This window comes from Xenopus tropicalis, chromosome 2 (genome assembly GCF_000004195.4).
Source record: "Xenopus tropicalis strain Nigerian chromosome 2, UCB_Xtro_10.0, whole genome shotgun sequence".
NCBI classification, from domain to species: Eukaryota; Metazoa; Chordata; class Amphibia; order Anura; family Pipidae; genus Xenopus; species Xenopus tropicalis.
This window is the reverse complement of record NC_030678.2, coordinates 156,676,414-156,961,265: the sequence shown is the minus strand read 5'-3', so window position 1 is coordinate 156,961,265 and position 284,852 is coordinate 156,676,414. Positions and strand designations below refer to the sequence as shown.

The 284,852-nt window shown below is 41.8% G+C and overlaps 6 protein-coding genes across 12 annotated transcripts; 2 read left to right on the top strand and 4 right to left on the bottom strand.

Annotated features, from left to right (window-relative positions):
* Positions 1-58,895: 58,895 nt before the first annotated feature.
* On the top strand, positions 58,896-111,537 carry tnfrsf19 (tumor necrosis factor receptor superfamily member 19). The gene is made up of 10 exons (XM_004912063.4): positions 58,896-59,118; positions 70,194-70,289; positions 79,487-79,597; positions 85,613-85,791; positions 93,546-93,631; positions 104,314-104,478; positions 104,621-104,746; positions 105,342-105,435; positions 107,016-107,364; positions 108,300-111,537. Exons 2-10 carry the CDS (start codon positions 70,221-70,223, stop codon positions 108,306-108,308), a joined length of 1,188 nt encoding a protein of 395 aa, XP_004912120.2. The 5' UTR covers positions 58,896-59,118; positions 70,194-70,220; the 3' UTR covers positions 108,309-111,537.
* A 24,525-nt stretch (positions 111,538-136,062) lies between these two features.
* Positions 136,063-175,250, bottom strand: mipep (mitochondrial intermediate peptidase). 2 transcript variants are annotated; one of them, XM_004912062.4, is made up of 19 exons: positions 174,990-175,250; positions 171,949-172,122; positions 170,878-170,966; positions 168,760-168,846; positions 167,949-168,012; positions 167,108-167,290; positions 166,564-166,720; positions 166,151-166,199; positions 165,102-165,162; positions 163,792-163,844; positions 160,023-160,176; positions 159,453-159,530; positions 158,934-159,138; positions 158,026-158,135; positions 157,085-157,159; positions 156,587-156,706; positions 147,440-147,561; positions 145,230-145,303; positions 136,063-137,324 (listed from the first exon to the last, which is right to left on the bottom strand). In XM_004912062.4, the coding sequence occupies exons 1-19, from the start codon at positions 175,149-175,151 to the stop codon at positions 137,227-137,229; spliced, it is 2,115 nt and encodes a 704-aa protein (XP_004912119.1). In that variant the 5' UTR covers positions 175,152-175,250; the 3' UTR covers positions 136,063-137,226. The 2 variants fall into 2 exon arrangements, with proteins under 2 accessions (XP_004912119.1, XP_002938622.2); XM_002938576.5 differs by having other exon boundaries at positions 165,111-165,162.
* A 10,819-nt stretch (positions 175,251-186,069) lies between these two features.
* LOC100485394 (adiponectin) lies at positions 186,070-189,282 on the bottom strand. Its single transcript, XM_002938581.4, has 3 exons — positions 189,178-189,282; positions 187,445-187,643; positions 186,070-186,697 (listed from the first exon to the last, which is right to left on the bottom strand). The coding sequence occupies exons 1-3, from the start codon at positions 189,184-189,186 to the stop codon at positions 186,180-186,182; spliced, it is 726 nt and encodes a 241-aa protein (XP_002938627.3). The 5' UTR covers positions 189,187-189,282; the 3' UTR covers positions 186,070-186,179.
* Positions 189,283-197,664: 8,382 nt separating this feature from the next.
* On the bottom strand, positions 197,665-208,528 carry c1qtnf9b (C1q and TNF related 9B). Of its 2 annotated transcripts, none has more exons than XM_031897262.1 (3): positions 208,456-208,528; positions 198,564-198,762; positions 197,665-198,297 (listed from the first exon to the last, which is right to left on the bottom strand). In XM_031897262.1, exons 1-3 carry the CDS (start codon positions 208,462-208,464, stop codon positions 197,780-197,782), a joined length of 726 nt encoding a protein of 241 aa, XP_031753122.1. In that variant the 5' UTR covers positions 208,465-208,528; the 3' UTR covers positions 197,665-197,779. The 2 variants fall into 2 exon arrangements, with proteins under 2 accessions (XP_031753122.1, XP_002938623.2); XM_002938577.5 differs by lacking the exon at positions 208,456-208,528 and adding an exon at positions 200,289-200,392.
* Positions 201,153-206,914, top strand: LOC101730439. Of its 2 annotated transcripts, XR_004221393.1 has the most exons (3): positions 201,153-201,350; positions 201,499-206,597; positions 206,764-206,914. XR_004221393.1 is itself a non-coding variant. In XM_031897261.1 (2 exons), exon 2 carries the CDS (start codon positions 201,779-201,781, stop codon positions 206,129-206,131), a length of 4,353 nt encoding a protein of 1,450 aa, XP_031753121.1. In that variant the 5' UTR covers positions 201,153-201,350; positions 201,499-201,778; the 3' UTR covers positions 206,132-206,810. The 2 variants fall into 2 exon arrangements, 1 of the variants encoding a protein (XP_031753121.1); XM_031897261.1 differs by having other exon boundaries at positions 201,499-206,810.
* Positions 208,529-212,248: 3,720 nt separating the features above from the next.
* On the bottom strand, positions 212,249-257,045 carry spata13 (spermatogenesis associated 13). 4 transcript variants are annotated; one of them, XM_031897257.1, is made up of 13 exons: positions 256,614-257,045; positions 250,002-251,741; positions 236,316-236,675; positions 234,559-234,703; positions 227,871-228,007; positions 227,437-227,616; positions 226,876-227,061; positions 226,482-226,661; positions 225,406-225,638; positions 223,096-223,225; positions 222,265-222,637; positions 219,190-219,264; positions 212,249-215,287 (listed from the first exon to the last, which is right to left on the bottom strand). In XM_031897257.1, exons 2-13 carry the CDS (start codon positions 251,583-251,585, stop codon positions 215,106-215,108), a joined length of 3,765 nt encoding a protein of 1,254 aa, XP_031753117.1. In that variant the 5' UTR covers positions 251,586-251,741; positions 256,614-257,045; the 3' UTR covers positions 212,249-215,105. The 4 variants fall into 4 exon arrangements, with proteins under 4 accessions (XP_031753117.1, XP_031753118.1, XP_031753120.1 ...); XM_031897258.1 differs by lacking the exon at positions 236,316-236,675 and having other exon boundaries at positions 256,614-257,036; XM_031897260.1 differs by lacking the exons at positions 250,002-251,741; positions 256,614-257,045 and adding an exon at positions 248,442-248,585.
* Between the last annotated feature and the right edge of the window lie 27,807 nt (positions 257,046-284,852).

The following is a 284,852-nucleotide window of genomic DNA, read 5'->3' as shown; positions in this document are numbered from 1 at the left end:
GGCATTCCGCTGACATGAGACATGGGCAGTCATTATTATTCTTTATACCAAACATTCAGTCTTATGACCATTTTAAGAGTACAGCATTACCTTATTAGTGATGAATTATATATTAAAGAACACACAATGAGATATTTTTTAGATGTTTACTAGAAAAAATTCAGTATTGCCAGTGACGAAGGAGCTAAAACTACCAACCTTGGCATGAATCAAAGAGGAGCATTTAGGAACATCACTTGGCTTGCCTGTAAGTATTATTAAATATATTCATGGTATTAAATATACTCAAATATATATGTCCCCATATACGCTTCTCACAAGTTTTTATTTTCTTTCTGAAACCCAAATTGGCTGTACACACATTAGATGAGCTGATCGAACGAGGTAATGTTTCCCTGATTTAGCTTCCCATAGGGTGGGCCAAATCAGCTCAAACTAATTCGTGGTTCACATAAGGGACCCTTAGCAGAGCCATTAGGAGATGACTGCATCCACCGCCTGATGCTATCCTTGCCCAACGGTATTTTTCCTTCCTTCTTAATATCTAAATAAGCACTAGACAAACACAGGGCCAGAAAGTCAGCAGCTTTAATTCAGGTTAGACAAATGTAAAATGCAATAGCACTGACTGTAGCCTGATACATTCTTTAAATTGGAAACTACTGGTGTGATCCAACCATTCCCTGAGGACCACTGTCTGTTTACCTATTTCCATTTATATTATTCTTTGCAGCATTGGAAGAGCCATTTTTTTCATTTTTAAATCTGTTCTTTCTATTACAAGTCATCTGCTGAACAGATTATCCTAAAAGAGCCATGCAGTAATACGGAAGGCATGCATGCGTACAGTAAGTAACATATATCAGCCACAGACAGATTCAGGAAGACATGCAGCAGATGGTTCTGCCAGAAGTGTCTATATGAAGTGCCTTTCGTGCCTTCGCTCTTTCTTTTAATATGTATTTTGCTATAAAGTGTCCTCTAATAGCATGCAATTACTGTTATTGTATATGTCAAAGGGAACTGTACAGATGTACTGTATAAAGGCACAGTATCAGAGATATGGTCCAAAATATCCCTTAATCCTCTCTTTGGAGAGAGAGAAATGATAAAAATTTAGAAGGTATTTATTTGCTAATTATTTTATTTTGGGAAAGGTTACCTTCGTATAGTATAGGCTTGTTATACCCAAGGCATATGACAAACAAGGCTGTTCCTTAGCCTGGCTTCTACAAAACAGCCTTGTTTGCCATTACCCTTAAGTGGTGAGAAACAGGGGTCAAATGTGCATTTTCTAGTACAAATTAACTTAAAGGGGAATAAAGCAGGGGTCCTAGGCTTATGACTCCCTCCTTCCCCATAAAACAAGATAAATAATTAAAACCTTAAGACACCAGTTGGCCAGCAGACCACCTCCTGGATTCACAAATGTCCTTGCGTCCTTGACTGCCTGGCGAGAAGCAAACTGAGCATCTCTGCACAATTTCACATGCTCACAGAATCTCATGATTCAAGAATGTGCCAGAAAAAAACATATTTTACATTACCCACAGCAGAGGAAACTGATACGTATCAGCCATATGATATACAGTATTCTGTGGGAAAGGGCACCAGGAGTGATTTAAAGGTGACACTGTTAAAAAGACTTTGCATTCACTTTCTTCTAGCAGAGAAATGGGATGGGTACCATCATATATGCAGGGACAATGCAGTGAAGTGCACAGTACGGAATCACCCCTGCTATGTTGCGCAGCTCCCTGACTGCACCATGATAGAACTGGCAGAGGTTTAACCCTTACAGATCTGTAATCTAATATTTCTAGGTCCCATGTACCCCCCTAGGGACACTAGTCCTGCAGCTAGCACATAATGATAGTGAAATAGGCAATCATTTATTTGCAGGGTTATTTTTCTATCTTGAGAGAGTGAAAGACTGGAAGCACATAGGTGCTAAAGTGGAGTTGACAATAGCAACCAATCAGCAGTAAGGTTTGAACCAGTTAAGCTGGACATCAGGTTGATGTCCATTAGGTTGATCCGATGGTTTAGATTGCTTGCTGCATGGGTACTACTGGTAAGAACAGTGTATACAGCCATATATATTTAGATCAATATATTTTGGGGTAACATACTAACTACCGTATATACTCGAGTATAAGCCGATCCGAATATAAGCCGAGGTACCTAATTTTACCTAAGAAAACTGGAAAAACTTATTAACTCGAGTATAAGCCTAGGGTGGGAAATGTAGCAGCTACTGCTAAGTTTCAATAATCAAAATAAAAACCAGTAAATTAAATGTTTTTAAAATATTTATTTAAAAGACAAACTGTAAACTAGCTCTGTAAGTGGAGAAGAGGGTCAACAAAAACAATACGAATACTACCCCATGCTCATTGCGCATTGGCAAACTGGCAGCAGACCCAGTCCCGGAGGACACGTAAGGGGGAATAAGTATGGGAGTGGGCCAGGGCACTGGAGGGTCTGGTTGCAGGTGGCCTAATTTGCACACAAAGGACAGAGGGTGCTAGTCTGGAGGGACCCATGGCACCCGACTCGAGTATAAGCCGAGGGTGACTTTTTCAGCACATTTTGGGTGCTGAAAAACTAGGCTTATACTCGAGTATATACAGTACATGCAACTCTGAAATCTAAAATTTAATTTCTTTTGCACCTTGCATACCTCTGTAGGGCTTTGTGCTCTCGCTCAGTGAGAAACGCGTGCAACAAGGTATGGCAATACCCTCCCTTCCCTCTTTGCTATGTACTTGTGTGTAGGCAGGCAGGGTTGGACTGTCCCACTAGGGCACTCGGAAAAATCCTAGTAAGCTCCACCTAACCATCTCTGCCCTATCAGTGGTGGAGCTGACACTGGCCCTTGTTGTGCAGCGCAGAATATGGTGTGGGGCAATTGCTGTAGGGTGGTTAGGTGTACACAGTACATTCTAAATGGTGTGAACATGGCGTACAGAAGATTACAGGTAAAATTGAACACAGTGCTGGTAGACGTGTACCCATGGATGGTGGCATTGCACTTAATGTTAGACAGAGCCCACATGGTGAGAGCAAAGCACTCCATGTTCACAAGCTCATTCTGGTGGCAAGTTGATTTAATTCCATACTGCCTGTTGCCTTTGTTTTGTAGTTATGGGGTTGTCTAACCAAACACTGTTTTTTGAATAATAAAATAATTTGTAGCTCTTTGAACCTTTCAGATATATATGAACTCATAAATTAAGCCTGGCTGTTTATTTTCCATGCCTGGCTGGCTCTGACTCCTACACAATGTAGCAGAAGACAGCTGATTCACAGACCTGAAGAACAACTGACTTGTGCTTAATTGTTTCAGGAGTCAGAGCCAGAGAACAGAAAGGGATTAACAAATACTGCTTTCAACTGCAGTTACATTTACAATTAACTTTGAGCAGTGGCACTGTTAGAACCTGTAGGCTAAATGTATCTTATTATTGCTGCTGCTTAGAGAGATGGACAACATCACGGTGTTAGTTACTCACATTGTCTAATATTAGCAATGAACTCTCTATGAACACAGGCATGAGAGGAATTTACACAGGCCAGCAAAGGCCAAGAGTGAATTAGCGGTACATATATATAGAACAGTAACAGCACAGCCCTGTTGGGTACTGCTAGGTGTGTTTTAATTTAGCAGTATCCCCTATAGAGACGCACAGTATAATATGAAAAAAACACCCCTTGGCTGTACTGACTAGAATATTAGATATCAGATTAGAATATCAGATTAGTGTTCTTGCTGCACAATATGAGATCTGGTACAGCTATACCCTGTGCTGCAGGAATGATGCAAGACATAGGAAAGGGTAGCCCTGCATCTCTAAGGGATGGATGCTTCTACATCCTCTTCCCACGTATAAGTGCAAATACACCGGTCTGGTTCTAAGCAGACTGACATACCCCTATAGGAAATATAACCCCTAAACAAGCCACAAAGCAGATCGGTTTAACCAGTGACCAAGTTCTATAAGCCATTAACATACATACAAGAGCAGGCAGGACAGAATACTTACATTGTGCACTGTCACTCTCAATGCCCCACAAAGCTTTGTTGGAATTTTAAACCAAGCTCTTTTCCCAGGTAGAGGCAAGTGCTCCCGGGGATTTATTCCTGTCCCCGGTGTATAGTCAGCAGGTTTCTCACATAATGCTGGAAGGCGAGTGCTGCAGCCTAAACGTATCCAAACAAGTCCAATGCAGCAGAAGCTATAGCTCCCCCTCCTTGCATTGCCCTTAAAGGGACACTAACATCACCGTTTCCATCTCACCAAAATCTCATTTAGCTGCCAATGATATAAACTAAGGGCTTCCTAAGGTGCTTTGTGTAAAATGATAACTTTCCATTCGTTATCATTTGTTAATTCAGTAACTGTGCTCTATTTAAAGAGAAAATGGTCCACATGTATAAGTAGTGTTTAACATTCACTTAAAGGAAAACTATAACCCCAGAATTAATACTTAACCAACAGATAGTTTATATAATGTTAAGTGACCTATTAAAGAATCCAAACTGGAATATAAATCAGTAAATATTACCCTTTTACATCCTTTCCCTTGATCCACCATTTATCTTTATATTTAAGCCCTCCGCTATTCATAATCATGTCCTTCTTGTAAAATACTGCCAGACTGCTAGGCTAAATTGGACCCTAGCAACCAGCAGTTCTCTATAAGAGGATATGACACTCTGTGCCCACACTGTTACTGCTTTGTAAATTAGTATTTATATGTATGCTGGTGGCGGTGGGGGTTTAACGTTTTATCACCTTAATATTACTATATTTATCATTCTTTCATTGTATTTTGTTTCCTAAAAAGAGGTGAAAGCATTTTACTGAGTTGCAAGACATGACTTTCCTCTAGACTTGTACATTTCCCCTAATGTAAAAACTTTGGTTGACTGATGGTTTCCCACTGCTTAGAGCTGGAAACAATGCGCTGATCAATGAGTCTGATTGTTCAGTGTTTAAGATTGTTCAGAGTTTGAAAATGGCAACAAAAGTTTTGTAATGTTTGTAAATGTTTAGAAAAGTCTTCATGAATGTGAAAAAAAATTGACCAGCTGAAAAATTTGTTCTCTAGGACAAAATGGATCAGTCGGTGCACGGGTCTTGGGGCCATGGGTGGGGAAGGTACCCCTAAGTGTAGGTAATAAGGGTGGCCTGAGGAGGGGCATAGTGCTCCCAAGTTATGCTCCTTGATCTGACCCTCGGTTGCTGACAAAACACAGACAGTTGGATTCTTAGGCTAAAGCCACATGTAGCATATGGCGGATATTTTCGGCAAGCCGAAAAATGCTTGCCAAAAATATGCTCCTACCTGTGCCTGCACCTGAATGAATTGAATACGCTCGGGTGCAGGCACATGTAGCCAAATATCCACCTAAAAAATGCGAGACTTTTTTGCGAATTATGTGGATATCGGCTACATGTGCCTGCACCCGAGCGTATTCAATTCATTCAGGTGCAGGCACAGGTAGGAGTATATGGAGTGTATTTTCGGCCAGCGTTTTCTGGCTTGCCGAAAATATGTGGCATACGCTACGTGTGGCATTAGCCTTAGGGGGTCACTCTGTTTTGTCTCTTCCCTTGATCACCCACAGTAACAAATTAGGGGCACATTTACTAAGTTGCGAACTTTCACCTTGGGAAGCTTCACTATACTTTGTTCAGCTACACCAGGCGGTAATTTGTGACGAATGCAAATTGAACTCAAATTGTCGTCGCAGCAAGGGAATTCCAGTAAAATTTGCTAGCATATATGCGCTAGTGTTAATTGAAATCAGTAGCTATATACAGGACAGATGTGTGAATTTATTAATGATGTTGCCGAACGTGGTGAAAGTGGGCAATTATATTGTCCATGGAACGAAAAGGAAGACTAAAGGTGCCCATACACGGCCCGATTGTAGCTGCCGATATTGGTCCATGGACCGATTCAGCAGCTTATCGGCCCGTGTAGGGGCAGCAACGACTGGCCTGTCTGACCAATTTCTGGCCTGAAATCGGGCAGGTTAAAAGATTCAGTAGGATAGGGGACCACATCGGTCCCAGGGCCAAACGACCGAATTAGCCTAAACTCCCCCAATATTGCCCACCCGTAGGTGGGGATATCGGGAGAAGATCCACTCGCTTGGCGACCTCACCAGGTGAGCGTTACATGTATGGCCACCTTAACTCTCTTGTCAGCTGCAGTAAGAACAAAGTCAGACGCAGAAAAAAATTATCATTGTTACAGTTCAACAACAACATTAACAAGCTATTTCTAACAAATTGCAACACAGGGGTTGAGTGCATTAATACCTGGACAAACTATAGATGTGTTAATAACTTTTATGGACCACAAACAATAAACAGGTTACGATAATATTATTTATTTATAATCATTTGAGCATTTAAAAAAAAAAAAAGCATGTGTGAAATGCACAGTCATTAACAATACAGGGGGTATTAAAAATATTTTAAGTCAAATATGTTTTACATTTACAACTTACATAAAGACTATCACTTTAAATATAAAAAAATGCATGACACCAGACATTTTTTAGGAATGCAGGATTTTATATCACTGATACAGACACCTTGTGGATCTGGTTTCATCAATTCGCCAGGTGAAATAGACTTCAATGAAAATGGGAACGAAGAGAAAATTTCACAGTTTGATAAATTACAGAATTTTCACTTAATTCTCCTGGTGAAACGGCATGAAAAGAGAGAGAGAGAGTGTTATTCTGAGACAATTTCCAGTTGGTCTTTATTTTTTATTATTGGTAGTTTTTTCATTGTTTTACTTTTTGTTCTGCAGCTCTCCAGTTTGGAATTTCAGCAGTTATCTGGTTGCTAGGGTCCAATTTACCTTGGTAACCATGGTGTGGTTTGAGAGAGTGACTGATATATGAATAGTGGAGGGGCTAAATAGAAAGATAAATAATAGAAAGTAGCAATAACAATAAAACTGTAGCCTCACAGAGCAATAGGCTTTGGCTGCCGGGGTCAGTGACCCCTATTTGAAAGCTGGAAAGAGGCAGAAGAAGCAGGCAAATAATTAAAAAACTATAAAAGATAAAAAATGAAAACCAATTGAAAAGTTGCTTAGAATTGGCCATTCTATAACATACTAAAAGTTAACTTAAAGGAGAAGGAAAGGCTAATAAAGAGTTAATTTCAAGCTGCAAACATACCTTCAGTTGTCTCAATAGTGCCCTTAAGTTTCCTTATATTTCTCCCGTTCAGATGATCAAAAGCCTCATAAGAAAAAAAAACGCTGAGCTGGGTAAAGAAAGTTCCCATAATGCTTCACTCCTGCACCAAGACCAAGACCGGTGTACATGCTCAGTTTGTAAGGCTATTAGGAAGCTTCCTGCTGGTTGGCTCAGATCCACATTCCTAAGGGGGGAGTGAGCTCTTAGCATTCTTGAGGGAGGGGGGAGCAGGAGAGGGGAGAGAGCTGCATGTCTCTGGCGCAGGAAAACAGAGACAACAAATCCTGTTTCTTTGGACAGTGCAGCGTTTCTGTGAGTGCTTATGGCTGTACTTACATAGACCTTTCTGATAAAGCTTACTTAGTTTTTTACCTTTCCTTCTCCTTTAAAGGTGAACCGCCCCTTTAAAAGCCACCCGTTACCTCAGAAAAGAGGAAGGGGTGGTCAGAGCAGAGGATATTATCAGAGGTCATGGTTGGGGCGTGGCCTAGATGCACCTATAATATAAAAGTACAGGGTTCATATCTCTGCACACTGCTTGCCTTAGAGTTAAGATCATAAAATGTAATGTGTCTAGTTGGCTGCTGCTGGTAACGGCACCGCTTCAAACTCGCCCGCTATTAGGCAAATTATGCCATTAGATATTAAGTAGCTCAGGAGGTGGGGCCAAATTGCTAGAATTGCCCATTTGCCTGCTATGGCAGCTGCCTGAGAGCACTAGTGCAGTCCTGTCCTTACATGGAAGCAGTGGCCTAACTACAGGGGGTGCAGACCTTGTGCCACAGGGGGGCTGCAGTGTAAGAGGAGCCTGAAAGTACTTCAATCCCTCCTTCCTGCCCCCCACAGTTACATTCAGCAGTGGTGTTGGCTGAGCAGGGGTCTTCAGGTATTGTGGGGCCAAGTTCAGTTCTTCTGAAATGAAACCCCATTGCTGTCACCTTGTGTTTGGGTTCCTAAAATACTTGGTACAAAACACTGCATCTCCTTCTGTGCCCTCACCATTAATTGTCAACTGTTCAGTATGGTAAAATGTTGTTACCACGTCTACATAGAACTAAATCTACAAGCATTTGTTCTAATATACTCTGTATTAGTGTTTGGTACAGTCCCCATAATCTTACTCCCGGCTTCATTAGCCACAGGTTGGTACCACATCCTCTTCTATGGGTGCATGCCCAGTCTATAAAACAAACTCAGTAATGAAGGCCAATAAAACCAACCTTACACCATTACACTAAACAAAAAGACATTAAGCAGTGGGTTTGTGTAATATTGGCAACTGCTCACTGTGCTTCTCCTGTGTGAGTTCCCTTCCCCTCCTGGCACTTCTCCTGTGGATACAACACAAAATGTGGCTGATAAGTGCTGATTCAGAGCCTTGTGTGGGAAAGAAAGGGGGAACCTCATCACACATTATACAAAGCCACGTACGCATTAATGCTGCAGGCACATTCTACTGAGCGTCTAGCCTGAGGAAAGGGACAAATCATCTGCTGCTGCTGACTTCTTTCTCTTTAAGCAAATGGCCACATCTATCTTTTGGCTAGAGATTCACTAGCAGCAAATAATGAGTTAACTAAGGGTGAACCATGAATAGATTTTCATTTCAAGTACATTTACTTCTATCCATTTTAAATTAACCAATGCATATAATGGGATATATTATATATATATATATATATATATATATATATATATATATATATATATATATATATATATATATATATATATATATATACAGAGAAAAACAGAGCACACCCTAATAGTAATCAACTGCCCCGGGTGCTAGCAAAAAACATGTATAAAGCAAGACAGTGAGCCGCACACACAGGGACTTAGTTAGAAAACAAAAAAAATTTTTATTAATGAAAAAAATCCAACGTTTCGAGCACCAACTGTGTTCTTCCTGGTTTGTCCCTGAGGAAGAGCACAGTTGGTGCTCGAAACGTTGGATTTTTTTCATTAATAAAAAATGTTTTTGTTTTCTAACTAAGTCCCTGTGTGTGCGGCTCACTGTCTTGCTTTATATATACAGTATATATACAGTATATATATATATATATATATATATATATATATTGTGGGGATTTAGCTGGTAGCAGCCGGTAGCGGATGGTAATCTGGGCTTCACAGACGAGACAGACAACTCTGGTTTGCAACCAAAATGATCAGGCTCCTGCCTGTGCTTTATTTTCCACAGTAAAGCAGTATATATCACAACTTGGTATTTTGCAAGTAAACAGTTCAAGAAAACATACGTCTCACCAGACTGTCGTTTCAACACACGGGATACCCAAATCCTCACTGCCAATGCCCGGCAGTCCTTTTCTGGAGTCCCAGAATCAGGGGACTTTGTCGTCAGTCCAGCCTGCCCCTCTCAGTCTCTCTCAGAAACTGAACTATCTGGTCGCGACTCCCACTGTTCCCTCACAGTGGCAGGTGGCACCCCCAGCTCCTCTGGGGGTTCCCAACACAGGCAGCGCTCCTGCACTGTGCCTTGCTCTGAGAGTGACCTTCAATTAGACCAGGCTCAACCTCCAAGTCTCTCAGAAAACTGACCCCTTGCTGCACACCCAGGCTCACCTTAAATGCTTCAGCTGTTGCCTAATTGGCTCCAGCATTCCCTAATTGGCTCCAGCATTCTCTAACCATACTGCAGGGCACTAGCCTCTCCTGCCCTGGAGATTTAAAGGAGCCAGTACCTCAGCCTGGGTGCTATATACCTGCCATCCAACAGACAAGTCTCACTGAGACAAGCCTTTTTGTCACAATATATATATATATATATATATATATATATATATATATATATATATATATGTTAAGAATTCATCTGGTTGCTAGGGTCTAAATTACCCTAGCAAACACTGCATGCTGCACTGTGGTAGTAAAAGTTAATTCTAATCCATTAGTTTAAGTTCATTTTAACCCAATATAACCAGCATTTAGCTTTCAGTTTTTAATAAAACAGAGCAGCTTGCAACAGAAAACTACAATACTGCACACTGAAAAGCCCCTATCGTATTTATTCATATAGAAATACTTGAAGAGGAATTAATGTTAACATTAAAGTGATACTTTCGCATCTTTTCAAACATTCATTGTACAGGTATGGGACCCAATATCCAGAATGCTCGGGACCTGGGGTTTTCCAGATAAGGGGTCTTTCCATAATTCGGATCTCCTACCTTATGTTTGCTTAAAAAATTATTTAAACAGTAATTAAACCCACTAGGATTGTTTTGGCTCCAATAAGGATTAATTATATCTTAGTTGGTATCAAGTACAGGTACTGTTTTATTATTACAGAGAAAAGGGAATCATTTAACCATTAAATAAACCCAATAGGGCTGTTCTGCCCCCAATAAGGGGTAATTATATCTTAGTTGGGATCAAGTACAGGTACTGTTTTATTATTACAGAGAAAAGAGAATCATTTAACCATGAAATAAACCCAATAGGGCTGTTCTGCCCCCAATAAGGGGTAATTATATCTTAGTTGGGATCAAGTACAGGTACTGTTTTATTATTACAGAGAAAAAGGAAATCATTTTTAAAAATGCGAATTATTTGATTAAAATGGAGTCTATAGGAGATGGGCTTTCCGTAATTCGGAACTTTCTGGATAATGGGATTCCGGATAAGGGGTCCGATACCTGTACATATTTCCTATATGTATACTTTATATTACTGACGTTTTAATGTAATTACAATATCTGTCTGAAAGCAGCGGCATTCCTGCAGCCATTAACCAGCAGCAACTGGCATTAACTTTTGACCTGACACTTTTAACGCCATGTCAGGTTGACAATTAATTGCTGGAGGAATGGCGACAATTTGAGATGGCTGAAAGCCATGACACTAGGCAATAAAAACAATGTGTGCTGAAAACATAGCAAAGAGAGTTCCTTCAGCCGAGGCTATTGTGTTGGGCAAGGTACAGCCACACTAAGCAGAATTTGGTACAAAATTGTTCATCTACGCAGTTTTGTGCAAAGTTCCGCTTAGTGTGGTTGCACCTAGGCTGACACAATGACTCTCGGTCCAGCCACAACAATTAGATTTTTCAAGCATTTCTCAGCTTGTACAGGTATAGGATCCCTTATCCGGAAACCCGTTATCCAGAAAGTTCCGAATTACGGAAAGGCCATCTCATGGCCATCTTCTGTCTCTTTTCAACATTAAGGTGGGGGTCACTGTCCCCACCATCCAAAAAAGCATTGCTCTGAGTGAAAACAATGTAATTGTTCCTTATGTGTTTGAGAAAGGGTATCAGGCTGGGCCCCACTGATCCACTAAATCCAGCTATGGGAAGCTTTCCTTTTGTTTTATTAGCATTGCTATTTTGTATCATCCCAAGTAGCTCCATTTAGTCTCAATTTAAATTATTGATTAATGTCAGATTTCCAGATTATATGACATGACAATCTGGGGTCACATGTAAAGAATCCATCTAGTAGGAATCCACTAACTGCAATTTTTTTCATCCCAAAAATTTGCATTGTTGGTTTTACTGGTTCTTTAAGTTTTACTGGCTGGTAATAAAAAAAGACTGTAAAGAGCTGTGTGTTGGTACAGATGATTCCATATGCACTGTGCATTGGGAGGAAGAAGATAGGAGGAGCAAGGATTTCATTACTAGAGCATCTGTCACTCATGTAACTTACACTGCAAGTGCAACTTCTGTAGGGAGCGACGATTCTGTAGCGACCAATGTGTGTGTATCACAGCCCTGCTGCTGCTGACTAGCAAGGGCAAGGAGGTTAAGCAGTGACTGATATCTAACACATATACAACAACTAGTGACTGCTTGTTGCATTCCCTAGACAGCAGCAGACATGTGAATACTCTCACCCTTAAGAAAGCTTAATGCCCCTCAGTTTTGAAAACCTACATGTAACACCATTAACTTGGTCTGCCATATACTCTGCCAATTATGGGAGTCAACCCACAGATCTTAATACCAAAAGGTGGCAACCCTACAGTATGGTGATAACCATAGTAAGCCTAAAGATGAGTCATATAGTGGGTAGGGTACAGGGCTGGAACTAGGGGTATACAGAAGAGACACCTATCTGGGGCACAACAGTGGGGGAATGCTAGGCAGGTATTTATTCTGCCTACCCCTAGTCCAGCATCGCTTACCCCCGGCATTGCTTGTAACCATGCTCCCCCCTCCGTCCATGGTATCACTGCATATGTGCATGTCTACATGTGCACGCATGGGGAAGATGAGCGAGGTCCCTCTGGGGGGCCCTATACAGTGGTAAATAAGGTGCTGAATTGGCTAAAGGTGGCCATACACGTACCAAATACAATCTTTCCTGCGAACATTGGCCGCAGGAAAGATTGTTGTTCCCTCCATTGACGTTCAGGGCTGAATCATCAGATATGGAGGAAGAAACAATAGGGACTCTACCTCCCCTTAACGATTCAGCCTTCAACAACACCTGATCAAAATATTTTATCCCGCCCAATTGACGAGATGACAGATATCCAAAGCTTTTGCAATATCTTTCGTCAATCCGCCATACTTTAAAGACTGCCCATGTATGGCCACTTTTACTGTTTGCACATGATACACCCTATCAGATGGCAATTATACCTAGAGAACTCCTTGTGGTTTCTCCATATCTTACACCTCTGTATTTGCTTCAGTTATATGTCATTTATTAGTGATTAGGTAACCTAAGGAGAACAAAGCAGTCTGGCAAGACTCAGCTTGTGGACTACTGCCAACCACTACATGGCCTTCAGTATGTTCCACAGAAATATCCCTGATTATTTTCCTTCATGACCTCATATGCTGTACCACAGCCAGGTCACACATTCTTTCCATTTAGAGAAACATAAACACCCAAGTGATAGTTTCACTACCATTCAACTAAACCTCACTTACTATAAAGGAAATGCAAACACAGGAGTCTGTTTATGGTTGGAAGCCTGTGTCTCATCAGTTGACATCACTATCTAGCCCATGTTGTAACTACAGTAATGGAAGCTGCACTTTACACTTAGGGGCACATTTACTACGCGATTTTGAGATTAAGTCAGATTTTTTCACCAGAACACAATTTTTTTGTTATTGTTCCCCGAAAAATTCAAGTTTTTTTAAAATAACTTGCATAATTCATGATTTATTATGTTTATGTTAACTTTTTTGTTTGATCTGAGTCTATGGAGGCTTTGAATAGTCGAGGAATAGAATCATTATTGCCTGTCCTTGAACTTTCAATTAGAAATGAATCTCATTGTTTTCAGTTTCACCCAGCTTCAAGGGGAAGTTAATCCCATCATTGTTTTCTATTTCACCAAGTTTAAAATGAAACTTAAAAACATTATTGTTTTCCAAGAATGAGTGCCTTAGTATGAAAAAGCCTTAAGGTAACTCAAACCTTAGTAAAGTTGGGGATAAGGGACCCCCTAAATAAGGTGAAGCTAGTAATAGCAGCTTTGTGCTTCACTGAGCAGATTCTAGTGTGAGGTAGTTCCTACTAGACACTCATCAAGTTGTAGGAACTCAAGCAGGTAGAACTCACCCTTGAGTTTGTGATGTAATATTATGCCCTCAAATATTTGGGATACAAAGGATGTACAATTCTGTTTAATAAAGCTAATGTTCCTGGTTAAGAATTTTTAGTCTCTTTGTGAGAGTGAATGTTCAAGAGTTCAGCTGAGGTAAGAAAATCCGACCAAACATTATTCTACCCTTGAGTGAACTGGAGTTTGGTAAAATATCCAAAATAGGTTTAGAGTTATTAACAGTGCAAAGATATTATTAGTGTTACCTTGCCATCTGTCACTGTTGGAGGCTGGTGTGCCAAGCAGGTTTTATTTATAGTGTGCACCAGAAGGCATGGCCTCCACCAGTAACTTGCAGCATTAGTCTCACAAAGAGACTTGAGTGCTAGTGGTTCTTTATCAAGGACCTGCACTAGGGTGCATCAGCACCTTGGACCGCCACTGGGTAATCATTCTGGTTTCTTTTCTGTGCATCTACAGAGAGGTTATAAGAATGTAAGAGCCCGTCTGATGATGGCGAATGCATAAATAGTGCAGGGAGTAGGCTGAACCTACACAACCAATCTTACTGAGCATGACTGTCTGCTATTTATTATGTCTCCTGGTAACCCTACCTGCATATTTATGTTTGATCCTGAAATTTTCATAAACTCTCTTTCTTGTTTCCATCTGCTATTGATTTCCAATAATAACCATGAAACTCTCTGGAACAGTTTTGTGTAATCCAAACCGCCATGCTGTAATATCACTGTGTTTCTGGCTCGCATCAGTGTCTCTTTGGTAACGGAAACTCTATAAATCCAATTTCAGCTTAGCTAGCTGTTCAATAAGGAAAAAAAGATATGGGTTGTCATTTACAAAGATCTGGGAATGAAGTGCAAGAGCACTAAGGGGCGCAAGAGCCACCCAAGTGGCACTTTTGTCAAAGGTTTAATGTGCCGCTTTGTTCCGACACTTTTCTATAATTTTCCTGCCAGTCATGATGGTGTTAATAAGCCCAATAAAATGATACCAGCTGCTGAGATTCCATCAGGGAATCAAATTAATGTTAAATCTGTATTGAAATATTGGCCAGTGGAAGAAGCAATTCTTTTGCTCTGGATTGTTAAACAAAAGGAGCAGTAACATAACTATCAGAGTGCTGGCCCAGTGTGCCCCCCAACCTAGAGACAGTTGCACCCCTTGGTAGATATGCCAGTGCCAAGGAGAGTCACAGGTGCAGACAGGACAAAGCTGACTCTAAAGCTTTTCAGGAGAGACCTCTGAATGCCAAAAGTGAACAATGACCTGTACTGTAAATCACCAAATTCTCCTTTAATATTTTGAAGGCAGCGGGTTTATCCAGAAGTTCTGTACTGGGTCCACTTTTATCTATTTTGGGGATGGGATGTAAAAATATGCAGCCACTTATGCCGTTAATGGGACTGCACTAGGCAAATCCATAATGGAGAAGGACCTTGGAGTCCTTGTAGATAATAAACTTGGCTGTAGCAAGCAGTGCCAGGCAGCAGCTGCAGGGGCAACAACTGTATTAAAAGGGGCATAGATTTGTGGGAGGAGGGGGTTATTCTTCCACTTTAAAGGATGCTGGTAAGGGCCCATCTAGAATATGCCATGCATTTTTGGTCTCCAGTGCTCAAACGGGACATTATTGAGTTAGAGAGGGTCCAGAGAAGGGCAACTAAGCTGGTAAAGGGTATGGAAAGTCTCAGTTATGGGGAAAGACTGGCCAAGTTGGGTCTGTTTACACTGGAGAAGAGGCGCGTAAGAGGTGACATGATAACTATGTATAAATATATAAGGGGATCATATAATAACCTCTCTAATGCTTTATTTACCAATAGGTCCTTCCAACTGACATGAGGGCACCCATTCCGATTAGAAAAAAATGCTTTTACAGATTTCAACAAACAAAGTCCACAATGGCCTGTTCCTGTACCCTGTCCTGCAAATAGGTTTGTTTAAACACCTTTGGCTTTATCTGATTAGAGCAAAGAAAGTTCCATCTTATTATTTCGAAAGGGTTTGTTACAGTGACAGTGACTGTTACAGTGAAGTTGTGAAATTCTCTCCCTAAAATGTTTGTACTGGCAGATACATTATATAGCTTCAAGAAGGGGTTGGATGGCGTTTTTGAAAGATAATACAGGGCTACTGAAATTATCTCTTGGCAGTTAATCAAGGGACTGGTTTGATCGAGTGGAATTTCCCCCTCTGAGGCAAATTAGAGAGGCTCCAGAAAGGTTTTTTGCCTTCCTCTGGATCAACTAGCAGTTAGGCAGGTTTAATTTAGGCAAAATGTTTAACTTGATGAATGTGTGTCTTTTTTCAATCAAACTTATTATGTTACTATGTTAATATTCTCCAGTGAATTCCCTGATTTGTGCGCACTGACAGGAGATTCCAGACCGAAAACACACAAGGGAACACTGTCCAGCAAAGGTTTGTCTGTGCAGTAAGGGAACGTATAGCGATGCACTGACCTCTGAATGGGCAGGTAATACACTTACACAGGCCCATAAAGGATTTGTGTCTGTGCTATTGTGTCTTCGTATTGTACATCCACCTCCCCCCAAAAGTTTTCATATACACGCATCCCTAATGTAATTGCAAAGGGACAATCATTAAGCATCCATAATGGACCTGACAGGATTAAAACCACAATTTACCAAGGCTGATAATTTATCAACATCTAATAATCAATTACAGAGCGAGCTAAAAATGTTCTGTCATTTCTCTAACCCTCCCAATTCTGTGAAAAGCTCTGACCCTGCTCTGCGCTAAAGAAAATCAATAGGAACAGCATTTGTATGGAATGCTTTGAAATGATTTAGCCCACAGCATTCTGGGTAATTTCCCTCTGGCTAAAGTGGATTTTCACATGCTCTGAAATATTTTACTTGGAAAACTGTTTGGCACCATTGGTCCAGTTTAAATACCCTGTAGTACCCAAGTCTTATGTGTGCGATCACTGAGGCCTGAAACGGCTATTTTCAATGTATGATTTTGCACGCTATTCATCAAAACAGGCTGGCTGAGTCCTTTGGCGCTACCCCCAAGTACTTGTGAGTGTGTATGGGCACAAGTACCTTTTATGAATGGTGCCAATGAATGCTCAATTTTGCATCTATTTTAGTACATTGATTGTAAATGAGGCTTCCAGTTTGTATGAAGTTTAGCTTCGACATGGGGGCACAGCAGGTAACATTCTCCAATGTTTACCAAAGCAAGAGGTACAGGCAATAAAGGGTAACTATTCCTTCTTTTAGTCATTATGTGCATGTGTAGTTTTATTTTGTTAGTCCATAGGTTCTATGAAGGTGTTACCAAGTCATCTTGCATTTTCAGTCTTTCATAAACTGCTATTGTGTCAGGTGGGCCACATTGTTCCTTATCATCTTGCTATTGGTTATAATTACAACAATCAGTTATAACAGGTATTTGGGAATAAGCCACCTGATGCACATGTGAAAACTGCCCTAGACCCTGAATAAACAATATACAGGTATGGGACCCATTATCCGGAAACCCATTATCCAGAAAGTTCAAAATTAGGAAAAGGCCGTCTCCCATAGACTCCATTATAAGCAAATAATTTTTGTAAATTATTTCCTTTTTCTCTGTAATAAAAAAACAGAACCTTGTATTTCATCCCAACTAAGATATAATTAATCCTTATTGGGGGCAAAATAATCCTATTGGCTTTATGCAGTATTTCAATGATTTTTAGCAGACTTAAGGTAAGGAGATCCAAATTACGGAAAGATCCCTTATCCGGAAAACCCCAGGTCCTGTGCATTCTGGATAACAGGTCCTATACCTGTAGTAGTGGTAGGCAGTCTCACACCTAAAGGATTTTTTTGGTGCACAAAACAATAATAGATTTATAAAAAAAAAAAAATGTAAGCATACCAAAGTGCTCCATATCCCTGAGCTCCTCCTCCTCTGATAAAGCATCCAATGACACGAATCTTATTTGAAGGGAGGAGCTCAGGGCCCATGGAGCACTGAGGTGCCTCTGTCCTTTTGGTATGTTTCATTTTTTTGCATTTAAGATTAATTTATGATTCTTTTGTGCATCAAATAAATTTTTCACGTGTACGACTTCCTACTTGTGTTACTTGTCTTACTCTTGGTTATAATTCCAGTAAAAATAATTATTGGGGGGCCATACCCAACTGGTGCAGGGGTTTGGCATAGCGATAGCAGAAGCACCCCCTCATTGACCAATGCCTTTACACAAAGATACTTCAAAACTGCTTATAGGTGTCCCCCATATGAAAGGAGAATTAAAGTTAAAATCACTGGTGGGTGCCTAACATTTGGCACCCTGATTCATTGCCCCTGAAGATGCACCAAAATACAGGAACCCCCAAGGGGGCATCAACTGCATTTGAAATAACTATCTATTTTATGGAAGAAATGTTGCACAACATGTTTCAGATTAACAAATCCTTCGTCACTTGCTGATTGATAAAGGGTTTGTTCATCTGAAACAAGTTGTGCAGCATTTCTTCCATAAAACAGATGGCACATTTCATAATGTGATTAAGGCCCTGCAGCACTCCTGTGCCTGTTTGTTATTTGGAGGTTTGCAGGCCCGTTTCTCCATTAGAGAGGTAGATCTAAGGGCACAAAGGTAAAGACAATGCTCATATGTACCCTTGAAAACATCATTTAGTTGCCAAAGACGTTGGGCAGCCAGAATGCAGATTAGTGTAGGGCTATATTGCTGCTTTAAGGGTATATGCACCCACAGATTTAGACATTGTAACACAGCAATACTATGCGCAAAATCCGGATTATATTTTCAGAACAATATAATATATATGGGGTTGGTTAGTGCATATAATATAGGCATGCATTGAATACAGGATTTGGCTAGGGATTCGGCCTTTTTCAGCAGGATTTGGATTCAGCCAAATCCAAGCCTCTGGCCGAACCGAATATGAATCCTTAAAATCTCATAAACCCAGAAGTTGGATATTTTTCACTGCACGCTACGCACACAGTTCTCTTTAACCCTTCCTTATCCTAATTTGTATATGCAAATTAGGGTTCACATTCGGTTCAGCATTCAGCCAAATCTTTCGCAAAGGATTCGGGGCTTGGTCAGATCCTAAAATTGTGGATTCCGTGCACTTATATCACATATAGTGGGTGCATAATCTATTATAAATGGATGATAAAGGGCATGCTGTATGTTCTGTATATTATAAGAACTTTAGGGCCCGATTCACTAAAGTGCGATAAAACGTGCGCTATTTATAGCATGCGTTAAAAATTTTATCACGTCTTAATTTTCGCAACTTTTCGCACGATTCACTATAAGCATACTTGCGCTATTTTACGCGCGGTGCTAGGTGCTGTATAAATGTTTATTTGCAAAAAAAAAAACCCAAAAAACAATAAAAATATAAGTAAGAAAAAAAAAGAAGTGCTAGAGTTATCACACTCGGCAGAAAATACGCTACGTACTAATTAACGCAAGTTGTTGCCCGCAACTATTATTTTTTGAAGCCTTTGCCAATTTTTGGACATGCGGGGAATTTTCGAGTGGCGAACACTGTAAGTCCATATTTTATTGCCAAAAACTCATTTACTGTACTTTTCTATAATTTTACGCCTGCCTGTAGTAGGTGTTAATTTTCGCATAGCCAAATGCGATATTTAGCGCACCTAAGTTATAGTGAATCATGCGATCGTATACTTTTCAGCGCGGAAATTAACTCATGCATTAAAACTAGTGCGAAAAATACCGCATGCGAAAATGCCGACTTAACGCACGCGATAATACTATGGTGAATCGCGCCCTAATTATCGCGACTTATTTAACGCAAAAAAGCGTGCGATAATTTTTATCGCACTTTAGTGAATCGGGCCCATTGAGGAGTTATTTAACCTTGTAATTACATAAGGGGTCATTTGTGGATGGCAGGGTCAGTTACTGAACTGGGTGGCCAATGTTCCTTGCATAGGCTCCTTGCACGATCATTTGCTTTCCCCTGCAAGTGTGGGGCACCATAGAGGTACTCATCCAGTTTGCTCTGGTGAACTATGTGCAAATGTACCTATTGACTCAAGGGAATTCCAGAATTACCTCCAGCCCGGATGTGGCAGTAGTGCCCCTAGAAGGTTACATTAATAGCTGCCAAGCAAATCTGAAGCTAATGCTAACAGCACTCATGGGTGCACCGCATGTGATGCCACCCCTGCTCTGCAAGTGTAACACACAATTTTCTCCTGATTCAATGACTTATACAAGGTAATTGCCCCACATTTTGGCACATGATGCACCAGATACAACCCAGCAGGGCCACAATGACACAGGAATTCTGGGAAAAAACACTGGAATTCTGGGGGAAACATTGTATTGTAGGAGGAATGCCACTGGATGTGATTGTAGAGCTATCTTTTTAATCCTTTTTATGTAAAGGGTAAGTTGGCCTTCTTGACTTTGAATAGATATTTGTTCATTTACAACTGAAATGTAGTTTATCGTATTTTATTTTTGTGCCTTTCATTTCGGGTCTGGCAACCTGGGGGGTGGAGGGTAGGGGGTGTCTGAGGACCTGTCATGAAATGCTGTTAAAATGTTGCCTCCTACCAGATCCTCTGTACCCTGCAGGTGGAAGTGTACAGTAGTACAAATATAGGTACTTACAAAAGCCAAATAATTGTCCATTATTTCATGGATATAGCTGTTGATATACACATATATGTGTGGATGCAATGTTATCAAATTACTTGTGAGGGGTTATTTGCAAAGACCCTGGACAGAACTACAAGACCAGTTGCCCCCCTCCTTAGTGCGTACTTCTGTCTGGGGGTCTGGCTGCACTCTCCATTAATAATTCAGCATGAAATTTAGAGCAATGTGTTTGTGGATGCAAGGCACCCCTGTCATTAACACCTGCCAGAGGGGGGAATGTCTTTAATTCTCACCCTGCATGAATACACAGGCAGCACTGTATTCATAGGGCAAACGTAGGTTTTTGTGCTTCATTTGCAGCAATTCTACTGCTTGCAGAGCAGGGAGCAAAGTGGAAAAAACATTGAGAATTGCAGTTTTTGCACTTTGCACCCTGCCTTGCATGTAATAAATGAATGGATGTTCTAACTAAATTGTGTGTTTATTGATATGTATCCATTGGGACCTTTCTAATCTATAAAGAGGATAAGGTCAACCTCCTGCCATTAAAGGCACCATTTATTTCCTCATTGACATAACATTTAGAAACAAACTGGTATATAAAATATAAATTTAGAAAATAAACAGAATACTTAAAATGTATTCAGTATATTGTACAGGTATAGGACCCATTATCCATAATGCTCAGGATCAAGTGTATTCTGGATAAGGGTCTTTCTGTAATTTGGATCTCCATACCTTAACTCTACTAAAAAATCAATAAAACATTAATTAAACCCAATAGGTTTTGCATCCAATAAGGATTAATTATATTTTAGTTGGAACCAATTACAAGGTACAGTTTTATTACTACAGCGAAAAAGGAAATAAGTTTTAAAATTCTAAATTATTTGATTAAAATGGAGTCTATGGGAGATGGGCTTTCCGTAATTCGGAGCTTTCTGGATAACGGGTTCCAGATAAGGGATCCCATACCTGTACATATTTTGGTTACACTTTAAAAAGGAATGTTGGAATGTGTATATTTATCCACTTATTATTTATCCACTAGATAAACTATTGTAAGAAACCTGAATTATCTTCACAATGGCACTGTAGATAAGCCATGCTATAGCCATGCAGTGTAAGGCTTTTATAGGGAATTGACACAGCACCAGAACAGACCTGGGGCAAAGCCAGTGAATGCATGTTACATGGCACATTACCAAGTCATATCTTCTTTGCTATCACTGTATGTATTATCCCACGGAATAAATTCCATAAAAGAATATATTTACACCTTCAGATACTCATGAAATATGCATAGTTCCTATCTATATAACTCACTGGACTTCTCGGGTGTATGAGGTGTTAAGACTAGGGTCTGTGTACTACTGTGTTATTGAAATGGGCCTAGAGTGATTATTACCTCCCCTTTTACGAGATGAGTAACCATAATCAATATCAGAAATACACTCTGCACACCCTTGCTATTAATAAAGGCACTGTTTTGTTTTGTTTTTTTAAAGCACTCATTGATTAAAAAGTAGCTTTATTGGAGTACAGGTATAGGACCCATTATCCAAAATACTCGGAACCAAGGGTATTCCGGATAAGGGGTCTAATTTGTATCTTCATACCTTAAGTCTTCTAAACAAATCAATAAAACGTTAATTAAACCCAATAGGATTGTTTTGCATCCAGTACGGATTAATTAAATCTTAGTTGGGTTCAAATACAAAGCACTGTTTTATTTTTACAGAGAAAAATAAATCAATTTTAAAAATCTGAATGATTTGATTAAAATGGAGTCTATGGGAGACAGGCTTTCCATAATTCAGAGCTTTCTGTATATTGGGTTTCTGGATAAGGGATCCCTTACTTGTACCATAATCGCCTTACACATTTCGTGTTCACAGATACTTAATCATAGGCCTTGCACACCAGCAACAGAAAGCCAAGGCTACTCTGGAATTAGTTCAAGCTAAAGGGCAAGTGATAGTTACAGGATGCAGGCAATTCTATGCTATTAATATAGCTTCCCCTCCTAACGCAGTGTGTGCAGTATGCGCTTTGTTTTCCTGCTGCGCCCCCTTTATTGAATGAGCCCCATTGTCTGCTGTAGTATTTTAGGATCAGCTGTTACTTTTTTCTCAAAGCTTCCTATTCATTAACCCAAACGTGCCAGTAGCAATGTACATCTTGCCAACACTGCAAACATTTGTCTTTATATAAGTGAGCCCTTTGAGTGAGTACGTTCTGCCTCTGTGCGCTCCAGTCTGCACACAAACCCAACCTTCATTTCTTCATTTCTAGAACCTCGGGCTCTTAATACAGCTCATTAGTAATGCTCTCGCAAGAAATATGTGAAAAGGCACAGTTATTTTGGCCTATATTTTAGGTTTCAGCCCTCTTTCTCTGCAGCTTTTTTGCTTATACAGGTACAGGATCCCTTATCTGGGAACCCTGTCCATTTTAAACAAATAATTCTAATTTTTAATAATGATTTCCTTTGGCTCTGTAATAATAAAACAGTACCTTGGTAAATAAGCTGCATGAATCCATATTGGTGCTAAAACAGTCCTATTGGCTTTATTTCACATTTAAATGATTTTCAGTAGACTTAAAGGAACAGTAACACCAAAAAATGAAAGTGTATAAAAGTAACTAAAATATAATGTGCTGCTGCCCTGCACTGGTAAAAGTTGTGTGTTTACTTCAGAAAGTCTACTATAATTTATATAAATAAGCTGCTATGTAGCCATGGGGGCAGCCATTCAAAGGAGAAAAGGCACAGGCACATAGCAGATAACAGATAAAACACTATTGTATTCTACAGAGCTTATCTGTTATCTGCTATGTAACCTGTGCCTTTTCTCCTTTTTTCCAGCTTGAATGGCTGCCCCCGGGGCTACACAGCAGCTTATTATATAAATTATAGTAGTGTTACTGTAGCAAACACCCCAGTTTTACCAGTGCAGGGCAACAGTGCATTATATTTTTATTACTTTAAAGCTCTTTCATTTTTTAGTGTTACTGTTCCTTTAAGGAATAGTCATCGAAATTAGTGAAAGATTTCTTATCCGAAAAACCCTAGGTCCGGAGCATTCTATATTAGGGATTCTTTTTCAGACCAATTTGCCATATCTGCTCTCTGCACGGCTTGTGTTTCCTTTATACAACTTTTTTCTCTGCTTCTTTGCATTCACCTGCTTTTTTCATTTATTTCTGCAAATCGTCAATGAAAATTTAGAGATGTCCAATAAATGCAAATTACAGGGCTACACCCTAATGAAATTAAATTAAAAACAGCCCTTCTTGCTGGATTTTCTATATGTGTCCCCAATTTTTCACATCTCCTGGTAAACTTAAGGGCATTCCCCTTTGCACTAAACATTTCCTGAACATACTGTAAGAGCTAAACCAACATTTTGGTCAGTAGAACAAGCAAGGCAAAAATTCTTAATTTTATCCTATCTGTAACTGGCCAATATAATGTTATAATTATGTTATCATTATTTCTTATATAACAGGTTCAAGGGCTGGATTATAATAAAATGACAATGCCATACAGTTACCATTACAGTACCATTAAAGGTACTTGGGTCAAAATGCGCTCCTTGCACTAATGTACAGTTGTGCTCGGTCCTTCCTGCCCTGCTGCACTGTTGGAAAAACATACCGATTGCACTTGAAATTGCACTTGGGGACGTACATGAGCCCAGTTCCTACATACGGATGTAGCTGAGACAAGGAGCAGGTTAAAAGGGGAAACATTTTATTTGAAATCTGTGTATGCAGCGGCCCAATAATAGAAACCCCCAAAACCTACATATATGAATATTAGGACCCACTGGACCCTATTCAGTCCTGGGCTCTCCAACATATACTAGGTATGTTGCCTATACTGTTATGTGAGTAAAATAAAGTATAAAAGGGTACCTGAGTAGGAGCTGGCAGTTAGATTACTCATTATATACACTGGGAGCCAGGGCGGAACCCCAACCCCTACATTATTAGTTCTGCCAAAAGCAAAATCCTTTCAAAATTCCTATCACATCTATTAAAGATTCTTCGATTGTCCCAGAGAGGAGAGAAGTAACAAACCCAGTGCTCTCAGAGCTGTCACAAGTTGCAGGACCTTAGAATCTTCAAACCCAATTGGCTCCCATGGCCAGTACCACGTAGCACTATATTTATTATGTATGAAATTAAATAATTCCTATTTTTTGTATTAACCCTTACTAGGCTAGGGTGCAAATTTATGCTGCTTGTGCCCATTCACTGAGCACTTGTGTCTGGGGCTTTCCTGCAATCTACATATTCAAAATCTCATACAAGGTGCAGGGTGCTGGACCCTGTTATGACTGGAGCTTTGCAACTTGTGTGTCCCAATAAGAAGCAAGTTAGTGGGTGGGATGAGGGATGACTACATTCCTTCTTAAGCCCTGCTTTAATGGATACAGTGCTGCCAAATGCCAGCAGTACTGCATTCATGGGGGTAACACAGGTCTTTGTGCTCAATTCTGCGCCTGTGCAGAAAGTGCCATTTGTTCCCTTTTATTAATTTTTTTTTTGCTCTCTGCTGCAGTGTAGCACCTGTGTTCATTAATACGCCTGTGGTCTTTCATCAAGGGAGAAAAAAGAAAAATTGCTAAGAGATGTTTGATTCTAACTGGCCACAAGATGGCACTGCATTTCCATGTATCATTATGCCATTCCTATTTCCATACTATTTATATAGCTTAGGCAACCAGCATTATCAGTAAGGGTTTGGAGTCCATAAGTATTTACTGAAGCAGTTACAAAGAAATCCGAAATGAAATAAAGATGATGCATGTAATAGATGCAGACATTTCTAAATCTTGAAAGATGATAGGGCCTGATGTTTTTTACGTTCACGCTTGCTGATTGCTGAGCATGTCTTTTGCTCTTTCACTTTAAGGACATTTCTTGGGGTAACGTTTAGTTCACCTAGGAAATCTATATGTATATTTATTTTAAGGATACCAAATCGTTCCGATATAGACTATAATTAGAATGTAATTTCAGTTTTGGTACAAGATATAGGGCCCTGAATTCATACAAAATAATGAGGAACATCCTTTGATAATACTGTTCTAAAATAGAATATGAACATATTATTTAATATAGATAGATAGATATTTGTATAATCTTATATACAAACCGGATTCCAAAAAAGTTGGGACACTAAACAAATTGTGAATGAAAACTGAACGCAATGATGTGGAGGTGCCAACTTCTAATATTTTATTCAGAATAGAACATAAATCACGGAACAAAAGTTTAAACTGAGAAAATGTACCATTTTAAGGGAAATATATGTTGATTCAGAATTTCATGGTGTCAACAAATCCCAAAAAAGTTGGGACAAGTAGCAATAAGAGGCTGGAAAAAGTAAATTTGAGCATAAAGAAGAGCTGGAAGACCAAATAACACTAATTAGGTCAATTGGCAACATGATTGGGTATAAAAAGAGCTTCTCAGAGTGGCAGTGTCTCTCAGAAGCCAAGATGGGTAGAGGATCGCCAATTCCCACAATGTTGCGCAGAAAGATAGTGGAGCAATATCAGAAAGGTGTTACCCAGCGAAAAATTGCAAAGATTTTGCATCTATCATCATCAACTGCGCATAACATCATCCAAAGATTCAGAGAATCTGGAACAATCTCTGTGCGTAAGGGTCAAGGCCGTAAAACCATACTGGATGCCCGTGATCTCCGGGCCCTTAAACGACACTGCACCACAAACAGGAATCATACTGTAAAGGAAATCACAGAATGGGCTCAGGAATACTTCCAGAAACCATTGTCAGTGAACACAATCCACCGTGCCATCTGCCGTTGCCAGCTGAAACTCTACAGTGCAAAGAAGAAGCCATTTCTAAGCAAGATCCACAAGCTCAGGTGTTTTCACTGGGCCAGGGATCATTTAAAATGGAGTGTGGCAAAATGGAAGACTGTTCTGTGGTCAGACGAGTCACGATTCAAAGTTCTTTTTGGAAATCAGGGACGCCATGTCATCCGGACCAAAGAGGACAAGGACAACCCAAGTTGTTATCAACGCTCAGTTCAGAAGCCTGCATCTCTGATGGTATGGGGTTGCATGAGTGCGTGTGGCATGGGCAGCTTGCATGTCTGGAAAGGCAGCATCAATGCAGTAAAATATATTCAGGTTCTAGAACAACATATGCTCCCATCCAGATATCATCTCTTTCAGGGAAGACCCTGCATTTTTCAACAAGATAATGCCAGACCACATTCTGCATCAATCACAACATCATGGCTGCGTAGGAGAAGGATCCGGGTACTGAAATGGCCAGTCTGCAGTCCAGATCTTTCACCTATAGAGAACATTTGGCGCATCATAAAGATGAAGGTGCGACAAAGAAGGCCCAAGGCGATAGAACAGTTAGAGGCCTGTATTAGACAAGAATGGGAGAGCATTCCTATTCCTAAACTTGAGAAACTGGTCTCCTCGGTCCCCAGACATCTGTTGAGTGTTGTAAGAAGAAGGGGAGATGCCACACAGTGGTGAAAATGGCCTTGTCCCAACTTTTTTGGGATTTGTTGACACCATGAAATTCTGAATCAACATATTTTTCCCTTAAAATGGTACATTTTCTCAGTTTAAACTTTTGTTCTGTGATTTATGTTCTATGCTGAATAAAATATTAGAAGTTGGCACCTCCGCATCATTGCATTCAGTTTTTATTCACAATTTGTTTAGTGTCCCAACTTTTTTGGAATCCGGTTTGTATAATTATAAAGTCTAAATTGCGTGTTCTCATTTGTATGATAGACCCTGTAAACAAAGTTAATATTATAATATAATCCCACAAAACATATATATTTTTTAGAATGTACAGATTCATCATTCTACTGCTAATCTCATGAAATGAAACACACACGTTCTTAAAGGAGAAGGAAAGGCAAAGTCACTTGGGGGTGCCAAAATATTAGGCACCCCCAAGTGACTTGAATCGCCTACCTTTTACCCCGGGCTGGTGCTGTTCTCTCCGTACAGGGGCACCAGCCCGGGGTAAAAGGTAAGCAATTAAAGTCACTTGGGGGTGCCTAATATTTTGGCACCCCCAAGTGACTTTGCCTTTCCTTCTCCTTTAAGAACGTGTGTGTTTCATTTCATGAGATTAGCAGTAGAATGATGAATCTGTACATTCTAAAAAATATATATGTTTTGTGGGATTATATTATAATATTAACTTTGTTTACAGGGTCTATCATACAAATGAGGTCACATGGCTGTGGCACCCTGGGAAAAGAAGAATATGGCTAGCCCCATGTGAAATTTCAAAATTAAACACAAAAAAACTGTTTGTGTTTTTGGAAAACAGATTACAATGCAGGATTCTGCTGGAGAAGCTCTATTAACTGATGGGTTTTAAAATAAAATAAAAACCTGTTTTCCCATGACAGTATTCCTTTAAACAAGCTATTGTTTAGTTTAACAAGTATTTATAGTGCTAACGTATTCTGCAGCACTGTACAGTAGATAGGTATATACATAGCACATATAAATTACATACAGATATATAATATAAAAGTAAAAAGAGGCATAAAACACTAGGGGGCAGATTTGTTATGTGGTTTAAAAAATGGAGACAAAATTCGCTACACAGGCTTCACCATGTAATTTCACCAGAAATAATGGCGACAAATCTGGTGTTGGGATAGCATTTGATAAAGTCTGTATTTATTTTATAAAGCTTTTACATCATTTCTTTTTGGCAAATTTCATTTTATACAGCATGATATATAGGCCCCATTCTGTTTAAATGGGTAACAAAGTGGGAGTCTGAGTTATAGAGTATTGCATTTGGCCTGGGCCGGAGCTAGGGGTAGGCAGAAGAGGCACCTGTCTAGTGTGCAATGATGTGGGGTGCTAGGTAGGTACCTCTCCTGCCTACTGGGGGGGAAGCGGCGGCAAATGGGTCGGCCCAAACTCAAATTCGGCGCTGCTGCGCGACTTGGCCCTCCCCTGCATTCGGCAGGTGGTAGTAACCTATAGTGCATACTGAAGAATGCTAAGTGTAGAGGAGGGTATAAAAATGTGTTTTATGAGACTGTTTAAATGTAGAGAGACAGCTGATAGAAGGTGGGAGGGAATTCCAGACAAGGGGTATAGCCCTGTATTAAGTAGCTAATGAGAGAGGAGAAGATCAGTTAGAAAACATGGCAAGCAATTAGTTGAGAAGCTGGAGATAAGTTCAGAGATCTAGGGTGGAGCAGAGTTAGGAACTGGTTTGAATGCCATTAGTTTCAATTTCATCCTGAAAAGTAGCGGAAGCCAGTGAGGGACGGGCAGGGAAAGGGCAGTTGCTAAGGTGTATGAGCCTGGCAGCAGCATTTATTATGGACTGGAGAGGTGACAGGCTCTGGAGGGGAAGGCAAAGTGACAGGGAGTTACAGTAGTCAATATGTGTTATGATGAGAGACAACCAGAATTTTGGTGGAATCTTGGGTCATAAATAAGCCTAGTTAAAAAAAACATTCCTTAGGTGTAATTCAAATTATTTATTTATTATTTGGATACAAGGAATGGGGGACAGGGCAGAATCAAGGATCATCCCAAGGCACCATATAGGGGAGATGGAGTAATATTGGAGCCATTCAGAGACACTTCTGGGATGTTATGGGCATTGGATGGGCGTTAAAAACAACAAAAATTCCCCCTGCAAATTCTGTGGGATTTGTAGAACTAGCCTGTAAGAATTAAAGAGTTATTTCTGTCTCACTGCTTGATTAATCTGAGCCGTGGAGTATAAAGAGGAACGAACAATGTGAAGCCAGCCAGGATCAGTGGAATCATTCATGCCTTGAAATTTCCTTTTAGATAGAAAGAGAGATTATCACCTCATCTCACGCTCTGCTAGTATGTTTACTCAGCCACGGCCAACTGGTGCTCACCCTCGCCCGAATAATAGCTCACCCACACCATGTGACTCAGAAATGGAACCTGCACCAAAATGTCTGATTGTCTCCCAGCAGAAAGGAAGAAAAAGCTACTGGTTCTCTCAGCCTTAAGGCCCCCATACACAGGCCGATAGTAGCTGCCGATATCGGTCCCTTGGACTGATTCAGCAGCTTATCGGCCCATGTAGGGGCAGAAACGAGGGGCCTGCCCGACCGATATCTGGCCTAAAATTGGCCAGACATCGATTGGCCAGGTTAGAAAATTCTGTCGGATCGAACCGACTGGTCCATTGACGCCAATATAATTCGATCGTTTGGCCCAGGGCCAAACGATTGAATTATTTTTTTTTCCCCTACACGCTCCCCGATATCCCCCGCCCGTAGGTAAGATCGCTTGTCGATCTCGCCAAGCGAGCGGATCTCAACGTGTATGGGGGCCATAAGAGAAAGCAGGTAATTTTGGGCTTGCAGTCATTACAATAACATGTGACTTCTGGAAAAAAAATGTTTGAATACACTTAAAAGCGTTGTCATATATGTAGAGCAGTGGTTTCCAAACTGTATGATTGCCCCCTTCCCCCCCCCCCCCCCCCCCGGATGGCATGAAGTAGTAGTAAAGGGAGCCCAGCCTGAAGGTTAGTTTGGGTATGATTTGGGAAAAACGATTATTTGGTCTCCTTGATACACTGGAAAGCTCAACTTTAAGGTCAATAAGAATGAGATTTGGGGATACTACTTATTAGCTGTCCTATTATTAAATCATGGCTGATACACAAAGGAGCCCTGACCAAAGGTTCAACCTCCAAGGGTGCCCTGTGTCATGACCAAAGGACCACAGTGAAGTCTCAGGGGCCACTGGTTTCATTATTTGGAGAAAGGGTCAGAGAGGAGGTGGTTTAGCTGGGATTAACACAGGCAGAAAGCAGGCAAGCAGCAACACACTTTATTTAGGCACTGGCAGGGATAACAGTAGGTAGGTACTTGTATAGAAGCACAGGTGGAACCAAGGCAGCCTGAAGATAAGTACTGGCAGAGGCATGATTAATAAGCAAGTTCACAGGGTGGTTAAAACAGCAAATAATCCAATATTTAGGCAACAGGCCAGGCCAGGGAGCATGTGGGTATAGTCAGGAAAATACAATCACAGGAACAACGCAAGAACTCAAGGATAGCAAAATGACCTACCCCTAGCAAGGTTGACCCAGGGGAACCATGGAGCTACCGACAGACTGGACTTAACAGCAGCAAACACTGATTTGAAGGCAGTCCAGACATGACGCAACCACCACCCTGGAAACGCAAGCACAGTAATCTCCATTCCGACTCATCAGAACTGGGATGGTTGCAACTTAGAACATGGCTGCAAATACCCTGGAATTATGTAAAAAATGCTGCATTATGTGTAAATAAATGGCAATTTGTGTCCGTAATTGCTGTTTGTGCCTGTGATTGTGCAAACTATTGCGTGCATCCCAGGAAAACTGGAAAAGGAGCTGAAGGGTACCAGGACGCATGGAATAGTATTGCCTCATTATATTAATAATTATCCCAGCCTTCCTGCACGGAGGCCTAAATAGGATCTGCAGCAGTTACATTCCTAACATTGCTATATTGCCTTTAATTTGGAAACTTTGACAACCAGGACTTAAGTGGGCAAGTAATGAAATCTCTTAGATATTTCCTGAATATCACATTGCTCCTGCGGCTTGTGGTGACATTGTTCCGTGTGGCCCTAATCCCAAAATTCTCTCATCATATTTAGGTTGCATTTAAAATGTCAGTGACCTTTAATGTGGAGACCCCCACAAATATCATAAATATCTTAATATGTATTTAATGGAAAAATTCCAGGAATGTGAGAATATTAATGATTTCTCCTTGCCTTAACTTCGCCTTTCTCTGCAAGACAAATACTAAATTGAAACGATTCAGAACCCTGATTCGCATATATAATGTGAGAAAAACAAAGGCTAAAAATTGCATTTGTAGTAAACAAAAAAATATTGTGTTCAATTGCAGTTTACAATACTATTAGTTTGTGCCAGCATGGTTTTATGCGTAACAGATCTTGCCAGACTAATTTAGTCGCCTTTTATGGGGAGGTGAGTAGGAACCTCGATGCTGGAATGGCAGTTGATGTCATCTACTTGGACTTTGCTAAAGCGTTTGATACAGTACCTCACAGAAGGTTAATGATCAAATTAAGGAATATTGGCCTAGAACATAATATCTGTAATTGGATAGAGAACTGGCTGAAGGATAGATTACAAAAAGTGGTGGTAAATGGAACATTTTCTAATTGGACCAGTGTGGTTAGTGGAGTACCGCAGGGGTCAGTCCTTGGTCCTTTGCTTTTTAACTTGTTTATTAATGACCTGGAGGGGGGCATAGACAGTACTGTTTCTATTTTTGCTGATGACACAAAATTGTGCAAAACTATAAGTTCCATGCAGGATGCTGCCGCTTTGCAGAGCGATTTGACAAAATTGGAAAACTGGGCAGCAAACTGGAAAATGAGGTTCAATGTTGACAAGTGCAAAGTTATGCATTTTGGTAGAAATAATATAAACACGAACTATCTACTGAATGGTAGTGTGTTGGGGGGATCCTTAATGGAGAAGGATCTAGGGGTTTTTGTAGATCACAAGTTGTCTAATTCCAGGCAGTGTCATTCTGTGGCTACTACAGCAAATAAAGTGCTGTCTTGTATAAAAAAGGGCATTGACTCAAGGGATGAAAACATATTTTTGCCTCTTTATAGGTCCCTGGTAAGGCCTCACCTTGAGTATGGGGGCAGTTTTGGGCTCCAGTCCTTAAGAAGGATATTAATGAGCTGGAGAGAGTGCAGAGACTGCAACTAAACTGGTTAAGGGGATGGAAGGGTTAAACTATGAGGTTAGACTGTCGAGGTTGGGGTTGTTTTCACTGGAAAAGAGGCGCTTGTGAGGGGACATGATTACTCTGTACAAGTACATTAGAGGGGATTATAGGCAGATGGAGGATGTTCTTTTTTCCCATAAAAACAATCAATGCACCAGAGGTCACCCCTTTAGATTAGAGGAACAGAGCTTCCATTTGAAGCAGCGTAGGGGTTTCTCACGGTGAGGGCAGTGAGGTTGGGGAATGCCCTTCCTAGAGATGGGGTAATGGCAGATTCTGTTAATGCCTTTAAGAGGGGCCTGGATGAGTTCTTGAACAAGCAGAATATCCAAGGCTATTGTGATACTAATATCTACAGTTAGTACTAGTGGTTGTATATACAGTTTATGTATGTGAGTGTATAGATTGGTTAGCATAGGTTGTGTGCTGGGTTTACTCGGATGGGTTGAACTTGATGGACAATGGTCTTTTTTCAACCCTATGTAACTATGTAACTATGTAATTGTCTAAAGAGTCTCATCACTTTTAAGAGTACAGATTCAGTTTGGGTAGGATTTAGCCAAATGTGAATTTTGCAGAAAATGCAGGTATTCCTCCAAATCCCAAACCAAATCCTGAATTTAGGGCATCCCTACAATTTTGTTTCTGAACTTTATGATGTTCTGTGCAGGAGAGGAGTACCATACGGGTTTACTTTCAATGAATATTGCTGCCATTTTGCACATGTAAAGAATCAATGGCTGATGCAAAACTATAGTGAAATAACAGGGCTCATTTATGAACGTAAGTGCAGTGTGCAAAGAACAATTTTGGACCCTAAAGCTGGCAATACACGCACCGATAATATTAGGTGCGTGTATGACAAGGCGAGGCGACCGATATCGCAAAAGGATCGGGCCGGTTAAAAGATTTTGATCAGGCGCCATTGAAGGTGCCTGAGCAAAATCTGCCTTCAGGGCTGAATCGACAGAAGGAGGTAGAAATCCTATTGTTTCTACCTCCATATCTGACAACTCAGCCCTGAATGTCAGTGGACGGTTGGAGTGATCTTTCGTGTGACCAATGGTCGCATGAAAGATCGAAAATCGTCACGTGTGTGGCCAGCTTTAGTCCCAGAGTAATTGTGACGCTCCAAGTTCTGTCCACTGCAATTTTGCCTGAGGCGTAAAAAAAATGCAGTTGTGCTTGCATTATGGGGTATTATGTGAGAACTCAGGAGCTATCGGCAGGCCCTAGGCGGCAGCAGCTCCAGATCTCCCCGGCATGAAAAGGTGGAGGTGCGCATTATCAGAGGAGGCAGGGTGGGCGCATTGGCAACTAAGTGCAGAAGGCTGTTTGGATGCCAGTACCTTATTGAATTGTGTCAATATGGATTCTTCATTGCATCCATTTTAGATCTCGGGTGCATTCATAAATTACTCCTAATGGGATGATCCCCTAAATAAGTGAAGCTTGGCCTTCCTGTCTGTTTCGTGTCCTGGGAGTTGTACAACAACAAGTAAAGGTGTAAAGGAACATAATGAAACTATGGCCAGGGTGTGCATGCGTAGGTCCAGACATTTCCAAATTTACAGCAACTTATTGTGTGTAGGCGCTTTACTGTGCATTCCAGCACACATTGCATATACATCACCATGCTTCCTGATGGCACCAAAGACACAGTCATTGCTTGGCTATCAAGTTCTCTCTTGTGCTTAGTGTTTCTCCTTGCCTACAGCTTCCTGGTGTGACCTTCAGCTTGTGAACCTTTTCTGCCAGCCTTGACCCAAATCTGTAGATTATTCTCCTGCCTCTTCACTGCTGTGCTCCCTAGCTACATCCTCAGGCAAGCTGCCAGCCAGTGTAAGGTGGTTGTGGGTCTTCGGTTCATCTGTCTGACCTCTCTGGCTTGTCAAAAGGACTGCAGGCTGGCGACACTGATGCTTTTTCTTTGCCATCTTGACCTACTGTTGCCTTGCCCTTCTGGTTCCATCTTGCCCTACTATTCTCTATAATTTTATCTCTTCATCTTTATTTGGAACCCTTAAATGGGGGATACCTGTATTTTATATTATTTATTTTCCTGTTTCTTTACTCGCATCTTTAGTTCATCCTTTTTCCTGGCTTTATTTATTACACCTCTACCTCCTTTCAGGGCCAACAAAGGTAGCTCTTTGCTAGTACAGCTGTAAAACCCATGCCTGCAGCTGGAGAAATGTTGCATGTGGAACAGACCATTGTCCACACTTCTTTGAATAATAAGTGTATTTACATTTACACATCGTTTACACTTTGTTGTTTGAAGAGCCAACTCACAATGATTTATGTGTGTACAGCTTAAGCAGCTTTAGCTAAAGAACAGCACTTCACCTGTGAGCCTAAAGACATTCTACATTTTTGTCTTAGATAAACTTGTGTTGGCATTTGGGGTGTTTGAATTAAAAACTGGCGCTCTAACTGCTATCACCTCTTTTTAAGTTCACAAAATAGCTTGACAGGTGGATATAGTTTCTAACTATATATAAGTAATACTCAAATGACAGAAAGGAGTCCTGGTTCCACACCATGGGTTCATGATGTGCAGTGTACTGGTGTCATTACATGCTATTGGTGCTGGCACCATGTGTTTTTGTGGAAAACATGTCCAAGCCAGCTTGATATCAGTGCCCAATTGTATATCTACCTTGCTGTAGTTGGGGTGTAGTACTGGGTGTGTTTTGTTGAATGTTTTTTCTGTTCTACTAGCCTCCCTATGCACAAACACCTTGTGTTGGGGTCAGTGACTGCACTTTGCATCCGAAAGGTGCAGATCAAAGTGCATAAATTGGCCTTGTCTCACATAATAAAAGACTATTATAGAAGTGGTTATTTATAAAGAATCACAACATGTTCCCTTGAACTTGAACAATAACTGCTAATATCAGAATTCTAACAACACTTGTGTTTGTGTGTACCTCATATTGTTCTTTTTTTGCTGGCACGTGGTACATTCCTGCACTTTGCCTTTGATCCCTTGTCTATGGAGGCACAGTGATCTTAACATAACATTAAATCCAATTAAGTCCATTGAATCTTTCCCCCATATTAAAGGGCACCTGTCACCCTTAGAAATAATTTCAAATGTATTTTTATTGTGTTTGTCAAGCAAAATAAACTTCATAAAGTAAACTTATATAAATAATATAAAACATGTTTTAGTCTTGGAATTACACAATTACAGCAAGCAGGCAGGCACCATTTTTGTGGGCACTGTTACTAAGGCAAGCTTTGCATCATGCAAGTGCAATGACATCTAGGAAGTGCTGAATGGAAAGTGAAAGTAATTGTCTGGCCCGGGTCTATGCCTCTAAAGCCAACTTCCTAAGCAGACAATTTATCAGTATATGTAGAAGTAGAAAAAGCTAGCACCGTCCACACTAACCATACACGTTCAAAAAATAACTGTCTATACTCTCACATTGAGATTAGATGGAATAGAGTAGAAGTATTGGGGTAACGTGCAACTGAAGTAAAATTACGTAAAGAAAAAGAGAAAAACAGGGAGACACGCTAGCAGGTGGTCCCTGTATAGACTTCAGAGCTTTGCACCGTTAATCCCAGGAAAAGGTAATGATTATTAACAGGTAGTTCACTTGATCAAAATAGGATAGGAAATTAAAACTTAACCTTTATTATTCAAACTTAAAAGGTGAAGTATATCTTAAAGAAATCCCCATTAAAAATCGCCTGGGGTGATGTTCAATAACAGCAAGAACTATGAGGTAGTGTGAGGCTGCTCAGAGTAAACCTGTCTGATTAAATTCGCTAAATTGTTGCAGTTTGTAAGATAACTTTTGTATCGAAATTCTCTGCTTAAACGGCCCTGTGAAGGCAGTCAGGGAGAGATCGTGATAAACCTGCAACAATTGTTACGAAAATGTTGCCATATAAGGAGAACTCAGATCGGGTTTCCTTATAATCTAAAGTCACTGCTAAGCAGAGTAGGGGATTCGAACCCCGTTATAACTGAAATGAGGTGCGGTCCTTGAAAAAGCTCCTCGTGTAGGGGCGAAACACGCGTTGGGCTTTGAGGGGGGTGGAACGGGTGTTGATGCAGGGCTTTGGGTTGGGAAGGGTGGGTTGAAACGTCTGCACGAATGATGTGCATTTTATTTAGCTAGGGTGCTTCAATATATAGAATGGGAGGTTGGGCTGTAATATAGATTTACCTGAATTTATTCTATTGTGGGGTGGTGGACACAGAAACGGCTGAATATCAGCCCTAAGCTAAAAGAGATCCGCACCTCATTTCAGTTATAACGGGGTTCGAATCCCCTACTCTGCTTAGCAGTGACTTTAGATTATAAGGAAACCCGATCTGAGTTCTCCTTATATGGCAACATTTTCGTAACAATTGTTGCAGGTTTATCACGATCTCTCCCTGACTGCCTTCACAGGGCCGTTTAAGCAGAGAATTTCGATACAAAAGTTATCTTACAAACTGCAACAATTTAGCGAATGTAATCAGACAGGTTTACTCTGAGCAGCCTCACACTACCTCATAGTTCTTGCTGTTATTGAACATCACCCCAGGCGATTTTTAATGGGGATTTCTTTAAGATATACTTCACCTTTTAAGTTTGAATAATAAAGGTTAAGTTTTAATTTCCTATCCTATTTTGATCAATTTATCAGTATAGCCCATAACCAATGGCCTGTTTGTTCTAGAATTATCCTATGTTCAGTAGAGTTCTGCATCAGGTCAGGTACACCCCAGTACCTGTGCAATACCCCTAAATAGGTTGTGATTCAGTTTAGAAAACCCTTATCACCCAATCACATGGGGGTAGGATGTGGGATGTTTAGTTGTGGGGATAAAAAAAGTTGAATGTTTCCCAAACCACCTAGATGTGACATCACTACTGTTTTTTAGTGAATTCACTTGCGGGATCATGTGGTGCTTGGCGTGGGGGGCAGGTCAGAAACTTTATTATTTGTGTCCAGGCAAGTTCATATTGCCTTGTGAAGACAATCCCAGGGTCAGTGACCCTGGGTCAGACTGCTGCTTGATGAAATCTTGTCAAACACAGTCTACCAAACTAGACCCATACAGGACTAGTGGCCTGCTTAATAAATGTATATTAAATAAGAATGAAGCCTGTTATTATACCTTGCCCCCCTACAAAGTTCTCCCTCCCCATCCTAAAACTGCACAACTAGGGACCCCTAAGCATTTACTTTGCTCTAACAAAGCAGAGAAGCTCAGGGGAATTGGTGGCACCATCTAGTGCTGCTAAATTCATCTTCTCTTTGACCAAGACATTGAACGTAAAGCCACATTGAATCAAGAAATTGCTGAGAAGAGAACCTGAAGTAGTATGAAATGGTGCCCACCAACCCCGTTGAGGGAGTGTGCTTTATAGAGTATAATCACGGCAACAACATGACCCTCCCACTGCAGTAAAAGATTTTTTCTAAGCAACACAGTTATCGATGGCAGGAATAAAAACTTAGCCCCTCATGGATTGTGTAATGGTGCACAGATGGGATGTGAATGTCTCAAATTGGGTACAGAGCTGAGGGTATGCACATCAGATAATAGCTTTTATAGGCATGTAAAACTGTCTCTGTAGCAGGCTAACGTCAGCACCCTGCCAGTAAAAACAGTGAGTGGGTGAGAGCTCAACAAGCATGTCCTTCATAATGGAAAATCCATTTTTGTATGCCCACTGTAGCATAGCCTGTGAAGTGCAGTGTTCCATAAAGAGATATGAGGGCTGGTACAGGCGGATAGACACAAGTAATGGAGCGTTAGGGGGCCAATTAGGGCGCCATTCACATAGCACTTACACCTATCTGATGGTCAGTGCAAGGCGTGCAAGGTGTCTTTGATGACAAATGGCTAAAAAAATACTATTAACATTTCTAAAATACATTTCTTTTATTATGCAAGAGATGGACCCCTTTAAATATGAGTTATGGCGGCTCTTTAATAAGACTGTTCTACGATTGCATTTGTATTTCCCCAGTGGGACCCTACTATAGGCATGATGGCTAAAAACGTTATGCCAATCAACAGAATTTTTTTTGTGGTGTGACTTGTGAGGGCTCCGCAGTTGAACCTATGGCTGTTGTTGAACAGGCAAACTGAACCAGTTGGTTGGTTACATCTGCTTTGGTAAAAAAGGAGCAAGGCTTTGGTGCAAGGAAGCCCCCTACCTAGCAGCAGGGCTCCCCTTTCATTCTGCTCCTCATCGTTGTACCATAGATTCTTTTGATTTATGTTGCACTGCACGTTTACCGGTAAGTTGCGATACTTGGTTAGGATAGATCAAGAGGTCTCTGCGCTTAAGGGGAACCTGTCACCCTAAGAGGGAGGGGGGATAAGTTATGACATCTAGGAAGTTCAGAAATGAAAGTGAAAGTGATTGCTGTGCCTGAGGCATAGAGGCGGGGCAGGCAATATATGACTGACAGCTGAGATTTTTCAAATGCGCTTCTAACAGGTATGGATGCTTTTATTTAAAGTGGTACGAAACCCTGGTGCCCTGCTCAACCAAACTTTACTCAGCTGTTGCTCTACTACTAATTCTAGAATAATGTAACATATAATGACGGTAAAGGCATGCTGGGAGCTGTAGTGCAGCAACATTAGGGTTGGATTCTTAAAGCAATATTGCACAGCGGCTCCATTAATATGCAAGAAATCCTCCAATGAGAATCCCAGCTGATCTGTATAACTCTGGCTCCCTGTTCTTTGTTCCTGCAATTGGAGTTGGAAGCTTTAAGCACAGTTTCCCAGCACTGAACAAACCTGTCCTTTAGAAGAAAAAAAATGACATTTATGACAATTATCAAGATGCCTGACATAGTGCTGGGAATCAGTGTTCTCATTGGTCACTTCTCTTGCACTTATAATGAAGTTTTAATAGTAGAATGCTCATTGGTGAATTCTCCTGCAACTATAATTACATTTGTTGACAACTTCTATGGGCACACTGGGGGCACAGTGAGTTTGGGTTCCATGTTTAGGTGACAGGTCCCCTTGGCTAGATATGTTGGTCAAGAGATTGGACTGGGTTTCCTTCATTTATTCCTTAAACGGGATAGTTCACCTTTCATTTAACTTTTAGTATGGTGTAGACTGTAATGCAATTGGTCTTATTTTTTATGGCTTTTAAATTATTTAAAATGATTCAGAATTTTAGCTTGGGTCCAGATTACCCTACCAACCAAACAGAGGTTGGAATAAGAGATTGAAGGATGAAAACTGAGGTGACCCACCCATTTAAATACTTTGAAACAGGTATTCAAAGCAGTGTTTGAAGGGTCCATTTATAAAAATTCAGGGCAGAGATGGGCACAAAATGGGCTCTGTATTGCACCTATTCAAACACTATGCACAGAGCAGCTGTACCCACTTGCACTCATTCATACATGCCACAGAACATTTTCCATAATGTGTTTATTTCTGCATGTAGAGTTGCCCATATGTGGGCAGATTTCAGCTGCCAGCTTGGCCCCTTCAGACCAAGCTGGCAAATTCCCTACCTGGGTATGGGCCTGCCCAACTGCTACCTGGATGAAAATAAGATATGTACCAGATGTTTTCCCTTTTTTTGCTTGCTTGGGCAAATCCAATTCATGGTTTTCATGTGATTTCTATTTCCTTTCTGGCAAAGCAGCAACCCTGTTTTGCTTTATGGCACGGATTCTGTTTGGAGATAAAAACAGGCTTATCCTAGGCAGAGACAATAGAAGCATAAAGATATAACTATCTGTATCTGTGATGTGACAGAAAAAAGCATTGCACTATTAAAGCTTGTTTAGAAATTAAATAGGTTTATAAATAAAGTGTTGATTATGTTTTGTCATTATCCCTATAAGTATTAATTTCTGTCTAGTACTGAGGGACAGATGGGCGATTATTAAAATATAGTTGTGACTAACTGGCTCCGCAAAGAGTAGCGCGACTTGTACTGCACAGTAGCAGCGACTTGTATATTTATGCACAAAGGTTAGTCGTCATGATTAGTGACTGGGGTATTTAGTTGCCACGACTGGGTTTCTTAAAAATCATGGTGACTTGTTGCCCTGTATGTGTTTGCCCTAAAATAGCCATTCCTGCTGTGCAGACATTCTCCGATGACAGCAAACTGTGGGCATAATTAAGTTTATTTAGGGAACGAGGTTACTGAATATTTTTTCTGGGTGCAGCTGAATTTCCATGTGACTGCGTAGAAGGCCAGCTAACTTCCACGAAATGAGTTTTCTCGGAACTAAATGGAAAATGTTTTTTTCTTTACATTCCTCAGAGATTACCAAAGCGTTGCAGGAGGATCCTGCACCCTGAGGGGTTAATTTGTCAGGGGCCACAGGTTGCACAGAGACAGAATGAGCTATGGGAAATGGGCCCACAAGCTGGGCCTGCGTGAATATCTGTAACCAGTCCCGTAGCATTAAATGATGTCATGGGATCTGTCTCTCCATGAGATGAAAAGGATTAAGAGGAACCCGCTGGCACTAGGCTGGTTTCCAGAACATAATCCCCAGTGCGGCTTAAGGACCTCAGATAGCACTGATCGGGATGGGGCACATTTGTCACGTGAAACTTTTTCTCATAAAGACGAGCGAGAAGGACATTGTTTAGTATATAGGATTCATGCACAAATAAATAGACGCAGACAAGCTGAAATGCTACTGTAGTAGCTAGAAGGAACATCATTTTGTGCTCAGATTACACTCTTTGATGTCGAGCAAGTGATCATTACTCAGATTACAGGCAGTTGGTGTTGCTCCGTGCAGCTACTTTGATGTGTCTGGCGCATTTTATTTTCTGAATTTAAAACTGTCTAGGCTTGTGCTTTAACCCCTTGGGAGGGGATACTGGTTTGTACAAGGTTAAGATTCCTGTTCTTTCCAAGATGACAGTAGAGTACTGTTGGCCCTATATATATATATTACCCAAGAACAGAGATCCCCAACCTTTTATACTCATGAGCCACATTCAAATATATAAAAACATTCAAGAGCAACACAAGCATGCAAAAATGTATTGGGGGTGCCAAATATGGACTGTGATTGGCTATTTGGTAGCCCCTATATAAACTGGCAGCAATTTTATTTCTGAACATCACCCACTGCATAACTTGGCAGATGCCTTCTTTTAGTTTAGTTTTCTGTCTTTATTTATTGCTACTGGGGCTCCTGGGCACTTTTTTTGGGTGGGGGGGTACAGGGTTAGGAAGGGGGATTGGTTATGTGCTAGACCAAACGGACATTTATGGACTTCGATCAAATGTGTATTTTGCGTGGGTTTGTTGTGGGAGGGGGTGGGAATGGAAGCCATCATGGACAGAGGAATGGACTTGGGTGGGTTTTGGTGAAGGTTTATCACCTTTTAATGGGCAGCCTCATAATCTGAACTATTATGTTATGTTGTTATCTGTCGTGAGGATTGTCATCTTTATGTTTGTTACTGGTACTGGTTTTTATGCAGGAATTTAAAAAGTAGCCCCTGCTTTGAGGCCACTGGGAGCAACATCCAAGTGGTTGGTGAGCAACATGTTACTCCTGAGCCACTGGTTGGGGATCACTGCCCTAGAGGTTAAAACTAGATTAGATCCAATGCTAATTTTAGCTTCCTGCTCACTTTCTGGTAATTGTTTAAATTGTAGTAGCCACCAACCATTTAAAAAAGTAGAAGAAAAAGGACCTCCCTCCACAAGAAAGTCCCTTACAGTTTTGGAATGGGCCCCTGTAGCTGTTGCCATCCTGTAGCCACACAAGTAAACTAGAGTCCTGTATGGGGCCAGTTTCTGAAACCCAGACCCAACCCCGACCTAAACTCTCAACCTGCATTTTTATATGATCAGAACCCAAGCTGTCTTATCTGCAACCTGAACCAAGAACTATATCCAAAAGGACAGATCCAACCCTCCCTCATATACTTACATTCTTTGTTGAATCTATTGCTTTAATCCAGTTGACTTTTTGAACTGGACTGTTTCTATCAGATAAATTAGGTTTCTCCTAATTAGAGCTAGTTGGTCTAACAGCTTTAATAATGTGGGTTGCTAATGTTGGGCAACACTTCCCTGGTTGCTAGGGGGTGCTTTACCCAGGGCAGTGCTGTGAATGAAAGACTGGAAAATGAATAGGAGATTCCTAAATAGAAAGATAAATATTAAAGGTAACAATACCAATAAAATTGTAGCCTCACAAAACAATAGTTTTTGTGTTGCCTGGGTCAGTAAACCCAGTAAAATGGTTTATTGGTACCAAAGACAGGAACAGCCTATAGAGATATATTTTTCAAAAGTCGATATTTCCCACCATGTTCTTATTTCCTTCTTCAAGAGGATCTTGAGTATTTATCAGAATGAAAATCAGTAGAGAAAACTCTACAACAGAGAATTAGCAGAGAATACTTTCTAGATTTTTGGACATCTCAGAGAAGAGTTAATCCATTTTTGTGAAATCTAAAGAAATCCCAATTAAGACCACCAAAAAAAGTACAAATGACTAAAAATCTCATATATAAATGATCAAAATATGTAAAAAGTATCCAAAATATTTAGTCTACAAATCAAAGTCTAATGAACTTGGTTCCACTAAGGAGATTCTTATTTACCAAGACCAACTCTCTATAGATAGTCTTTATATAGAGCAATTTCTTCAAAGTACATGTACATATGAGTGTTTATAGTATATGATTTACATACTGTACAATTGTATAATTCCCACACACAAAGTAGACCAATAATAAGTTCAAAAGAGGGTCTCTATAAAGTACCGGTATTGGACCCCTTATCCGGAAACCCATTATCCAGAAAATTGCGGAAACGCAATCTCCCATAGACTCCATTTTAACCAAATAATTCACATTTTTATAAATGATTTCCTTTTTCTCTGTAATAATAAAACAGTACCTTGTACTTGATCCCAACTAAGATATAATTACCCCTTATTGGGGACAGAACAGTCCTATTGGGTTTATTTAATGGTTAAATGATTCCCTTTTCTCTGTAATAATAAAAAAGTACCTGTATTTCATCCCAACTAAGATATAATTACCCCTTATTGGGGGCAGAACAGCCCTATTGGGTTTATTTAATGGTTAAATGATTCCCTTTTCTCTGTAATATTAAAACAGTACCTGTACTTGATCCCAACTAAGATATAATTACCCCTTATTGGGGGCAGAACAGCCCTATTGGGTTTATTTAATGGTTAAATGATTCCCTTTTCTCTGTAATAATAAAACAGTACCTGTACTTGATCCCAACTAAGATATAATTACCCCTTATTGGGAGCAGAACAGCCCTATTGGGTTTATTTAATGGTTAAATGATTCCCTTTCCTCTGTAATAATAAAACAGTACCTTGTACTTGATCCCAACTAAGATATAATTACCCCTTATTGGGGCAGAACAATCCTATTGGGTTTATTTAATGGTTAAATGATTCCCTTTTCTCTGTAATAATAAAACAGTACCTGTACTTGATCCCAACTAAGATATAATTACCCCTTATTGGGGGCAGAACAATCCTATTGGGTTTATTTAATGGTTAAATTATTCCCTTTTCTCTGTAATAATAAAACAGTACCTGTACTTGATCCCAACTAAGATATAATTACCCCTTATTGGGGCAGAACAGCCCTATTGGGTTTATTTCATGGTTAAATGATTCCCTTTTCTCTGTAATAATAAAACAGTACCTGTACTTGATCCCAACTAAGATATAATTACCCCTTATTGGGGCAGAACAGTCCTATTGGGTTTATTTAATGGTTAAATGATTCCCTTTTCTCTGTAATAATAAAACAGTACCTTGTACTTGATCCGAACTAAGATATAATTAATCCTTATTAGAGCAAAAACAATACTATTGGGTTTAATTACTGTTTAAATATTTTTTGGTAGACTTAGGGGAGATTTATTAACACACGAATGTTTGGAGCGTATTTTCGCCGATTTGTTGTTTCATACGCTCACGCAACTTTTCCGTACGCTTGCACGACTTTTTTTGGGGACTTTAGGATAGCCAATACGATATTATTGTGACTAATACGATTTTTTCATCAGCATTTTCGTGATATTTGCGATCTTCAGAAATTATCGTATCCAATCCGAATTTTTCCCATTCTGGATTCGAACTCGTGTTTTAATGAATCGGCTCCTTAGGGTAGGAGATCTGAATTACAGAAAGATCCCTTATCCGGAAAACCCCAGGTCCCGAGAAGTCTGGATAATGGGTCCCATACCTGTACCACAAAAGTATAAAATCTGCGTCCTATAAAGAAAGGGAACAATATATCAAAGTCTAATTATAAGTGTATAACATACACAAGCTGACCTTAAATAATGTCACCCGGGTGTATGTAGGCTGTCTGTGTCTTTGGTACCAATAAACCAATTTTGATTTGACTTCCCGCCTTGATGGACTGCTCTCTGAGTGCCTGCCCATCGGCAAAAACACCCCTATACCTCAGAGTAGAGCATATGTTTCTCAAACAAAGGACCAGATTCAATTTGATGAGAAGAGCTTATCTCCTCATTCATTTTCAGATTTTCCCATAGAGCCTTATGCAATTCAATGAAAAAAACATACGTCACCTCTGATCTCATGAAGACACAATTGAAGTTTATGGGAAAAACTGGAACTCAATTAGGAAAAAAGGTTTTACTCCTAAAATTGAATCTCGGCCTTAAGTTTTAACTTGTTAAAAACGTTTTGTCATTGATTTGAATATGTGCTTTGAAAGACTGTCTAAGACACTAGTGCACTAAGCCAGAGAATATAGGGGGTGTTTACAGCCTTTAAAAGGGTATTTCACCTTTGAGTTAACTTTCAGTGTGATGTAGAGAGTCATATTCTGAGACAATTTGCAATTGGTCTTCATTTTTTTATACTTTTTGTTCCACAATGCTCCAGTTTGGCATTTTAGCAGTTATCTGGCTGCTAGGGTTCAAATTACCTTAGCAACCAGGGATGGGTTAAAAAGAGACTGGTAAATGAATTGGAAAGCACCTGAATGGAAAAACAAGCAATAAAAAGTAACAATAACAATAAAATTGTAGCCTCACAGAGCAATAGTTCTTGGCTCCTGGGATCAGTGACCCCCATTTGAAATTTGGAAAGTGTCAGAAGAAGCAAATAATTCAACTATAAAAAAATAAAGACCAATTGAAAAGTTGCTTAGAATTGGCTGTTCTATAACATACTAAAAGTTATCTACCCCTAAGGCAGTGTGCTTTGTGCCCATTTTTGCACTTTGCCCACTGCCTTTCCCACTGCTGTGTTTGGTAGTGTTTTATTCAAGATGGGTGATCTGACCCTCATGAAAATGGCACAAACAAAAGCAGGCACTGCTGTATCTATGGGGCATAGGTAGATTTTGCCTAAAGCGTATGTTAGTGATGCATAGACATCACATATTAGTGCCGACTGTGGCACAGTGGCACTGCAATCTAAAGTAACCTTTGGAAGTAGAAGCAACCAGGAAGCAATTCCCAAATGGACAAAAAAGTTCAATAATTCAAAAGCTACAAAGCAAAACATGAAGATCAGTAACAAGTTGTCTAAAAATCCCATTGTCTACATAACTCACATATTCAATCAGAGCAGGGCTGGCCAGTCGAGGATTAAAGAAGAAAGCAGTATATTTAATTACAATTGCAGCCAACTTTGAGATCATAGTTTACATCTGAATATAATTCTGCTTGAGGTCATTCTGATTCATTTAATAAGGTTTAATTATGAATTTGTGCAATTAAAGTAAATTGGCTTACCAAGAAATATGATTTTAACTTCTTCTTCTTTAAAGGGGTGGTGCCAGGGCCGCTCCTGCCATAAGGCGGGAACCTTGCCTCAGGTGGCAGTTACCAGGGGTGCCAATTTTTTTTTCTAAACGTAAATTCGGCTCTGCTAGTGCAGAAAGTGTAATAGGGCTCTCTGCAATAGTGATGTGGCCCCTTCTGAATGCTGAAGAGGTAAGAGCTGAGCTGGTGGGGGAGTGGCCTCAGGCAGCAGCAGCCCCCACAAACACCACGGGGTGGTGCATTTTTTAATTTAAATGGGGGTCACTGAGCCCTGCGGCCAAAACTATTGCTCTGTGAGGCTACAATTTTATTGTTATTTGTTACTTTTTTATTACTGATCTTTTTATTTAGTCCAACCTCTATTCATATTTCGGTCTCTCTCACAAACCAATGCCTGGCTGCTAGGTTAAATTGAACCCTAGCAACCAGATGGCTGCTACAATTCCAGACTGGAGAGCTGCTTAACTAAAAACAAAGTTGTTCAAAAATCATAAAAGATAAAGACCAATTGCAAATTTACTCTCTGTATCATACTAAAAGTTAAGTTTAAGCTGAACAAGGCATTTCATCTTCTTGAAAGCACTTTCTTTCAAGTTTGGGTGAGTAAATGAACAATGTGCAGTGCCTTCAATATGTACAAAGCCCCTATATAGCAGGCAGTAGACTGATAGCTCTGTATGCTTGGCAAGGTCACCAAATGAGCAGATCTGGGCCAGATTTGGCCACTCGTGCACCAGACCAAATCAGGCTGATCATACAGTGGGGCCTATGGACAAGGACCCCATCAATGTGCCATTGATATCCTTGTTAAATGCTGACTTTCAAACCTGCCCATAATAACTCCAAGTCTAAAGACAGGACAGAAAAACATGTTTTACTCCACTATTAAGTTAAATTAAACTGTGTAATTAATGTTTCAAACATCAAATATTTGAGATAATCTAATTGTCTGCCTGCCTATCAGTGAAAGCACCTTTAACCTCCTAATCCCAGAGCAAGGGGATCTCCAAACAACTGATATTCAATGCCTCGTTGGTGAAAGTATTTGTGTGCAAGCATTCAGTGACCTTATTATTTGCACAGATATGTTACATACATTGACAGCCTCGGGTTAGGTGTGAGGCCGGAACAGGATACCCTCCAATAACTACAGGATGCCATTCTTTCGGCACATTGCATTCATTCCCTATTTGCCCTTCACGTGTCACAATGGTTTGTTTTACAGAATTTAAGCTGTGATATCTCCTACATGGATACCTAGGTCACCCTTTGAGTCATCTAATAAAGAGGGTTTTAAAGGACCAGGAAAGTTTTTAAAATCTTTAAACATGCAGTACATATTTTACAAGTAGGGCTTTGTTGGCAGGTCGAGCACAATATACCCATAGGTAGGGTTATTTTGGACATTTATCCATGTGCCGGAAAAGCAAGCATGCAAGCATTAATAGATGCAACCCACACAACTTCCAATTCCATATTCTCAGCCTTCCTTCCTCTCTACTACCACTAGTGGCTTTGGGGTGCCGGGTACTGGTGCACATACAGTATGAATCAAGTAAAGGTGGCCATACACTATAAGATCTGCTTGTTTGGTGAGGTTGCCACATGAGGTTTCCACCGGTATGCCCACCTACCGTGGGCGATACTGGAGTAGTTTGGTTCTCAGGCCAAACAATCAAATTACAATGATGGGAATAGGAGCCATGGGAGCTAGGACCACATCAATGAGCTGATGCAGTCCCCAATCTGATGGGAAAAACAAACCTGCCCGATTGACATCTGCCCAATTGTAGGTCAGATATCGGCCTGGTAGGCCCATCGGGGGTCCCCATACACGGGCAGATCAGCTGTCAAATTGGTGTGAAGGACCTGAATTGTTAGCTTAACTTTACCTATGTGTGGCCACCTTAACCTGATCCTTGAGGTAACTCAATGCCAGGACTTTAAAAAGATGGGGCTCCTTTGGTGGAACCCAGAAGATGGAAAAATGATGTGTTGTGCATGGTGCCCACATTTGGCCTGGCCCCCCAAATACTATACCCATTTTACTAAAACACACAGCCTTCAATGTTTTGGAAAGTCAGCACCAGAGGCACGAATTGCACCAGAAGACACAGTGGCCCCCATCATTTCATGATATGTTGTGGCCCTAAGCATGACACACTGTGGCACCTGCATTTCGTGCCAGTGAAATCACTGCAAAAATGGCCAATGAGCACTCCATTAACCCCAGACTTGCCAGTAAGATTACAGAAACATGGCCAATGAGCACTTCATTAACCCCAGACGTGCCAGTAAGATTACAGCAAAAATGGCCAGTGAGCACTCCATTAAACCCAGACGTGCCAGTAAGATTAGAGGAAAATAGCCAATGGGCACTCCGTTAACCCCAGACTTTCCGGAAAGATCTCTGCAAAAATGGCCATTGAGCACCTTGTTAACCCAAAAACTGTTTTTCTGTCCCAATGCTGCTTGTCACTGCCTCCTCTGTGTAGCTGTAAAAAAAAATCAAAAAGGGGCATGAATTGTCATCTTTGATTTCTTCTAGCCAACTTGGGTAAGGTGACCAGATAACTTGAAAATTCAGGGATAAGTCTAATAATACATTTTGCAGGGAAGCACTGATTTCAGCCCTGCTGGCTGGATTTTCTAGATGTAAGTCTAGTCACCCTAAATTGGAAATTGCAAAGAGCATTGGCTCACAGGTGGGACAGGCAATGTAAGGTTCCTTCTGACCCTGCCAGTAGTGGGGGAAGGAACCCCCCTGAATGGTGCCTGTAGGGGCCTTATTTACACCACTGCACTTCCCTGTAATTTCCATTTATTTTACATGTAGTCCACTGAGGTTATAGAATTCTTTATCCACAAAAGATTGGTTGATACCTTGCCTTCCCTTTTTTTAACAAGACAAGGAAAAACAAAAAAAATTGCCATTTTGGGTCTGTGGTAAATTGAGTTTTGCTCATGCGAGAGGTTCTGTGGAAGAACACATTACTACTAAGTCAGCTTCTACCAAACAGTACTTTGTAGATCACATTAGAAAAGTTGTCTATGGAGCAATTTGAACGTTCGCCACGCAGTGCCCAGGGCATTTAGATGTGTTTCAGAGCAATTCACTGTAGGAACAAAAATATGTAGAGCTAACAAGCTTTTAGCTTAATGCTTGTTTAAACACGTATTAAAGATATGTCTCAGCAAGGTCAACACATTGCTCAGTAATAAAGAATAAAGCTAATAAACACATTTGTTTAAGTATTCTTTTAAAAAGAAGTGTGTGCAGAGGTGAACAAAATGTCGTTTTCTAATTACAGTTATTTCCTCGGGTTTCCAATTACTTATTTCTTCTTATATTTCTCTGTGAATCCAACAAAGCAGGCATGAGAATGCGTAAAAGCTAAATGCAATACTTACAATGAGCCTGGGAGATCTGACACCTCTACCCATTTTAGGCTGAAATTCCCAGTTTGTGGGGCAGTTCCCCATGGTGGGGCCTGCAGAAGTGGCAGTGGAGGGGCTGAGCATGATGGGGATCTGGGAATAACACCCATTTGGTTACCTAGATAGCTCTAATAGCCCAGCTAGAAGGCCAGTTAGGGTGAGATTTGGGGATAATACTTATGTGATCTCCTATGTACCCGTAAAAACCCAAATGTTAGGGTGAGATTTGGGGTGCAGACTTATAGATATACATGGGATGATGGCTGAATGGTTAATGCACCGATGATTTCCTGTATATGTAACCTTGTTATCAGCTAATGGGACCCTGAGCAAAGACTAAAAATGTCGACCCGATTTTAGGAGCATTTTGTTGGACATAATGATTAAAAGATGCAGTGGTGGGAACAAGATGTTTGAAGTTCCACTCAAGTTCCATACAATTTTATGGCAACTGCTTGCAGGCGTGAGCAAACTGACTCCTGTCTGTGGGCATCATCAATAATGTCTGATATATTTGGTATATAACAACCATAAACAAAGGTCACCCCAAAAAACAAGCACATCATAAAGTTAATTATAAATAAAAAGGAAAATCTTATTAGTTTATTAAAAAGGTCTGTATCACACAGAGATCCCATATCTACATCAGTCTTGCTGTGTCTTCAGAGCTTCAGCTGCGTCCAAACCCAAAGTATAGCACAGTGGTTGTCAAAGTTTTTCAGTTCAGACCCCAGCTGAAGGTCCAATTGGCCAGGGCCCCTCTTAGTTTAGGTATAGGTTTAGGTAAAGAGTGTCACCCTAACTGATCATCAAGCTGAACTTCTAAGTGTATCTAGGAAAGCAAATAGCCCAACTACTGCCGGGTTAGTATGTAGACTTTATTATTGTCTGGGGGTCCCTTATCCAGAAAGCTCTGAATTATGGGAAGGCCATCAACCACAGATTTTATTTTGGGAGGTTGCATTTGGGCAAGGCTTTGGAGGAAGTGGCGTATCTGACGGTATCTAAATCTGTCCAGGTCTGTTATGGTGCGGCTTGGTATTAATTCTTCTATTGGTTTGATTTGTTGACCTGTGTAGAAATAGTTTGCTCCAGAGTGTAGTTGTAGTTTCCAACCTTTGAAGTTATCTAGATCTAATCCGGGGGGGAAATCTGGGTTCCCAAAAACTGGGGTGAGTGGGGTGGGTGTGTTTTGCCATTTGCCTGTGTTAGTTAGGGTGTCCCATATGTTGTAGCGTATATTTTAGTTTGCTATCTGATTTGTCTGTATACTCTCTTTCGGTGTTAGGTAGCCATAGGCTAGCCCATAATCGAGTGACAAGTGATTCTTGTTCAATTCTGATCCATAGTTTGGTATGTCTGTGGAAGGACCAGTCTAAGCATCTGGTTAATATGGCGGATTTATGATATGCTTCCCAGTTTGGCAATCCCAGACCCCCTTTGTTTTTTGTCGCGGAAAGTTTGATTCGTGCAATTCTGGGGTTTTTGTTGGCCCATATGAATTTATTTGTAAGGGTGTTTAAGTTCTGAAATGTCTTCTGTGGGGGTGGGTATGGGATTGTTTTGGATAAGTATAGAAAGCGTGGTAGTATGTTCATTTTAAGGACATTTACTCTGCCTACCCACGATATTGTTGGTCTTGCCCAAGTGTGTAAGTCTACTTTGAACGCGTTTATGAGATCGGTGTAGTTTCTGTCTACTGTTTGTTTTAGCTCCGGGAAGATCTTTATTCCTAGGTAAGTGAGATGGGAGTGCGAGGGTTTAATAGGGAAATTCTGCATGATGTCTTTAAAATCTGTCGGGGGGAGGGATATGTTCAATGCTACTGATTTTTTGAGATTTATTTTGAAGTGGCTAATTTTTTGAAATTCCTGTAATTCTAAGAGTAGGTTCGGTAGAGTTATTCTAGGGTTTCTTATAAAAAATAGTAAGTCATCGGCGTATGCCGCCGTTTTATGTTCTCTTGTGTCTATTTTGATTCCTGATATATTGGGGTTGTCTCTGATTTTGCGTAGGAAGCTTTCAAGTGATAGGATAAAGAGAAGGGGTGATAGGGGGCAACCCTGGCGTGTGCCGTTTTTTATGTGGAAAGTTTCTGATAGTTCGCCATTGACTCGGAGTTTGGCTGTGGGTAGAGTATATAAAGCAGAAATCCTTTTTATCATTTTAGGGCCTAAATTTGTTTCTTGTAGGGTGGCTTTTAGAAAGGTCCAGTCAACTCTGTCGAATGCTTTTTCCGCGTCTGTGGATAAAAGCATTATTGGGATTTTTAGTTTCTTGGCATGCTGGATAATACTGAATAGTCTGTTCGTATTGTCTCTAGCCTCCCTGCCTGGGACAAAGCCTACTTGTTCAGGAAATATCAGTTCGGGTAGAATTTGATTTATTCTGGTTGCTAGGACCTTTGTGTATAGTTTGGTGTCTACGTTGAGTAGTGAGATGGGTCTAAAGCTGCCCGGGTCGAACGGGTCTTTTCCTATTTTGGGGATTAATGAGATGTGTGCTTCTAGTGCTTCTTGTGGGATTTCGTTGCCGTCAGCAATCGAGTTAATCGCTGAGGTTAAGTGTATGGTCAGGTGTTCCCCTAGTTCTTTATAGTAAGCAATTGTAAAGCCGTCTGGCCCGGGGGCTTTGTCCGATTTTGAGGACTTAATGGCCAATAGTATCTCTTCTTTGGTTATTGGGGTGTCTAGAAGGGTCTGTTGTTCTAAGCTCAGTTTCGGGATGTTTGTTTTATGAATGTAAGCCTTGCAAGCGTGGAGTCTGTCGTGAGATCTTTGTGTGTTAGTTGGTAGTTGATACAGTTTTATATAATATTGGCGGAATATTTCTGCTATGTCTTTAGTCGTGGTGACCATTTGTCCCGTTGGTGTTTTTAGTTGTGTGATATGGTTTTGTAGCTGTTTTTTCTTAAGAGCGGATGCTAGAAGGCGGCCACATTTGTTCCCGTGTTCAAAAAATAGTTTTTTGTTTATTTCTATTGCTCTAGCTAGGTAAGAGGAGTAGGTATCCCGTAGTTCCTTTCTCGCTTCTGTGAGAGATTCGAGTACATGTGCGAGTTTGGACAGTTTGTGTTGTGTTTCTAGTGTGCGGATTTTAGTGAGGAGTTGTTGAACTTTGGCATTGCGTTCGGCTTTCAGCCGTGAACCTATTTTAATCAATTCCCCCCTGATTACGCATTTATGTGCCAGCCATAGGGTCCAGGGGTTTATGTTATCGGTATTGTTTTCCGTGAAATATTGTTTCACTTTGTGTATTATATCTTGTTTAATTTGTTGGTCTCGCAGTAGGGAGTCGTTCAGCCGCCATGTGCTACGTTTTAAGGATGGTGTTTTGTTTATTAGTGTACAAGTAATTGGGGCATGGTCTGACCAAGAGATTACATCTATGTCTGCTTCTTTGAGTAAAGCTATGTCTGTATGGCGAATGAAAATGTAATCTATTCTAGAGTATACGTTGTGGACCGGGGAGTAAAATGAGTAGTTACGAGAGGTTGGGTTGGTTAGACGCCAGGTGTCTATTAGGGTATGTGTCCTTAGCATTTTTTTAAGCGATTCTATTTTCTTGTAGGGCATACTCGAGTGGCCGGTGGAGGTATCTAAGATTGGTTCAAGTGCTACATTTAAGTCTCCTCCTACTATCAATGTACCCTCTTCGATCTCGGATAGTGCTTGTAGAGTAGCTGAGAGTGCTGAATGTTGTTCTGTGGGGGGTAGGTAGACAGAAGCAATTGTATATTTTGTATTGTTAATCAGTCCTTTTATTATATTAAATCTACCTACAGATTTTATTTTAATAAAATAATTCAAATTTTTTTTAAAAAAATCCTTTTTTGTTGTAATAATAACACATTACATTATACTTTATCCCAACTAATATATAATCAATCCTTAGTGACGGCAAAACAATCAAATTGTGTTATTTAATGTATAAAAATGTTTAAGTAGACAAAGTATGGTGATCCAAATTAAGGAAAGAAAAAGTGGGGGTCTTGCAGAAGACTCCATGAGGTTATAGAGGTTTGGGGTACAAGTCAGAGGCATTGATCCTCAGTGCCAGTGAGTGCCAGCGAGTGCCAGCCCTGAGGCTTCCTGGTAAAGCAGCCTTTGTACCAGTTATATTATTTCTAGCTTTAACTTCCCCGTTTCTGATCCATGGTATGTACAGTATATACAGCATATACATGTGAATGTGAAGCATTTCATTGCTTTTAATTGTCACAAGTTCACGCATTCTTTTAGGGCTCGCTAAGTAATTGTTCAAGATCTGGTTTACTGATCCTCCAGGTAGAGAGCTAGACTGAATTTTAATTCCACCTGTCTTACCAGTTTTGAATGTTGCATTTGAAGTTTGCAAGTTCAGGTTCCTACACAATCATTTTTCTCTCTGTTCTGCCTGTCTTTGGGGAATGAAACCTTTAGTTAGCAAGTCCCCCCAGGTGCCTGGGTTATTAATGCACCACCTGCTAAATTAGTAGAATAAGTGACTAATTTAAAAAATAATGGCCCCTAAATTCTATGTATAGCCTGTCCCAAATCTGCTCACACTCCATTACAGTTAATACACACCCACAACCTGGCCGCCCACACAAGCCCTGCCCCTTCATGATCCTCATGCCTCTTAGGGCCCCTGATTTGTCTTCCTCTTATAACGTCTCTGACGGGTCTGCCACTTGGAAAAAATACCAGCCCTCCTATATTTTTATCTTTTATCTGAAATGGATTTCATGTGTAAGGTTTTGCTTAAGCACCAGAGAATAGGTCAGATTACCACCATATTACTCTTTTAACAGGTATTGCTACAACCTTTGCTATTCAGAATAAAGGTGGCCACACACGGGCAGATTTAAGATGCTAATTTGAGTCCTACAGACCCATTCGGCAGCTTTTCTGCCGTCTATGGGGACCCCTGACTGGCCTACCCCACCGATTTCTGGCTGATGGCAGGTTTAATTTTCCCATTGGATTGGGGACTGCATCGACCCATTGATGCAGCCCTCTGAAGGCTCCTATGCCCCCCCAAAAGATCTAGTTAGCCTGATATCCCTCACCTTAGGTGAGCATATCGGGAGAAAGATCCGCTCATTTGACGACCTCACCAAAGGTGTGGATCTTAACCTTAAGAGACTCAATCTAATTGTGTGGGCCCACACCCAGCACGTCACCCCTCAGCCTGGACCCAAATTTTACCCATTTGGATCAACTACCTCAGGGGCGGTCAATACCTCAATCGCGGTCCACCAGTCGATCCCTGTGAATGCGGAAATGCAGCACGTCTAATGGGAATGTGTACGTATGCTGTGTCCTACAGCGCGTCTTAGGGGGAATGCGTGCCTAGAACTGTGCTGCTACAGTGCTACATGGCTACACACAGTAAGTAGCAGTGCAACTTACTCACCTTACACCTGCCCTTATGTTGAATAAATTCAGCTTGTGATAATCATGTTTATAATGCTGGTAGCAGAGCCCACTATTACTGATATTTTTTCTTGCAGCTTACACCGCACAATTGATGGCGTGCTATTTTTATTATGGTAGATCTCACGATGGTAGCCAGGAGGCAAGAGTAGATCACAGGGGGACAAAGTCTGGGCACCCTCTGTTTTAAGTGTTAGGCCCCCTGCACAATGCCCCTTCTCAACTGCATTAATTGAACTGATTTTAACTTCACTTCCGATGAACTTCAGAAGAACTGAGCAACTAAATTAGGAAACATGATATAGATTTTCCATTTGTACGTCAGCAAATCATACATTATCTAGTCTGTGTGATGTCACATGGCTTATACTGTATATACAATGTGCAGCATTACACCTCAACATTTATGTCATTTCTATAAAAACCCTTTCTAAACCACAAGTGCCTGCTGAGACTGATTATGGATCTGTCAGAATGAGACATTTCTTTACACCTAATTTAGAGAATGTCTCTCTACAGGTCACTGGTAATACAAACTCTCACTTTGTCTTGTAAACAGAGGAAGTGCTGGGTACTGATAGCTTCCTAAATGGGGAGTCTGCACTGTTCTGCCTGTATATATATAGCTTGCTAGTCTCCCTGGCCATATGGTTTGTAGCTTTATCATTTATTTTTATAGTGCCAGCAAGTTACACTGTGCAATACATTCATTTATTCATTTTTGGAGCCCTAATATCTAGTATTGGCTTTAGGCTATCGGCACATCCAGCAATTTCTTCCCTAGTGAATTTGTCCTACAACGTAAATGCTGAAACTGTCTGTCCCACCTGCCATTAACTTTAATGGCAAAGTGCTGTCACAGTTTGTACAGGCAGATTCGGGTCCTAGTCAGGGTAGTGATATGATTTCCTAACATGGACTCTCTAAGCCAGTGATCCCCAAACAGTGGCTCAGGGGCAACATGTTGCTCACCAACCCCTTGGATGTTCCTCTCAGTGCCCCCAAACCAGGGAGTTATTTTTGAATTCCTGACTTGAGGGCAAGTTTTGGTTGAATAAAAACAAGATTTCCTACCAAATAAACCCCCTGTAAGCTGATAGGGTGCATAGAGGCTGCCTAATAGCCAATCACAGCCCTTATTTGGCACCTCCATGAACTTTTATGGTGCTTGTGTTGCTCTCCGAGTCTTTCTACATTTGACTGTGGCTCACGAGTAAGAAAGGTTAGGAACCTCTGCTCTAAGGTATACAATTTAGTAGAATTAGAATAAAATTAATCTAGAGGACTAGTAACACCAACAATGAAATTTGCATGATGTCAAAGCCTAGTTTATCTGTTGCCTAAATAAAGTCCACTTGCACTATGGTCAAATCTGAACTTATATGACCACCTATACTGTTGCCATCTCACCTATACTATATTATGGATTGCTGAACTTTCCACAGTCTTCCTACAGAGCAGGAGCAGAGCAGTTGCATGTTTTATAGTGTTTTTCATTCCCCCTCTACTTCATTATAAAGGTTTTTCTGACTCAGCATTAAGTTTAAATGAGAAAAAATGTAGAATCACAAGGGAGGCTTAAGAGTATTGTAAGCTTTAAAATATCATTGTATACATCAGTTACTGTTGGACTTTCTCAATTCAAGTGCTCTCTGGAGCAGTGACAAAATACACTACAGCAAACTCCTCAACTGCGATCTCTCCCTCCTGCCTTCCACATCTTATGCATGGGGCTACTGACTAATCTCTCTGAAATGCCTTTCCACTGACAACAAAGGGAATTGCCAGTGGGAAGGCCTATGCATCGCTTCTGTTTTCCAAAGTCGCACAAAGTTGTCTGCAGGAGAAAACTTTGTCCAGCTTTGGAAAGCCAAAGTGATGCGTATGCCTTTCCACCGGCGACTGCTTTTGTTGCTGGTGGAAAGGCAATTTTGAGCGATTAATCACCCACGGTAGCAGAGATCTATTGCAAGCAACTAAATAGCTCCATGGGACATAAGGGTAAAGACACACGGAGCTACTTGTCGTAGCGACTAAAATAGACAATGCAGATCATCTACTCATAATTGGCTCTATGTGTTTTAGTAGAGACAATTTTCTGTATTGCCTATGGCTTTAGTAGCTGTGAAAATGTAGCTGCTACTAGTAGCTCAGTGTGTCTTCACCCTTAGACAGTGACAGACGGGGAGATTAGTCGCCATGCACGACAAATCTTAGTTGCTGCGGGCAACTAATCTCCCCACCATGGCATCCCACCGGCAAGAATGTAAATCGTTGGTGTGATGGCATACACATCGCTACGATTTACAGAAGTCAGCCAAAGTTTCGTCTCAAGGCAACTTTGAGAAATCGTAGTGACGCGAATGCCATCCCGCATTGCGGGGAGATTAGTCGCCCGCGGCAATGAAGATTTGTCTCGGGGCGACTAATCTCAAGACAATAAATGTTTACCCCAAATCTCACCCTATTTGACTGTCAGCTTGGGCTTCCAGGTATATCTAGGAGAGGGAATACACATTTTCCCCAAACCTTCATCAGCTGACAGCTTGGGAACTACTTGACTACATCACTCTAATCATTTTAGGGTGAACTACCCCTGTAATGGTAATATGGCATTGCTCTTACAGATGATAAAAGGAGATACATAATTTGATTTGATAAATGATTTGAATTTGGGTTAAAAACAAATGTTTATACCTTTAATGGAACTCCAAATCAATCTGTAACACTTGTTTGGCTGTAATAAGGGGAATATACCAGGCTAGTTGGACTTAGAGCATGTGTTACATGTAACCCCCTTTCCCAGGATGGGCCTCCGCTAAGTGGGAGATAAGTATAGGGCTCTAATGATGTAGTTGAACTACAACTCACACTGGTGTTGTGCAATAGATTAAAGGAATAGGACGCCAGGAGCTCTTGCAGATTAACTAGATGAAGCTTTATTGTCCAAGACAAGATATACCTTCGGGGTTATATAATATACGCACACAAGAGTTGAGGTAGACCAGCATACAGAAGTACAAATCGATATCAATAGGTGGAATATGATACTTACCTAGTAATCCCTTCTCATCAAGAGGTTGGGTAGGTAAAGCACCTATACACCTATTGGGCATAGTGTTAGAACTGTAACTTAAGTACAGGGGCTATTACCCAATAACAATGTGTGAAGAAGTATGGGATAAAGGCATACGGAGCTTAACCCTATGGGTCCCTACAACTCCTCTATGGTTCTTGTCTGTTATAGAAATGAACAATGCCCCCCTTTACCTGGTTACCCACTATACAATGTCACCCATTCTCTGTAATTTGCACCAGAATTACATTTAACCCCCTAAATCTGTCAGTAGACTGTAAGCTCTTTTGGGCAGGGCTCTCTTCACCTCTTGTATCGGTTACTGATTGCTTTATATGTTACTCTGTATGTCCAATGTATGTAACCCACATATTGTACAGCGCTGCGGAATATGTTGGCGCTTTATAAATAAATGTTAATGTAATGTAAAGTCAAATCTGAATTTCCTCACAGAACAGGCAGCACTGAGTGTGATGGGGCCATAGGGGTGTAATGGGCACTGCTGGGGCACAGGCAACATGCCCCCAATATATAAAAGCCCTGGGTTGGCATTCCATTACCCATTTAAAGCAGCAGTAACCACTTTATAACCTGGGGGAGGCTTTACTAACATTTCAAGTAACATCCCTGTAATGATAGCAAAAATGCCATTTTCCCCCCTATAATATTTTCTTTTCCTATTACGAAAGCTGCTGACAATTTTCACCTCATAACCTGTGCCTCAATATTAACAGTAAATGTCCCCATTTTGTCAAGTTTAATACTTTGGTATTATCCCTCTGTCACCCAAGCCCCAGGGCACAACTCTACAGCGTTTGGTGCCGGACGTTTACTTCGCTGATAGGCTTTTATTCCTCCATGTGACCTAAAGCCACGCCCATAATCTGGCAGCAGCTGCTTTCCCTCCTCCTCCCCTGGTGCTGGGTGGAAGCCTAAACTGGTGGGGCGGGACTTATCGCCTAGGAGACGGGAGATCCTCGGACTTGTCGTGCTGCTCTTGCTGCTAGCTCAGTGCTCCGGGTGCAGCAGGAGCTGATGGGTGCAGGGAGGCTGTGTCTCTGACTATACTTGAAGGGGGGCTGGAGCAGGTGGGCGGCCCGGGCTCTGCAGTTGGACCGGTGGATGTGTGCTGGATGAATGCCTAAAGCTTCGGGAAAAGATCTCTCGTCAGATACGGAAGGTATTTGCAAAGCAGATCTGTGCGATGTAATCGATGCTATGTATCACTTGCAACCTGTCCATTGGATTATGTAAATATAGCATCTGATATGTTAGAATCGGGGCTCTTATCTGCCTGGGTGAGTAAGGAATACAGCTGTGGGATCTGTTATCTGGAATGCTTGGGATGTGTGGGTTTTCCAGATAAGGGGTTCTTACTGTAATGAGGAGCCCCATTTATTAGGGCTCATAAAAAACAGTGGATCGTTCTGCCACCAGTACCAGTATGTATGCATAAAAAAGGATGAATGCAAGAGAAAAAGGAAAACAAGCATTATTTGCTTATACAGGATTCCGTAGGAAATGGTATTCCTGTATTTCGGAGCTTTTTGGATAACAGAGGTATGTGCCATAGATACGCTGGATCCATCCCGCAGCCATTGCTGAACTACAGCTCCCACATGTCTGGAAATCCATGTATCACCGTGCAGCAGTCAAGTGTGTATTGTTTTCATTATTTTCCAGGTACACAAGATCTGTTATCCAAAAACCCATTTTCCAGACAGCTCCTAAGTACAGCCTTGCCATTCCCCTTGCGCTTGATGGTAACTCAGCTGCATAAATCTGTACTGAAGGCAAAACCATCCTGGCTATTTATTATATTTTGCAATTTTTTTGTAACCCTGTCTTTGGAAAACCCCAGGTCCCAAGCATCCCGGATGCACAGAACAGATCCCATATTTGTATAACCAGTAGCAGGCATATCTTAAAGTGCTTCATTAACAGAAAGGTTTATATACTTGGGGGGTGCTGATATGCTAGGCACTCCAAGTGTATTAAATCACTAACTTTTTATCTTGGGCCTGTGCCCTTTGCAGAAGAAATGGCACCAAATCTCCTTTGCCAAAGGGGGGAATGCAGTGTATTGAGGTGGGTCCCGCTGACCCGTAAGCTAAGTACCCTTGCCCAAAGGAAGAGTGCACTCTCCTGTCTCCAGAGCACCGCGCTCGTATCCCAGAAATGTGGATTTGTTCATCTCACACAATATATCATTCATCCTGGCTTTGGGGTATGCTGGGAGTTGTGTCTCAACAACAGCAGGAGAGCGTCAGTCTTTAGCCTTCTGCTTTATGGTATGATAGGTCCCATTGTGAGGAAGCCGTTCCCCGCTGGGCACTTCTGTCCTAGTGAATTGGGCTGATGGGGGAGACAGGAAGCTCCATTGCATCCCTTGCTTTAACCCATCTATGTGTGCGTGCATTACTGGCACTTCGCTCTTTTTGGAACAGTCACTTGGTTTTGATTAATCAAGTGTTCTCCTTGTCTGAAGTGCCTCAGAGAGAGAGGTTATTTTTTTATCAGAAGGTGAAGAGACTTTTATTATTATCTGCTTTATTCGAACATTTCTGATTTCTATTAGAGGATCAGCTTGTGGCCACTCACTATCATTTTATACTGAATATTGTACAACATTTTATAAAAAAAAAACAGCTGATATTGTTTATAATTCTAGTTATAAACAATTATAATTGTTATATTACAATTATAATTCTAGTTATTTAGCTATTTGTTCAGAAGCTCTCCAGTTTGGTATTTTAGCAGCTATCTGGTTGCTAGGGTCTTATTTTCCTTATCAACCAGGCAGATGTTTGAGTGAGAGACTGGAATAAGTATAGAAGGGGCACTAAATAGAAATGTAAGTATTAAAAAATAACAATAACAAAAAAATTCTAGGCCCCCAGGGTCAGTGAGGTAGAAGAAGATGGCAAAAACTATAACGAATACATCATAAAGACCAACTACAAAGTTGCTACGAATAGAACATTGTATAACCTACTAAAAATTAACTTGTGAACCACCCCTTTAAATGTGTTTGTGCATCTTGGTTTCCTTTAGTTTCAGGTGGGTGGTCATGTAGAAGGTTTTCTGTGAGCTATATTTGGGTGAAAGTACTCGTAGTCATGAAGGTGATGGTAGCCAGTTGGGCTCTTTTTGAATATATCCTTAAATAAAAAGAAGGAAGGATAGGTGAAAGGAAGAAAGGTGATGGCCAGCTGGTCTGTTGTGGGGTTTGACCTAAGTGAAGGAGGTAGATGGACTAATGTACTCCTTTATTGGCCAAGGACGTTGAATCTTTGGCCCCTCCATCAGAGTTGCCTTTTGATTTGCACATGCTTTGTAACACTCACAGTGAATGGTATATTACTGATATTACATTATACTGTGCTGAGGTTCTAACTGTTCCTTTTAATTCTGAGCTGAGTGAAGTGGTCCCCAAAACTCTTGGATTCGTACCCTTGTGGAGGAGTGACCCCATGGTGTTTATTCTTAACATCACTCTCTGCTCCTGTATCGGCCAAATGAAATGAATAAGCACTTGCCATTCATTGGAAGGCATACAGATGCCCAAGGTGCATAACAAACATTTTATTGATATGTTTTGCATCACACAGCAGGAGCATTGAGGAAAACCAATTGAAGAAGTTGATTCTGATGGGATAGCTTCACTAAAATTAGACCCCACATCTGTAAGTTCTAGGTTCTTCTGTTTAAAAACCTGTCAGGTCTGTAAGGTCTAGGTTATTCTGGCCATAAACCAGTCAGGTCTGTAAGGTCAAGGTTTTTCTGGTCTGGCCAAAAACCCACCAGGTCTGGAAGGTCTAGGTTTGTCTGAACAAAAACCTGCCAGGACTGTAAGGTCTAGGTTCTTCTGGTCAACAACCTGTCTGGTCTGTAAGGTCTAGGTTCTTCCGCTCAAAAACCTATATGGTATAGGTTCCTCTGGCCAAAAAGCTGGCAGGTCTGTAAGGTTCATCTGGCTTACATATCATTTAGCCTTATATACTGCCAGATATATTTTGCCTCCTGGGCAACACCCATCTTAAACTTTTATCTTTCTTATGGTGCAGTGTTTTTAAATTTGGCAGTGTCCTCATCCTTTCCTCCACCCATTTCTTGGATTAATGCCAGTCTGCCACATATCAAAGAACTACATTTATATCTATCTATCTATCTATCTATTTATCATCTATCTGTCTAGCTTTGTATATATAATCTTTCTAAGAAAAATGCTGAAGCAGTAGGGGGTGTTACAACTGCTTGCCTTCAGCAGATAAAATGGGGCAGATTTGGGGTAAATGCTCTGATATTCCATATTCAAGATGATAATATTTCTGTAGTCTGGTTTAAATATAGGGCAAAAAGGAGGTTGATCTGGGATTAAAGTGGTTACCATTAACCACTTTTGAGAAATTGTACAAGTGAGAGTTCTAGTGCCCACCTGCATTGTCAGTGCCCCTCCAACTAACTGTGACCCTGGTGTATGTATGTATGTATAACTTTATTTATAAAGCGCTACTTATGTACGCAGCGCTGTACAGTAGAATGGTGTGCCATGTTGTACCTGAACCCGGCAGAGCAAAACTATTTTTAATTACTGAAAAGCTGACGTTCCGTGTCTCCGGTGTTTCACATGCCACAGGTTAAGGAATCTGACTCTGGCTGATGTTATCTATATTACATTCTGTTGATGGAAAAGACCTTTTTGAACACAGTACGCTGCAGGATAAATGCATGACCTGGTCTTATATCGTATAGGAATCCTCCAAAGAGATCTTGCTGTGCTTTCTTTCTACACACCCTGTTGGTTATTATGTAACATAGATCCAGCTTTTTGTTGTGTAAGGCACAGTGATAGTAACTGCCTTCAAAAGAAAAGAGAAAATGACAATATAATCTCTGTGTGCGTGTGCTATATGTTATAGGGGATGCAAACCTTTGCTAAAACTATAAGGGCTGTGACACACGGGGAGATTAGTCGCGGGTGACTAATCTCCCCGAAATGCCATCCCACCGGCTAGAATGTAAATCGCTGGTGGGATGGCTTACACGGCGGCATGATTTGCCGAAGTTGCTTTGAGAGGCAACTTCGGCAAATTGTGCTGCTGCGTATGCCATCCCACCGGCGTTTTACATTCTAGCCGGTGGGATGGCATTTTGGGGAGCAGCGTGACCAATCTCCCCGTGTGTCACAGCCCTAAGACACACTGGGCTACTAGTAGCAGCTACTTTTTCAAGACTACTAAACTACAGAAAATACCCTGCCATAGACAATACTGAGAATTGCCTCTGCTAAAACACACGTAGAGACAATTATCAGTAAATAATCAGCATTGTCTTTTTTAGTAGCCACAACAATTAGCTCCGCGTGTCTTCACCCTAAGGGCTCTGGCACATGGGGAGATTAGTCGCCCGCGACAAATCTCCCTGTTCGCGGGCGACTAATCTCCCCGAGTTGCCATCAGTTGCCATCCCACCAGCGAACATGTAAGTCGGGATTTGCCAAAATCGCCTGCGCAGCGTGTACCATCCCACCAGCGACTTACATGTTCGCCGGTGGGATGGTAGTTCGGGGAGATTAGTCGCCTGTGACAAGGGAGATTTGTCGCGGGCACCCTAAGGGCTGTGGCACATGCCAAGATTAGTCGCCCACGACAAATCTCCCTTGTCGCAGACGACTAATCTCCCCGATATGCCATCCCACTGGCGAGAATGGCATAGCATACGCTGCGCCGGCAATTTGCCATCCCACGGGCGATTTACATTCTCGCCGATGGGATGTCATATCGGGGAGATTTGTCGCGGGAAACTAATCTCAGCGTGTGCCACAGCCCTAACTCTCAAGGGAGATACTCTAATCTTAATTAATGCAACAGCAATACATGGATCATCTTGCTGTGATTTAAAATATTAATCTGTAATTAAATATCGGAAGGGTGGATGCATTCTCTTTGAAGGACATTTTTGCATTAAATGGGCCAGCGGCCTGAAGAGGTGAGGCAAAGTCTTTTTAAGCTGTTTTTCTTTAAAGAACAAGAAAACCCTAACGATATGTTAGTCACCCCCATTAAACTGAATCCCTATTATTTTTCTCGGAATCAGTGCTTCTTTTAATAGTGATTGGATTCACCGAGGGTCGTAATATTGGTGATGTAAGCCTAACCCACCTTCATACATTCTGACACAATACGTTGCAGCTGCTTATATACCAGTGTCAGACTCGCCCATCTTTGATGTCACTGAAGGGGCAGGGCCAGCATGACTATATAAATTACATGGGTAGGCAGCAGCATTTGACTGGGGCAGTTGCTTGGGGCAGACTGGGGGGGGGAGAGAAGCAATGGGGAGGATCCTGACTTGCATGCAACCAGTCCAGAAAGTAAAGTCTGGCGCAACCTAACTCTTTGCTTTCTTATATATCATGCTATATACTAATATCGGTGTATATTTCTTTGGATTTCCATTGGTATCTGTTATCTTTGTTTGGAGAGTATTACTGTGCTAAATGGGACTCTTCTTGCTGAGATGTGTCCCTGACAGCTGATGGATGGTTTCAGTCTCAGTTCATTAAAAGAGAGCTGGGGGCAATCTGCTGAAATGTACAGAACATTGTGGGTAATTTAACAACAGCTGTTAAGTACAGGGTATCATTATAGGGAATGGCTAGTACTTGCTGTTAGGTGTAACATTATAAGAAACAGCTGCATTAGTCCCTTTAGGCTTTAGGATCATTACAATAAACGGCAATACAGTAGCGGCTATTCCATGTATCATTATAGCAGTTGTTATGCCGCTAAAGTAAAGTCTCTGCCATTATGTTCACTTACCTGTCAAAATAAAAAACTGACGTGAATGAAGTAATGAAATAACACATACACAGTTTGCTGCAATCCTACAGCAACCAATAAGTAGGTAGCATGTTATTATCTGTGGTTTAAAAATAATCAGCTGATTGGTTGTCTATGAAGATTTTCATTCATCCAGGTCATGGTATATCTAGTATAAATAAATTTAAAGCAACTGGACTTGTTTGGTAATCATTGAAGACGTTTCACTACTCATCCGAGCAGCTTCTTCAGTGGTGGGCCGTTAAGTCTCTATATCTAAATAGACATTAAATCCTTTACATTTATATATCTGTATCTAGTATATGTATTTCTTTTTATTTTTTCTTTTATATGACATATATGCTTAACATAAAATAGAATATTCGGAATAGGTGGGTGTTTATTTCATTTTGTCTGTTGGTCTAATACAAATGATTCATCTTTTGGCTTGAATTGTATCTGTGATACAAACAGAAAATAATCTAAGATATTGTTACCAGCAGCAGGGGTTTATGCGCTTTGTGTATTAGCCAGTACTTGGCAGCTAGTTTGAGTGGTTTTTAAATCGAATGTGGTTAGTACCATTTTCACTTCTAATTTGAGCTCCTAATTTTAAGGGGAGGGGGATAGGGGTAAATAGACCGACCATAAAGTTCTCCTTGTCTACCTTCCATGCCAGCATTGTTATGTCTGTCTATTTGAGACAGTTTCATTGTTCTTATCATGGCATATATGCTGTAAATAAATACAGAATTGCATTTCTTTTGCAATTGGATATGCTTTCAGAAACCACACAGTCTTTGATCATATGGCTAGTATTTAATACATTGTGCTTCTCAGAACTTTATCCAAGGAATAAAAGAGTATTGTTGTGATTGTGTAATGAATCCAATTGTTTTGTGCAATACAGCAGTATGCAACATCTTTCTGGAGATGATCCTACCAATGTTTAATGGATTAAACATTCTATTAAATGTTAAAAATTAGTGCTTTCCAGCTGGAGGCCTCAAGTCAAATGTGGTCCAGCAAGGGGTCCAATGGTAGCATGGTACATTGGACTGCAATGTGTAAGAAATTGTTCACTTTCAACCTGTATGTGATAAGCTGAGTGCTAGTATTGTACAGTAAATATCTTAGCTAGGGATAATGGGTGGGTACCCCCATATTAACATTCAAAGTAGCAGTTCTCTGATAGCATAGGTAGAGATAGGAGATGGAATTGGAAGTTTGGAACGTTCAGAAGAAGATTCCATACAACTGTGGATGTGGGCCTCTCCTGGTTAGTCTGCGTGCACTCACTATGTGATTCGCCCGTTGGCCTGGGGGCCAAACAAGGAGTTTAGTCCAATTGGACAAATGTGTTCATTTGGAAATCTCACCAAACCAGTGAATCTGCCTGTTTAAATAGAAGATATGAGCACTCTTATAAAGAAGTAGCAGCTACTACAGTACCATGTATCAAGTAGCCCCCTTGGGCCTCACTACATTTGCATGCAGGCCTTATACTTTGAGAGACACTGCATTGTGTGGCATTCCGCTTGCACTGCCAGTGCCTACCTGGCTACAGCAAGATAACAAACACTTTTATTAGAGTATTAATAAATATCTGCTTAGTTTAAAGTAGCTTTACAATCTAACCTGTCTTTCTCTGGCTTGCATGATTGCACTAATTAGTGGGATTATACTGCCATGTTCTTGTATAAATCCTTGATTCCTACTCCAGCTTGGTGAAATCTTCAGTAATTGTTTTACGAATGCCATGTAACATTCCGTACAGAAAAAATTTACAAAGCATAAATGGAACTTTGCACCAGTGCAGTTACCCATGGCAACCAGACACCTTTTATGAAATACCCAATAACACCAATATGTGAAATAAGGACAATAAAGTCACCAATGAGATCCATATGATTCATACTAAGGCAGGAGGTCACTGCCTTCTAATTTGCTTGTATTTTTAAGTGCGAGATTTCAGTCATGTGAGATCAATAAGCACCGATATTAATCGCAGTTTATAAGGTTACATTTCGCAGGTGATTTATAGCTTTTGTGCATTATCTAGAATTAACATTTAACTTCCTCATAGTTGTCTCAAATATAAATGTTTTTTGGCATTCAAAATATTTGCAGTTTTATTATCAAAAAGGACATTACAAAGGAAGGGGATTTTTTAAAATACAACCTTTTTTTCCAACCTCATCGATCCCCTGGAATAACGGAGGGCTATGCGGCATGTTACTTGTTGTTTACTGAGCTCTCACAGTCTCTTTGTTGGGAATGTTCTATTAATGAATGTAAGTTGAAGAAAACAAGCTAGAACTAGCTGGGCCATGGAAGTACACAGTTATTAATTAATGTTACAATTACCTGTACAGATGGGAACCCTGATTCAGGCTGTATTAGACTCCAGGCTATAAATGTATTTGCGTAAACTTTTTCCAGTTTGATTTTGGTATGTATATTTGGCTTTATAAGTACCATGGTTTCTTGAGTAAATAGACTTTAATCAGAAAAGTTTCCAAGGGGTAATTAGATGTGCAATTCCAAGATCTGGGAAGAATTTTGACTTTAAGTGGACTGTGTTTAAAAGCATAAGCTTAACGTTAACAGCAATATTGCTCATGAGTTGGGTGGGAGGCTTCAGTTGGGTAGAAGATGTTGGGTGGGAGATATCAGTTCTGTGTTTGACCATTAGGAGGGTGGCAAAGGGTTAAGGTGGCCATGCACACAGCAATTATCATCCTGTGACCATCGTTCAATGTTCAGGAGTGAATCGTCAGATATGGAGGTAGAAACAAAAGGGATTCTACCTCCACCTGCCGATTCAGCCATAACGTAGATTTTGATGAGAAGGTGCCTGATCAACGAAACAACCGATATCCGCAGCCTTTGTTATATCAGCCATCTCGTTGAGCCGCCATGAACGCACTGAATATTGTACAAAACAAGGTTTTGTACGTTAATATCGCTGCATGTATGGCCAGCTTTCCAGGCATCAGTTGGTTGGAAGATGTCAAAAGGGAGATACAAGTTGGGCGGGAGATGGATGATGGAAGACAGTAGTTGGGTGAAAGACTTGATAAGTCACAATGGTAATCATCTCCCAATGTTCATCTTTGTTAAACATCTAATTTTTGCATAGGGAAGAGCAGATTACCAAATTAAGACATCACATTTCTCATTGCCTGTGGTAATCTGTAATGAAACATAAATTGTCTCAAGGATACCAAGCAGTGCCTTTCAAGCAGTTAAATGAGAACACTTTATATAAACTTGATTATGGAAATGGGTGAATTAAATGGATTTTTACCTCATAACCCGATTATATAGGCACATGTGGACCTCTCCCCTGGAGCTACCAACCTAGGCATAGGCCCTTGAATTCCTGTAGAAAATATATATGTGTTACTAAGTGGAGTTTTGGGGAAGAAGTAATAGTCATCTGGTTTGTGTATTTACATGGCCAGTAGTTCCCATGTACCAATTGTGTAGGAGAGAGAGTGGACACCAGGACATAACGATGAATGGACACCAACCTGGAGGTGGACACTGTGCTGCAACTGTTTTCTGTGTGGACTGTCTCAAAGCAGATACTTAAAAAGTTTAGTGACCTTTTGTGACAGGCCTAAAGGGAAATCCCTTTGAACAAAGAGTAGGCGTAAGCAGGAAAGAGCGTCATTTAGTTTAGATCAAAGGCTTGCTTAATAGGGCCATGGCTGAGATGTGAAAGTGATATATGTTCCTGGTCTGGGAAAATGCTACGGGTGTGGTGCAAACTATGGTTTATATTTAATGAAGAAAAGTCATGAATTAGTCTTTTAATAATGTAATAAATGTACCAAAAGCTATTTTACAGTTTTATATATCATTATCAGACAGCATTATCAAACACCCCCCACCTTGGAGTGAGAGAGGCTTGGGGGCTGGGAGAGGAAATTACAATCTTGTAGACAGATTTATGATGCCCTCTGATCATTATGTGAGGAGGAGGAGGAGGACTCCATGTATAAAGAAATACCTGTTCTTCTGGCTCTGTGTCAGTGGCCGTTGTTGCTGTAGCCTGGGGCTGTGAGATGAAAGTAATCGTTATATTAAGAAGCCGAGCCTGTCCACGATACAGCCAGCAGGGAAATGTTTCTGAGAGCAGGGCTTGACACTGTGCCGAGCGGCCTGAACCCTGGGCCTTTTCAAATTTGACCTTGCAATTATCTCTGTGTGTAGATGCGAGTCTGTTTTTCTTTGTGTGTGAGAAATCTGCCAGTAGGACATAGCAAAGCTCAGTTAGATGTTTGTGCAAGCCGTAGTACTGTGTTTATAGGCAAACTGACGGGCGGGCAGGGCTTGTTAGATCGGGCTATGATCAAGATGAGTAAATGTACTACACAGATTGCCAGAGACTCCTTACACCACTTTTCTAACTCCGAAACGGAGTGCAGAGACCTGCGTATGCCCCATGAATACAGCAATGCTTTTGTTTGACAACACTGTATTCATGAGGGGTGGGCATGGTAAGACACATAGGTGTCCTGTTCCTTACCTATCCCCTAAATTGGGTGCAGGCACAAGACTCAACAAGGCCCTGTATTATCTGCCTGCCCTGTTGCAGATGCACTGTCCCTGCAACCCTGCACTCTCTACCTTGTGCTCAAATGGTGCAGAGTGCAGCCCAACCCAGGATGAAAGGCAAGATCACAAAAAATCACGAAGCATCCCTTCTGATAGATCCTTCCCTGACCCTCTCTATGACACTCCCCCTTTAAGTAGAGGTCAGCCTCTGCCCCTCCCATTTTCCCACCTTGACCCCCCAACCCAAACGCTGCTATTAATGCTAAAAAAAGGTGGCAACCATAGTGTAAAAGTGTTACCATATATGCTCTTACATTTTCCATCCAGGGTCTATGTAAATGACTACTTTTCTGTACAAGTATGGGATCCATTATCCAGAAACCCATTATCCAGAAAGTTGAGCATTATGCAAAGGTTATCTCCCATAGACAACATTTTAATCACGTAATTCAAATGTTTAATGTTTAATTTTCTATGTTGTAATAATTAAACAGTACCTTGTACATAATCACGATTATGATATAACTATTTCTTATTGGTGGCAAAACACTTTTATTGGGTTTATTTAATGTTTAGTAGATTAGGTATGGTGATCCAAATTAAGGAAAAACTTCTTATCCTATAAACATCAGGTCCCAAGCATTCTAGATTAAAGTTCCTGTAGAAATGCTGGTACATTTGCCTATTCTAACGAAGTATCATCTAGATTTGGTAGGGGCTCCTCTTGCCAATAATACTAACAATCCCCACGTCAGTATCAAGTTTGAACTGATCTCCTTGTTCGCCTTGTACAGAGAGGCTGGCCCCTACAATTTCTAGATCAGAAATCACATATATTAATTGTTGTTTATGATTTTTTGTTTAGGTCTCCATTACAAATTAGCGAGAAAAAATGGAATCTTCTTTGCTACTGGAAACAAACACTTCACTCAAAATGGTGTTGGTCCTGCTGCTGTGCTTGGTAAGTAGCATGGAAAGATAAAGATCCTTCTCAATAGTATGTGAAAGTATACTGTTCTACATACTATACTGATATTTTATTTAATCCTAGTTTGAACTGGACCACTATGAACACTGCCCCTGCAGTATGAATGAGCACTTAGGGGGGTTCTAGATGGGCAAATACTTGGCGGGCATTTATACTCAGACCCAGAATCAGCCCCGTGTGGCACTAGCATCAGGGGTGTGCATTTATACTTGTTTCCACTCTTGGACTTGATGCAGGGTATGTAACATTGGCTACTACTATCTGGTTGTCTGGTGAGGGTCACTGACCCTGGCAACCAACCACAGGGTTGGATTTAATTGTAATTCTTATTAGTAATTGCTTTCTTTATTCAGGACCTTTCCTATTGATCTTCCATTCTGAAGATCCAGTTAAAATAGCAACCAGGTAGCAGTTGGAAATTCCTAGTCCAAGAGTTGCAAAACTAAGATTGCAAATCTTAAAAGTAAAAAAAAAAATCAATTCTTTTCATACTGAAAATTGTTTTTTTATGGTGACCTGGCCCTTTTACCCCTGTTCTGAGCCATAAATTGTTTCTTTCCATCTAGCGTCAGCATTTAATTACTCCGTTGCTGTGTGTCATCCAGTTTAATTAAAACATAGCTGCTAAATAACGACATGCAGTCATGTTCAAACCTGTAATAAATGTCTTGTGGCTGTTTTATGAAGACAGTGATTTTTTTTTTGTCTCTTCAGTTTTTTTTTTCATTAACTTTTTAAATTTGACACTTTTTTTTTTTAGATAAAACAGTATTTAACCCTTTTTATTTCCTTTTTTTTTTTTTTTTTTTTTACTTTTGTACTCTTAATTTTGAGTGGGGACATACAGACTTGCTTAAAAAGCTACAATCTGGCGCAGTGGTGTAACTACCATACAGTATTATGGTCACAAGGCAGGTCCTGGGATATAATACACAACCAACCAGCTAGTGTCTGGGAACCATACAGTAAACCCTGCAACACGTGGCACCAAGGACCCACCCTGTGACCATACTACTGTGTGGTATTCACTATATTATGGGTTATCTGTACTGTTTGTGTATTAAAGGACTTGAAAAGCCATATTCACTGAGGCTTACCAAAATGTTACAGACCGATTCAGCAACTTATCTGCCTGTGTATGGGCCTGATGGGCCTATCCGACCACTATCTGGTTGAAAATCAGCCAGTTATCAATTCTCCCTTGATCCAAGTGCCTGCATAGCAGCAATTATGAAACAGTCTTTGGCCAAAGGGCCGAAAGATTAGATCAGGCCAAAATTTCCCACCTCAGTGTGGGCATATTGGTGAAAGATCCACTTGTTTCGCCAAACTAGTGGATGTTTGCGTGTATGGCCAGCTTTAGACTAAGATTCAGTTTAGCGCTTCCACAGTACAGCAAAGTCTTGAATTTATTGGCCAGTTGTTAAGTTCATAAATACATGCTTGTAAATTGATGCAGAAGATGGAAATGCAGGCATTAAACTTATGGTATCTGACATTTCAATGGGCAACCAATCACCTTGGGTCTTTCTGTGTAGGGGTCAGGGGACTGATCCTGGCGAGTGGCATTAGTAGGAGATTTATAACTTGACTATTCAAACGGCATATGCAATAGCGAGATATTTGAAAAAATATAATTAATGACTAGAGCTTGAGATTTTGAGTTTTAGTTATACATTCTCCACCAAACCACTTAAAATCATGAGTGTACAGGCATTAGTTCAGTGTGATTATAGAACCCATAACTGCTGACTTCAAGAGCATTAATGTGTCTCATGGTTGTTCACATGAGTAATGAAATAGCGCAGATTAATCACATATTTTCCCTTTGCAGAATAAATGAACTACAGGCTGCTCCACGTGTTGTTATAAGCCCACACCAGTCTTCTGGTTTAAATCCGAAAGTCATGCATGGTTGCATCATTTTAAAAATGACTTTCAAATGGTTTTCTAAAGGCATCAGTTTATCCTGTCCCAAGGGAGAAGTATAAAAGTCTTGGTCTCATGGCTGGCAATTATGTTCCTGTATGTTAATACACGGAAACATTCTAAACTTCTTTGTGTCTTCTTTATTTTACTGCCAAATGTGACCATTCCATAAATCTACACATTTATAATTCACCACTATCTGTCTGATTTAAAGACCCACTAAGTGCTTAGGGGAAAAATTGTTGCGTAATAAAGAGAGAAATGTACTCCAAGTGGACAACGAACAAGTAGCTTTTACTGGTCTAGTGAAGATTTAAAAATGATGTGCCAGGAAAAGCACTAGTCGCTAACCACAAGGTTCCACGTTCTAGGCAGCATATGATTTGACCCACGGAACGGTAGCTGGAGGACCTAAGGTCAATGAAACCTAAGAAATGCAAGTTGAGTTAAGGAAGCAAGTAAAACTAAATGAGAAATTAGAAAGGAGAAAGTATAGTTGCCCTCTGATGTCTTCTCATATTCCATAATATCTTTCTTGGTGAAAGTTTTAATATCATTGCCAAAGAGGTTACATGTTGTTCCGAAGAGACAAGCAAAGGGCCAAGGAAACAGGTGGAGTACAAATGCAACCAGTTGCTAAATTCACTCTTGTTTTGTCATTCTTTTCAAAGAGAAATGAAAATGTCCTAGGGACTGTTTTACAGCACCCTTCAACAGGTGCAGAGGTGCTTTTGACTCCCAGTTCAGCTTTATAGCCTATAGTAGGGGGTGCCAGGGTATCATTAAAGACTGCAGAGTGCTCTTCTCTACTCTCAGGGTCAATTATGTCAAATCTTCTTAGGAATTATGGGAATCTTGCCTGTTAATTCTGACCATCACTAGAACTGTAACCCCTGCCTGAAAGCTCACAGTGAATTATCTGTTTTATCCAGCTAGTTATGTTTCTTTCCATGCCCATAACCAGAAAGCCAGATAAGGATGTAGTTGGGTTTGGATTGTGTAGATTGTAAGCTCTCTTGTAGATTGTAAGCTCTTTTGGGCAGGGCCCTCTTCACCTCTTGTATCGGTTATTGATTGCTTTATATGTTACTCTGTATATCCAATGTATGAAACCCACTTATTGTACAGCGCTGCGGAATATGTTGGCGCTTTATAAATAAATGTTAATGTAATGTATGAATCTTCGCTACAACTAGAACTAAACAAGGAAAACTATACCCCCAGAGTGAATACTTAACCAACAGATAGTTTATATCATATTAAGTGGCCTATTAAAGAATCTTAACAAAGTGGAATGTGTATATCAGTAAATATTGTCCTTTGACATGTTTTTACTTGAGCCGCCATTTTGTGATGGGCTGGGTGCTCCCTCAGAGATCACATGACCAGAAATAATGTAGCTCTGACTGTAACAGGAAGTAGGGTGCGAGCAAAAAAACAGAACTCTGCCCATTGATTGGCTGATGTGCTACATGTATGTGTGCCCTTGGTTTGTTTGTGTGCAGCGCAAATGATATAATTTCAGGGGGCAGCCCTAAAGTTTTAAAATGCCAATTTTCTATTTAGGATTACCCAATAGCACATACTACCAAAACGTATATTTTTATGAAAATGGTTTATTTAGATGAAGCAGGGTTTTACATATGCGCTTGTTTATGCAATATATTTTTATAGAGACCCACATTGTTTGGGTATAGTTTTCCTTAAATGTGTGTGCTTGTTGCTACTAATACAAGTGATTCCATTTGTTTATTCTTTTCTGCAAATGATTATTACTGCTATGTGTCAAAACATACCATAAATGAATGAATACTGAGTTGCCCCCTGTTTTTTCTGAATCTGGAATGCACAAGAGTATTTATGAGGCATTCAGCACCATTGCGTGCATCTGTTGTCTCATGTAACAGAAGTATCACAGGCTAATGCCACCACAGGGACATATGGGAATAATTGCAGTGGAAAGATGTTTATGGCAATACTGAGTGGACTGGACTTCCAGCCCAGTATTGAGGGATTCCACAGGGCCTACCATGTAACTACCTGCCCCTGTTACTTCTAGCATGGTCAAATTGCCACTCCCTCTTAATTGAATGGAAATGGCCTGGTCCAGCAGGCAGTGAGTGGTAGCTTCCTGACTTGTAAAGGCACCATGTGCATTTAGGCAAATACCATTCAAGCAAATAGTGGGGCAATTTAGAGTGTTTACTACCAAGCTGAAAATGACATGAGGGGACAGAATTAAGGGGGCCATACACACTAAGATCCACTCGCTTGGCGATATCTTCCGATATCGTCACTTATGGGTGGGCAATATCGGGCTAATTCAGTCATTTGGCCCTCGAATTAGAACGACGGGTGCCAAGCCGATGCAGTCCCTAATCCGACTGATTTTTAAACCTGCCCGATCGATATCTGCCTGAATTCAAGCCAGATGTTGGTCGGGCAGGCCTGTCTGTAGTGCCCATACACGGGCCGATAAGCTGCCGAATCAGTCTAAGGGACCGATATTGGCAGCTAGAATCAGCCCGTGTATGGCAGCCTTTAGCCTGTGTGCTAGTGTCTGTGGGCTTTTTAAAGCAAGGCCTTTCTGTGTAAAGAAATTATTAGGCTGCCATGTGTTGCAATATAAGACGGTGATTTCCATTCACTGGTGCACCAAATCCGTAATTTTTCTAATTCGTCAAAATACAGAATCCTCCACAAAAGATTGGCTTAATTACGAATCCAAATTTGCATTTTTCTGCTGAATATGGCTGAATCAATTGTTCAGAGCTTTGAAATTATGTGACTTCCGAAAACTTAGTAGCAAATTTAGTGATATTCGAGATTGCATTTTCTTTTATAACTGATTCCCTGCCTGTAGTGTTTTATTATAACAGACCAAAGGGAAATCATTTTTAAAAATTAGAAACATTTGCTTAAAATTGATTCTAGGGGAGATGGCCTTCCCTTAATTTGGAGCCCTCTTGATAAATTATTTCCAGATAAGGGATTCCATACCTGGTAAAGGACCCATTATCCAGAATGCTCGGGACCAAGGGTATTCCGGATAAGGGGTCTTTTCGTAATTTGGATCTCCATACCTTGGGTCTACTAAAAAATCAATAAAACATTAATTAAACCCAATAGGACTGTTTTGCATCCAATATGGATTAATTATATCTTAGTTGGGATCAAATACAAGGTACCGTTTTATTATTACAGAGAAAAGGGAATCATTTAACCATTAAATAAACCCAATAGGGCTGTTCTGCCCCCAATAAGGGGTAATTATATCTTAGTTGGGATCAAGTACAGGTACTGTTTTATTATTACAGAGAAAAGGGAATCATTTAACCATTAAATAAACCCAATAGGGCTGTTCTGCCCCAATAAGGGGTAATTATATCTTAGTTGGGATCAAGTACATGTACTGTTTTATTATTACAGAGAAAAGGGAATCATTTAACCATGAAATAAACCCAATAGGGCTGTTCTGCCCCCAATAAGGGGTAATTATATCTTAGTTGGGATCAAGTACATGTACTGTTTTACTTTACAGAGAAAAGGGAATCATTTAAACATTAAATAAACCCAATAGGACTGTTCTGCCCCCAATAAGGGGTAATTATATCTTAGTTGGGATCAAGTACAGGTACCGTTTTATTATTACAGAGAAAAGGGAATCATTTAACCATTAAATAAACCCAATAGGGCTGTTCTGCCCCCAATAAGGGGTAATTATATCTTAGTTGGGATCAAGTACAGGTACTGTTTTATTATTACAGAGAAAAGGGAATCATTTAAACATTAAATAAACCCAATAGGATTGTTCTGCCCCCAATAAGGGGTAATTATATCTTAGTTGGGATCAAGTACAGGTACTGTTTTATTATTACAGGGGAAAGGGTATCATTTAACCATGAAATAAACCCAATAGGGCTGTTCTGCCCCCAATAAGGGGTAATTATATCTTAGTTGGGATCAAGTACAGGTGCTGTTTTATTATTACAGAGAAAAGGGAATCATTTAAACATTAAATAAACCCAATAGGATTGTTCTTCCCCAATAAGGGGTAATTATATCTTAGTTGGGATTAAGTACAGGTACTGTTTTATTATTACAGAGAAAAGGGAATCATTTAAACATTAAATAAACCCAATAGGATTGTTCTTCCCCAATAAGGGGTAATTATATCTTAGTTGGGATTAAGTACAGGTACTGTTTTATTATTACAGAGAAAAAGGGAATCATTTAAAAATGAAATAAACCCAATAGGACTGTTCTGCCTCCATTAAGGGGTAATTATATCTTAGTTGGGATCAAGTACAGGTACTGTTTTATTATTACAGAGAATAGGGAATCATTTAAACATGGAATAAACCCAATAGGACTGTTCTGCCCCCAATAAGGGGTAATTATATCTTAGTTGGGATCAAATACAGGTATTGTTTTATTATTACAGAGAAAATGGAATCATTTAAACATGAAATAAACCCAATAGGCCAATAAGGGGTAATTATATCTTAGTTGGGATCAAATACAAGGCACTGTTTTAGGAAATCAATTTTAAAAATCTGAATTACAGTATTTCATTAAAATGGAGTCTATGGGAGACAGGCTTTCTGTAATTTGGAGTTTTCTGGATAACGGGTCTCCGAATAACGGATCCCATACCTGTACTAATAAATAGCAACAACAAAACCACATGTAAAGTGACATAGGGACTGGAAGGTGGGCACATGACCTGACTGGAACTACAATAAGAAAGAGCATGAGTTTTACAAACACAACGCTGTGAGATTTTTTTTCTCTTATCCAAACAACATGTAATTTTCTATTTTGACTAGCTTGCATTGCTTAATGTTCTGTAAAAATATCCCTTGTTATTTTTCTGTGGAGCCAAGTTCTTAGACATGATGTTACTTTAAAGACTTTGAGATAGAGCCGTAGAATAACACAGCACTAAAAGAGATTGTCACACGAGATAAGGTCTGTGGGGGCCTCTAGGATATTCCCTGGCAAGTCAGCCTGACCCCGGCTTGTACAACATCTTTTCATTTAGTCTGACCTCCGCATAATTCTACTTGCCCTTTCTTTCTGAAATAACCCCCGAAGGATATTACTGTGGCAGACTGGGCTCCTTATTTAAAATCTGATATTGTGGAAGCAATTTAAGGGTTCTGCTGCTTTTATAAAAGTCCTTATAAAGCACACGCCACAGGGCATGTGGGATTGTACAATAGGCATATTTCATATGTGTTCTTTAGGCAACATATGGTCTGTATTTGTGTGGGTGTTCTGCAGGTGCAGGTATGAGATCTCTTACCCAGGAACCTGATATCCAGACAACTCAAAAGCCATCATCCTTTTAAGCAAATCATTTTACAATGTTCTTTTTCCTTGTAAAAATAAGACAATAACTTGTACTTGATCCTTACTAACCTTTAGGAATCAATAGTAGTGGTAAAAGTAGTAGGTTTATTTAATATTTATAAATCTCAGTAGAGTTAAAGGTGGCTATACACATTTACATTTTAGATTGCATTGATTGTATATTTTCATGCAATGATCTGAAACTAACATTCAGATTGAAATTGTAGGATTAAAGTGCTAAAAATAATAAATAGAGAATATTATGACCATAAATAACTGCCAAACAACAACCGTAGGAAAGTTATGTACCTGAAATACATTGTAGGCCCCCCATGGATATCGGCAGATACACAATACATGCACAGATATTATCGTTACCTGTTCAAAATTGTTGAACCTGACCTATCGAATAAACAACCAAGCGCTCCGGACCTGGGGTTTTTCGGATAAGGAATGTTTACATAATTTGGGTCTCCAAAACTTTAGTCTATCTATCTATCTATTGTGTAGATATCTATGTTTTTGTTGTAAAATCTCTTTAGGGCTCTGGCACACGGGGAGCTTAGTCGCCCGCGACAAAACTCCCTGGCGGCGCGATTTCGCGCAAATCGCCGAAAAAGCCTCGCGAGGCAACTTTGGCGTTTTGCGCAAAATCGCGCCGCCGCGTGTGCCATCCCACCGGCGACTTACATTTTGCCGGTGGGATGGCAGGTGAAGGCAACTCGGGGAGATTAGTCGCCCGCGAACAGGGAGTTTTGTCGCGGGCGACTAAGCTCCCCGTGTGCCAGAGCCCTTAAAATCCTATAGCAGTGGCTCGGGGGCAACATGTTGCTCACCAACCCCTTGGGTGTTGCTCTCAGTGCCCCCAAACCAGGGAGTTATTTTTGAATTGGAGGTTTGAAGTTGAAGTTTTGGTTGAATAAAAACAAGATTTCCTACCAAATAAACCCCCCTGTAAGCTGATAGTGTGCATAGAGGCCCCTAATAGCCAATCACAGCCCTTATTTGGCACCTCCATGAACTTTTATGGTGCTTGTGTTGCTCTCCAAGTCTTTTTACATTTGACTGTGGCTCACGAGTAAGAAAGGTTGGGGACCCCTCTCCTAAAGATTCTCACTGAAACGGATAATAAGATGTTGGCTAAAATTATGGCCATTTATACTCCTGAAGACAATCACCATATCAGCAGGGAAAATCAAGGATGGCCATATTTCCCAAATCCATTTGATCAGCCCAGTGGTTGAACTGTTTTATCAATGAGATGCAAATGTAAGTCCATGTAATCTTTCATCAAGTGACTACCTCCTAGATTCACTGCAGGCCTGGATTTAAAAAGCAGACAGGCACATGCACACATTTCCATTGTTGGGTATGGAGCACGTGCGTGGGAGAGTTAAATCTATTGGGTCTCCTGTACTTCCCCAGTGCTTTGGAACTAAATTAGATGCAGCTGGGTGGCATGTCACCCCTAGAGTCCTGCTGCCCTAGGCCTGGGCCTTTGTGGTCTTTGGTATTTGTGCGACAAATCTGGACCTGATTCAGTGCACTGGTGGCTCAGATAGGCCAATTAAAGATGTTTTTTTTTCTTTGAATACTGAATCAGTTGTTTTCATTTTATTTCTCCCACACATAGATTCTTGTACTGGTCTGATGGCAATTGACTTAAAATGAACTAGAAATGGAACAGATTGGGAAAAATTACATTGCTGTGGGCTTAGGTACTCAGCTTGCCCAGTAAAGATGTAGCTGGGGTTAATCTAACAGATCAATCATTGTAATCTAATTCTAACAGATTATAATCTATTTCTAATCTAATTCTAACAGATAAATCATTCTAATCAAATCAGTATGAGATTTTATTTCAAATTTTTCCATTTCCCCCCTAGGTTGGCAGAACACTTTCTGAAGTTGGAGACTGCAGGGAGCAGGAGTATTTTGACAACACTGGAAATTGTAAGCCGTGCAGACAATGTGGACCTGGAAAGGAGCCATCAAAGGTACAAGAATTTAAACCCTTTTCCAAATGCTTAGATTTGAAAAAAAAACAAGGCCATGTTCAGCTTTCCAGTCCATCCCTTAATGGGAAATGTGACCCATTTGACACCACAAATACTTTATTTGTCTTTGTACCATAAACCACAGAATCTCCTTGCAGAGCTCCTCTGTCACACATTGGCTGATAACACGTTTTATACCTGTTTTTCTTCTATTGAGAAAAAGCTTGACTGAATACCAGGAATTTAGAATTGCTGAGCCTAAAAAACATTGAAGCAACTATTGCTAATTTGCAGAGGTCACAGTTGATTTCTAGGTTGTAGACAACTTTATTTCTGCCTTACAATACATAAATGCCATAAATTCCCTTTACTTCTAGTATGAAACACTGATGAAACCAGTGTCGGACTGGGATGCCAGGGACCCACCAGAAAACCTTAGACCATGGGCCCACTCTCCAAACTATTTTTCATCCTCTCCTTACTCTATATCTTTCTAGTTTTTTATCTTTACATTCTATAATCTATTCTTCTATATATTTAATTGCTTTGTTCCCATAGATAAAGAATGATCATGAATTAGACCAAATGGCTAGAAGCAGGAGGGCCCACTGACACCTGGTCCCACCGGGAATTTTCCTGGTATCCCTGTGGGCCAGTCCAACATTGGATGAAACGTGCTGTCCTACTTAGCTAGTTTATTAAATAATATTAAAAAATACCTGATACACTGATGTTACAACTTCTCCCCAGCTTCAGACAGCATGCAGGAACTACATAACCCACAATGCATTGCACTGTGATGTTCCTTTCCTCACGTGTGCAGGGAATTGTGGGATTGGGAGGAAGCAGGCTGAAGGCAGGCTGAGGACAGTCGACTACTGTTACATTTTATTTAAGTCTCAAAGTAGTCATTCAGATCAGCAGGGGAACAGGGGCGGGGCTTAGGGAACTGTTCCAAAACTATATTATTACATTAAAAATCATGAAAAGGCGTCATCATTTTTAATTGATGTATATAGCAAAGTTGCTTAATATTATATTTATTTTCAAAAAGCTTAAGTTGTGTTTGGGTGTAGTTCTCCTTTAATAATAGCTGTCCTCCACAACAGGTGCCAAGATGGTATCTGGATACGCAGGTTTAACTAAAACTTGAATGATAAAACTCTATATTAAAAACAAGCTTTACAACTGCTGCGCCACCTTGTACATTAAAAGTGATTGAAATTAAATTTTAAAGTGAGATGGGAAGGTATTTTATTCATATATTTTGGCAGAGCCCCATAGAACAACTTGCCGTTAAGCTGGCTATGCTTATTACTGCCCACTTGACCCTGTCTACATTAATGACAACTTATTTGTAAGGAATGAACTCAGGAGCACTTACGGCCACGTTAGTACAGAATGTATGTCACTTGTCTCCCAAAGCTACCACACCTGAGAGAGTGCTATCAGCTGTGTATGAAATACAAGGCAGTCTAAAAATCAGCTTTGAAGAGACAGGTACTGGGGAAGGCGGGGGGGGGCGGAGTTTAGCAGGGGTAACTATTAAAATCAAAAATACAGGTATGGGACCTGTTATCCAGAATGCTGAGGACAACTATATCTTTGTTGAGATCACCTGTTTTACTATTACAGAGAAAAAGAAAATAATTTTTTGAAAATTTGAGTTATTTAGTTAAATTAGACTCTATGGGAGATGGCTTCACATAATTTGCAACTTTATGAATAAAAGGTTTCCAGATATGGGATCCCATACCTGTAATAAAATATAATGACAAAAACTTTTGCTCCCCTCTGGCTAATCACGTTTGGCCAATCCATCACTTTTCAAAAAAGGGAAAGTTGAGCTCTAAATTTTAAACCATTGCGGGGGGTACAGTGAGCCTGTGACCACAAAATGTATGTATATCTTTAGTTATAAAGCGCTACTTATGTATGCAGTGCTGTACAGTAGAATTCATATATACAAAGACAACAGGCCCTCTGCACCAACTATAAATATATATAGGACATAAAGACATTCTGTGCATTATGCCACTAAGAAATGCCCTCCCATTAAACAAACTATAAGCCGTCTCTTTGCTCCAAACTAGCAATATATTTGGCAAGTATTATAAACACTTTGAGAGTGGCTTTCCCGGCAGCAGCATAGGCTGTGGCACTTGTATCTCAGCAGCGGAGTTGCCTGTGGGACGAGACCTGTCTATTAAATGCATCTGTTCTGCTGGGAAACTAGCACTTGTTACCTAGGAATAAAACCTAAATCATCTATTCTTGGAAACCCTTTGAGGCTGTCTGTCGGGTTTGTTCGTTTATGAAGATTTAGGAATTTCACAATAGGGTAGTTTTGCATGACTCAATGTGCCTTTAAGCGAGTTTCTAAAATTTTAAAGAGCTTTTATGTCTCCCACACAAAGATGGCACGTCGGAGCTCTGTGCATATGGCTGCATTGAAGCCCGACCTCCGTGTTACACACGGGCTCTCATCCCAGTGCAGCGAGAATTCCCCTGTTTGGATTCAGCCCTAATCTTTCCCCAGAAGGAAGGCAGGAAATCTGCTCTTTGCTAGAACTATTTAATTGTGAATGTGTAGGCCTTGACTCCCTGGCACTCGTATCAAAGTAAGCCTTCCAGCCAATTAGCTTTGTTTTTTGTGTTTTTCTTAATCTGCAAAATAATTATTTGAAGACAGCATTCTTTTCTCAGCAGGCGGATGTGTGGTTTTTTTTCTTCTACTTTTTGTAATGGGCTAATGGGCGACTGTGGGTTTTTATTTTTTTTTAATCATAAAAAAACTGAAGGCACTGTAGATTATATTTCTTCCTGATACTGAGGTTGTACTGTACAGCATAGAGAGGAGCAATGAATAACCTGTACAATATATCTTTATAAATGGTGCCTAAAGATGTCACGCCACTAATTGAAACATTTTTTTTATAATAATAAATGAACCCCCTTCTGTAAAATATAAGGATATCAGAAGTTACATTTGAGGTCCCTTGCCTGTATAAAAGTACCTGACTTTGTGCCTTTATATGGTTTTGGAACTCTTTGGAGACTTATATTTTACAAATAGGGGGCATACTTTTCCCTATATAGAATACAGTGTACATCAAGGATCCCCAACCTTTTTTACCCATGAGCCAATATCAAATGTAAAAAGAGTTGGGGAGAAGCACAAGCATGAAAAAAGTTCCTGGGGGCTGTGATTGGCTATTTGATAGCCCCTATGTGGATTGGCAGCCAACAGGAGGCTTTATTTAACAGTATTTTAACAAGGGGTTGGTGAGCAACTTGTGGCTCGCGAGCCACTGGTTGGGGATCACTGGTGTACATGTTAGAGTCTACTCATATGTGGGCTGTAGTGGTGGGGAGAAGAAGCTGCAATTGCATCCCACTTTGGGGTGCTCTTCAGTTTTAATGGAAGATAAGAGCAGTGACACTGAGGAGGATGGTTATGATGTTAAATTGCAACAGTTTTGTCCAAAGTACAGGACCAATTATTATTATGTGCAGTGTGTTGTTGGACAAATTATTTTAAAGTTTAAAGCTGTAAAAACCTGTTGGTGATTAAGGGGAAACATCTGAACCCAGACCTCCAGTTGGACAGCATTTAAAAGGATTTCGAAAACCATATCTCTTCTGCAAGGCCAAAATGATGATGTCTTTGGCCAACATCTCTGGCCACATCTCATTCAAATATTGACTGGCGTGACTGGAATAAGCCATTGAGTGAGGATCTTTGCCAGATCAGGCAAATATACAATTATTTGTTAACCTTGCTATCTCCAGTTGTGGACTTTAAGGTGGCATGGGTTCAATTCCAGTATTAGCTCCATTATCAATTCCTCTTTGCCATATACATGCCACTTATTCTTCCTGCCCCTCAGATGCCAAATATATGTTGCTAACTATGGTTTACTAGACCAGGGAAAAAATTGTGTCTTTTATACCATTACCTCAGTAGATCATTAGACTTTGTAGGGCAGGGCTCTCTGTGCCGAAATAGTAGTGCTATATGTAATTATTATTAACCTATAAGTTTAAAATGTGTTATTATAGCAGATAAGAGTCTGGGACCAGGCCAAGGCACCTGTTTCATTCCATGCGGGCCTTCTCCCAAACAGAAGTGAAAAGCCTTTGGTGGAATGTGATATGTTCTGGGATGCAAAGGGATTTATGTTTTTTATTACTGAAAAGAATTTGTCATCCACAACATTACAGTTTTCCCAAGTACAGATTTGCACTACATGCAGTTCTTTTTGGCTGCAAACATAAAAAAGGTATTTTTCATTCACAATTAAGTGGAATGCCTCTGTAAGCTTGCCTTGGGCTTCTAAACATTCACATAGCTGGCTTAATTAGAAAACAGATACCTCGCAGAGCTCTACCATAAGCTCGTAATAATGAGGCAGTGGGAATCCTCGAGAAGCTATTATCATTCAAATGTTGGGCCGCTTCTCGAATAAAGTGGATGACTAGCTGTTGCTTATAGAAGTAAGGGAGATTATTAGCACTGGGAAACACATCAGAGCCTGCTGGAAACACAGCTCTTTGTTTTCAGTAAGCCCCAGAGATCATTAAAGCTCTGGACCTACTTTCCTCGTTTAGAAAGAAGTGGATTTAATTGCTTAACCCGCTTACACCAGCTGGTTTTGCTTCTCAATTTATATTTGAGATGCTTACGTTCATCTCACAAAAACACCCTTTATATTGCTTCTGCTTCAGGATGGCAGAGCTTACAAACATCTGCCTTAACAAGCTTTCTCCTTGGGGCCGTGACTTTAACTGCCATCACTGACAGCTGTCTTTTTAAGAAGTTGTAAACAGGAGTGGTTGCCCTGGGCCCTACTGATAACGGGGCCCAACAGAGTAACTGTTTTAAGTTACCATATTATTGAGCAAGATGGTCACAGTAGGGAAAGATGGTGACAGTAGAACTTTATATTGATTCAGCCGTCTAGGGTGCTGAGAGCTTAACTTCAAGTACAGCTGAAAGGTCATTAGTTAAACAGGCCTATTCTGTATGGACATTGGAATCCCAATGGTTACCCGTCATACTGAGCTTTAGCCTTCCAGACTCATCTTCTCTATCACCATGCCTTTCTTCTATATAAGTTGTAAATAGGGGTTATTACACTGGGTCTTGTAGATAGTGGGGCCCAGAAGAGTAACTTTTAGGTAAGAGGATACTAGGTACTACAGGGCAAGATGGCGACAGTAGAGAACGATGGTGACAATAAAGCTTTATATTGATAATGCTCAACTTGAGACCTTTCACCTGTCCAGGGTGCTGGGAGCTTGACTTCAACCACGGCTGAAAGACTATTGATTAAACAGGCCTACTCTATATAAGCAATGGAATCTCAAAAAAAAGGTTGGGCATCCCTTGAAAATGTTTCCCTTTATATTGAGCTTCAGCCCTCAAGTCTCATCTCATAGCCTTTGTGCTATATAATAATAAATGGGGTTATATTAAAAGTAATAGTACAGATTATCTACAAATTATGAACGCCATGCCTTCTTTCTATATAATTATAAATGGGGTTATATTAAAACAAATAGCACCGATTAGCTACAAATTATGAAAGCCATGCCGTTCTTCTATATAATAATAAATGGGGTGATAATAAAAGTAAAAGTACGGAATAACTACAAATTATTCTTTTTCCAAGGGGAAACTGGCAAAAAAGTGGAAAAATTTTCTCTTTTTCATAAAGGAAAAGTTATCCGGTGTTGCACCAGCCTTTTTCTGTTCAATGCACAATTATAAAGTAGGGACGTTAAATCTTTTTTTTTTTTTGTGGACTCTGTTCTAGTTCATGACACTGATTATTGTCTTGTTACGCATCAACTACTCCCAATATCATCCAATCAATCTGCTAAGATAACAGCATCTGGAATTGGCTTTGTTAGGCGGTAGCATGGCTTTTTAAAACATTGGGAGGTGCCTAGCAGTAAGTGTCAATATTGCAGGAATGGCTAATAAAAAAATGATATGTTTTTCTCTTAAAGGAATGTGGTTTTGGATATGGGGAGGATGCACAGTGCTTGCCCTGCAGGCCTAATCGATTCAAGGAGGACTGGGGCTTTCAGAAATGCAAACCTTGCCTCGACTGTGCAACAGTTAACCGCTTGCAGAAAGCAAACTGTACATCAACAAGCAATGCCATGTGTGGAGATTGTTTGCCTGGGTAAGTATTCCTTACCATGTTCGGTTTGTGTAGTCATTCTGGTGGTATACTCTTTTAACCTCTATATTCCCCCCAAAAAACATGACCTGGGTTATCAAAAATCATCTGGTCTTATTGAGTGGTTGTGATTAATGAAACTATCAAGTAAAGTCCTGCACTGGATCAGGTACCTTGAGTATTGTAGATAGGACCTGCAGATGTGGGCACCTCTGGTCCGCTCGCAGTTATCAATAAAATCTAATTTTACTCCTTTACTCACCTCCCAATCTTCTGATGAACTTCAGGTTTGTGGTACCATTGCTTCCAATTTCATGGTGGCCAGCAAAAAATGTGCTTTTGGAGTAAAAATGAAGGTCATGGCTTCAGATTTCAAAAATTGGACCAGTGATTGTAAGCTCTTTTGGGCAGGGCCCTCTTCACCTCTTGTATCGGTTATTGATTGCTTTATATGTTACTCTGTATGTCCAATGTATGAAAACCACCTATTGTACAGCGCTGCGAAATATGTTGGCGCTTTATAAATAAATGTTAATGTAATGTAAATGCAAGACTTCACCATAAAATCTCTTGCTGCAGTGGTCATAGCAAAGTCTGTTAGAGCCTAGCCACTATATAAATACAAAATAAACAATGGTAATAATAATAACACTAAACCCTGAGATGTATTTTGGCTTCTACAACATAATGAGAGTTGATGCAATAGATTCTCCTAAGTATTTTGAGACAAGGTGTAGTGACAAAATGCTTAAAAGTGGCTAAAAATAAAAGTCTGTGGGAAAAAAATGTGGTACTGTACAGGTATGCTCAGGACCTGGGGTTTTCCCGGATAAGGGATCTTTCCATAATTTGGATCTCCATACCTTAAAGGAACAGTAACAACAAAAAATGAAAGAGCTTTAAAGTAATAAAAATATTTATAAGTTCTGTAGAATACAATGGTGTTTTATCTGTTATCTGCTATGTGCCTGTGCCTTTTCTCCTTTGAATGGCTGCCTCCATGGCTACATGGCAGCTTATTTATATAAATTATAGTAGACTTTCTGAAGTAAACACCCAACTTTTACCAGTGCAGGGCAGCAGCACATTATATTTTAGTTACTTTTATACACTATCATTTTTTGGTGTTACTGTTCCTTTAAGTCTACTAAAAGATTATTTAAACATTATATAAACCAATAGGATTGTTTTGCTCCCAATAAAGATTAATTGTATCTTAGTTGGGATCAAGTACAAGGTACAAGGATCCCATACCTGTATACATAATATAGTATACTGACGTTGGCCTTTTCAAAGTTTGAGGAGCTACTCTATATTAGAGTATATTATCAGGTATTGTATTGCTGTGATTTGTCTGTCCGGAAGCGACAGCAAGAAATCTCCATGTGTGACACAGCCCTCTGGAGAAATAACTGACATGTTTACTGGATATTTTCACTTTTGTTCTCCTCGACCCCCACATTTTAACCAAACCTTTCATTTTTTGATTTGATGTTTTTCAAAAGCTACCTAAACTGGCCGGCAGCCTTACAGCTTCTGTTTTTCTTGGAAACTGTATCTGCCCTTTTCAAAGGAATTGCTGAAACACTAATTACTAACTTAAGTCACCTTTCAAAAAAAAAAAAAAAGGCTTCAGCTTCCCCTTGGTTTAATTTTATCCCTCTGCTGGAGTTCTTGTAAACAAGTAAAATGTGACACTGCTGCCTCTGTGCCGAATTCTTGTTGGACATCCCTTGGGGGTTTTACTTCAGAGCTAAATTCAAGACAGTTCTTGTCTTTAGTAACCTAAATCAAGGATGTCCAGCCCCAGCCCTTCAGCTGTTCTTGAAATTGTGACTTCCAGTATCCCTCATTAGTCTTCAAACATAATAGTCTGAAACCAGATGCTTGCGGGGGACATGTCTGTCAAGGATTGGTTATCAGCAGACTCGCCAACCTGGTCTTTGTTTTTAAAAAAACTTTTGGACCTTTGACTTACAGATTTAGGCAATGTAATGTAAAGCAAGGCAGTTTCTTTTATGCTGGAAGATTGGACATCAGTAGCAGTTTGTAACAGTGGCTGTGTGGGCCAGAGGGAGAAATATACGAGGCCTGTGAGTGCCAGGTAGGCAGCAGATATGTCTGAATGAAATCCCTTCTACTAGCTGTAAAGAAGAAGAAAGGCACTCTCTAATTGGCCATGCTGGTGGTTGGATATTATGCTGAACCTGCTAAAACATTCAGGAAATGAATGTCCTAGCAGAACTTAAGAACCTCAGCCCCAGTCATTGTTACATTTCTTTGGAAAATTAGATGTCATAACAATACCACTCTGCCTATAACAGTAGCAGCTTAGGGGGACTATGTAATAAAAGGCACTAAGTTTGCCCAGGAGCAGTAACCCATATGTTGCTATGGGTTACTGCTTCTGGGCAAACTTAGTGCCTTCTATTACATATGGGGGGTATATATGTGCCTACTGACAATGGTTGGACTTCTTGCTGTGGATTAGGGGGGCATGCTTTACCATAACCTGGGGTTCAAGTTTACAAGCCAGGCTTTGATGTATATCCTTATGTTACACCACTGGAACTATTAAGAACTTTGTGCAAGGTTGAGTTTTGGTGAATCTGTTCTGCTATGTTATGTAAACAGAAGCAATGTTTTCAGTTACCAGTTGGATTTTGTTGTGAATCACTATGCTAAGCAGCCTTGCTGAAATTAGACCCACTCACTCATTGGTAAAAGGTAAGTGGGCATCAGTACTCATACCAAGCTTTTCGTGGGATTCAAAATAGGCCCTGGAATGGCATAAAGAGTGGCTGTCTCTGGCGTCTTACAGCTTTGTAATTTGCTAGATTTCACAGATTGCTGGTCTGGGCCATTTACTCATAGCTTTCCAAATAGTTGCACAGTTTATTTATCAGTAATGGGAATGGGGAACTAATGTTGTGGGCAGGGTTGGCCAGGGGTAGCATGTGGTTCCCCAGTAGCCTCCCAACCATATTTTGATGCTCATGTTGTTCCCTGTATGTGTGAAAAGGCTAGACAATACCAATTTTTTTCAGTAAGGAAATTAATCCCCTGAGCGCCCTGGTCCAAGGTGTCCACGTACTCAAGAACCAACTGACAGTTATAAAAAATGGAAAGTGTTTCTGTCACATGGCCATTAATAGGGTAGCTATAACACAAAGCAATCCATACACCCAACTACCCATCGTCTCCACAGACTGGTTGAATTTGATGAATGAACTCTAGTCTATTGCTTTTAAATAGGCTTCTTTACTGAGCACACTTACACAATACAATGTATAGTTTCTGCTCGTTGCACGGTTTTCCCACACTCCCACCCTTTGTCTGAATGGCCGGGGTGTTACAGTCTTCTGCATTTAGGAGTTTCTTAGGCAGTTTCCTGAAGTCAGTAGGAATTTGGTCATGCTGTCCCTGTACCAAGAAAATTGTGTGAGTGCACGCTCCTGCGTGCCTGAGTCTGCTACGTATGTTTATTTTGTGGTGCAACCAACTGCACATACAGGTTTGCTCCATAAATGGTTTCCTGCTCTTATACATTAATGGAATGAATATCAGATATCATACTCAGTTTAGAGTAATATATTTTGGTCTCTGGTTGGTTGAATAGAATACTTAGGGGCTGATTTACTAAGACACGATTTCGAATCCGAATTGGAAAAATTCCGATTGGAAACGAACATTTTGCGACTTTTTCGTATTTTTTGCGAGTTTTTCGGCGTCTTTACGATTTTTGCATACAAACGCGAGTTTTTCGTAGCCATTACGAAAGTTGCGCAAAGTCGCGATTTTTTCGTAGCGTTAACACTTGCGCGCAAAGTCGCGCCTTTTTCGTAGCGTTAGAACTTAAAAGGCGCGACGTTTTGCGCAAGTTTTAACGCTACGAAAAAATCGCGACTTTGCGCAACTTTCGTAATGGCTACGAAAAACTCGCGTTTTTACGCAAAAATCGTAAAGACGCCGAAAAACTCGTGTTTTTACGCAAAAATCGTAAAGACGCTGAAAAACTCGCGTTTTTACGCAAAAATCGTAAAGACGCCGAAAAACTCGCGTTTTTACGCAAAAATCGTAAAGACGCCGAAAAACTCGTGTTTTTACGCAAAAATCGTAAAGACGCTGAAAAACTCGCGTTTTTACGCAAAAATCGTAAAGACGCCGAAAAAATCGCAAAATTACCGATCATTATGAAAAAAACGCAATCGGATTCGTGGGTTAGTAAATGTGCCCCTCAGTGTAATCCTCATTTTAGACAGTGTACACATGTCTGCAGTGTGCATATAGGTGTAAGTCTATAGTATGTATGTACACATATGTAGTTATATACACCAAAATACCCTCCAGATGGCAACCCTAAATGCTCAGGACCCAGATAATGGATCCCATAATTGTAATATAATATGCCCTATGTACTAAAAGCCCAAGGGGCTTATCTGATTCTAGGTTCCAGTCCTTTCTTATTTCCTCTCTAGTCCTATACAACACCAATATCATTTTTTCTAAAGCTGGCCATACATTAAAAGATCTGCTTGTTTGGCCACCTTGAGGTGGGTGATGTCAGATCACAATGACCAAGATACAGGCCGTCAGAGTGAGGACCATATCAACAAGCTGATGTGGCCAGATATCGGTTGGGAATGTCCATGGGATTGCCCCATACATGGGTAGATGGGCAGATCTGTTTGTGTACGGCCAACTTAAATCTAATGTTTTGGAGATTGGTTTGGAGGTTTCCTGGTGGTCCCAGTCCAACACTTCAACAGGCAGTAGCCTATATATTGTCTTTGTACATAACTGGGTTGGTTTTTTTTGTTTCATGCTCAGATCGCCAGTCTAGACAAGGGAATATCTAGGGATGATATGTGGTGGGTGCCCAGCTTTTTCCACATCCAGCTCAGTGCGTGAAATACAACCACAATTCCCTGCTGACAGAAATTGTTCCTCTCTGCCGTTACAGCTGAATCCCATTAGCAGCCGTAATTTCCAACTAACGACTTGTTTTCACAAACAGGAATCTATTCTGCCTCATTACAGAACTGAAAGATGAAGCTATGAAAACAGTCGCCTTCTAAAAAGTGCTGAGAATCCCTGTTATTGCCCTAAAGGAAATTGATATTTTTTTTTGTTAAAAATTCTCCTCTAAGGTTCCCTTACACACTAATATTATCGTATGAAACGTTGTTTTGTGCAATAATCAGTACGTGCACGGTGGGAGATGAGGGACCTATATCGATAAAGGCCTTGGATATTGGTCGTCTAGTCGATCAGGAAATTGGAAAATTTTGATTGGGCGCCTTTGAAGGTCTTTCCATAACTTAGATCACCATACTTTAAGTCTACTAAATATTAATTTAATCCTTAAATAAACAGGATTGTTTTAGCACCAATATGGATTCATGCAGTACAAGATACTGTTTTATTATAGAGAAAAAAGGAAATATTACAGAAAAAAATAAACATTTTTGCATATAACATAGTCTATTAGAGATGGCCTTCCTGTAACTGGATAACTGGTTTCCACATAACGGATCCTATACTTGTACTTTTGTTTTTCACTGGCAGGGTCGGACTGGCCCGATCCCTGGAGCTTCCGACGGCTGCCATTCTCCCTCCCTCAGCGCACCCTAAAGTAATTACACAAGTGCTCGGGGTAAGGTGGGGGCAGCAAAAACTGTCTTTTGGGTTTATATGCCCATTAAATAGTCGTTATAGAGAGAAACTCCAGCAGTGGGACATGCCTGTGCTCGATAGCAATCGGTTTCTCGTACTAATGTGAGCGCCGTGCACCTTCCCATGATCCACTTTACAAGGAATGCAGCAAAACTGTTTGTACGTGTGTCCAAATAATTACACTTGGAGGAAAGTCTGGGTGTGTTGGGGAGGCTGTATGTGTATATATATTAGTCTGTAGCTATCTCTTTTGTTTATACAAGTAAGTGCCTCTTAAGATAACTCAGGAGAGAGTTCCAGCCACGACCTGATCATTTTTCCCGCACTTAAGACCCTCCGCAGAGCGATTGAACTCTCGCCAAAACAACTCCAGCCTTTCACACTCCACATATTCCAACGTTAAGCATGTAATGTATTGTGCTCTCATTGCTCAATGTTTGTTTTGCTCTTGAAGAAGTGTTACCGTGTCGCAATTATCCCCTTGGAAAGTAATGCTGCAACCGAGTCTTTGGTGAATTTCTTTCTCTCACTTCCTTTGTTTTCTCTTCTCAGTTTTTTCCGAGCCTAGAATCCAAAATTTAATGTCATTTTATTACAACTGTACTCAGAAGCTGCTATTGTGGGCCGCTCTAATGTGGCTCATTTACCTGCTATTTACATGGTGCTTCAGTGGGCTGCTATATGTTCTCTTTTTACTGCACTGTTGTACAAGGGAAGACTGGTGCTGACAGTTTAAGTGCATTTCTGTATCCAACCAAATTATATAAAAGAAACTGTAGACCCTCCAATATGAGTGGGAGCCCCAGGTGTATTGCTTTATTCTATAGCTTTGGTTGTGGGTAAACCATATTCAGTACAAGGCAGGCACTCCAAAATATCACTGCAGACCAGGCTTCTAAAATGAAAAGTAGTGAATAATATCATCTCAGCTGAGCCTTGGCCCACCATGCCATGGTCAGTTGTCTGCTTTCCTCCAGATTGGCCATAAAAACATTACTGTTTGCATCTATTTTATACCTGCAATGTCCCTCTGCCCACTAGGCTACATCGCCCTATGATGGGGGATTATAACAACATAGGGGGAAAGCAAGTTTGTGCCAGGTAGATGGGGATGGCAGCACATTAGGTAAGGTTTATGGGCTGTGTCATAGGATGATAACAAGTCTCTACTAAATGCTCCACTGGGAATTATGAGTTGTTGACCATAGGAACCTTCTAGTGACACAAATAAACCATGGGTTGTTGTTGTAGAGGGATCACTCATACTGAATTGTCGTAGGGAAAGCAACCAGAGGTATTGACTGCTGCCACGGGTAGGGGCAATCAAGATGCCCTTGTGTGGCATTGCTCTAAAACTGCTGGATGAGGCTGAGAAAAGTAAAACAAGAGGACACTACTTATATATTTGGCTCTCATATTTAGCCAAGTTCAAAAGGTAGTAAAACAAAGTCTAGTGTGCCTCAAATAATGAGGCCGGTTCCTCTGTGATCGAACCCATTCCAACTGGGTGGATGTAGCAGGAGCACAGCTATGTATGCCATGCTTGGGATAAAACTTTTACGAGATCGTGTTGGTTTCTGGTCTCTTAGCACTTGGGCAGATATGGATAGAATGTGGCTTGGTACTAAAGCAAGAAGCAGAGGATTCTTGGGAGCAGTGAATGCATGTAACTTGTGAAGTCAGTCTTTCCTATAAATTCCATCTTTTCTTTTTGTGCTGTATCATGTTTTGTACAGTTGCCAGAATGAAGGAGAAAACTTGCCCAGAATGCAGCCAAACAGCAGGTTTCACGTACCTGCAGCCTTTTGCTTGAATGGAAATGTGACCTATGCTTGTGATTTAATATCCCAGACGTTCCTTTGGAGGAGCGCAGCTTGAATAAAACCCAATATTTTACATAACATCTTGCAGTGAAACGCTAGCGTTTCAGTTAATGAGCATGAAACCGTTTTTCCATTCCCATAATTTACAACTGTTTTCAAGTAGGAAATGAAACACACACATCTAAAAAGCTTGTGAAAACATACAGCTCCCGATCTGTAATTGTCTCTAAATATTGCTCCGCTTTTGTTTTTTTGCAGATTTTACAGAAAAACGAAACTTGGTGGTTTTCAAGACATGGAGTGTGTCCCGTGCGGCAATACTCCTCCCCCTTACGAACCTCACTGTGAGTACATTACATTGCATATTGAGTCTTAACATTGGGTTTTGTCTGGAGAAGCCTTTTGGAGCTTATGTAGCATCCAGGGTCCCACCTGTTGGGCCCTGCCACCTGCTCTCTAGTATGCACCCCCAGCCATTATGGCTCCCCACTCTGCTGCTCTGGGTTCCACTGTGGAACGCACAGCCATATATCATTTGTAACAGTGAAGTAAGTGGAGTGGAGGAGCAGTGCCTTGATGGTGGGCCATTGGGTGACTGGGTGGTGGGGTACCCCATTTCGACTCTGCTAGTATAATGGGCATTCCACAACCAGTCACAGGTTAATTCAGACCTGTTGCTACCTCTACATTTTTTTGGACAGACAAATACACTAGAAGTTCATCATGACATTCTACAATAAGTAACAGTAAAAAAAAAACAAGTTTCAATATCCCCTTCAACTAAGTTAGTCCAAGCACCGGCCCACCAGCTGTCGGCTATATTTCCCAGCATCCCAAGGTGCACTCGCCTCTAACCAGTCCATCACTGGGCAAATATTGTCATTATGCAAATGCTGCCAATTGTTTACCTTCTTGATATTAAAACAAATTGTTCAGCAATCTTTCTTTCTCAGGCCTTGAGCTGTGCAGCAGCCGGCATCTGTAGAGTGTGCTCAGTCAGTAGGAGGTCTTCTCTTTAGAAGCAGGACGGTGCTGCCGATGGTCGCTCTATTGATGAGTAGAAAGTGATATATTAGGGCTTTTGTACAAGGGCAGGAAGGAACCTCCCCACCTTCTGTTCTTACCATTATACTATAGAACCTTTTGCAAGTTTCAAGCTTCAGAAACTCACAATGGGGGAAATATTAGAGTTCGGGTTATAGAGTAGTAAGTCAATTATCTTCTGATCGTGAAAGAACACCAATGTCGGCCACAAAACAAGTCAGTTTTGGGCTTGAGAGGGAAACCAGAGCACTGGGAACAAATTTACACAAACATATGAACTCTGCACTGATTTTCCCCTTTGCCGGCTTCAAACTAAACCAAGATTGGCATGATGGCACCGCAATACTAACATGGGGCCAGGCCCAGACTGGGATTCAAAATAGGCCCTGGCGTTCCAAGTACACAGAGGCCCAAACAGCCACCACAGGGCCCCCATAGTGACTGTCTATGGCATCTTACAGCAGCCCCTCTGGCATTTGCCAGAACCCACAGATTGCCAGTCCTGCTTGGGCCTAATATTTAATAAAAATAATAACATTATTGGGCTTATTTATCAGTTTTCGAGTTTGTGAATTTGAGTTTGTTTTTCTAAATAAAATAAACTTGCATATTGAATGCTCACTTACTTATGAATAAGGAAAACTCGTTTGAATAACTTAAATACCTTGAATTTTTCAGATTTACAAACACTCAAAATTGAAAAATTTGAATTTGAAAATATGGCTTGACTTTGCCTATGACAACTCCCCTTGACTTCTATATAAACTTGCAAGCTTTTTGATGGCAAATGTTTACATTCCAGTTTTCGGGTTTTTTTGCACCTAAAATTACCAGACATTAGAGTTTTTAAAACATGATTCGAGTTTATTTAGCACAAAAAAAAAAAACAAAATCAAACGTTGCTAAATTTCACCCTTTATGTTGTGACATCATGGACTAGGATAAAATCCATGCCGTGTAGTAAGTAAAGTGCAATTTAGAACTCATTCACTCATGTTTTTTATCCTCAGTTGAGTGTTTTCAACACAAAAATTCTGGATGCACTTTCACGCAAATCAGACTCAGTTGTGCTGGAAAAGTCTGGTTGACATCATTTCTGGCATGAGAGTAACATGTGCAATTTATAACTGTGCTGGAGAGATGTAGGCCTCCCTCTGTGGGGACCCTGGCGCTACTGCCAGCTTCGCAGGTAGTGGTAGCGCAATAGGCACAACTGCACTCAATTTGGAACAGGAGGCAGGCATCGGTGGCAAGCACAACTATACTGAAGTGCATGTCGACAAAAATACCTTGTGCATGACCCCTATCATCTTAAATTGGGGCAATGTATTTAAATGAGAATTATACTCCTGATTTACAATCCCTGGAACAGCCTGCCTTTATTTCGTGAACCCTCCCGTGACTTTTAATATCCTTCTAATTTATTTAGTGGGTGCAGCAATTACAAAAGTCTATAAATCTTGAATCATTCTACATCTCGAATGCCACTGATTTTACCAAATCTTCAAGATCTTTTTTGATTTGATGTCAATCAGCTTGTTTATTAATATTTAAAATGTAATTATCAGGGATCTGTGCAGATATGCAGTGCATAAATAGGGTCAAAGTCTAAAGCCTGAATTTGCCACATGATGTGTAAACCCTATAAACCCTGTGTAGCTGGAATGGAATAAAAACATACAGCAGTGATAAATTAGCTGTCCCCTGCCCACGGCTCTCTCCTCCTTAGATGTTTTTACTGTCGGGGAACAAAACCTGTTTCTCTGACACCGGGACGGGGGAAAATATATATCCAACAGATGTGTATATTTTTACTGGACAGTGCAAACATATTATATTTCAGCCTCAGACCATAGCCATCTACAAAAAAAAAAACCGAAGTAGAAAGGCAAATATTTGTAGGCAGTTGGCTCTATTGAACTACTTTAGTGGCAGAGGAAAAAGTGTAAAAGCCTGTGGGGCCCCCATAAATTAACAATGTCTTTTGTTCCACTGAGCTGAGTTGGCAAGTGTTTTGTTTGCCTGAGAACACTTGTAAGGGCCATGAACTTCCTGTGCGAAAGGCTTATTTAGTGCAGCGAGTATATTAAGACTTTGATCACAAATTCTTAAAACTAGTAGCAGTTGATTATTACCCAGCTGGCAATAAATCTCCCTCCTCGCTTTTTATCCGCTGCTTGTGTTTGGTGATTTAAAAAACAGAAACCGGTTTAAACATTTACCTCATGCCATAGGTTGTCTGAGCCCCCCATGTAGAGAGAGAGAGAGAGGAAATATTTTGTTATAGGAGGGAGCTGACAACATTAACAAGTTTGTAAAGTTTACGTTGAGTCACGAGGGCCTGGGCAGGATTTCGGGAGTAAGCGGACAATTTTCCGTCCTCGTTTTTGCTCATTTGTTTGTCTTAATAAATATGGTATGACTTTATTTTTACAAGGATAAAGCTGAAAGCTAGTCAGGAAATCAATTCTATAACATTAAATTTATACTGGCACAGGCAAGTCATTAGGAAGGTAGCGGTTTGTGTGTGGCAGCTGCTTATTTTTGGGTGGTGTGGGCTGTTTTGACCAAATCATTGGGAAGGCCTGTTCCCACCATGTAACTACTCCTTCTTCAGCAACAACAAGCACAATGGCCAATCAGCTCCACGTATGCACTGAAACTCCACTGGCTCGTCTGTTTTGGCTTCCCGTTAGCCGTGACAGAAAATTTTTGTAGGGTCTTTTGGTGGCTATACGTTTCCCAGTTTGTTAAGGAAGTTTGGGCAATTTTGACTTTACTGGGCAGCAATCTGTGTGTCAATATGCAACTGATATGTTCCAGCTTAATATGTCACTTTGCCCCCTCTTGGCATGTGGATGGGCATTGGTGGATGCAAAAGTGAGAAGAGAATGGCTCATCCTCAGTTCATTTCAGATGTACTCTTTTGGGCTGCCATTGAATGAACATATTAGTGCTATTTTACCTCATGTAGATGGTTAAATTGCACGAAATGCAACTGGTTGATCCATGGAACAAGTGGTTGAATAAATGTCAGTTTGCCCCCGGCGTGGCCACCTTTAATAACTACATGCTTGGGCTTGCCATAACATATACAGTCTCCCAATAACACATACTAAAATAGCTACACATATACTGTATATATAACATCAATTTCTGGAAATTCTGCAACATATCCTTATTTCAGAACACATTTACTTTCACTTTATAGGGCATTTGGGTCCATGTTTTCATTATTTCATTCTAGTAAGTTTCCCATCTTGTCCTGACCTTAGATGTTAAAATTAAAGTTGCTTAATTTAGGAGAAATATATTTTAGCTGCCCCCTAGGCTACTTATTACTAACAGGTATTGGCTTGCGTTCTGCCACATAAACAGGATGCAAGACTATCCCTACGGTTGCAATGAGGGTTAGAACTGCTTTTCATCTTGTCCATCTTCAGGGAACTGCTTTTATTTGAACTAAGGGAGACAAAAAATGTCACTTATCACTAATATATAGAAAACAGTAGCCTTGAGGTGTTCAGTATTTAGGTGTGTTAAGCTGGCCATACACACACCGATAATATCGTACGAACCCTCGTTTCGTACGATATTCGGTGCGTGTATGGCAAGTCGGTGAGTTGACCGATATCGCAGGAGGCTGCTGATATCGGTCGACTCGCCGATCGGGCCAGTTTAAAGATTTTGATCGGGCGCCATAGAAGGCGGGGCGGGACGGGGTCTTCGGGGCTGAATCGGCAGAAGGAGGTAGAAATCCTATTGTTTCTACCTCAATATCTGCCGTTTCAGCCCTGAACGTTAGTGGCGCATTGTACAATCTTTCATGCGACCGATGGTCGCACAAAGGATCTAAAATCGCCACATGTGTGGCCACCTTAAGCAGTACTGATTGGGTTATACCATTTGACACATGGTATGTGCAATGGGTTGTTGAAGCCATTGACACAATACTGCTTGGCCTGTCATTGGCTGGTCATTTGTTTGATATATAAGAACCCATTGACCAGCAATACAAAGGGGGTTATCACTTTCCTAGCAAGTCCCAGGAATCTGTTTGGAGCTAAAGCACAAGCCTTTTGGTGGTGTGGAACCATTCCCAGTTCTGCAATGTCTAAGGAATCCCATTACATTTGAACACTGTTGGTCTCTGCAATGCTAAAACAATAGGCGCATTCTTTCTAGAAAGTACGGATATTTAAAGAGTTTCATTACCTATATGGCTTGTTCAGCTGTGTGTTTTTATTTAATAAAACCAACATAACTGCAATTTCAAGCTAAACAGTGTGCCTGCCAAACATTCTCAGCTTGCAGGTAGGTTCAAAGGAAAGAGATATGAATTTAGAAATATAACTTTTCCAGTAAGAGTAGAATATGATTGGATGTGGTCCCTGAAATATGGTGATTGCAGACTGATATGCTTCAGTGCATTAATTCTGTTTTTTTATGTGAAATAAAATACAGTTTTATATAAGCAAATTGACATGTCTTGGGCTTCAGTTCAAGACTTTTTGCATAAAGAGAAATGTTGGTGCACTTCCAAGTTTGGTTGTAGGGGCCAAGCTACCAGGGGAGCCAAACACTTGGATGATGAATGGCCCTTTCTGCTGAATAAAAATATAATAAAATATAAGGCTATGTGTTTGAGTTTAATGACCATATAAAAGCATGAGCCTCAGGTCAATCAGCTATCTGTTATTTATAACTTTATTATAACTTAATTACAATAGTGTTGTCAGTGCTTCTATGAGACATTGTATTGACATTTTCTCCAATGGAATTTTTCTGTCTTAGCCTTACTAGCTTACCTAGAACTCTCCATCTTTATCCAATAAAGACTTTTGTATTTAACATTTTCCGCCACTAGAATACATCACTTCATCAGCCTCTTGTTTTGTGTATGGCTTTTTTTTTATATCCGCAACAGCAGCTACAGGGATCAGAGAACGGGAAGACTGTTTTGGAGACCGAACATGGCAATTTGAGCCTTTGCCCTTCCGATTCCTATCTTTGTTCTTGCATGCAGTTGGCAGCTTCATCTACTAATCCTGGTAGAAACTTACATTTGAAAGACAAAAGCCCGTTCAGTTTTTATGCCAGAGCACAGATGTTGTGACAAAGATACAAGTCTATTTTATGCTAGACTTTGACATAACCAAGATGCTATGGCTTATTTATCTTCCATAAATGCCAAGTAAATTCTCTATTAAGGAGATTGACTCTGACATCGTTGCAACTAGAGAATCAAAATGCTTTTGGTGCCAGAAAGCCTTAGGACTGTACTCTTATGAGCGCTTTGATTAAAGTTATTTGTACCAGCCTGAAACTGTGTTTGTCTGGGCAAACCTGTCCTTTCATGGCATAACTGTCCATCAGGGGCATCCTTTCAGCATATAACTATCAGGGGCATTCAGTGGAACGCCAGCGGGAACTGACCAACCAGAATAGTAGGCACAATTTCTGTGCAATAATGCTATTAGTCACATGGCAAGATATTTTCTGTGGTTGGCTCCAATTCAGTAAGAAATGCTGCCATTCACAGATGGGCAATACAAGTCTCCAGTCCAGCCGGGATATATAATTATATAAGCAGACATGGTAACGACTCCAATTTGGGTGTTTTGAGACCTCCAGTTACGACTATGGAACAAATATCCTCATTTTTATAGTACTGGGAACAGTAGTTACTTGGGTTTGAGTCTCCAGTTTTCAAAGAAGAAAACAGACACAGGACAAACATCTTGTGTTTCACTGACCTAAAACTTCTGCACTGTGTAAAGGTGGCCATACACGGGCCGATTGTAGGGCAGCTTATCGGCCCATGTAGGGGCACAAACAACGGGCCTGTCCGACCGATATCTGGCCTGAAATCGGGAAGGTATCGATCGGGCAGGTTAAAAAAATGAGTCGGATCAAGGACCGCATCAGCTCGTTGAAGCGGTCCCCGAACCAACTGTGCCTATTCCAGCGTTCTAATTCGATCGTTTAGCCCCAGGGCCAAACAACTGAATTAGCCTAAATGCTCCCGATATCGCCCACTCGTAGATGGAGTTAAGAGTATTTTATGGGGGATTATGGAGGTGGAGAATAGAAGGCAATTGTATGGGGCAATAAATTTGCAGACTTTTTTTTAATGTATTTGAGCTTCAGTTTTTAAGGGGAGCAGACAACTGACTGACAAGCAGCCTTGCAGTCCACTTTGTATGTTAAAATGTTGAATTGGGTTACTAAAAAAAAACCTGTGGCTGAGCAGAGCAGTGGCTTTGAGTTGAACAAATCTGATAGAACTTATTCAAGCAGTCGGGAAAGTTAAAGCTAGTCGTACTCGTACAGATACAATTGTATGATACCTAGTTTTATACGTTTTTTAGATCGTGTGTGAGCTCCGAATTGTCATCCCGATACTTTTCGTACATGGCGATTGGTCGTGTTAGTTTCAGATCATCGCATTTAAACATATGACCGATATCCCAAACTTCTTCGGAAGAAGACTAAAATTTGAACGTGTATGGCCACGTTTAAGATCTAGAAATCAAGAATCAGGGGTTGACAATGACATAGTATGGTATAAACATCTTAATATTATGTGTGAAGTAAAAATTGGACTTTGAAACTGATCAAATGTGTATCTGGTAATTAGTCAAATCAGCTGGACTTGCTGTGTTTTTCTTGAAGACGTCTCGCCAGTCATTCCACTGGCTTTATCCAATTAGAATTGAGAAAGCAGAATTGAGATTCTGACTTAAGAAAGCCAGTTGATTTGGCAAATTATTGCAGATAAACCATGACCTGTTTGAATGAGAACTTTCAGGAACATATGATCAAATGTGAATTCTGGCTGTTTACGAGGCCACTCTTCACCAACTGGGCAACCCATTGATATGTATATATGCCAAAACATTGCCCTCCGTGATCATTATCAGAACTGAGTTTATTTCGATGTTTGGGGAGACCATTCCAATACTCAAGTGCCACATTGGTCAACTGTCACCAATCACAGCAGTGGGTTAGAATGGCCTCCCCATATCAGCCAGTTGTTTGCCGAAGGACCAGATGATCAGACCAGCCCAAGTGGTTCACTAATTAAGGTAATATAATTAAGAATTGTAATATATATGAGGATTTGATTTAAAAAAAAATAGCAGAAACAGATGTGAACTGGCGGAGGCAATACATTGTGGCTGCAGAATTATCTCCTCACAGACAATAATAGTCCCATAAACTGTTACTGGATTACTAGGGCGGGAGTGCTCCTCCAGCTGAAAGTTGCTGATCAATAACCTGCCCTACACTATAATTCTATTCCATAACAGCTGGAGAGTTCCATGTCACATCCATCCCATTGTGGCTCAAATAGCAAAGTCCAAAGTTAGAAATACATAGGAATAATGTAGGTTAACACCTATTTGCATTACATGCTTTCAACAATGATTTGGGGAGAATGTAAAATGCTTTATCCTGAGTAAATATTTGCTGAAACAAACCCCTTATCTAGAGTCCATAAACTTGCAATACCATTGATCCTCTTTTGACCCTATTATTAATGACTAATCTAAGATCAACAGCACCTTATCTTTTGTTTTTTTGCTATTGTATATCGTTTACTGATTAAACGCCTAATTCTGCAGCACGCCTCAGATGGTTGAGTATACAAAAGGCATATTCGTAGTTTACCTTTTTTATTAGATTACACAAGACTGCCTGGGCATCGGAAATGGATGCTAATGCATCGCCCTGGGCAGTTCCTCATCCAGATTTATTGCTACTGGGAACTAAAATCTTACCACCCCCTTCCTATGATTACCTTGTGAGTAATAGCGCTAACAGCATTTAGGATGAAGACACACGGAGCTACTAGTAGCGGCTTCTTGTTGTGGCTACTAAAAAAGACAATGCTGATCATTTACTGATAATTGTCTTTACGTGTGTTTTAGCAGAGGCAATTCTCAGTATTGTCTATGGCAGGGTATTTTCTGAAGTTTAGTAGCCTTGAAAAAGTAGCTGCTACTACTAGCCCAGTGTGTCTTCACCCTAAGGTCAGTGATCCCCAACCAGTGGCTTGTGGGCAACATGTTGCTCACCACCCCCTTTGATGTTGTTCACAGTTACCTCAAAGTAGGTGCCCATTTTAAAATATCTGGCTTGAAGGCAAGTTTTGGAAGCACAGAGACACAGTTCTACTCCAAGCACAACCTCCTACAGGCTAGCAGTCTACTTGGGTTTACCATATAGCCAATCACAGCCCTTATTTTGCATCCACAAATACCTTTTTTGATGCTGAAGTGTGGCTCACAAGTAAAAAAGGTTTGGGATCCCTAACTTAGGGCCCAAGTTGCAGATGTTCATCTGGCCATACATATAGTAGTGTATTTACAATTGACTCTCCACTGTGTGCTGTTGGGCTGTATAGTGTGTAAGACAGAAATTATGGCCTGCTGGGGCTCTCTGTCACATTGATCAGGAAAGTAGTAAATTCCCATCTGGCAAAAACCCTATCATACCATATATACAGTCCTTTCCCAAGGGGTCTGCATGGTGATTTTTTAACAGACGAAATGTTTGGATCAGCCCAATTGGCAAGTTTTGGTTGAATAAAAACAAGATTTACTACCAAATAAGCTGATAGGGTGCATAAAGGCTGCCTAATAGCCAATCACAGCCCTTATTTGGCACCTCCATGAACTTTTATGATACTTGTTTTCCTCTCCAAGTCTTTTAACATTTTACTGTAGCTCACGAGTAAGAAAGGTTGGGGACCCCTGTCATACAAAGTCACTATTTATTGGGCTGGTGGGGGGCTGTTTGGGCCTTTGTGTACTTGAAATGCCAGGACCTATTTTGAATCCAAGTCCAGGCCTGGTGCCTTCTCCCAGGTCTACTAAGTTGGGTGCATGTTCAGTACAGTAAAGCTGTTCTCTATAAATATTGCACTCATTCTACATTATAATGGGTCAACTTATACAATATAATGTGGAAAAACTGGGAGAAATACTTGGTAAATATTTAAAGTTGGAAAACTGGGTTTTCAGATGATTACGCCTGGCTGCCATGGTTTATACTCCTGTCAAAGCTCATTTATGCTATTACATTTTTTCCTGACATCTGTCACGGCTTCGAGTTCTTCGTTGTGATCTTAAATTATTTTCTTACTGCTTGTGCCATTAGCGAGAGAGGCTTCTCATTTTATAGGGGAAATATAAGGAATTTGCTTACTTTGTATAGAGTTTCAGAGCCCAGTTTTTGGCGATCGCAGCGGTTTGCCACGTATTTTTATAGTCAGCCTTTGGAGAATGTTGTGAAAGCTGTGGTCTGACCATAAGTTCTTTGGGTTTTGGCTTCGGCAGAAAATATGTATTTGATTTGTAGACGACTTTCTGTAGACCGTCTTATTATGTGATACGTGAAACCCATAGTAATCAGATTCGGCTATCGAAATGGGACTGCTTTATTTTCCTTTCCAGTCTGCCTTTCCTGTCATCCCGTGACTCACATCAGTGTTGTTGGAAACTTGTGGATTAGTAAGTTGGGTATATAGACAAGGCCTTGTACCCAAACAGGCAATTGCACTGGGTCCCCAAGCTACAGTTCTCCAACTGCTGACAGTTCCAAGCACCCACTTAGATACAGCCTATGTTTTGACTGCTACTCCTCAGTCTGCCAAGCCCTAACAGAAGAGTTCATTTGACATTGACCATAATGACCGGTTGCTTGGAGGCATTTCATTGGTGACTTCACTCACCTGCCACTGGCCTTTCATACACATGGTTGCATATTGTCCTCCTCCCAACAGCCTGTATCCCGTCAATGTGATCCGATCACTTGGGCCGAGGGATCAATCCGATAATGCCTACCATGTGGGCATATTGGGGAGAGATTCTCTCATTTGACGACCATGCCAAAAAGCGGATCTTTCAGTGTCTGGCCAGCTTTAGATGTCGTCAAGTTCACATCATTTGTAACTTTCTTTTTGATTCCTTTACAGGCAATGCCAAAGTTAACCTTGTGAAGATCCCTTCCACTGCTTCCAGTCCCCGGGACACTGCCCTGGCCGCTGTTATATGTAGCGCACTGTCCACTGTTCTGTTGGCTCTGCTCATCCTCTCTGTTATCTACTGCAAGAGGCAGTTCATGGAGAAGAAACCAAGCTGTAAGTACTGCCTATTATGGCATTGAAGAGATGCTAATACTATGTTTTTATTGTGTTTCTTCATCCTTCAATGGTAACTTTTTTTTATGGTTGCATGAGTCTGAGTGCCTAGAGCCAACTGTATTCTGTTGTTTCTCCAAAGGGTCGAAGAGATCACAGGAAGTCCAGTATACTGGTTCAGAACTATCATGTTTTGACAGACCACGAGTAACGGAGCACGCAATGAACACATGTTGCCACTGTCAGCAGGGTCCATCACAAGTGCGGGGTATGTAAGGTGGAAGAAAGGACATATAGGGGAAAGAAAGACAGGATCCACTGTATGTTCTTATGTATAGGAAAGGAACATTTCCTCCAGGACTGACAAAATGAATAGGCCAGGTTTTTCACAGTGCTAGGGTTTCCAGCCCATTTCAGCCAGTCAGCAGTTACGGTTTACTGGGCTAGCACAGTTAAAATATTGAAGGCAAACTTTTTATTGGCTACTGAACTATGAATCAGGAAAGGATGAATAATTGTTAAAGGGGTACTGACACAAATGTGCTATTTATGAGGCTATATTTTAATAAACGTCAGTGTGTGTGTGTGTGAATGCAGGCAGTATCTTGCCCTCGTAAATCACTCCTTAGTGAGTCAGGCTAGGATTTCAGGCTTCCGTACACGGAATATAAACTGTGCCATCCCTAGGATATCAGACACTAGCAGTCTTGGACCTTAGAAGACTTTGACTGTCCTGACCCCTTGGCCTTTTACCTCTAACAGTGTCTATGCATGTATTCTAGAACCAGAACCTCTTGTACAGCATTAGTAGGATTTCCGGCCTAGAGCAGCATGTAAATATGTCTCTATCATTCTCTCTTCAGGCCCCGTTCACCTGATTCCATCCTTGTGTTGTGAGGAAACCCGCAGCGTAGAGCACGCCTGTGTGTTCCAGTCCCACAGCACCCTGTTTGAGGGGTAAGGTGTTTCCAGACAGTAGAGAACAAGCATTTTGTCGCACTGGTCAATATATATTTGTATTTCCCCTATAGACTTCTCTCGAGCTTCTGCCTGTTTTTGGATCTGACTCTCCTCTTCCTTCCAAACTTTCAAATGCTCCCAAAAGACCCACCTTTTTATGGAAGCATATACAATGTATTTTGATTGGTTTCCACTTGTATAGGGCCCACCAACAGGCCGGGCCAACTAATATCTGGACAAAAATCATACAGTTATCAGTGGTGTAGGTTTAAAATCCCCCTTAGACGAGGACCATGCCGGTAAGCTGGTGTGGTCCTTATCCATAGATTATTTGATTGTTGCCCCCAAATGTGGCCGGCCTAATCCAGGTCTGCTTGTTTGGTGACCTCACCAATGTGCTAAGCAAAGTTTTGCTTATGGGGTTGTTCATCTTTGAGTTAACTTTTAGTATGATGTAGAAATTAATATTCGGAGACAATTGCGACAAGGTGTCAGAAAAAGAAAAAACACAATTCAAAAACAATAAATAATGAAACCAATTGAAAAGTTGTTTAGAATTGGCCATTCTATAATACTAACTAATAATATATACTAAATACTAACTTAAAGGTGAACCACCCCTTTAATGTGGGGTAAAGTTGCTTTTTAAATAACTCAATCTTGTAACTTTTTCTCCCAGATCCCAACAGGCTGCAGACCCCATTGCTTTGTCCATTTCCAAATTCATTATTCAAGTTGTTATATTTCCTATAAAACAGGCGTGGGGCTATCTCTTTAGTTTATTCGGCCATACTGTTGTCTAGAGGCAACCTATGTATATGACAGGGCCAGGCAGGCCCACAACTGGCTGGATAATAATTACCCTAACAGCATGTTTTTGGAGGATAGGGGCAAAACCAGGGCAGCAATCTCCATCTGTAGTTCCTGGTCTCTCTTCACTGCAGAGATCAGTGGTCCAAACACCTTCACACTGTTCTAATGTGACATAAAGATAGAGGAGCCAAACAGAGCAGTCTTCTTCTGCTTTATGCCATTATTGGCTTCTACACCCTTTAGCAAGTGTAAACCAGGGCAACCAGAGAAAACCCACACAAACTTATGGATTAAGGCTCGGTCAGAAATCTATCCGGCTTTGAGGAAAATCTTCTTGGTGAGGGCAGCTTCTACACACGGATGTTATCTTCTGCCAGCAGGGTCATTTATCAGACTGATTCTTGGGTTGGCAAAGATTTGCCCTTTTGGCAACCTCAGCAAACCAACTAATCTTGGTTTGACTGTGTATGGTCAGTTTAGGAGTATGAGTAGATGAGAGGGGGAAGAAAAGAGGATACCCAAGGGAACTGCTTATTCTTTGCAGTAGATATCCTACCCCGATTCTTATATTTACTCAATTCTTGAATGTATGTTTTATAGCTGGAATTCTGTCTCCCTTACTGTTCACTCTAATGGTATCAGAGCTCCTTTATATGCCGATGTAACTCCTCCGGGCCATCTAAGCCCTTAGATTATGTGTCAGTATCAGATACATCTGCTGCAGTTGATCCCTAGCAATCATCTGTTCTCTCTTTGTTCCCCAGCAATGAAGACCCTCTAGCAGAAATGATTCCAACATATTTTGGCCCTGCCCCACACTCCTCCTGCAGAGATCTTGCAGAGACTTGGCCCCTGATGCAGAGCCCTGCTGCCAGAGATAGCCCCTGTGCCTGTGAGCCGTATGCGGAGCCTCCAGAAGGAGACAAAACCTCTGTGAATGCAGGGAATGAAGATGTGAGCGCTATACACGCACATGAGCCCCACGGCCAAGAGCCGCCTGCGAGCATGCAATCTCCCAAACATCTTGGCTTATTAGAGCTGGCTGCCTGTCAGGCTGCTGATGGAACGCAGGCAGATGAAGAGGACGACTCTGACACAGAAGATGATAAACAGGTGACTTCACTTCATCCCTTGTAATGTGACTGTGTGAGCAGCGCTGCCTGCCCTTATCAACATGCGCAACAATCCCAGTTCTGTCTCTCCCCGGCTGTTTGTTCTCTAGCCAGAACCCAAAATTGCTATTTTTTTTATTTTTTTTTTTAAACTCTAAATTAAAGTTAACCCTTTTGTAAAGAGTCAGGGTGATCATTCACTCAGGGAAAATGTATTTGTTCAAGTAAATTAGTTAGTTAGGTAATATAATTCTTATATTTATTGTTTATTTGTATAGTGCCAGCATAATCCACAGGACTATATTATTATTCACAACTAGTTCTGGGCCAAGCTGACCAGGGCCCCCCAACCACCGGGCTGCGGACCAGGGCCGGGCCGTGGGCTGTGTTACAATGGGCCGCCTCTGATCCCTGCTTACAAAGTGGTGCTTGGAAGATATGCTGTGCCAATGTGTATAGCGCTGATGCGTATGACTCGCCAACATGCATAACACCATGTCAGTGAGTCATACGTGTCATACAGTGAATGCTTTGAATGCTTATTACCATTCCCCCCCCCCGGTAACTGAAAAGCGCACGACCGCCCCAGTGGGGATTACACTGTCTCTGCATCATGGTAAATATTATTATTATTATTAACATTTATTTATAAAGCGCCAACATATTCCGCAGCGCTGTACAATAAGTGGGTTTCATACATTGGACATACAGAGTAACATATAAAGCAATCAATAACCAATACAAGAGGTGAAGAGAGCCCTGCCCAAAAGAGCTTACAATCTACAAGATATAAATTTAAAAGTCAACTACCCCCTTTAACCCCACTATGCATCCCCCATGCTTTTGCATAGAGTTGAATGTCTAATGGGGGTTATTAGTCCCTATAGATACAAGAAGATCATGTTTATTAACAGAGCTCTTTCTTTTCTTCTGTAGCCCGTCTGATTGCTCCACTCACTTGTACCAGCAATTCCAATTTCAACGAACCATAAAGGTTTTCTGGAAGAGAAGGACACGTTGCAGAATGGTTTCCTCCCAGCGCATATGCTTGATGAGGCCACATATAGTGAGGCTTGTATAGAACTGAAGACACATATACAGGAAAAAATGTTCTAGTTGTCCCAGTACACCTTATCGACCCTGTGCGCAGTGTTCCGTCTCCCCAGTGATGTAGAAACATACGCGCTGCCACATATCTGTGTACATACAGGCCGCCATCGCTGACTTTGTACAGTAGATTTGTTCTTCCCTGTGTTTGAGTGCCTCTAACTTACTAAACCCTAGCGTGAGCGTAATGTACTCAATTATAAACTTCTGAGAAGTTTCCATTTGTATATTCTAGTACAGGAACTGGACTATAGAGTCCTGGTCAGTACGCGTTGTGACTTGTAAGTAGTTTGTATCTTTGTACATAGTGTATAGGCAGGAGAACGGCAATGGCACTTGGCCCGTTAGTGTTGAAATGCACTTTTGAGACTGTTTAGTTTAAATGCATTGGTATTGTGTTTGGGACATATCCCTACAGCTGCCCCCTTATCTGCGGAGTAGTTGCTGGCTTAACAGGCATGAAAAGGGGGCAGCGGAAGGCATATATCCCAAACACAGCAGGGGAGGGTGGGTGGGTGTGGAGGAAGGTAGTGAGCTTAGACACCATATATATTGCTCTTGTGAGAGTAGTTGGGGTGTATCCTTCCTTTTATTGTGTGATGACTACACTGTGCTTTACAGTTGAAGTCAGATAAAGTGGTATCTCCCACATGTCTCTATAATGACATTAGAAGTAATGTCTCTGTAAACTTGCCCTCACAGTGCATTGCGCTGGCAACAAAAAGGAAATATTGGTGTACCTGTTGTTTCCATAAGGTTCCGGGGAGCAGAGAGGTAAGCCAGATGCCATTTTCTCACCCTCAAGGTGGAGAGCACTTAGCCTCCTAACCGGCAGCACTGGGGCCAATTAAATATGTTCCAGTAAGGCACAACAGGAAAGTTATAACCACAGAAACCACTTGCACTTTGCTAATGGAAGGCTAAGAGCCACTTATAGGCAGAATAGCTGCTTTGAGGCTGGAGGCAGAATTGTGCCATAAGCATTTCTTTGTGCTATTAATGGGTGCCATGGGGTATGTTTGCAGTCGGGTTGCACTGGTTTCCTGCTATTTTGTCTGCATTAGGGTAGTAACTCCCTATTGCATGAGAGCGCCAGTGAGCAGAGAATCACTAGGGAACTCTTTAGAGAGGAGATTGCATGTAACATTCTCAGAGCAATACTCAATGGCACCCATGTGCCTCCCACCTCCAGCCTCTCATGAATGAGACCTGACTAATGCGGTCAGTGCTATATTCTTTGGGGCAGCTGCGGGTCTCTGTGCTCCGAAACAGAGTTTGGACTATTGCAATTCTGAAAGCCAGAGAGACAGTATTGTACTTTGCTCATAAATAACCCCTAATGTGTCGTGATGTGCAGTGATCAGCCCTGTGCGTCAGTCACATGACTGTTAGCGGTGCTGTGATTCTCTGTGGTGCAATCGATTGCTCTGAGCCTCCCGAATCCAGTGGGGGCCCCTGCAAGCCCCTAGCAGAGCAGATGAGCTCTAACTGAGCAAGCTACGCTGGGGGGCCTGACCCCTAGAACTGAATCAAGAACATTCAAGGTATCCAGGGCCCTCTGTGGGAGAATTGAACCCATTGCCTACTACAAGCTGGGATTTGGATATCAAAGTTGACTCCATTTCCTTATCTTTCTCTGGGGCAGGTTGTGCCGTTCCTTTGCACTCCTCACATCCTGTCGGGGACATTACATGCAGCTTCTGTGACAGATTTTATTGATGGTTATTTTCATAAAGTCTTGTGCAGAGATGACAGACAGCCCTGGACCTCCAGCTGTTTTGACGTGTTGCTCCCACCATCATTTAGCAGCTCCCAGCTGTCTCTGTCCCGCTGGGGGTGCTGAGAATTATTCTTCCCAACAGCTGGGGAGCCACGAGTTGAAGATTCCTGGGTAAGGGATACAGGGTCCCTCTTCAGTTCTTCTCTGGTGTTCATGATTGGTTGAGAAGAGTCCATTTTCCTTCCTAACAATTATATGGAGATATGGTGGGGGGGGCATGACTTCTGTGTCTTTAGTCATTTTATGTTGTGCATAAGTGCCTTATTAATTTAATGGCTATAAATAAATCATCCATTTGGAGGGGAGACTGTTAAATTGAGATTTATTCCAAGTTTAAAATCAAGTTAAACAGTGACTTCACCATAAGTTTATGAATACCAGACCGCCGCTTGACATTTAACTAAAAGAATCTATAGGCCCTGAGGAGATGAGCCACGGACGGTATCAGGACCCCAGGCCACTAATAAAAAATGCTGTGTGTTCTAAAAATCAGCCCTAGAAGGACCTTGATCCTGGCGAGGCAGGAGAGTTATACAGGTTTGCCCTATTGGAACGGTGGAGCAATACAGGCCGCTTACTGGTGGGGAAGCCATACTCATGTGGCTGAGGAATGACAAAGCACACTTTCATGGTATATATATAGCACACTTTCATGGTGCAAATGCCCCGCTGTTAGCAGCCACAGGTTGAGATGCACATACACATTTTGGCATATCCCCTATTGCCACAGTTCTGCCATCAAGTGTGGCATGTATGTATCAAAGCCTGTGTTCCTGCATGCGTTGGTTAATGTGAGGCAGAAGCCTAATACAAGAACTGGTTGTAGAACCATTCACCTTTGCAGCCAGGTGTGTATAGAAACAATGCTGCCCCTTCTGGAGTAGAGTAGAGCTGCTCAGTGCTAGCCCTTGCCTACAAGCCAACACAGAGGGCTGCCAGTCCAATGCCAGTAGGGTTCCCATCTTTTTTGGAAAAGGATAAAGACTATTATTCATTTCGTTTGTGACGACTTCTTGGAGAGGCAGATTTGGTATCCACTCCTGTATATTTCCCTCCCTGCCCCACAGCACTCAATTCCTAGCATTCTGCTCCTTGCCCCCAATACTCCCTGCAGCCCCCTAAAGCCCCACCAAACCTGTGTCTGTACATAGAATGCTGTATATTTATATGGACTATTTCAAGCTGAGTTTTAAAGTTGTTTTTACTGAAACTTTGCATATTTGTAAATGTGATTATTGCATTTTTTTTATATCTCCATGTATATAAATACATTTTTACAAAACCGCATCTATGCCTGTGTTTCATTGCATTGTTAAATCTAAAATTGGAATGTTTTGGGTTTTGCCTACAATCTTCCCCAATCTCCAGGCCCAGACTGGCAATCTGTGGGTTCAGGCAAATGCCAGAGGGGCTGCTGTAAGATGCCATAGACACTCACTATTTATTGGGCTGGTGGGGGCTGTTTGGGCCTCTGTGTACTTGAAATCCCAGGGCCTATTTTGACTCTCAGTCTGGACCTGCAGACCCCACAGTCTGCATATAGAGGGGTGTGGCAAGAGCAACTATAGGGATAGTAAGTGGTTGTTTTCTTATTTTTTAATGCATAGGAGCAGCTCCTGTGTACAGCTGGGAGTTAAAGTTTAAGATAGGCTGGTGGTGGTGGTGCAAAATTGTATTTCATGCCACAAAATCCAATGTCAAATTCATAACTGTAAGCTTTCATTTAGGTAAGTGCATTTCTTATTTCCTTTCTAAATGTACCCAACATGCATAAATATGTGTTATATATCATTTAATTAAAGAAGAACAAAAGCCTAGAAATTAATTTGGCTGGAAATGCTGTATATTATATTCCAAATTCCCTGTGCCAGCCCTATAAACAGCGATGATCCAGACCTTTAAAATTGTCCACAGCAGCTCCCTATCTTGGATCTTGTTAGGAGTGTCAGTGGCACTGCACATGCTCAGTGTGACATTCATTCTCTATATATACAGTATAGTGTGCCATTTATATTCTATATATACAGTATAGTGTGACATTTATATTCTATATATACAGTATAGTGTGCCATTTATATTCTATATATACAGTATAGTGTGCCATTTATATTCTATATATACAGTATAGTGTGACATTTATACTCTATATATACAGTATAGTGTGCCATTTATATTCTATATATACAGTATAGTGTGACATTTATATTCTATATATACAGTATAGTGTGACATTTATACTCTATATATACAGTATAGTGTGCCATTTATATTCTATATATACAGTATAGTGTGACATTTATATTCTATATATACAGTATAGTGTGACATTTATATTCTATATATACAGTATAGTGTGACATTTATATTCTATATATACAGTATAGTGTGACATTTATATTCTATATATACAGTATAGTGTGACATTTATATTCTATATATACAGGTCAGTGTGACATTTATATTCTATATATACAGTATAGTGTGACATTCATTCTCTATATATACAGTATAGTGTGACATTTATATTCTATATATACAGTATAGTGTGACATTTATATTCTATATATACAGTATAGTGTGCCATTTATATTCTATATATACAGTATAGTGTGACATTTATACTCTATATATACAGTATAGTGTGACATTTATATTCTATATATACAGTATAGTGTGACATTTATACTCTATATATACAGTATAGTGTGACATTTATATTCTATATATACAGGTCAGTGTGACATTTATATTCTATATATACAGTATAGTGTGACATTTATATTCTATATATACAGTATAGTGTGCCATTTCTATTCTATATATACAGTATAGTGTGACATTTATATTCTATATATACAGTATAGTGTGACATTTATATTCTGTATATACAGTATAGTGTGCCATTTATATTCTATATATACAGTATAGTGTGACATTTATATTCTATATATACAGTATAGTGTGCCATTTATATTCTATATATACAGTATAGTGTGCCATTTCTATTCTATATATACAGTATAGTGTGCCATTTATATTCTATATATACAGTATAGTGTGACATTTATATTCTATATATACAGTATAGTGTGCCATTTATATTCTATATATACAGTATAGTGTGCCATTTATATTCTATATATACAGTATAGTGAGTGTGAGTGGGTCCCAACGCTCAGGTAAGTGCCAGCAGCACAGAGTATGCAAGAGAGAAAAACAAGAAAAGAAAATAATAATAGTGCATTATTACTCACATAAATGGCACACCGACAGTGTAAGTGCAAACTATAATCAGCTGAGACTGGTCTTAGTGATTATAATAATTATATCACACCCAGTAATAATTAAAAACCACATCACTTAAAAAATCAGCACTTCCAATAAAAGTGTTATTAGAAATTGCAGCCACTCAATATGGCAGGGTAGGGACCCACAGGGGACTTCCATGGCCCTTAAAAACATAAACACAGAGCGTCCCTAATGTAGAAGCACCAAGATGGCACCAAATCCTCACTTAATATCTTCCACAACACGGAAAAGAAGTTTTCAGTCGTCTTCTGACCGACATTTGGATGCCGATCATATATTTTAATGCAGAATCTAAAACATTGAGATTGAAACATTAGGGTTAAAGTCCAAAAAATAACAAATTGGACATATTGTGACCATTAATATTTGCCAGACAATCGTACGAAAGTGACATCCCAGAAATACACTGTAGGCCCCAAGGATATGGTAAGATACACATGCACAGATATTATCGTTATCCGACCGAAATTATCTAACCTGTCCTATCAACAAAACGACTGATCGCCGTGGTAAGAAAATTGTCGGAGCCATAATTTCAAGCCCACACAGTCCAACTATCATATGAATTTTCATATGATTATATTGGTGTTTGTGTTGGTGCTAAAAAATACTGTCCTTATAATAATATATTATATTATATATTAATATAATTATATTATTTTATTATTTAATAATATAAGTCCATTCGAAACATACTGTTTCATTATGTATAATCCATAATAATAATAATAATAATAATAAATACCATCTGAAAATCGCACACAAGTGATAAAGTATCAAATTAATCAGTTTTACAAATGAATGGAAAACATATAGCAATAAAAAAAGAGGAGAAAAGAAAGAAGGGGGTCCCTACATGGGTTTAACATAAAGGAGAACAGTAGAGGAGACTTAAAAGGGGAGAAAACTACATGGAGAATTAAAGTGGGAGCCCACAAAGGAAAGTTAAAAGGGGGGGCATCAACCCTCTAACGCCCACCATATAACACCATAAACACCCGAAGGTTAAACTCTATATTAAGACCCCGGGGAAACAGTGTTTTCAATCTGTTACCACTTTGGACCAACTGGGAACTTTTTACTGGTCTCTGAAAAATGTATTAAGACTGAAGGTTTCTCACAACAGTTCCTAATATGTTTATGTGCTCTTATTCTTTATCTAGAATTAAAACATTCCGATGTTTCCCTATGATTGCCTTGATGGCTCTGGCCTTGGGATTATATTGGGTGATGAAACATATACCATTCCCAATCCTTCTCCCATCACTTTGTTATCCTTATACTTTAGCATCTCCTGCCTCTCCAAATTTCTCACGGAATTATAAACCATAATCATTTTACCTTTAGTAACCCTTTCCTGAAATCTTTTAACCAGAACTACTGATATATACTGTATATCATAGTCCTCTTACTTACAGCTTTTCCTTATATGTCTGAATTGCCCTACCGGCATATTATTGACCCATTGTGGGTTGAATTGTGGGAATTAATTTTCACATTTTCTACAAAAATACATCCAAAAAAATCAGTTCATAGTGGTACAGGTATAGGACCCATTATCCAGAATGCTCGGGACCAAGGGTATTCTGGATAAGGGGATCTTTCCGTAATTTGGATCTCCATACCTTATGTCTACTAAAAAATCAATAAACATTAATTAACACCAATAGGATTGTTTTGCCCCCAATAAGGATTATTTATATCTTAGTTGGGATCAAGTACAGGTACTGTTTTATTATTACAGAGAAAAGGGAATCATTTAACCATTAAATAAACCCAATAGGGCTGTTCTGCCCCAATAAGGGGTAATTATATCTTAGTTGGGATCAAGTACAGGTACTGTTTTATTATTACAGAGAAAAGGGAATCATTTAACCATGAAATAAACCCAATAGGGCTGTTCTGCCCCCAATAAGGGGTAATTATATCTTAGTTGGGATCAAGTACAGGTACTGTTTTATTATTACAGAGAAAAGGGAATCATTTAACCATTAAATAAACCCAATAGGGCTGTTCTGCCCCAATAAGGGGTAATTATATCTTAGTTGGGATCAAGTACAGGTACTGTTTTATTATTACAGAGAAAATGGAATCATTTAACCATTAAATAAACCCAATAGGGCTGTTCTGCCCCCAATAAGGGGTAATTATATCTTTTTTTTTTTCTCAATTCTTTATTTTAGGTTTTTCAGTTATGGGAGGGGATACAGAAAGGTAAAAGGGGGAGGGGGGGAGGGTAACAGTGCACTTATACAATATGCATTACTTAACAGTATAAAATGTAGGAAACAGCTGTCAACAAGTTATTGTTAGTATAAAATGGGGTAATTATATCTTAGTTGGGATAAAGTACAAGGTTCTGTTTTATTACTACAGAGAAAAAGGAAATCAGTTTTAAAATGAATGAATTATTTGATTAAAATGGAGTCTATGGGAGACAGGCTTTCTGTAATTCGGCGCTTTCTGGATAACAGGTTTCTGGATAAGGGATCCTATACCTGTACTAGTATTATAATTTAATGTAAACTCCAAATTATGATCATTTTCATTTAACTTATTGACAAACTCTATTAGGTCCATCTCCCAAATAAGAACATCATCTATGTACTGTTTCCATAGGGACAGGCTTTGGGTTTGAGGACAAACTCCTCCCAAAACCCCATGAATACATTGGTATAACTGGGCACCAACCATTTCCCCATGACAGTCCCACGGATTTTTTAGATAAAACTGATCATCAAACCAGATTATTAAACCAAAAACGCTTGTGAGTGTAAATGATTTTATATACTGAAGCATTTGAAACAGTGCTTGCGTATTCCATGTTATAGAACATATGAGATGAGGAGTTGGCGCCATTGGGGCGCCTCTACATTAGGGACGCACTGTGTTTATATGATCAGTTTTTTAAGCTTTTAATAATGTGTATAATTACTGCCATTATGGTCACAAGTCCCCTGTGGGTCCCTACCCTGCCATATTGAGTGGCTGCAATTACTAATAACACTTTTTATTGGAAGTGCTGATTTTTTAAGTGATGTGGTTTTTAATTATTACTGGGTGTGATATAATTATTATAATCACTAAGACCAGTCTCAGCTGATTATAGTTTGCACTTACACTGTCGGTGTGCCATTTATGTGAGTAATACCGCACTATTATTATTTTCTTTTTCTTGTTTTTCTCCATTTTCTCTATTTTTAAGGAGGCAGTCCAGTAACTGTTATTGGTTTCTACCTTACGCCAAAGCATTGGGGTCAGTGAACATTTTTTTTTGCACCAAATAAATTGGGAGTCAATAAAAAATTTTTTTTCAGGTTTCCTGAAGTGAACGAAAAATGACACCAGTTTTATTTTGCTTTTGCTAATTTGCCCTTTGGAGTTGGAAGTGGAGGAGACTTGTTTTTGTCCTGGAGTGAGAGAACCATTGATTTGGAACAGTTGGTTATCATTTTTGGCAAGGAAAAATCTATTGGAATTGAATTTGGCGGAAGAAAAAACGCCCCTTGTCTCCAATGCATTATATGTATTAATTCTGTACTCAGACATCTTATCTGGAAACCCATTATCCAGAAAGTTCCGAATTACGGAAAGGCCATCATAGACTCCATTTTAATAAAATAATTCACATTTTTAAAAATGATTCCCTTTTCTCTGTAATATATAATAAAACAGTACCTGTACTTGATCCCAACTAAGATATAATTACCCCTTATTGGGGGCAGAACAATCCTATTGGGTTTATTTCATGGTTAAATGATTCCCTTTTCTCTGTAATAATAAAACAGTACCTGTACTTGATCCCAACTAAGATATAATTACCCCTTATTGGAGGCAGAACAGCCCTATTGGGTTTATTTCATGGTTAAATGATTCCCTTTTCTCTGTAATAATAAAACAGTACCTGTACTTGATCCCAGCTAAGATATAATTACCCCTTATTGGGGGCAGAACAGCCCTATTGGGTTTATTTCATGGTTAAATGATTCCCTTTTCTCTGTAATAATAAAACAGTACCTGTACTTGATCCCAACTAAGATATAATTACCCCTTTTTGGGGGCAGAACAGCCCTATTGGGTTTATTTAATGGTTAAATGATCCCCTTTTCTCTGTAATAATAAAACAGTACCTGTACTTGATCCCAACTAAGATATAATTACCCCTTATTGGGGGCAGAACAGCCCTTTTGGGTTTATTTAATGGTTAAATGATTCCCTTTTCTCTGTAATAATAAAACAGTACCTGTACTTGATCCCAACTAAGATATAATTAACCCGTTATTGGGGCAGAACAGTCCTATTGGGTTTAATTACTGTTTAAATAATTTTTATTATTAGCAGACTTAAGGTAGAAGATCTGAATTACAGAAAACCCCCAGGTCCCGGGAATTCTGGATAACGGGTCCCACACCTGTATCATGCAGTAATGCAGTGACTGCAAGTAAAAGCAGAGTCTGCCAATCATATATTGGCTGAAAGATTGGGTTCTGATCCCTTATGAACTACAGCAACGTGCCAATGACAGACTTTGTAATGTTACGGGCCGGTGTGTTTCCCGTGGATCCCTGTGAGGATGGAAGTATAATTACAGAGACACAGCTGTAATCCCTCCTAATACGCAGTCAGTCTGTATTTAATGCACTTCAGCTGCGGGTAAAATCCCTTCTTCCAATAAATCATTCTAGATGGGATCAAGTGTTTTAAGATCCATTTCAAGTGCTTGTTTCTCAATGTTACAAATCCTTCCCATAATCCTGTTTTCCCTACAACCTCGCAGGGACATGACCTCCGGCAGGGGAAGAATGTTTATGTTTTAGCTGAACCGGAGAAAAGAGCTGAATCTTTTGCTTAGAACTAAAATGGGATGAGGATCTCAATCCCTTTTTATTAAATATCCCTAATGCTCCTCCAATGCTGCTCCTCCCGGCCACGGACCCGAACCCTGGAGTCATTTCAACACATAGGGGGCTTATTCACAAAGGTGGTGTCATGAAAATCAGCATCTCACTTCATAATCACTCTTGTTATGGACATGTGTATATACTACTCGCTAAAGAAGCCCATACACAGGCCAATAAAAGCTGCCGATGGGCAAAGTTGTTAGCTTATTGGCCTATTATGGAGCCATCAGATGGGCCTATCTGATCAATATCTGGCAGAAAATCAGACGAACGGTGATCAGGCAGGTTTAAGAATCCTGTTGGGGCAAGGAATGCATCAGCTTATGTGTCTCCCTGAATCCCATTAATGTGATCCAATGTTTTGGCCCGAGGGCTGAATGAACAGATCAATCTGAGATCCTTAAGGTGGGCATACAGTGCAATTAGCCAGCTATCTGTGTATGGCCAGCTTTACCCTCAGTCTGGGCAGGGTACATCGCTTAGTAGTCATTCTACATATACACTACATGTCTAAAGGATGTGGACACCCCATCTAATCACTGGAATTGGCCACATTTAAGCCACATCGATCATCGAGACACAAAGCATACAGTGCCATCTCTGCTTTCCTGCTTGAGCACTATAATGCCTCCATGCACAAAGGAAGGTCTGTACAGAATGGGTTTAACCAGATGGGAGTGGAAGAACCTGACCGGCCTGAACAGAGACCTGACCTCAACCCAGGGCCGCTGCTGGCCAAATGGGTGCCCTAAGCAGAAATTTACTTTTGTGCCCCCTCCCCCAAATATTACGGAAGTAAAAATAAAATTAAAAAAAAAAACACCTATAGGGGCCCCACACACAGTGCCCCCAATATCCCCCATAGACAATGCCCCCATAGTAAGTGCCCCCAATAGCCCCCATAGACAATGCCCCCATTGTAAGTGCCCCCAATTGCCCCCATAGATTGATTGAACTATCCGGGACAGTGGGATGCGCTATAAAAACCGGTGGGACAGTGTTGGGGGGTATGTTATAATATATAAAAATGATTTTTTGAGCAACTGGGATGGTGCCCCCCTGGGAGTTGGTGCCCTATGCAGACTGCGTACTCTGCTTATAGGGAGCAGCGGCCCTGCCTCAACCCAACTGTACATCCATGTGACTTTTCCAATGTTTACTATGCGTCAAAACAGCTAAAATCCAAATCCTACAATTCAGTCAGTGGCAGATTTTGGATTTTTGACACTGGATTTTCGTGCGACAATTTGAAAAAGTCACAGTTTGAAAAATTTTGAATTTTGCGACTTTTCTACAACTGTAGTTCAGATATTTTAGTAAATGCCAGACATTTGAGACAACAACCTTTTAAAATAAAAAAATTAAAAATGTTTTAGTAAATCTTTAGTAAACCAGGCCTGAACCCCAAAACCAGTACCGTCCTCCTGTGGCTGAATGGAGGCAAATCCCACTAACAATGTTCCAACATCTAGTGGAGCTTTCCCAGAAGAGCAGAGGCAGCAAAGGTTCCAACATCATATTAGTACACTTGGTTTGGAAAGGAGATGATGGACAGGTACTGATACTTTTTTGGGGGGGATCCATGGTACCCCATTGGATGGAGGAGCAAATCTAGCACCAGTAACAGTCAGTTATGCCACTGAATAAATGTGAACTGCTTTTAATTGTTGCCCTGAGCATGTTTTGATAAAGCCAAGTAGAACCCTTCTACAGTAGAAAGCCAGTCGGACGGTGCAGTGAAGGGTTAATGGCAGTCTCGCCTGTGGCGCAGGTGCCTTGCTGGGAAGGGTGATGCTCGCAGCAGTTCTCAGTGTTCATTTAAATGAAGAGACATCTATCTTTGTTGTGGTCTCTTTGAGAGCTTTGCATTCCTGTGAAGTACCTCCAAGCAGCAACTCCTGTGCCTCAAATTAATTCTACGCCTCTTCCAACCCCCCTCCCCTCCAGCTCCACTGACTGAAGTCTAGATTACTACCTGCAGCACATTCCTGCTCCAACACTGCCTCATTTTCAGACAAAACAAAGGGCACACTGTCTGCTCCTTTTCTTCCCCCCAAAGAGCCCTGGCCCGGTTTGTGTGCCGTCTGACAAAGGAGTACAAAGCACGCTCTGTGCTGGCAGGGTGCAATCTAATCCATACTGGGTTCAGGCAAGAGTGTTGGCAAAATCCACTTCACAGTGAATTTGATCCAGATTGATAATGTCCCACGATGCCGTGCAAATTCAGTCGAAACACACAATGGGCCGGTGGATTTGTCAGCGATCCCGCTGTTCTTCACATAAGCAGTGAATGGCGGGATTAGGGCTGATGTTTTCTGATAGAAGATGGATAATGGGTGATTAAGGCTCTTCAAGGGTCATACTAAGCGGCGGGGTCTCCACAAGAGATGTGTGAGAAAGGGCCTTTCCCATCCATTGCCAAATAAATCCCATTTAGACTGAGAAGTATCATATTAATTGCCCAGGGCTGGATATAGAGGAGAAAGAGAGAGAACCCCAATAACAAGAAAGGAACTGTGTAAAATCAAGCATCTGCTGAGGACATCCCTAACCCAAATAATGGCATATTCCGAGCCTAAATAATAAACATCTAGTAAGTGGCCCCTCTGAGACTTGGAGCCCAGGCCAGGTATGTTACTGCCCTGGTTGGTAAAAAATGTTTCCTGATGCCAATGTTATTAATATTAGAAAAAAATATAGGGAGGCCTACGTGTCCCGCTGCCTCAGAAAATATTCTCTTAAATAAAAACTATACCCCCAGAATGAATATATAACCAACAGATAGTTAATGTCATATTAAGTAGCCTATTAGTATATAAAGTATTTTTTATGAAAAAGGTTTATTTAGTTGAAGCAGTTGTTTTTTTACGTATGAGCTGGTTTATGCAATCTATATTGATTACTCTGTACAAGTACATTAGAGGGGATTATAGGCAGATGGGGGATGTTCTTTTTTCCCATAAAAACAATCAGCGCACCAGAGGCCCCCCTTTAGATTAGAGGAACAGTTCTTCCATTTGAAGCAGCGTAGGGGGTTTCTCACGGTGAGGGCAGTGAGGTTGGGGAATGCCCTTCCCAGAGATGGGGTAATGGCAGATTCTGTTAATGCCTATAAGAGGGGCCTGGATGAGTTCTTGAACAATCAGAATATCCAAGGCTATTGTGATACTAATATCTACAGTTAGTATTAGTGGTTGTATATATAGTGTATGTATGTGAGTGTATAGATTGGTAGGTGTGGGTTGTGTGTGCTGGGTTTACTCGGATGGGTTGAACTTGATGGACAATGGTCTTTTTTCAACCCTATGTAACTATGTAACTATATTTTTATAGAGACCTACATAGTTCGCGGGTATAGTTTTCCTTTAAGACATTGCTACAGCAATAAAGTACTAAATAACTGGATGTGGTGTTAACAGAAACCCACAAGTGCCAGCAAGCTTGGATGAATTAATATCACAGTACTTCTGTGTAGAAATGGCCGGGATAGACTAGAGTGCTCCTTGAGGAGAACCAGATTAGCAATTGAGCTGATGGAACGACACATCCAGGACATTGTTTAGTCATAGCTACGTAGGCCAATCAGAATGCTTAGCTTTAAGTCCACTAGGCCTTTCAGCCCTGAAAGACTCCCTGGGGCACATTTATCAAAGTACGATTGATTCCGAATACAAAAAAATTGTATTTTTTCTAAGTTTTTGAACTGTGCATATTTTTTGCAACTTTTTTGGACTTTGCGACAATTTGCACAACAAAATCGTATTTGTTGCGCTGAGTATGAAAGTTTTGGATTCATTCAAGCTTCGGTATCGTGACTTTCCTTGGGCCAGGTTGGAGCTGCAGAGTGCCATTGAGCCCTATGGGAGACTTTCCTTGGGCCAGGTTGGAGCTGCAGAGTGCCATTGTGCCCTATGGGAGACTTTCCTTGGGCCGGGTTGGAGCTGCAGAGTGCCATTGAGCCCTATGGGAGACTTTCCTTGGGCCGGGTTGGAGCTGCAGGGTGTCATTGAGCCCTATGGGAGGCTTTCCTTGGGCCAGGTTGGAGCTGCAGAGTGCCATTGAGCCCTATGGGAGACTTTCCTTGGGCCGGGTTGGAGCTGCAGAGTGCCATTGAGCCCTATGGGAGACTTTCCTTGGGCCGGGTTGGAGCTGCAGAGTGCCATTGAGCCCTATGGGAGACTTTCCTTGGGCCTGGTTGGAACTGCAGAGTGCCATTGAGCCCTATGGGAGACTTTCCTTGGGCCAGGTTGGAGCTGCAGAGTGCCATTGAGCCCTATGGGAGGCTTTCCTTGGGCCGGGTTGGAGTTGCAGAGTGCCATTGAGCCCTATGGGAGACTTTCCTTGGGCCGGGTTGGAGCTGCAGAGTGCCATTGAGCCCTATGGGAGACTTTCCTTGGGCCAGGTTGGAGCTGCAGAGTGCCATTGAGCCCTATGGGAGACTTTCCTTGGGCCAGGTTGGAGCTGCAGAGTGCCATTGAGCCCTATGGGAGACTTTCCTTGGGCCGGGTTGGAGCTGCAGAGTGCCATTGAGCCCTATGGGAGACTTTCCTTGGGCCGGGTTGGAGCTGCAGAGTGCCATTGAGCCCTATGGGAGACTTTCCTTGGGCCGGGTTGGAGCTGCAGAGTGCCATTGAGCCCTATGGGAGACTTTCCTTGGGCCAGGTTGGAGCTGCAGAGTGCCATTGAGCCCTATGGGAGACTTTCCTTGGGCCGGGTTGGAGCTGCAGAGTGCCATTGAGCCCTATGGGAGACTTTCCCTGCACTGAAGGATCAAAGTCAGAAAGGTTTTCGTGCCCTTTACGATCGTTCGGATATGAAAATTTAGTAACTTTTGGATCACCATTACGATAATATCGTGACTATTACGATTTTTTAGTAAGCATTTTCGTGATATTTCCGATCATCAGAAATTATCGTATCTAATCCGAATTTTACCCAATTTGGGATTCACACTCGTACTTTGATGAATCTGCCCCCTTGTGTAGATTTTATGTATCATCTGAATTACACTGATGCACTTGTGAAAACGTTGTCTGAACTTCATATTCCATACTAACAATGATTATAAGTTTCATATTCCCATTGCATCTATCTTCTAGCAGCAGCCACATTCTCTGTTGATCAAAGAAACTGAATTGTGGACATAGAACAGCAGGGGGAGCCTCTATGAGAATATATGGATTATAGATAAATATCTCCTTAGCTTTAGGGTTCACATCCTCATAAATCACATATTGGTTATGAGGAGGTCACATGCTTCTCAGTGATACCAAACAGGGACTGCCTCTACCCACCAATTAGAAGGGATTGTTTCTGGGGGGCTGGGACATGAGACCCCCCTCATGTTTGGTATCATTCTGATCACCCACATATGGATTAAGACAAGCCCATATTTTCATAATAATATTGGGTACTAGCAAGTGGCCTGAGAATTGCAAGCTCTCTACAGGGGGGGGTCATGTGACAAGTTTCTGGACACCCCCTCATGCATACGGTAATGAGGGAGGGTCCCAGCAGGGGATAAAGGGGCAACAGACCCAGGTACTGATAGCTCATACCTGAGGTCCCAATTCTGTTGGGGTGTGAGCTCCAACTCTTGCCTCAGGAGGACACAACAAAGGACGTAACTTGGTAACGTACATAGGGTTTCTTTGTGTTTTATTCCCTTTTATTTTATTTACTGTTTGTATGTGTATGTCTCTATTTGTAATATCTTTGTAAATGCGCTGTTTACTCTTGTAATTAAATATAAAATGTAATAAGTTTTGTACTTTAGCTTTCAAACCCACGTGCTTGTATGAACGCTTGGGCCTAAAATGTTCTAACCTCTTGTCTGTATGAGCAGAGGGAAAGTTGTCTGTGTAGATGCTAATTAACTAGTTGACTGCTAGCAGGAGAGTGTGTCTGACTGTAATTTAACCCTTTGGCTGCTAGAGTGCTTGTTGAATTAGTAGAAGCTAACACTAACTACAGTAGGAGAGAGTGTGTGGTACATTTGTGTATTAGGAAATAGTACCTGTTGTAGAGAGCTGGGAGATATTCCGATTAGGTTGCCTGTTAATGATAGATGGTGGCAGTGAATAGTTGTTTGGGGCGGTGGTGTGTTTGGGGGTGCCTCATGTTAGTCTAACCTGTGTGAAAGGTGACTGAGTGTAACCCCTTGTTTCCCATCCCGGTGTCATGTACTGAGAATAGTGTGATCCTGACAGGCCATACATGGGCAGATTTAGGCTGCCAAATCGGCTCCTTCAGACCAATTTGGCAGCTGATCTCGATGGGCCAACCTGACCGATATCTGGCTTACAATTGGGCAGATGACAATCGGGCAGGTTTGATTCTCCCATCAGATCAGGGACTGCATTGGCTCATTGATGAAGTCCTCACTCTGATGGGTCCTATTCCCGCCATTTTAATTCGATCATTTGGCCCTTTGGTGGACATATCGGTGGAAAGATCAGCTTGTTTGGCAACCTCGTTAATCAAGTGGATCTTATAGAGTAGAAGGCAACAGCAGGTTATCTCTATTCACAGCATATTTTTCCCCATTCATTTGCACTTTCTTTGCCACAAATGTAAGTTCTACAGCAGTTAAATGGTTATACAGTAATTTCTGACTGGCTACGATTAGTTTCCAAGCCAACAAAGGAAAGGCCGAGTTTTCTGTAGCCGCATCCTGCACAAAATAATAGATTATGAAGCATTCCATTCACTATAGCGCGGTGACACCGACTGATACATCCACTGAAACCTCTCCGCTTCAAAGGGTTTCTCATGCCGTGATCAAATAACCAATGTTTTGTTTATTGTTTTCCATTCATTGTGTCTGGGCAGATAATCCCATCAAGGACACGCAGAGCAGCCTTGGTAATAACAAAGTGAAAAACCTTCCTAGGCAGCCTATTCAGCATTAAACTGATCCGTCTCAAGTGGGGATTCTCCGTTGGACTCAGCAAAGTCCTAATCTGCTGCTCACCTGCAACAGGTGCTCCTACCAACAGCCTCATGGCTACATCAATACACTTCATTTCTAATTGGAGTTACAAAGGAAACCCTTTCAAGGAAAACTATACCCCCAAAATGAATACTTAACCAACAGATTGGTTAAGTATTAAAGAATTTAATATATATATATCAGTAAATATTGCCCTTTTACATCCTTCCCCTTGAGCCGCCATTTAGTGATGGGCTGGGTGCTCCCTCAGAGATCACATGACAGGAAATAATGCAGCTCTGACTGTAACAGGAAGTAGTGTGGGAGTAAAAGGCAGAACGTTGTCCATTCATTGGCTGATTGGGCCTAGCATGTATGTGCGCCCTTGGCTTGTTTGTGTGCACTGTGAATCCTATGATCCCAGGGGGCGGCCCTTAATTCTTAAAATTGAAATTTTCTATTTAGGATTACCCAATAGGATTTATTACTAAAAAAGTATATTTCTATGAAAATGGTTTATTTAGATGAAGCAGGGTTTTGCATATGAGTTGGTTTATGCATTATATTTTTCTAGAGACCTACATTGTTTGGGAAGGTTCTAGCAGGGGTCTCCAACCTTTTTTTTTACCTGTGAGCACCATTTAAATATAAAAAAGTTTGGGGAGCAACACAAGCATGATAATGTTCCTAGGGGGTGACAAATAAGGGCTGTGATTGGTTATTTGGTAGCCCCATGTGAACTGGCAGACTACAGAAGGCTACTTTTTGGCAGAACACATGGTCCTTATGCCTCCAAGCCAGAAGCACCTGTTTTGAGGCCCTTTGGTCTATTTGCATACGTATGAGGCGGTCTCCTCAACCCTTTTGACTTGTTCGTGTATCCCCACTCCTGGCTCTACCTAAGCTAATCAGAAAACCCTGCACTATACTGATGAGCCCCAAAAAGGGGGTGAAACTGGTCTGTAGTTGGGCATCTGATCAGCTATTATCCTGCCTTCTGCTTGAAAAACCCAGTGGGTGAGCTTTAGCCTATAGGATAAACCCATGTAAATGGGATTTTTTAGGAGCCTTAAGGAATTAGTTCCCAGAATCCCTTTGGTCTACAGGCCACTGGGAGCAACACCCAAGGGGTTGCTGAGCAACATGTTGCTTGTTTGCCACTGGTTGGGGTCACTGTTCTACAGAACTAAGGCACAAACACACATTCCCAGATAAATGTGTCACAAATTGTCCTATAGGATGGACCCCACAATGCACTTCTTTGGCCCAGGCTTCAGCACTTTAGCCCCAGTGTTTGGGAACCATAGGGATAGAGGCATCAACTATAGATGTAACCCTAATTCTACACTCTGCTTCCCCCCCACCATGATTATATCTACTCTGCTCTCCTCTCTCCCACTCAGAGAGTCTGTCTGTATCCCCCTTTATATTGTCCTTTTGTTTACCCTTTGTCTCTTGTACATCTCTCAACTTCTTCCACTCTTTTCTCCATTCTTTTCAAGTCTTCACATTTGTTTATGTTTTCTTCCCATCTTCTCTTCTCATCTTCTACTTGTGTTTTCAGTCCTCCCTTCCCTCTTTTCTTCTTAAATTGTGTCTTAAAGAAGTTTTATGTAGCGGTGCCCTTTAAGGTTTATGGCAAATGGACATCTCAGGGTAGTCACAGCGCTGGTGTAGGGGCTACAAGGGTTGGGCCAGATATCTAAACCTATCCAACAGGATAGTATGCAAACTCAACATCCGTACCACCCCTTTTATTTTCCCTGTGGGACTGCACCAAACCATTATGTTAACTACCATACATCCCTACCTATCATTCTCCCACGTTTTGTATTCTCCCATTGTTAAATGAATAATGCACAACCTTGCTACGTATGTTTCGTTTCCTTGCTACTTCCTGCTGTGTTATAGGCTTCTGTTATTAACTTGGCTTATATTAACTTGGGAATCATTTCTTTATAAGTTGAAATACATGATAAATAACATTTTATTTGCTACAGTGTTTAGGCTTTGGGGGGTGCTGTTGCTTAGTAACAGCTGGCTGCAGGTTAGAAGTGAAAGCAGGCCCAATACCCTAGGGAGGGGGTGGGAGAAGGGGTATAGTGACACTAAGGGGCGGGTACTGACTGATACTAACGGAGTGATTTATCAAAGTTCAAATTAGAATTTTTCACGATTTGAGTTTTTTTGGTTGCACAATTCCAACAATGGTTTAAACACTCGAATGTCTGATATTTATTAGGTGCAAAAACCCCCGAAAACTCGAATGTAAAACGGCATCTAAAAGCTTGCGAGTTCATGTAGACGTCAATGGGAGTTGTGCTAGGCAAAGTCAAGCCAGATTTTCAATTCCAGATTTCATGGGTTTTTTTGAGTTGTTGTAAAATTGCAAATTTGAGTTTTTCTATTTGAACGAGTTTTCCATAAGCAAGCATTAGATTTTTTTTTTTTTTTTTTTAATGCGGGTTTATTTGAATTAATAAAAAACACTCAAATTCACAAACTTGAAAATTGATAAATAAGCCCGTTAGTATTTCTGTATGTCCATATGTGAGTTCGCTCTAGATTAAAATACTTACGTGGTCAGGACTTTTCAAATAATCATACTGGGCTTCCATAAACCTTGAAGTGATGTGTGTATTAATCATTCTAAATTGGAGGTATCTCCGTAAAGCCTACAGTTAAATCCCACCTGCAATAACAGAATGGGAGAGATCTCTTATTAAATTCAGCTGCTTCTGGTCACTAGTCTTCAAAACCAATTAAACCTGACCAAACAAGAGCAAATACAGCATCTAAATATGTGCATAGCTTCAAAGCAATAGCTGGATGGCTTAATAGCAAGTGAGAAAATACAGGGTCCCTGAAAAAAGCTCTTAGTACAAAGCTGATCCAGGGACCAGTCCAATTGCCCTCTTGGGAGTCAGGAAGGAATGTTTTTCCCCCTGGGGCAAATTAGAGAGGCTTCAGATGGGTTTTTCACCTTCCTCTGGATCAACTGGCAGTTACGCAGGTTATATATAGATATAAAATGCTGAACTTGATGAATGTGTGTCTTTTTTCAAGCTAACTTACTATGTTTGATGTGACTGCAGATCACTGGCCGATTTGACCATCTGCGTGGCAGCTGTTTACTATTTTGACTATTGTTAAAGGCTTCTACTAGTTCCGTTTCTGAGCTGAGGAGATGTGGGATGTGTATTGCCAGAGCCCCTATGGTCTGTGTTGCTTTTATTAGATCAAAGCCAATTTCCTGAGTTCATTTAGTAGGTTGTGCTATTTTGTTATCCAGACTCCATCTCTCCTCCATAAAGCACACACTGGGGTCTTTAATAAATCTTTCCTATGAGATATCATTGTTATAAATCTGAAAACTTCCTTTTTTCCCCAATTGAAAAACCAAATTGAAGAGTGTTTTGCCTTTGGCAGACTGGGTCTGGCTCAGATTCCAGCGGGATCAGTGGAAGGTCCATTATCTCTGTAAATGGAATAGTCTCTTCTTTCCATCCATCAAAGGTACATTTTCATATTTGTAATAAATTCGAAGGCTCAGCTGTTTCTGTGGCATTGCTAAAGACATCAAAAGATCTAATGCAAGGCGCCAAAGATGACATATTGGTCTAGTAACTCCTATAATTTTGGCCAAGTTGCACTCTTGTCCTAACCACACAAGCCTCTTTCAAACCTTACTTATAATTATACTTCCTCCCTAGAACTTGGACAATCTTCATAGAACACATGACAAACTGATGGATCCCCATTAGGTGAAAGCCAAACTCTGTTTCCTTTTAGACAGGGCGTTCACAGTAACCACAAAACTGAGCATCGAGAAGAGATCAATACACACAGTTGGTTATTGGGCTGAAAGGAACATAAGCTCTGTACACAAACGTCTGTACGCTGCTAGATGTTTTGGTGACAAATGGTGACTGTTGCCATAATAACTGCATTCACTTTGGTTACAAAAGACGTCCACCTGGAGCAGTTCAAGGATATTTTCGAGTAGGTTCAAGCAAAGCATTATGGGGCATGTTGGCAAAACAACAACTAAGTAGAGATATATGCAACTAAATCCATATGTGCAAGCCTATAGTCAAACAGAGGTGTTGTGTGCTCCAGGAAACTCACAATACAAATATATTTACGACTCTTGATATCTGTTATGGTTCCTCGCTGAGTTAGTAGAGGTGTTGTTTTACTATAACCCTCAGGCTGAGTAAATCAACGGGGCTCCGGTTGTTCTTAAATCTCTTTATTTACAGGAATGGAAAACATCCTCCAGGAGGATAATCTCAGATGATACTATACAACTGTTTAACAGATACTTATGAATACAGCTTCCAACAATGCTTACACATCAGGGGTCAATGATCAATGTGTGGAGAGAGTATAACTCAGAAGTGTCTAACCCCAAGTACAGGCCCTTCAAGTGGAACCAAGGTGGGAACCTATCTAATCCTGGGTTTTACACTTTAATCCCTACTCAGCAGGTGGTACAACCAAGACTCTAACCCTTCTTTTCTCCTTGTTGGAGCTTCAAGCTGCTCACTAGCTACCCTGATCCTAACGCTCACTTCTAGAACAAGTTCCCACAAATCTATCCTCACTCGCTCTTCACCTACTGGGCCTATCTCCACTCAGGCTATGAGTACCATCCACCCCCTCCAACGGGTAGGATCCAAAGAGACCAAGCACATGTTGGATTCCACTAGAACAATTATATCTCCTGGTCAGTTACTGAACTGCCATGGAAATAATGTAACCCTCCCAACAGTAATTTAGGGCCACATTTAGGGGAAATTTGAATGTTTTAATGCTGCCGGTGTGATTTTCAGCTGAGCAGACAGGCAACAAAATGCTCAACATTGCCTCTCCACACACTTTCATGGGGCTAGGAAAAGCTCCCTGAGCAATAATGTCTATGAAAGTGTATGGAGATGGCAATTTTGAATATTTTGCTGCCTGCCCACTATGGTGCAAATTGCAAAACACTCATATCCATCTTATGATTGTGCTGTACACTGATACTTTTCCCTAATATATCTGCAGTCATTCTGCTAAAGGCAGGCTGTGCTTAGTCAGAGCTGACTCTGGCCTTTATAGATTCTCTGGCTTTAGAACTGTCCAGGTTACCTCTATGTACTTTCCCAGTGCAGGCAGCACATCTTATCTGTAAAATGCCCTTAATGGTATCTGCCATGCAACAAACTGCCGGCTGAACTGCTTTGAAAACATGAGGTCATACAAAAACGTTTGTGAAGTCTGGGGGCTGTAAGAGGCTTTGGAGCGAGACATCTGGCCTGCAGGTCCTTCGTAAGACATGGCAAATCATTTATTGAGTGTAAGCAAAATTATAATCAAGGGAACAACAAAAAAATTCTAAATGGAATCAGAATTAGCCAAAGAAATAAAAAACAACGATTGCCACAAGGATCCCTCATACGGAGAACAGAACAATTGCCAAAGAAACAGCAGAGGAACGATCCAGGAACTTGAGACGAAGCAGGACCAAAACACAAGATATATGCCTTATTTTCTTAAGCCAAAATTCTTCCAAGTAACTGGAGTGATTTGTACCGGCTTAATATAAATTGCACAAGGGAGAGCTCAATGTGGGAGATTTCAAACAGAAAAGATCCTAATCCTCCGAAGGTTTTAAACAAACTAGAACACAAATTTATTTAGAAGTTTGAAGTGAACTTGGCAGGATGGGGGCAGATCATGTAACCACAGATGTAATTCCTGCTTCATAAGATACTGTAAACTCCTTCTAATGCTGCTTCAAAGGGATTTGCTGCTCTTGATTTAGTAGCAGAGCAGTCCCTTACTGTAGGCAATGTAATATTTCTAGGCACGGATGATTATAGCCTTGGCATCACTTATATTACGCAGGTTCAGATGGGAGTAATTATTTGTGGCCTAATGCATATGAAGCCATACTAATCCTGCTTGATTAAAGCTAAACATATAAAAAAGGCAACTGAAAGAAATTAATAAGAGAAAAGCAAAATTAATCTTCAGATTTGCTTTGATGCAACAGATTTGATTTACTGAGGCACATATAAAAAGAGTTGGGTGATGAAGTATGTATGTAATTATATAGCCCAGATGCATGCAGTGCTTTACATGGTATAAACACAAACAGGGATATAGTTATTATAAGATTAGATAGTGAGAATAAATAAATTTGTGTTAAAGGGCTTAGGTGTTTCAATACACTGTTAAACTGAGGTCACTGCCCCAAAAAGCTTACAATCTATTAGGAAGAGGAGACAGAAGCAAGAAAGGGGTGAGGAACAAGTGTATAGGTCAACGGTTTGTTACTGCAGAGGAAGACTAGTTAAGTGCCACGGCCGGAACTGGGGGGTAGGGATGTGCCCCGGGCGCAACAGAAAGGGGGGGTGCATATTCCTTTCCTACCTACCCCTAGTTTGGGCTCTGGCTCTTAGCGCTCACTGGTGGCAGTTGAGGAGCACTGGCATTTTTCTGCACTAAGGTGAAAAGTGCGCACAGGAAGGAAGGTTAGGGTCTCAGCGCAAACCCCTACATTCATCACCTGGGGGTGGGGGTGGTTGTGTCCACTTGCCTTGGGTGCTGTTATGGGTTGTGCCGGAACTGCTTAGTGCTAGAAGGTGATTTTTAAAGAGGTTTGAGAAGCCTCAGTGTGGGAGCTTTCCTGATACAAGGAGGGAGAGAATTCCATAGGTGGGCTGCAATCAGGGAGAAAGGTTTTATGTGGGACTCAGTTGTTATATGTGAGTATATTGTCAGGAGATTGTCCTGAGCCGAGCACAGAGCCTGGGAAGGAGTGTATGGAGAGAGGACATCAGATATATAGAGAGGAGCAGTATGTAGGGTTCTAAAGGACGAGATAAGGCTTTTGTACTTAATGAACCAATTTACTGGGAAGCAGAAGAGAGCTCTAGTAGTGAGGTGGTCGGGAGAGAGATTTAAATGTGGGTGAGATGATGTGGCCAGCAGCAGCGAGGGTGCACTTTGGTAGAAATAATATAAATGCAAGTTATACACTGAATGGTAGTTTCATGGGGGGATTCTTAATTGAGAAGGATCTGGGGATTTTTGTAGATTCACTGTCATGGTTGGGGTTGTTTTCCCTACAAAAAAGGCCCTTGTGAGGGGACATGATTACTCTGTACAAATACATTAGAGGGGATTATAGGCAGATGGGGGATGTTCTTTTATCCCATAAAAACAATCAACGCACCAGAGGTCACCCCTTTAGATTAGAGGAACGGAGCTTCCATTTGAAGCAGCGTAGGGGGTTTCTCACGGTGAGGGCAGTGAGGTTGGGGAATGCCCTTCCTAGAGATGTGGTAATGGCAGATTCTGTTAATGCCTAAGAGGGGCCTGGATGAGTTCTTGAACAAGCATAGTATCCAAGGCTATTGTGATACTAATATCTACAGTTAGTATTAATATTGGTATACAGTATATGGTTTATGTATGTGAGTGTGTAGATAGGTCAGTGTGGGTCTGTATGTGAGTGTATAGATAGGTCAGTATGGGTCTGTATGTGAGTGGATAGATAGGTCAGTGTGGGTCTGTATGTGAGTGGATAGATAGGTCAGTATGGGTCTGTATGTGAGTGTGTAGATAGGTCAGTATGGGTCTGTATGTGAGTGGATAGATAGGTCAGTATGGGTCTGTATGTGAGTGTATAGATAGGTCAGTGTGGGTCTGTATGTGAGTGTGTAGATAGGTCAGTATGGGTCTGTATGTGAGTGGATAGATAGGTTAGTATGGGTCTGTATGTGAGTGGATAGATAGGTTAGTATGGGTCTGTATGTGAGTGGATAGATAGGTTAGTATGGGTCTGTATGTGAGTGGATAGATAGGTCAGTGTGGGTCTGTATGTGAGTGGATAGATAGGTCAGTATGGGTCTGTATGTGAGTGTATAGATAGGTCAGTGTGGGTCTGTATGTGAGTGTGTAGATAGGTCAGTATGGGTCTGTATGTGAGTGGATAGATAGGTTAGTATGGGTCTGTATGTGAGTGGATAGATAGGTCAGTGTGGGTCTGTATGTGAGTGGATAGATAGGTCAGTATGGGTCTGTATGTGAGTGGATAGATAGGTCAGTATGGGTCTATGTGTGCACGCTGGGGTTCACTTGGAAGGGTTGAACTTGATGGACTTTGGTCTTTTTTCAACCCAACTTAACTATGTAACTATGGATTGCAGTGGGTGCAGATAAAATTCAGAGAGACGGGCTAGTTCTATATTGCAGTCTCTATCCTGGAGAAAATGAGGGCCTCGACTAGTACTGTATTATACCAGTAGAGGACTGAGAAATTTGTGTAGTGTTTCTTAGAAAGCAGCAGTATGTTCCAAGATGTTACAGCAGTAAGGCATTGTGTGACTTTAGTTTGAATAGCAGGGCTGAGGTCAGGGCAGAGAAGGGAAGGTCTGTGTAGAGGTGATAGGAAAAAACAAGGGATGTAATGAGGTTACTAGAGAGAGAATATAAATAATAAAGGAAAAGGGCCCAGGGTGCACACAGGCAAAGAAATCAACAGGAGCTTTGGAAAATGGTTATATTGAAGCTGTGCATATAAAGATAGGATGAGAGAGATCAAGGAGATGAGTATGGGATAGGGTCCCTGGCCCTTAGTGACATGCATGTTGTTGATGACATTAGAACCACTTCAGTAGTGTGACCCGTGGGGAAACCTCCTAAAAGGAAAAGTGAAACACAACCCTGTAAGGTTCAAAGTTGACCCTATTCTTTCTGTACAATATAACCATAATTCCATTGGCCGCATTACGGGTGCTATTAGGGCCAGCTGGGTGCCGGGAATCTCTTATTGTGGGAGATTCACCTGCTATGAATGTGTAGAAAGCACAATCCACTGAAGGGGACACTTTTTGATGGTTGAGCTCCAGTTTGAATAAAAACAAATGGGTCTGGTACTAAGCAAAATCTACTTGGAAATGTCAGGGAGCCTAACGGCCATGCAGACTGGTGGACAATTTTTTAAAAACAGGTCAACTTATTCAAGGTTTTGGGGGACAGAGCTATAAAAGGTTTTATCAAGTCACTGTTTGCTGGCAGGTCCTTATTCTCAGGACATTTTTCTCTTTGTCCAGCACACCTGCTGGCTACCACTTGCCCCTTACTACTCCCAGTATGACAGATGTTACCCTCTCAGGTCATTGCATTGAGAGGAGGAAGGATTTTCATGCGGCTACGCACACCAGTGGCTCTTCATAGATCCCCTTTCCTGATGACATTGGCACAGGCAGGGTACTACTTACAGCCATACAACCAGTAGTAGTACTCAGTCTACAGATGTCACTCACTCTACAAATGTCCAGCCCATTACAAGGCCCTCAAAGAGTCCTAGGCTGATGGGTGACACATACAATACTAACCCTTTCTCTGGAGCGTTTGGCTGCATTACTAACTGCCTTATACTATCTCTCACTTCACCAGTGAACATTTAGAAGAGCTAGTCCCCACAATGGTGAATTCTACCTACCTTTAGGTTTCTTCCATCTCCTGAGACCTCTTGAACCAGGCTCTTCAGCACCATCCACCCATTCCAGCAAGTTGGCACTAAAGAGGCAGAAAACCCTCACTTTTAAGAGGTAGTGAACCCATTCGAACCTCTGGCCTATTATTTACTTTCTCTAAAGTCTCTACAGACCCGGCCTATAGCTGGAATTAGCCCCTATCATGATTCCATGGAGTATATCCCTTCTTCCCTACACTGGTTCCCCTGTGCCCAAACCTAACCTGGCCACACACATTCAGCAACTCCAACAACAGGATCTTTTCCTAATTTGCCAACCTTAACATCAGCGAGACTGCATATCAGCGAGACAGCAGATACGTCACAGATGGCATTATATATGGAATAACTTATGGCGGGGTTCCTGAAGCAAACAGAAATAAACCTGGCACACAAAAGATGATTATTGCACGATGAATCGGTTCCATTTTCCTGCAATCTTGTGGCAACTTTAATAGCCAGAGGTTTATTGAAATGAAAAGTAGCACAGTGTGTGCCTGAACGTTCGGCAGAGACAGTTTCTGAGCTGCTCTGTAATTTTCTTTGCAAACCATTATGATGAGCGAAACCGCAATGACTTGATCTTTCCCTTGCACAAAACAACCAGGAGAGGAAGGATACAGCGTGAAAATATAACAGGGCCTGAAACCACTAATGCCAGGGTTCAATGAAAGTTTGAGTTGTGGATGTGAAGTCAGTGACGTCCCTACAGGCTTGTGTACGGCCAACACTTTCCTTCGAGTGTCTCTTTCCCATAGGGAGCCGAATGACAGATGGGTCTGGAAAAACACAATTTCGAGTGGTTTATCAAATACACCTGTTGTCTCTTAAAAGACATATGCTGTGGGGGTCTTCATCATTCATATCAGTCCCTGCCCCGTGGAGCTTACAATCTAACATCGCTATCACATCCCCACACAGTTTGGCAGATTTATCAGGAGTCAGTTAACATCCATGTATGGTTTTGGAGTGTGGAAGGAAACTGAAGTACCCAGAGGAGACCCACATAGACATGGGGAGAACATACAGACTCCTTGTCACCCCCTGGCTGCCACTAAGGGATACAGCGATGCACTGCACTTTGCCAATAAGTCCCAAGAAACGTTTTGTGTGTAAGCACTGGATCAACCGTCACAACCTTTAAATGTAAAAGCAATCATTTTTACTTTTTGATGTTACGGTTCATTTAATAAACATGTCTAGAGCTGCACACAAGCATGGGTTATGGATCTGTGGATATTATCTCTATACAAAATGCATTTAAATGGCTATTTATTGAGATGTTTTCACTCGAGTAGGAACACAACACAGAAAGCAACACAGCAGCATATAAAAATAAATTAAGAAAAGGTCACTTTTTTCATTAATAAGACATTAAAATGCACAGTTAAAAAAAAAGTCTGAACAATCCCAGTATATAAAGAATTCACACCTGTACTGTAAGCTTGATGTTGGGTACACATGATCAAATATAACTGGCCAAACACTAACTAAATTGCCCCAAAAGCCCCTCATTTCCAAGGTGGATCTGCTTGGATCCTTGCATGGACATGTTGGTAGGCTCCTTGCTGCTGGTGGCTATTACCGTCAGTATGTAAAACAGCAAACCACTCAGGTGACTGCTGAACATCTGATCTGGGCCTGTACTGACCAATGTGCATAGCCAAAGTGGCCAATAAACTCTATTTTATTCTATGGAACAATGATTGCTGAACTTTGGTGCTCACCCTAAGTTCATGGGAGGTCCCTTCTCTCTAGACATGGAAGGATCTGAAATGGTTCCTGACTCATAGTTTCAAACTAAAATGGCTCTCATGCTGTATTGTCACCGACAAATCACCAGAACCATGAATGTGACCTGTTTTTTCTTTAATAGAAACCTGTCACCAATGGTTATTGGCCAGATCTTAGCATCTCTTCTCTGCCTAAAAATATCAGTGTAGGAAATGTCATATGTGCCACGAGCCTAAAGCCTATCCTCTGTATCACAAGCATAAAACCTGCCATTCCCGGTGCTTCCATTTTGTTTGGACAGGCAATTTGACAATGAATATATCACTGTATGTCTGCACCCTGGGTATAATATTGGCAGAGACACAGAAGAGACCTTGGGGAATAAAGCTGAGAATCCCGCTCTAGAAATAACCCTTAGTCTTGAATATCCTTCCATGTTTTAAGAATTAAGGTTCGTTGGACATATTCTTATTTGTTTCAGCCAAAATATGTAACTTCCCAGAAACAGTTTATTTAAAAAGAAAATGCCCCAGGGTGCTGCCAACTTTCCTGACAAGGTTGGCATTCTCCTACTCAGAATCCATAAGGAAGGTTTCGAAGTCTGGATCCAAATCGGAAACGAGGGCATCCACCAGGTCATCCACCGACGGGCACTTCTGTAGCATGCCTGATGGGAAAGCAAAAACCCTCTGAATTAGTGGCTCAAGTATTGGGGCAGATTTAGCAATAATCTTAGAGAAAGTCACAATCACAGAGGAAAACTCAAGCATAATTGCACATTTTGTTTTTACGAATCTTACAAAATTGAGAAGAAAACAATTGCAAATTGCAGAAAGTCACAAATCACGATTATTTGTTGCCACAGTTTTGAATGAATTGCTGAAAAAATTGTGCTGATTTACCTCGGACAGTAAGGTCTAGGTTTTCTCATGGAGTCGAAGCAAATTATTATACAGTAAAAACAAACATCCACCATTTTTGCAGATTCTCTATGTACAGGTATGGGATCCCTTATCTGGAAACCTGTTATCCGGAAAGGCCATCTCACATTGTAAGCAATTAATTCTAATTTTTAAAAATGATTCCCTTTTCTCTGTAATAATAAAACAGTACCTGTACTTGATCCCAACTAAGATATAATTACCCCTTATTGGGGGCAGAACAGCCCTATTGGGTTTATTTAATGGTTAAATGATTCCCTTTTCTCTGTAATAATAAAACAGTACCTGTACTTGATCCCAACTAAGATATAATTACCCCTTATTGGGGGCAGAACAGCCCTATTGGGTTTATTTAATGGTTAAATGATTACCTTTTCTCTGTAATAATAAAAGAGTACCTGTACTTGATCCCAACTAAGATATAATTACCCCTTATTGGGGGCAGAACAGCCCTATTGGGTTTATTTAATGGTTAAATGATTCCCTTTTCTCTGTAATAATAAAACAGTACCTGTACTTGATCCCAACTAAGATATAATTACCCATTATTGGGGCAGAACAGCCCTATTGGGTTTATTTAATGGTTAAATGATTCCCTTTTCTCTGTAATAATAAAACAGTACCTGTACTTGATCCCAACTAAGATATAATTACCCATTATTGGGGCAGAACAGCCATATTGGGTTTATTTAATGGTTAAATGATTCCCTTTTCTCTGTAATAATAAAACAGTACCTGTACTTGATCCCAACTAAGATATAATTACCCCTTATTGGGGGCAGAACAATCCTATTGGGTTTATTTAATGGTTAAATGATTCCCTTTTCTCTGTAATAATAAAACAGTACCTGTACTTGATCCCAACTAAGATATAATTACCCCTTATTGGGGCAGAACAGCCCTATTGGGTTTATTTAATGGTTAAATGATTCCCTTTTTTCTGTAATAATAAAACATTACCTGTACTTGATCCCAATTATGATATAATTAATCCTTATTGTAGGCAAAACAATCCTATTGGGTTTAAAATATTATTAAATTATTTTTTAGTATACTTAAAATATGGAGATCCAAATTACAGAAAGATCCCTTATCCGGAAAGCCCAAGGTCCCGAGCATTCTGGAAAACAGGTCCTATACCTGTATTACAATTCTGAGAGCAGCACCAATTAAAAAAATCTTACTAATGATTTGCTTGCCCTATAAGCTGAGGTGGGGGCTAGCAAGTTTCTTGCCCCTCCCAGTAGCCTCCTATGGAGCAGCAGCACCATCTATTTACACCTGTTTTTCTATGCAAGTAAAAAGAATGATGATGCCATGGCTGTTACTGGCACTTTGATGGCTCCCATTGGAATGTACAGAAGAAAAGCTCTGTATACACAAAGGGCCACCATGTCTTAGTTTGAAAAAATGCATCAGTGGTATGTGGGGCAAGGATTTCATGCAAAGTAGTTTATATCCCAGAAGCCATCACTTTAACATGGAATAAGATAAGAGAGTGGTTAAATAACTGCGAGCCTAAGGCAGGTCAGATTGGGGTAATGGTCTATGCTCTATTTATTTTTTGCAGTTCAGATAGTTTAACAGTAGGCAGAATACACAATCACGTGAACTATTTACTCATGTTTAGATGTTTACTGCCCCTTTAGGGTAAGAACCCACAGAGTGGTTCAGTCGCCCGTCTGCTATCACAGACGCCTAACAGCTCCAAAATGGCAACGGGCAACTAACTGCTTCAGAATGTCTTTCCACTGGCGACTCCTATAGTTGCCCTTCACATCGCTTCACTTTCTGAAGTCATGTGAAGTTGCCTGTGTAGGGAGTAGTACCATTAACCACTTCTGACAGCCTGCAGGAGGAAACTTTGCTCGACTTCACGTTCCAGGTGCAGGAGCATGGAGCAGATTTTGGCACCGAAATCTACTCTGTGTACCTGAAGCTTGGCCAATGCAGACCTGAAAGAATCAGCCCCTTGTGCCTTAGGCCTAATAATGTCTGATATGTAATGATTAAAGCAATACTAAAGCTTCTTGCTATGTGATATACCAGGGCTGGAGGGCCGCAAGTTGTGCCGGTCCCTTGTATTTCAGAGCACAGCCCTCAGCAAGAAGCCGACACTTCTAGCAACTCACACAGCCCAGAGTTCTTTTGAAGTGGTTCTTTGCACAATTGTGCACTTGCCAAAGTCAACATGACCCTGTTGGGGACTATTCATTGGGTTACACAGACACACCTTGTGTACATCTTTCACAATCGAATATCTCCAGCGATTCCCTTTCTGAACAGTTACAGGCAGAAATTATTAAGCAGCCATTATCCCCACTAGAGCCTTGAATAAACAAGTACGGAGCCATACGGCCATCACAAGTGCTTTTCAAGTGAGCTGAGGGCGTTTATGTGAGCAGTGGGGTCTCTCAGGAGTAAGTGCCCCGAGCAACAATGAGCAGGCTCAGTAGAACCTCTGCTTGCTCCATGCTCCTAGTGTAAAGCAAACCCGCAGTGCAAGTGTCGGCACGGAGAAACAATGCCTTGTTAGATGCAAAGATTAAAAAGGGCTCTCTCCTAATCACACAAAAATGGCAATAATGCCCGGATCAGTCAGTCACAGGGTGGCTGTGCAGCCCCCCAACCCAACAGAACAGGAGACCTCCCTGTAAGCAGGACCTACTTTCCCACATTCCACAGGGTACAATACTCCATCTGCCTCTGTGTTCTGGTATTGCGGATTCTATATTCATTAGAAGGGTTCCAAACCTCCATACTGAGCTTCTAACATTGGCATGGCTTGGGTGCTGGTGCTCCTTTTTTACAATTGCAGTGGGCTGACCCAGAGTGCCAGTACCTTACACCTAGAAGTAGGGCATATTTAGTAACCTTTGCTTGTGTGGACATTTTGGTTAAGGGCATTCCTAATGTTTTGCCATTTGTCTTATGATTCCCTATCCTGTTCCTGTTTCCCACGTCCTGTTTAAGCCGAGAGTAGTTGATATCTACTTTTTGCTAAAAAGGAAGGCATGTAGTAACCTCTGCTTATATTTAAGTTAATGGGTTTTTCACCTTCAAATTAACTTTTAGTATGATGTAGAGATTGATATTCTAAGACAATTTGAAAATGGTCTTATTGGTATTATTATGGTATTATTTAGTTTTTTTGTTCAGCAACTCTCTAGTTTGGAATTTCAGCAGCTATGTAGTTGCTAGGGTCCAGTTCAACCTAGCGATCAAGAAGTGGTTTGAAAGAAAGACAGAAATATGAATAGAACTGTAGCCTCACAGAACAATAGTTTTTTGGCTGCTGGGGTCAGTGACCCCTATTTGAAAGTTGGAAAGAGTCAGAACAGAAAGGCAAATCATTCAAACACTATAAAAATAATACCTAATGGAACCTAAAGGGAAGTTCTGCTTAAAAAGGCTGTATAAGGGACGGGGCTACTGGCCCTGTATGAGAACATAGAAAGCTAAGACTAATTAAAATGAGCACTGCCGTAAGTTATACTTTTTAATTAAGACAAGAAAAGTTGCAGAATCCTTAGTCCCAGCAAGTGTAGCTAGCCTTTACACTCGACATGAACGTCCTCGTTCTAGACTGTGATTAATTACGGCAGAGGTCAGGGATGCACATACCTACCATACCTACCTATGATTATGTGGCAATTTACATGAATAGCAAGCTATAAATCTACAGTGCCTGCAGGGATTGAGCTGAAAGAGGGGGAAGATGGAGCAGGGGAAGGGGGTGGCAATAGCACGGAGTTATTTCACTGGGCATTAAGAAGCTCTTGTTAAATAAATGCCAGACCTACGAGTATCCATGGCTTAATGAGGCTTCACTCTTTTATATAAGTGTTGCTTACCAGTGCCAAATGTATCATTTAATAAGGGTTTCTAAAAATACAATCATTTCACTTCTTGGCTGTCGGATTCTTTGTTCCATGCATGTACTGTCAAGAGCAGCCAAGGGCAACTAGCACTCACCTATTCTGAGTATGTGCAGCTGCAGAGTGCCACAGCCGTTAGCCAAACCTTGGTGCCAAAGGGTACCCTGTGCCTACAAAGTGTAACCCAAGCAGGTAGAAATGCATAAAACCTCATTATTCTTTCATTTCATTAGGTTCTATCAGACAATACCCAGGAAGAAGCGCGCTTCCATCTAGTTCCGCTGCTACTGCTGTGCAAGCATAGGATCCCTCCCATCCCCGAGGCAATTGCGAGACTTTGCTTTGATGTTTCTGCCCCGGCGAAAGGAAACAATTTTGTCTAATTATACGAGTGTTGCAAGCCCAGTTTGAGGTGTAACAATGAAGTGATTTATGAGTGTAAAATAGATGTGCGCTGGAGACAGGTTGGCACGGCGCTGAAAGGTGCTTTATGGAGCCGTCTCACTTAGATGCTAAGCTGACAAGCAGCTTCAGGATATTTTGAAGAAGTTTCCATCATCCATAGAAACAAACAGGGCTCCCTGTTGCACAAGTACAGTGGGGAAATACACATTGTGATATGTTAGTGTGCCATAAATAGGCAACACCACACTCCAAAGCCTCAGTTATGAGCTGCCGGCTGCCTGTAAATGTGCCATTATCAGTTCATACATTTTGTATTTGGAATTGCTTGTAAGGCTGAAACTTGGCACAGCATTGGTTATTTGAGGCTGTATATTTTCATGGTATGACTTAGGATAGGTTTTCTTTTAGAATTCCCAGTGCACTGCTAATCCTCCTGCATAATGGGCTCTTTAGAATAAACAGTCACAACAAAGGGTGAAGGGAGGTCGTTGTACATGGAAAATCTAACAATTTCCCTTGCAAGGGTCAAACATGGAATGTTTCAAACTCCCACATATTTTTTTATGATTATAACAATAGGCAAAAAGTTTGTTCAGCACCAGCCCTATTCATTGGACTCAGGTTGAACAAGGGACAGGCCCAGACTGGCAATCTGTGGGTTCTGGTAAATGCCAGAGGGGCTGCTGTAAGATGCCATAGACACTCACTATTTATTGGGCTGGTGGGGGCTGTTTGGGCCTCTGTGTACTTGAAATGCCAGGGCCTATTTTGAGGATGTTGTTTAGGCCCAGTGTATTGAATTTAGGACTAAGTAGTGTTTACTGCAGCAGCACTGGTTGGTAATTTTACATTAATTTGCTCAGGTGGGTATAGTTCCACTACATAAGACCAGGAACATCATGTAATGAAATAAAGTTCAATTAGCGTCTCTAAGAAGCATAACTTTTTTAGAAAGCATGATTGCATTGTAGGTTTTCAGGCTGGATATTTAAAGGTTAAGACACATGGAGCTACTAGTAGCTGCTACTTTATCACGGCTACTAAATGATCAGTATTGTCTGCAGTAACAAGTAGCTGCTACTAGTAGCTCCATGTGTCTTCACGTGTCTTCATATGCATTGTTTGTGGCTATTGTCACATGATACGTTTTCTTCACTGGTGTATTTTTCCCTGTTCCTTCTGACCGATGTCTGTAAATGCACCGACAGGCACAGCACTGGTGCACACACAAGACTCCAGCTCTGTCTGACATAGTGAAGAGTGGCAGGAAGTGCTATGGTCCCTTCCCAGAGGCTATTATCCCCCCACTGCTACTATAGGCACCATCTCTCCCTACTATACCTGCTATCCCACAGCCACAGTCCCTTCCCAGAGGCTATTATCCCCCCACTGCTACTATAGGCACCATCTCTCCCTACTATACCTGCTATCCCACAGCCACAGTCCCTTCCCAGAGGCTATTATCCCCCCACTGCTACTATAGGCACCATCTCTCCCTACTATACCTGCTATCCCACAGCCCCAGTCCCTTCCCAGAGTCTATTATCCCCCCACTGCTACTATAGGCACCATCTCTCCCTACTATACCTGCTATCCCACAGCCACAGTCCCTTCCCAGAGGCTATTATCCCCCCACTGCTACTATAGGCACCATCTCTCCCTACTATACCCGCTATCCCACAGCCCCAGTCCCTTCCCAGAGGATATTATGCCCCCACTGCTACTATAGGCACCATCTCTCCCTACTATACCTGCTATTCCACAGTCACAGTCCTGTCCCAGAGTATTTCAGCCAACAACAGGCAGTGCAGCACTATTGAAGGAGAATATATGTGTGTGTCCCACACTCATTCTACCTAGCACAATGCAGTATGGTCGCAAGCTGCTTGAACCAGACAGCTTTTTTTAAATATATTTTGCACCTAGCCTCAGATGAAGCTGCCTTAATGTACCTATGTGTACCCCAGTGGGAAGTGAGAATGATCTTTTCTAACCCTCCAAACTGGTGGAAACCATATTTACCTTACAGAATAGCGCCACATGATACTATTTAATGCAGTGACATCTCCTATTACATGAGCTGTCAGTAATTAAAATAAGGTGCACAATTACTTGCGGCCTGTAAATATTTCTCCCAGACTAAGTCCACTGAGAAAACAGTTAAGAAACCATGTCCTAGAATGAAAAGGCTCAGTCCTGCTACTTTCAGAAAACAAAATGTTCTTCATGACCAAATGATTTTAATCAGGATAATAGTTCTGCACATATTGTTGTCTATTCAGTAAAGCGCCAAGTATTTTTTTCTTATGGAACATATTTCATATTGAGGCCCACACAGACAGACAAAGCTGTTGGGTAAGCGTGCTACAAACCTTGTGTACTCTCAGGCTGATGCTCACTTACCTACAATAGGTAGAATGGCCAATGGGCGTTGTTGGGATAATAATAATGTTTTAGGGGGATACATTTGATCAACCACAAGGCTGTATTCCAGTGATCCCCAACCAGCGGCTCGTGAGCAATATGCTGCTCACCAACCCCTTGAATGTTGCTCCCCGTGGCCTTAAAGCAGGTGCTTATTTTTTTTTAATTCCTGGCTTGGAGGCAAGTTTTGGTTGCATTAAACCAGATGTACTGCCTGTAGGCTACCAGTCCATAGGGGGTCTACCAAATAGCAAATAACAGCCCTTATTTGGCACCCCCAGGACATTTTTGCTTGTGTTGCTCCCCAACTATTTTTACAATTCAGTGTGGCTCATACATACAGCAGGGATCCCCAACCTTTTTGTATTCAAATAAACACCATGTGAGTATAACACAGTATTATACTGTTTGGACCTAGCATTTTTCTAAAGTATTTATGGGAAGGCCAGAGGGACCTAGGACCTGCACAATATCATAGCTTATATTTTGCACTACACAAACACCAACACAACACAGCGCTGTATTGCTGAATGGCATAGTGCAGTATGGCTGTTTCCCCAAGCTAGTATATTCTTATGTTTGTGGTGAAGACAAGATTAGACAAGATTAGATACCACAAAAGTTCATTTTATGGTGAACATTCCTTTTTAGACATGAGGGGCACCTCACATTCCCATAACATTATCACCGTTATAAAAGCAGGGAACATTGGTTCAATATATTCAATTAAAGCCACCCTGATGTGGCCATTCCTTAATAAGGGGCTAGAGTGAGGAAGTAAATGGAGGAATGTGTGGGGAAGGCAATGTACAATAGCACAGAGAACGGAGTGAGAAGACTGATAATATCTCAGCTGGGTTCTGGCAAACAGACGTTCTGCTTGACCAGACAAAGATAAGAGGATCAGACAACCCTTGATCTTACCTTGAACCATGAGCATGGGCTCTTTTCCTCCTCCATGTGCCAGCATCTCCCTGCGATATCGCTCCCCCATTGCCCTGAGGAACAGAGAGATTCAGTTACTGCAACTGAAGCAAAATATACAGCGTAGCTCTCATGTGTCTCCCATGTGCCCCCCAAACATAGTGTGACAGTGGTCTATGGCTTCTCAGCGCACATATTAACCTATAGTAACTTAAAGGCAAACCACCCCTTTAACGTTTAGTATGTTATAGTACAGCCAATGCTAAGCAACTTCTCAATGGCCTTCATTCTGCATTTTTTATAGTTTTTGAATTACGTGCCTACTTCTGACTCTTTCCAACTTTCAAATGGGGGTCACTGACCCCAGAAGCCAAACAACTATGGCTCCGTGAGACTACAATTTTATTGTTACTTCTTACCACTATTTTTCTATTCAAATGCTCTCCCATTAATATATCAATCTCTCATTCAAACCACGCCCTGGTTGCTGAGGAAATTTGAACCCTAGCAACCAGATAAAGTAAAATAATAAAAAAAAAACACAAATAAAAAAAAGACCAATGGAAAATTGTCTCCGTATATAACTTTCTACATTGTACCTAAAGTTAACTCAAGCTTTAATTATAATTTCAAATCTGCTTAAGGAAAAACACAAGGGACCCAGAGAGTTCTATGACAAAGCAAAGATTAAACAAATACTTTCATTTTAGGTTTGGCTCATTAAGTTTCTCCTCCTGTGGATAAAAGCAGCCATGATTGTAGTCTAGAATTAATGTGCCGCCGCCCGCCCATTATCTAACTCTCACAATCAAAACATGCCAAAGGCATCTCTCGCTAGACTTGCATGTGAACCCAGAGAGGAATGCTAATGATTTCTGGACTGTTTTATCTACAATCTGACTGGTACTGATGCTACCAAGGCCCACACTGCATGGCCAGCTTTGTAGTTCATAATGTCACAGAGCAAATTAAAATAAAAAAAGAAAATATGTAAAGCGTTGAAACAAACAGTCAGAGAATGGATCAGAGCCAACATGCCATAATCAGAGGATAGCCCAGAGCCAAACGGCACCAGATTGAAGATGAAAGGTTATTGTTTTGGTGCCAGAGCTCAGTAAACTTAGAACTAAATTATAATATACACCTACTCTCAGAATAAGCTGCAAAATGTGGCCTGCCAGCTAAAAAAAAATATCTATAAACACAAACAAGATACTATTTTTACAGTAAGCACTACCAGCTATCCCCAGATAGCCAAGTACATGCAAAGGGGAACCATTTTGTTTCTGACTAAAGAATTCCACTGTGTATGATCACCTTCATTTACGTATTACTCTGGAGAGCACAGGCAGCACAGTAAGAGAGTAAGCAGATTATACAAATAAGTGTCAGTCAGTAATACCTTTTGGTATCTAGTCTATGGGAAGACATCAGTGTGTAGGGACAATCCCGTTCTAGCATTGCTTTGCCATTACCGTGACAGACCTGTTGTGTCCTCAGAGATATCAAGGACTACACACATCTGTTTAATGTCCCCTTTATCTCATAACAAGGTCACAATAAGGGTTCTGCTCCTCAGCTGCTGCTGAACCTCAAATCCTGGGATCCAAGAACAACCAATGGCTATCATGGGATTCTGCTAGTGGTCCTGCAGAGTGGAGCTATTGCTGATCTAGAGAGATCAGTGAATCACTAAAGCTGACTTGGCAGTGATTCTGCTGTAACAAAGGCACACCATGCCCTCTTGGCAGGGTCTCATATCAGTGCGACCACAGCATAACCCCTCAGGGAAGTGCACTGGTGATACCTTGTACTTCTCCCATCTATAATTTATTAGACAAAGGAGTTGCTATGTTCCACAAGTGCACAGTACTGATATAGAATACAACACTGATTGTCAAATAAATTCACCTGCTTTGTTTCCTATTGTTAGATGCTAAATAAAGCCTCCCCATGTAGACATTTAGCTCATATATAAATGGAGTGTGCTCTAATTGTATGCAAAGTGCCATTTGTTACCCGCAAATTCCAGGTAATTGCAGGCATGTGCTAAGCAGAACCAACACAGGCCCACTTTTTGAGAATTACATAGAAGTTTTGGAGCACAGTTTTGTCCGCAGGAGATCCCAGAATTATTTATGGTTTAGTCTTCCTAAAGCCAAAGTACAAATAATCTTGCAGTAATTTGTCCCGGATCAGCTCTTACTTACCTATCAAATGGATTCTTCATGAAGCACTGTTTCCACACCATGGAAGCCACAGCTCTGGACATTAAATAGGAGTAATACTTTGCCCCGTAGCCTGCCAGGTGACTAAACCTCAAGTGCCAAGCCTGAAACACAGAATGCACAACTGGTCAGCCAATTGTTTGCCCAGGACCCCCTCTGGACTCACCCAGAACCCCCTGGTACTTTCAGTCCTTTGCAGTGATCACATTTCTTAAACTTTAACACACCACTTGCTTCACCGGTGCACTTCATTCTCACACTGTGAATGCTTTTAAAATGAGTTATGTTATGATAGGAGTTATGCCAATCCCAGGAGGCATGGGGTGTGTTTGGGTGCCGGCACAGTAATGCTACCTACACCATTAGGCTAAAGGACAATTCAAGGGTCTCCTACCGCGAAAAAAAACAAAAAACAAAAGGAACCCAAAATGAGTTGTAATGCTATCCTGCAGATATAGGGCCCCATGCTGACACAGACAGTGGTACCCATACAAGCACACACCCAGATCCCAACAGAAAGACACACAGGCAACCATGTCGACAAAGCCACACACTGACACACACACACTGCCCATAAGCGGAAGGCCAACACACAGGCACCCATAACAACACCCAACAAACACACAAATGATGCACAGAAAGCAGAAGACCATATAAATGTGACAATGTCAGATCCCCGCAGAGTCACGGGTGTTTTCAAGGGATCATAACAAAAGTAGTTTGTGTTTGCGCAACATCTTTTGAACAACAGATGGAAATATATATTCTAGAGACGCATATTCCACAAACCCTCCCAAGCTGCCATATAGCATTCCAAAAGCACAAGAAAAATATGTATCCGAAATAAAAACAGATTTTATTTCTCAACAGAGCTTAAAATAACAGCACATGGGCCGCTCTATTACTAAATTGCGCTAGAGCGACATGGCGTGCAGATGGGGACTCGGCCAACGGAACTACTTTCCCCTGATCCCTCTAATAAATAACCAACCAATTACTTCATGTATAAAGGACAAGTGTTTAGGTTTTCACATATGAAATGAAACATGTTTCCCCTCGGCACTTGTGCAGCCAGACAGGCAAGAAAGAGGTAATCACTCAACATACAGACTGGGATTACAGGCTTGGGAGGGGGACAGCATATAAAGGGTGCCATACATGGGCAAAACATATTACTACATTAAAAATCATGAAAAGGCTACATATTTTTTTAACTGATGTATATTGCAGAGTTGCTTGAAATTGTGTTTACTTTTTAAAAAGCTTTAGTTGTGTTTGGGTGGAGTTCCCCTTTAAGCAGCACAGGTACTCCATTTACTTTCCTGTGATCATGTAGGATATTAGGGAAGCTTGTTGTAAGCACAGACTACTAAAAAAATCCCATCATTGAGATCTAAAATGGGGCTGCCATATTATTCAATTTTATCCATACAGAACAAAAACACACCACCTTTATGACGTTTAGGAATGTGGCTTTTATTTCAGCCTGCCAACAGCACCAACGGGGAAACTCTCAATAACAAAATGTGTAAATGATGTGAACCTAGGCTCTCATATCTCATTGTTTTATTAAAACAGGAATATGCACCGCCCTATCTGTGTTACCTGTGCTCTCTACATTGTTACATAGAAAGTAAGGTTGAAAAATGACACATGTCCATCTTGTTTAACCTTTCGTGTCCATATGAAACCTAACTGCTAGTTGATCCAGAGGAAGGCAAATGACCCCATCTGAAGCCTCTCTAATTTGCCACAGAGGGGAAAAAATTCCTTCCTGACTCCAAGATGGCAATTGGACCAGTCCCTGGATCAACTTGTACTGAGAGCTATCTCCCATAACCCCTGTATTCCCTCACTTGTACTGAGAGCTATCTCCCATAACCCCTGTATTCCCTCACTTGTACTGAGAGCTATCTCCCCTACCCCTGTATTCCCTCACTTGTACTGAGAGCTATCCCCCCTACCCCTGTATTCCCTCACTTGTACTGAGAGCTATCTCCCCTACCCCTGTATTCCCTCACTTGTACTGACAGCTATCTCCCCTACCCCTGTATTCCCTCACTTGTACTAAGAGCTATCTCCCCTACCCCTGTATTCCCTCACTTGTACTGAGAGCTATCTCCCCTACCCCTGTATTCCCTCACTTGTACTGAGAGCTATCTCCCATAACCCTGTATTCCCTCACTTGTACTGAGAGCTATCTCCCCTATCCCCTGTATTCCCTCACTTGTACTGAGAGCTATCTCCCATACCCCTGTATTCCCTCACTTGTACTGACAGCTATCTCCCCTACCCCTGTATTCCCTCACTTGTACTAAGAGCTATCTCCCCTACCCCTGTATTCCCTCACTTGTACTGAGAGCTATCTCCCCTACCCCTGTATTCCCTCACTTGTACTGAGAGCTATCTCCCCTACCCCTGTATTCCCTCACTTGTACTAAGAGCTATCTCCCCTACCCCTGTATTCCCTCACTTGTACTGAGAGCTATCTCCCCTACCCCTGTATTCCCTCACTTGTACTGAGAGCTATCCCCCATAACCCTGTATTCCCTTACTTGTACTAAGAGCTATCCCCCATAACCCTGTATTCCCTTCACTTGCTAAAAAGCCATCCAACCCCTTCTTAAAGCTATATAATGTATCAGCCAGCACAACTGATTCAGGGAGGGAATCCCACAACTTCACAGCTCTCACTGGAAAAAAACCCTTTTCAAATATTCAGACAGAACCTCCCTTCTTCTAAACGGAGTGGGTGCCCTCGTGTCCGTTGGAAGGACCTACTGGTAAATAAAACATTAAAAAGGTTATTATATGATCCCCTTATATATTTATACACAGTTATCATGTCCCCCCTTAAGCGCCTCTTCACTGTAAACAGACCCAACTTGGCCAGTCTTTCTTCATAACTGAGACTTTCCATACCCTTTACCAGTGAGGAATTATCACAACTTCCTTTGTACAGTATATCTGCACATATCCAAGACTTATATGGCACCTTGTGATTAATAAGCTTTCTTTTAATTGCTTTGAGGGCTGAGGCTCCTTTTAGCCAACCTTTACATAACCCAAAGTAAGAAAATAATGAAATGTAACAAAGGAATAAAAACCTCATACCGGTATAGATACATAAGGCTTCAGTTCCACATTACCAATCCATTCTAACATTTATAGAAGAGTAAACACAAAATTAATCCCGGCTGTCATCACCCATTTAACCCGGACGCTCACCCATCAAACCTGTTTCCAACATCTTTTGCTTTCTGTTCAAAACAACATAATCATTTTCTCTCATTGCTGGATGGAGATGTTACACGTGAGGAAGCAAAGCAATGCCCTCATGTTCCCAACTATTACCAGAAACCTCGTGGCTGAAGATAGGAATATTTTTTAATTTCTGATGGGGTACGAATGTTTTTGGCCCCTGCACAAACCGGTGGGCTGCCATAAGCAAGATGGAAAACCTGTCTGATGACCATATCTCCTATTGCATCTGGAAATCAACCTACCACACTGTTATGATCCCCAGTAATACAGTTGATTGCCTGAAGACCAAGAACTTAGATCCATCCAATATGTCCCCCAGTGATACAGTTGATGGTCTGATGGCTAAACACTCAGATCTATCCAATACGGCACCCAGTGATACAATTGATGGTGTGATGGGCAAGCGCTTAGATCCATCCAATGCAGCAATAACAGCAAATTAGCCATAGACTTGTTTGAGATTATAGGAGAAAAAGAAATCTAGTTGGGATAATCCTACATGATGTGTTACCAAAGCTAATAATGTAGATAACCCCCAATGTGCCAGGCATGCCAAGGTGGTATGACATGTCGCTGAGCATCTCTGGTCCCCAAATGCTCATAACAAAGAACAAAAGGAAGCAATAAAGCAAAGCTGCACTTCAGTCAAGGTCTGGTTTCTTTTAAATTTGTGAAAATTCCTAAAGGCAATTAGATAGTGTTTGAACAATTTGCCTTAGATTATACTTAACTAATCTCAACACCAACAAGTGGGGCCTTCACCACTTAAACCAATAAAACCCCAACTGGCAATTAAGGATATCAAACAGAATATCAGAGTTAAGGTTGCAATACAGCAACAAACCTTTTGTATAGTAACAGAAAATCGGCTGGCCAGCCTACCTAGATTCATAAAATAATATAATACAGTAACTAAATTCACAACCCTTATATTTTCACCAACAGATAAAAATGTTATATAATACAATTCATATCAATGGTGTTTGTGAGCTCTGTGCAAGCGGAAGGCTTCTGCTTCTTGGGCGGGGATGTTCTTGTACAGTCAGTAGCGGGTGAGGCCCGTAAGGGTGAAGACACACGGAGCTACTTAGTAGCAGATACTTGTCACACCTACTAAACGCCAGAAAATACCCTGCCATAGACAATACTGAGAATTACCTCTGCTAAAACACACGTAGATACAACTATCAGTAAATGATCAGCATTGTCTGTTTCTGTAGCCACAACAAATAGCTGCTACTAGTAGCTCTGTGTGTCTTCACCCTAAATACACAAGAACTTTTGTGCAGCACAGATATAGCGACTTGCGTGAATGCAGAACGTGCAAAACTATAAGGGAGGTGAAAATTTTATTCTGTGTTGATCTTCTTAAAGGAGAAGGAAAGGTAAAAACTAAGTAATCTTTATCAGAAAGGTCTATGTAAATACAGCCATAAGCACTCACAGAAATGCTACACTGACTTCTCTGAAAAAAGATTTCTTGTGTCTAATTCCTGTGCCAGAGACACGCAGCTCTCTCCTCTCTCCCCCTCCCTCAAGAATGCTAAGAACTCACTCCCCCCCTTAGGAATGTGGATCTGAGCCAATCAGCAGGAAGCTGACTTATAGTCTAACTAACTGAGCACTGGTCTTGGTCCTGGTGCAGGAGTGAGGCATTATGGGAACTTTCTTTACACAGCTCAGCATTTTTTCTTCCTGTTTGGCTTCTGATCATCTGAACAGGTGAAATATGGGGAGACTTAAGGGCACTATTGAGAGAACTGAAGGTATGCCTGCAGCTTGAGATTAACTCTTTATTAGCCTTTCCTTCTCCTTTAAAATTATTTTTTTAAAAAGGATAAATCCCTTAATTCCCAGTGACGACACCAATTAAATCCACTGTGCTCCACTTTTAACAAATACAAGTTTGGGTCTTCTTGTCCAGAATGCTTGGGACCTGGGGTTTTCCAGATAAGGGGTCTTTCTCAAATTTGATTTGCATGACCCTACTTTAACTCAACTAAAAAAATAGTTTAAACATTAAATAAACCCAAAAGGATTGATTTGCTTCCAATAAGGATTAACTTTATTTTAGGTACAAGATACTGTTTTATTATAAAAATAAAATCATTTTTTGAAATTTGAAGCACTCTATGAGAGATGACCTTCCCGTAATTCAGAGCTTTCCGGAAAACAGGTTTCCAGATATCAATTCTCATACCTGTATGTGTGTGTGTAAATATCCAGATATTGGATTTTAAAAATCAAGTTAAAGTCTACCTATCCCATACACACACGCTAGGGTTCATTCTAGCAGGAGCCCACTGCCCTTTGTGTTTGTTTGAGGAGGCAGCAATAGTGGCCCTTTAAACACAAACCACAGTTATAAAAGCAAATTCCCAATATTTACAAAAAAAAAACAAACGTTGGTTTACATTACACTTCCCTGAGGAAGGGCTACATCTTGTACAAAAGGTTTTCATGCCAATACTTTTACCTGTAACCCAATCTCAGTGTGTTGCTTTCTGGACTCATGATGGGGAGCTCACACTATTTAAGGAGAATTAGAATAAAACAAGGGCACGGTAATCTAAGCATTACTTACCCAAAATAAACTGCCTCCAGGCCTTATACTGGAAATGTCTTTGATTTGACAGACAGGGTTAAAATAAACCAACCAAAGAGACAATTTACATTTTGCAAAGATAGTATAACAAAAAGATGAAAGGTCCAGTTCCCAACACTTCAGTGTTTTCTTTATGCTGTCATCAATTCATTTAGTCGGGCAAGATATGTAAATATTTAGCGCTAATTTACTTTGGGGAGAGAGGAGAGGAATTTGACATTCAATTAACCACTTAAGTGTTCCAAGACATGAGCCAGATGGGGCCGACAAGGAATCCTTGCTTTGTAAGCGTGTTATTTACTGGGTACCCACCAGAGAATCGCGCACTAGACTAAACAAACAACCCAAAATCAAACGGGGGTGCAGTGTAAGCTAAAAAGTAAAAGGGTTGTGGAAATGTAAGACTAACAAAGCAAATGAAGGAACAACATTAGCTCCTGTGTGTGTATAGTGTTTGACATAGCGGATACGGGGCTGTTGTGTCTGAATGCAGGTCATACATAGGTAGCAAAACCTGCCCATTCTAATGTAGATATTCTATTGCAGAACAGATACAAAAACAAAGAAAGAGGTGAGCACAGCAAGAACCACATCAAACGGTGTGATTCAGCCAGGCCTGGACTGGCAATCTGTTGGTTCTGGCAAATGCCAGAGGGGCTGCTGTAAGATGCCATAGACAGTCACTATTTATTGGGCCGGTGGGGGGCAGTTTGGGCCTATGTACTTGAAATAACAAGACCTGGATACAACCCTGCCTAGCAACAGCCACAAGTGAACACACAAAGTCACAGACCCTATTGATGTGTTTCCATATTAGGGATGCACCGTATTCAATATTTTAGGATGTGCCCGAACCCCAAACCATTTGCGAACGATTTGGCTGAATACTAAGGAAGGGTTAAAGAGAATGCGCAAAGCGTGAGTGGAAAATTTGTAACTTTTTTAACGGTGTTTATGTGACAAAAGGATTTGTGTTGGCCAGAGGTATGGATTCAGACGAATCTGAATCCTGCAAAAAAAGGCTGAATCCCTAACCAAATCCTGGATTCTATGCGTTTCTACTCATATTGGCTGAAAAAAGTAGACAATAGACTTAACTGCTGGGTAACCAGAGATCTAAATTAAGCAAAAAGTATAATTAAAAAGCAATGTTTATTAACACTATGCCAACAAATATTAAAATCCCTAACCCATAATAACAATGCAGCACTAAAAAAAAAAAAAAAGAGAATGGGCTCCTCCAAGAATAAATATACCAAATACAATATAGATTAAATGGCCATATAGAATATGTTACACATGCATAAATATCCATAATCATAACTGCATTTAGTAATAGATATTAGTTCCAAGTTAAACACACCATGATCTGGCATGTAAAGCCAATAGGGTTTGATGATACAAACGCTAACTTTGCATTTGAATTGTTGAGCCTACTGAATATATTATTTATGGGTATTTATGCACGTGCAACATGTGCTATATGGTCATGTAGTCTGTACTGTATTTGGTATATTTGCTCTTGGGGGGCCCCTTCTTTTCAGTGCTGCATTGTTATTATGGGTTAGAGATTTTAACATTTGTTGGCATGGTGTTAATAAACATTGCTTTTTAATTATACTTTATGCTTCATTTAGATCTTTATTTGGTTATCCAGATGCTAGGTGCATTTTTTACAACATATAATACCAGATTGGACACCTTGGGTATTGGCACCTTGGGCATTATTGTGTGCTGTTCAAGAGTATTTTTTTTTTTCTATTTAACTCTTCCTTTGTCAAATAAGGCTTGGATCTGGTTCGCATTTGGCCAAATCTTTCACAATGGATTTTGGATTTGCCCAAATCCCAAAATAGTGGATTCACTGCATCCTTACTGCATACTTTCCTCTTAGAAACCGCATGAGATTTAAATGAGAATGAAACAGATGATAACTTAGATAACTCATCTGAACTTGAATTAAATAATAGGTCAGACTTAAGGTGGCCACACACGTGGCGATCTGACGATGTTTCGTGCGACCATCAGTCGCACAAAACATCGTCAGATCCGCCACACACCGTCAGAGCTGAAACAGCAGATAAGGAGGTAGAATAGGATTTCTACCTCCTTCTGCCGATTCAGCCCTGGCGGCAGATTTTGCTCAGGCACCTTCTATGGTGCCCGATCAAAATCTTTTAACCGGTCCGATCGGCAAGTCAACCGATATCGGCAGCTTCCTGCGATATCGGTCGACTCGCCGACATGCCATACACGCACCGAATATCGTACGAAACGAGGTTTCGTACAATAGTATCGGTGCGTGTATGGCCAGCTATAGGCAGCCACTTATTGTCCTGTATATGGGACTAACACTTTGCATTTCAGATTGTGGTGTAACAGGGATCAGGCTGACATACAGTCCAGTCAGACTAACAGTACACTGACCAATGTATGAAGTTCTCGACTAACTACAACACACAGACTCCCCTTCATATGATGCCATCTTTCATTTGAGAGCTAAAGGCAAAGATGCATTTGTTGGGGAAACCTGACCAATAAAGCAGATCTTGAGGGCCAAGGAGTGATGGCTGGTAGACTGGACATGAAAAACTAGGAAGAGATTGGAAATAACAGAAACTACAAACTGTGCTGAATATAAAAAAATAGAATAATAATAAGCAAAAACAGCTGCCATACAGGGATGGACCCTTTACTGCTCTTATATAAATAGTGCAACAGTGTATATGTAACAAATATATGAAATTCCCTATGCTTTTAGATCAAGGTGGCAGCTGCCATGAAGTGCTGGTTCTAGGGCCTACGCAACACAAGATGCACTACTGCCTGTGTACAAATATTTCAGAAGTCAGGCAATACTGTTGCCCCAGTTGCCTTTTCCAACCTAACCGGCTGATCCATTTGTGGGTCCATAAGGATCCAGTATTTGGGACTGGGACTGAAATATCTATGCACCACAAAAATGCCAGATCCTGCGCTCTTCTGATAGTGAGGAGTCACGGGGGTATCCTGTATATATACATGGTGCAGAAGTCATGCTTTGTATAGGGTGCTGCACACATAATTGGAACTGCAGACCACTGGTCCCATGGTATCTGTTATTATTTTAATATTATTATTATTATTATTTTATTATTATTAATGGGTACAATGTACAAATGGGTGTATGCATGTAACATACAGATTTCATACATAAAACATGACTGATAAAAGATGTAAAGGCAGTTCTGCTTAACAGGGCAATGAGGGTTTGTACTTACTGTTTGTGGTACGTATGGTAACCCATAAAAAGTTTCCTGTGTTTCTTTTAATATGTCAGTTGTAGAACCTTTGAGGGGATGTTCATTGTGCAAAATCTGATCTAACATTGCGTAAAACACCTGCAGGGAGAAATTATCTGTTTATTAATTGAACCCATTTTGTAATTTATAATGAATAGAACTTTACTCTACGCTTTATAGTAAACATCTAGACCTGCTTTGTTCTAGCAGCAAGTGGGCTACAACTCCCGATAGCAATGGCTCAGGATTTGGGTTCGTCCATATCCATAGTGTTCAGCAGAACTGAACACAAACCCTAAAAGTCACGTGCCTTTAAATCGCTCAAAAGCTGAAGGCAAGAATGTTCTCTACAATGCAATTAGGGTTCATATTCAATTGAACATTCGGACAATTCCGTATGTAGCCAATTCTGTATTCAGCCAACTGTTGATGTGGTGCATCTGTAAGTGATACATGGATTCTAACCCAGGAACGTACCTGAAGCTGCATGTCTGATGCTGCTCCGACTTTTTTGGACTCACACAGACGAGAAACCATAGGCTTTGACAGCATCTACAAAGTTGTGAAAATAAAACCAGTTAGGGCAGGTATTGAAAACATCAGTTTATTTTCCGGCAAATTCCTTTTTGTCATTTACATTTACCCCAAATGGTTTTGTTTAGGGATTCAGTACTTAATCACCCTACAGACTTGTGGCCAGATGTGAGTGAGGCAGGCAGATCACACAGAACCAAACTCCCATCCAGGCCTGAACTGGGATTCAAAATAGGCCCTGGCTTTTCAAGTACACAGAGGCCCAAACATGGCACCTTACAGCAGCCCCTCTGCCATTTGCCAGAATCCACAGATTGCCAGTCTGGGCCTGCTTCTAAATGATGTTGGATAGTCTCAAGTTTGCAGTCCAATACAGTCAATCAAAACAAACCTGTAACATGTGACCCACATTTACTGGGTTTGACTGACACCTGCAGTGAAGCTCCTTTAAGTTACTGAGCAGCAGAGCAAAAACTTTAGGGTCCCTCCACCCAAATCCCTGGGGAATGGTTAAACTATGCATCAGTCACAACCCTTACCTGTCCCTGTAAATATCATCCTGCAGCTGCAGCATTGAGGCATCTGGATAATGTAGATGTGAACAAATCCCCAAATAATATATACATAAAGGGGACTTTACAACAAAAATGGAGAGGTTGACCTTTTCCTTAAACTATTTGAGATGCAAAACCCCCCATATAATGCAGTGGAATAGAGGATTTCTTTCTTCCCTGCTTACTTGGCCATTCATGCTCACTGAGCTGATGTAAATGGTAATCTTGTAAAGTGTAAAATGTCTGAATGCAAATAAAGAGACAACCGGACAATTCTACATTATATTTATCATTTAAACAAACATTTATTATTAGAGTTTTAGTGGTTACCTGTCCAGTTTGGTAATGGCGGGCAAACTGGTTGACTACTCGATAATCACTTGCAAAGTATTCCATCAGGATAGAAGGGACTTCGGCAAAATCAGTGGCACATCTGGTCCCTAAAACAAAATCACAGTGTGCCTTTGACTGGTAATGTTCTCTAATAGGCTCTGGTAACATATCTTCCCTTTCTGCCTGTTGTGTTTGAGATGATACTGCAGAAATGCCATAGGCTCTCCATACATTGCAGCACGGAACCCCACAGGCTGATGTTCCACATCCATCTATCCTCCCCCATGATATTCTACCAATGTTGCTAATTACAGTTAACTGCCCCATAAATGTCACGCGCCGTGACTGCATTCCTGCTCCTCAAATAAAAAGACAAGCATGTTTTGCTTGATGTAAAATGAGGCTGAAAATGTATATTAAAGACAATGAAACAATGAAAGCTTTAACATTGGCTTACAACTGCGTCTGCTTGAGTTGAAGAGTGACAAGTGAAGACTAGAAGGCAATAGAAGTGTGATAGGGATGAGGTGGAACTGCCGATGGTTACAGTGATGGCTCATTTATTGTCAGTCAGCTTTAGTTCTAACACTATGTCCTTGAACTGATGGGGGGCTATAAGGATTTGTGGTGGGAAACAAGGTTAATATAGAAAGAGGTGTACTCTCTCAGCAGTCTGGTCCCCTCTTTTTTCTCCAGGCCCCTGACAGATGTCTTGCCTGCCCCCAAAGATGGCAGCCCTGCTGACCACACATCAGTAATCACAGCCATGGCTAGCTCTTCTATTCTCCAACATTCTATGCTCTCTTTCACCAAAGAACAACAATTCAGTGTAGGATTTGTAAGTCAGGGTCAAAACTCTTTTGCAGGGCTCTGTTAACTTGCATTAAACCATAAAAAGATCTTACCAGTGACATGTTGATAGCGTGTCCGCCCCAGCATGGAATGCATTGCATGGCCCATTTCATGGAACAGGTTTTCCATCATACCAGGAGTGAGCAGGGTAGGCGCCTTCTTGCTGTATTCAGGAAAATTTAGCATCAAAACAACCACAGGCAGCTGATATTCTCCATTCTCTTTCAGTCGCCCTCCCCGAATGGTAAAGTGACAGTCCTGCCAGAAATGAAGGTGCATTTGTTTAATAAGTGGGGTTTGTGCTGAACATACTTTTTTGAATAATGTCTTAAGTAGGAAATATTTATGATTTTTGCACTAAACAGAGCAAAATGTGAAATTGAAAGTAAAGTCACATTTGATTTCAGGTTCTTCCAAGCACAATTAAAAAAAATCAGCAAGCCACTGAGAAGCCTCTGGATAAACAAACCCCACCCTTTCCCCCAGTTGCAGACTGTTAGGCTTTGAGAAAGCGACACCATGATGGCTGCAGACAGGTCCGGTGACTGGGATGCATAGTGAAGGCAGCTCACCTGGGGGGGCTTGTCTGATCTGTGGAAGAAGTCACAATAAATGTATCCCAGCAGCCCTTCCTCTTCATGTACAACAGCCTGGGAAAGAGAAGAAAAATAATGAATGCTTTCTTAATATTTTTGCCCTGTAGGTAACCACACTCACAGAAAGCTCAGCAGGCATATAAACACAAGCAAACCTAACCCCAGTACACTGGATGGGGCCTATTATACAAAATGCTTGGATCCTAGGATTTGCCAGATAATGGGCCTTGCGGTTATTTTGATCTCCATACCTCAGGTCTGCTAAAAATCATTTAAACAATAAATAAACCCAATAGGATTGTTTTGCTACCAATATGGATTCATGCAGCTTAGTTACCATCAAGTACAAGTACTGTTTTTTTATTACTCAGAAAAATGTACTCTGTGGGAAATTTCTATATTCTGGATAATAGATCTGTATCATTGTTTTCCAAGGGCAAGTAAAACTATTATGACCCCACAGGGAGCATAAACCTTAACGAATCTAGGCTGCCACAATTATTTTTCATTTCCCACAGACTTAAATAGAAAGGATAAGTTACTCACCAGCTTACGGACATCTTCACACCAAACCTCGCCCTTCTCTGGCTGTTCACAAAACAGGGAGATTCCAAGAAGTTGGTTAAAGAGGGAGCTCAGCCCCTCCATGCAGGCACCCAGTGAGAAAAATGGAGAATACAAACTGGGCTCAATGTTATACCTGCCGGAAAGGGTGGGGGGCAAATAAAATCAGTACAATAATGTACAATATTAAAAGATACCAGTCTCCCCCACACCCCAAAAACATACAGGTAGGTTAACTGGTTCATGATAAAACTGATGTGTGGATGTGACTGTGATAGGGACCTTAGATTGTAAGCTCCACTGGGACAGGGACTGATGAGAAAGTGATAGAGACCTTAGATTGTAAGCTCCACTGGGGCAGGGACTGATGAGAAAGTGATAGGGACCTTAGATTGTAAGCTCCACTGGGGCAGGGACTGATGGGAATGTGATAGGGACTTTAGATTGTAAGCTCCACTGGGGCAGGGACTGATGAGAAAGTGATAGGGACCTTAGATTGTAAGCTCCACTGGGGCAGGGACTATTGGGAATGTGATAGGGACCCTAGATTGTAAGCTCCACTGGGGCAGGGACTGACAAATGACTGGGGGGACTGACTGGGGCAAGGGGGGCTGACTAATGTATTATCTCTGTAAAGCCCTGTGCAATATGGGGGCGAGTCCTATGTTTCTTCTGCATCAGCAAATCAATTTAGAAGAGGCTGAACTTGATGGACACAAGTATTTTTATCTCATCTTCTTTCATCAGTCTCAGTGGAAGGGTTAAAGCAAATAACTAAAACGTTAAGGCCCATATGCCTGTGAGTGAGCAAGTTTCAGTGCAGCTGTAGGACATGACAAACTGCCATATTCCAGGCGTCCTGTTGCCCCGGCCTCTGACTGGCAGATAAGAAACCCAAGATGTTCTACATGTGTGCCAGCCATGACAGTGCCGCTGCTTTTCAGCTGCTGCCAGGAAAACAGATCCATCATGTGCCTCTCCTTCCATTGTCATGGCAGAACTCGGCAATCACAAAAGGTCAACTTGAAAGGGAACCACATGATAATGGGCTGCTGGTTCTGTTTAATGAGAGGGCAGGGATATCTGGGGAACTCCCTTAAATAACAGAGGCACTGAAACAGTAAAGGAGAAAACTAGAGAGCAAACACTTGGTTACGTATAACCCAACATTTATATAATAATTAGGACTCATGTAAGGGATTTTCAGTTTTTTTTACCTATTTATTTTCCATATATCGGAAACAAAGAGATACCCAACATTTTGGCACAAGCCTTTATCAAGGAAAAAAATCCCCTTGTGCAAAATGTTGGGGGTGATTCTCACTTTGCCCATTGGTATCTGCTTTCCGGTAATTTAGTCTACTTGCTGGGTGGTATGTATTATATCTTATACCAGTGCTGTCCAACTTCTGTGGTGCCGAGGGCCAGAATTTCTCTAGCATACATAGTGGAGGGCCGCTAATGGAAGCCAGTTTTACATATATACATTATATATATATATATATATATATATATATATATATATATATATATATATATATATATATATATATATATATATATATATATATATATATATATATATATATACACACACACACACACACAATGCTCCATACTCTATGAGGTGTGAACAATTCAGGGGGTTAAAAGGTGTGAACAGTACAGGGGATTACATGTTTAAACAATACAGGGTAATGGACAGCCTGAATCAGGGGGTGTGAACAATGCAGGGGGGGTCAGTTAATCACAGTACTGATACCATTTAAACCTTACACAAAGGTAAGCAATCAAAACAGCCAGACAGGTGGGGGGGCCACATAGAGGAAGGGTCGCGGCCCGCAGGTCGCCAGTAGGACAGCACTTTCTTATACTGTTTGATTACTGTTATTTGAGATTGTGAATACTGCATTACTGTATGCTTTTGGATATTTCAGTAAATCCTATATAATAATCATACCACCTCCTGTCTAATTCATCAAATAGGTGTGCAGAGTTGTTCTTGCGTTTATCTTGTATTTTTTGGCACTTTATGGGGGAGGTGATTTTCTCTAGCACCCCATATGTTGTAAGTAGTAAGTGTACCCTCCGCTCATTAGTTATCCCCGGGCTGTGCACCAACAGGCTGTCTATTTACCATTTAGCACCTATCAGTTCTTTGTTTGGCCTAGGGTTGCACCTAGCTGGTATTCTAACAGCCCAGCAGGTAAAGATTACGCATAGAGCCAATATTATTAATAGTAAAGATAATATATAGATAGGAAGGCTTAGATTTTTCCAGAAGTGAAAAAAATCTACTTTGATAAAGTGCCATACAAGAATAGCAGCACAGACTCTAACATATTTTTCATTCCAAAGTTATTCTCTACAGTATACTGCCCTCTAATGTCCAAAATCTGCATCATTTCTTAAATCACAGCACAGATTTAGGTTCTACTAAAGTAGCGTTCAAGGGTAAATTCGTAGAAAACACAAGACAGAGCTCATATAATTAGCAACCAAAAGCCAATCAACGCAAAAAGGAATAAGCATTGGACAAGTAGAAATAGACTAAATGCATCATTATCCAGACACCCGTCTGCCCAACATATTATAGCCAAACCAATAAACATTGTTGGTGAGATTTGCTTCCATTTACCTGCAATAACATTAGTGTGGCTGGGAACTGATTTTGGGGATGAGGCCTGGCATACAGTCAGTGTTCCAGATAATGTACCAAAAGATACTGACAGACAAGGGGGGCCCCATTAACATCCCGTTGTTGGCCATGGGGCCATATAGTTGTATCATCCTATTTTGGTCAAGCGCATTGGTGGATAAATCAGAATAAAGTGATCCGGTTATCATATAAGTCAATGGTCTCCAATTAATTACATGTTATCAGCCAATTATTTCTCATATAGAGTGTTGGAGGGCCAGATTATAATATAATGATGATTTCATACAGTGAAGTCTATGAAGCCTTTGAGCAAACTGGGGGCCATAAAAATCCACATCCAGCCCTGATATAAGTAAACAAAGGTATTTGAGGCCTTGATAAATGAGCTGTACATAAGTATGTATTAATAAATAGATAAGATATATATATTTATCTATCTATAACAAATTCTCATCGTACCTTTCCCTGCCACACAAAAATCCCTGATCCTATGACATAATGAACAATTAAGTACATTTTAAATCTTTTTATATATTAAAACCATATCATTTTTCAAGCAAATATTACACACAGTTTTCAGATCTAAATAAACTACTTGTGCGTGAGATCCCTTGTAATTAAACCTAAATGCAACTTTTGGGTGTATTTATTAACATTGAAGACAAACTTCACCAGTGGTTGCCCGTAGCAACCAATCAACTGTTTGCTTTTGTTTTCTAAGTTGTAGGTGGCCATTCAAATCTAATTGCTGATTGGTAGCTATGGGCTACAGGTTTGTAACAGGTTTGTATTAAATTATACATCATTCACATTGGTCCCTACCCCGGTGGAGCTTACAATCTATGGTACCTATCTCATTAACAAACACAAGGTGCCATTTATTAAGAGACGGTTAACCTGCCTGTATGTTTTAAAGTGTGAGAGAAAACTGTAGTACCCAAAAGAAACCAACGCATGCAAAGGGAGAAAATATAAACTCTATGCTGATAGTGCCCTGGCCGGAATCATACCAAGGCCCATAAGGCTGCAAAGCAGCAGTCTGTACTATCTCTGTGCTGCAAAGTAACACAGACGGAAACATGTCTGACTTACCTCTCTGCTCGTAATACACCGCTGTAGTATGGATGATCCCATGGCATTAGGTCCTGCAATAAGCAAGAGTGAAGTGTTAATATGCAACGCAGCACCCCCCCATCAGCCCCCCACCAGCCCAGTAAATAGTGACTGTCTATGGCATCTTACAGCAGCCCCTCTGGCATTTGCCAGAACCCACAGATTGCCAGTCCAGGCCTGGTGATCATACAGTGGTGTGTAACTTTTCCTGTGGCACTAAGGCCATAACCAGATTGGACTAGTCTACAGCAATCTGACCAGGTAAACTGAGTGGATAGTTCAACCTTGCTGCCATGTATAAGGCTGACTATTCTTCAACCCTCTGACTTCTGAGTCCATCTCCATAAACAAAAAAAAAAAAAAAGAAAAGGTTTGAGAAAGAACTATTTGGAGCCCAAATGTTGCCATTAATTATTTGACCTAATAAAGCACTTTTTCCCATTGCAATGGGGTGCTGTAGTGTATATATCATGCTATGGGATTTCTCAGGGAAAGTGGAAGCTCTTTGGAGCTAAAGGGACAGTATACCTCATTTTTAACTTTAAGTGGCAAACCGGACGTTAGCATGTTACTAATGAAAGGGGATGGCAATGGTGCATCAGGTAAGGGTCAGAAATATGAGAACAGTAACTTAACTTATATACAACTGTTGTACATGGAGACTCACACAGCAGCCCTATGAAATTAAAACTGAAAATGGAAATTTGATCGGGGGTTTGGATGCTGAAGGGTGTGCGTCATCCTCTGTACGGACATTTTGTTGTTAATGCTGAGTATATCAGGCATTTGTTTTGTTACCACCAGGGCAGACTACCACATAAACTAGTAGTAGCAGCCAGCTGTAATTACTTGGCTTATATTCTCCAAGGCTGATGTCTAATTGGTCTAATTGGGAGTTTCCCGCAGTTAATCTCCCCAAAATTCTCATCAGAAATCAATCACTAATGGAAAGACATGCACTCCTGTAGAAAACTGTGTGACTTCAAAAACACAAAGCAAGGTATTTGCCTTTCCACTGGCGATTCATTTTATTGCCGATGGAAAGGCATTGCAGGGAGATTAAATCTCTACTCCCACTGGCAACTAGTCTCCCCATGGGACATCGGCCTAAAGAAGGAATGCAACCCAAGCTTGCAAGCGTAGCTCTGCTAAACACATGCAGGGCAGCATCAAGCTAGGTTGTCTCCTCTACCCCCACAACATGTAACAATATCTAATCTCTCCAGTTCTTTTATAGCCGCAGTTCCCAGCGTCCGCTCTCAGCTAGTGAACTGAAAATAGTATCTTACCCCACTCACAGGATTTAGCTTCATCTTCATTCCAGCCATCATTTCAAAATCATTCAAAGTGCTGTAAATGGATTCAGAAAATTAGTTACACAACATTCTTAAAAGTGATGGAGGTTGCTCCCTTGGAATGTAGCACAGACCAAGATGATGTATAATTATATGCATATAATTTAAAAGTACATTTGTCAAGAGAAACTAACTTGCTGTAAGCAATTGGAGGGCACTGTATATAGATCATGGGGGTTATGTAATAAAAGGCACCAAGTTTGCCCAGGAGCAGTAACCCATAGCAACCAATCAGCACAAAGCATTTACTGGTCACCTATTTAAAAGCAATTATCTTATTAGTAGCAATTGGTTACTGCTCCTGGGCAAACTTAGTGCCTTTCATTACATATAAGGAAATGTCTGTCTGGCACCCCCCAGTGACTACAATAACTTACTTCCCATTTGTTGCACTGCCCTGGGAGGGAACATACACATATAGTAATTTTTCAGACATGTGCATGTGTCCAACAAGGGGTGCCTGAAAGAAAAGATGATGGCAGTGATGTACTGTGCTTGAAAGTACCAAATGACCCCTCCAGTGATTTTGAGGTTCCCTCTCCTTTAATGAGCAATGCAGCACCCGAATTTGTATACTGTATGGGGCTCAGTAACTTAATTAATAAGCACCACATTTCATACTTGTATGTGTCAAAAAACACAACAGGCCCGGGTAATATCTGCATTATCTTTTGCCTGCACCCATGTATACCCTTCACCAATTATAGTAGAGCACATGAGGTGAAGAGAAATTGCGGCAGCAGGGAACCCACTAGAATCACAGAGGGGGTGCCTTACAGGATGGTACCCCATTGTTTTTACCTTTTCTCCTGTGTCTGTCTGTATTAGTATGTATGTATGTATGTTTTATGTAAGTATTCTGTCTGCATTAGTAAGTATGTATGTAAGTTATTTATACACCATTCTATTGCACTGTATTACAGGTTATGTTGAAGTTTTATAAGTGCTTGTTATAAAAAATATAGTAAATTAAACCAACTCACCGATCATGTAATTTATCTGATAATTTTTCAAGAAACCTTCGCACTGTCTCTGTCAAAATATATTTTCCGCAAATTAAAAGTTCAATTCAAATGGTAATTTGCTACATATCTGAGTATGTACAATATTCTTATTTAAAAAAATAATTTTCCCTTTTCTTCAGATTTAATATAATACTCTAATCCAATCAGTTTGATTTTGTAAACTGACAACATGAGCAAACCAAGGCTAAATGTAGCTTGTAAAGCAAATAAACCTAGAATACCTATGCCATCTTGGATTCAAACGTAGGTTTGTCATGTATAAGGTCCCAAAGGGAGACTTTCCAGCAATGATTAATTTAGGGAGTTTAGAGAACTCCGCCTACCCCTGAACTACAGCGATAAACAAAATAGGGGGATTTCAAAAATGTTACCTGGAGTTTTGGCCATGGTCCCTAGTAACGCCCTGTGTGCAAACGTGGGGTATCCCACAAGCTGTGCCAGGGAATTTCTGCTAGCAAGCAGTTCCTCCAAGCACTCCAGCTGGTTGGCATTGGGATAAAGGAAAATCTTGTAGGCAGCTTCTCGTACCTAAGAGCAGACAGTTACATCAAATTATTGCCGACCATACTGATGGCACAAATAAAAGATCTAATACATATATATAATAGTCAACTGTAAGATTGTTTGGGCAAAACCACTTGAATCCAACGGGTACAACAGAGACAAATTGTCTTCCTAAGATGTTATTTATAGGGTTTATTAGCATTTAATTCCTTTATATCCGATTTAGCATTGCAGGTCCTTGTGTAATAATGAGAACCTCACAGCCAAATAATGAACATATATACCCAGCATGGGTTGTGTTCTACCATGTAAAGACCAAACATCTTTGAGGCAAATTAACTAGGTTTCCCAAGTATTGCTGGTTACATATTTGCTGAAAACATAAAAGCACCACCTCTCCATAAAGCTTACCAGATCATCAGGTGAATCTGCGTGTAGACCACTGACTTGTATATATCTTCCATCCCAGGGGAAGTGGGAGTGAATGTGCTCAGGCAAGGCCTGCTTGTCAATGCGATTGGGCAAATTGGCTCCTAGCAGGAATTCGCTACTCAGGTCGGCTATAAGCACATTCAGGTTTACTGCTTTCTTCCGCTGCATTTCACCAAAGAAAGAAAACCAAACAAAAGAATATATTTATAAATTCTGCCCACAGACTGTTACAGCGAAGACACACAGAGCTACCATTCTGACAACTTATTAATGCACTCTGACTCTCTAAACATGAATACAAAAGCCCATATTTATTCTATTTTAGTCTTTGATAAACAAATCCAACCACGGTTTGGTGTACCTATTTTTCTCAGTCCTTAAGACGTTATAGATAAACATGGAAACGTTGAAATGAAAAACAACACTTTAATAATTGCAAAACAGCCACTTCCAAAAAAAGTTCACTTTACACCACTAGCCTAAAACATAGAGAGACTCTAGACAAATTAAGAAAAAAAAATGAGACTTTTGATAATGTATGATGTGATTATGGTGGTGAAACTTTGATTCCTCCCACTGCTGACAATTTGGCAATACCTCAGATAAGCAGGGGAGCAATGACGGGTAATGAGTGGTTTTACAGAACCCAATCACTTTTATTTAGGTATTTTTCTCCTATAATTTGTTAAAATTAAAAAAAAAAAAAATTTCCCCATGGTATAACTCTATCCTGTTTCCTTTCCCAAACGTTTTTATAATAGCAGCTGGTTATCTGTACTAATTAACAGCTATGTGTTATATCAACCACATATCTGCGTACCTTTTCCTCATCCAGATGAATTCCGCTTATCTCAAAATCAATCAAAAACAGTTCAGCAACACGTCTGCAAATTACAAGGAAGCCAGGAATTCTAATTAGACTTCATAACAACACTGCATAACACATCATAAACATAAAAATGTGTTACAACAATTAATAAAAGAAATCACCACATGGTGGCGCTGTCACTATTGTATTTTCTAGATTCCGCTTCCACTGTAGAAATTTAGCAATGGCCATTGCAGGAATTTGAATCCTAATTTCGCACTTGCATTGTTGTTGGTTGGTTATCCCAGACCTGCTGCTGTAGCTGCTGACACTCTACAATACATTCTATGCAGTTCTATGACTCCACGTTTACCATGTGTGTTGCTTTCCTATAGATACGGCACTTTGGGCAGAATTGTTTTTTACTGTAGCGCAAGATGGAAGCTGCAATTAGAAATAATTTGGAAAAATCCCATGTGTAACAAATGGCAGTAAAGCTGTTAGCCTACATGTGTAAAACTCTCTCTGATCCATGTAATACAAGATGAGGGGGAGCCTTTGGGGAGGAAGAATTTATTCTCCACACCATGCCTCCCTTATTGGCCTTTAGTAAGAGAAATAGAGGTTTATTTGTACTGACAAATAAATGACTGTTTATGGGTTACCTTTATGGAGCACAAAGAAATGTCTATTTTAAAAATCCTACTTGCACTTGCTAGGCAGTCTCACCAACCAAGCAGTGTAATGTTTCTCAAATGGTACATTGTGTGGCACAAAAGCTGCAACGTTTTGGCTAGCAAATGATTATAGGATATTAAAGTACCTTGTTTCAGGGTCCAGTGAATCCATAACCTGTTTATTTCCCAGAAGTGATCTTAAACTTTGGCACAGATCTGTATTTGTATTCAGCCTAGAGAGGGCAACATAAAACAGTGTTCAGTGGTTTGTAAGGGAAATTAAACAATAAAGCATTTATATATATGTATGTATATATGTGGCTGAAGGCACAGGAACGCATAAAGACAAACTGCTTTTATTTGCAATATAAAAATGTCACCACAAAACTATGATCAGTGATTTGGAAGGAAAACTGAACTACTAAGCATTTCTATATACAGTGGTTCTTGGAAGTTTGTGAACCCTTTAAAATTTTCTATATTTTTAACAAATGGGACCTAAAACTAACTAATTAAAATTAAACAAAAAATATTAGATGTGGTCATATATTTAATGAAAAAATAATGAACCAACAACATATCTGTGAATGGCAAAAGTAAGTGTATCCTTAGGATTATCATATCATTTGAAGGAGAAATCAGAGTCTGGTGTTTTCAGTCAATGGGATGATAATCAGTTGTGAGAGAGACCCTGTTTTATTTAAAGAACAAGGGGGATCGAGCAAAGCCTGATCACACACATTTGTGGATATATATCATGGCACGAACAAAGGAGGTGTCTGAGGACCTCAGAAAAAGAGTTGTTGATGCCCAATAAGCTGAAAAGGGTTACAAGACTATCTCTAAAGAGTTTGGACTCACTAATCAACAGTCAGACAGACTGTATACAAATGGAGGAAATTCAAGACCATTGTTACCCTACCCAGAAGTGGCTGACCATCAAAGATAACTCCAACTGCAAGGCGTCTAATAGTCCGAGAGGTTACACAGGAACCCAGGTTAACTTCTAAGCAACTGAAGGCCTGTCTCACATTGGCAAACGTTAATGTTCATGAGTCCACCATTAGGAGAACACTGAACAGCTAAGGTGTGTATGGCAGGGTAGCAAGGAGAAAGCCACTACTTTCCCCCAAAAATATTGCTGACAGTCTACAGTTTGATAAAGATCATGTGGACAAACCAGAAGGACACTGGAAGAATGTATTGTGGATGGATGAAGGCAAAATAGAACTTAGAAAAATAGAATAGAAAAACTGCATTCCAGCATAAGAAATTTATCCCTTAAACCATGTTCTGGTTTGGGCCTGATTTGCTGCATCTGGGCCTGGATGGCTTGCCATTATTGATGGAACAAAGAAATCTGAACTAAACCAGAGAATTCTAAAGGAAAATGTCAAGACATCTGTCTGTGACCTGAATTTCCAGAGACAGTGGGCCATGCAGCAAGGCAAGGATCCTACAAAAAAGTTGTGGAAAGACCTAAAGCGAGCAGTTTATGTGAGGAAACCTATCAACAGTCCTCTGAGTCAATGTGCAGGACCGATTACCGCAAAAAAAGTTTAATTGCAGTTATTGCCACACAAGGGGATCACACCAAATACTGAAAGCACCATTCACTTACTTTTGCCACACACAGATATGCTATGGGATCCTTTTTTAAATACATGACCAAATATAATAATTATTGTCTCATTTGTTTAACTAGGTTTTCTCCGTCTTCTTTGAAAATCAGATGATGTTTTAGGTCACATTCAAATAAAAATCTGGAACATTTTAAGGGGTTCACAAACTTTCAAGCACCACTGCACATAAATATTTCATTAACAAATCACTTGGCAACTGGCTAATTTATCATCTTTCTGGGTGCCAGGGCAACAAGGAAATAATACAATGTACAAAGCAGCACTTACAGGGGACTTTAAATAACAGTAATAACCACTATCTGCAGTACAATGCTAGCATTAGACTGGGAATAGACATATGCATATACAGGTATGGGACCCGTTATCCAAAATGCTCAGGATCAAGGGTTATCCAGAAAAGGGGAATTCCGTAATTTGGATCTCTTTGAAACTTTGTCTGCAAAAAATCATTTAAACATTAATTGTTGGCTACTGTTCCAGAAAAAAAAGAAAACTTTTGAATTATTTAATTAAAATGTCCATGGGAGATGACCTTTCTGTAATCTGGTGCTTTCTGGATAACAGATCCCATACCTGTATACAAATGCAAAACAAAAGAGCACAGCAGTGGCACAAACATACTTCTCCACCATGGTACCTATGTTCCTGCATGCCTCCTCAGCAGCTTCTCTGTAGGAAGAGTCAGGGTGGGCAACCTTCACAAAATCAGCCTGCACAGAAAGGGAAAAGCTGAGAGAATTCTGCAATTTTTTCCCCCCAAAAAAGACTACAATACCCCTTTAATATATATGGTTACTCTACAGAATGAAAAGCCTTCATTCCTAATATAGGCTAACATGGAAGCGAAATAGAGATTTTTATTTTTTTTTTTATTCCAGTACACTAGAGGTGTGCAAGCTACATTGGAAGCATTCACACCATCACATACACAGGCCATGGGCTAATACTTATAAATGGGATACTAGTGGCATGAAAGATTAATGCATTCCCAAGTTGCCCGTTGGTCAGCGGCAGTGATTCTAGTGCCTTATTAACCTATATAGGTTGAATGGGCACATTGGTGCTAGGGGCAAGCACTCAATGCATGGAGTGTTAATAAATACAACACTGCACACTTTCCAACACTGTCATTCGGAAATTAAGCCTGATACAAGAAAAGAGACATAAAAAGAGTGGTTGGTAAAGTTTCAACTGGTCTTTATTTATTTAAAATTGTTCAATTATTTGCCTTTGTCTTATGACTCTCCCAGTTTTCAAATGTGGGTCATCGACACTTTAATTGTTATAGTTACTTCTTACTACTTATCATTCTATTCATACATTTTCATATTCATATTCCAGTTTTTCACCACAGCCTGGTTGCTAGGGTAATTTGGACAATAGCAACCAGATTGCTGCTAAAATTCCAAACTAGGAAGCTGCTAAGTAATTAAAAAACCACGAATAACAAAAAAATGAAGGCCTATTGCAAACTGTTTCAGAATAGCACTCTATATATACACACAACACACTAAAAGTAAAATCAAAGGTAAACAACCCCTTTAAGAGACTAATATCGGGAACTACATAGCAGAAATCTGTAAAAAAAAAAACGTTTATACACACGCCACAATCTACAATCTTTGCAATGTCTTTTTGTATTTTATTTCTGTATTTCTACCAGAGAATCAAGCAAATAAAAATGACCCTCACCAAGTCAGCAACCCTGCAGAGCTCATCAGAAAGCTGGTCAAATATCCTGACAGTCTCCGCACTGGGTGGAATGGAGCACACCTTCTGTACCAGGGACTCGGTTTTCTGAAGAGCATTGTCCTGTACTGTCCGGAAACCCTCTGGGGAACTCAGTTCGGGCACTCCAAACAGACCCTGTAGGAAACAGAAGAAATGATCCATTACACGAGATAACCCTTAACCCTTATATTGTCACATTCATCTAAAGCATGGGAAATGGTACTCACTATACCAGGGTGCAGTAAATAAGGGGTCACTGAGCAAATATTGAAGCCCTGACATTTATAGAAAAAATAACAACTAAGCTTGAACGATAAGCAATGTATGCTTTTGCCACGGAGATTTTCTGGCCAAGAGTCCCCTGCTACACAAATTACCCTGCACTATAAAATAATTGAGCAAACATAACTAAATAAGGGGGGTGAGCACTCTAATCACTATACGGGGTGGAATGTTGTGTTTCAGCTTGGTTATCCCCGGATATAGTCCCAAGCAAGGGTCACGATGACTAACAGACACTTACAGGGCTATATGGATAAAGTCAACTAAACAGCAACATGCTTAAGAATTGCCTTCTATTCAATGCAACCAATAGCAGAGGAAAAAACTTTTTGTGATTGGCTAAAGCATTACAGGAAGGCAGGTATATGGGTTGTCAGACCAAGGAGCACAGTCCCCAATCTGATGGGAAAATCAAACCTGCCCGATTGAGATTTGGTCAGTGTTCGGCCAGATATTGGTCGGGTAGGCCTGTCGGGGGTGCCTATACACGGGCAGATTAGCTGCTGAACCGGTCTGAAGGATGCGAATCCTGTGTGTGGCCACCTTAACTGTGTTTATCTATGACACAGAGCTGCATTGCCAATGTATAGGCTGGAACACAAATACAGCAGTACCCCCAGCCTATCAAACATAGCCCCACCTCCAAGCATGTCATCATTCAGGAGATCAACACTGTTAGTGAAAGGGGGTGCAGGGGGACACCTGCACTAAGAATGCATAGAAATAACTTGGTTTATAGGGAAATAGTGACATATTCCTGCTAAAATTTAACATGTCCAGGTTTCATCTAATTTAGTATGTTATTTCTTATACCCTGTTTTCATTTGATTTCATAATATTAATGGGGTTATGTAACACACACAAGTTTAGGTGAAGTAACCCACAGAAACCATTAAGCGGGTAGAGTATACTGGCTACCTTTAAAAACCAAACAAACATCATATTGGTTAGTAAGGGTTACTGCACCTTGGCAAACTAAGGGGCTTTTATTAAACATGGGGGTAAGTGTACTATTTATCTTGGACCCGCCAAGATTTCTAATAGGGCTTATGGAGGGTCAAAATGCTTCCTCTAATACCATCACTTCTCTGGTAGAGATGGGTCCCTTTGGGCGTCCCCCCCCATGACAAGTAAGATGGGAGGCACTGGGGGAGGGTCATATTATTGTTTTTATTACCTCCACTCCAGTAAGGCTAATAATACCCCATGGAGAAATAAGTTACCCTCTCTTTTGTATCCTTTTAGGGTGAAGACACACAGGGTGATTAGTAGACTAACTGCAGCGACTTTTCTGCCATAGGTTAGAATAGTAGTCGCTCCAACTAATTGCTCATGAGTTTTCACTACAGAGATTAGTAACACCGACTTTTTAAAAAGGTTGCGGCAACAAATTGCCCTGTGTGTCTTTGCTCTTAAGGTTTCCCCAATGCAAACTGCATGCAAGGAGAAAGCATTCAGACAAGTGTTTTCTATGTTAGGATGTGTTAGTGGTGTTATAAAGAAGCAGACACGGCTGATTTCTGCTACATTGTTGCAAGAGACAGACCCAGCACTGCAGAGAGAGACAGACCCAGCACTGCAGAGAGAGACAGACCCAGCACTGCAGAGAGAGACAGACCCAGCACTGCAGAGAGAGACAGACCCAGCACTGCAGAGAGAGACAGACCCAGCACTGCAGAGAGAGACAGACCCAGCACTGCAGAGAGAGACAGACCCAGCACTGCAGAGAGAGACAGACCCAGCACTGCAGAGAGAGACAGACTAATACTGCTCTCAGGAGGTAACACATTCACATATAACAGATCAGGGCACAGGTCTGACAGCTATAATAATGTGTCTGTCTCTCCCTATTGTTATGTGCAATAAACACTGATCCATAGGTACTGCCCTCCCATGGGAGTATCAGGGGGTGAAATACTTTCCCTCACTGTACGACTGCAACTCTCCCCTGCTGCCATCGCTCTATAGGCCTACGGCACATGGGGCATTATCTCTGCCAGTGCTGACCAAAACCCTGTCTGCCTGTCACAAACAATATAATTAAATAGAAAGCTCCATGGCGCACATGGAAGATGTTCTGTCAGACGAAAGCAACAGTCACAACACTGACCCCATATGTTCTATGATATAGAAAAGCCAATTCTAAGCAACTTTTCAATTGGTCTTCATTATTTATTTGTTATAGTTTTTGAATTATTTGCCTTCTTAAAAAAAAAAATATTGCTTAGTGAGGCTACAGTTTAATTCTTATTGTTACATTTTGTAACTTTCTTTTCTATTCAGTCCCTCCTATTCATATACCAGTCTCTTATCCAAACCACTCCCTGGTTGCTAAGGTAACTTGGACCCTAGCAACTAAAAACCTGCTGAAACTCCAGACCAACTGCAAATTCTCTCAGAATCTCTCTCTCTCTACATGACGCTAAAAGTTAACTTAAAGGTGTACAACCACTTTAATTCATATATTATTACTAACACATTTATATACTAAGTTCCAGTACATTTCAAAACTCTTTACAATACAAGTTACATACAAGTGCTATCACTGGAGATGATGAAAAATAACCAGATCAAGTATTAGGTGTTCTTGAAGTACAATTCCCAGCATGCTCTGCTATACTAAATAAGCTGCCATGTTTCTTTTTCGTGTTCCTGGCTCCGGTACATATAGACTAAACACATAATTTGCCTCAGCCCTCGGCTCTGGGTGAAGCTCTCACCGAGTTCTTGCCGAACACATCCAGCCTGCGCTGCTGCTTCACATTGAAGGCGGCTCCCACAGGGGACCAGCCGGTACTGACAGCCCGCCATGGGGCAGCGCCTCCCGCCTGGTACCGCAGGGGATACAGGAGCCGCCGGAGGGACAGCACCCTGACAGGCATGGTCCGCACCGCCACTGAACTTCCCAATGACACCGGCACCACAAGCCCGGAAATAGCACATGTACGGTGTACGGACCCGACGGAACGTCACGCACAATAGGCTTGTGATTGGTGAGGATTCACCACGTGGTTTTGCTTGGTGGGCGTGATTAATACAAGACACACCCACATAAGGTAACACTGTAGGTAAAACGCTAAGGTGTTGGGGTAAGAAGCCTTATTAGTTCAGGCTCCAACAGATGATAGTAAAGCTTATAAATCAAAAGGTGTGTAATAAGGGACGCTATCATAGAATGGGAAGGGACTGTGGCTGTGGGATAGCAGGTATAGTAGGGAGAGATGGTGCCTATAGTAGCAGTGGGGGGATAATAGCCTCTGGGAAGGGACTGTGGCTGTGGGATAGCAGGTATAGTAGGGAGAGATGGTGCCTATAGTAGCAGTGGGATAATAGCCTCTGGGAAGGGACTGGGGCTGTGGGATAGCAGGTATAGTAGGGAGAGATGGTGCCTATAGTAGCAGTGGGGGGATAATAGCCTCTGGGAAGGGACTGGGGCTGTGGGATAGCAGGTATAGTAGGGAGAGATGGTGCCTATAGTAGCAGTGGGATAATAGCCTCTGGGAAGGGACTGGGGCTGTGGGATAGCAGGTATAGTAGGGAGAGATGGTGCCTATAGTAGCAGTGGGATAATAGGCTGTGGGATAGCAGGTATAGTAGGGAGAGATGGTGCCTATAGTAGCAGTGGGGGGATAATAGCCTCTGGGAAGGGACTGGGGCTGTGGGATAGCAGGTATAGTAGGGAGAGATGGTGCCTATAGTAGCAGTGGGGGGATAATAGCCTCTGGGAAGGGACTGTGGCTGTGGGATAGCAGGTATAGTAGGGAGAGATGGTGCCTATAGTAGCAGTGGGGATAATAGCCTCTGGGAAGGGACTGTGGCTGTGGGATAGCAGGTATAGTAGTGAGAGATGGTGCCTATAGTAGCAGTGGGGGGATAATAGACTCTGGGAAGGGACTGTGGCTGTGGGATAGCAGGTATAGTAGGGAGAGATGGTGCCTATAGTAGCAGTGGGGGGATAATAGCCTCTGGGAAGGGACTGGGGCTGTGGGATAGCAGGTATAGTAGTGAGAGATGGTGCCTATAGTAGCAGTGGGGGGATAATAGCCTCTGGGAAGGGACTGTGGCTGTGGGATAGCAGGTATAGTAGGGAGAGAATTTTATTAAAATATATGAAACAGTTACAACAGAAATACAATTACATTTCAATCAAACAGAAATATATAATAAACAATATCACATCAAAAAACAAAGTGAACATTTCTCCAAAGCATCTTATTTCCCACAGATTTCTCAATTTCCATTGTCTTAATAAGAATTAGTTCATTTACAATCACTTTTGCAACATGTTCTGCAGGATCTTTCGTTTGTCCAAATGTCCATTTGCATCTCATATGCCAGAGATGATACCTTATCACCATAATGATTATATACAATGTTTCTTTGTCCGTGCCATTCTCCCTCCCAGCACCCACCACCCCATAGGCAAACTCAGAATAGTTGAGGTCTCTAAGCATCTGTAGGTGTAACAGTCTCGCCAGTAGACATCTCAGAGATTGTGAGACAGGACACTCAATTAGAAAATGCTCCTGTGACTCCTCTGTCCCACAACCCCAAGGACATGCCCTGTTATCAACACTTCGATACTTAAGGTTTCCCCTTACAAATAGCTTCCCATGAAAGGACAGCCAAGCATTATCCCAAAATTTTTTCGGAATTCTCTTGCTATTCAGAAAGCTTAAACTCTCCTCCATGATCCTACTCACACAGTCCTGCACTATTGGGGGGGTACAAAAGAAAAAATCTAAAACCCGTAAATAAATACTTTTCCTAGAGAAGGAAAATAACTCCTGCTTTCCAATGCTCCATTTCCGCAGAAGCTTAACTGCCTGGCTCAGAAATGATGGGATGCTGCCTCCTCTCACTCGAACCTCCTTCACTCTGTCCCCAAGTAACCAGTCCTTGATAAATGGCGATACCCAGTCCTTAACACTGACTTCCCACAGCAATTTCTTTTCTTGCATCAAATTCCTAAAATTATATTTCAGGAAAATGACGCAAAAGAACCCCACTGGACATAACATGTCCAACCCACCCTTTTTTCTCTGCAGGAAGGTCACACCCCTTTTTACAGCATTGATCCTGCTCCCCCATAGCATCTGGAAGAACAGGCTCTGGATCCGGACATAGAGAGCTTCTGGCAATAAGAAGACATAGGAAACAAAGAGAAACAAAGGAATCAGATAAGCTTTAATAATGTCGATCCTTTCCCTATAGGTCAGCTTCCATGCCTTCCATCGCTGAACCTTTGCAATACCAACATCCAACTTTTCTTCCCAATTTACCTGAGCATTATCTCCTCTCCCAAATTTGATACCCAGAATTCTAACCTGCTCTGGGGCTACGGGAAAATTCTCAAGATTAAAACTTGGTCTCCCTTCTAAAACCCAAAGAGCTTCCGATTTTTCCTGGTTGACTAGAGACCCAGAGGCCTCTGAATAACTTTTGATGTGCTCCGACACCAGCGACTCCTCCTCTGGATAAGACAGAACCAAAGTCACATCATCCGCGTAGGCTACCGACTTAAAAGACTGACCCATGGGAAACGGAACACCCTCCAAACCACAACTCTGCAAACCCCTTAAAAAAGGATCCAGAGCAAATATGTATAAGAGTGGGCTAAGAGGGCATCCCTGTCTCACCCCAGCCTGCACTTCAAAGTCTTCACCCTGCCAACCATTAATTAAAGGGAAGCTCTTTGCCCCTCCATACAAAACTCTTAACCATTCAATAAACTGACCCGGGATGTGGTACTTTTGCAAAGTAGCCCATAGGTATTCGTGATCGACTTTATCAAAAGCTTTAGCCTGATCTAATGAGAGAAAGTACCTTCCCCATTTATTTAGTTTACACCTTTCCAAAGTTTCCCTGAGAAGTAGAAGTGCCCCATAGATGTCACGTCCCTCCACCGAGCAGAACTGAGAAGATGACAAAAGAAGCCCAGCAAACTTACCCAGCCTTACAGAAAAAATCCTTGCAAGAAGCTTCCTATCGCAGTTGAGAAGTGCAATAGGCCTCCAATTCTCAATGTGTCTCGAATCCTTCCCCTTTGACAACAGAATCAACGAGGAGTTCTGCATAGAAGAAGGAAGGCTCCCATTCACTAAACTCTCATTAAACACCTCCACCAGAATTGGTGCCAACTTCACCTTAAAAGTTTTATAGAACTCAGCTGTTAAACCATCCGGCCCAGGAGCCTTCTTCTTCTGCTGCTTGTCAATGGCCTGCAAAACCTCCTCCTCTGTTATTTCTTTCACCAAAGGGGAAAAGTCCAAATTCTCAATGTTAGGGCCTGGGGTCGCCTCTAGGAAGGCTTGCATCTTTCCCCTATCCAAAGCTTTTTTTCTGAAAAGCTCAGCATAGTATGATCTTACAACTCCCAGAATCCCCTCCCTAGTACTCTGTAAGTGACCCTGGGAGTCATACAGACCTTCCACCAATTTTCTCTTAACTGTCTCCTTACAGTTTTGGTAAGGGTCTGGAGAGTTGGACACCCCATAATCCCTTTCCAAAACCAAGGACTTGTAGCGGCTATACTGCTGCTGTCTTAACAGATACTTGAGCCGGTTCACTTTTTCCCCCACCTCTCCCTCCGAAACACAGACCTCAAGCTTCCTTCTCAAGGACCAGCACTTTTGCTCTCTTTCCCTCCCTTTCTTAAAAGAGACAGACTTGAAAAAGGTTCTAAAAGAATCCTTGGTAGCATCCCACCATTCTGATAGTGAGCCGAAAAATCTACCTTTGTGACTTCCCTCTGCAATAAACGCTCAAAGGATTTCCCTACCTCTGCATCCTCTAGGGAACCTGCCCCCAATCTCCACAGTCCCCTCCCAAATCTGGGTTTTCCTACAGAACCATAACAAAATGACAGGGCTAAATGATCAGAAAATTCTACTGCTGTTTCCTTGATCTCTGAGAAAATCTCCCCTTTCTTAACAAAAACCAAATCAATTCTGCTGCTTCTCCCACCACAATAATAAGTGTGCTTCCCCTTTCTCCCATGGGCTGTAGCGATGTCTATAAGGCCGGTCTCTTCCACCAAATTCACCAGAAACTGGCTCTCATATTTTTTATACCTTCCCGTTCTGTCCACATCCCTGAGAACCTGATTAAAGTCCCCAGCTAGAATCACAGGAGCAGATGTGTATAAGAACTGCTTAATTTCTGATAATAATTTCCTCCTCTCTGAGATTGTCTGGGGCCCATATACATTTATCAACCTCAACAGGGACCCATCAATCTGCACATCCAGCATCAGACACCTTCCCAGCCATATGTCTACTACCTTCTTTACCTCAATTTTTCTACCCCCTTTAAAGAGGATACCAACCCCACCAGCTGGCTCAGTAGCCACCGACCAAAAAGAAAACCCCCCTTTCCAATCCCTTTTAGCCTCCCTTATCTCTTGGATAGAGGTCAGTCTAGTCTCTTGCAGAAAGATAATATCTGCAGCCACTGACTCTAGGAAATCAAAAGCCATAAAGCGAGTCTTTCTGTTCTTAATGCTGCAAACATTCATGGTTATAAAATGTATATCAAGAGGCATCTTTATGTTTCTTGTTTAGAGACGTATCAGAACTTTTCCCACCTGATCTTTTTACCTGTATCCTTATACCTGTCTCCTGACTCTCCATCCCGCTTTCTTCTTCCAACTCCCCTTCCTCCAGTGACTCCAAATCTGCCCCCTGAGACTGAAAAGCCCCTTCCCTCTTGCTCTTTTTTCTGCTGGAGATGATATCAGAAGAGAGACTTTTTCTTTTCTCCCTCTCTTCCTCCTCCTCCATTCTCTCCAACTCTGCCTGTTCTTCTGCCAAATCCCCCCACGACTTCCCTCCTGGCAAAACAAATCTATTTTCAGTTGGGAGGGTCATTACACCTGGGCACTGATCTTCCTTAACTTCCTTTGATTTATTGCCCACCACTATCCAACCATCCTCCCCCCCTTGGGATGCCTGTACCTTTGCCTTTTTATTCCCCTTATTCCTCCCCCTTTCACTCTTCCTGCCCTCTTTCTCTGCCTCTTTCTCTCTCACCTCTGTTGGGCGCCCCCTGTCTGTCTCTTTTCCCCCACCTGCCCTCTCCTTTCCCCCTCCCTCAGTCTGTGGCAAGTTCTCCCCTGGCATTGGGGTACTCATTATTTCTTCCAAATTTGGACAAGCCTTCCTAATGTTGCGCCAGGCGTCGGGGCAGGCCCTATAAGCATGGCCGGATTGCATACACAGGTTACACTTTATGGCCTTTACACACTCCTTGCTTGGGTGCCCAGTCTCCCCACACAAAGCACATTTCTGTATGTTACACTTTACAGCATAATGCCTGTTGGACCCACATTTATAGCATAGCCTGGGCTGGCCCACATAGAAACAGACACCCCTTGCTTTCCCAATGAAAAAGGAATTTGGGAGATGTTTCTGAACATTCTGATCCACATGCAATTTTACTTGGACTTTATACCCCCCTACCCAGAATCCCTCCTCATCAAACACCGGCTCCAGGGGGGATAGGACAGTGCACTGGCGCCGGAGCCATATGAGGATGCCCTGCTCATGCACTGTCTCTCTCTTCATGATAATGGTAACCAGTTTGGTTTCGGGTTTGGACACAGGGATTACCCTAAACCCCTCCCACTCCTTGGCCCCTTTACTTGGATGGTACCGCCTCCAGAACTCCTCTAACCCTTGGGATAACTTAAAGCTTAAATCAAACTCTGTGTCTGTGACACTCAGCAAGGCATAAACATCCTGTGGGGTAAAACCCAGCAACTGCTTAATAATGTTTCTGCCCACAAACCTGCGCCCCGGGAAATCCTCCCTCTCTTTCTCCCACTTAATTTTCACCACATTCTTCCTCTTATCAAACTCATCATCAAACTCCTCATCCTGCTCACGTGCAAAGAATCTCCTTCCCTCCCAAACACTGCCCCCCGCAGCCCCAGCAACACTCTCAGTCCCCCCATGCACATTGCTTTCCCCAGCAGAATAAACAGCATTTTTTCCTTCCCCTCCCCCACCTCTCCCAGCTCCCTCAGTCACACACGTTGCATTACCTGCAATCACCTGCACCTCAGCTGCACCACTCTCAGCCGCTTGCACCTCAGCTGCCTCAGCACTCACTGCCCCACCCCCCTCACTCACACACATTGCATTGCCCCCAGCCGCTTGCCCCACACTGCCCCCAGCACTCACCCCACTCATGGCAGCTGCACGCACACTATCAGCATTGGAAATACCGTTACTTTGTACAATATCAGTAGCAACACTACATTGAGTAAGAGTTTTTGAAACCTCAGTCTCTTTGAGCAGTTCTGCAACTTTTAGCAGTCTCTCAGCAGTCATATTGCCTTCTTTCATTTGTTCAAATCTCTGCTTGTTGCCATACAGCTCCTTCCATGGCTCTATAACAGCCAGAATGTCTTTAATGTAAGTCTCAGTGTCTTCCAGCTCCTTATTGTGGAAAGCCAACTCCCTGATATACAGAGTTCTCCTCTCTCCTCTTGCCAACTTCAGATTTTTTATAAGCCTGTCAATGTCTTTATTTAATTTGCCTTGTTTCTCCTCTAAACACCTCAGTTCTTTCAAAGCATTAATGATAGTGTCATACTGTATTACAGTCTCAGTAACTTTGTGCCCTTCCCCTGCCTTCCCCAGGGGGTCGGCAGCCATTACCTGCTCACTGTCCTGGGCCACACGGTTTCCATGCACCTCACAGGCAGCAGCCATCTCCTGGTCACTCAGAGCGCTCTCTGCAACCTCCAGGGCCACACGGCTTCCATATTCCTCACTGGCAGCAGCCATTTCCTGGTTGGTCAGAGCATTTTCTGCAACCACCATTGCCACATGGCTTCCAAGCTCCTCAATGCCAGCAGCCATTTTGCAGCCATCAGACTCTCCTCTCACCTCCTGGTTTGCCTCTGTTGCAGCTCCGCAGCTCCCTGCAGTTACTCCAACACCGGCGTCCATTTCCACAGAGTCAGAGTCACTCTCAATGCCGCTTTGGGAACAACTTTTACTTTTCTTATTCTTTCCTTTAATAGAGCAGGAAACATTGCCCTTTGCAGCGCGCTCCACAGTCACCACAATGTTTGATCCGGCAGCCCTCTTGCTGCTGCCCAAACGGGTCTTCACTACCCGGCTAAAAGGTTTTATTGCCTTCTTCCCCATTGAGTAGGGAAAGCACCAAAAACACAAAGAAAAAAGCACCCACAAAACTAACCCCCAGACCCAGCTGGGCCTGGGAGAAAGTCACAGAACCACAGAACACTCAAAGCACCTCCACTCACTAGCAACAGCAATGAGAAAATGGCCTCTGAGAAGGGGGTGTGGCTGTGGGATAGCAGGTATAGTAGGGAGAGATGGTGCCTATAGTAGCAGTGGGGGGATAATAGCCTCTGGGATGGGACTGTGGCTGTGGGATAGCAGGTATAGTAGGGAGAGATGGTGCCTATAGTAGCAGTGGGGGGATAATAGCCTCTGGGAAGGGACTGGGGCTGTGGGATAGCAGGTATAGTAGGGAGAGATGGTGCCTATAGTAGCAGTGGGGGCATAATAGCCTCTGGGAAGGGACTGTGGCTGTGGGATAGCAGGTATAGTAGGGAGAGATGGTGCCTATAGTAGCAGTGGGAGGATAATGTTCAAATAAACAGCTTGTGTTTGTGCCTGAAAATGCATGCAGTGTATAGCTAAGAAGCTGAGCACCTCTACTGAAAGTAGACCACAGAGACCTTATCTGCACACCCTCACTCTCCAAAAGTTATTTTGTCCGGTGCACACTGCTAGAGGGATCGGCACCCTCCAAATACACTATAGCAAGAAAAAAGCATGTGGCACTCAGGACTACAAACAAGGGTAATACCCTTTTAAAAGTTTATTGCGGAGGTGCAACGTTTCGGGGCAATGTGACCCCTTTATCAAGCATACAAATCAGTGAAGGCAAGTGAAATTTATACAGATGCAGTAGCCACAACCCCAAGTTAATTGGTAATTGAATAAATACTTAATTGACAATAATAATATCCAGCCAACCTAGTTGTTTTAAAAAAATATAGCATTATGTAACTAAAGTGCGGTGCATCATATATAGTGTACATTCAACGTCAGTGAATTAATCTCATAAAGTGCATGATGTACATTAAAAACAATTTAGTTGTACAAGACCGATGTGATCACGCTTTCTTATTTCCCTCTGTTCTAAGTCCAGTGTTGTAGTTGAATAGCAACAGTGTATCACCGTAGAGAGCCCATAGGAAACTAAAATACAAAGTATCCATAATCAGCTAAGTATCAAATAAAAACATATGTAACCAAATCCATAATGGTACAAATCAAAGGAAGAGTATATCTTACCCCAAAACGAAGGAAAAGAATATCTATCCCTGATGTGCACCCAGGAAGCACTTATCTATAAAAACATAAATGAAATATTTATAAGAAGCAAGAGGAACAGCACCTCTTGTCTTTGTAGATTAAAATGCCTTTATTGCAAAGTTTTTTGGGGCAAACAACAACAGCAGCAAAAAACTTTGCAATAAAGGCATTTTAATCTACAAAGACAAGAGGTGCTGTTCCTGTTCTTCTGTACCTGGATGTGCCGATGGAAAGTGGCCATTGGGGAACCTGCACTACTTCTAACTAATCACAAGGCTTGGTGCTGACTACTACTCTCCAGGTTGGAGAAGTAAGTAAATTACTTGGCAAAGTTTTCTCATCTGCTCATATCTCTGCTCATTTGGTATGTTTATCAAACAAGAAGACCATTGCTCAGTTTGGCCCATATCACCAATTATATCATAACAGAACCCTATGATGAGCTGTAAAGAAGGGATGGCCAGGATCTGGCCCAATCCCCTTCCAGAAATCAGTTGGACAGGGCATCATTTCAGCCCCAGAGACAGGCCAATAAGCAGTTGACAGTAAGCCATGTATGACCACTTTATCATTACTTAAAGCTCAAGGCTTCTCAGTTCTCTTGTTTCAATATATATGTTTTATTTCTTGTTGAAACTTTTAACATTACTCTGTGGTGCTGGCTTCCCTAAAGGCTTGTTAGGGTGAGATTTGGAAAACAAAACTCCTGAATGCTGATCCTGAACATCTGAGTGACTTATAGGATGAACATACAGTGGTGTGAAAAACTATTTGCCCCCTTCCTGATTTCTTATTCTTTTGCATGTTTGTCACACAAAATGTTTCTGATCATCAAACACATATAACTATTAGTCAAAGATAACACAAGTAAACACAAAATGCAGTTTTTAAATGAGGGTTTTTATTATTTAGGGAGAAAAAAAATCCAAACCTACATGGCCCTGTGTGAAAAAGTAATTGCCCCCTGAACCTAATAACTGGTTGGGCCACCCTTAGCAGCAATAACTGCAATCAAGCATTTGCGATAACTTGCAACGAGTCTTTTACAGCGCTCTGGAGGAATTTTGGCCCACTCATCTTTGCAGTATTGTTGTAATTCAGCTTTATTTGAGGGTTTTCTAGCATGAACCGCCTTTTTAAGGTCATGCCACAACATCTCAATAGGATTCAGGTCAGGACTTTGACTAGGCCACTCCAAAGTCTTCATTTTGTTTTTCTTCAGCCATTCAGAGGTGGATTTTCTGGTGTGTTTTGGGTCATTGTCCTGCTGCAGCACCCAAGATCGCTTCAGCTTGAGTTGACGAACAGATGGCCGGACATTCTCCTTCAGGATTTTTTGGTAGACAGTAGAATTCATGGTTCCATCTATCACAGCAAGCCTTCCAGGTCCTGAAGCAGCAAAACAACCCCAGACCATCACACTACCACCACCATATTTTACTGTTGGTATGATGTTCTTTTTCTGAAATGCTGTGTTATTTTTACGCCAGATGTAACGGGACATGCACCTTCCAAAAAGTTCAACTTTTGTCTCGTCGGTCCACAAGGTATTTTCTCAAAAGTCTTGGCAATCATTGAGATGTTTTTTAGCAAAATTGAGACGAGCCATAATGTTCTTTTTGCTTAAAAGTGGTTTGCGCCTTTTTTGCCCAGTGTCTTTCTTATGGTGGAGTCGTGAACACTGACCTTAATTGAGGCAAGTGAGGCCTGCAGTTCTTTAGATGTTGTCCTGGGGTTTTTTGTGGCCTCTCGGATGAGTTGTCTTTGCGCTCTTGGGGGAATTTTGGTCGGCCGGCCACTCCTGGGAAGGTTCACCACTGTTCCATGTTTTTGCCATTTGTGGATAATGGCTCTCACTGTGGTTCGCTGGAGTCCCAAAGCTTTAGAAATGGCTTTATAACCTTTACCAGACTGATAGATCTCAATTACTTTTGTTCTCATTTGTTCCTGAATTTCTTTGGATCTTGGCATGATGTGTAGCTTTTGAGGTGCTTTTGGTCTACTTCTCTGTGTCAGGTAGCTCCTATTTAAGTGATTTCTTGATTGAAACAGGTGTGGCAGTAATCAGGCCTGGGGGTGACTACAGAAATTGATATTGAAATTGAAAATTGAAATTGATAAACCACAGTTAAGTTATTTTTTAACAAGGGGGCAATCACTTTTTCACACAGGGCCATGTAGATTTGGAGTTTTTTTTTCCCCTTAATAACGTAAACCTTCATTTAAAAACTGCATTTTGTGTTCAATTATGTTATCTTTGACTAATAGTTAACGGTTTTTGATGAGCAGAAACATTTAAGTGTGACAAACATGCAAAAGAATAAGAAATCAGGAAGGGGGCAAATAGTTTTTCACACCACTGTATGTTCTTTCTTAAATGCCCTTGATTTAAACCCCAGTATTCCGAAACCCAGTGACTCAGGCAATGTAGCTTCAAATGTTCATTCAGTTAAATTGCTTCTTTTATTTTAATGTTGGACCATTAAAAGGTACCATAATCTTCAATTTTCCCTTGGTGACTACTAACTCTTACTTTATAAAGTAACATTTTTAGCCGTGAATCAGGAATCCAGAAAATGTAGAATCATCATCACTATCAGAATAAAGCCCATTTTTGTCGCCAACAACCTGAAGCCAGACTTCATCTCCTTTTGAAAGCTTTAGGATAGCCGATCCGGATGCTTGGTGAGTGCTGGAACCGTACTCATGAAACATGAACTGCACGTCTGCACCATTGCGCTTGAGACTTAAATGCACAGATTTATAGTAGACAGTAATATGGTAAATAAAGAAATACACTCCGTCTGCTGGGGCGGTGAGTTTGCCAGTCTCTGTATTGTATACGTTCTGCTCATTGTAAATCACTTTTTTGAACTGGACTGGTATATTAGCTGGAGGGTATTTGGTATCAAGTCCGACGTGAAAAGCAAACAGGCTATTTATTTTAGATGGGAAACTTCCTGTGGTTCCTGGAAGGCCAGGAAGCCCTGGAGGTCCTGGAAGGCCCAAAATACCTTGAGGGCCAGCTTTACCTGGTAGGCCAGGGGGACCACTTTCTCCAGGTTCACCTGAAGAAAAGAATAGAACAGAACCACATAGTCATAATGTTTGATTTGTTTTATACAAATCTCATGGATGGAATAATGTATTTGTAGTTTGGGGGACACTTCTTGATACCTTTAGTGCCCAACCCATTTACTCAGTTTCCAATTACAAAGAAATGTTCAAACCCTTAGTGCCCTTAGATTGGCACTATTTGTTGCATTCATCAAAACACTGCTCCTAGGCATTGACTACTTTCAATTCACTTAAACTGGGAGCACCATGATTTGCCCATCAATTTATGGGAAGCGACCAATGGTAAGCAACAAGGCTTTGATCTCTTTGAAAAATATTTATTGTCCATTCATGCTAAGAGATTGTTTAAAAAAAATTTATGTTCCTGTTTTCAGTGTTATAGTGTTACCTACAGCACCAGCAGATTGGTGGTTATGTCCCCCATATTGCCCGTATTACATAGCCTTTTTGGTGCAGATATTAAATGCCAGTGAACCCAACTGTATATAGACTAATCAGCCTCAGATAGAGAATAGGTTGGGTGCACAACTAATGGTCCCTTGTTGAGTTACATTGCAGTTTAAAGGAGCAGCCCTCCAAGTTTATGCAGCTCCAGGAGATAAATGGTTAAACTTAAATTTGTGCATTTATAAGCAGTGCCATTGACACCCTTGTGAATACCCAAGAGGGTTGAACTGCCCTACCAGAGTATCTCCCAGTGAGTCCCAGCCTTACAAGAAAGGCATACATGTACATACCAGGGTCTCCTTTTGGTCCTGGATGCCCATCTTTCCCATCCCTTCCCTGTGGTCCGTGTTGCCCATTTGTTCCTGGAGTGCCAGGGATCCCTGGTATGCCTGCAAGACATTCATTGGGCTTGGTGCTTGTCCCCTGACCGTCTCCAGTCTGCCATTCCCTTGCCACGAGCATTAAAGTGAGAAACGTAAAGCTTCGCATCTGAAATGTGATAACCATATATTCATTTTAGCTCATATTAGTGCTTTGCTAGTTAGAGAGTTAGAGAGTTAGTAAAGCTTGTGCCTGTGTGACTACAAAAATGCCCAGGTAACCAATAAAATTGTTGTGCTGCCCTGTATTTATTACATGTCCTTGACTTGCTCCTGTCAGAGTACCAGAGGGTCTGCAGATGGATCAAGCTCCGAGACTGCCCCAACCCTTTTCATGCACCACAAGCCTATGCAACATTGATATCATTTAACGTTATACTAATACTATACTAATAGAGAGCAGGCCAAGGAGGTAAGTTATTCTAGGGTCTAGGTGCCCAAGTCAAATGCTGCTACTGCCTTGTCCAGGTGAAAATGTGCAGCACTATCGACTCTCATATTTTTCCCCAACTCTGCATAGTTTTCCATCATCATCATAAGCTATAAATTCATACACCTACAATAGGGGCATATTTATTATAGTGTATTAGCCAACCAGTGATGTTTCCTATAGCAACCAACAAGCAAAGAGATTTGAACAGTCACCTACAAGTTAGAAAACAAAAGCAAAGATCTGATGCTATGCACAACATCACTGGTAATGTTGGCTTACACACTATAATAAATATAAGAAAAATGTTCTTTCTCAAGGCAGTATTTGCAAATACAGCACAAACAAGCCTATTTGTTGACATAATTGGGCAAATTTGCATCATTCTTCAACACAGTCTCATTTGCTTCTAAATTCAGATTTAGGGAAGAAACAGTGGCAACTTTTTTGGTTGTTGGAAGATAAGCTTGATGATCACAATAGGTTTCTCTTTGAAGCAACAATTGTTGAATCATGTAGATTGCACTGTTGCCACTAGGGGGTGCAAAAAGGTAGCGCTGTTAAGCTTGTTTCACTCGTTACTGGTTCATATCAGGAAAATAAGAAAGTTCAGTTCTCGTAATAGTCTGCAATAACTGAGTCTTTTTATTATTTCAGGAGTTCCAGGATTCCTGACGATCCTTAAGTAAATCTACCAAGATCATAGCAAGTCTATTCTCCTTTTCATGTTGGCAAAGTTGGGAAATGTTGAATTTCTGTAACAGGGCAGATTTGCCTGCAGCGGGGCATAGGTAGAGGTTACATGGGCAGACAGCAGAGTTTTATTATAACACCACAATTAAACCCAAAGCTTGGAAAATATAATGTTTCATACACATATATTAAATATGCATATACCATATGGCACCCAGCAGGCACTTTATACTTCTGGGGCCCCAGCAGCTGCTGGGTCTGATATTGCGCACCTATTTATGCTGCCATTTACTACAGATCTATATACAGAGTTAAATAATATGGGTTATATGATGTACAGTGTAGCGCTACCTTTAATAAAATATATAATAAATCTCTAACACTAACTAGGGCTAGCGGCTTTAAGGACCAAATATGCAGAAAAAAGGGACCCCAGATAGGACCAGCCAGCTTTTTGTTTGTGACCTAGGCAGTAAATTAGCACCAAGTAAATTAAAGGATTTTGCTCATCATTACTTACTGCTGCCATTATGCCTGGTATAGGAGCGAGAGGGTACGCTTCCCCTTGAAACTAACTAACAGCTATCAGTCCCTGGGGTTTTATAGCTCCTAATGCTTAACTGGTTACTGTTCTGCTTATTTATTGCCTAATGTTAATGGCCAAGGTCAAGTTGAATTTAAACCCAGTGTGTCTAACATCTGTTAATGTACACTGTATATGTATCAAGGCTCGAGTGCTTACTCAGTATTATGGAGGGGTTTTTCCTTGCCTGCAGTCTCTGTGTAATATTAAAGGCATTCTGTCAACATTTGTTGTTTGCAAAATTGAGAAACCTTATCCCACAGCCTCAGTCCCTTCCCAGAGGCTATTATCCCCCCCACTGCTACTATAGGCACCATCTCTCCCTACTATACCTGCTATCCCACAGCCCCAGTCCCTTCCCAGAGGCTATTATCCCCCCACTGCTACTATAGGCACCATCTCTCCCTACTATACCTGCTATCCCACAGCCCCAGTCCCTTCCCAGAGGCTATTATGCCCCCACTGCTACTATAGGCACCATCTCTCCCTACTATACCTGCTATCCCACAGCCACAGTCCCTTCCCAGAGGCTATTATCCCCCCACTGCTACTATAGGCACCATCTCTCCCTACTATACCTGCTATCCCACAGCCACAGTCCCTTCCCAGAGGCTATTATCCTACTGCTACTATAGGCACCATCAGGCTCGGACTGGCCCACCGGGATACCGGGAAAAATCCCGGTGGGCCCCGGCCTTGGTGGGCCCCTGGCCCCACTACCAATGCAAATTAGGCCCCCACAACCCCCAAAACCTTCAGTGCCCTGGCCGCTCCAAGTAGCTCTGCTCCCCTTGCTTCTCTTCCGGGTCTGCTGCCAGCTTGCGTGAGGACGCGCAATGACGTCACTCGCATGCGTCCTTCGCGCTGGACCCAGGTGCTGGCGCGCAAGGAAGGGACAGGCTGCTTCCTTCTACTCTTTGCCAGAGGACTGCTACTCTGTGCCACTCCAGGGACTCTTTGCTGGTGCCAGGGCAGACTGGGCCTTCTGATCTGATGGTCTGGCTGGTGAATACTCTAAACCTGAGGAAGAGGATTTCTTGCTGCTGCTGGTGTTTTTGGTGAGTTAACATGCTGCAGCAAACTTTGGGGTTGGTGGGGGTGGGGGTTCAATATGCCCTAATACATTTCTGAATTATGTGCATTTATTTATTAATTTCTGGGGTCAGCAGACCAGAAAAATGTGATACATTCTGAGCCTGAGAAGTTGTACAGGTATGGGATCCCTTATCCGGAGACCCGTTTTCCAAAAAGCTCTGAATTACAGAAAGCCCATCAAAATAATTCAGAATTTTAAAACTGATTCCCTTTTCTCTGTAATAATAAAACAGTACCTGTACTTGATCCCAACTAAGATATAATTACCCCTTATTGGGGCAGAACAGCCCTATTGGGTTTATTTCATGGTTAAATGATTCCCTTTTCTCTGTAATAATAAAACAGTACCTGTACTTGATCCCAACTAAGATATAATTACCCCTTATTGGGGGCAGAACAGTCCTATTGGGTTTATTTAATGGTTAAATGATTCCTTTTTCTCTGTAATAGCATCTTGTAATTGATCCCAACTAAAATCCCTCGGTCCCAAGCATTCTGGATAATGGGTCCTGTACCTGTATTCTAACTTTACATGGAACCAAGCTGGCAGCTTTTATCTTCCCATGTAAGGTCACATTTTCACTTATATTTTAAAGTTATACCCATCATTACATTTTATTTGTTTAAAAAATACCTTTTACTCTGTGTTTCTTTAGGCTTTGTATTACCATTACTTAACACTGATTATAAGTACAGAGGCAGAGAACCATTTTAGTAAGACAGTAGTACAAGATGCTGCAGCAATCTTCGGGGTGGGGGTGGTTGTGGGGGGTTCAAAATGCCATAATATTACCTGGGCTATGAATTATTTAACTGGGGTGGGGCTGCTAGTCTGCGACAATTAATAAAATAAACGTTGATAATTGAATGAATAACAAATAAATGAAATGCTTACTGAATTAATTTTTATGAATTGATTTACTATACATGTTTTTGTTTGTCAGTGAATGAATTGCAATTTTAAATAAAATACAATTTTTAAAGCTGATGGAGTACTGGTTTGTATATATGTATATAAAATATGTGTGTGTATATATATATATATATATATATATATATATATACTAAGGGTCTTTGTATTTTAAAGATGAAGCAATCTGCAAAGTATATATTCTGTGCAACACTAAGTATGACCATTTACTGAATTATGCATCATTGTACTAAATGTTAAAGAACAGTGGCAATGTGAATTTAGGAATTTTCACCTGCAACGCAATTGGTTCCTCACGGTGAGGGCAGTGGGGTTGGGGAATGCCCTTCCTAGTGATGGGGTAATGGCAGATTCTGTTAATGCCTATAAGAGGGGCCTGGAGGAGTTCTTGAACAATCAGAAAATCCAAGGCTATTGTAATCTACAATTAGTTATGTGCATGTAAATGCAATCCCTTTATGCAGAGGATTGAATGTACTGTACATTTATTTGGGCAATTGCATGAATGCCTGTTACTGCTGCTTGAACTACTGTTCTGTGTTTTTAAAATGTAATATATTCTTGTTCCAGAATTCTGAAATCATTCAGTTGCTCTGTGTAAGTAATCCTGGTTGGTGTGAAACAAGTTATTCAATGACAGATTATGCCCTGACGTTACCAGGGAGTGAAAGACAAGATTTGTAATGGCTTGTCATCTGTTGTTATGAGGCAATGGCGTGCATGGCGTGATTCCTTCTTTCTTTAAACATAATTTTATTTTTGCATGTTTTGAAGCATGATGCTGCAGCATGATGGCATTATTTTCTTTTATGCATGGTGTGTCAGTTTAAAGTTTAATGTTCTCTTGCCTGGATCACAATTTTTAGTATGTGCATGGTTCACAAAAGTTAAAAGTTTAGGGTTATTTAGGGCTAGGGGTACTAATACACACAATTAACTCTTTATTGATAGGAAATCTACAATGTCTTCTAAAAGAGGATCAGAGTCAAAAGATAAAAGCAAGGAAGCCATTCCCAAAAAGAAGTATAAAACAGGGGCAGAAAAAAGAATACAGGCTTCCAAAAAAGGGCTAGCGGGTGCAGGGACTGCACCAGGGCAGCAAAAGCTGTGGCAACCAAAGAGCCAGCCCAGTCAGAACTCTGCAGAACTTGAGGTCTTACCCCAGGAAAATGCCCCTTTGCCAATAGTGATGGCTTCGTCATCATCAAGAGTTGAGGAGGAAGGTGAAGGGCCCTCATTGCTTATAAGAGAGGAGGAAGGTGAACAGAAAGACCCCTTTCTTATCCCTGAGGGATCTGATAAAGATTCAGATTCTGAAAGTGCGGCTGATGTTGAGTCTGATGTGCTTTCTCTTATTACTTCCACTTCTGCTACCTGTAACCCATTCAATGCACCAGACCCAACTTGCAATATATCTGTTAAATTAAATTTTATGAAATCCCACCCAGTGCAGCCACTTTCAGATGCTTCCCATACACTCCCTTTCCAAGCACACAAAGTATACTTCCGTTTAGTGCCTGGTGGGAGTGCAATTCAGAGAAAATGGCTTTCTTTCTGTGCTGATGACCAAAAACTTTACTGCTCAACATGCATGGCTTTCTGTACCAACAGGCGAAGCATGTTTATTAGTGGCTGGCCAGTTAATAAACTGCATGTCAATGAAAGGGTCAAGGAACATGAGGAGTCTGCCCTGCATCAGGCATCAGTAATATCCTATATGACAGCCGAAAGAAAAAGTGATATTGAAACACTAATCAATGTAAATTTGGTTAACAAACAAAAAGAAAAAATAAGGAATAATCGTTTGGTCATAATGAGGTTAATTGACATCATTCAGCATATTGCAAAACTGGGCCTTGCCTACAGAGGACAGGATGAAGCTGCACATTCCTTACTGAATAGAGACCTAAACCATGGGAACTTCCTAGAGTTGGTTCTGCTTCTTAGTAAATATGACAGTGTTCTACAAAACCATGTTAAAGAGGTAGTAGCACTAAGTGAGGAAAGAAAAAGGAGACATCCTCAGAGCAAAGGAAGAGGTGGCCTGGTAACATTTTTAAGTAAAACCACAATAAATAACTTGATTATTCTCATGGGAATGATGGTAAAGCAGAGAATTAGCCAGGAAGTTACAGATGCAGTAAAATTTAGTGTGGAAATGGACAGCACTCAGGATGTTGGTGTCATGGAACAGTGTAGCATCATTCTGAGATATGTGAGAGAGAGAGATGTACACGAAAGACTTATTGCTCTTATAAATGTTAAGAGCACAACAGGTGAAGCACTTTACTTATCTCTCAAAGAGCAGCTGGAAAAGGTATCTTTGAGTGTAAATAACATTATTGGCTGTTCTTTTGATGGTGCTGCAAAAATGAGTGGGTGCTACAATGGGGTTCAGGCCCATATAAGAAATGTGAGCTGCAGTTCAGTTTATACCTGGTGTTACGCTCATATACTAAATCTGGTAATTATGGATATAACCCAGTGTGTAATACATGTAAAATCTCTGTTTGGCCTTTTAGAGAAGACTGCATGCTTTTTCTCTGAATCCTACAAGAGACTGTCTGTGTGGACAGAGCAAGTCTCTTCCCAGCGTCATGGGCAGGAAAAACTTTTAAGACTTAAAAAAATTGGTGACACCCGTTGGTGGAGTAAGCCGAGAGCACTCAGTACAATTTTTGGATCTTGCTCCGATCAGTCAAAAGAATTGTACAGCACACTCATTTACTGTCTTGAGCACATTTCTTTGTCCCCCCAGTTTGACAGCAAAGTGGTCAGTGAGGCTAAATATTTAATTTATGGTTGGACAAGGTATGAAACATTGCTCGTTTCATTTCTTTTCATGCAAATTTTTGAAATTGCCACGCCTGTTTCAGATTATCTCCAAACAAGTGGGCTGGACATCCTGCAAGCTTGGCGAATGGTTGAAATGGCTAAAAGCCAGTTCCAGAAACTGAGACCATCCTTTGCAAAGCTTGTAGCACTGGTAAATGCTTTTATTGAAAAGATTGATCATTCCCTTGACGAAATGTCTGTCAGTGCTGAGGTAGAGAAGAGCCTTCCGCAGAAAAGAGTGGCGAGGAAAAAAAGGATGCCTGGAGAGTTGGCTAGAGACGAGCCTACTGTAGATCCTCTGAAAGGATTTGAGGTTCACACATACTATGCAGTCATAGATCAGGCTGTGGGTAGTATTGACAACAAGTTCTCTAAAAATGAAAAGCTCATCCAAGATCTTGCCTTTCTAGACCCCAGGCAGTTCAGTAACATCAAGGAAGAGAATATTCCAGCAGAATCTTTCAATACAGTTGCTGATTTGGCTGGTGTGGATTCAGTTCAGTTAAAATCTGAGCTTTTGAACTTTAAAGATAACTATCCACTATTAAAAAAATCCAGCCTTCCTCAAACAGCCACTGTCACTATAGAGGAAAGTGATGATGATGAGGAAATTACCAGCGACATAAAAAAAAATGTGTGTGAAAACTGTCTCACCTGTTGCTACAGGCTTCTTTATGACTATAACTTGCACTCTGCTGCGTACACCAACCTCTTTGCTGTGTATAAAACACTGCTCACTCTAGCTTGCACTCAGGTTTCCTGTGAAAGAGTGTTTTCTAAGCTGAAAATAGTAAAAACACGTTTAAGATCTATGATTGGACAGGAGTTGCTGGAATCATTTTTGCTAATTAATATTGAAAGGGACATAGCAAATAATTTAGTTTATGATGATATAATTGATAACTTTGCAAAATCATCTTCCCTCTTGCAGAAATTGCTTATTTGAGAGTAGTTGCTCTGTTTTGTCATTAGTTGCTCTGTTTCTGCAAAAGTATGCAGGGAGTCTGTTTTTTTTTTTTTTAATAATATTGTATTTTTCAGTTATTTATTAGCAGTTGTTGCAACTTAATGTTATTTAATAGTAATTTAATGCGTCTATTCTATTTGTTTGTTTCATCTAAATAAAAATGTTCTCTTTGGTATGCATTTCCTTTACTTACCCCTTTTTTTCGCGAGTAAATAGGGGGCCCTTGAGATCAAGTTCTCTGGTGGGCCCCAGGTGCCCCAGTCCGACACTGGGCACCATCTCTCCCTACTATACCTGCTATCCCACAGCCTCAGTCCCTTCCCAGAGGCTATTATCCCCCCACTGCTACTATAGGCACCATCTCTCCCTACTATGCCTGCTATCCCACAGCCACAGTCCCTTCCCAGAGGCTATTATCCCACTGCTACTATAGGCACCATCTCTCCCTACTATACCTGCTATCCCACAGCCCCAGTCCCTTCCCAGAGGCTATTATCCCCCCACTGCTACTATAGGCACCATCTCTCCCTACTATACCTGCTATCCCACAGCCCCTTCCCAGAGGCTATTATCCCACTGCTACTATAGGCACCATCTCTCCCTACTATACCTGCTATCCCACAGCCCCAGTCCCTTCCCAGAGGCTATTATCCCACTGCTACTATAGGCACCATCTCTCCCTACTATACCTGCTATCCCACAGCCACAGTCCCTTCCCAGAGGCTATTATCCCCCCACTGCTACTATAGGCACCATCTCTCCCTACTATACCTGCTATCCCACAGCCCCAGTCCCTTCCCAGAGGCTATTATCCCACTGCTACTATAGGCACCATCTCTCCCTACTATACCTGCTATCCCACAGCCACAGTCCCTTCCCAGAGGCTATTATCCCCCCACTGCTACTATAGGCACCATCTCTCCCTACTATACCTGCTATCCCACAGCCACAGTCCCTTCCCAGAGGCTATTATCCCACTGCTACTACTGCATTTATCTTTACAATTAATATGTGCAATGGGGATGTGATGATGAGTTTATAGATGAAGCACTAATCTAAAAATTAGCGCAACTTTTGGGCCTTCTGTCTGTCATTGTGCAGTATATAAGTTGGCTCGATACCCAGTCTAAAGATAAATTCATTTTTAACAGGGCTGGCTCAGTTACAACTATTTCAGCAATTTATAGCTTGTCCCCTTACTTATTAAAATAGGTTAATCAAGAGTTCATAAAATAATTGAATTAGAAGTGTCAGTCTGCCAGTCGGCACAGTAACTATGTGTAGTCAGTGGCATATTTACCGTGTGAAGTTCTACTTCTTTTTACAGATAAATGACAGAAATCTATTTTAGGGAAGAATTTATCTTTTCACGCGCTCTGAAGTTTCACCCAGTCCAAGCCATTTGGGGCACAGCTTGGGAACAGTTTGTGAGAAGCTGAGCACCTCTACTGAAGGGACACTTGCTCTATTTAAATATACCCAGTACCCTACCTGACTATCAGTATTGAATAGAGAGTGGGCCCATGTGAAGAAGCTTCTTCTGATGCCATCATGATTACCTCTCTGCCCACAGACTCATCATATGTATGTGAATAAAGCAGCGTGTGAATAAAAGCCCGAAAAAGATGTCCATCAAAAATTCAATATATACAGCATAGATAAATTATTTTGGGGGGACTTTCATCTTAAAATGTACTTTTAGTATGAATTAAATAATGTTTATCAATGGCAAGTTGCAATTGTATTTGTTGCTCTTTATGTTTTTTTTTAATCATATAACCTTTTTTGTTTGCAGATCTCTCCTGCCCCTAGCACCCAGGAAAGTGGTTAAAATGACAGACTGATGAAGAGTTTAGGAATATAGAATCTGACTAGAATGATAAGTATTTAAAAAGGCAAGAAAAGCCCCGGAGAGAGGCTTCCTTGTGGTCTGTAAGTTGCCGGTTGGAGAGTTAAGTTAATTAAATGCAGAGGCAAAGTTGTCTCAGCGGTAGTAAAACTAGCCATACACTGATAGATCTGCTCATTTGGCATTGTTATTAAACAAGAAGATTGTTATTAATTTGTCCCCCCGTGTCAACAATTATATCATAACAGAACCCTATGCTGAGCTATAAAGAAGGGATGGCCAGGATCTGGGCAATACCCTTCCATATATCAGTTGGGCAGAGCATCATTTTAGCCCCAGAGACAGGCCAATAAGCAGTTGACAGCCATGTATGACCACTTTATCACTACTTAAAGCTCAAGGCTCCTCAGTTTTCTTGTTTCAGCACATATTGAAATTTTGTTTCCAGTATTTTATGTTTTATTCCTTGTTGAAACTTTAAACATTACTCTGTGGTGCTGGCTTCCCTAAAGGCCTGTTAGGGTGAGATATTGGAAAACAATACTTCTGAAGGCTTATCCTGAACATCTGAGTGACTTATAGGATGAACCAACAGTATGTTCTTTCTTAAATGCCCTTTAAAACTATAGCAGATATAGGCAACCTTTTAAATGCGTAAAGGGGGCCATGAACAAATGTTGAACCTCATAGGGAATTAAATCCCAGAATTTCCAAAACCCAGTGACTCAGGCAATGTAGATTCAAATGTTCATTCAGTTAAATTGCTTCTTTTATTTTAATGTTGGGCCATTAAAAGGTACCATAATCTTCAAAATGCTTTTCCCTTTGTGACTACTAACTCTTACTTTATAAAGTAACATTTTTAGCCGTGAATCAGGAATCCAGAAAATGTAGAATCATCATCACTATCAGAATAAAGCCCATTTTTGTTGCCAACAACCTGAAGCCAGACTTCATCTCCTTTTGAAAGCTTTAGGATGGCCGATCCGGATGCTTGTTGAGTGCTGGAACCGTACTCATGCAACATGAACTGCACGTCTTCACCATTGCGCTTGAGACTTAAATGCACAGAGTTAGAGAAGACAGTAATCTGGTAAGTAAAGAAATACACTCCGTCTGCTGGGGCGGTGAGTTTGCCAGTCTCTGTATTGTATACGTTCTGCTCATTGTAAATCACTTTTTTGAACTGGACTGGTATATTAGCTGGAGGGTATTTGGTATCAAGTCTGACGTGAAAAGCAAACAGTCTATTTTTTATAGATGGGACACTTCCTGCACTTCCTGGAAGACCAGGAAGCCCTGGAGGTCCTGGAAAGCCCACAATACCTTGAGGGCCAGCTTTACCTGGTAGGCCAGGGGGACCTTTTTCTCCAGCTTCACCTGAAGAAAAGAATAGAACAGAACCACATAGTCATAATGTTTGATTTGTTTTATACATAGTAATTTCTAAAAGAGTTAGCACAGGGTGCCAGGTTGTCTGGTGGGAATTGGGATGCGGGGTAGTGATACTTTATTAACCAGAGCCATAGGAGATTTTGTTTGAAGGCTATTGGTCAGCTTTTTTTTTTTTTTTTTTTTTTTGCAAGAGACTGAGCAAAGAAGTTTACAAGAAAGGCATACATATACATAGAATATAAAGTACATACCAGGGTCTCCTTTTGGTCCTGGATGCCCATCTTTCCCATCCCTTCCTTGTGGTCCGTGTTGCCCATTTGTTCCTGGAGTGCCAGGGATCCCTGGTATGCCTGCAAGACATTCATTGGGCTTGGTGCTTGTCCCCTGACCGTCTCCAGTCTGCCATTCCCTTGCCACGAGCATTAAAGTGAGAAACGTGAAGCTTCGCATCTGAAATGTGATAACCATATATTCATTTTAGCTCATATTAGTGCTTTGCTAGTTAGAGAGTTAGTAAAGCTTGTGCCTGTGTGACTACAAAAATGTGTAACCAATAAAATTGTTGTGCTGCCCTGTATTTATTACATGTCCTTGGCTTGCCCCTGTCAGAGTACCAGAGGGTCTGCTGATGGATCAAGCTCCGAGACTGCCCCAACCCCTTTCATGCACCACAAGCCTATGCAACATTCATATCATTTAACATTATACTAATACTATACTAATAGTGAGAGCAGGCCAAGGAGGTAAGTTATTCTAGGGTCTAGGAGCCCAAATCAAATGCTGCTACTGCCTTGTCCAGGTGAAAAGGTGTAGTATTATTGAGTCAGCCATATTTTTTCCCAACTCTGCATAGATTTCCATCATCATAATCTATAAATACATCCACCTACAATAGGGGCATATTTATTATAGTGTATTAGCCAACATTAGCCAACCAGTGATGTTTCCTATAGCAACCAATCAGCAATTAGATTTGAATAGTCACCTAGAACTTTGAAAACAAAAGCAAACATCTGATTGGTTGCTATGGGCTACATCACCAGTGATGTTGGCTTACACATTATAATAAATATGCTCCTTAATTAAATGTTCTTTCTCAAGGCAGTATTTGCAAATACAGTCCAAACAAGCCTATTTGTTGACATAATTTAAACTTGTCCAGTAATTTAGAAACTTCTATGGGCTGGACTTGGGCACATTTGCATTGTTCTACAACACTGTCTCATTTGCTTCTAAATTCAGATTTAGGGGGGAAACAGTGGCAACTTTTTTGCTGCTCTGGTTGTCAGAACATAAGCTTGAGAATAGATTTCTCTTTGGAGCAAAAATTGTAGATTGCACTGTTGCCACTAGGGGGTGCAAAAAGGTAGCGCTGTTAAGCTTGTTTCACTCATTACTGGTTCACATAAGGAAAACAAAGAAGTTCAATTCTCGTAATAGTCTGCAATAGTCTTGCCATTATTTCAGGAGTTCCAGGATTCCTGATGATCCTTAAGTAAATCTTCCAAGATCACAGCAAGTCTATTCTCCTTTTCATGTTGGCAAAGTTGGGAAATTGTTGTATTGCTGTAACAGGGCAGATTTGCCTGCAGTGGGGCATAGGTAGAAGTTATATGGGCCGACAGCAGACTTTTATTATAACACCACAATTAAACCCAAAGCTTGGAAAATATAATGTTTCATACACATATATTAAGTGTGCATATGGCACCCAGCAGGCACTTTATACCTCTGATGCCCCCAGCAGCTGCTGGGTCTGTTATTGCTCACCTGTTTATGCTGCCATTTACTACAGCTCTATATACAGAGTTAAATAATATAGGTTATATGATGTATAGCTCTACCTTCAATTATATCATAAATCTCAAATATATAGAAAAAAGGGACCCCAGATAGGACCAGCCAGCTTTTTGTTTGTGACCTAGGCAGTAAATTACCACCAAGTAAATTAAAGGATTTTGCTCATTATTACTTACTGCTGCCATTATGCCTGGTATAGGAGGGAGAGGGTACGCTTCCCCTTGAAACTAACTAACAGCTATCAGTCCCTGGGGTTTTATAGCTCCTAATGCTTAACTGGTTACTGTTCTGCTTATTTATTGCCTAATGTTAATGGCCAAGGTCAAGTTACATTAAAACCCAGTGTGTCTAACATCTGTTAATGTACACTGTATATGTATCAAGGCTCGAGTGCTTACTCAGTATTATGAAGGGGTTTTTCCTTGCCTGCAGTCTCTGTGTAATATTAAAGGCATTCTGTCAACATTTGTTGTTTGCCAAATTGAGAAACCTTTTCCATTTATTTTTGTCAATGTTTACGTCAAGAATAAAAGAAAGAAAAACACTTTTTGTCTGCCAGTGACTTCTCACATCAGTGTCTGTCTGTGGCATCAACATATTAAGGTGCATTCATTTCTTCTCAATGGCTGCAGGCTCAGAGCAGGGGGCAACTGGGGGGCAGAGCTATTACCCCCCCCCCCCCCCCCCCCCCCCCCCCCCCCCCCCCCCCCCCCCCCCCCCCCCCCCCCCCCCCCCCCCCCACTGCTACTATAGGCACCATCTCTCCCTACTATACCTGCTATCCCACAGCCACAGTCCCTTCCCAGAGGCTATTATCCCCCCACTACTACTATAGGCACCATCTCTCCCTACTATACCTGCTATCCCACAGCCACAGTCCCTTCCCAGAGGCTATTATCCCACTGTTACTATAGGCACCATCTCTCCCTACTATACCTGCTATCCCACAGCCCCAGTCCCTTCCCAGAGGCTATTATCCCCCCACTGCTACTATAGGCACTGTGCTGTCAGGACAGATATGTCTTTTCATTTGATTATAGGTATGAGCAGTCCTTCAGCTCCATCTACTGGACACCTGTAGATATTTCCTGGTGTTAGTTATTTGTTTAATAAAGTTAGCTATTGACCCCTGATGTCATAACTCCAGGTCACAGGAAGTAGGTGTTTCCAGCCTGTGCAGTTTATCTCACGTGCTTTCAGCTTTCTCCATGCTAAACAGGCCCTATGCAGCATTGTTGGTGAGTGTATACAGTTTTACTTGCTTAATATACTCAGCTTCTGCATCTGAGAGAGAGAGGTTTGTTTCTGTTTGATAGCAGATTTATTACATCTGTGTAATGTATATGTATGCATATTGTTTCACCATTTCATTTGTATGTATTTCAGTTTTACCCTTTCATCTTCAAATACTCATTAAACAAGTTAACAACTTACACAGTGTGGTGTTTTGAAGAAGGGTTATCTGCCTGTCAATCTTACTTCAGACAGTGAGCAGGACAGAACAGTAGACAACACCACGCATAGCTGATGCAATACAGCACAGTAAAACAACATCTTGTATCAAGAGGCCCACACGCAGAGTGGATTAGCAAGTACCACAAAGATACAGTACAGCTTCAGTTAACATAGTACCACGTGCTAACTCTTATCAAGATTAGACAGCAAGATGTCTGAACGATCAATCAAAACCAGATCTAGGGTGTCACATTCATCCAGACTCTCAAACCGCTCCCAGGTGTCTGACGCTGCGCTTCTCCGCGCAGAAGCTGCCGCTGCACTAGCCCAACTCACATTTACTGGGAAGGAAACAGAGCTAAAATTAGAGAAGACACGCTTAGAAGCCTCAATAGAGATTCTTAACTTACATAAGACCGTGGCAATCGCAAATGCCAAAGCAGATGCATTAGATGCAGCTCTTGACACTACAGAACAAGCAAGTCAGAAATTCACTATGCAGCCTGATGTAAAACCAGAAACTGCTATGCAACGTACCAAAGAATATGTGCTGAAACATTCACAGGAGTACAGTCCATCAATGCCAAGCCTAGAAAAGCTTAGTGAGTACAGAGACAGTGATGTTACCCCATCATCTGAGCAAAATCATAGTATACCTCTCCAGAACATTCCCTTAAAATGTGACTACATCTCACCACCAGATGGTGCTCTGTTACAAGAACAAAAGGATTTCAAACAATTGTATCCTGCTAATGTGAAAACTCCTGCAGCCAGAGATTATAATGACATTCAGTGGACTTTACCTGTTACTAATAAATACAGCTATCCTCCTGTTACACGACCAAGGGTTCCTGATAGAGACAGTCATTCTCCAGAGGGATCATACCAGCACACACCAGATGTGAAGCCAGCGCTCCCTATTAAGCCTGATTCAAACCAACTCACTGGCGATCAACAGATGTCAGACTTAGTGAGATTTATGGCACGCAGAGAAATGATAACATCAGGTCTTGTTCAGTTTGACGAGAAACCAGAAAACTACAGGGCTTGGAAGGTGTCATTTAAAAATGCTATAGAAGACCTTCACCTTTCATACAAAGAAGAAACAGATCTCCTAGTGAAGTGGCTAGGTCCAGAGTCCAGCAGACAAGTGAAAGGCATTCGGGCAGTATATGTCAATGATTCTTGTAAAGGACTACAGATGTCATGGCAAAGGTTGAACGAAGAGTATGGAGCTCCAGAGAAGATAGAAAAATCCCTGTGGGACAGGATTGACAACTTTGGGAATATCTTTGAAAGAGATTGCAGAAAGAAACTTAGAGAATTCAGTGATCTGGTAATAGAACTGTTGGCAGCAAAAAATAAAGGATGCTTTCTAGGACTAGAAAATCTTGATTCCGCTAGAGGAATAGAAGACCTTGTGAAAAAGCTGCCAGATTCTCTAAAAAGGAAATGGGCATCACATGGGACAAAGTACAAGGAAATACATAATGTACTATTCCCGCCATTCTCTTATTTCGTGCAATTTATCTCTCAACAAGCAAAGATGTACAATGACCCAGGTTTTGCTCAGACGTTCCAGACCTTTGGTGACAACAAGCCAGAGAAATACCGCTACAAGAACACCCCTCAGAGAAGCTCCATCAGGGTGCACAAGACTGAAGTATCTCAAGCTACAGGAAACTCTTCTGCTTTCACTGATGCTAAGACCATGGACTTAACAAAAGGATGTCCGATTCACCACAAACCTCATCCTCTGTACAAATGCCGAGGCTTCAGAAGTAAGTCCCTTGATGAGAGAAAGACTCTCTTAAAACAAAACAACATTTGTTACCGTTGCTGTGCCTCAAATGCACACCTTGCGAAAGACTGTGACAAACCAGTTAGCTGCACAGAGTGCAACAGTGACAGACACGTGTCTGCTCTTCATCCTGGTCCTGCACCATGGTCAGTCAGGCCGCCAGAAGGGAGTGATCATGGCGGGGAGGGAAAGGACAACGGTGCAGAGGCTACAGTAACTACAACATGTACCGAAGTGTGTGGAGGAGACCTTCGAGACAGATCATGCTCTAGAATCTGTTTAGTAAGTGTCTATCCTACAGGACAAAAGAACAGAGCAATCAAACTTTATGCTATTCTAGATGACCAAAGTAATAGGTCCCTGGTCAGGTCAGAGTTCTTTGAAATCTTCGGGTCAAAAGGCCAGCAGTTTCCATATTCTCTCAGAACCTGTGCAGGGGTGATTAACACTTCAGGAAGAAGAGCGCAAGGGTTTGAACTACAGTCTCTTGATGGCAAAACCACAATCTCATTACCCACACTCATTGAATGTAATGAGATACCGAACGACCGGACGGAGATCCCAACCCCTGAGGTGGCTCTTCATCACAATCATCTAAAGTCACTTGCTAGTGAGATACCCAAACTTGATCCATCAGCATCTATCCTTATGCTGTTAGGAAGAGACATAATTAGGGTCCATAAAGTGAGGCAACAGATCAACGGACCACATAACGCTCCTTATGCACACAGATTAGACACAGGATGGGTCATAGTGGGCAATGTATGCCTGAAAGGAGTCCATAGACCAGACTTAGTACACTGTCTTTACACCAGAACCTCAGAAGAGAGCTGCAGATCCCTCTTTCCACCTTGTCCATACCTCTACAATGTAAGGGAAAACTATGACATGAATGTATGTGTAACCATGCAATCCTCAGTGTCTACGTACAAATCCTCTTGCAAAGAGTTTGAGGATCATGTAAGCCACAGTATCTTTCAGAGAACAACAGAAGATGAGACGGTTGCTCCTTCTCTGGAAGATCTAGCCTTTATGAAAACAATGAACGAGGGTTTCTACAGAGCAGAAGACAGTAGTTGGGTAGCTCCTTTACCCTTCAAACCACAAAGAAAGCAGCTACCAAATAACAAAGAACAAGTCTTGCAACGTTTCAGGTCCTTACAGAGGTCTTTTAAAGTAAAACCTGACATGAGACAGCATTTCTTTGAATTTATGGGAAAGGTAATCCAAAATGGCCACGCAGAGATAGCGCCACCTCTCAATCCAAGAGAAGAGTGTTGGTATCTGTCTCTCTTTGGAGTCTACCACCCCAAGAAACCCCAACAGATTAGAGTTGTCTTTGATTCAAGTGCACAGTGTTGTGGGGTATCCCTGAATGACATTCTGTTGAAAGGCCCAGACCTAAATAATAACCTCCTTGGTGTGTTGTTACGCTTTCGCAAGGACACCATTGCATTCATGGCTGATATCCAACAGATGTTCTACTGTTTTCTAGTTAGACCTGAAGACAGAAATTACTTAAGGTTCTTCTGGCACAAAGACAACGACCCTGCACAAGACATCATAGAATGGAGAATGAAAGTACATATCTTTGGTAACAGACCTTCTCCAGCAGTGGCCATATATGGTCTTAAACAAGCAGCTTGTCAGGAAGAAAAGGAGTTTGGTGCAGACGCTAAAAGATTTGTAAAAAAAGACTTTTACGTGGATGATGGTCTGAAGTCAGTACCCACTGCAGCTGAAGCCATTGACCTCTTGAACAGAACCAGGAAAATGCTAGCATGTTCAAATCTCCGCTTACATAAGATAGCATCAAATAGCAGTGATGTAATGGCTGCTTTTTCTTCTGAAGATCACGCAACAGACTTAAAAGATCTCAATTTCAATGATGATGATTTACCCATGCAAAGAAGCTTAGGCATCTGCTGGGATCTTAAAAGCGATTCCCTGACCTTCCAGGTGTCATCAGAGAAAAGACCCTTCACACGAAGAGGAGTCCTCTCTACAATAAACAGTTTGTATGACCCTTTGGGGATAGCTGCACCAGTAACCATTCAAGGGAAAGCTCTTCTTCGTGATCTCACCTCGGAGACTCAAGATTGGGATGCACCCCTACCTGAAGGTAAGAGACTGTCATGGGAAGATTGGAAAGAGTCCCTCCACCAGTTGAAGCACATACAGGTAACTAGGCCCTATGTATCCGTTTCTTGTTCAAATGCCAAATACAAAGAACTTTGTGTGTTTTCAGATGCCTCCATGCAAGCAATTGCAGCAGTGGCCTACTTAAAGGCGATAGATTCTGAAAGTCAGGTCCACATAGGTTTTGTGCTAGCAAAAGCTAAATTAGCTCCATGTCCGGAACTTACAGTCCCACGACTTGAACTCTGTGCAGCAGTCCTCGCAGTAGATATAGCTGAATTCATAACAAAAGAAATCGACACAAATATAGACTCTGTCAGCTACTTCACAGACAGCAGAATAGTTTTAGGCTACATTTGCAATGAGAAAAGAAGATTTTATGTCTTTGTTAGCAACAGAGTTCAGCGAATAAGAAGATCCTCTCTCCCTGAACAATGGCACTATGTGTCAACAGAGAGCAATCCAGCTGATCTGGCCACAAGATCTGTACCAGCAGCACACCTGAAAGATACTATGTGGTTCACAGGTCCACCCTTCTTGAGTCATTCTCACCACTTGAAACCAGAGACTGAAACCTTTACATTAGTGGATCCGGCTCAAGATACGGAGATCTCGTCCTTCTGAAAGATCGACAAACCAAGAGGAATGAATGGCCTATGGGTGGTGTAACAAAGACTTTCCCTGATAAAGATGGCAAAGTTCGCAAAGTGGAAATAAAGATTGCCAGAGATGGAAGTTCTACATTATTCTTCAGACCAGTGACAGAGCTCATCCTTCTTCTTCAGTCTGAAGACCCTACCCCCTGATTGGACTAGAATGATTGTGGTGATCTTACAGACACCAGGCGGGGAGTGTGCTGTCAGGACAGATATGTCTTTTCATTTGATTATAGGTATGAGCAGTCCTTCAGCTCCATCTACTGGACACCTGTAGATATTTCCTGGTGTTAGTTATTTGTTTAATAAAGTTAGCTATTGACCCCTGATGTCATAACTCCAGGTCACAGGAAGTAGGTGTTTCCAGCCTGTGCAGTTTATCTCACGTGCTTTCAGCTTTCTCCATGCTAAACAGGCCCTATGCAGCATTGTTGGTGAGTGTATACAGTTTTACTTGCTTAATATACTCAGCTTCTGCATCTGAGAGAGAGAGGTTTGTTTCTGTTTGATAGCAGATTTATTACATCTGTGTAATGTATATGTATGCATATTGTTTCACCAGCAGAGACACTTATACCATTTCATTTGTATGTATTTCAGTTTTACCCTTTCATCTTCAAATACTCATTAAACAAGTTAACAACTTACACAGTGTGGTGTTTTGAAGAAGGGTTATCTGCCTGTCAATCTTACTTCAGACAGTGAGCAGGACAGAACAGTAGACAACACCACGCATAGCTGATGCAATACAGCACAGGCACCATCTCTCCCTACTATACCTGCTATCCCACAGCCACAGTCCCTTCCCAGAGGCTATTATCCCCCCACTGCTACTATAGGCACCATCTCTCCCTACTATACCTGCTATCCCACAGCCACAGTCCCTTCCCAGAGGCTATTATCCCCCCACTGCTACTATAGGCACCATCTCTCCCTACTATACCTGCTATCCCACAGCCACAGTCCCTTCTCAGAGGCTATTATCCCCCCACTGCTACTATAGGCACCATCTCTCCCTACTATACCTGCTATCCCACAGCCCCAGTCCCTTCCCAGAGGCTATTATCCCCCCACTGCTACTATAGGCACCATCTCTCCCTACTATACCTGCTATCCCACAGCCACAGTCCCTTCTCAGAGGCTATTATCCCCCCACTGCTACTATAGGCACCATCTCTCCCTACTATACCTGCTATCCCACAGCCACAGTCCCTTCCCAGAGGCTATTATCCCCCCACTGCTACTATAGCACCATCTCTCCCTACTATACCTGCTATCCCACAGCCACAGTCCCTTCCCAGAGGCTATTATCCCCCCACTGCTACTATAGGCACCATCTCTCCCTACTATACCTGCTATCCACAGCCACAGTCCCTTCTCAGAGGCTATTATCCCCCCACTGCTACTATAGGCACCATCTCTCCCTACTATACCTGCTATCCCACAGCCACAGTCCCTTCCCAGAGGCTATTATCCCCCCACTGTTACTATAGGCACCATCTCTCCCTACTATACCTGCTATCCCACAGCCACAGTCCCTTCCCAGAGGCTATTATCCCCCCACTGCTACTATAGGCACCATCTCTCCCTACTATACCTGCTATCCCACAGCCACAGTCCCTTCCCAGAGGCTATTATCCCCTCACTGCTACTATTGGCACCATATCTCCCTACTATACCTGCAATCCCACAGCCACAGTCCCTTCCCAGAGTCTATTATCCCCTCACTGCTACTATAGGCACCATCTCTCCCTACTATACCTGCTAGTAATGTATACCCAGTAATGAGTGAAACAAGCTTAACAGCGCTACCTTTTTGCACCCCCTAGTGGCAACAGTGCAATCTACAATTTTTGCTCCAAAGAGAAATCTATTCTCAAGCTTATGTTCTGACAACCAGAGCAGCAAAAAAGTTGCCACTGTTTCCCCCCTAAATCTGAATTTAGAAGCAAATGAGACAGTGTTGTAGAACAATGCAAATGTGCCCAAGTCCAGCCCATAGAAGTTTCTAAATTACTGGACAAGTTTAAATTATGTCAACAAATAGGCTTGTTTGGACTGTATTTGCAAATACTGCCTTGAGAAAGAACATTTAAGGAGCATATTTATTATAATGTGTAAGCCAACATCACTGGTGATGTCGCCCATAGCAACCATTCAGATCAATTATATCATAAATCTCAAATATATAGAAAAAAGGGACCCCAGATAGGACCAGCCAGCTTTTTGTTTGTGACCTAGGCAGTAAATTATCACCAAGTAAATTTAAGGATTTTGCTCATTGTTACTTACTGCTGCCATTATGCCTGGTATAGGAGCGAGAGGGTACGCTTCCCCTTGAAACTAACTAACAGCTATCAGTCCCTGGGGTTTTATAGCTCCTAATGCTTAACTGGTTACTGTTCTGCTTATTTATTGCCTAATGTTAATGGCCAAGGTCAAGTTACATTAAAACCCAGTGTGTCTAACATCTGTTAATGTACACTGTATATGTATCAAGGCTCGAGTGCTTACTCAGTATTATGAAGGGGTTTTTCCTTGCCTGCAGTCTCTGTGTAATATTAAAGGCATTCTGTCAACATTTGTTGTTTGCCAAATTGAGAAACCTTTTCCATTTATTTTTGTCAATGTTTACGTCAAGAATAAAAGAAAGAAAAACACTTTTTGTCTGCCAGTGACTTCTCACATCAGTGTCTGTCTGTGGCATCAACATATTAAGGTGCATTCATTTCTTCTCAATGGCTGCAGGCTCGGAGCAGGGGGCAACTGGGGGGCAGTGCTATTACCCCCCCCCCCCCCACTGCTACTATAGGCACCATCTCTCCCTACTATACCTGCTATCCCACAGCCCCAGTCCCTTCCCAGAGGCTATTATCCCCCCACTGTTACTATAGGCACCATCTCTCCCTACTATACCTGCTATCCCACAGCCACAGTCCCTTCCCAGAGGCTATTATCCCCCCACTACTACTATAGGCACCATCTCTCCCTACTATACCTGCTATCCCACAGCCCCAGTCCCTTCCCAGAGTCTATTATCCCCCCACTGCTACTATAGGCACCATCTCTCCCTACTATACCTGCTATCCCACAGCCACAGTCCCTTCCCAGAGACTATTATCCCCCCACTGCTACTATAGGCACCATCTCTCCCTACTATACCTGCTATCCCACAGCCCCAGTCCCTTCCCAGAGGCTATTATCCCCCCACTGCTACTATAGGCACCATCTCTCCCTACTATACCTGCTATCCCACAGCCCCAGTCCCTTCCCAGAGACTATTATCCCACTGCTACTATAGGCACCATCTCTCCCTACTATACCTGCTATCCCACAGCCACAGTCCCTTCCCAGAGACTATTATCCCACTGCTACTATAGGCACCATCTCTCCCTACTATACCTGCTATCCCACAGCCCCAGTCCCTTCCCAGAGACTATTATCCCACTGCTACTATAGGCACCATCTCTCCCTACTATACCTGCTATCCCACAGCCACAGTCCCTTCCCAGAGGCTATTATCCCCCCACTGCTACTATAGGCACCATCTCTCCCTACTATACCTGCTATCCCACAGCCACAGTCCCTTCCCAGAGGCTATTATCCCACTGCTACTATAGGCACCATCTCTCCCTACTATACCTGCTATCCCACAGCCCCAGCCCCTTCCCAGAGGCTATTATCCCCCCACTGCTACTATAGGCACCATCTCTCCCTACTATACCTGCTATCCCACAGCCACAGTCCCTTCCCAGAGGCTATTATCCCCCCACTGCTACTATAGGCACCATCTCTCCCTACTATACCTGCTATCCCACAGCCACAGTCCCTTCCCAGAGGCTATTATCCCCCCACTGCTACTATAGGCACCATCTCTCCCTACTATACCTGCTATCCCACAGCCCCAGTCCCTTCCCAGAGGCTATTATCCCCCCACTGCTACTATAGGCACCATCTCTCCCTACTATACCTGCTATCCCACAGCCCCAGTCCCTTCCCAGAGGCTATTATCCCCCCACTGCTACTATAGGCACCATCTCTCCCTACTATACCTGCTATCCCACAGCCCCAGTCCCTTCCCAGAGGCTATTATTCCCCCACTGCTACTATAGGCACCATCTCTCCCTACTATACCTGCTATCCCACAGCCACAGTCCCTTCCCAGAGGCTATTATTCCCCCACTGCTACTATAGGCACCATCTCTCCCTACTATACCTGCTATCCCACAGCCCCAGTCCCTTCCCAGAGGCTATTATCCCCCCACTGCTACTATAGGCACCATCTCTCCCTACTATACCTGCTATCCCACAGCCACAGGGTTTCCATTTTGTCTAAGGGAAATAATTTGGAAGCGCTGTGTTAGTAAGTAGCCCAAAATGCAGTGCCAATGTGCCCATAGGTATATGAATCACCAACAAGCTCTTCAGTTGCCTCGAAACGTGACAGTCTTTGTTTTTAACCCTGACAAACACTTGAAGGTGATTCCTAGCAATTCATTCCTGACACCTGTGGCCAGTAACCATATATTTTTTCACCACAAAGAACATCCAACTCTCTTTATTTTAAAACGTATGTATTGTATGTGCACAACCATTTTAGGTAAGTAGCCTTTTCTTACCAATCAGAGGCCCAAACGCAACCTTTCAAGACTTTTATGGCCCTTTGCACATAGACTTTTTTGTACGATTTTGTCTTTTTACTGTTATTTGGGACACATATGTGTTTTATATCATGCAATCTGTACCCTGGTCATTTTTTTTGTGATTTTTAAAAAATCATTTTTACTTTTCAGCTTTCCAGTTTAGTTGGGTTACCAAGGTCACTGCACTTAGCAACCAACTTTAAAAGGGACTGGCATGGCCAAGGCACGGCATGTTGGTGGTTATGGCCCAAACTGTTCTTATGTTGAAGAAATAGATATGGGATCGTTATCAGGAAACCCATTATCCAGAAAGCTCCGAATTACAGGAAGGTAATCTCCTATAGGCTCCATTTTAATCAAATTATTTTTTTAAAATTGATTTCCTTTTTCTCTGTAATAATAAAACAGTACCTTATACTTGGACACTGCTAAGATATAATTACCCCTTATTGGGGGCAGAACAGCCCTATTGGGTTTATTTCATGGTTAAATGATTCCCTTTTCTCTGTAATAATAAAACAGTACCTGTACTTGATCCCAACTAAGATATAATTACCCCTTATTGGGGGCAGAACAGCCCTATTGGGTTTATTTAATGGTTAAATGATTCCCTTTTCTCTGTAATAATAAAACAGTACCTGTACTTGATCCCAACTAAGATATAATTACCCCTTATTGGGGGCAGAACAGCCCTATTGGGTTTATTTCATGGTTAAATGATTCCCTTTTCTCTGTAATAATAAAACAGTACCTGTACTTGATCCCAACTAAGATATAATTACCCCTTATTGGGGGCAGAACAGCCCTATTGGGTTTATTTCATGGTTAAATGATTCCCTTTTCTCTGTAATAATAAAACAGTACCTGTACTTGATCCCAACTAAGATATAATTACCCCTTATTGGGGGCAGAACAGCCCTATTGGGTTTATTTCATGGTTAAATGATTCCCTTTTCTCTGTAATAATAAAACAGTACTTTATACTTGGACACTGCTAAGATATAATTAACCCTTACTGAAGGCAAAATAGTCCTATTGGGTTTATTTTTATAATTTGTCTTTAGTAAGCTTAAGGTATGGAGATCCAGCTCATGGAATGACCCCTTGTCCTGAAAACCCCAGACCCCCGAGCATTCTGGATAACAGGTCCTATATACCTGTATATATTCATTATAACCTGAACTATTAGAACGTTTAACAATCGCAACAGCAGACACAATTATGGGATCTATTATCCAGAAACCCATTAACCAGAAAGCTCTGCAATACAGCATTACCACTTCCAGAGTCCTATTTAAACAAGCATTTGTACCCATTTGTTTTTTTTACAGATTTCCTTTTTCTCTGGAATCTCTATGGATTTCCCAGGTCCCAAACATTCCGAATAACGGAATCCCAGTAAAACCCATACAAGTTACCTATAACAAAACACACACACGCGGTTTAAATGTTCAAGAACAATTTCACTTGGAACGTTTTCATGTCACGCGGAAATGTAACAGTGAAATCATTTTGGTCATGAAAGAGTTTCCGAAACTACAAACGTTACAAATGTTAAAAAAAACAAAACAAAGTTTCATATTAACTCTGAAACGAAAAGAAAACATTCCAGCGCTAACACTCGTTTGCATTGACGGCGGTTACGGAGTCCTTTTCTCTGCCCGTGAAACCAAAAAGAAAAAAAAAGAAAATACAATGATTTTTTTTCATTATGAAAAATAGGCATAAGTGAACATGAGAACATTGTTAGGTATACAAAATAAATAGCACGTCTTAGATACATCATACATTTTCGCCAACGGAATAACTGTCAAATTTACAAAAGATTTCATGAATGCAGCCACTTTTTAGATTAAAAAAAGACAAAAGGTCGCCAGAGTGCAGGGAATATTGTGCAAAAACGCACCTTTTGTTGGGAGAGAATGTGAGAGTTTTGCCTGAGCAAACAGCTACAGGAGTCACCTGACCTTTCGGAAAGTTCCAGGCTTTTTGGTCATTGTTATAAAACAGATGCAGAATGGTAAAAGTCATAGCAAACATTGTGTCTGTCCCAAAAACAGCTTGTAAGAAGCCTGTAACATAGCAATTCCTAGACTGCAGGGCTGCCCCCTAGAGGGGCACGGAGCTATGGCAAAGGGGGCTCAGCCAGGTGGCCAGTAAGACCCGTGCCAAAATGGTGGATTCTCAGCCCGCGGGCCAACGATCCGCCCCTATGCTCCAAAATACTTATTGATGTACCTGCACCCGGAGTAGATTTGGGTGCACAACTAAATGTATGCAGTCCCCTACTGGTATCCAACACAATAAGCCACATCAATAAGCATTTTGGAGCATAGAGATACACAGTCTACAGATAAATCCACCATATCAGGCATTAGCCTTAGGGTGCAATTTGGGGAGAATGCCTATTTGCTCTCCTAGATACAACTGAAAGCCAAGCTTGAAGGTCACTATGGGAGAGCTTCCCTAGATATTCTCGGAACTATTGATGAATGGCTGATACACCAATGGTTTCCTATATCGGTGACCTTGTCATGAGCTAACAGGGGCTTTCCCTGGTTTGCATACACCCTTGGGCCCTCCAGCAGTAGCTGGACACTGCTATCGGTCTAGGCAGAGATTACAATTAAAGTGCACTACCCCCATATTTGTTTTTCTTGGAAAAAAATAGCTCCCGCCAGCTGCTACCTGCAGCAGGAGGGACCTTCTGGTGGGGCCGGCCATGTTGTTTGGCACGCATTCCCATAATGAGTAAAGCTTGCCGCTCACTCATTATGCACCTGACCTAGCAGCGGTCACAGGCATGTTGTGGCACTCGCTCCTTATGTGCATGTGTGTGTCATAACATGGCTGCCCGCAACGGGAACTCCCTCCTGGTGTCGCTGTCAGGGGCTATTTAAAAAAACTATTGTATCCCCTAACCCAAGTGTGGCCTCTATTACCCTGCACCTCTGGTGGGAAACAGAATGAGGGTGTTAGGTGCCCTTTAAAACATTGTTTTATTCTAGCGTTGAACTGTGGCACTACTGTGCTCAAAGATGCCCCCATAAACTTTAATTTCCTGTCAATAACTGGTATCATGACTGGCCAGGTGACAAGCATAAAGACACACAGTGGGGAATTACATAGGGACAATCCAGGTGGTCACCCAGTTCCCTTATATTGAAGGGTGTGGGCTGGGGTTGAATTGGCGGCAGAGCTGGGGTACAGTCTGAGCCAAACAAACAGTGAATCTGCCCCTGCATACACAGATACTTTTTGAGGCTACTACCACTTGACAAGCGCTAACACGAGTGATGATATATGCACTAAGTCTATGGGGGGGGGGGGGGGCTGTTGGATGCCATGTTGTTTAGGTTGCCGACACGAGAATAAAACACTCGCCCATGCAGAGAATATCATGGCATCTGTGGAATAATACATCATTATGGCCTAAAAAGAATAAAATAAAAAGGCACCCAGAAAACCTTGCTTAATTTGTCCTTTAAAATACACAGAGTCCCCTGCTACTATTACATTACTTTTGCTGTTGCGCAACTACATTTCCCAGCATGCTCGTCAGTTTAGCTAGCAGTGGGATGCTGGGAATTCTACCTCCTGCTAATGCACTAATGACAGAAGAAACCCACAATGCATTGCGCCCTCTGCCTGTGTCAGTTTGCAGAATGGAAGCAGAAGTTAAAGGCTCAGTAAATGTGGCTGGGGGACGTTACACATTTTTAAAACGCTTACTAAGCGCCAGGGAATACTTCCCCTTTCATAAACATCTCTATAAATAAAACCAGACCATGTCATTATAGGCTGCATTCAGAAAGATGTTGAGATTTTGGCATTGAGGCTACAAATGCCATTCAGTACCATGAAAAAAACACAGGCCAGCTAATCTTGCCAATTTCATTACAAAAAAAAATAAAATATTTACAATTTTAAAAACACCCCTAAATCAAGTTCAGCCAGTCCATAGCAATAAATTAAATAGTCACTAGAAGTATCTTTATATGGAAACATTCTTATACACACGGCACAATAAATCCCTCTTTTGTGTCAAGTTTTCTTTCACATTTTTTGGCATTTCTTCATTTTTGTTTTGTTTGTTCCTTCATTGAATTCAGTGATTTCCATTCTCCGTTCAAGGGGATTTGACCTTGAAATGCTGAACTCCTTGTCCTTGGATGAAGAATTCCATGGTCCGGAAAACAGTTCTCCTTTTAGATCAGGGTTACCAGCTGCTGAATGGCAATACCCAGCGCCCAATCCAACGCCACCTAGTGGGCAGCAGAGGTTTCTCAGTGCGGAGACTTATTTCTTGAATGGCGTAAGCTTGGTGATTGTGCTCCAGAAAGGAGAATTCTTGCGTTTGGGTTCTGCCAGGGCAAACACCTGCTGCTGGGGAATGCTGGTCGGCACGGTGATGTGGCGCTGGTGGATGGGGTGCAAGCTCTGATGAGGGGGCACAGTTGGAACTCCGTTGTAAGATACCCCTGGGGAGGAAACACAGTTAAAAGCATTAACATGGAAATATAGTAGCCGAGGATGGGCATAGCACAAACCTCAAGTCCAACAATTCTTATGGGAGGACAAGGAAGGCAGTTAAAAGGGGTAGTTCACACCTTTTAGTATGGCGCAGACATTGATATTCTCAGACAAACTGCAATTGGTCTTTATTTTGTAGGAGTTTTCAGTTATTTGGCCTTTTGTTTAGAGCTGTCAACTTTGGTATGTTAGCAGTTATCTGGTTGCTAAGGGCCACATTATCATAGCAACCAGGCAGAGTGTTTGAATGAGAGAGTGCCTTAAAGAGATACTGACACCAGAAATGAAACCTTTTTTACATCTGCCATAACATTGTCTTTGCATGCTATTTATAATTTTGCCATAAAAGTATTTGTCCAATGTTTTTACATTCCCTATCTGATCCCCCATGTTCCTATGAGGGGGCGGCCATATTTGTCCAGCAGGGGGCCGTTAGCATTAGAAGCTGTAACTGTCAGGCTGAGAAGGGACAGTCAGGCTGGCAAAACAGTCAGGTTTTGGGATTTCAAGTAACAATTACTTACAAAAGCAGCTCTATCAGTAAAAAATGATCAACATGACCTATAGGCAACTTTTTATGTAGATTCATATTTTAAAAAGTTGTTTTTTTATGTCAGTATCACTTTAATAGAACAAGAAGAAAATGTAAGAATAACAATAAGATTGTAGCCACACAGAGCAACAGTTGTTTGGCTGCCGGGGTCAGTGACCCCCATTTGAAAGCTAGAAAGTGTCAGAAGAAGTAGGCAAATAATTATAAAATTATAACAAAATAAATAATAAAGACCAATTACAAAGAATAGGGAATTCTTATTATTATTAGAAGATATGTTAAAAGGTGAACTACCCCTTTAAGGGGGTTACGCAGAAAGGTGCACATTTGTCTGTTAAATTGGTTTACAGTCAGGACCAGTTTTAGGAGAGGGCATATGTGTAGGGGCCCCCAGCATCACAGGGACCTTTTTAAAGAGAATAAAAAGTGTTGCTGAAAGTATAAAAGAAACATAACAAGTGTGAGATATTTTCAGTATAAACATCAGGGGATTCCCAACATGCAGCCCTCCAGCTGCTCTAGAACTTCAATGGCAGAATCCTACCCTCAGTTTGTACCAAGGAGGCGTGACCCACTTTTACAAAACCCTTTATTTCCCAGCGATACCGGATCTCAGTAACTAGATGGAAGCAGCTAATTGCAGGCGAGCGGCGGTGCGTGCAACAAGTACCCACTGGCAACTAAATATAGATTTTTCCTGATGGATAAGAATCAATATGAAACGCGCTGTCTGTGCAGAAAGGTTACTGACGTAGAGCGCCCAATTGGCTCTGAACTTTTGCTTCTCTTCATGCACCAAGGCTTGTAAGCTAAAATTCAATGAGATTTCCAGCCAATTACAAAAGTGTGTCTGAGGGCCAAGGTTACATGTTGTCTGAGGGCCAAGGTTACATGTTGTCTGAGGGCCAAGGTTACATGCTGTCTGAGGGCCAAGGTTACATGCTGTCTGAGGGCCAAGGTTACATGCTGTCTGAGGGCCAAGGTTACATGCTGTCTGAGGGCCAAGGTTACATGTTGTCTGAGGAACAAGGTTACATATTGTCTGAGGGTCAAGGTTACATGCTGTCTGAGGAACAAGGTTACATGCTGTCTGAGGGTCAAGGTTACATGTTGTCTGAGGGACAAGGTTACATATTGTCTGAGGAACAAGGTTACATATTGTCTGAGGAACAAGGTTACATATTGTCTGAGGAACAAGGTTACATGCTGTCTGAGGGCCAAGGTTACATGCTGTCTGAGGGCCAAGGTTACATGTTGTCTGAGGAACAAGGTTACATATTGTCTGAGGGCCAAGGTTACATGCTGTCTGAGGAACAAGGTTACATGCTGTCTGAGGGTCAAGGTTACATGTTGTCTGAGGGACAAGGTTACATATTGTCTGAGGAACAAGGTTACATATTGTCTGAGGGACAAGGTTACATATTGTCTGAGGGACAAGGTTACATATTGTCTGAGGAACAAGGTTACATGCTGTCTGAGGGCCAAGGTTACATGCTGTCTGAGGGCCAAGGTTACATGCTGTCTGAGGGCCAAGGTTACATGCTGTCTGAGGGCCAAGGTTACATGCTGTCTGAGGGCCAAGGTTACATGCTGTCTGAGGGCCAAGGTTACATGCTGTCTGAGGGACAAGGTTACATATTGTCTGAGGGTCAAGGTTACATGTTGTCTGAGGGTCAAGGTTACATATTGTCTGAGGGCCAAGGTTACATATTGTCTGAGGGTCAAGGTTACATGCTGTCTGAGGGACAAGGTTACATGTTGTCTGAGGGCCAAGGTTACATATTGTCTGAGGGCCAAGGTTACATATTGTCTGAGGGCCAAGGTTACATATTGTCTGAGGGCCCATTGCTTCTGTGCAGCAGAGATGGGATCCAGACCTCATGAAGCACACATAGGGAAGGGTACACACAGGGTCAGACCAGGGGCCCCCCACTGCGTTTGCTCCAGGTCTAGTAATAGCATTTAGCAACCAATCAATTGTTGCTTTTCGAGACCAGTAACCAATGAACAGTTGGTGTGCACTAAAGTTGGAGCGCAACAGTCTGTCCTTGTTTGGCAAAGTTTTTACCTCCGAAATCATGAACTCCACCATTACAATCAACAACCTGTTCCTCTCTACTAAACGTGTTGGGAGTTGCTACCAAATACGTGTATTTTGGGACAGAAGGGGGGCAAGGAGATACATTCAGAAACTCTTACTGCTGTATTTGAGCAATAATGTACAGGATAGGAGATCATGGAAAGCACACGAGATCAGCCGCTTGTATGACACGCATTGCGCCTCTGCTTTATTTAAAAATATCTGTGGTGTTGAACTTCTCTTTTTGCTAAAATATCAGCATAGTGACGACTCCCAGTAGGATACAAATAGCTATAACTATAAGGTTTTGTGCCTATAGCTAAAATGTAACTTTCATAAGGAATGAATTAAAAATCTATATTTACAAAATGCAGGAGGCTAAGGATATGCTCCACACTTACAAACAACCATCAGCCCCTGGACTTGTGATGCTTTACCTGTATTTGTGGCATCATCCATTCTTAAATGTTGCCACTCCCGTGCCCCGCTGGAGAGAGGCATTGGCTAAAGCAGCACCCACGTGTAACAGACTGGACCTTGCAGCACCCAGTGTAAATGAGCTCATAGGTTCCATAAGAGTTGAAACCAGCATATAATGACAACTGCCTATTCAAATCCAGTTGTGCCTCTATCCATACCCATGCATTAGCACAACTAATATTTGTACAGAACATGCAGCCAAATTCCAGAGCCGGGCTAATGCATAATGGTGGCCAAGCCAAGCGCCCAGTGTCACCCACTCACTGCCTCTTTTCTGCTTTCCTTGTCAGCTTCCCGATCAGAAACTAAGAGCATGGCCAGAGTTAGAGACAGAAGAGCCCCCCACCATTGTTGCACCCTAGGCACAAGGCTCTTTTACTTACCCCTAGTTCCAGCCCTGGTTAATTTAAACAAGTATAATGATTTGTCGTTATAAATTATGCAGCCGTTTGATAGGTACCCCCTTGTCATCATCCATGTTGCTTGGTCTATAGAAGCCCCTCAGGCATAAGCACTATGTATAATACCCTGTATGTACTATGGATAAGTACTATGGATAATCAGCTGCTTCACAGATAGGCAGCCTGAACAAACAGAACAATATTCATCTATTTGGGCAGTTGGGCTGATTAGTTGGCTACCATGGGGGATTGGGCAATGTATGGGGCGCCCTAAAGCCGAGTAGCAGCAGCACTGGGTAATGTTGTGAGTCTAGGATATGTACACAAACCACTCACCTTTCATCTTCCCTTGCCTTGATCTCTTGGCATTGTGCATTGCTTGCTTCTTTTGGTCTTCTGAGATCTCCATCCCTGCCATTAAGAACAGGAGTTATCCACCAAGCACAGGAAAAGCCTCAAACCCAATTATATTTCTGCTCTTATCATCTTGTGTGTTTTGTCAGTGCTTATCTTTTTATTCAGACTCACTCTTATTCATCACCCAATGTATCACCTCACTGCCTGGTTGCTAGGCTAACAACTAGAAATGGTTTCAACTCCATATTGAGGAGCTGCAAAAGTGTCCCCATAAATAATGTGTATACGGCTTATAATCTGCATATACACTTTTGTTCCTCTGCATATATTCTGGTTTTCTAAATAAATTAATGATTATATGATATCCTGTAAATTAGTTCAGTCATTCTAGGCCCTGGTAAAGCATTTTTATCCTTTTAAAGTGCAAGTAATGTTTTGGTTTAATATCCATACTGATTCTGTGCAGTTCTGCAGTTCCATGCTACCAATGAACTCAAAGACCCAAAACTGCGCACTCCAACCCCAGCAGTTATTCTTACATAAAACAGCACCTGTACACACTCACTGCTCTATTTGCACGAGAGGCTAGACATTTATTTTTCTGTTATTGTATCGGGCAGACTATGTTGTCACAGTTACAAAGGTGCTTATATAAATATGTAAAGGCATATTTAGCAAGAGATTGAAATCGCCATGTTAACAGAAAAAAAATATGATCCTCTCAACTCCCACAGGAAAATTAGAACAAGCCACGATGGCTGCTTGCACAGATCTATATGTCTAGGTCCAACAAATACTGTAAAGGTTTGACCCTTCCCAAAGGAGGTACTTGTCACCAACACTGGGGCTGTGGGATAGCAGATATAGTACGGAGAGATGGTGCCTATAGTAGCAGTGGGGGGATAATAGCCTCTGGGAAGGGACTGTGGCTGTGGGATAGCAGGTATAGTAGGGAGAGATTGTGCCTATAGTAGCAGTGGGGGGATAATAGCCTCTGGGAAGGGACTGGGGCTGTGGGATAGCAGGTATAGTAGGGAGAGATGGTGCCTATAGTAGCAGTGGGGGGATAATAGCCTCTGGGAAGGGACTGGGGCTGTGGGATAGCAGGTATAGTAGGAAGAGATGGTGCCTATAGTAACAGTGGGATAATAGCCTCTGGGAAGGGACTGGGGCTGTGGGATAGCAGGTATAGTAGGGAGAGATGGTGCCTATAGTAGCAGTGGGGGGATAATAGCCTCTGGGAAGGGACTGGGGCTGTGGGATAGCAGGTATAGTAGGGAGAGATGGTGCCTATAGTAGCAGTGGGGGGGATAATAGCCTCTGAGAAGGGACTGTGGCTGTGGGATAGCAGGTATAGTAGGGAGAGATGGTGCCTATAGTAACAGTGGGGATAATAGCCTCTGGGAAGGGACTGGGGCTGTGGGATAGCAGGTATAGTAGGACGAGATGGTGCCTATAGTAGCAGTGGGGGGATAATAGCCTCTGGGAAGGGACTGTGGCTGTGGGATAGCAGGTATAGTAGGAAGAGATGGTGCCTATAGTAACAGTGGGATAATAGCCTCTGGGAAGGGACTGGGGCTGTGGGATAGCAGGTATAGTAGGGAGAGATGGTGCCTATAGTAGCAGTGGGGGGTAACAGCCCTTATTAAACACTTTGTAGCAGTAGACCACTGGCCCTATCCTGTCTTGCCGCCTATCCCCATGTAAGGCAGCCCCTACTTGCAACAATTATTTTATGCCATGGAAATGAAATTTCAGCTTGCACAGATAGACTCCTATGACATGATGGCACGGATTTTGTTTGATAAGCTGCACCCTTGCCAAGAACCCCTATTAATTAAATTCAGTCTTCCCTTGATTGCACTTCATGCTCTTCCAATAATACACATTGCCATTTTCAAGAAATATGAAGCCACCTCTGACTATCTGAATCTACGGGTCACAGAGAAATCACTTTGTACTACAGACAGGTGCTGCATCAAATTACTTCATAAACCTAATGACTGCTTATGGGTTTTTTGAAACAATCAATATAATTACTTGCGATAACAAATGTATCAAGGACTAAAATGCAGTTCACTTCTGAGCTCTGAAGATACATGAAATTCATATTCAGCAGTTGCTATAGAGTTAGAGCTGGGCGGTATGACCAAAAATTTATATCACGGTATTTTTCAAAATTATATCGGTGTCACTGTATTTGACGGTATTTTTTTTTTCCATGCATGATTAGGTGTTAACCCCATTTCCTAATAAATTAAAGAATAATTACTGCAGTATTGAAAATCAGAGCCAGGCAAGCGAAGGATCGGCAACAGAAAGTCGTAAGGTAAATCAGGCAGGCTTAGTTTCCCAGGCAAGGACGCAGACAACATAGCACAGGAGGAGGCGTTTGATAGCTTTAAATACCCCCCACGCATGTGCAGAAACGGCGCCGTCAGCGCTTTGACGCGCGCGGACAACGGGACACGCACGCAAGGAGGCGCGCGAGACTGGGCCACACGGGTGAGTATCCTGACACCCCAGTATTGCGGTATCTGAAAAATGAAATTTTTTTGGTATTTGGTATTAAATGGTATATCGCCCAGCCCTATATAGAGGAATTCCAATTTTTGTCCTGCTGCAAAGACTTCACTCATGCTGTGTGCCTCAGACTAACAGAGGAAGCAATCATTTGTACCAGAGTGAAGGGGTTTGGCTGAAGGGAAGATACCCGAGCGAGGTGGAACAGCAATGGTAAACACTGCTAGGGAAAGTCATAAAGAATAGCTTCCAAACCAGGGTCCACCATTACTTTAAGGGACAATATGCAGGTTACAAACAATCATGGTACAAATATGAGCCAAAGCCATGACCCACAGCAACCAACTGGCAAACATTCCTAAACCATCTTTCTTGAACATCTTAGTTAAACAAAAAAAAATTGCCACGCAGCCTGCAAATGTGTGCTCTGGCCGGTGGAGCAAACAGGAAAGGAGCTCACCGGGATTTCTCCCTGTACACCAGCCGGCCAGTCTGACCCTGATAACTTGCATGAACTGCATTGTTGCTTACCCATATCTTTGTCATCCTGAACTCTCTTCCGTTCATCCAAAAAGGCCTGGATCCACCTCTGTTTGTCCTCTTGTTTTTTTGCACAAAAGAGATTGACCTCGTCTGTTAACCGATTCATGACTTTAAATGCATTCTTAATATTCAGATTAAAGTCCCGATCCTTTCCGTCTTCCACATCAGCAAACTCCATCTCGTCCATGTCAATTCGGCCCTTGTAATACAAGATGTCCCTCCGCAATAGATCTTTCTTGCAGAACACCAGCTGATGGTCAAAGAGGAAGAACGTCCTTTGTTGGCTCTTTCCTTGTTTAATTATCATGGTCAGCTCTCCAGAGTGAATCAGTTCTGAACTTCTGGCCAAAATATCTTGTCCCTGTTATAAGAAATACATTTTCTCATTTAAACGGTACATACACGAATCAAAAATTTGCTAGGGAATGTGAAATATTTGCAATACTCAGGCCAGTAAGGGCATTAAACAGTGGCCAAGGCTTTTTCTAAATATTTACTGGCAATATTACTGCTCATATTTTTAGGGTCACCTGTAGTTACAACCATAACCTGCCTAGTTACCCCCCAATCCACCCAGTTAAGCCCCTGGCCAGCCCAGTCCCTGATTAAGCCCAAACCCCAACACTATTATGACCAGCTCCCCTCCTATCTGCCCAGCCACGCCTCACTCCACCCCAATCTTTGTGTTGCTACCCTGCCCCCCCTGGTATATTTTAGTGGCAAACATGGCCTCTCTATCATTACTTTATACAAGAACAGCTACTATTTAAATGGGCTGCATTTACGGAAGGCAAAATCACAATTTCTATAAACACTTACCTCCCAACCAACAATGGAAACCTGCCAGCGGGCAATCTTGTCTATGCTTTCCAACCGCCTTTTCCGCTCATTTATTAGACAGGCAACATTTTTCATGGCTTCGTAGGCTTCTTTTATTTTGCTGTAATCGCTGGCAAATAAACAACAAGCTTTAATTACTCTTGATAATTACTCTTGAATTACATTTGCACCTCTGTAAAAGCAAATTACTTTCTACCTCAGATTAAATTAGGATAAAAAGAGATGACTCTGAAAAATAGATTTTTGCATTTTGCAAATTGCAGTTTCATGCTGCCCATTCTCATGAGACTGAAAGAGCACCCTAAGAACATAAACAGGATTGAGAATGGAAGATACAATGAGGGACAAATCAGGGCAAAGCAGTGTGCACAAAGCATGGTATTAGCAGCATAAAACTGATATCATAAAATATAAATTGCTCAGGAAAGCACCATTAGAAATGTCACATTAATAATAATTACTATTATAATTATTCTTAGATCATTATTATTTTTTGGGGTAGGTTGTTTGGTTTCCCTTTAAAAGGATTCGAACACAAATACAAACAATTTTGTCCCACTGTGTAAGTTTCTTACACAGTTCAGATGAATTGAACTAAAAGGCAATTTTCTATAAAATTTTCTATAAAACGGACAATATCGCAAGGCAACTTCGGCAATTTGCCGAAATCACCTGCGCAGCGTGTGCCATCCCACCGGCGACTTACATTTTCGCCGGTGGGATGGTAGTTCGGGGCGACTAATCTCCCCGTGTGCCAGAGCCCTTAGGGGCAGATTTGTTTGTTTGCTAAAAGCTTAGCATGTATAATATAATGGTTTAGTATTGTACTAACAGAGGGATTAGAAATTGCCCAATGCCAGTGTAACGTAAATAACTTCAGGTATAGGCAAGATATTATTCAGGAAGAATGGGAAATACTATCAGATAAAGACTGCATGGGGCCATGGATGTGTTCCTCCCCTGATAGATCTGTACAGGACATCCATATGTCTTCCAATTTTTGCAAGGTTCAGAAAATCAGGTTAGCCCTATTGGCTCACCATTTGGGTGTCAAAATGGATAGACACCCCCCCCCCCCCCCCCCCCATGTATAGCTGGCTTTAAATCAAATAGGAAAACTGCTGCCAAGAAACACTTTATTTACAGAAAAAGGAAGAGATGTTAATCATTTTTGCTTTGGTGTTACTTGTCCTTTAAAAAAATGTGCCCTCAGGCGCTCAGCAAATGCTAACAGCATTAAAATGTCAATAGGGTGATCGGATCACATTCTGTAGCAGATGCAAATGGAAAAATGCATTAATTCCCCCCACTATTAATTTCCCATAACAGAGCACTTGAAGATTAGGGTCAGGAAAATGCCACCCTGTGCCTCTACTGAAAGAATACTCTTATTTTGTTGCTGTCACACATGGCTGGTTCCAGGCTCTCCCCCTGCTGGCTCCCAAAAACCCAGTGCAACAGTACGGCCATTGTACAGCGGATAGGGCAACCCATTCACTCACATGAAGGGAAGCCACTCTGTCACACGATACACTTAAAATCATAGATAAGAGGAAAGGGAATTAGCCGTACGTTTCTATGGCGAGGAAACAATAAGCATGGGGGGGGGGGGACATCAAAATAACAGCAAAAGCCAAAATTGATGAATGTCCTAATTGAAAAGTGAACACTGGCACTTCGTTGTTTGCAAGCGGAGAAATCTGTTCCGGAACATTCCAACCGAGGGAACACAACATGACTAGTATACATGCCACACTTGTTTCCATATATTATTCAGGAATGAGCCTCATTTACAGAGGTTAGAATATTTGGTAATGTGACAAGACTGTGTTATACTGAAATGCTTTTGTATGTTTATGGCTGTTGTACCACTTGTTGCAAATGCTTAGAACCCCCATCAAAATCTAGGTGGCTCATTTATCACTGCTAATGCCACAACTACTTAGAGGTGCAGAATTGTGTTCCCTAGGGATCATACAGGGGGGAATTGTCCCCTGACATAAATCCCAGCAGGAGGCTATTGGTAAACCATTAAAAGTAGCCATACATAAGCACATTTAAGCAGCCCATTTGCCCCCTTCAGACTGACTTGTATGTATGGCGCCCACCAACAGGTCTGGACAAATATCAACAGGTCTGGTTCCAAAATCTCATTGGGCGATGACCACATTGGCTTGTTTATGTGGTTCTCTCCCTATGGGCATGTAGTGGCCTCTGTTATGATGCAATGGCTGAAACATCTTTTAGGCAGGGCATATTAAAATAAACAAAAAAAAACATTACATTTACCTGTGCTCTTGGGTTGTGTACTTCAGTAACTCAGCTAGCTGCAGTGGGTATTTACAGATCTTCTGCACTGGGGTCAGTAGGAAGCCATCAATAGCAATGTCTATCATTTGCTGCAGAAGCCTGCAGGCCTCGAAGAAGTGCCGATACTTCCCTTGTTTTATCAGGTTGGACAGCTCCAAGCACGCATTGGGATGATTGTTGCAGTACTCGGAGTAGATGGAAAAGTCATCTTGCTGAAGAAGAATTAAGACAAATGTTTAAATTAATGTTGAAAAATGATATTTTCTTTTCACCAGACCTAGGGAAGCAATTTCCATTTCGCTGCACTTCCCCTTTAGGAAACAAAACTTACACAGAGCCCCCCCCCCTAGGAAGCAGAATGTAAGAGGAAGCTAGCTAAAGCATAATACAATACATACAGTATAATACAATACACTGTAGCCTTCTGACAGAGCAGACTTTTTTGATGCATCTGGGACTCCCCACTGGTACATTACTAGGGTAGCCTTTTTATGTGCCAGATGCTTTAGTAAGGTCTACTTTATCTGCAGGTCTCATGCATTTCCCAACAAACTACAAGAACACAGATTCATATATTATAGGGCAGGGATCCCCAACCTTTTTTACCCGTGAGCCACACTCAAATGTAAAACGATTTGGGGAGCAACACAAGCATGAAAAATGTTCATGAGGGTACCAAATAAGGGCCGTGATTGGCTATTTGGTAGCCCCTATGTGTACTGGCATCCTACAGGAGGTTCTGTTTGGCAGTACAACTGTTTTTTATGCAACCAAAACTTGCCACCAAGTCAGGAATTCAAAAATAAGCAGCTGCTTTGAGGCCACTGGGAGCAACATCCAAGGGGTTGGGGAGCAACATGTTGCTCATGAACCACTGGTTGGGGATCACTGTTATAGGGTATGCACCCTGTCTGAGTTTAACTCCCAGTTCCAAATAAAAAGAAAAAAATGAACAATGTAACTGAAGTACCCACTTCAACTTCAGATTTCAACAGAATGATCTAGTTATCAGATTCCTTCCCATTTTCTATATTTAAGTAAAGCCCACAACTTACATTATTGAGAAAACAGTCCCCAATTTCACTCAAGTGAGGTTCATCTTTGTTGTGTTTCTTCTCAAGATCCTTTAAGAACTTCTTCTGGAATTTGTAAATATCTTCAATGTTTCCAAAGATGGTGTTGAGCTGCCCTTCTGTAAACATGCCGGTATGTTTCCGACACTGCTTGATGTAACCCTGAACAAAAAGAAAAGCACATCTTAATATTTGTGGGGCTCTTGTCAAGGGAAGATGACAGTTAGCGTTGTAAAAAAAACAAAAGTGACATTTGACATTGATTCCAAAGACTCCTGGGCAATGCTGACAAGCTCCCCATAGACCTCCCTCAAGAACACCCTATGACTGCGTCCATAAGATATTCTCTGTTGCAAACATATGTTTTGAACTGTACCTCACATATATCTTTTAGATGCTTGATGTAGACCCGCTCTGTGTCCATTATTTCCCGAACAACATTAGCCCTCATCTGGTCCATGTTCTCAGCATTCTTATGGCGGGACTTTGAAACAGTCATGTCATGATCTTCTTCATGGAAGCTACAAGAGTTTTCAGACACATCCTCCTGGTTGACACGTAACTAAAGGACAAAAGGAAACACACAACCTTTACTTTTTTTTCTTAATAAAGGCAAAATACTCTAGAACAGATCAGGTCTGTCCAACTGGAGGCCCGTGGGCTCCCAGTCTGGTTAAATACTCCACAGACTTGACTGTATAACATCATAATTTAATATAATACTGCCCTTTAACATGTTATATGAGAAATAATCAGTCCACTACATGTAATATGTTGGACAGCACTGCTCTAGAATATTCACTGAATGAGTTAAATGAAACACTGATCAGAATTTAGATACAGGAAAGTCTTGCTGAATGCAATTACCACCACCATTTGGTATTTCATCAAGGTAGGTGACACCTAGACAGACATAGACATAAATCAAAGATCTTACCCGGACGAAGCTAGCAGGAAACCATGCCTCGCGATCCCGAATTCTTCCCCACCACCAGTCTTTATTAGAAGCCTCAAGAACACGGATGACCTCTCCTGCTTTGAAGGCAAGTTCTTGATCATCCATGGTGACATGATCCCACAGAGCTTCTGCATACACCACACTGCCATCACTGATCAACTAAAGGAGAGCAAAATGAAAGATCCTTTAAACATATACACAAGTGACACAATGCACTGGTGGAGAAAACACATAGCCTGACAATAGCTTAAGGGTTACAGTTTAAAAATACCAGTATAGTTGGATGATCAGAGCACCCAAGATTGACAAGACTTTACCAGTGATTCTAATAAGGTAGAAGACGGGATTTTTTTTTTTGCTAGCACTTTTTGGTTTGTTCAAAAGTAGCTGGACGGAACATTGTGAATATGCACCTCATTAATTGCTAGCTGCTCTCCTCCTGGTTGCAGGTATCTGGGATTGCCTTGGCAAAGTTCTTCATAGCTATAGTCCTCCTCGCTCCCATTGTCATCAACCAAAGCAGAAGCCTCCGCCCCGCCATCTGCTGAAACTGCACACACAAAACAGACTATAAAGTTCCTGAAATATCGTGCTCGAAATGTATACTTTGGGCAGAAATACAAAGACACAAACAGCCTCAGGAAATGTTCCAATTCCTAAAAACAATCAAGCATTGTAGTTAAGGTAAGTACTAGTGTACAGGAGCAATATAATGCTCTCACACTAAACTAATATCTAAATACAGCAAAGATGAGGAGGAAGCAAAACTCATTTAGTTATTTGTAATATAGTTTTTTCTAATAACACAGCACAGCAATAAAGCAAAAGAACTGGCACGAATCAAGGGAAAATACAGTGCAGAGGTAGGTGTACATAACATGGATATCCCTTCCCATCTAATAAGGAGCTAAGGAAGACCTTGCCTCCTGTTGCATGGTAACCAACACATTTCATTTCATTGTCCCTTCATTATTTCAAACAGAGTGCTAGAGACTGGTGAGAGTAAAATGGCAGGGGGGTTTAAGCTCATCTCTAGTACAACAAGCTGCAGCCTGTGCCAATTATTATTTGCCATCTTTACCTATAATACGGTTATTAAGGCATTGGCTTTCAAAGAAAGACCTCTACCATTATTTTAGGGTTTAATTATTAAATAAAGTAGTACCTTCTTACAGTGTAAAATGAGATGAAACAAACCTCAGAAAGTACAAAATGGATGTGGTAAAGACCAAGAAGCATGAATATTTTATAGAAAAAGCAGAGGGTACAAACTGGCCTCTGGAACCAAACATCCGCAACAGAGCAATGTCATTAAAGAAAAAGATGGAGGTAAGACATGATTAGGAAAGCTATGGGTGGGTTTCTATCAAAAGCAAACAGCTATTGAGGTTTTAGGGCTCTGGCACACAGGGAGATTAGTCGCCCGTGACAAATCTCCCATGTCTTGGGTGACTAATCTCCCTGGATTGCCATCCCACCGGCGAAAATGTAAATCGCCGGTGGGATGGCATACGCGGCAGCGCGATTTCAGTGAGATCGCGCATGTTGCCTCGAGAAAATGAAAACCTGTAACCCTTAATGAAAATCTTTTAGGGTGAAGACACACTGGGCTACTAGTAGCAGCTACTTTTTCAAGGCTACTAAACACCAGAAAATTGCCTCGACTAAAACACACGTAGAGACAGTTATCAGTAAATGATCAGCATTGTCTATTTTAGTATCAGTAGCTGCTACTAGTAGCTTAGTGCGTCTTCACCCTTAGGGCAGGGGTACACAGGGAGACTAGTCGCCCAGCGACAAATCTTTGTTGTCGCAGGCGACTAATCTCCCCGCAAAGCCATCCCACCAGCTAGAATGTAAATCGCTGGTGGGATGGCATGCGCCGCTTTGGTTTCCCGAAGTCTCCTTGCCGGGGGGTTGACATATCAGGGAGATTAGTCGCCCGCAGTAGTGAAGATTTATCGTGGGCAACTAATCTCCCTGTGTGCCACTACCATTAATCTAAAGATGCATTCATTATATTTTAACAATATTTTAACACATCACTGGAACATTACACACCACAAACACAACTGGGTCAGTTGGATGTGCATTTGAGACAATGCATGATTAAGATGAAGATGCTCTTCTAGTTTTAATAAATACTAAAATAAATGCCAGCCTTGCCTCTGATAAACTCTCATGCCCATATCTCATGAGGTTCACCAAAAAAAGTCCTTCAGGTAATGGGTTTTGCCAACTGCAACTTCTAAGGGTGCATTTATTCCAGTGGCACTTGCCAGTTGCCACATTAGAAAGTACAAAGTAGCTTGATGATCTGCTCCCCGAGGAAAGTAGTGGGCATTTATAGGGCCTATCATGCAGTCAAGCAACTATGGATAATCGTGGCAAAAGTACATCTGTTCCCAATACACCAACAGCAGCATTGCAAACCTCTCTCCACACCAGCAAAGTCTTGTTCTGACAAAAACGGAATGCGCTATTGGATATTGCAGTGGAATAAAATGATTCATTGAGTTGCAGAATTACAGAGTAGCCATTACCACACAGTGAATGGGTTAAGCACTCCGCCTGTCGACTGATGGTGCCCACGCATGGCTATGCAGACAGTAGCTAACAAGCTCTCCCTGTGAGCACTCTGAGCCACAGAAAGCAGAACTGGCACTCCCTGTTACCATCTATCATTCTGTGCAACCAATAAGTCTTATAATGGTTTATTAAAGCTTGCACTGGGGCAGAATGAGGCCATGAGAGTTGCCCCAGCATTAGTACAAAGCTGTAAAAACTCTCTGCTACTATAAAAATACTTCTACATTGGAAGAGTGGAAGGTGATAGGATGTACAGTTCCGAAAAGGTTCAGTATATGTAAAAATTTACATTTCTGCACATCCACTCTCCATTCACTCTCATGGGCAGTGGTGTTGTATCATCAAAACAGGTTCAAACCACACAACCAAACCACAGCTGATCAACCTGCAGCCCTGTAGGTGCTTAACTACCACTCCCAGCCAAGGTGTACAGGGAGCTGTAACAGAACAGATGGGGAAATCGCAGGCTGGGCAGATCCGATAAAAAATAAAACCAAAACATTGCAGTTATTTGTTTTGTAAATGCACCGCCTGTACACAAAGTTCCCTTTGCTGCTATTGCCCAACATAAAATCCATGCCCCCTATAGTGCCAACATCTGCATCACAATGAAAAAGCAAAATCAGAACCATGACAAAAGTTTCTAAAAGGATTTACAGTGTTACGGCAACACCCATTCCTCTGTGAGCATCTCCCATCCAGCACAAGGGAAAGGGTTAAAACAGATGTTATTGCCATAATACATTAGTGTTTAAAAAAAAAAAGTGAATTCAGAATCTCTATTGATTCTCGCTCTCTCTCTCCAGCCAAGCTGTTCCATGCAGTACAGCACTGCAGAACATGTAATCCCTGCTTCCACCCTGCAGCACACGTTTTCCCAAATCGGCATACGGAATAATGAACTATACCCAAAGCAGAGACAGACACATGTACCACTTCCACACATACCCATGTGAAGGCTCTCCAGACTCCAAAAGCGTGCCATTTCCCCTCTGGCTACCATGCTGTTTGCTAAAAATACGCACAAAAAGGGGTTTGGCCTTTTTTTTAAAAAAAAAAAAAAAAAAGCAGAACCATTAAGAGCTTAAAAAGCTGCTTGCTCACAGGGCTCTGCTAGAGCTGCCGGGGACTGAGCTTATACACGCCTGGCATCTCGCCTGCCTCTCAGGCCACACCGGCTACAGCAAGCTGACAGCTCCCAACTCCCCTTGGCTGTGAATTTCACTGCTTTCTGACGCCACCGTGGGGTACCCTTAGGGAGGGAAGCAATAAAATAGCATCGATACGGATGCAGTCTACAGACTGGCAGCAGCTGCCAAGAGACCTGCCCATGTCATTGGCCGCCGGATCCAAACGCCAAATGGTTATTAAATTAAGCAATTGAGCATAAAGCGAAGTTTAAAGGTTGCATGTCAATGACAAATGTCTGGGAGCTGATGGGTGCAGACAAATCAATTGGCATTTATTACTCTTAATGCATTATATATACATTTGTTTTGGCTGAATATTTCTTTATCTTACCAATGTACTTGCTTACATGGATAATATTTACTTATTAATTACTTAAAATGTATAGTCACAATAGTATTAAAAAAATGAGTAGTCAATGTGGCAACTTCATAGACAACTTCAGGACACTAAAAAGAGTTGCCTACTTATGTAAAGGGTGCAACTGGTTGCCATAAAGTAAATGGGCTTGCCATAATGGGCCAATCTCAGATTAACACAGGCAGCTATGGGCATTGTTTGGACAAATAAGGGGTGGGGCAAAATGTGTTTTGAATTTTCATTCAGGAATGCTGCCTGGTATGGTTTCCAACGGGTAAAGTTTCATTTTAGAATTTTTTAGGACATATTCTTCCCTTAACTAATATGGTCAGTTTGTCTTGGTGGTGGGGTGAGGCTGGGCAATAATGTGCTATATTCCAGGTGGCCTGTCACTGGCAGTACCACCATGTTGCCTCTCTCCAGTTACTATGGAAGTACCCTAGTTACTAGCTGGACACTACCTAGCTGAGGATTGTGGGATTTTTAACTCATAGATTGCCAGACATTTGCATACATGTACAGGAGAGATTAGGAAAGTCTTTTCAGCATTATCTTTTGTACACAATGGAGCTCTTTATTAACTGGCCGCAAAGGTCAATCACCTTGCAAAGACATCACTTTGAGTGACACCAGTATTGATGGCTGGAGACCCTGCCTGTATTATCCGGAACAATCTCCACAAATACAAAAGGTAAACAGGCGTGCCAATCCGCCTCACCCCCCCCCCCACCCCCACCCCTCTGCCGGCCTTGCTGTGATGGCTGCTTAATAAATAAGCTTTAATGGAAGGCCTACTCAGGCCATGTAGCCTTGTGACCGCAACCCGAAAATGTTGTGCAGAGGTCGTCCTGCACATCACTAGCAAGAACCCACAGAGCAGTTGAGTCTCCCACATCACTAGTAAGAACCCACGGAGCAATTAAGTCACAGGCTCCAAAAATGCTTCCCACTGGCAACAATAGGAGTGGCCGGTGGAAAGCCCTTTGCATCACGTCAGTAATCCGAAGTCGCACAAAGTTTCCTCCTGCAGGCAAGTTTGCGCTACTTTGGAAAAAGTTGCCATGCCGTGGCAGCATCAGACTGGCCTTGCTGAGATCCAACCCCCCCAGGGCACTCCCACGATCCACCGTCTCCCTCCCCAGATGTGCCGCATGTAAGTTTCTTTTAGGAGCGTTCGGGTGAGGGGGTCAGAGGGTGTTGGGGACCTCTGGGGGGGGGTGAAGGCAGCGGGGGCCATTGGGGGGTGCAGGGGCCGTTGAGTCAGAAGCCCCTGTGGGGACTGCCCCCCAAGTCTGACCCTGGCCGGTGAAAAGCCTTTTCGAAGTGGTTTGTAGCCCCCTAATAGCAGAGATCTATCGCATGCGACTAAACCGATCTGTGGGTTCTTACCCTAACAGCTCAAATTATGCAGTGATGGAAACAAGGGTTTTTAGATAGGATATGGGCTATAACTATAGCTAAAATCTCAGCCAGACAGAACTTCTGTGTGAACATTTCCCTATCCAAGCACAAAACTGCCTATAACTGAATGTAATTATTCCAAAACAAACCTATTTCTGAGTTTGATTTCTGGCACAAGCTTTGATTTTTTCAGGATCATGTTCATCATGTGAGCATTACCATCATGTATTTAACATTCCTGCTTAAGGGATTACTCAAAAAGTAAATATGTCTTTACTAATAATCAGGTGCCTCCACCTATAGGCTCTTGTTTGTGATCCTCCATTTTAACCATAAAGTGATCTCATTTCTTTCCTTGATTTCTGTGTATACAGACAGAGTCGTTCTGTCCATAAAGAGGACAATGGAAAGATTGTATCCTGGTTATTCAATACTTGTTTACGTGCGGAATTGGTTTTGATAGCCCTGCATTTATGAATAGGATAATTCTGCAGGTGAAATCACACACTCCCACAACTATTTTATGTCTGGGAAGCTTTCATTTTGTAGAATCTGTTTCCTGCATCCATTTGTTCTCTAAATATGAAAATGACCACTATTTAGATAATTACGCCCCATTTCCAATGCTTTGGTGCAAACTATCATTTTTAAAATGATTTAGATGCTATCACGGTTTCCCCACAGACAATACCTGTGACAAGGGAAAGAGGGATTCTTAGTCCGAGAGTAGAATAAACTGTTTTGAACAGACTTTTGGTTTTACAATCATAAATGTTTCAATGATAATTTGATACAATATAGGGTCAGTTATACCTAAAACTAGGGTCGGGCAGGTTTGGGCCGACCTTCGCACAATTCTTGTGGGTTGAAGGCGGGTCCAGGTCCATTCCTCCCTTCCACCATCCCCACCCACAACTAATCTCTCCGTGGGGCATAAGCCTTAAGGTTGGGTGTGGTTCGATAAAATGTTGACCCACTAATTACTACCTTAAACACAATTCTGTACTGTACTGTACTGTACTTCTGTACTAAAAATGTTAGAAGAATTCTTGTGTCTAATATTCAGGTCTAGCTCCACTTACCAGACTCTTTTTCAAACCAACACCGTGGGGAAAAAAAACACCTAACACTCATGCATTTGTGAATAAGATATTCGGTTAACAAGTTCTTCATCTTTCACAAAGGCCAGGGCCTAGGGTGGCAAAAATCTGGGGGCAGCAACCCTCCCACTGGGCATATGCTCTTCGGGGGCTGGTCAGGAGATTCAAATGATTCAAAATTTCCCACCCAGTCCCTATTGAAGATGTGGCCAGTTACCTGTTGGGGGGTGATCGCTCTAAAGAAAGAGCAATGATGGTGGCAGGGGTGAGAGGGGGCTAAAATGCAAGTTTTAGTGAAATTCACTATCTGGCACAAAAACTTTGGGCCACCAGTATTGAGCTAGAAGCTTTCTACCAGATCTTGGTAAGCACAATGACGCTGGAGAACATAAGCTTGTTGTTTATACAGTAAGAGTAAATCTGGCACTGTACTCATGATAATAATAGAATACTTCAAACTTACTGTTAGAAGCCCTTAGCTGTTGTTGACGTCCAACTCGATCTAGGCCTATGGGCGTGCTCTGGGACAAGGCAAAAGGTCTTAAACGGGCAGAGACAGCCTTATATGGAGGAACCTTGTGGGCTGGAATTGGGGGCCGAGGAACTGGCTGTCAATAAGACACAAAGTATATAGTTAGCAAAATGTCAAACACAGAAAAAACGTCACCAACTTTTATTTATTACATGTATGCAACAGTGAGAAAGGTGGCACAACCTAAAACATGACTTTCTTTAATCACTGGATATGAAAGTATAAGGTTATTCCTATTCTGAGCAGGACCAGAGGCAGGGATTCATAGAGTAATGACTAAAACAATTAATTACAAGTCTAAATTCAAACAAAACCTAAAAAGAAAGAAGTTTCCACATTTATTTTTATAGAAGAAAAATAACAAAGCGTCCATAAAAATGATTTTCCATTAGTAAGTGTGTCAGGAAATTACCAAAGATTGATAGAGGAAATAAGTTGGCATTGCCACCAATGTGCCGATAAGCAGAAGGGTATCACCAAATTATATAAATATGCAGTTTCATTTTCCTGTACCCCTGACTAATATTTAGACCTCGAGCTGTAAGGGATGCCACTCATTATCTTGCCAATGCATTTTCTTCCCCAATCTCATTTTACTTTCAGTATACCATTTAGTCCTTCAGTCAACTCTCTTTAGACCATACTATTCTAACAAATTCTGTCTCTGGTAGTCCTGATAAGTTATCAAATTTTCCCCTTTTTCAGCTCTACTACTATATGCTTCATACCCAATGGCATGCACTTTCACTTCTTCGTCCAGGAGCAAAGGGGTGGAACAGCTAGAAACAGTCCTAGTCAGATCTTAAGCTGGCCATACACGCACCGATAATATCGTACAAAACCTCGTTTCGTACGATATTCGGTGCGTGTATGGCAAGTTGGCGAGACGACCGGTATCGCAGGAGGCTGCTGATATCGGTCGACTCGTCGACTGTCCTAAGCCAGAAAGTTTCCCCCTAGCCAGTAGCCCCTACTGGATCAACTTGTAAAGAAATGGTACTGATCTTTTTAAGATATAAGAAAGCTCCTGTTTTTCCCCACAAAAGTAGCACAAGAAGTGACTGTAATGACAAAATATCCCCATCATGATGGTGATGAAGGTGTTATCTCAACCCTCACACACACACACCTTACCTAATGACCCAGAAACCTGTTGTAATAGTGAGTGTGTGTGTGTCCAACATTATACTCATTCTGCATCCTCTTCCCTTCCTCCATCTAATACCGATGTTGCAGTAAAACTACTTGCACCCTACCACAGTTAAAAACCGCAGGGAAAACGTAGGAGCTGGAGGGCATGAGGAGCAATAACCCAAGTGAAGACCATGAGCAGCAAGTTCTTAATTCATGACACTGCCCTACATATGATCAGAAGTTCTTCAGTTAACATATTACAGAACTTTGCATAGATTTCAATGCATGAGTAATAACAAATCAAGTGAAGACAATGAAACAGATTCCATCAAATGATCCACATTTCAGAGCAGAAGGAAGATGTTTAATTGGAAAGCAGAGGAATCAGGGGTTAGTGAGATAACATGCACATTTTATTATTTCATTCAGGGGAGAATATTGAGGATTACAGGGAGAAATCTATCTAGGTTAGAAAGCACCATTCCCAGGAAGACTTTGAAGAGAGTTGAAAGGTTTTATTTTGCAGCCATTTCATGCTTCCCAAGACCCCTTACTTGTTGAAGCATGGCTCCCATTTCTTCATCCTCGCTTGTTGCAAAAAAGTTGACCCCACCTATTACAGAGATGGGACGTCTTCTACAGTTCAGTTGGTACTTAGGGACATGCTCTCGTGTCTGGGGTTCTGACTGTGAGGGAAATCGACACTTCCCATCATCAGTTTCTTGGGACTCTGCAGCAACAGAATCTTCTGGAATGGAGAAGCTACGGATAGCAGACTGACCGTAGTCTGACAGCGGCCTCTGCCGAGACCTGCATTTGGCAGAATTCCATTTTCGAGATGCCACCTTCTGAGGATCGGCCTTTTTTTCGTCATCTTGCGGTGGAGGTTTCTTGACAGGTTCCTCATTGACAACCTTTTCACAAGGGGGAACATTGCAAATGAGGTGCATTGGAGAAATTCAGTAGCGTTACATTATATAGGCACAGGTTGGAAAACTGAGCAAAACACTGAAAGAAGGCAACATTTCATGACAAATGGGAGAACCATAATGTTACACTTCTTTTAATAAACTTATAAAAATGCAAGAAAACAATATTAAGTGGCATGTTTTGAAAGATCAGTAATAGAAAATTGATAAAGGACTTGATATACTCTTATACATCTAAAATTCTAGAATTCACCGTGCACATGACAGTGTCCCAAATGTTGGCCTGTAGGTTCTACAGTTGTTTTGGATGCTGTCCAGGAGTCCCCAACCTTTGTAACCCCTGAGCCAATATGAAATGCAAAGAGAGTTGGGGAGTAACACAAGCATGAAAAAGTGCAGTGATTGGCTATTAGGCAGCCCCTATGCACACTATCAGCTTACAGGGGGCTGTTTGATAGTACATCTTGTTTTTATTCAACCAAAACTTGCCCCCAAGTCAGGAATACAAAAATAACTACCTGGTTTGGGGGCACTGAGAGAAACATCCAAGGGGTTGGGAAGCAACATGTTGCCACTGAGCCACTGGTTGGGGATCACTGGATACGGTCTGTCTGCAGATGCCAGCAAACCAAATACATTGATCCAATCCTTCTTTAACCCAATACCTAACCTGTAGGACTGACCTGTGCGTTAAAAAGGACCTTCCAATTCCACAGCTGATAAACAGGTCACAACATTGACCTCATATACATTGCAATGATTAGCAAATCGACAGCTATTTGAAACTCGTATCTAGATCTCTTCCATCAAAATAGTTATTTTTACATATCCTGCCCAAAAATAACTTAATTGGTGATTTCATACATTATACAGGTGAACAACATCAATTCCTGAAAAACCTCCCACCTAAAAAATGTCTTAAGTTGTAGCTTAAGTTGGCTTTAGGTAGTATATTTTAGGCATGGATAATAACGGGTTGGCTCTTCCCTGGAAGGCTTAGGTCACATCAGAGACATTCAGTTTCAGATTAGGGTGTTTGGGGCCTACCAGCGGCCATCACACAAAGGTCCACCACCCACATCTTGTTGCCCCAGTCTAAACATAGGCAGGGGCTGAAAAGGTCACTACAAATAGGTGTTCACCAAAGTAGCTAACAACTATACCGTGTTACACTATGGTAGAAATGCCCACTATTTACTAGCAATGTGCAACTGTTGCTGAGAAAATTATGTCAACATTGCCTCCAAGATATATTATATATATATATATATATATATATATATATATATATATATATATATATATATATGAGCTGGGTGCAACTGAGTAGTGAAGCAAAAAACTGCCCTGACAACTACACAATTGAGCGTTTATTAATTTTTTTTTTTTTTGGGGGGGGGGGCTGTTGGTTAAAAGTGACATTCCAGAAAAAAGGCTGCTATCAATCTTAACTGAAGTTTATTTGCAAACAGACTGCTGCACAATGCATGGGAGTCAGACAAGTTCCTTTATTACACAAAGATTCCTTGCTCCATTTGAAATACAGCAGGTGTGTCAGTCCTACAAGAAAAACACTACCGGCTTTGCACGAATGGGACAACAGGTCATACATTGCCTTCCGCGCTAGTTTAGGTCTTAGGTGACATGTGTAGTAAATATGACACCCAGCAGGATTTCTAATGTACTTAAAGCTACAATAATTAATAAATGACTTGTGTAATAAGGAAAGTTGTGCCCAACAGGGGGAGAAGAGACCCATTTCATAACACTCTCCTGCACAAGCACAAAACCAGGCAGGCACCAAATCCGCTACTTTTGAATTCAAACGAGCTCTGAATCTTTGGTAAAAGATTTTGCCGAATATCAATGCAAATCTGAATGCTAATTTGCAATAGGCTGTGGAATGGTTAAAGAGAACCGTTAAAATGATCAACTTCTAGGTTTATATGTCAAAAAGTCATGTGGTTTTAGGGATTCGGTTTGGCCAGGCACATGGCTTCAACCTAATCTGAATCCTGCTGAAAAGGCAGAATCTTGGCCGAATCCTGAATTGTATCCTGAATTCACTGTAACCCTACACAAAACACATAACTTTCTCAGAATCTAAGTAAATTAATTTTCCTCCAGTTTTTTCTAGACACAAATACACAATGTTTGTTGACAGTGTAAGCTTTTTATCCAAAAATACAAGGCTTTCATTGCCAGCCTCCCATGCTAACATAAAGCAGGTTATACACAACCCAAATCTCAGGACTGATATTGTATCTTTATTCTCTTTTGTGCAGCACATGCACCGCTGCACACGGATATTTTAAGGCACAGCAAGAGCCAACCCTAATGTCACGCTTCACAAAAAGCTGGCAAAAAGATTATACCAGGCCTGTCCCCTCTGTGATGGGAACCTCAGTCTGCTCCATTGAATGGCATTGTGGAGATGATCTGCTATAGTGAATGAGAATTGCATAGTTTGTGGATTCTGGAGAGAGGTTATGTGTGACCTGCGGCCCTGCAGCTGCTGCTGGCTGTCGAGGAATGCTGGGGAATGTAGTTCAACAACAGATGAAGGTATGGTTGCCTACTGGCTGGTATTTTACCAGCTCAGCCAGCAAAAATGATACATCATGCCAAAGTTAACAAAAGGGAAGAAAGGTATAGGAATAGAAAGTGTTTAACCGGAGCTGCAGAGCCACCGGTTAAATATAGATATTTTAGGCCTGCATAGGAAATTAACCACAACCCTACTCTTCTTTTCCAACCCACCTTTGTGTCTGAGCCCAGCAATGGCGTCCCGAACATGCACCGGAATGGCAGGCAGCTAAGTGACGGCATCCCGGCTCCTCAGCATTTAGAGCAAATTTTCCCACAGACAAGAAGCTTTTTTTCCCCCTCAGTCACAGGCTTTTCCCATTGAGCGCCTAAGTATTATTTGCTCACTCTGTTTGCACGTGGACCTTGTACCTTGTCACACAGTGTCTGTCTAACGTAAGCAACTTAACCCTTTCTATTGATTAACCCACACAAAGGGAAACGTCCTGGATCCCTGATAGAGAAACATTTCCATAGGTGCCCAATGCCAAATGCCCAATTAGTGCAGAAAGGACATATGCCTTGCCAGCCCAGTTACTTAGAAAAGATATATATATATATATATATATATATATATATATATATATATATATATATATATATTATTTACCTATCGGACACCAACTCTCATTATTTCGCTGTCAAAGGTGGTCAGTGGGTGCTTCATTGCCGGCAGCCCCTTCACTAACTCAATGTCTGAAGGTACTTTGTTTTGATGAGAGACAGCTCTCGTAGGCCACACCATGGCACAATATGTAACAGCATTCATTTCAATAGGAAAAGCTGCAATTGATTTATCTAAGTGGCATTACATGGTGGGATACGATGGGACATGATTAGCCATCAGAGCCAATGATAATGGGTTGTCCATGTGTACATAAGAGGGCCTCTTAGACTTACAAGACCTTGGTAGAATCCATATATAGCACAAGCTGTTATCAGCAATGGCTCTCTTTACCCCTTATCTCCCTGGTCCTGATGCCCAGAATGAAATGCACTTATTTTTAGAACAAAAAATAAGAAAATCAAACAGTACGTACAGAGTATCGGTGCAGTGAAGGTATTATTTTCGCTTATCAGAAGATCAGTTTTAAGTTAGAAATTTCTATGTGGTGTGTATAATAATATGAATGTAATCATAGTATCAAGTGAAACCAGAGGCAGCACAGACATTGAATACTTCTGGGTTGCGCTCTCCTATTGTGTGTGTTGAGGGGGGTTGTAGGAGAATAGCATTGCCAATCAGAGCTAAGCGCAACTTGTACAACAGAGGAAGTGCTGCCTGCAGGCACATTGAAGAGCAGAAAGCACATTCTGCAAGGAGAAGTTTCTGGTGAGCTTAATACCCGATATCTGCAATATAAAATTGGGCGCAACAGCAAGGAAAGTTACATATAATATTCCATTATAGAAATCCAGCTCAGACGAAAACAGTGCATTACGTGCATTCTCAGAGCCACAAATAATAGGATTTTTCCTTAATGGGACAATTTAGTGTAATAATAAAACTGGGTAAATAGATAGGCCATTCACAACAAAAAAAAGCTTCTAATATAGTTTGGCAAAAATGTTTAACATAATAGCCAGAACGCTACTTCCCGATTTCAGCTCTCTAACCTCTTATTGGTGACTTGAGGGGGGTCACATGGGACATAACAGTTCATTTAGTTTGCGTTTGATCCTTAGCACACAGGTCAGATTCAAAAGCAAACAGTTATGTCCCACAGGGCCCCCCATCAAGTCACTGATTGGTTACGGACTTTAACAGGTTAGAGAGCCGAAATTGAGTTTTGGCTATTATGTTAGGCATCCACTTACTCCCACCTATATAATGTGTATAACCCCTACGTTTCCCTTTAAAGGAACAGTAACACAAAAAAAAAGTGGTTCAAAGTAATTAAAACATGATATACTGCTGCCCTGCACTGGTACAACTGGTGTGGTTGCATCAGAAACTCTACTATAGTTTATATACTGATTTCAGCTGTGTAGCCATGGGGGCAGCCATTCAAGGTGGAAAAAGTAAAAAAGGCACAGGTTACATTGCAGATAACAGATAAGCTGTATATTATAAAATTGGATTCTTCAGAGCTTATCTGTTATCTACTATATATCCTGTGCTTGAGTGGCTGCCCCCAGGGCTACACAGCAGCTTATTTATATAAATTATAATAGAGCTTCTGAAGCAAACACGCCAGTATTACCAGCGCAGGGCAGCAGTACATTAAACTTCCATTACTTTAATTTTTTGATGTTACTGTTCAGTTTCACAAATAGACTTTATAGATAGGGTTGCCACTTTTCTAAATTATTTTTATCAGCAGGTGGTGAGCACAAAATTGGTGGGCAGCGATGTAAAAGGGGTGGGGTAGTGACATAAAAATGGGCGGGGCTATGGCTCCGGTGCTAATGTAGGAAGAGTATGATTGGGATGAAAAAAGTAAAATTGGGGCCTTGGCATCTGTTTTACTGCATAGTCTGGTAAAATACAGGCTGAGTGGCAGCCCTACTTATTGATTATTTGTAAACAACTATAAAAGATTATAATTACCGAGTTCCTCAACCAAACATTTTTTTCCAGCTAAAAGAAACACTATAAGCGCTACTTTAAAGCTGTCCATATTCAATGGCTAAAGTGGGGTTCAGTGTATTCAGCACTGAGGTCTATAAGAAAATATATACTTATGTGCCTTCTTACAAAGAATATATACAGCATAAAACAGAAGAAAACATCATTTAGGCTGGGGTTTGACTAATTTACTGCAGGGGTCCATCGCTTATCAGCCTTGATTCCGCTTCCCCAAGGTCACAGTCAGGCCTGAGCCAGGCTTAATCAGCCAGCAATGATGCTATCAGACATGTACTTCATTCTGACGTGGATAAGCAAATTGACTTGGACACACCAATAAAGGCTGATGTGCGCTGAGGAACACCGTTAATTACAATTTGCCCACAGACGGTAGAGGAAATTGGATATTATACTGTATGAGTGATTTAAATAACTGTGTCAGTGCAGCTTTATCCAGTAACCATAGTTACAGTACTGGATTTAAGGTGAATTAATGCAAGGTAAATATATATTTTAAAAACAGGATACATATTCTCTTTATTCTCTTTCTATGTTCTTGTATCCAAGCTATGGGTAGGTATACATTTGAAAGATATTAACATTTGTAAATAAGTCTCTAAATTAAAAGTTGTTTGCCCAATGTGTTATTGTCTTGTTTAGTTCTTGCAATTTCACACATGGCAATGTCCTGTTATAATGTATTGACCCGAGACTGGCTATTTCATAACGTCGCAGATCGGCCATATTGGTTTCTCTCACTAGGTACAGTGACCCACAGCATCCAATAAGGTGTTTGCTTTTAACCAGGAGAACAATAAATGCTTCCTGTTAATTGGTTGCACCATTCATTAGGAATCCACTCCTGGCTCTACCTAAGCTGATCAGAAAACCCTTCACTACACTGATGAGCCCCAAGAAGGGCGAAACTGGTCTGTAGTTGGGAATCTGATCAGCTATTATCCTGGCTTTTGCATTGAAAACCCAGTGGGTGAGCATTAGTCTATAGGATAAACCCATGTAAATGGGACTTATCTAAGAGCCTAAAGGAATTTCTTCCCAGAATCCTGTTATGACATTATCCTAAAAGTGATTTTATTAATGCAATCAAAAGGCCAATAAACTTTTTTTAAAATACATTTTCTTTGTACTGTCAATGTGAACAATAAGCATCACATTGCGGTTCTTTATCTAGCTTCCATTAAAGTGCTTCTGACGTTAAATTATTATTCAAATTCATAAAAGTAGCGCAGGGCCATAGTCTAACTCATATGGAGACGTGGCAGAAACTGGCCATGCCAGTTAATCTTCAAAATTAGACACCTAATGCCAGAGGCACCCATTAATAGTCTGGAAAACTTTTACCATTCACATGCACAGCCAGAAAGCCTAATTGAAAGTTGTTTCAGTTTGACTTATACCAGGTCTTGTAGCGTTATTTATTTTGCACCAAATATGGCTATGGCGAAGTTCTAAAATTCCATTGTTTTTAAATCTAGGGGCTTCTACGTAGGACCTAAATTCATTCGGATGTGCTATATAGTTGTAAATGAGGTCTCCAAAGTACCGCAAAGTACCACTTTTTCATTCCCACCAAAAATTGCACTGAAAACGAGCAAACACAAACCTAAAAAGGTCCAAGACAATTTAAAAGTATCACCCCCACTAGGGAAGTTTAGTCTGCTTTTCCAAAGGTGCATGGAAAGAGAAGCCTAGGGCCATCAGCAGAATGTCCCCTTCTGTGCAAAAGGCCATGTTTCTGCCTGGCTGTGTATGACTGCACTAACTCACACACACTCCTACCATCCTACTGCACAAACACAGACTGGTTTTTCCTGATGGCAGGTTTTATTGCAGTAAAGTAAAGTAGAGAAACTGGCGCAGTGAATATCACCACATTTTGTTTTTAAAGAGAAAGTATCACCAAAACAGATCATGCAGTCTTTACTAAGAGTGGAACTGTATGTACTCCATTAAAGGGGTGGTTCACCTTTAAGATAAACTTTTAGCATGTTATAGAACGTCCAATTCTAAGCAACTTTTCAAATGGTCATCATTATCTATTTGATAGTGTTTTTGAATTATTTGCTTTCTTCTATGAACTCTTTGAATTTTTTAAATCGAGGCCAGTCACCCCAGCATCAAAAAAACTATTTTAAAGTTTTATTGTTATTGTTACTATTTGTAACTTTCTTTTCATTCAGGCCCTCTCCTATTCATATACCAGTCTCTTATCCAAACCACTCCCTAGTTGCTAAGGTAACTTGGACTCTAGCAACCAAATAGCTGCTGAAACCCTACCTACTGATATCTGGTCAAAAATCAGACAGGTGTCGATTGGGCAGGTTTCATTTTTTAGTTGGATCAGGGACAACATTTGCTCATTGATGCGGCCCTCCCTCTCCTACATTGGAATGCAATCATTTGGCCATTCAAAGATGGGCACATCGGGGCAAAGATGCACTTGTTTAGCAACCTCGCCAAATGAGCAAATCTTACTGTGTATTGCCACCTTAAAGAAGAACTAATGCTTAACTAAGGAAATAGGAAATCTCACACATTATGTTTTGGGCTTCTGTACCAGCCCAAGGCAACCATAGCCCTTTAGTAGAGAAGATTTGTGCCCCCAAAGATGCCCCAGTAGCACCCAATCTTTTTTTTCTGCTGATTCCCTGCACATGCTCTGTGCTGCTTTTAGTTACCGACTCAAAATTATATTCTGTATATACAGTATATTGTAACAGTATATGGTGATTAGTAATTCATTTAGATCCACATTATATGGCAGCTGTGAAACCAGAGCAATTAGCATCAAAATTTTAATAATCAGACCTGTAGCATCCGTTTATAGGACAGGCCAGAATAATTTTTGCTCAATAATTTGCGATGACCCCTAAGCTTAGCTTCTCAATAGCTGCCCAGCACACAGTGCGAGTGTTCCGTACAGTTCTAACAGAATCCAAGCATATGCAAATTAGGATTTAGTTTAGTTCTCCTTTAACAAAAGTCCTGTATGTCATCTTGTAACAAAAGTCGCATTTCCCCATGACATACTTACAGTTCTATAGTTACCAGGCTCAAGCTGTAATCCCATTTGGAACCCTGGAAATGACTGTTTTCCCTCCAATCTGCTGGCACCATTACAGCCAGAGGAGTCTGACAGTGCTACAGAAAAAATAATATAACTGCTACAGAACAACATCTCATAGCAACCATACAATTGAAAGTTAGAAAGACGTTTGGTTGCCGTGAGTTACAGCACCGGAACAATTTTGTGCCTATATGCGTTCATAAGCTCAAATGAGCAGTGTGTGACTTACAGCTATTTTGTCTGAAAAATGCTGATTGCTTTTGCTCTGTTAATTAAGGGCAGTACAGGTTTATTCGGAAACCCGTTATCCAGAAAGCTCCGAATTACAGAAAGCACATCTCCCATAGACTCCATTTTAATCAAATAATTCAGAATTTTGATTTCCTTTTTCTCTGTAGTAATAAAACAGTACATTGTAATTGATCCCAACTAAAATATAAATAATCCTTATTGGATGCAAAACAATCCTATTGGGTTCAATTAATGTTTTATTGATTTTTTAGTAGACTTAAGGTATGGAGATCCAAATTACAGAAAGACCCCTTATCCGGAATACCCTTGGTCCCGAGCATTCTGGATAACGGGTCCTATACCTGTAGTATGTCCTGAGCCAAAAACACAGGCACAGCCCAGCTTGGCTAATGAACGAGCACAGACGGCTGCTTTAAGGCTTAAGTTACAGAAATGGTTTTAGCAACCAACTTAGCAACATCATTAGCGGGTGTCCCCAGCATAGCAGCCGTCACACATGGATTTAATCCCCACAGGATCAGAGGGATCAGCAGCACATTGAGCTGTAAAAGACTAAAAAGGTGTAGGGAAAATACAAAACTGGCACCCATAAGCCCAGCCCAGACACTCCTGGCCTTAATAACGCTGTCTGTAGTCGGAAGTAAATTCATGTGATTTGGACTTAATAGCTTTAACATATTATTTTCTCATGGCAGTCTAAAGGAAAACTATACCCCCCAAACAATAGTTCTCTATAAAAAGAAAATGTCAAATAAAACAGCTCATGTAAAACCCTGCTTCATCTAAATAAACCATTTTCATAAATACTTTTTGGTAGTATGTGTCATTAGGTAATCTTAAACCTCTAACAAGCCAAGGCACACATACGTGCTAGGCCCCATCAGCCAATTAATGGACTCCCACACTACTTCCTGTTACAGTCAGAGCTGCATTATTTCCTCTCAGCTGATCTCTGAGGGAGCACACAGCCCATCACTAAATGGTCGCTCAATGGAAAAGAGCAATATTTACTGACATATATATTCATATAAAACATGTTGGCACTATTGCTGCCTTGTGTTGCCTCATGTCCTCCATAAAGTCAAAACACATGAGTAGGATAATTACCTTTAGGGACCAAAGACTGAAGTATCCAGTAAAAATACTAACTTAAGTTGTCTTTATATGTACATTTCCATTTAACGCCACATATTCCCCTAAAGCAGCAGAGAGGCAATGAGAATAGTCCCAAGGATGACATACAGGATTTGAGTTCATTTGGCTACTCCCTTTTGTTTAATATCGTGACTAGCAAGTATTTGTGCAGCCAGATTCCTTTTGATAGCTTTACTAGCGCAAGATAAGGACTTGGGGGGCAAAGGTGTTCTGGTAGGCACACCCCCTATTTGCTGCTTTCCTTTTCTGCAGAAAAGTTCAGATCCAAAAGATAATTGCCATTAGTCTTGCCTTATTGCCTATATATCCTATGGCAAGCAGTACAGCAGCTCCTGCTTACTATATTATGGCCGTGTACCTCAGAGCCCTATCTGAAAGTTAAGCATTTCTGTTAAGCAGCTCAGAGTTCTCCTTTTTTTTCAAAATTAAGTAAAAATACATTTCAAAAGTAGAAATGATGCAAACCAAAACCAAAACCAGAACCCAACTTAAAAGAAAGCAAGATTTATAGGAATCCTAGAACATGACATACATTTACCTATTTATAGATAAGAGATCGTCAGCATCCGGGATTTCATTTGTACAGTTCCAGATAATACACAGTGTATTATTTTAGAAAAGCCTTGTCAAACAACTTTTTCACTGAAGGATTCACACCGCCATACCATGTACAGCTCATTATTTAAGCATCAAGGGTAAAGAAAAAAAAAATGGGATTCTGCATTCAAATGGCAGTGAGCACGTCACACTCACAAAGCTTACGCTTCCTTGGTTTGTGTATAAAGATAACAGCATTATATGGATACTCTGAATAGGCTCAGTGCCGTTAATGCTGCAGACGCTTGTTGCAGGAAATTGGTATAAAGGGTTCCTACTGCCCCAACATACCCCTATTATCCCACAGTCCCTACCCAGAGGCTATTATCCCACTGCTACTATAGGCACCATCTCTCCCTACTATACCTGCTATCCCACAGCCACAGTCCCTTCCCAGAGGCTATTATTCCCCCACTGCTACTATAGGCACCATCTCTCCCTACTATACCTGCTATCCCACAGCCCCAGTCCCTTCCCAGAGGCTATTATCCCCCAACTGCTACTATAGGCACCATCTCTCCCTACTATACCTGCTATCCCACAGCCACAGTTCCTTCCCAGAGACTATTATCCCCCCACTGCTACTATAGGCACCATCTCTCCCTACTATACCTGCTATCCCACAGCCCCAGTCCCTTCCCAGAGGCTATTATCCCCCCACTGCTACTATAGGCACCATCTCTCCCTACTATACCTGCTATCCCACAGCCACAGTCCCTTCCCAGAGGCTATTATCCCCCCACTGCTACTATAGGCACCATCTCTCCCTACTATACCTGCTATCCCACAGCCACAGTCCCTTCCCAGAGGCTATTATCCCACTGCTACTATAGGCATCATCTCTCACTACTATACCTGCTATCCCACAGCCCCAGTCCCTTCCCAGAGGCTATTATCCCCCCACTGCTACTATAGGCACAATCTCTCCCTACTATACCTGCTATCCCACAGCCCCAGTCCCTTCCCAGAGTCTATTATCCCCCCACTGCTACTATAGGCACCATCTCTCCCTACTATACCTGCTATCCCACAGCCCCAGTCCCTTCCCAGAGACTATTATCCCCCCACTGCTACTATAGGCACCATCTCTCCCTACTATACCTGCTATCCCACAGCCCCAGTCCCTTCCCAGAGGCTATTATCCCCCCACTGCTACTATAGGCACAATCTCTCCCTACTATACCTGCTATCCCACAGCCACAGTCCCTTCCCAGAGGCTATTATCCCCCCACTGCTACTATAGGCACCATCTATCCCTACTATACCTGCTATCCCACAGCCACCGTCCCTTCCCAGAGGCTATTATCCCACTGCATTTCAACCCTCTAAACAACCTACCAATAGCCAAAAACTTGGCACTGTAATTGAATAACATCTAAAAACACAACTTTTGGAAAGCACTATTTGAGAACCCTTGGTATGGAGCCTTAAGTAAATGCCAAGACTGGTCACTTACAGGCACCAATTCACCAATTAAGAAGGACTTATATTATTCGCTACTCACCAGATGGCTGGGATAAACCCTATTCCTTACTTGCAGGATGGCATCCATGGTTTACACAGAAAGCTATTGTGTTACAGCCGTTCCCACCAAGGAACGATAGTTAGCATGATCACTGTGCCACCTAATACACAATTCTGCTTTTAGCCGACTGCTGACTTACACATACGGATGTGCAAGATCCTCCCTTAGTGCAGAACATTCTCAGCATGAAAGGTTTTGCAATTAGTTTTTACATGTGCAATCAAGACTTCCTTCCTAATTTCACAGCACAGCCACCGACTGACAGCACCATACCCAGCGGCCAACTGCCAGCACCATACCCAGCACCATACCCAGCCACCGACTCCCAGCACCATACCCAGCCACTGACTCCCAGCACCATACCCAGACACCGACTCCCAGCACCATACCCAGCCACCGACTCCCAGCACCATACCCAGCCACCGACTCCCAGCACCATACCCAGCCACCGACTCCCAGCACCATACCCAGCCACCGACTCCCAGCACCATACCCAGCCACCGACTCCCAGCACCATACCCAGCCACCGACTCCCAGCACCATACCCAGCCACCGAGTCCCAGCACCATGCTTGTGTCACACCCAGAAGCACAAGTGCAAACCTCTGAGCCAACACCAAAACACTGAAGTTCAATGCCAGTAAGAGTACGTCTGCAGGGGCCCATGCATAACAACTTTTTAGCAAAAAGCCAAAATTTTAGCTCACATGTAGAAATCCAAATATGCAGAAAAGGTTCATTTTAATCTCACATTAACTATATCTTCCTTTTAGGGACGTATTTTTAAACAAAATACATTTAGCCTTCAGATTCAAGAGAGCTGCTCCTAAGAACACAGCACCAAAACATATACAGCTCTCCCTGTTGCCTACACTGAGCACAAGAGGGCAGCAGCACAGCAAAAGTTACACCTCCACTTATACAATTCTTGCTGTGTTATGTATTGCCACTCACTTTCTTGGTATGTGATCCAATTTCCAATACTTTATTTCCACAAAACAAAAATTGTGTGCGGATAGTAGCACTGTTACACACCCACCCTAAAAATTCAAAATGCCTGCTTTAGATTAACTGAATAATACAATTCCACTTGAATGATGTGAAATAATTTTCCATTAAAGAGCTGACAAAATCTCAGCTGTGGCTAATAATAATACTACTACTACCAACCTTACCATGATCAGAAATTAAAGGGTTACTGCCAGCAGAAAATATTCTACTGATACCTACTTAACAATGTGTAGCTTTTTATAAAGTATTGTCGTTTTAAGGAAAAATATATGTACTTTACTCCTGAAAAAGTTACATTATATTTTTTGTGTTTGCATGGAGGAACCAATTACCATAGTCATGTGACTTCAGTTCAGGGAAGGCGCGCACAAGATGCAGTATTTACATGCCCTCCACTTTCAACACCCCATTCTAATAATCTGGGAGAGAAATCATAAAACCAGTAGAAATTATACAAAGGTGTCATTGAAAATCAACACAAACAAAAGCTTCCGATTGGCTTTTAGTCTGGTCCTTCCCTTATTCTTACCTCTTCTTGTTTCTCTTCACTGACTGCATTGAGACTCAGCTGAGAGTGGCTGCTGATTCCACTATCTTCATTGCCATCATCATAGTAACTTGGCTTTGTGGAGTCTTTAAAGGACGGGGGGCTCCGCTCAACCTTAGGGGCAGTTGGTTCGGTTCTTTCATCACTTTCCATTGAGCTCAGTGACAAAGTGCTGTGATTTTGGCAATGGATGGAAATGGCTGATTTGTACAGTTCCATACTGGGGCTCTGAGGCTTAGGAGCGGTGGGTCTGACAGGGGTACCGGTGGCAGAGGGAGTGTGAGGTTTTGGTTCCTCACCGTCTGCATAGAAAACCTCATTATCCAACTGGTTTAAGCTACTGCTTGTATCAGATTTATTAGAGGGTTCCGTACAGAGGCTTCCAGAACACTGTCTACTCTCTGCAGATTTCACTTGAGTTTCAGAGTCCGGATAATCCATGTTGGAGTCGGTATAGCTAAGACGACATACAACCAAAGGAACTGGGGACGGAGCACTAATAGCGGACTTCCGTCTCTCAGTGTCAGCACTGCTGGACACTCTTCTGGAGTAATCGTCATGCAAGCGACTGTTGGGCCTACTTCTATGGGATTCCTCGGGGGCCGGAGATGTGCACCTACTCCCCTCTCTTTTCCAATGCCCATCGGTGACATTGCTCATTATTTTCAATACCCTGTCAAAGTCTTTTGCCCTAATAGGACTTCTCCATCTCTTTGACCTTCTTTCTGGAGTCGTGTCCATTCTATCTGAATCTGGAGTGCTTAGTGGCGCCTTTTGTACTATCTCTTTCTCGCTGTTGGACTTAATGTCTGTTAAGTTGGAGGTAGATTTCCGCTTAAATGAACTCTTTTTGAGGAAATTCAAATTGTCCGTACTTTTACTCCGCCTGTAAATAACCTGACTGCCTTTTAAATCTTTCACTATTATTTCACAATTACTGTGCTCCTGGCGAACTGGTGACAAGGGCCTGAGTGGGCTCTGCGATGAAGAAGCTTTGTCTGTATCTGATAAATTAATACGGCCAGATCCATAGGCACGCCGGATGCTGCGAGATCGATGAGTACTTCTCAAGAAGGCATTATCTGTTTCCTCGGCATCTGATCCATCAGACTGTAACCCATCGGCCAAATTATATCCGTCCTGCATAGACTTTGATAAAGGCATTCTGCTGGGCTTACACTTCTGAACATCTGTTTCATTATCACTTATAATATTAGCATTTTCTTTCGCTTGGATTCCCTGCAGAACGGATGACTTCAATTTCTTGAAGGAGCCCATCTTTCTCAAGGAAGACAAAGCATTCCAGGTCGACGAGTTGCCCACAGCCATCATGGAACGGGGGCGTTCATTATTCAGGTTGGTCCGTTGTTTCGAGGTGGTAAAAAAGTAGACAAGTTTAGAAGAGTTCTGATTATCATCGTGCAGATCTTCATTGTTGGTGCTGGATTCGCCACCATGGCCAGTGCCATCAGCTAAAGTTCTTGTGTCGCCATTATCTATAGCTTGAGAATTAGCTATTGTGCCATTCTCACAGCCATTACAGAGTGACGTCATACTCTCAACCATGTGAGCATCGGGGTAGGGGCGACCTCAGATTCAGAAACAATGAGCTGCATCAACCGATTGTCTTGGGATCCCGGCTGTCATTGGCTGGACCTTCTTTGTGCCTCGTTTTTACATCTATTGTCCATGGAACTCCATAGGTCACTCTTCTGCTTGCCCCTGTAAAACAAAGTGAGTGAGCAGTGAGCTTTTGTTGAGTTTGCTGTTAAGGCTTCAACTAGAGGCATCTTTAATAGAAGCTGGACATCCCATACAGAAGATAATGTTTTTTAAGGCACAGCAAAATGTAAAAAGAACGCCTTTTTCAAGTCGCCGGCATCTATCACTGAGTCTAGTCTTAGTGTGACAGTTTTATTGTTCTAACCACACTTGACTGCTTTTATCTTTTTTGTTATGACTCTGAAGTTGGGGGGATTCCAAAGAGGAATTTATGTGGGGTCATTTAACAACATAAAAAGGTAACTTGTATGGAGAGGAGCAATTAAAGGAGAACTACGGCGTACATGCTACATGCGTTCTGGGTTTCTTTATTTGGCCGGGGACCCTTTTAGTAGAGAAGATCATCACCTCCAAAGATGCTCCCAGTAGCTCCCCATCTTCTTTTCTGCCAATTCACTGCACATGCTTTGTGCTGCTTTCAGTTTCCTGAGCTTAGGGATTGACTAATAGTATCCTGTATACATAGAATGTTGCATTGTATTCTGCAGCAAAATGCAATAACCAGCCCTGTATCGTCAGCTTATATGGCAGCCAAACCTATTATCTGCTTGATGATTTATCAAAGCCCCTAAGCTTAGCTTCTTAACAGCTGCCCAGAACACACTGAGCATGTGCAGTGTCCCTGACACTCAAAAGGTGGCCTAACAGGTTGGCAAGCTCAACTTTGAAGACCTCTATTATTACGGTTATAGGGCTGCTAAACTTCTGGCATCATACAGTAATTTCAGCATATAAAATACAACTTTTCTAGCCATGTTCAGTTTTAGGCTTTTTTAGATTTCCTTTTACAAGCTGAAAAAATATGTACTATGTCTATTCAACTTCCACATGAAATTATAATACAAACAAGACAGCAGTCGAGCCCGTCTTGGCTAAATAAGCAAAACATAAATGCCTTGTGCGCTGCTTATATGAAAGAACGCATGAAGCCGGGCAGGGTATTTTTAGAGAGGATATTTTTAAAGTGGGTGAAGCCAAACTGTTTCGCTGGGTGGGAGAGAATTCAAAACACAACATTTCCAGATATTTTTCAATGAAAGGTGCTCTGTTTGTAGGCCAGCAAGATTACCCTACAGCTTGGCTGATTAATAGACCAGAATGCAAATCGAGGCAGCCAGGACCCAAGGTAAACGCACAGAGATTTAACTACACGCTCAGAGCTCACACCGGGGCAGGAGGTACAATAACAGGAGCCTGATTTATTTCCCAATCAGGAGCTGTTAATCAGTTACAGCCGTTGCCAGGTAATGTTCCCAAGCCTGAATTAAGCACCGCTGGCAACGCACCGAGCCTCGGCACACACTAACCACAACAAAAATCTCAATTGTTCTTGGATGAAGCATTGCTCTGCCCACAGTCACTTCCATAAACAGCACATATCTCGCATGGGCACCCGGTTTGTGGGAAGGAAACCTCTGCAGGTCGCCTAACTGTAGTTTCATAGGGCAAAGTCACTAGGAGGTGTTGGGTACGGATTCCCCATAAGAATAAGCAGCACAGATGTTTTTAGTTGACACACACACATTCCTATGGACATTTCGAATGTTAGGGAATGCTGTATCCTAGAAGACCCAACTCAACTGACTACAACACTGTTGCCTTGGTAGAAAGCCAGGGTGTAGCCTTAGGACTTGGTCTTTCAGAAGCCCAGAATACAGTGGTGATCCTGGGGCCACCCCCTCTCTCCCACTCTGCGCTTACAACTTTAGTGTCGGAAGGGTCTAAAAACCATTTAGTTTAAAATATGAAAAGTCGGTCCAAAGATGCCAGAGGTGGCTTTTTGCTGCCCCGGGTAACTGGCCGCTCACTGCCACCTGAGGCAAGACTCTCACCTTCATCATGCATATGATATTAGCTATGGCAATGGCCTCCTACCCTACACCTTTATAACTCATGTCTGGCTTGGCTGCTCCCCTCCACTCATCTTGAGATGCTAAAAACTGTAGCTGTAAATCAGAGGTAGAAGTAGAGCTAGAGAAAAGGGAACCCTATCAATGCAGCCCCAGGGGAGAGGGGTGAGGACCACAGGTTGGAAATCCCTGATGTATATACTGGGATCAGGATATTTTACCGCCATCTGGGCTGCCGCCTTTTGCCTTTATAAGGACACAGACTTCTTTTCTGACATCTTTTACCCTTATAATAAGCAAGAGTCACAAATAACCTGTAAAATATACCCTAATAAATGGTGCATAGTACTGTCATCATTATAATAATTTACTTCTGTCACGACTGTGCTTTTTGTGCATTTAGAGAAAATAATATACCCTGCTGTAAAATACAAAGATGATGAATGATGAAGTCAGCACTGGACTGGGGTGTATGGGGTCCACTGGGGCTACTGTTCCAGGGGCCCCCACACCCCCAAGGGGCCCCCGCTGCTTGTCCAATGCTTTCCCAAGCAAGCAAAGCTTATACTTTTTCCTAGTATCGCATCTGGGCTATGTGCCTTTATATTGTTATGGAAGGCCTTGGTAACCTACTCTAAAATCCTTATATCTTACAGTAGGGGGAACATCAGTCCTTATATATGACCACATATAATCTTATACAGGAATTTTGAACGACTTGGTACAGTAGATCTGTTCAACAGTTCAGGCAAGCAGCTTATCCTTAGAAAGTCTGGGGGAATTTTGGGCAAAATAGTTTCTTGTATTGGTGATTCTTAAACTAATTAAAGGGATAAAATCTCAGAGTGTTGGCAGTGGTTGTGGGCTGAGAAGCACTGGGCGCCCCACGTTGAAGTGCCATCAGATGGGTCATTTGCATGTTTGTGGGCTAGAAACCCCTCACTTTCATGCTAATAAGGGCCAGTACCCAGCACAAAAGCCTTTCAGGCTGGGAAAGCCTTTGTCTGGCCCCGGCTGGTTTCTGGGCTAAGCATGGGAATTTGGGAAGGACAAACAGGAAGTGAAGCCCCTTAGCAACCAGAGAAGCTGGGAAGATGCACGGAGATTAGCAGGGGGTGGCCGGCACACACTTCAATGCTTTGGATAACAAGTCTTCCCAGGCTTAAAAGCCTAATTCCCTGGCTGCTCCCTATCAAGTGCCCTGTTGTGCGCAGTAATCCCGTCCCCAAATCAGAAGGGCCCGCTGCTCCTTCTCATCTATTCATTCTTTCAGCTCAAGTAGATCCATTGGAACAAGGGGAACATACTCAGGGCTGGAAGCTGTGTAGAGTGTGAGCTAGATGGGCCAGCAACATGTTGAACTCACTAACTATGGGCAGAGATTCCAATCCGGCAGCCTTTCCCACTGTTATTTAACAACGGCAACTCCCAGCACTGACCAGCATGGCAACTCTCCTCTCTGTTCTAGGAGCTGCTTAACCCTATGACACCCTGGGTGCTGGAGAGTAAGCGCCGCACTATGCACGCTTCCTGATCCGCCAGCAGAGAGCTCCCGGTAACAGGTGTAATGGCAGCACCCAGTGTCCCTGCCAGCTCCTCTCACCCTGCTGGAGATACAGGCAGCAATTCTGTGATAGGTCACACAGCCCTACCTATAACTCCCAATCACCTCCGTAATGTGCTACACTGGAGCCATTTACTAGCAGGCAAAACTACATTGTTATTTTGCCTACATATATATCCCAGTCTGACTGCCTGGGAATCCCTCCCCTCACTTTAGTGCAGGACTGTTATCTTATCTGGATACAGAGGAGAGCAGCATTGTTTATTGGGTGCACTGGAGTGTAAGCTCACCTGCTACACTGCCTGTAAGGCACATTTGTAGTGTACCCACTCCAGCACACCAGTAGGTAGGGGGATGCAATAGGGTGTAAGGTAGAGATGCAATGGATTGCTAGTTTATCTGGTACAGCACACAGGTATACAGGGCTAGGGACAGAGGAGCAATGGATTGCTAGCTTATCTGGTACAGCACACAGGTATACAGGGCTAGGGACAGAGGAGCAATGGATTGCTAGCTTATCTGGTACAGCACACAGGTATACAGGGCTATGGATAGGGGAGCAATGGATTGCTAGCTTATCTGGTACAGCACACAGGTATACAGGGCTATGGATAGGGGAGCAATGGATTGCTAGTTTATCTGGTACAGCACACAGGTATACAGGGCTAGGGACAGAGGAGCAATGGATTGCTAGTTTATCAGGTACAGCACACAGGTATACAGGGCTATGGATAGGGGAGCAATGGGTTGCTATCTTATCTGGTATAGCAGGCTATATACAGGGCTATGGATAGGGGAGCAATGGATTGCTAGTTTATCTGGTACAGCACACAGGTATACAGGGCTATGGATAGGGGAGCAATGGGTTGCTAGCTTATCAGGTACAGCAGGCTATATACAGGGCTAGGGATAGGGGAGCAATGGATTGCTAGCTTATCAGGTACAGCACACAGGTATACAGGGCTATGGATAGGGGAGCAATGGATTGCTAGCTTATCTGGTACAGCAGGCTATATACAGGGCTATGGATAGGGGAGCAATGGATTGCTAGCTTATCTGGTACAGCACACAGGTATACAGGGCTATGGATAGGGGAGCAATGGGTTGCTAGCTTATCAGGTACAGCAGGCTATATACAGGGCTAGGGATAGGGGAGCAATGGATTGCTAGCTTATCAGGTACAGCACACAGGTATACAGGGCTATGGATAGGGGAGCAATGGATTGCTAGTTTATCAGGTACAGCAGGCTATATACAGGGCTATGGATAGGGGAGCAATGGATTGCTAGCTTATCAGGTATAGCAGGCTATATACAGGGCTATGGATAGGGGAGCAATGGATTGCTAGCTTATCAGGTATAGCAGGCTATACGGGGCTGCATTGAGCAGTTACTGTACCTGTTCTAGTGCTCACAGGCAGCTCACTACACAAAGTCCCGGTACCGGTTCCGTTCCAAGGCTGCAGGCGGCTCACTGTGAGCCGGGTCCCTGAGACACATTGTCCGGATAAACAGAACTAAATCCACCTGTGTAAATCCTGGTTCTGTACCGGTCCAATGGAGGGAAGAAGCAGAGGATAATCCGAGAGAGCGCCGGGAAGCAGCACAGTCCCAAGTCTGGCAGCGCCAGCAGCTCCGAGCAATTGAGTAAAGGAGGGAGGGGGAGGGTGTTCCCGGGTAGAGAGGGAGGCGGAGGCACCACAGCAGGGAGGGGGGAGCACTAACTGTCAGATTAGAGACCCTCACAGTCCGGCCCGGATCATCAGGCTGAGAACAAGCAGAAGTTATTGGCCCCCCAGTCACAGCCAATCAATAAGTCTCCTTCCTTTCCCTGCCGCTCCCCACTGTGAGGGGCTTCCAGGTGGGCTCTGCTATACAGACAGCTCTGCATCCATCCTACCTGCACTGCATCTCAATTGATTAAAGGGAAAGTAATACCAACAGTAAGGTTTCCTACTTACCATGCAAACACAAGACACCTACCAGCTGCCCATCAGGTACAAATGCTAATCCTCCCCAGTATTGGTGGGAGCAGCTGGGAAACCTGATACCTACTTGCATTACATCTCCATGGGATCCAAGGATTACACCTAGGGGAGTCCCACTACAAACACACAAATATAGATTTATATGAGAATAGGGGTACACATGGGGCCTGTCTGGCTAAGGAGAAAAGCACAGGGTTCAGCCAGAGTTTTATTCAACTGGAAATGGCAACGCCATATTTTAGAGCTTTCCATATAACAGATTTTTGGATAATACATTCAATACACCTAATAAAGCAGTTTTTTCAATGCCCATATGCAATAATTAATTAACTAATTAGACAGCATTCTGGTTTAAATAACATCCTATCTTTCAGACCACAGTATTATTTTCCTTTAGCCCCAATATTTGCTGCAGAGTATTACAAAGGTTATACGAGAGTCACATCAGCCCCAGTGGAGCTTACAATCTAAGGTCCCTATCACATTCCCATCAGTCCCTGCCCCAGTGGAGCTTACAATCTAAGGTCCCTGTCACATTCCCATCAGTCCCTGCCCCAGTGAGCTTACAATCTATGGTCCCTATCACTTTCCCATCAGTCCCTGCCCCAGTGAGCTTACACTCTAAGGTCCCTATCACATTCCCATCAGTCCCTGCCCCAGTGGAGCTTACAATCTAAGGTCCCTATCACATTCCCATCAGTCCCTGCCAAAGTGGAGCTTACAATCTAAGGTCCCTATCACATTCCCATCAGCCCCTGCCCCAGTGGAGCTTACAATCTAAGGTCCCTATCACATTCCCATCAGTCCCTGCCCCAGTGGAGCTTACAATCTATCCCTATCACATTCACACACACTAGGGTCAGTTTTATTAGGAGCCATTTTTGGAGAGTGGGAGGAGATCATAGTACCCAGGGAAACCCACTCAGGTAAGAGGAGAACAGACTCCTTGTAAATGTCTACCAGACCCCCTGGCTAGCAGCAGGTTGCATTCTGGTCTGCTGTATGAATGCAAAAATTTTATGTATTGCTTAGGGTAACAGTAACTGGGCAAACATTGTGCCTGATACTACATTTCCCAGCCATGTGTGTAACAGTGGCTTAATAGACCGTTCTCCCAGGCCCAGCCCGCTCCCCCCACCATAAACTGTGCCAGCGGGGGGGGCAGTATATGTTATTGGGGGGGTTGTAGCCAGAGCTTGCAACTGGGGTGGGGGGCCTCCAGGCGGCAGCCCTGGTGGGTTCCTGACACCCCAGTCCGACAATGAGCGGAGCTGTCAACCCCCCCTATTTTTTTGGGAGTTACACTATTTTCATGTCTTTCCCCTAGTCTCTTGTCCCCCCAAAAGCATTCCCTGATTTTTACAAAATCCCTTGAAGTCCCATGGTGAAGTCCTGCACACGTGCACAGTAAGCATTAGGTGATGCTCATGCATGGGTAGAAAATTTCGGCTTCAGCAGGGCTTTTGCGTGTGTGCGGTTAAAGGAGATCTTCTGGGCAGGGCCCTCTTTACCCCTTATATTGGTTATTGCCCTACCCCCAGGCCCGGACTGGCAATCTGCACATTTTAGCAAATGCCAGGGGGGCTGTAAGATGCCATAGACACTATTTATTGGGCTTGGGGGGAGCAGTTTGGGTCACAGAGTACTGGAAATGCCAGGGCTTGATTGAATCCCAGTCTGGACCTGTTTCCCTGAGTGAGTAGTGATGGGATCTTTGGAAGGCAGGACATGATGGATTTAAGTCCCCACCATTTAGTATTTTATTACTGTGTAACTAAATCAGCTGATAAAATTAGTTTCAATCTTGAGTTTATAGGAAAAGATTGGGCTAGAAGGGATATTATCTTTCCTTTGTTTTTCCTATTTAACCTCTAACACTTTCCTAAAGAGTGTTGTGTTGTTGTGTATGTCCCGCTGGCTAATATGCATATGGAGGGTCTGACAGCTGCCGGGCCTTGTTTGCTTATTCCTTTAGCCTGTTAATGGCGTTTATTAAGATTTTTCTTACTCTATTGTTGGAAACAATAGGACACCCTTGTCTGCAACGTACAGAACTGCTAACACTGTCAGTGTAAAGTATCCACAAGCATTTAACACTGGTCCGACACATCCAGATATTTCATGCAGTGTAGTCAGCGTCAATCAGTGCATGTGTGGGCCCCCCTGCAGAGTGACTAATCATCCTTCGGTCAGGAATAGAAACTGCCTGTGTATCAGGCTATCAGTTGACCTGCAACTGAACAGGGCTACACTTCCATATAAGAATCTGATTGGTTTGATCAGGGCATTTGTGTTGCCTAATTGTACTCATATTTAGTTTATTATTATAAGGAGCTGAAAGTGTGCCAGTGATCAAGTAGGATCGGAACTGTCATGCTTGTTTTTACCCATAATTCTGCTTGTTTGCAGTCACCGCAGTTGAGTCAATTGAGTGAGAGGAAAGTTGCGTGCAGACAGTTCTTGTTGCAAATCGTTTGCTAGAAACCTGCTATAGACAGAACTAGATGACATGGCTTAAGGTCCCCATACACGGGCCGATAGTAGCTGCCGATATGGGTCCCTTGGACCGATTCAGCAGCTAATCGGCCCGTGTATGGGCAGAACCGAGCGGCCTGGCCAACCGATATCTGGCCTGAAATTGGCCAGATATCGATCGGCCAGGTTAGAAAATCCAGTCAGATCGGGGACCGCATCGGCTCGTTGATGCGGTCCCCGAACCGACTGCCCCATGGCTGCAAACGTAATTTGATTGTTTGGCCCCAGGGCCAAACGATCAGATAATTTTTTTTTTTAGCTACTTGCTACGCGATTTCACCCACCCGTAGGTGGGGATATCGGGTGAAGATCCGCTCGCTTGGCGACATTGCCAAGCGAGCGGATCTTATAGTGTATGGGGACCTCTAGTAATTGCTGAACTAGTTTCAAGCATAATTGATTAACAGTCCAGTGCAGAACCAAGCCACCAGAGCTAGATATACAGTTGGGATTTGGATTGGAGAAGCCTTACCCATAGGGAATTTAACCCTCTGCTGCAGGTCCTCCGAGATTTATGCAGGGGCTGTCAGAGAGAGAAGTGCTCATGAGAGTACTGTTCACATTTACTAGAATTTGAATGTTTTGTTAAAGAAATAATAAGAGAATGGAGCCTAATGGGCCTTCTTTGACTCTACTTATAGGGTTAACTCAACTTGCTCTTCCCTCACTGGACTTAATTATCAATATTCACCTTCTTCTGGAAACTTTAATCAGTTTTTCATCTAACCTTCAGGTAGGGATATTGACTTTTCTCAACCTCACAGCCATTCATGGACCTTCTTTGTGTCCTGTAGTATAGGATCCGCTGTTGTTTCCTCCTTTGTAGGCTAGGTTCAGCAGTGACCGTCTGTTTTCTCATGGCCTCCTCTCTAGGCTAGGTTCAGCCGTCTGTTCTCTCATGGCCTCCTCTCTAGGCTAGGTTCAGCAGTGACCGTCTGTTCTCTCATGGCCTCCTCTCTAGGCTAGGTTCAGCAGTGACCGTCTGTTCTCTCATGGCCTCCTCTCTAGGCTAGGTTCAGCAGTGACCGTCTGTTCTCTCATGGCCTCCTCTCTAGGCTAGGTTCAGCAGTGACCGTCTGTTCTCTCATGGCCTCCTCTCTAGGCTAGGTTCAGCAGTGACCGTCTGTTCTCTCATGGCCTCCTCTCTAGGCTAGGTTCAGCAGCGAGTCAGTCTGTTCTCTCATGGCCTCCTCTCTAGGCTAGGTTCAGCAGTGACCATCTGTTCTCTCATGGCTTTCTCTCTAGGCTAGGTTCAGCAGAGAGTCAGTCTGTTCTCTCATGGCCTCCTCTCTAGGCAGGTTCAGCAGTGACCGTCTGTTCTCTCATGGCCTCCTCTCCAGACTAGGTTCAGCAGAGAGTTAGTCTGTTCTCTTATGGTCTCTTGCCTAGGTTAGATTCAGCAGTAACTCTGTTTTCTAGTCGCATGGCCTCTTCTCTGGGTTAGGTTCAACAGTAAGTCAGTCTGTTCTCTTATGGCCTCCTCTGAGGCTAAGTTCAGCAGAGAGTCAGTCTGTTCAGTCATGGCCTCCTCTCGGGTAGCAGGGACTACCTCTGTTCCCTCAAGTGTAATTTTAGGGTCAGACAAACAGTGACATTTAGAATTTAGAGTTTTGGAAAAGAAAACCAAACAATGGAATGCAAAATATAAAAAAAAGATGTTTGGGGTTGAAAAGCCAAATGCAGAATGAGAAAGCAAAGACAATGAGTTGGTTCCCTCTGAAATGAAGTCTGAATCCAACTCTGAAAGCCCATTGATTAGTGAGTGCTGGGAAGTGTGTGACTCAGGCTTTCATTTAGCCATAACGTTTCTCGTGTTAAAATCCCAATAGAAGCTGTTTTAGTGATGTTAGAAAGGACCTTGGAATAGTGCTAAATGCTAGTTATTGTTAGGAAGCAAAAAACCCAGTGCATTTCCAAGCAGTACATGCAGTACGTCATTGTGAGGCATCAAGTTAGGCAAGTGGTCATTTTCTCCCTGACTTGTTATAATCTTGAAAGCAACCAGTTCTGCCTACAGCCAGACGGGGAATGCTCTGTCATTGCTTGGATTCTGTAAAGGGCAAGCTCTTTTATGTGCCTTTTATTACATATGGGGGGGGGGGGGGGGGGGGTTAGGCTAATGGTGCAAGGAGCAGGGCTCAGTTCTTTTCCCCATTGCAACCTCTGTATAAATGGCAATAACAGATTGATACGATCATTCTGCCCTTAGGCCAAACGATCAGATCACATTGATGGGATGCAGAATATCTCTGCAAGGACCATAACAACGAGCCAATGTACTCTTTGCCCCAACAGGCAGATAACATACGGGCAGGCCTGTGCCCATACACAGCCCCATAAGCTGGCAAGTCAGAGCAGCTTTTATCGGCCACCTTTAGTAGTGTATATCTACAGACCTTAATTAAGCAGTGAGTGTTTGTGCGTGTGTGTGTATACATTTGTGTGTGATTGTGTTTAGTGTCCCAACGATCCACACCCTCTGTAATCCTATCTAGTCGCCATACAACTCCTAAACATTGTTCTACAGACTCGAAGGGTAGGATCAAGTAACCAACTGGAAGTCTATGGCTGTAGTCAGCTCTTGTACTATAGGAAGAACTTGCTATATAACTTATAACACAAGTGCTGCCTCTAGGCACATGTAGCCCAGTTTGTAACTGGGTGTATATAACTGAGTGTATAAGAAGGTGAACAGGAATATCCAGGGTCTCTGCAAACTAGGAAAGAAACCTATGGCTTACAAATAATATATTATCTACCACTATTGGAAGATAATGAAATATCTTATATTGTCTATAGTCATGTTTACATAAAACTGAGATAAACCAATGTGCTACCTAGTCCAGTAAAGTGATAACAGGCGTGCTGCCACAATTCCTCTCTACAAGAATTGTCATGGTTTGCGTTAGAAGGTACGTAAATACTGGGTGTGGATGCTAGATGGTTATAAAATGTAGAGGCCCCCCTGCAGGGGCTCAGAGACTTTCATAATTACAAAGTATAGACTGTTTGCAGTACAGAAGGGGTTGCTTACATGAGCTGAATGTTTTAACATGATTATTTCCCAAAGGCAGTACCAGGCCCCCAAGCTGGCTTAGACAATTCAGTGGGGAAGACAATTAAGACAGCAGGCCCAGAGAAAACTGGAGGCCCAAATGTTCAAGGTTCTCACCTTGCCTCATGGCAGGGAAGCCCAGGTTGGCAGAGCTCTAATGTGAGTTAAGTTGGCCATACATTAGACAACTGCTTGTGTGTTGGGTTTGTCTGATTTAGTTAGTGCCTCTTGGGCCAATGAGTACATGACACAGGGGCCCTGCACACACCCATTAGGCAAGGAACATATCCATGGCCCATGTGGCTGTGACTTACAGGATCACCCAGCCTTTTCACTTAATATATGAACCCTAATAATATATAAATTATGGAGGCCTTCGTTTTCATCATTCTTATATATAGTGCCAGCAAAGGCATCGTTCGTGGCCCTCCCATTTTGATATTTTATGCAAAGTTTACTTTCACTGAACCTTACAATCCCCTAGCGAAATCAATTCAGTGTCATAATTAGAAGTCACTTAGCCCCACAGGAAAATCATTATAGGGTCCCCCTAAAAATTGGGAGTAAGACATTTTTCATAGACATATACTGAAACCGCTAATAAGTCAGTCTCCCACTGCGCCCCTATACCACTTGTCCACCCTGGAAATTACAGGGTATACTCCCTCTATAATTATGCCCCTAAATTTAAAACCAAGGGTTACAGAATTAAATTAAATTGAGACAGGGTTGGATTGGCTGATGGGGCGCTGGGAAAAAACTTTACGGGCCGCACTGCCCCAGACCCAATCACTGCTGGCGATCCCCTTCTGACCTCCCAATCGCACTGATGTTTAGTAAAATGTACACATGCTTGGGGGGGAGTGTTGGGCAGGTGGTGGGGGCCCCTGGGGTGGCAGCACACCCCAGACTGACCTTAATAAGAGAGAGCCCTGTATGCAAGAGCTTACAATCTAGAGAAAGGAAACAACTGATAATATAAGCCTGTGGCCTCATTTGCAAGCCTGATGAGCTGGCAGCTAGCACTGGAATTCCTGTGGGTACACAGCAATATATAAATGCAGTGCCATTTAGTGCTGATGCCACTTTCACATAATAAACAGTAAGCAGGCAGTTGTTATGTGTGCATTATGTACCTGTGACTTGTGATATAAACTGCTGTTTAATCAGATTAGAATTCCCTTGCACTGAATATACTGAGGTCTTTCAGCAAAGGAACTCTGGTTTCGGTTTGGACTGTAATTAAATGAATTAAAGAAGGTCGAGTAGGATCTGCATGTATTTAAATGAAAACACTAAATAAAAGACTTTCCTGGGCACTGGGGAGGCTACACCCATGTGTAGAGGATAATGGATTAGGCCAAGTCGGGCAGGGGCTGTAATCCAATGCTGATATTCTAGACTGTGGGAGATGCAGGAGTCGTTAGTGAAACGTTACTCTCTTAGATACAGTTACAGGATGGTGTTTTATTTAAAAGGGTTTTTATCTTCTTGCTTAATTATTTTCTCTTTGGGTTTATGGAGGGGGGCATGGTTGCCTAAGCAAAGCAACGCATGGCAAAAGTTCAGCTCAGTCGATTACTTATTGGGCAGAAACTTGGAACAAAGTCGTTGGTTACAATAACTCCAGGGAATCTTCAGCTTCTCATGTTAGAACTACAACTCCCAGATTCCACAGCAGACAATGATATTCTAGCAGCGAGTCTGCTCACTATTGTGAGTTGCACAGTTGCAGCTCCCAGCATTCTCCAACAACCGAAAGAGTAATAAATAGATATCATTCTCACACATTTATATGGTATTTTACAGAACGTGACTATTAACTGCTAGAAAATCCTTCAATATAAGTTTCATTTTCTTCCAAGGATTAAACACTACAGACACTATAATCTAATAAACTTTATATTTGTAGATAAACAGTGTCACAGTGGTTGCAGATCCTTGCAGGGGTATAACTATATGTCTCTGGGCCTCCCCACAAAAAAATCTTTGGAGGGGCCCAACATGCATCGCAACCCCCATCCTCTGTCCCCACCCACTTGCTTTCAGTTAGGAGAGCGGCTGTGGAGAAGGTCCCTAAAGCTGTAGAGGAAGCCCTATTGTCCCCCAGCAACCCCATGACCAGTAGGGTCTGCGTCCTCATGTGGTTGCCGTAGATTCTATGGTGCTAGGGGTTAACTAACTGTTTATTTATATATATTCTATATATTCTTTCATTAAAGATATATATACACGCCTCAGTATGTACTGCATGTTTGTTTTAACATCAAAGTATTCTAATAAGCACTTTATTCCTCCCGTGCTGTAAAACATTTTATTTATTCTCCACCTAGAACTAATTCAGGAATACAAAGAGCGCTGCTTGTTTTCATAGTTATTAATTAGCCCAGTCCTGCTCAGTACCACATCCTTCCTGTGAGAGAAAAAGCATTAATTGTATTCCGTGTGACAGTTGGAATGATTGTTCTGTCATTAGGATTTCTGTGCAACACTCACTCAGCGCTGTAAATCATTGGTACTGCTGGGGATAATGTCATGGTAACATTAAACACAATTAGTCTTAAACTTTTGCTTTCTTTTATTGGAGGAGGAGGAGAAACATATCATTACCTCACTTAGGTTTGGGCAGGGCTGTCTGGGGGGTGGTAAACAGGTGAGTCTGCCCTGCGCAACACATATTGTGTCCCCTCCCCCCCAAGCAGCAAATATACTCAGGATAATAGCCTCTGGGAAGGGACTATGGATGTGGGATAGCAGGTATAGTAGGGAGAGATGGTGCCTATAGTAGCAGTGGGATAATAGCCTCTGGGAAGGGACTGTGGCTGTGGGATAGCAGGTATAGTAGGGAGAGATGGTGCCTATAGTAGCAGTGGGGGGATAATAGCCTCTGGGAAGGGACTGTGGCTGTGGGATAGCAGGTATAGTAGGGAGAGATGGTGCCTATAGTAGCAGTGGGGGGATAATAGCCTCTGGGAAGGGACTGTGGCTGTGGGATAGCAGGTATAGTAGGGAGAGATGGTGCCTATAGTAGCAGTGGGATAATAGTCTCTGGGAAGGGACTGTGGCTGTGGGATAGCAGGTATAGTAGGGAGAGATGGTGTCTATAGTAGCAGTGGGGGGATAATAGCCTTTGGGAAGGGACTGGGGATGTGGGATAGCAGGTATAGTAGGGAGAGATGGTGCCTATAGTAGCAGTGGGGGGATAATAGCCTCTGGGAAGGGACTGTGGCTGTGGGATAGCAGGTATAGTAGGGAGAGATGGTGCCTATAGTAGCAGTGGGATTATAGCCTATGGGAAGGGACTGGGGCTGTAGGATAGCAGGTATAGTAAGGAGAGATGGTGCCTATAGTAGCAGTGGGATAATAGCCTCTGGGAAGGGACTGTGGCTGTGGGATAGCAGGTATAGTAGGGAGAGATGGTGCCTATAGTAGCAGTGGAGGGATAATAGCCTCTGGGAAGGGACTGTGGCTGTGGGATAGCAGGTATAGTAGGGAGAGATGGTGCCTATAGTAGCAGTGGGGGGATAATAGCCTCTGGGAAGGGACTGGGGCTGTGGGATAGCAGGTATAGTAGGGAGAGATTGTGCCTATAGTAGCAGTGGAGGGATAATAGCCTCTGGGAAGGGACTGGGGCTGTGGGATAGCAGGTATAGTAGGGAGAGATGGTGCCTATAGTAGCAGTGGGGGGATAATAGCCTCTGGGAAGGGACTGGGGCTGTGGGATAGCAGGTATAGTAGGGAGAGATGGTGCCTATAGTAGCAGTGGGGGGTGGGGGTATATATCTTTAAAGGTGGTTCACCTTTAAGTTAACTTTTAGTATGTTATAGAATGTTTAATTCTGAGACATTGAGCCCAGCAGCCAAAAACCGAATGCTCTGTGAGGCTGCAACTTTATTGTTATTGCTACTTTTTATTACTTATCTTCCTACTCAGGCCTCACCTATGCATATTTCAGTCTCTCCATAAAATCAGTGTCTGGTTGCTAAGGTAAGGTGGACCCTAGCAAACAGATTGCTGCTGAAATGCCAAATTGGAGAGCTGCTGAATAAAAAGTGCTAAGGAGCTCTCAAACATTGAATTCCATGGTCAAGGTGAATGCAATGACCTGTAAAGTTCCAATATAACCCTCTTTTCCCTACTAATCACTCCTCCAGTGCAGCTTAGTATCCTGTTTGCTTTTCTCACTACTTTAGTTCATTCATTGCTTTCAAGTCATTTTAGCTTCTTGGACATCCTCCTCTGTGGTCACTGGTAGTCTGAACTTGGTATTTCTACCCTTTATTTTTTTTTATTTGTATCCTTATTTGTACCCTTAGTTGTCCCGTGTATGTATTTTTTTTAAACTTAATTCTTTTGAATATTATATTTTAGACAAAAAGGCCAACAATCCTATTTAAAGTCATCTATAGCATCACCCTAAGCCTGGAACCAAGCAGTAAAAGTCACACCCTATCTGCCATAACCATAAAGAACTATTTCCTTTGGCAGCAACCAGGGAATTGTCCTTTTCCTAAAATTCAAGGGAAATCCTTTTATTTTACCACATTTCAAACAAAAGGACGCAGACGCATTGAACAACTTGTGCTTTTCTCAACAAATATTAGCACGTGAAACCAGTTTCATTAAAAAACATGGATCAAAATGTGAAGCACCCTTCTTGTCCCTCTGTGTGGGTGATAGAAGCTCAGTACCCCACTGCACTATAAGGCAGAAGTTTTAGCCAAAAAGCCACTGTACCCACAGGGCCATAACATTTCAAGCACACAGAGGCCCAAACAGCCCCTCATAGGCCCAATAGTTACTGTCTATGGCATCTTACAGCAGCCCCTCAGGCAAATACTAAATTAAATTTGTGTGAGCGTTATTTGGGCAAAAATATATCTACTCTTCATCTACCTTATTTTGCCTCACTCAGCCAGGGCTGGTAGGCAGGAGAGGTACCTGCCTGGTAACCCCCCCCCCCCCCATTGTTGCACCCTGGGCAGGTGCCTTTTCCATGCCAGGGCTATAATAGGGGATGGATAATTTGACCCCCAGACTGGTAGTCTCCAAACCTGGCCAATGAGGTATGTCCAAAAACAACCCCATTAAAAGCAAGTAACCAAGTGGGTTACAGGAGGAGAAGGAAATCTAAGTGATTAAGGGGATGTTGCAGCCATAATATTAACCTCTGGACAACCAGTGTGGCAGGTATTGAAAGATTTCAAAGAGGCTGTTCACAGATTCCATTTTTGTGTGTGGGGTTTACATGTCATTTTAATTAAAAAAAAAGATATGGAAGACTGGCCAGACACCACACTGAAGTTATAGGTGTTCATACAGGTATGGGACCTGTTATCCGGAAACCTGTTACCTAGAAAGCTCTCAATTACGGAAAGACCATCTCCCATAGACTCAAAAAATGATTTCCTTTTTACTTTCACCTTGTACTTGATCCCAACTAAGATATAATTAATCCTTATTGGGGCAGAACAGCCCTATTGGGTTTATTTCATGGTTAAATGATTCCCTTTTCTCTGTAATAATAAAACAGTACCTGTACTTGATCCCAACTAAGATATAATTACCCCTTATTGGGGGCAGAACAGCCCTATTGGGTTTATTTCATGGTTAAATGATTCCCTTTTCTCTGTAATAATAAAACAGTACCTGTACTTGATCCCAACTAAGATATAATTACCCCTTATTGGGGGCAGAACAGCCCTATTGGGTTTATTTAATGGTTAAATGATTCCCTTTTCTCTGTAATAATAAAACAGTACCTGTACTTGATCCCAACTAAGATATAATTACCCCTTATTGGGGGCAGAACAATCCTATTGGGTTTATTTAATGGTTAAATGATCTTTTAGTAGACAAAGTATGGTATCCGTAAAACCCCAGGTTCCATACCTGTACTGTACATTGATAAAGTACAAGCTGTGCTTTAAGCCTGTGCCATAAACCTTATAGTTTTCAGCTTTGCAGTATCTAGTTGGGAGACATTGAACTGGTTTGGGGACACTATAGACTCCTGTGATGGGGTCATAAATATGTTCCTAAGCAAAAAGAAAAAAAAAGAACTACCACAAAAGCATAGAAAGCAGTAAATCAACCTACTCAGTTAGGGGTTATTCAAGGCCATTGAGTGGAACCGTTGAAGTAGAACCATAAAGTGTTATAAAATCTGGAAGGTCTCCTCTGTAGATAAACATTAGCCCTGGAAAGCACGCCAGGTTTTCCCACATCAAAGCCAGCGTTTAATTAGAAATTGCCTCCAAACTGATGGCAAATAAAATATTCAAATAATTCTCCATATTTTGTATTCTGTCGCCTGCCTGCGAGACTGCGTGTAGCATTAGTACGAGACAGAAGCCTGGGAATAATGAACTATCAATTTAGATGAAAAAGAGAAACTTTGATCTGTAAACAATGCCTTCAGGTGTTTCCAAACCTGGCTAATAGAACTGATGAATAATAGAAATGATGAATAATAGACTTTACACAAGGGACTCATTTATCTTTCTCACATCATGTTAGAGGTGCCAACTGCCCAGTAATGGACCAGTCTGCACGATAATAATAATGCTTAATGCAGATGTGAAAGAAGAACAAGAAGACTGGAAATTAAAATGAGTTAACAATAATATCAGTATGGCTATCTATCAAACAGCAAGGGAGCTTGGGTCTGCCTTGGGAAAAATAGGCAGTTTGAGGGAAATGGTGGAACTGGAGATTTCCAGCTTTCTGATGCACGTGAGATTTCAAGATCAGAAGACTAGCATTAAAAAAAACAAACAAACTGGGAACTCCCATCCTAAAGATTTTAATACTAATTTTCCCCAAACTCAGGAACATCACCTGACCTGCTACTGGGTCCAGGAGATTAATGTTATATAATTAAAGGTAATGGAGGATGAACTCCCAGTGTTTGGCCACTCGAGCTTGAAATGCCCTAAGGCAGTGCTTGTGAGAGTTTTTCAGTTCAAGCCCCTAACCTTTGGTCAGTGCCTCTCAGAGCCCATAACAATGTTGCAGATATAGGAAAATATTGGCGTATTGATCATCTAGCCATATTTACAAGAATATATAGGACATCTAATTCACATCAAATTGGCATTCAAGCTGGGCTTTCAGGTGTTTCAAAGAGTGTTAATGATCATTCTACCCAAATCTTACCCTTACTGACTTTCAGAGTTGACCTTCTCTGCCACTGCCTCAAATTCCCCTAAATGGCCCAATGTCTGCAAACCACTACAAAGGGATAAGAAAGCTGTAATGTAATAAAACATTTAAAAGTTGCTTCTGGTCTTCAAACTCATGGCAACCAATCAGCAGGTAGCATTTACTGGTAAACGTTACATTAGACCTTGGCAAACATTGCCACTTTTATTACACAACCCCAATAGACTTTAGTCCGGGGGTAGGAAATCCTCAGCTAAAGATTTTACACAAATACAACCTAGTGCAAAAGTGCTGGGGAATAGGGTTCCTGGTGCCAAATGTTTCCTATTCCATTTCCTAATGTTTTATGCTATCAGTGCATTTGTAATGTATAACACCTCCATTTTTATTATGGGCATCTTTATCAGGGTAGAATTCTACTGGTAGGATGGAAATGAAGCCAAGCCAGTTAATCTATCTCCTGTCTGCTTACAAAGCCTCTTAATGTCAGTGACTCCTGAATCCTGGGTAAATAAATAACTGTTCTTGTCTTCCTTGGACATCCCAACAAAGGCTGGGTTGGAGCCTACAGGCTGGTTTTGTCTGAGGCTTCAGCACATACTAATTAAACTGTAGCTGTATAATTATTATTATAATATCAGAGTGCTATAGGAATGGGGGGCATACCAAAAAAGTTGTGGTTTTAATACCAGGCAGTTAGTGTATTATTGTCTCCTTTCAAGACCACCAGAAACCACATTGCATCATGGTGGTAGTATGCACACTGTAATGCTTCATATGGAATTCATAACCATTATTATTACCCATTTACTTAAAACCTAATGCCTTGGCAACATTTACTGCACACACAGAGATATTACAAATATGCATGCTTTTCACTCTACAGAGAATATACTGTATTTCTAAGGAGAATGTTTGCCCTGTCATTCTTCATTTATGCAGCCATTAATATATGAACATGTAAGTTATTGTGTGCACTGAAAATCCCACATCACAATGTTTGTATTTATATCCATACATATGTATCAAAGCTGCCATGTTGTTTATCTTGGCTGTGACAAACAAAGCTCATTTTGCACTTATATATCTTCCTGATCAAGATAGATGGACAGTTAATAGATATGGGTGGTAGAGAGGTAGAGTGGAAGAGTTTGAGTACACTTGTAATAACTGGTTATGAGGAATAAGAATAATGTTAAAGGAAGGAACATAGAAAAGATTTAGTATACTTATTAAATTGCCAGGAAAATAACTCATAACTGACTGTTCTTTATCAGCAGTGATAACTTTAACTTTCCTGTCATTAAAGTTTTGATAAATTAAAAAAAAAATTTAAGGGCTGGGAATCCTTCTGTATTCCATAGTTTCATAAATCTCTTCCTGTATGTCAAAGCTATATGACACGGCAATAAACCTATCGCAATAGAGAGAGCACGGGATTCTTGCTGAGCTGAAACTCCCCAGTGGCCCCATTAGTAGAAGTAGGCTTTGTCCTTATTGATAATGGTGAGAGCAGCCAGTCTCTCATTGGGGCTTCCTGCCCACACACTCTCTGCAGTGATACTAGCCACAAAAGGAAGAGTCTAGCCATCATAAAAGGTAGTCCAGGCTGGTATGAGTAAGGAATCAATAGGGCTCTGTTATCAGTGAAGTTCCCATAGTCCTGCCTTATCAAGACTGAAAACCTGCTTCCCAATTTATTGACATTAGATTTGCAAGCTTGATATTTTCTCCCAGAGGTGGCAGATAGGCAATTGGGTTAAAGCCCTGCAGCCAAAAAGGATAATATTAGCATCATGGGCTCCTTATGGGCATGTGGGAGTAAACTGGGGGTGAAGCTTTCTATAACGATGCATTGTTAGACCCAGTTATTAGATGTGTACCAAGGGACTCTAGTGCCTGAGATGTTTTGATATCAAAGACAATGACCATTCTGAAGCTGGGTTACACATAGACCTGCGTGGTTCCTTTTCTCGTCAGGAGAGTGTAATTTCAGTCTTCTAAATGAAGGAGAAATACCAAGGAAAAGGTAGTTGCTAGGTATGGGACACATGGGACCTATGGGAAGGATGATGCCATACTGTTAGCTTTGTATAGTGTATGTTAGAGTGTATAATGGGCCTCTGACTACCCAAAGATAGTGATGGGCGAAATGTTTCACCAGGCATGGATTCGCAGCAAATTTCCGCATTTCGCCATTGGCAGATTGTTTCGCGAAACGGATGAAAAAATTCACCGCGGAAAAATTCGCCGCACGTCCAAAAATTGTCGCCGGCGTCAAAAAAGAATTGTCGCGCGCATCAAAAGAATAGCCGCGCGACAAAATAATAGCCGCGGGCGACGAAATAATAGCCGCGTGCGACGAAACAATAGCCGCGCGACAAAATAATAGCCGCGGTCGGCGAAACAATAGCCGCGCGACAAAATAATAGCCTCGGGCGACGAAACAATAGCCGTGTGACTAAATAATAGCCGTGTGCGACGAAACAATAGCCGCGCGACAAAATAATAGCCGCGGGCGACGAAACAATAGCCGCGCGACAAAATAATAGCTGCGGGCGACGAAACAATAGTTGCGCGACAAAATAATAGCCGAATTTTTTGCCGTTTCGCTTCGCCGAAAAATTCGCGAATCGAACAGATTCGCTCATCACTACCCTAAGACTCTACTCGTAGTATGATATCATTTTAATTCCAATCCCCAATGTTGGCTGTGCAGGAACTGTCTACACTTCTTCTTAAACTAAGGGCTAAAATATTCTTTTTAAAGAGAGAGAAGAAATATGTTGATAAGTAATTTTGTTCCCACATTCAGACAAGTAGAGAGTGGAAACTAAGAGTGAACTGAGCTAAAAATGAGCTCAGGATTATCTGAAACTTCCCCGGAGGCAACAGAACAGTAAATCCGGAAGTGCTCAGATGATCGGATCAAGGTGCGTTACTGAGCTGTGAGTAAGTGTGTGTGCATGAAGCCATCAGGAGACACTGATAGTTGGAGTCTGAACTGTCATTATAGCGCGGTCACCAAGGAATTCACCTGTAGGCACTGGGGATAGGACTTGCCTTTAAGTAAATGTGAAATCTAACAGCAGTGCATCATATGCATAGGCTGATGGCTGATTACTATTATATGGACTAAAGCAGGGGTCGGGAACCTTTTTGGCTGAGAGAGCCATAAACACCACATATTTTAAAATGTAATTCAGTAAGAGCCATACAATATGTTTGGCCACGGATGCTGTGGGGCAAGGTAGGGTGGGTCCCAAGGATGCCGGATGCGGATGAGGGCGTGGCCTGCTCTTGGCGGATAGAAGATGTGTTCTAAGGCTTAGAACACGTCTTCTATCCACCGAGCACAGGGGCAAGGTAGGGTGGGTGCCAAGGATGCCGGATGCGATCAGAGGAGGGTGTGGCCTGCGCTCGGCAGATAGAAGACGTGTTCTAAGGCAGGTCACGCCCTCGTTATTTTTTTTTTATTAAAGATTTAGCAGCGAGCCAGATGCAGCCATCAAAAGAGCCACATCTGGCTCCCGAGCCATAGGTTCCCTACCCCTGGACTAAAGGAACATGGTCCAGGTCCATATGGCATTCTGTGCACTAAACTGGTTGCATCAGCATACAAAATACCAGTGCATATGCCATAGATTCTACATTTCCAGCTTTTGTTTTGAGCTGTCTACTTGTATATTGTATATATGTGTTGAAAGCGGTGGAGCAAAATGGGAGGCTAGATCAGTTGTTTTCAGACTGTCGATTCAAACTTAAATCTCTGCCAGTGCCCCTTAAGGTGCAAATAACGACAGGTCCTGCACCTGTTTCCAACAAGCAGAATGGTAGTATCGCAGGAGAACTGGCCAGTGGTTTGGGCAATTGTAGAGCCATTTTTTTAGTTTGCCCAAGTGCAGTAACCCATAGCAACCAAAGTTTCTTTTTTAAAATAGGTGACCAATAAATGCTTCCTGTTGACTGGCTGCTATGGGTTACTGCTCCTGGGCAAGCCTAGTGCCTTTTATTACATAACCCTAATAGATTGCACACCGACCTAACTCTCAGTCAGTGCTCACCTCTGGCATGTTACAGAGGCAGTGTCTCATAAGAAAGCAGCGACAGGGTCAGTAGTGTAACCTGATGTCGTGTGTATTTCACTGTTTCACGAATCTTTTCAAAGATTTGCACATTTTTCTGTGAAGCCAAACGGGACATATTCACTCCTCTCTAGGACTGACACGTGGCTTAGAAGTCCTCTAACGTGTAGGTGGCTTCTGTAAAGAACAGACTACTTGGATCTGGCCTTCAAGGAGTAGGATGATGTTGTGCTGAAAAATAAAAGCCTTTGACTGTATAAAACAATTACGTGTGCCCCTAATCCATCATGCTAGATAGAATTTTGGGACTTGTCCAAGAACTTTAACGTTACATGGCTTAATAAGGGTTCAGATCTGGTACGGCTATATATGCTTAGGGATCCGCCAAATCCAAATCTGACATTTATTGCATCTCAGTACCTCCCCAACACTATATTATCTGCTTCTGAATTGTTTGTTGTTCTGTTCATTTTTGTTTGAACTTAAAATAATTTTTGTCCTGGCCAGCTCTGTTGGTTGATATCTCAGTTGCAAATTCATTTATTTCAGCCCTCCGGCCCAAGCCCTGCAAGAACTCACTGCCTCACTCTCTCATGGTGACCTTCAAAGTCTTCTTCTGAGAAATACAGTAACTGTTGTACTAACATAGGATTCATTTACTAACTAACAGCAACTAATCAGGCATTTGACTTTATTGTCTTGCTGATCAGTGCTAGATTCTGATTGGCTGCTATGGACACTTTTAAATTAGTAATAACACTGTCTTTATTGGGGGTCTCAGCAGGTACAAATAACCTAGCCCAGCAACTGGAAGGCTCTAAGCTGGATAGTCATTCTTTACTGAGATGAAAGGGCTCCCTACAGTCTCTTTTGCCTGGGGCCCCAGCACTAAGGGCAGGCCTATTTTTGCCATACACTCAATTAATAGCAACACGTAATGTTATGTTCTCATAGTGTGTGGTCTTTGTACAGTTGCTGACATGTCACCCCATAGCCGACCTTAAAGTGCACCAACAGGAAACACAAGAATGTCTGTCCAACTTGTTTTTCAGGACACACAAAGTCCCCTCAGTCGGAACCCATGATTACTAGGGGCACGTGTGCACATTAGCTGGCTGCCCGGGTCACAGCAGTTAGTAGGAGCCTTCTCTTTGCAGCATTTATTAGGAAATTCAGTTATTTGCCAAGGAACTATTTGCAGATGCTTCCCACTGTCTTTGGGCTGATGATATTTTAGAGCAAAGCTGTTTATGCTCAGAAGCTGGAGAGGTGATGCTGGGAGATGTAGTTCTGCAAAAGCCACAGTTCTTGGAGATTGCATATCCCTGGATTTAAGGAGTGGTTCCCCTTAATATTATTTTCTTGTATGATATGGATATTATTTTAAGACACTTGAAAACTAGTCTTCATTTATTTATTTTTTTAGGATATTCAGATCCATTAGTCAGGTGATTTAAGGTCCCCATACACTATAAGATCCGCTCGCTTGGCGATGTCACCAAGCAAGCCGATCTTCACCCGATATCCCCACCTACGGGTGGCCGATATCAGGGGGCATGTAGGCGAATTCGATCGTTTGGCCCTAGGGCCAAACGATCGAATTCTAAATGCTGCAACGAGCCGATGTGGTCCCCAATCCGACTGGTTTTTGCTAACCTAGCCGATCGATATCTGCCCAATTTCAGGCCAGATATCAGTCGGCCAGGCCCCTCGGTTCTGCCCCTACACAGATCTGCCCGTGTATGGGGACCTTTACATTAATGTCTATGCTTTGCTCGGATTTTCAGGCAAGGTACACTTAAGGTACCCATAAACCTTCAGATCTGCTTGCTTGGCGATGTCACCAAGCGAGCAGATCTTCTCCCGATATCCCCACCTACGGGTAAGCAATATTGGGAGAATCCAGGCTAATTCGATTATAACGACGGGTATAGGCAAAGTCGGTCCAGTGACCTCATCAATGAGCCGATGCCCCCAATCCAACTAGATTTTTTAACCTGCCTGATCGATATCTGCCCGATTTCAGGGCAGATATCAGTTGGGCAGGCCTGTCGGTAGTGCCCATACACGGGCTGACTAGCTGCCGAATCGGTCTAAGGGGCCGATATCGGCAGCCAAAATCAGCCCGTGTATGGGGACCTTTAATGTACCCTATGTAGCCCTGTGTGCCATCGTCCTAAGGCTTGGAATTTCATCTTCTGTGTGGTTATTAGGCCTTTATGACCTTCGCAACCAGGTTGCACTTTTCAAGTCAGAATGGAAGAATAGCAAGAGAGGACCTGATATAATAAGCCATTAGTAATAAGAATCACAATAATAGTAATAGAGATCAAGTTTTTGGTTGCTGGAGACTGTGATTAACAAATAAAACTATGCAAAATAAATAATGGAGAGTAATCAACTGCTCTACTGCAGATCTCTTCATACAGTCCCAGTAAACTCCTATAAACACACCTGGAAAGTCCATATTTAAAAGAAGGGGGTACAGGGGCAAGGGGTGAACCTAGGTGTCAAATAACCATGATAGGCCTGGCTGCACAGGTTCCTTACAGACTTTTCAGTTCACATGACTGCGATCAAGTGACGTTCCACAGGGATTTAACTAATCCTTCTAAGAATTAATCATTAATAAAACTCGTGTAAATTCATGGAAATGCTCGAGTGCTGAGCAGGTTTACAACATAATGCTGCTATCAGTGTTCTCTGCAGTGTTATTCTGCAAGCTCATACATAATATAAATTAAAAGGGAACTGCATACTGTAAACCAGTGATCCCCAACCAGTGGCGCAGGAGCAACATGTTGCTTACCAACCAAAATCCTTCCAAAGCCAGTATTCCAGTTCAGCTAGCTCCTTCGGGCAGGCTATTAATCCTGTGCTCCTGTTGTTCCACTAATTACAGGTAGACATTATATAGAATAATGGAGGTCACCTGACAGTGCAGGACTTTGCTGCTTTGCCTGAAACATGTAGTGGAACACGCCAATAACCACTAATTTGCAGCAAAGTCCTGCATTGTCAGGTGACCTCCATTATTCTATATAATGTCTATGTTACTTACCAACCCCTTGGATGTTGCTCCCAGTGGGCCTCTGTGTACTTGAAATGTCAAGGCCTATTTTGAAGCCCAGGCCAAACCTGCCACCCACCATTATAAGTAACATGAGAACATGAGTACTCCATTACCACAGGAGAAAACACAAGACACACCAGCCTGTACCATTGGGTTCCCCCCAACCACCCACAGAGCTACTGCTCCTTCCAGCCATGTTTCCAGATTCCCTATCTGAGGTCCTTTATCTGTATGGGAAAAAGACAAGCTCTTAATATACAGCTTGCTACCTACAGTAGCAGTGCTGTCTGTGTCCCATAGTTTTAATAGGTGCTAGAGTGGGTTTAAAGCAATAACAAGCACTAATAAAACTGGTGATAAGTAGAAGAGCTAGATCTACCTAAGCAAACATACCCACAGTACCTTTGAAAAGATATATTGATATATATTGTTTAAAAAGACAAATGTTCAGGGAACCCCCAACACCATCTCTTGTTATCACCCCACTGAGTAGCCCCTGAAAAACTAAGAGAATCTTTTTTTCTTTGTTTTTTGGTTGTTGATCATAATACAAACCCCATCATATCCCAATATTAGAATTGAGAAATAGAGTAGTCCCAACCTTTACTGTGTCCTACTATGTACATTGCATAGGAGAAACTTAATTTACCTCTCTTCTATTCTACACCAAATTTGTTTTTGTGCCAGTTTCATAAAGGCTGTACAAGAACCATGTAAAATGACATAAGTTTTATCTATTAAGCAATATGAAAATACTAATGTACAAATAAATACTATGAGCTGATATCCTAAAGACACTAGAGGGGTTATTTACTGGCAGTGGGGCAGGTTAGAAAGCACACCCATGGCACACCAATAGAGGACATAGGGTGCTCACTGTAAGGGGGCTACCTGTAAGTTCCCAGGGTCAGACTGGGCTGCTGGGCACAGGCCCTTGCACATCGTAGTCCAACCCTGGAAGTCCCTGTGTTGCAAATACAAAAAATATAGAAGAGCAGACCACACCATTCCAATGAAAACGTTTTTATTTTATTTACACTGGTGGGCCCTATTCTATATTTTCTGGCCTCAGCTCAGTGTCAAAATGGCACTGGAAGGAACCCCAATGGGCCCTCTGACTTGGGATCTGTGCTTCAGATATGTGCATGGCCAGTGGGTATTTGCAGCATTGCAAAAGCAGGACCATGGGTGGTCACCAGTGGCACTAGTGGGGGGAGGAGGAGTGGTCACGGAGGGGGAGGAGTGATCAGTGGCTTCTGGGCCTTGGAGATTGGGCCCTCTGGTGGACCCTGGGTCTCCAGTCCAATGCTGCTTCAGCTCCTCTTCCCACAGATCATAGTGCTGCCAGCGCTGTACACCCCCCCCACCCACCCACTGACTTGTGTGTCATTTAGATGTAAAAATTAAGGAGCTTCAACAGGTGCAGGCCCACAAAAAGCCCTGTATTTATAGCAGGCTAAGGCCAGCACTCCCTAATTTCTTAGTCTGAATGACGAGTGAGTTAGCGCAGGGGGCGGGAAAGGGTTGCTTCCTTGTCTCCCACCTCCCATGCTTCATGAATACATTGCTGCTAAATACAGGCAGTGCTGTAATCATGGGGGAATGGCAAAAACATGAAAATTAGGAAGGCAGAAGTTCTGTTGCCATGAAAGCCATGAAACCTTAAATTACATCAACTGTAATAAAAGAAATGTAATATATGAAGAAATGTGCAGAATCTCGGAACAGGACTGAATGTGCTACACACAGCGTGGGAGTATAACAAACAGAGCTGGGAAATGGCAATGATATTACATGTGAATATAGCAGGGAATTGTAGAGAGGCAACAGTGGCAAAACATATGGAGGAATTACATCTGTCTATGGATCCGCAAGTGAAATTTATGGGAACAAAGAGAATGAGGGGATTAAGATAATTTATTAAGCACAAGGGAAGCCAGCTGGGGTTTATATTTAAAGAGAAGCTCGTCCAGAATAGAATGCAAAATTAGTTTAATTATATCTATAAATGTATTAAATGGTTCAGCTTTACATAGAAAGGAAGTATTATTGAGCAAGGTATGTGCATTATGTTTATTGAGGAGTTGCTAAACCAGTTTTTGCATCGCACAGTGTATAGTCATGTGGTGGTTTTCATGCCTGTCCCTTTAATTAGGTTTATAATAAGCATCAGAGCCTCATTGAAGTAGTTCTCTCCCAGCTCTTAATTGCAGGAACAATGATATTCTTTATATAGAAAGGGTGGAGAATCTCATCCATTGGCTGCAGGCATGAGAGCGGGGTACAGTTAAGTGAGGATGGCTGCTCCAAAACTATACCCCCCACAATGTTGGTCTTTATTAAAATATATTGCATAGAACAGACCAAAGGTGAAACCCTGATTCATCAATTACTCTTTTTTAGTAGTATGTACCACTGAGTAATGCCAAATAGAAAATTGCCATCCTAAGTACAAAGGGACACCCCCTGGGATTGTACAATTCACGGTGCACACAAACAAACCAAGGGCACACAAACATGTTAGGGCACATCAGCCAATGAATGGACAGAGTTCTGCCTTTTACTCCCACACTTCTTCCTGTTACAGTCAGAGCTGCATTATTTCCTGTCAGCTGATCTCTGAGGGAGCACCCAGCCCATCACTAAATGGCGGCTCAAGGGAAAATATGTAAAAGGCATATATGTATGTATGTATATATATATTCATTCAAAGCGGACCAATGATGAGTTATTTCTAGGCTGGGGTCTGCTCAGGGTCCATACTGGAAGAACTCCTCCATAGTTGTCAGTGGCCTTTAACATATAAAAGGGGTCATTTTTTTTTTTTCAAGTCAAATTTTTATTGTCATCACATCTGCGTACAGAGTATATACATGGGATGAAATTGCAAACGCAGATAGCAAGTGCAGTGTGCAATGCGTGATTTCAGATATAATTCAACATGTTTTTCCAACAATTCCAGCTCAATTGGGGTGCAAGGGAGAGCTGTGACACAATTGTGCCTGCTGTGTGGAAATGGGAATACACATAAGACACTATTGCACTGTAAGTTTTCAGCACCATTACTGGGCCAAAAAAGAACTTAGCTGAACTGTATTATCTGTGAGGTTGAACTTAATTATCTCCAAAGCTTTCACTGACTTTAGCCTCAAATACCTTCACTAAGCATTAGTGCCCTGGTGAAGGCTGACTTGGAGTCAGTTGGACTGAACTCTGCTGCTACTTAAGCTAAAACTGGCCATACCTGGGTAGATTTAAGTTGCCAATGTTGGCAGCTTGTCTGCCCATCTATGGTTCCTCTCCAGTGGGCATATTTGAGACATATCTGTCCAAATATCAACCAAATATCTATTGGCTTTAGTTCAAAAATCCCAATTGGCAGGGACCACATTGGAGCATTAATGGGGTCCTCTCACAATGGGCTTGCATAGGGGCTGTTGTCAACAATCTATGTTTTGTGCTCCAAGTGTATTTATTCATAGGCCTATAACTATGGCCTTGGTAGACAATAGGCGCAACCAGAATGATGATGGCTAAACTTGGGTCAAGATCAGATCAGACCTGGACTGGGTTTCAAAATAGGCCCTGGCATATCAAGTACACAGAGGCCCAAACAGCCCCTCCCCCCCCACGGCCAATAAATAGTGACTGTCTATGGCATTTTACAGCAGCCCCCATCTGGCATTTGCCAGAATCCTCAGATTGGCAGTCTGGGCCTGGCATCGGCTTGTTTGGCGACGTTGCCAAATGAGTGGATCTTTTTGTTTATGACCATCTCTAGGATGGATGCTTTGATTAATCTCTTTGGCTGACTGAACCCATGGAGGAGCAAATTAAGCAGATCTGATAAAAGGACCCTGTGGCTGGTGTATAATTTAGATCACAATTGGGACAGAGTCAGCAGAATTCAGTAGTACTTCTGCTAAGTGCCCTGGAAGAGTGTCTTACATAAATCTTCTTGCTTCAAACTAGAAGTATATGTTAAGCATCCAAAAAGCCACAATAACAAAACATTGAAAAAGTTTTCAATGATTATTTTTTTTGATTGTTGTCACATATTTATTGGGATGGTGCTTCTCATTGAGGAAGTACAAATGTAGTTCTCAGGCAAAGCGTGAAGGTTTGTACACAAACACAGGTCAGATCTGCTTTATTGCTGTGTACACAGGGGATTTGTTGTGAGGGGAGAGAACCAGGCTATTTGTTTTGTGGGGAGAGAATCATATAATTTGTTGTGGGGGAGATATCTGTGGAATTTGCTGTGAGTGGAGAAAACCAGGCGCTTTATTGTGGGGGACAGAGCCAAGAAATTTCAATTTGTGCCTGTATGTTACCCAACCACTTAGATTGTAAGCTCTATGGAGCAGGGACCTCCTTCCTTCTGTATTCCCTGTGCATTTATATATATTTATTGTATTTATTTATTATAACCTCCCTGTGTGTAATTTTGTATTCTGTAAGATTGTACAGCGCTGCGTACCCTTGTGGCGCTTTATAAATTAAGTTATACATACATACATACAAATATTTTTTTTAATCAAATACTATATCATTATATAAATCTACTTCATTTAGAAAATGATCTTGCTCCATGGTCTCCATTTTGCTTTTACTGATTTTCTCTATCCTTGCTGCCTACAACTGCTACTCTGCTGGCCGCTGCCACGTAGGGGGCCCAGGGCAATCACCCATATTTATCCTCATATTAACAGCTCTTGCTGCACTGGGCAGCATGGGGTTCATGACTTTGGTTCTGACAAGGGGTCCGTATTCAAGAATGTTCTTCCCCTGTCTATGAGGGTTTCCTCCTACGTACAGACAGGCAAACTGTGTGCCTAGGGGACAGGGGCTTTTGACTGCAAGTTCCCATTCCCTGATTGACATTGTATCAAGCCTGTAAAGTGTTGCACAAACATCTTAAATATAAGATGATAATAATAATAGACAATGTAATACTAAAGAACAGAGGTTTGTTAAGTAAAGAGACAGTGGACAAAATATTTTTTTATATGTTATATATGCCAATATAGACATTCTTAGCTTTCAGTATGTCAAAAAGTAATTCCTACAAGGTGTGTATCACTGTAAGGATATACAGGCTCTGCTACAAGAAAGATGAGGTTAACATGGATAGCAGCACTCTCAGCTCAAAGTTCTTAGGGATAATACAGAAGCAGCAACCACTCCTGGGCCTTAGGGGGCTCAATAATAAGAAAATAATGTGTTCACTACAGAATAAAATAAAATACGGAAGACTATAATCATATATGTAAATAATGAACCATATGAGCAAGTAGAACTGTTGGGCTTTGAGGTTGTGGGCTCTGTTTTGCTGCAGTCATTTATTTTACAGGAATATAAAAAAGAAGCTAAAACCACCTTATACATGTAGCCCACTTTATAAATAGATGTGGCACTACCTGCTGAATTACTCTGTTTTGGCGCTTCCAGGAGTCCTGAGCCCCGCTGACTATGGGGGAAGCAGGGATTTCTTGGGTAATTGGCGTGCCTCCACCCAGGGCTCTGTTATGGGAGAACTACAACTCCCTCCCTGGGACTTGATACTTGGGTGTAGTGCTGCCTGAGACCTCACACAACCCCCAAAGGGAATCCCCTCCCTGGGGCATTCACTTACTGGTATGTAGGTGCTCCTTGAGGCAGACACGATGAACACACAGTTGTGATGAAACAGTGGGTTGTTTATTAGGCAGGACCTCTCCAGGAGTGGCAATACAAACACAGTGCAGGGGACACTCTCCTTCCTTAAACCTTTAGAGTACCTACCCCTGTTGGGTATCTTATCGGTACTCCCGCCAGGATGATCCCTTTTAGATGTCCTCCCCGGTACTACACGCCAAGAGACCCTCTCTAAGGGCTCTCCCCGGTACTCACGCCAAGACGGACCACCTCCAGGACTCATCCCCGGTACTCACGACTAAGTACCCTCAGAGTAGTACCCCTTCTAGCGGCAGCCTAACCACCTACCTAGACTCTTGGGTCCCTACACTCCAGCTGATGTAATGCTGGGGGAGCCTACTCCCTCTACCACTCCTGGAGGGGCTATTTCTGCCCATTCTACCTGTGCCCTAACTACATCTCACTCCTAGAGTGATCTGACACATGGAAACTACTAACTACTCACAGGGGAGCTCCTCTCTCTAGAGGCTCCCAAACTAAGATGGCTCCCAGCACATGGCTGTTTCCCTTATATGGGCCTATGCACCACCCTGTGGCCATAACCCGAACTGCGGGGATACTCCCCATTAACTATAGATGTACCAGGCTATACCCATTGTACCTTAACCATTACCCTCCCGGGGCCTATCCTAGGGGTATACATCCTGTGGGGCCCATTTTAGCAAACCCCTACATTCTCCCCCTGCAAGAAAATTGTCACCTCCTGGCTGACACATAATAAACACAATACTTATACTTTTACCATCAAGTTAACATCACTCTTCAACAGTCCCACCTGGGCTCTGTCATGGGTACAATGGTATACCTGGAAAAGAAAGGTCAGGCACATAAAACATGTCCCACCCGCCATATGAAAAGTCCCACACAAGAGTCTCTGTCCCTTGAGAAATTTCACACAAGTTCAAAAATGCAAGGACAACCAATTGCCCTTAAACTGAAAACTCTATTTATCAGAAAAGTAAATACTCTTGAACCCCCCTCCTCCTTGAGGGAGTCCATTTCCCAAGGTGATCCCACCTTGGGTTTTCCTCCACCAATGGGTGGGCACTTTGATCAGTCCTTCTTGACTGACAGGACCCTCCTGGGTCAACTCAAAAGCTCCCCTCCGGGAATTTGAACAGAAGCAGCACTTGCCTCCCAACCAGCCGGTTGGCTGCAGTGTGGGTATTCCTCACCCACCTCCAACAGTTCCTTCTTGGAAAAGGACAAGTCCCTCCTGGGGGCACACCAAAACCGTAGGTGTCACTCACCCCTTAAACACAGTTCCCTCTTTTGGGATTTAACATGCCCCCTGGGCCTTTACACCATGTTGGGGAAGCGCATCTTCAAGGTTTGGAAGTATGATGGGGGTGCACAAAATGGGAGTGTGGCCCTCTGTACCACTTCCTCACTGGGTCGGGCCTCCCCTCTACGGGTCTCATCTCTCAGGGGCCCCATCCAACCCTTATGGCCACACTGCGGACACCTCCCCGTGGCTTGGTTAAACGCCTGGTAGGCCTCGGCGCCGCACTCTCCACACAAGGGTACCATGGTAGGGTCACCCTGCGACATTGTCTTTTTAGCAAACGACCCCAGCCAAACATATCTGTAACCGGTGTCGTAGGATATACCATCCCCAGGCCTCTCCGGCAATGAAGCTACGCTCCCTCTCTCGCTTCCGGAACGGGCCGACATTTTAAGCACAGTCTCTTTGGCACACAAAAGTAGCGGTGCTCTCTCACTGCAGGCGCTCACTTTCTGACTTTCCAAAATGGCCCCCGTGATGTCACTCACGAAGCCGCGCCCCTTTTCCTTGGCGCACTTTTTGCGGGTTCCCGATTGGAACAGGCAGTGTCACGGGACGATTACCAGGTAACTCAGTCCAACACCTCCCCCTACACGCCTCAAGTCTCGCGTGTCCTCCTATGCACTTGGCGCCAAAGCCCCTGCGTTTCACTGGCTGGGAGCCTGTGCCTAGCTCCTTTTCGCACCAAATCCCCTGGCTGGGATGCGGTTCAGGGTGGCCCAAATTTAGTGCGGACGGAGGGGAGGGTTCACAGT

What these genes read in the sequence shown, in the direction of transcription:
- tnfrsf19 (XM_004912063.4), top strand. Translation starts at nt 70,221, where the DNA reads ATGGAATCTTCTTTGCTACTGGAAACAAACACTTCACTCAAAATGGTG. An exon ending in TGGTCCTGCTGCTGTGCTTG is followed by an intron (nt 70,290 to 79,486) that starts GTAAGTAGCATG and finishes TTTCCCCCCTAG; the next exon opens with GTTGGCAGAACACTTTCTGA. An exon ending in GGGTCCATCACAAGTGCGGG is followed by an intron (nt 104,747 to 105,341) that starts GTATGTAAGGTG and finishes TTCTCTCTTCAG; the next exon opens with GCCCCGTTCACCTGATTCCA.
- mipep (XM_004912062.4), bottom strand. Translation starts at nt 175,151, where the DNA reads ATGCCTGTCAGGGTGCTGTCCCTCCGGCGGCTCCTGTATCCCCTGCGG. An exon ending in TCAGATAAATTACATGATCG is followed by an intron (nt 165,163 to 166,150) that starts GTGAGTTGGTTT and finishes ATCCATTTACAG; the next exon opens with CACTTTGAATGATTTTGAAA. An exon ending in AGCTAAATCCTGTGAGTGGG is followed by an intron (nt 163,845 to 165,101) that starts GTAAGATACTAT and finishes TGCTTATTGCAG; the next exon opens with GACCTAATGCCATGGGATCA.
- LOC100485394 (XM_002938581.4), bottom strand. An exon ending in AGGACCAAAAGGAGACCCTG is followed by an intron (nt 186,698 to 187,444) that starts GTATGTACATGT and finishes TCTTTTCTTCAG; the next exon opens with GTGAACCTGGAGAAAGTGGT.
- LOC101730439 (XM_031897261.1), top strand. Translation starts at nt 201,779, where the DNA reads ATGTCTGAACGATCAATCAAAACCAGATCTAGGGTGTCACATTCATCC.
- c1qtnf9b (XM_031897262.1), bottom strand. An exon ending in AGGACCAAAAGGAGACCCTG is followed by an intron (nt 198,298 to 198,563) that starts GTATGTACTTTA and finishes TCTTTTCTTCAG; the next exon opens with GTGAAGCTGGAGAAAAAGGT.
- spata13 (XM_031897257.1), bottom strand. Translation starts at nt 251,585, where the DNA reads ATGGTTGAGAGTATGACGTCACTCTGTAATGGCTGTGAGAATGGCACA. An exon ending in TTTCCATTGTTGGTTGGGAG is followed by an intron (nt 222,638 to 223,095) that starts GTAAGTGTTTAT and finishes TTCTTATAACAG; the next exon opens with GGACAAGATATTTTGGCCAG. An exon ending in TCAGGATGACAAAGATATGG is followed by an intron (nt 219,265 to 222,264) that starts GTAAGCAACAAT and finishes TCTTAATGGCAG; the next exon opens with GGATGGAGATCTCAGAAGAC.